This window comes from Bombina bombina, chromosome 12 (assembly GCF_027579735.1).
Source record: "Bombina bombina isolate aBomBom1 chromosome 12, aBomBom1.pri, whole genome shotgun sequence".
Classification (NCBI taxonomy): domain Eukaryota; kingdom Metazoa; phylum Chordata; class Amphibia; order Anura; family Bombinatoridae; genus Bombina; species Bombina bombina.
Genome location: NC_069510.1, coordinates 121,126,153 through 121,414,510, shown reverse-complemented (window position 1 = coordinate 121,414,510; position 288,358 = coordinate 121,126,153). Strand labels below are relative to the sequence as shown.

Sequence of the window (288,358 nt, the reverse complement as noted above, 5' to 3'; positions counted from 1 at the left end):
TGACGTTGCAGAACAGCCTTATCCTGATGAAAAATCAGATAAGGAGGATCACAAGAAAGAGCAGATAATTTAGAAACTCTTATACCAAAAGAAATAGCCAAAAGAAATAAAACTTTCCAATTAAGTAGTTTAATGTCCAATTTATGCATAGGTTCAAAAGAAGAAGCCTGTAATATCCTTAAAACCAGGTTAAGATTCCATGGAGGAGAAATAGGCTTGACCTGCAACCCCTCAGGTGGAGTCTAAGGGACGGATCCCCGAGGGCAATTATGGCTGAGAGATTTACACGTGAGGGTATGGAAATGCCATAACAGAGTTTTTTTTTACCTCTGCTTCACTCAGAATCTTGGAGAAATGATCCTGAAGTCTTCCCTGAGTGAAGGTGGAAGAGGAGTACTGGGTCTCAAGTCAGGTCTGAGCTCCTAGATAGAAAATAATAATAAAATCTTGCTTGCAGAGAACCTCTCTCCTCGGAAGCCAAGATCAAACTGAGTGGGGAGAGGAGGGATTAATAGCTCTTGTAAGGGTTCTTGGCCTCCTCCTGGTGGTAGGAAATGTATCCCACATGTTATGGACACCTATGGACTCTCATCATCTTACGAAAGAAAATACATGTAAAAGTACAGTCAAACTCAGAATAATACTATCTAATAAAACTATCTAATAACATCTTATCTCAGATTTTAGAGAAAAAAGAGGCAGCCAAAGGGCTTTAACATAGAGATACATACATATACATGTTTAAATATGTATATGTATGCGTATTTATATGTATGCACATATGTATTTATGTATTTAGACATATATACACATATAAACGCATATGTGCATTGGAACCCTTTCCAGTTAAGTAGATTAAAACATGAAAAAACACATTTATGCAATATTCACATTTAATAAAATGTTATACTGTGTATTTACTGTAAATATTTTACATTCTAATGTTCTGCACATAGGGAATATACTCCTATATATTTCTATACCTATATAATTTTATAGATATATATGAAAAATGATATTCATTTTAGCTGCTCTTCCCTTATTCTGCCACTGAAAATGGTGCATTTTCCTCTCCTACTAGAGAAGTCAGACTGCATTCTTTTGTACGCTGACCCTGCTACATAGTTATTGTTTAGTGCTCAGACCATTTACATCTGGCATGTGACTGGTCTCAACAAAGAACAGCTTGTCCGGTATTCCAGGGGAGCGTATCTTCACCTTTCTTTTGGATTTAAATAAATAAATAACATAAAACTTATGTTATGACAATAACAAACACATAAAAAGAACATGTTTTTATTTATATGTTTTTCAGTGCTTAAATGATTATATAAGAGTTATCAAATCGCACTATTAGACGGTCCATACAATTTCAGTCTCTTCACCAGCTTGAGCCCTTGTAGAACAAACCTGCAAGTTAAAGGGACATGAAACACATTTCTTACATTGGTGTATCCGGTCCACGGCTTCATCCTTACTTGTGGGATATTCTCAATCCCTACAGGAAGTGGCAAAGAGAGCACACAGCAGAGCTGTCCATATAGCTCCCCTCAGGCTCTGCCCCCCCAGTCATTCTCTTTGCCGCTCTAACAAGTAGCATCTCCACGGAGGATAAAGAGTTTGTGGTGTTAGATTTGTAGTTTTTATTTCTTCAATCAAAAGTTTGTTATTTTAAAATAGTGCCGGTTTGTACTATTTACTCTGAGGCAGAAAGTGATGAAGATTTCTGCTGAGAGGAATATGATTTTAGCACCCGTAACTAAAATCCATTGCTGTTCCCACGCAGGACTGTTGAGTACCGGAGAACTTCAGTTGGGGGGAACAGTTTGCAGGCTTAACTGCTTCAGGTATGATTAGTCATTTTTTCTAACAAGACCCAGTAATGCTAGAAGACTGACAGGAATCCCCATGAGGGAAGGTAAGCCATTTTCTGAGACTCAGTATAGAAGGATGGCTTAGGTTAAGGGCTTAAATACTGGTTGACACTGTTTTGGGCTAAATCGATTGCTTATTAGCATGATTTCATATTGAATCTAGTGTTTTTAGACTTATAAAACACTTTCTGGGTTTTTTTTATTTCGCCTGGCATTGTATTAGACACCTAATCTATCTCAGAAGGCCCCATCACTCCGGAATGAAGAGGGAGGGGGCCTCATTTTCGTGCCTCAGTTGCGCAGTTGTTTTACTAGGCAGTTCATGCAGCTTCAAGTGTAGAGTCCAGAGACTTCAGAGAGGCTTATTTTCATCTTCAAATAATCCCTAAGGAAGGTAAAAGCCACAGTAGAGACTGTGGCATCGTGCTGTAGTGTTTGCAACCGTTTGACTGCTTCTTTTAGCTCCGGTTCGGGCAATAAGGGGTTAATTGATTTGAAAATTTGTGTGCAATCATTTCAAAGCATTAGGATAATGTGGTGAAAATTACATTAAGATCGGATGTTTTTTTGATGTTTTGGTAAAAAAGTGTGTGCTTTTATTATTTAAAGACACAGTAACGTTTTTTCAAAAAGTATTTTTTCTTGCATTGTAATGCTGTCTAAGTCTGTCAAACATGTCTGAGCCTTCAGATAGACCTTGTTCTTTGTGTTTAAAAGCCATGGCGGTCGGTACCCCCATTGCATTTGTTTTTAAAGTGTGCTATAGCGTCTAAGCATTTTAAGGACCATGCAGTGACACTTAAAAATGTAGCCCTAGATGATTCTTTAGCAGAAGGTATTGAGGATAGTACTCTTTCCTCTCCTCTTGTGGCGACACCAGTTATGCCCGCGCAAGCGATGCCCAGTACCTTTAAGCGCATCGATCCCTATTACTTTGCAACAGTTAGCAGCAGTAATGGATAATTCTCTTGCAGCATTTTTATCCAAACTGCCAGCATTTCCTAGGAAGCGCGATAGCTCAGTTTTAAATACAGAAAATGAGCAAGCAGACGCAGAGGATAATTTATCTGTAGTGCCCTCACAACAATATGACTTGGCGGTGAGGGAGGGCCTGTCTGAGGGAGAAATTTCTGACACAGGAAAAGTTTCTCAGCAGGCAGAGCAAGATACCATAGCATTTAAATTTAAGCTAGAACACCTCCGCGCCCTGCTTAAGGAGGTCTTAGCTACGCTAGATGATTGTGACCCATTGGTGGTCCCAGAAAAATTGTGTAAAATGGACAAATTCTTAGAGGTCCCGGTACACACTGAGGCGTTTCCGATCCCTAAGAGGGTGGCGGATATTGTGACTAGGGAGTGGGAGAGACCAGGTGTACCCTTCGTTCCCCCTCCTATATTTAAGAAAATGTTCCCCATAGTTGACCCTAGACGGGACGCGTGGCAGACGGTCCCTAAGGTAGAGGGGGCAGTTTCTACACTAGCCAAGCGCACGACTATACCAATAGAAGACAGTTGCGCTTTCAAAGATCCTATGGATAAAAAATTAGAAGGATTACTTAAGAGAATATTTGTTCAACAAGGTTTCCTTCTTCAACCAATTACTTGCATTATTCCTGTAACCACTGCAGCGGCTTTTTGGTTTGAGGAACTAGAAAACTCGCTCCAGAAGGAGACTTCTTATGACGAAGTCATGGATAGAATTCACGCCCTGAAGCTGGCTAATTCTCTCATCACAGATGCCGCTTTTCAGTTAGCTAAATTAGCGGCGAAAAATTCTGGTTTTGCCATCGTGGCGCGCAGAGCGCTTTGGCTAAAATCATGGTCGGCGGATGTGTCGTCCAAAACAAAATTGCTTAATATTCCTTTCAAGGGTAAGACCCTATTCGGGCCAGAGTTGAAAGAGATTATTTCAGATATCACTGGGGGAAAGGGCCATGCACTTCCACAAGATAGACCCTTCAAAGCTAAAAACAAGGCCAATTTTCGTTCCTTTCGCAATTTCAGGAACGGACCTGCTTCAACCTCTACAGCCACTAAGCAAGAGGGTAACGCTTCCCAGCCCAAACCAACATGGAAACCTTTGCAGGGCTGGAACAAGGGTAAACAGGCCAAGAAGCCTGCTGCTGCTACCAAGACAGCATGAAAGGGTAGCCCCCGATCCGGGACCGGATCTAGTAGGGGGCAGACTTTCTCTCTTTGCTCAGGCTTGGGCAAGAGATGTTCCAGATCCCTGGGCATTAGAAATTGTTGCTCAGGGGTACCTTCTAGAATTCAAGGACTCTCCTCCAAGGGGAAGGTTCCACATTTCTCGCTTGTCTTTAGACCAGACAAAGAGACAGGCGTTCTTACGCTGCGTAGAAGACCTTCTAAAGATGGGAGTGATACACCCAGTTCCAACCGCAGAAAAAGGACTGGGGTTTTACTCAAACCTGTTTGTAGTTCCCAAAAAGGAAGGAACTTTCAGGCCAATCCTGGATTTAAAAATACTTAACAAATTCCTCAGAGTTCCATCATTCAAGATGGAAACCATTCGGACAATCTTACCGATGATCCAGGAAGGTCAATATAGGACTACCGTGGATTTAAAGGATGCGTACCTGCATATTCCTATCCACAAAGATCACCATCAGTTCCTAAGGTTTGCCTTTCTGGACAAGCATTACCAGTTCGTGGCTCTTCCCTTTGGGTTGGCCACTGCTCCCAGAATTTTCACAAAGGTGCTAGGGTCCCTTCTAGCGGTACTAAGACCGCGGGGCATTGCAGTAGCACCTTACCTAGACGACATCTTAATACAAGCATCGTCCTTTCACAGAGCAAAGGCTCATACGCACATTGTTCTGGCCTTTCTAAGGTCTCACGGGTGGAAGGTGAACGTAGAAAAAAGTTCTCTGTTCCCGTTCACAAGGGTTCCCTTCTTGGGAACAATAATAGACTCAGTAGAAATTAAAATCTTTCTGACGGAGGTCAGGAAGTCAAAACTTTTGAATACTTGTCGAGTTCTTCATGCCATTCCTCAGCCTTCTGTGGCTCAGTGCATGGGGGTAATAGGTCTAATGGTTGCGGCAATGGACATAGTCCCTTTTGCCCGAATTCATCTAAGACCACTGCAACTGTGCATGCTCAAACAGTGGAATGGGGATTATGCAGATTTGTCTCCCCAGATACAAATGGACCAGAAAACCAGAGACTCACTCCTCTGGTGGTTGTCTCAGGATCACCTGTCTCAGGGAATGAGTTTCCGCAGACAGGAGTGGATCATTGTTACGACCAACGCCAGTCTCTTAGGCTGGGGTGCGGTCTGGGACTCCCTGAAAGCTCAGGGTCTATGGTCTCAGGAAGAATCTCTTCTCCCGATAAACATTTTGGAATTGAGAGCGATATTCAATGCGCTCCAGGCCTGGCCTCAGCTAGCAGAGGCCAAATTCATCAGATTTCAGTCGGACAACATCACGACTGTAGCGTACATCAATCATCAGGGAGGAACAAAGAGTTCCCTGGCGATGAGGGAGGTATCCAAGATCATCAAATGGGCAGAGGATCACTCCTGCCATCTATCCGCAATTCACATCCCAGGAGTAGACAACTGGGAGGCGGATTATCTGAGTCGTCAGACTTTCCATGAGGGGGAGTGGGAACTCCACCCGGAGGTTTTTACCCAGCTAACCCAACTATGGGGCATTCCAGAACTGGATCTGATGGCGTCCCGCCAGAACTCCAAAGTTCCCCGTTACGTGTCCAGGTCCAGGGATCCCAAGGCGACATTGATAGATGCCTTAGTGGCGCCTTGGTCATTCAATCTAGCTTATGTCTTTCCACCGTTTCCTCTTCTCCCTCGGCTAGTAGCCAGAATCAAGCAGGAGAAGGCTTCGGTAATTCTGATAGCTCCTGCGTGGCCACGCAGGACTTGGTATGCAGACCTGGTGGATATGTCATCGGCTCCACCATGGAAGCTACCTTTGAGGCAGGACCTTCTAATCCAAGGTCCATTCACGCATCCAAACCTAGTTTCTCTGCAACTGACTGCTTGGAGATTGAACGCTTAATTCTAGCTAAGCGTGGGTTCTCTGAATCAGTTATAGATACTCTGATCCAGGCTAGAAAGCCTGTCACCAGGAAAATTTACCATAAGATATGGCGGAAATATCTTTGTTGGTGCGAATCCAAGGGTTACTCGTGGAGTAAGATTAGGATTCCAAGGTTATTATCTTTTCTCCAAGAAGGATTGGAGAAAGGGTTGTCAGCTAGTTCCTTAAAGGGACAGATATCTGCTCTGTCTATTCTGTTGCACAAGCGTCTGGCAGCTGTGCCAGATGTTCAGGCGTTTGTACAGGCCTTAGTTAGGATCAAGCCTGTCTACAGACCTGTGGCTCCTCCATAGAGTGTAAATTTAGTTCTTTCAGTTCTTCAAGGGGTTCCGTTTGAACCTCTACATTCCATAGATATTAAGTTACTATCTTGGAAAGTTTTGTTTTTGATAGCTATTTCTTCTGCTTGAAGAGTTTCTGAATTGTCTGCTTTGCAGTGTAACTCACCCTATCTGTTGTTCCATACAGATAAGGTTGTTTTGCGTATCAAGCCTGGTTTTCTGCCAAAGGTGGTTTCCAATAAGAATATTAACCAGGAAATAGTTGTTCCTTCTCTGTGTCCTAATCCAGTTTCTAAAAAGGAACGTCTGTTACACAATCTTGATGTGGTTCGTGCTTTAAAATTCTATCTAAAAGCAACTAAAGATTTCAGACAAACATCATCCTTGTTTGTTGTCTATTCTGGCAAGAGGAGAGGTCAAAAAGCGACTGCTACCTCTCTGTCTTTCTGGCTGAAAAGCATCATCCGGTTGGCTTATGAGACTGCTGGAAGGCAGCCTCCTGAACGAATTACAGCTCATTCCACTAGAGCTGTGGCTTCCACATGGGCTTTCAAGAATGAGGCTTCTGTTGAACAAATTTGTAAGGCAGCTACTTGGTCTTCACTGGATACATTTGCCAAATTTTACAAATTCGATACTTTTGCTTCTTCGGAGGCTATTTTTGGGAGAAGGGTTTTGCAAGCAGTGGTGCCTTCCGTTTAGGTTACCTGGCTTGTTCCCTCCCTTCATCCGTGTCCTAAAGCTTTGGTATTGGTTCCCACAAGTAAGGATGAAGCCGTGGACCGGATACACCAATGTAAGAGAAAACAGAATTTATGCTTACCTGATAAATTTCTCTTATGGTGTATCCGGTCCACGGCCCGCCCTGGCAATTAAGTCAGGTTAAATTTATTTTTGTAAAACTACAGTCACCACTGCACCCTATGGTTCTCCTTTTTCTCCTAACCATCGGTCGAATGACTGGGGGGGCGGAGCCTGAGGGGAGCTATATGGACAGCTCTGCTGTGTGCTCTCTTTGCCACTTCCTGTAGGGATTGAGAATATCCCACAAGTAAGGATGAAGCCGTGGACCGGATACACCGTAAGAGAAAGAAATTTATCAGGTAAGCATAAATTCTGTTTCTTTCATGGTTCTGATAGAACAAACATTTGTAAACAGCTTTCCAATTTACTTTTATTAACAGTTTTGCTTCATTCTTTTTGTATCCTTTCTTGAAGGAGCAGCAATGCACTACTGGAGCTAGCTGCCCACATTGATAAGCCAATGACAAGAGGAATATATGTGCAGCTACCAATCAGCAGCTTGCTCTCCCAGCTCCTCAGCATACCTACGTATACATTTCAACAAAGGATACCAAGAGAACGAAACAAATTAGATAAAATAAGCACATTCAACAGTTGTTTTAAATTGTGTGTGCTGACTCACAAAATAAAAATGTGTGGTTTGAGGTCCCTTTAACAAGCATGTGACAAATTGAAAGCATACCGGCCTCATTTGCATATGATGATTAACAAGCGCTGCTACGGCAGCAGGGGGCTTGTGCAATCACAAATGCCGGTATACCTGTGTATATTCTGCTTCCTGAAACACGATAGACAATTTTTGAGTAAAATGTCCCTGTGATATTTTTAGCTTTAGGTTCCAGGGAAGGTATAAGCTGTACTAACTCATTTACTTGCCTTGTCTTACAGATGAACACAAAACGCAAATTTTGGGGGAGTAAAAGAAACGCTAAGATATACCAGCATGTAAACCGGCCCCAGTTTTTTGATGACACTTATTCTGAGCTCGGCTGGAACCCATTGCAATATCGTCGGAGCAGTGACACTGCATCTGAGATGTCCTGTGCCTGGTGATACCGACTCCTCTCTCACATATGTCAGTCACAATAAAAGTCCTAGAGATGTTTCTTTTGCTTTTAATAAGCATTCCTTGGGATGTAAAGTTCCCCAAGCATCATTTGTGTGTGCTGCACACTTGCACAGGTCATAAAGCTGTTCCAGCTGCAGAAGGGAAAAAAAAAACCTGTCCAAATCCCAAACTGTCTGTTAGCTTTCCAGCCCCAGCTGCTGCAGCCCACCGGGAAATCTCCTGGTGTCCTGGTAGGCCAATCCGGCCCTGGTCTGGAATGTTCTGTTTGACACGTGCATTCAGATACATTTAATGCTGCCAGGGGTGGGCATCTTATACTTAAAAGGACATTCCGGTCAAATTTTAATTGCACATAGAAGAATTATATATTTATATAGAAACATATACGCATTATAAATGTATTGGTAAAAATGCTTCTAGTAAAAGTTATTACTGTTCTAGTGTTAACATTTTTTTTCTGCACGTGCATGTAAAGCATAGCTAGATACAGGGAGTGCAGAATTATTAGGCAAGTTGTATTTTTGAGGATTCATTTTATTATTGAACAACAACCATGTTCTCAATGAACCCAAAAAACTAATTAATATTAAAGCTGAATAGTTTTGGAAGTAGTTTTTAGTTTGTTTTTAGTTATAGCTATTTTAGGGGGATATCTGTGTGTGCAGGTGACTATTACTGTGCATAATTATTAGGCAACTTAACAAAAAACAAATATATACCCATTACAATTATTTATTTTTACCAGTGAAACCAATATAACATCTCAACATTCACAAATATACATTTCTGACATTCAAAAACAAAACAAAAACAAATCAGTGACCAATATAGCCACCTTTCTTTGCAAGGACACTCAAAAGCCTGCCATCCATGGATTCTGTCAGTGTTTTGATCTGTTCACCATCAACATTGCGTGCAGCAGCAACCACAGCCTCCCAGACACTGTTCAGAGAGGTGTACTGTTTTCCCTCCTTGTAAATCTCACATTTGATGATGGACCACAGGTTCTCAATGGGGTTCAGATCAGGTGAACAAGGAGGCCATGTCATTAGATTTTCTTCTTTTATACCCTTTCTTGCCAGTCACGCTGTGGAGTACTTGGACGCGTGTGATGGAGCATTGTCCTGCATGAAAATCATGTTTTTCTTGAAGGATGCAGACTTCTTCCTGTACCACTGCTTGAAGAAGGTGTCTTCCAAAAACTGGCAGTAGGACTGGGAGTTGAGCTTGACTCCATCCTCAACCCGAAAAGGCCCCACAAGCTCATCTTTGATGATACCAGCCCAAACCAGTACTCCACCTCAACCTTGCTGGCGTCTGAGTCGACTGGAGCTCTCTGCCCTTTACCAATCCAGCCACGGGCCCATCCATCTGGCCCATCAAGACTCACTCTCATTTCATCAGTCCATAAAACCTTAGAAAAATCAGTCTTGAGATATTTCTTGGCCCAGTCTTGACGTTTCAGCTTGTGTGTCTTGTTCAGTGGTGGTCGTCTTTCAGCCTTTCTTACCTTGGCCATGTATCTGAGTATTGCACACCTTGTGCTTTTGGGCACTTCAGTGATGTTGCAGCTCTGAAATATGGCCAAACTGGTGGCAAGTGGCATCTTGGCAGCTGCACGCTTGACTTTTCTCAGTTCATGGGCAGTTATTTTGCGCCTTGGTTTTTCCACACGCTTCTTGCGACCCTGTTGACTATTTTGAATGAAACGCTTGATTGTTCGATGATGACGCTTGATTGTTCGATGATATCTCACTATTTTTGACTTTTCTGAGCCTGTCAAGTCCTTCTTTTGACCCATTTTGCCAAAGGAAAGGAAGTTGCCTAATAATTATGCACACCTGATATAGGGTGTTGATGTCATTAGACCACACCCCTTCTCATTACAGAGATGAACATCACCTAATATGCTTAATTGGTAGTAGGCTTTCAAGCCTATACAGCTTGGAGTAAGACAACATGCATAAAGAGGATGATGTGGTCAAAATACTCATTTGCCTAATAATTCTGCACTCCCTGTATTTTCAGTGCACCAGCATTTAAATACTGCAGCTGCTTAGAGTGCCAGTGGGGGCTTGTATCATGTCAGCAGTTAACAAATTGAGTCATTAGCAGATGATACAAAAACCATAGGCTCTCTGGGCAAGTGCTGTGTTTAAAATGCTGGTGCACCGTGCATACTTAAATAAACTTTTGAAACAGCTATAGCTTTTATTAGAAGCATTTTTTATGTATTCAAAACTAAAATGTATCCATATGGATTCCATTTTTCCCTGGAATGTCTTAAAGGGACACTGAACCCGATTTTCTTCTATCGTGATTCAGATAGAGCATGCAATTTTAAGCAACTCTCTAATTTACTCCTATTATCAATCTCTTTTCATTCTCTTGGTATCTTTATTTGAAATGCAAGAATGTAAGTTTAGATGCCGGCCCATTTTTGGTGAACACACTGTGTTGTTCTTGCTTATTGTTGGGTAAATTCACCTACCAATAAACAAGTGCTTTCCATGGTTCTGAACCAAAAAATAGCTTAGATGCCTTCTTTTTCAAATAAAGATACCAAGAGAATGAAGAAAAAATGATAATAGGAGAACATTAGAAAGTTGCTTAAAATTGCATGCTCTATCTGAATTACAAAAGAAAAAATGTGGGTTCAGTATCCCTTTAAGTCTGCCCACTTTACATAGAGGCCAAAAGACCAGAATTGTCTATCTATTTCCAGCAACAAAACTTGCAGTGGCAAAGAAATGGAAAAGTCCTAGCTCTCCACCGTTTTCCAATGTCCTTGCAATAATTACATTAGGCACATATGGAACATTATATCTTTCTCTTGAACCAATTAGATTGCTATTGCGAGATTTGGTCTGTAATCAGGAAGCTCTAGTTCATAGACTGGTGCATGTTACTCTGGTAATACTCATGGTTTGTCCTGAGAGAGCTTCTACCCTACTCCAAACCACCCTTTTTTTTCTTAAATGCTTCTCCTCTCTCCACTTACTATGCACTGTTAGGTCTCCTGTGCCTATAGGTCCTCTGCTGCAGGGTTCTTCAAACCACGGGTCAGGACCAATTACTGGGTTGCAACACCATGTTTACTGGGTCGCGAAGTGTGTGTGTGTTGTAGGAGAGTGTGTGGTATATGTGTGTTGTATCAGACTGTGTGTGGTATATGTGTGTTGCATGAGAGTGGGTGGTGTGTGTTATATGAGAGTATTTGTGGTGTGTTTGTTATATGAGAGTGTGTGTGGTATGTGTGTGTTGTATGAGAGTGTTTGTGGTGTGTTATATGAGAGTGTGTGTGGTATGTGTGTGTTGTATGAGAGTGTTTGTGGCGTGTTATATGAGAGTGTGTGTGGTATGTGTGTGTTGTATGAGAGTGTTTGTGGCGTGTTTTATGAGAGTGTGTGTGGTATGTGTGTGTTGTATGAGAGTGTTTGTGGCGTGTTTTATGAGAGTGTGTGTGGTATGAGAGTGTTTGTGACGTGTTATATGAGAGTGTGTGTGGTATGTGTGTGTTGTATGAGTGTGTGTGTGTGGTATGTATGTGTTGTATGAGATTACGGGGCCTATTTATTAATGTGCGAGCGGACATGATACAATGTAGTGTATCAAGTCCGCTGCACATTGATAAATGCTGACAGCATACGCTGTTAGCATTTATCATTACACAAGCAGTTCATGTGAACTGCTTGTGCAATGCCGCCCCATGCAGATTCACAGCCAATCGGCGCTAGCATTGGGTGTCAATCAGCCGATCGTATAGGATCAGGCGGATTGAAGACAACAGCCTCAGAGCAGGCGGACACGTTATGGCGCAGCAGTCTATAGACCGTTCAGCGCTTGATAATTTGGCCCCTATGTGTGTGTTGTATGAGAGTGTTTGTTGTGTGTGTTGTATGAGATTGTGTGTGTTTTGTATGAGATTGTGTGTGTTATCTGTGTGTTGTATGAGAGTATGCGTGTATTATCACCTGCAGATTCGCAGCCAATCGTATTACAGATTTGGGAAATGGACTAGCGCCTACTTAGAAACCCTTATAGCCTGAGGGGAGGTGATGCCTAGTAACCACCAATAGGAATCAAGGTAAAAAATGGTAATAACCCCAGGTGCCTGACCAAACGGAGGCAAAGGAAATAGCAGTGAAAAAGCAAAAAAGAACAAAAAAATAAAATCACTTATTTAATAGTAAAAACAAATATAAACAATAATATATACAATACTCATGGATCCATGATGCTAATACAGGAACATAAAATTTAAACACAGATATACACAATGGTCAGAATAACAGTGAACCAGTGATAATGTAAAACAGTAGGATTATTAAAACCAATGGTAAAACGACATATAATGTGGCGAATGAATAAATTCTTGATGGAATAGGGCTTTAATCCATCCGATAGTAAAAGTGTGGTGAACTGAGATGTGACAGTCTTCAAATTGAATAGACGAAGATGAAAAATAAGTAAATTAGTGTCCAAATATGTGCGTGATTGTAAATCCAAAAAAGTCAGAAAATATCCAAAATATTCAAATGTAAAAACGCAAATAGATCAACAAAATAGTGCAAAGTGCTAGATACACTCAGTGAAAAATATAAAAAAGGAAAATATAAGAAAAAATGTGAAAAATTCAAAAGATATAAAAACACAACTTGCTGTAAAAAATGTTCAAAAAACAGTCACTTGGAATCCTAATGTATGATGTGTTGCTTGTAGTGAGTTCCAAAATAAACCAACTGTATCCGTGAGTGTCTAGTGTGGATGGATGCTGGCCCCACAGATAGGATAAGTGTACAACAGGGTGGCAAAATAAAAACGATATCCTCCTATAAAAATAAAAATATATAGTGCAGATAGTTTTCAAACAGTGGAAATAGTTGAAATCAGGCTTACCAATACTCGGTCTACGCGTTTCTGCCCTTACTAGGCCTTTATCAAGATCTAGGTCTTGGTAAAGGCCTAGGAAGGGCCAAAACGCGTAGACCGCGTTTGGTCAGGCGCCTGGGGTTATTACCATTTTTTACCTTGATTCGCAGCCAATTGGCCGCTAGCATTGGGTGTCAATCAGCCGATCGTATAGGATCAGGCGGATTGAAGACCGCAGCCTCAGAGCAGGCGGACAAGTTATGGCGCAGCAGTCTTTAGACCGTTCAGAGCTTGATAATTTGGCCCCTATGTGTGTGTTGTATGAGAGTGTTTGTTGTGTGTGTTGTATGAGATTGTGTGTGTTATGTGTGTGTTGTATGAGATTGTGTGTGTTATGTGTGTGTTGTATGAGAGTATGCGTGTGTTATCACCTTTTACAACACTTTTAAGTTTGACTACGATCAGGAACAAAGTACACTTTAGTCCCAAAAAAATTGCAGCTATCTTGTTGTATATTAGTTCAGAAATGTTTAACCAAAGCGTAAAAATAGCTATGTGGTATCATGGCACTGGGTCTTGGGGAAAAAAGTTTGAAGAACCCTGCTCTACTGGAATGGCACAATTTAGCTGTGGACCAATCTGATATAAACTATTTTGCTATTTTCCAGTACTTAAACTTCATTTCTATCTGTGCAGTGTGCACTATACATTTTCTTTGTATAAAAATGTGCAGTTAGAAGATATGTGGGAACATTTGCACAATGCTTTAAACAAATAAAGACAATACAACACTGTCTAAAGCAATTGTTTCTTTTTTTCCTTGTCTTTTAACATAAATCTTACAAATAACAAAATTGTTAATCAGTATACTAATATTTTATCTCTCAGCAACAGATAAAACTTAGTACATGCGCTGCAGTGTCTTTAATATAAATGTCTACAGGACGTTGTGAAACGCTCCACAAGACTCTCCCCTAGTTAGGGGCAAAATGCTTCTTTGCAAGACATTAGTGCATGAGTGGTTGCATACACCAACTAAATCCTTGGTCAGTTTTTCTATGTTATACAGAAAAACATGAATCACTAGAGCAGGCATTGTGTTTGGGGTTATATTTGCAAGATAATAGGAAGGCTGGCACCATCTCTATTCCCTTTGTTTTTCCCCTTGCGGGTGTTTGCAGTTATGTCTTTGCCAGTTGGTCAATGCTATAGTATAGACAGCTGTAGTTATGTCTCTGATAGTTGGTCACTAATGTAGTATAGACGGCTGTAGTTATGTCTCTGCCAGTTGGTCACTAATGTAGTATAGACGGCTGTAGTTATGTCTCTGCCAGTTGGTCACTAATGTAGTATAGACGGCTGTAGTTATGTCTCTGCCAGTTGGTCACTGCTGTAGTATAGACGGCTGTAGTTATGTCTCTGCCAGTTGGTCACTGTTGTACTATAGACGGCTGTAGTTATGTCTCTGCCAGTTGGTCACTGCTGTAGTATAGACGGCTGTAGTTATGTCTCTGCCAGTTGGTCAATGCTATAGTATAGACAGCTGTAGTTATGTCTCTGCCAGTTGGTCACTGCTGTAGTATAGACGGCTGTAGTTATGTCTCTGCCAGTTGGTCACTGCTGTAGTATAGACGGCTGTAGTTATGTCTCTGCCAGTTGGTCACTGCTGTAGTATAGACGGCTGTAGTTATGTCTCTGCCAGTTGGTCACTAATGTAGTATAGACAGCTGTAGTTATGTCTCTGCCAGTTGGTCAATTCTATAGTATAGACGGCTGTAGTTATGTGTCTGCCAGTTGGTCACTAGTGTAGTATAGACGGCTGTAGTTATGTCTCTGCCAGTTGGTCACTGCTCTAATATAGACAGGTGTAGTTATGTCTCTACCAGTTGGTCACTAATGTAGTATAGACAGCTGTAGTTATGTCTCTGCCAGTTGGTCACTAATGTAGTATAGACAGCTGTAGTTATGTCTCTGCCAGTTGGTCAATGCTATAGTATAGACGGCTGTAGTTACGTCTCTGCCAGTTGGTCACTGCTGTAGTATAGATGGCTGTAGTTATGTCTCTGCCAGTTGGTCACTAATGTAGTATAGACAGCTGTAGTTATGTCTCTGCCAGTTAGTCACTGCTGTAGTATAGACGGCTGTAGTTATGTCTCTGCCAGTTGGTCACTAGTGTAGTATAGACGGCTGTAGTTATGTCTCTGCCAGTTGGTCACTAATGTAGTATAGACGGCTGTAGTTATGTCTCTGCCAGTTGGTCACTGCTGTAGTATAGACGGCTGTAGTTATGTCTCTGCCAGTTGGTCACTAGTGTAGTAAAGACGGTTAATTATGTCTCTGCCAGTTGGTCACTGCTATAGTATAGACGGCTGTAGTTATGTCTCTGCCAGTTAGTCACTGCTGTAGTATAGACGGCTGTAGTTATGTCTCTGCCAGTTGGTCACTGCTGTAGTATAGATGGCTGTAGTTATGTCTCTGCCAGTTGGTCACTAGTGTAGTAAAGACGGTTAATTATGTCTCTGCCAGTTGGTCACTGCTATAGTATAGACGGCTGTAGTTATGTCTCTGCCAGTTAGTCACTGCTGTAGTATAGACGGCTGTAGTTATGTCTCTGCCAGTTGGTCACTGCTATAGTATAGACGGCTGTAGTTATGTCTTTGCCAGCTGGTCACTGCTGTAGTATAGACGGGGGTAGTTATGTCTCTGCCAGTTGGTCACTGTTGTACTATAGACAGCTGTAGTTATGTCTCTGCCAGTTGGTCACTGTTGTACTATAGACGGCTGTAGTTATGTCTCTGCCAGTTGGTCACTGCTGTAGTATAGACAGCTGTAGTTATGTCTCTGCCAGTTGGTCAGTAGTGTAGTATAGATGGATGTAGTTATGTCTCTGCCAGTTGGTCACTGCTGTACTATAGATGGCTGTAGTTATGTCTCTGCCAGTTGGTCACTGCTGTAGTATAGACAGCTGTAGTTATGTCTCTGCCAGTTGGTCAGTAGTGTAGTATAGATGTATGTAGTTATGTCTCTGCCAGTTGGTCACTAGTGTAGTATAGACGGCTGTAGTTATGTGTCTGCCAGTTGGTCACTGCTGTAGTATAGACGGCTGTAGTTATGACTCTGCTAGTTGGTCACTAATGTAGTATAGACAGCTGTAGTTATGTCTCTGCCAGTTGGTCACTGCTGTAGTATAGACGGCTCTAGTTATGTCTCTACTATTTGGTCACTGCTGTAGTATAGACAGCTGTAGTTATGTCTCTGCCAGTTGGTCACTAGTGTAGTAAAGACTGCTATAGTATAGACAGCTGTAGTTATGCCTCTGCCAGTTGGTCACTAGTGTAGCATAGACAGCTGTAGTTATGTCTCTGTCAGTTGGTCACTAGTGTAGTATAGAAGGCTGTAGTTATGTCTCTGCAAGTTGGTCACTGCTATAGTATAGACGGCTGTAGTTATGTCTCTGCCAGTTGGTCACTAGTGTAGTATGTAGCTATGTCTCTGCCAGTTGGTCACAGCTGTAGTATAGACGGCTTTAGTTATGTCACTGCCAGTTTGTCACTAATGTAGTATAGACAGCTGTAGTTATGTCTCTGCCAGTTGGTCACTGCTGAAGTATAGACAGCTGTAGTTATGTCTCTACCAGTTGGTCACTGCTGTAGTATAGACGGCTGTAGTTATGTCTCTGCCAGTTGGTCACTAGTGTAGTAAAGACGGTTAATTATGTCTCTGCCTGTTGGTCACTGTTGTACTATAGACGGCTGTAGTTATGTCTCTGCCAGTTGGTCAGTAGTGTAGTATAGATGGATGTAGTCATGTCTCTGCCAGTTGGTCACTGCTGTAGTATAGACGGCTGTAGTTATGTCTCTGCCAGTTGGCCACTGTTGTACTATAGACGGCTGTAGTTATGTCTCTGCCAGTTGGTCAGTAGTGTAGTATAGATGGATGTAGTTATGTCTCTGCCAGTTGGTCACTGCTGTAGTATAGACAGCTGTAGTTATGTCTCTGCCAGTTGGTCACTAGTGTAGTAAAGACGGTTAATTATGTCTCTGCCAGTTGGTCACTGTTGTACTATAGACGGCTGTAGTTATGTCTCTGCCAGTTGGTCACTAGTGTAGCATAGACAGCTGTAGTTATGTCTCTGCCAGTTGGTCACTGCTGTAGTATAGACGGCTCTAGTTATGTCTCTACTAGTTGGTCACTGCTGTAGTATAGACGGCTGTAGTTATGTCTCTGCCAGTTGGTCACTAGTGTAGTAAAGACTGCTATAGTATAGACAGCTGTAGTTATGCCTCTGCCAGTTGGTCACTAGTGTAGCATAGACAGCTGTAGTTATGTCTCTGTCAGTTGGTCACTAGTGTAGTATAGAAGGCTGTAGTTATGTCTCTGCAAGTTGGTCACTGCTATAGTATAGACGGCTGTAGTTATGTCTCTGCCAGTTGGTCACTAGTGTAGTATGTAGCTATGTCTCTGCCAGTTGGTAACTGCTGTAGTATAGACGGCTGTAGTTATGTCTGTGCCAGTTGGTAACTGCTTTAGTATAGACGGCTGTAGTTATGTCTCTGCCAGTTGGTCACTAGTGTAGTAAAGACTGTTAATTATGTCTCTGCCAGTTGGTCACTGCTATAGTATAGACGGCTGTAGTTATGTCTCTGCCAGTTGGTCACTAGTGTAGTATAGACGACTGTAGTTAGGTCACTGCTGTAGTATAGACGGCTGTAGTTATGTCTCTGCCAGTTGGTTAGTAGTGTAGTATAGACGGCTGTATTTATGTCTCTTCCAGTTGGTCACTAGTGTAGTAAAGAAGGTTGTAGTTATGTATATGGCAGTTGGTCGCTAGTGTAGTATAGATGGATGTAGTTATGTCTCTGCCAGTTGGTCACTGCTATAGTATAGACGGCTGTAGTTATGTCTCTGCCAGTTGGTCACTAGTGTAGTATAGACGACTGTAGTTATGTCTCTGCCAGATGGTCACTGCTGTAGTATAGACAGCTTTAGTTATGTCTCTGCCAGTTGGTTAGTAGTGTAGTATAGACGGCTATAGTTATGTCTCTTCCAGTTGGTCACTAGTGTAGTAAAGAAGGTTGTAGTTATGTATATGGCAGTTGGTCGCTAGTGTAGTATAGATGGATGTAGTTATGTCTCTGCCAGTTGGTCACTGCTGTAGTATAGACAGCAGAAGTTATGTCTCTCTCAGTTGGTCAGTAGTGTAGTATAGACGGTTGTAGTTATGTCTCTGCCAGTTGGTCACTGCTCTAATATAGACAGGTGTAGTTATGTCTCTACCAGTTGGTCACTAGTGTAGTAAAGATGGCTGTAGCTATGTCTCTGCCAGTTGGTCAGTAGTGTACTATAGACGGCTGTAGTTATGTCTCTGCCAGTTGGTCACTGCTGTAGTATAGACGGCTCTAGTTATGTCTCTGTCAGTTGGTCAGTAGTGTACTATAGATGGCTGTAGTTATGTCTCTGTCAGTTGGTCACTGCTGTAGTATAGACGGCTCTAGTTATGTCTCTGTCAGTTGGTCAGTAGTGTACTATAGACGGCTGTAGTTATGTCTCTTTAAACAAATATGCCACAAGAGAAGCGCTGCACTCCCTGAGTGTTGCTTAAGGTGGTGTCCACGCTATATATCAACGTATATCGATACAATAATATGTATATATTAGAAAAGTTTATATATAAAAAGAATAATAGGAAATAGCAATTATCAGTAAAAATATATTTAATTCCGACTTAAAAAATGTTAAAACCTGTTGTATACAACACAAAAACAATAGTGATTGATGTACAATTCAATTCACAATTTAAATATACGTCAATTCACAATTTTAAATATATGTCAATAAAATTTCAATAAAATATATAAAGAAATATGGTGTAGAGGTATAAATAGCTAACATACAATTTAGAACAAACTTAAATGTAAACAGAGAACAAAGTCTGTTGCCTGTGGTATTAATCTTAGTAGATGGGTAAATGTGAATCTGTGCATATAATGTCCCAAAGAGAAGACTTCGAAAAGTGTATCCAATATGTGATCCTAAAGAATGTAATATCCAAAATGTCTGTGACAGTCCTTGTCCTGCTCGGTGCTTGCAATGTGAGGAGGTGAAAAAAGTGATTTGAATTTGAAAAAATATAAAAAATATAAAAAAATAAAAACAGGTGTACACCTGAAAATGTGAGGATATAAAAAATATATAAAAATTTTGGTAAGAATTAAAAATGGTAGAAAAGATATCTTGTGAACAATAGTGATTCAAAAACGTGATTTAAAAAAAGTGGCTGAGTAACTTGATGAAAAAGTAATTTCATGAAAAAGTAATTTCTTGAGAGTTTCAAATAAAGTGGATTCCCATAGTAAATATTATGATAAGTGAGTATTTCCAAAAGCAAATGTTATAATGAATCAATAAATCCTGGGTAACCTAAGAAAAAAAGAAAAAATACATAGTGCAATAATGCTTCTAAACAGTGCTGAGGATAAGTATTTAGCTTACCTAGTGCTCCTGAGCCGTTTATACCAGTTTGTCTACGCGTTTCGGTCTTGTAAAAGACCTTTCTCAAGACTGGTATCGGCTCTTTTCCATTGCTGCCCTTTTTATTGTCCTCAATAACCAATGGTATCGTTCAAAAATTGCGCCAAAAGTTTCGCGCCAAAAACGAGTGGGGAAGTTTGTCCCATGTGTATGGCCTTTGACCTGGAACTATAATAATAATAATAAGTGGTTTCGGTTCCCTGCAAGGTCTATTTGCATACCGCTTTGTTTGTTTTCCCTTGGTGCGGCCAACCGGAAGTTGTCAGACCGGAAGTGGTCCCGGCTGACTTATACACTTCCGGTATGTCGCTTAGGCGGAAGAGAGGTAAAAACAAAAACGCGGTAAATAGAGTGTGGGTGATTGGAGAGTAGAACATGTGGTATTTCGGACTCAGGAGCTACTAGTTTACATCTAAACTTTGGGTTATCAGGTATTTCAAATACCGTTTTCAAGTATTCGCCAAACATGATATTATTATGTCAAAGTTACAAATTTCTAAAAAATGATACATAGCTAAAAACTAATAATTATAAACTAATAATTATATGAATATTTGAAAGGACATATATAAAAAAATGGCACAAAAGAAATTAATCTCCATTATAAGAATAAAATATAAAATATATGTGGAATATTTTAAAATACAATAAAAGAGGGAATTTAAGTTTGTTATGGACTGCCCATTTTAACAGACCTAAAGTCTGGTTACCTTGAAATTGTTGTTAAGCAATTTCCTTGTTTTATACCCAACATTATAGTGTAGATTGGGAGTAGTCAGTTTGTACAATGGTAAGTGAGTGCATTAGTAGCTTAGTTATGTCAAAGAGAGTTGCATATGTCCTTTATCACTGCTATAGTATAGACGGCTGTAGTTATGTCTCTGCCAGTTGGTCACTGCTGTAGTTATGTCTCTGCCAGTTGGTCACTAGTGTAGTATAGACGACTGTAGTTATGTCTCTGCCAGATGGTCACTGCTGTAGTATAGACGGCTGTAGTTATGTTTCTGCCAGTTGGTTACTGTTGTACTATAGACGGCTGTAGTTATGTCTCTGTCAGTTGGTCACTGCTGTAGTATAGACAGCTTTAGTTATGTCTCTGCCAGTTGATCAGTAGTGTAGTAAAGAAGGCTGTAGTTATGTATATGCCAGTTGGTCACTGCTGTAGTATAGACAGCTTTAGTTATGTCTCTGCCAGTTGATCAGTAGTGTAGTAAAGAAGGCTGTAGTTATGTATATGCCAGTTGGTCACTGCTGTAGTATAGACAGCAGAAGTTATGTCTCTGCCAGTTGCTCAGTAGTGTAGTATAGATGGATGTAGTTATGTCTCTGTCAGTTGGTCACTGCTGTAGTATAGACAGCAGAAGTTATGTCTCTGCCAGTTGGTCAGTAGTGTAGTATAGACGGTTGTAGTTATGTCTCTGCCAGTTGGTCACTGCTGTAGTATAGACAGCTTTAGTTATGTCTCTGCCAGTTGGTCAGTAGTGTAGTATAGACGGCTGTAGTTATGTCTCTTCCAGTTGGTCACTAGTGTAGTATAGACAGCTGTAGTTATGTCTCTGCCAGTTGGTCACTAATGTAGTATAGACAGCTGTAGTTATGTCTCTGCCAGTTGGTCACTAGTGTAGTATAGATGGATGTAGTTATGTCTCTGCCAGTTGGTCACTGCTGTAGTATAGACAGCAGAAGTTATGTCTCTGCCAGTTGGTCAGTAGTGTAGTATAGACGGCTGTAGCTATGTCTCTGCCAGTTGGTCAGTAGTGTACTATAGACGGCTGTAGTTATGTCTCTGCCAGTTGGTCACTGCTGTAGTATAGACGGCTGTAGTTATGTCTCTGCCAGTTGGTCACTGCTGTAGTATAGACGGCTGTAGTTATGTCTCTGCCAGTTGGTCACTGCTGTAGTATAGACAGGTGTAGTTATGTCTCTGCCAGTTGGTCACTAGTGTAGTAAAGACGGCTGTAGTTATGTCTCTGCCAGTTGGTCAGTAGTGTACTATAGACGGTTGTAGTTATGTCTCTGCCAGTTGGTCACTGCTGTAGTATAGACGGCTGTAGTTATGTCTCTGTCAGTTGGTCACTGCTGTAGTATTGACAGCTTTAGTTATATCTCTGCCAGTTGATCAGTAGTGTAGTATAGACGGCTGTAGCTATGTCTCTGCCAGTTGGTCAGTAGTGTACTATAGACGGCTGTAGTTATGTCTCTGCCAGTTGGTCACTGCTGTAGTATAGACGGCTGTAGTTATGTCTCTGCCAGTTGGTCACTGCTGTAGTATAGACGGCTGTAGTTATGTCTCTGCCAGTTGGTCACTGCTGTAGTATAGACAGGTGTAGTTATGTCTCTGCCAGTTGGTCACTAGTGTAGTAAAGACGGCTGTAGTTATGTCTCTGCCAGTTGGTCAGTAGTGTACTATAGACGGTTGTAGTTATGTTTCTGCCAGTTGGTCACTGCTGTAGTATAGACGGCTGTAGTTATGTCTCTGTCAGTTGGTCAGTAGTGTAGTATAGACGGTTGTAGTTATGTCTCTGCCAGTTGGTCACTGCTGTAGTATAGACAGGTGTAGCTATGTTTCTGCCAGTTGGTCACTAGTTTAGTATAGACGGGTGTAGCGATGTCTCTGCCAGTTGGTCACTGCTGTAGTATAGACAGCTGTAGGTATGTCTCTGCCAGTTGGTCTATCCTGTATATATATATATATATATATATATATATATATATCAGCTGTGTAATACACCTATCCTGCGTGTATATATCACCTGTGTAATACGCCTATCCTGTGTGCATATAATATAATATCATACAAGAAAGAAATGGGTATGCTAATTTACACAAGAAAGAGACTTCGTAGCATACAGCCTCCAGAGTAATACAGTGGGTTTTATGTTGTTTTGGAGTAGTGTCCAGAAACAAAAGTCCCCAGCCTACTAAGTCCTTTAAATAAGGTGTCCTTTTGAGGTCTAATGTCCAGTACGTAGGCTGTAACAGTGTAAAAAAACTCTGGATTTCTTAAGACTTAGTCCCAAAAGTATAACGGGTAAGTAGGTACTTATCTTTCCTCCTCAGAAGGGTGCAGAAAACCTGTGGTGACTGGCAGCTATGCTCCGACGTCCTCCTCATCTTATGCGGCAAGAACTGAAGAGTGTATCCAGTGGAACAACTTCTGCGGGCGAAGCCTGTTAGGCAAGGGAGCCCCCAAGTCTTGTCAGCAGGTAATGTCCCAAATAAGCTTGCTCTCGGCCGCCACAGTGGGCGCGATGTCTCTGCGGTATCTCCGTCGTCGACTCCTGGAGCACTGACGTCAGCGCGTATCTGTTCCAGTAATTGGCTAAAGGCGTTTGTTTGTATATTTCTCCTTTACCGATTGGAATAAAAAACTGTTTCTAGCATCAAGTTTGGGCTCAACATTGCTCTCTTTTGCTCTGGAATTACTATATAATATATTACCTGTGTGTGTGTATGTATGTATATAGATAGATATATAAATTGGCTGTGTAATACACCTATCCCGTGTGTATATAATATATTACCTGTGTAATACACCTATCCCGTGTGTAAATAATATATTATCTGTGTAATACACCTATCTTGTGTGTATATAATATATTACCTGTGTAATACACTTATCCCGTGTGTATATAATATATTATCTGTGTAATACACCTATCATGTGTGTATATACTATATTATCTGAGTAATTAGGGTTGCCAGGTGTCCGGTATTTGAGGTTACTGCCCGGTAATATCTATTAAAAAAAAACGGACATAGCGCTTAACAGGATTCATAGTGTGTTTCAACTTTTTTACGTCCGGACCCGGCTACATCCGGCTGTATCCAGCCCGTGTTCCACTTCCACCCACAACCGGCACCCCTTCTAGCCTGCTACTCAGCTGGAGCAGGACTCCGGACTACTAGAAGACAGCAGGCACAGCTTGATTCCTGATCTATGCGTGCTGTGAGACTGTCGGACGTCATGTGATCACGAGTTTGACTTAAGTCAGCGAGAAGACCCTTACTGTAAGGGGAGTATCAGTAAAACAGGGGTGAGTTAGCATTTATGGATGGTATATCTGTGTGTATTTATGTTTCTTATAGGGAAAATATTACCTCATAAACAAAATAAGCCGCATCAGAAAATATTATGAATATATGAGCATTATACAGTCACCCTTTGAATGACATTCTGTGTATTTGTCTGCAGCAATGTTATAAGCAAGACTGATCCTCACTTATACCTACTGCAGATGAAACCAAACAGAAATGAAATTAAGTTCACTAATTTTAAATATATCCGATGCATTTCTTATGTTTTTTATCTTTAATTTTTATTCTCTTGAAGAAGTTTTAGTTTGAACCATTTCAATTAATGTTCTCAGTTTTGTTGGGGTTTTTCTGGGCTAGATATTGAACTAGGGAGTGATTGTCCCCATGCTGGTTATATATTACTAGAAAATATAAATAATGGTTTGGGTTTATGTGATCTGCTCTCAATTTATTCCTATATACCATATACTATGTAAATAGTGGGATTTTATATGATTTCCAAGAGGTTATTAATTTATACCACTATTGTGAAGCCTGAAGTGGATTAGTCTAAAATAATTACCTCCAGGTCTCTCTTGTATGCCCATAAAAAAATTATTCTGAAGGCTGCATGGGCAGGTATGCCCACAGACATTTTTTTTTAAGCCTATAAAACATTCTAAAGAATGAAAATCTGATTTGAGGTGCTTTTCTCATGCGGTTCCTATGTACGGAAGGCTGAATATAATGCTAGGGTTGCCAGCTGTCCAGTAAGATCTTCACAGAAATAATGGACAGTTAAATGTCCAGTATTTTAAACTTATCTAAATGTAAAAGCCCTCCTATGTCTCAAGGCAGTACCAATAGAAATCAGAAAAAGTGGAGGCCATTAAGTTGGTCAAACAGCTTTCGCTGACATGTGTTACTGGCATCTAAAGAGGTAAAATTAATATTTTTTCTTTGTATGCTACTGGCCGCCGAGTGGTATAATGATTGCTCATTTGGGAAAAACATACACATGGGATCAGGAGTGGGGCTAAGGTAGAACTTTTTTTTTTTGGGGGGGGGGGCATTGTGTGACTTATTTTAGTATCATGCCCACTGCCCAGTCACTGACATATTGTCCGATATTTTTGTGGAGGACAGCTGGCGACACTTTGTGTAATACACCTATCCTGCGTGTATATAATATATTACCTGTGTAACACACCTATCATGTGTGTATATACTATATTACATGTGTAATGCACCTATAATGTGTATATATTACCTGTGTAATACACCTATCCTGTGTGTGTGTAATATATTACCTGTGCAATACACCTATCCTGTGTGTGTATATAATATATTACCTGTGCAATACACCTATCCTGTGTGTGTGTAATATATTACCTGTGCAATACACCTATCCTGTGTGTGTATATAATATATTACCTGTGCAATACACCTATCCTGTGTGTGTATATATTACCTGTGCAATACACCTATCCTGTGTGTGTATATAATATATTACCTGTGTATTACACCTATCCTGTGTGTGTATATAATATATTACCTGTGCAATACACCTATCCTGTGCGTGTATATAATATATTACCTGTGCAATACACCTATCCTGCGTGTGTATATAATATATTACCTGTGTATTACACCTATCCTGTGTGTGTATATAATATATTACCTGTGCAATACACCTATCCTGTGCGTGTATATAATATATTACCTGTGCAATACACCTATCCTGTGCGTGTATATAATATATTACCTGTGCAATACACCTATCCTGTGCGTGTATATAATATATTACCTGTGTATTACACCTATCCTGTGTGTGTATATAATATATTACCTGTGCAATACACCTATCCTGTGCGTGTATATAATATATTACCTGTGCAATACACCTATCCTGTGCGTGTATATAATATATTACCTGTGCAATACACCTATCCTGTGCGTGTATATAATATATTACCTGTGCAATACACCTATCCTGTGCGTGTATATAATATATTACCTGTGCAATACACCTATCTTGTGCGTGTATATAATATATTACCTGTGCAATACACCTATCCTGCGTGTGTATATATAATATATTACCTGTACAATACACCTATCCTGTGCGTGTATATAATATATTACCTGTGCAATACACCTATCCTGTGCGTGTATGTAATACATTACCTGTGCAATACACCTATCCTGCGTGTGTATATAATATATTACCTGTGCAATACACCTATCCTGCATGTATATAATATATTACCTGTGCAATACACCTATCCTGTGCGTGTATATAATATATTACCTGTGCAATACACCTATCCTGTGCGTGTATATAATATATTACCTGTGCAATACACCTATCCTGTGCGTGTATATAATATATTACCTGTGCAATACACCTATCCTGTGTGTGTATATAATATATTACCTGTGCAATACACCTATCCTGCGTGTGTATATAATATATTACCTGTGTATTACACCTATCCTGTGTGTGTATATAATATATTACCTGTGCAATACACCTATCCTGCGTGTGTATATAATATATTACCTGTGTATTACACCTATCCTGTGTGTGTATATAATATATTACCTGTGCAATACACCTATCCTGTGCGTGTATATAATATATTACCTGTGCAATACACCTATCCTGTGCGTGTATATAATATATTACCTGTGCAATACACCTATCCTGTGCGTGTATATAATATATTACCTGTGCAATACACCTATCTTGTGCGTGTATATAATATATTACCTGTGCAATACACCTATCCTGCGTGTGTATATATAATATATTACCTGTGTATTACACCTATCCTGTGTGTGTATATATTACCTGTGCAATACACCTATCCTGTGCGTGTATATAATATATTACCTGTGCAATACACCTATCCTGTGCGTGTATATAATACATTACCTTTGCAATACATCTATCCTGTGCGTGTATATAATATATTACCTGTGCAATACACCTATCCTGCACGTGTATATAATATATTACCTGTGCAATACACCTATCCTGTGTGTGTATATAATATATTACCTGTGCAATACACCTATCCTGCGTGTGTATATAATATATTACCTGTGCAATACACCTATCCTGCGTGTATATAATATATTACCTATGCAATACACCTATCCTGCATGTATATAATATATTACCTGTGCAATACACCTATCCTGCGTGTGTATATAATATATTACCTATGCAATACACCTATCCTGCATGTATATAATATATTACCTGTGCAATACACCTATCCTGTGCGTGTATATAATATATTACCTGTGCAATACACCTATCCTGCGTGTGTATATAATATATTACCTGTGCAATACACCTATCCTGCGTGTGTATATAATATATTACCTGTGCAATACACCTATCCTGTGTGTGTATATAATATATTACCTGTGCAATACACCTATCTTGTGCGTGTATATAATATATTACCTGTGCAATACACCTATCCTGTGCGTGTATATAATATATTACCTGTGCAATACACCTATCCTGTGCGTGTATATAATATATTACCTGTGCAATACACCTATCCTGCGTGTGTATATAATATATTACCTGTGCAATACACCTATCCTGCATGTATATAATATATTACCTGTGCAATACACCTATCCTGTGCGTGTATATATTACCTGTGCAATACACCTATCTTGTGCGTGTATATAATATATTACCTGTACAATACACCTATCCTGTGCGTGTATATAATATATTACCTGTGCAATACACCTATCCTGTGCGTGTATGTAATACATTACCTGTGCAATACACCTATCCTGCGTGTGTATATAATATATTACCTGTGCAATACACCTATCCTGCATGTATATAATATATTACCTGTGCAATACACCTATCCTGTGCGTGTATATAATATATTACCTGTGCAATACACCTATCCTGTGCGTGTATATAATATATTACCTGTGCAATACACCTATCCTGTGCGTGTATATAATATATTACCTGTGCAATACACCTATCCTGTGTGTGTATATAATATATTACCTGTGCAATACACCTATCCTGCGTGTGTATATAATATATTACCTGTGTATTACACCTATCCTGTGTGTGTATATAATATATTACCTGTGCAATACACCTATCCTGCGTGTGTATATAATATATTACCTGTGTATTACACCTATCCTGTGTGTGTATATAATATATTACCTGTGCAATACACCTATCCTGTGCGTGTATATAATATATTACCTGTGCAATACACCTATCCTGTGCGTGTATATAATATATTACCTGTGCAATACACCTATCCTGTGCGTGTATATAATATATTACCTGTGCAATACACCTATCTTGTGCGTGTATATAATATATTACCTGTGCAATACACCTATCCTGCGTGTGTATATATAATATATTACCTGTGTATTACACCTATCCTGTGTGTGTATATATTACCTGTGCAATACACCTATCCTGTGCGTGTATATAATATATTACCTGTGCAATACACCTATCCTGTGCGTGTATATAATACATTACCTGTGCAATACATCTATCCTGTGCGTGTATATAATATATTACCTGTGCAATACACCTATCCTGCACGTGTATATAATATATTACCTGTGCAATACACCTATCCTGTGTGTGTATATAATATATTACCTGTGCAATACACCTATCCTGCGTGTGTATATAATATATTACCTGTGCAATACACCTATCCTGCGTGTATATAATATATTACCTATGCAATACACCTATCCTGCATGTATATAATATATTACCTGTGCAATACACCTATCCTGCGTGTGTATATAATATATTACCTATGCAATACACCTATCCTGCATGTATATAATATATTACCTGTGCAATACACCTATCCTGTGCGTGTATATAATATATTACCTGTGCAATACACCTATCCTGCGTGTGTATATAATATATTACCTGTGCAATACACCTATCCTGCGTGTGTATATAATATATTACCTGTGCAATACACCTATCCTGTGTGTGTATATAATATATTACCTGTGCAATACACCTATCCTGTGCGTGTATATAATATATTACCTGTGCAATACACCTATCCTGTGCGTGTATATAATATATTACCTGTGCAATACACCTATCCTGTGCGTGTATATAATATATTACCTGTGCAATACACCTATCCTGCGTGTGTATATAATATATTACCTGTGCAATACACCTATCCTGCTTGTATATAATATATTACCTGTGCAATACACCTATCCTGTGCGTGTATATAATATATTACCTGTGCAATACACCTATCCTGTGCGTGTATATAATATATTACCTGTGCAATACACCTATCCTGTGTGTGTATATATATTACCTGTGCAATACACCTATCCTGCGTGTGTATATAATATATTACCTGTGCAATACACCTATCCTGTGTGTGTATATAATATATTACCTGTGCAATACACCTATCCTGTGTGTGTATATAAATATTACCTGTGCAATACACCTATCCTGTGTGTGTATATAATATATTACCTGTGCAATACACCTATCCTGTGCGTGTATATAAATACATTACCTGTGCAATACACCTATCCTGCGTGTGTATATAATATATTACCTGTGCAATACACTATCCTGGCGTGTGTATATTATATTACTGTGCAATAAATCTTGCATGTATATAATATATTACCTGTGCAATACACCTATCCTGTGTGTGTATATAATATATTACCTGTGCAATACACCTATCCTGTGTGTGTATATAATATATTACCTGTGCAATACACCTATCCTGTGTGTGTAATATATTACCTGTGCAATACACCTATCCTGTGCGTGTATATAATATATTACCTGTGCAATACACCTATCCTGTGTGTGTATATAATATATTACCTGTGCAATACACCTATCCTGTGCGTGTATATAATATATTACCTGTGCAATACACCTATCCTGTGTGTGTATATAATATATTACCTGTGCAATACACCTATCCTGTGTGTATATAATATATTACCTGTGCAATACACCTATCCTGTGCGTGTATATAATATATTACCTGTGCAATACACCTATCCTGCGTGTGTATATATATTACCTGTGCAATACACCTATCCTGTGCGTGTATATAATACATTACCTGTGCAATACACCTATCCTGCGTGTATATAATATATTACCTGTGCAATACACCTATCCTGCGTGTGTATATAATATATTACCTGTGCAATACACCTATCCTGTGCGTGTATATAATATATTACCTGTGCAATACACCTATCCTGTGCGTGTATATAATATATTACCTGTGCAATACACCTATCTTTGCGTGTATATAATATATTACCTGTGCAATACACCTATCCTGCTGTGTATATAATATATTACCTGTGCAATACACCTATCCTGTGCGTGTATATAATATATTACCTGTGCAATACACCTATCCTGTGCGTGTATATAATATATTACCTGTGCAATACACCTATCCTGTGCGTGTATATAATATATTACCTGTGCAATACACCTATCCTGTGTGTGTATATAATATATTACCTGTGCAATACACCTATCCTGCGTGTGTATATAATATATTACCTGTGCAATACACCTATCCTGCATGTATATAATATATTACCTGTGCAATACACCTATCCTGTGCGTGTATATAATATATTACCTGTGCAATACACCTATCCTGCGTGTGTATATAATATATTACCTGTGTATTACACCTATCCTGTGTGTGTATATAATATATTACCTGTGCAATACACCTATCCTGTGCGTGTATATAATATATTACCTGTGTAATACACCTATCCTGTGTGTGTATATAATATATTACCTGTGCAATACACCTATCCTGTGCGTGTATATAATACATTACCTGTGCAATACACCTATCCTGCGTGTGTATATATAATATATTACCTGTGTATTACACCTATCCTGTGTGTGTATATAATATATTACCTGTGCAATACACCTATCCTGTGCGTGTATATAATATATTACCTGTGCAATACACCTATCCTGTGTGTGTATATATATTACCTGTGCAATACACCTATCCTGTGCGTGTATATAATACATTACCTGTGCAATACATCTATCCTGTGCGTGTATATAATATATTACCTGTGCAATACACCTATCCTGCGTGTGTATATAATATATTACCTATGCAATACACCTATCCTGCATGTATATAATATATTACCTGTGCAATACACCTATCCTGTGCGTGTATATAATATATTACCTGTGCAATACACCTATCTTGTGCGTGTATATAATATATTACCTGTGCAATACACCTATCCTGCGTGTGTATATAATATATTACCTGTGCAATACACCTATCCTGCGTGTATATAATATATTACCTGTGTAATACACCTATCCTGCGTGTGTTTATAATATATTACCTGTGCAATACACCTATCCTGCGTGTATATAATACATTACCTGTGCAATACACCTATCCTGTGTGTGTATATAATATATTACCTGTGCAATACACCTATCCTGCGTGTATATAATACATTACCTGTGCAATACACCTATCCTGTGTGTGTATATAATATATTACCTGTGCAATACACCTATCCTGTGTGTGTATATAATATATTACCTGTGCAATACACCTATCCTGTGTGTGTATATAATATATTACCTGTGCAATACACCTATCCTGTGTGTGTATATAATATATTACCTGTGCAATACACCTATCCTGTGCGTGTATATAATATATTACCTGTGCAATACACCTATCGTGCGTGTATATAATATATTACCTGTGCAATACACCTATCCTGCATGTATATAATATATTACCTGTGCAATACACCTATCCTGTGTGTGTATATAATATATTACCTGTGCAATACACCTATCCCGTGTGTGTATATAATATATTACCTGTGCAATACACCTATCCCGTGTGTGTATATAATATATTACCTGTGCAATACACCTATCCTGTGTGTGTATATAATATATTACCTGTGCAATACACCTATCCTGTGTGTGTATATAATATATTACCTGTGCAATACACCGATCCTGTGTGTGTATATAATATATTACCTGTGCAATACACCTATCCTGCGTGTGTATATAATATATTACCTGTGCAATACACCTATCCTGTGCGTGTATATAATACATTACCTGTGCAATACACCTATCCTGTGTGTGTATATAATATATTACCTGTGCAATACACCTATCCTGTGTGTGTATATAATATATTACCTGTGCAATACACCTATCTCGTGTGTGTATATAATACATTACCTGTGCAATACACCTATCCTGTGTGTGTATATAATATATTACCTGTGCAATACACCTATCCCGTGTGTATATAATACATTACCTGTGCAATACACCTATCCTGTGTGTGTATATAATATATTACCTGTGCAATACACCGATCCTGTGTGTGTATATATATTACCTGTGCAATACACCTATCCTGTGCGTGTATATAATACATTACCTGTGCAATACACCTATCCTGTGTGTGTATATAATATATTACCTGTGCAATACACCTATCCTGTGTGTGTATATAATATATTACCTGTGCAATACACCTATCCTGTGTGTGTATATATTACCTGTGCAATACACCTATCCTGTGTGTGTATATAATACATTACCTGTGCAATACACCTATCCTGTGTGTGTATATAATACATTACCTGTGCAATACACCTATCCTGTGCGTGTATATAATATATTACCTGTGCAATACACCTATCCTGCGTGTGTATATATAATATATTACCTGTGTATTACACCTATCCTGTGTGTGTATATAATATATTACCTGTGCAATACACCTATCCTGTGCGTGTATATAATATATTACCTGTGCAATACACCTATCCTGTGTGTGTATATATATTACCTGTGCAATACACCTATCCTGTGCGTGTATATAATACATTACCTGTGCAATACATCTATCCTGTGCGTGTATATAATATATTACCTGTGCAATACACCTATCCTGCGTGTGTTTATAATATATTACCTATGCAATACACCTATCCTGCATGTATATAATATATTACCTGTGCAATACACCTATCCTGTGCGTGTATATAATATATTACCTGTGCAATACACCTATCCTGCGTGTGTTTATAATATATTACCTATGCAATACACCTATCCTGCATGTATATAATATATTACCTGTGCAATACACCTATCCTGTGCGTGTATATAATATATTACCTGTGCAATACACCTATCCTGCGTGTGTTTATAATATATTACCTATGCAATACACCTATCCTGCATGTATATAATATATTACCTGTGCAATACACCTATCCTGTGCGTGTATATAATATATTACCTGTGCAATACACCTATCTTGTGCGTGTATATAATATATTACCTGTGCAATACACCTATCCTGCGTGTGTATATAATATATTACCTGTGCAATACACCTATCCTGCGTGTTTATAATATATTACCTGTGCAATACACCTATCCTGCGTGTATATAATACATTACCTGTGCAATACACCTATCCTGTGTGTGTATATAATATATTACCTGTGCAATACACCTATCCTGCGTGTATATAATACATTACCTGTGCAATACACCTATCCTGTGTGTGTATATAATATATTACCTGTGCAATACACCTATCCTGTGTGTGTATATAATATATTACCTGTGCAATACACCTATCCCGTGTGTATATAATACATTACCTGTGCAATACACCTATCCTGTGTGTGTATATAATATATTACCTGTGCAATACACCGATCCTGTGTGTGTATATATATTACCTGTGCAATACACCTATCCTGTGCGTGTATATAATACATTACCTGTGCAATACACCTATCCTGTGTGTGTATATAATATATTACCTGTGCAATACACCTATCCTGTGTGTGTATATAATATATTACCTGTGCAATACACCTATCCTGTGTGTGTATATAATATATTACCTGTGCAATACACCTATCCTGTGTGTGTATATAATATATTACCTGTGCAATACACCTATCCTGTGTGTGTATATAATACATTACCTGTGCAATACACCTATCCTGTGCGTGTATATAATACATTACCTGTGCAATACACCTATCCTGCGTGTGTATATAATATATTACCTATGCAATACACCTATCCTGCATGTATATAATATATTACCTGTGCAATACACCTATCCTGTGTGTGTATATAATATATTACCTGTGCAATACACCTATCCTGTGTGTGTATATAATATATTACCTGTGCAATACACCTATCCTGTGTGTGTATATAATATATTACCTGTGCAATACACCTATCCTGTGCGTGTATATAATATATTACCTGTGCAATACACCTATCCTGCGTGTGTATATAATATATTACCTGTGCAATACACCTATCCTGTGCGTGTATATAATACATTACCTGTGCAATACACCTATCCTGTGTGTGTATATAATATATTACCTGTGCAATACACCGATCCTGTGTGTGTATATAATTTATTACCTGTGCAATACACCTATCCCGTGTGTGTATATAATATATTACCTGTGCAATACACCTATCCTGTGTGTGTATATAATATATTACCTGTGCAATACACCGATCCTGTGTGTGTATATAATATATTACCTGTGCAATACACCTATCCTGCGTGTGTATATAATATATTACCTGTGCAATACACCTATCCTGTGCGTGTATATAATATATTACCTGTGCAATACACCTATCCTGCGTGTGTATATAATATATTACCTATGCAATACACCTATCCTGCATGTATATAATATATTACCTGTGCAATACACCTATCCTGTGTGTGTATATAATATATTACCTGTGCAATACACCTATCCCGTGTGTATATAATACATTACCTGTGCAATACACCTATCCTGTGTGTGTATATAATATATTACCTGTGCAATACACCGATCCTGTGTGTGTATATATATTACCTGTGCAATACACCTATCCTGTGCGTGTATATAATACATTACCTGTGCAATACACCTATCCTGTGTGTGTATATAATATATTACCTGTGCAATAGACCTATCCTGTGCGTGTATATAATACATTACCTGTGCAATACACCTATCCTGTGTGTGTATATAATATATTACCTGTGCAATACACCTATCCTGTGTGTGTATATAATATATTACCTGTGCAATACACCTATCCTGTGTGTGTATATAATATATTACCTGTGCAATACACCTATCCTGTGTGTGTATATAATATATTACCTGTGCAATACACCTATCCTGTGTGTGTATATAATATATTACCTGTGCAATACACCTATCCTGTGTGTGTATATAATATATTACCTGTGCAATACACCTATCCTGTGTGTGTATATAATACATTACCTGTGCAATACACCTATCCTGTGCGTGTATACATAGTTGCCAACAGTCCCTGATTTCCAGGGACAGTCCCTGGATTTTGTTGTATGTCCCTGGATTTTTTTGTCCCTGGAAATGTCCCTGAAAATCTCTTTTGCACAATATTTGTTGTTTGCATATATATATATATATATATATATATATATATATATATATATATATATATATATATATATATATATATATATATATATATATATACATACATACATACACACAGATAGATGGATGATAAATAGATATAGTGTATTATTTAAATATAATTCATTCCTAATGGAATATTATTATTATTGAATGGGTTCACATATTATTTGTCTTTCTAATTTTGATGCTGTGTTGTAAAAATAACCATATGCCCAGAATGTGTTCCAGAGACTGGGTAGGTGTAAGAGCTTGGTGATGTAATCCGTATAATAAACTATGGATAAGTCTAAATTATACTATTACTTTCAAATGGGTGTCTTTTGATTGCAGAACTGAGTGGGCGGAGCAGTTAAACAGTAGGTCGTCAATACTCCAGTAACCCGCTTGCTTGCTCTGCTGCAAAGTGTCCCTGGAAATTTTTTTGAAATGTTGGCAACTATGCGTGTATATAATATATTACCTGTGCAATACACCTATCCTGTGTGTGTATATAATATATTACCTGTGCAATACACCTATCCTGCGTGTGTATATAATATATTACCTGTGCAATACACCTATCCTGTGCGTGTATATAATATATTACCTGTGCAATACACCTATCCTGTGCGTGTATATAATATATTACCTGTGCAATACACCTATCCTGTGCGTGTATATAATATATTACCTGTGCAATACACCTATCCTGTGCGTGTATATAATATATTACCTGTGCAATACACCTATCCTGTGCGTGTATATAATATATTACCTGTGCAATACACCTATCCTGTGTGTGTATATAATATATTACCTGTGCAATACACCTATCCTGTGTGTGTATATAATATATTACCTGTGCAATACACCTATCCTGCACGTGTATATAATATATTACCTGTGCAATACACCTATCCTGTGCGGGTATATAATATATTACCTGTGCAATACACCTATCCTGTATGTGTATATAATATATTACCTGTGTATTACACCTATCCTGTGTGTGTATATAATATATTACCTGTGTATTACACCTATCCTGTGTGTGTATATAATATATTACCTGTGCAATACACCTATCCTGTGTGTGTATATAATATATTACCTGTGTATTACACCTATCCTGCACGTGTATATAATATATTACCTGTGCAATACACCTATCCTGTGTGTGTATATAATATATTACCTGTGCAATACACCTATCCTGTGTGTGTATAATATATTACCTGTGCAATACACCTATCCTGTGTGTGTATATAATATATTACCTGTGTATTACACCTATCCTGCGTGTGTATATAATATATTACCTGTGCAATACACCTATCCTGTGCGTGTATATAATATATTTCCTGTGCAATACACCTATCCTGTGCGTGTATATAATATATTACCTGTGTATTACACCTATCCTGTGCGTGTATATAATACATTACCTGTGCAATACACCTATCCTGTGCGTGTATATAATATATTACCTGTGTATTACACCTATCCTGTGTGTGTATATAATATATTACCTGTGCAATACACCGATCCTGTGTGTGTATATAATATATTACCTGTGTATTACACCTATCCTGTATGTGTATATAATATATTACCTGTGTATTACACCTATCCTGTATGTGTATATATATTACCTGTGTATTACACCTATCCTGTATGTGTATATAATACATTATCTGTGTATTACACCTATCCTTTGTGTGTATATAATCCTGTGTGCAAATAATATATTACCTGTGTATTACATTTATCTATAGAAAATGTCACTTCAGACACTTACTCTGTAACTTGAACTCATTGTAGGAACCCCCCCCCCCCCCTAAAACAGAACAATTCAATCAGCGTGCGATGGTGTAGCGGTTGCCATGACATCACACTTCCGCGTTCCGAGGCCTAGCGTGCAGCTTGAAGCCTGTGTGTCTTGGTAGTACGGTACTATGTTCCGCAGTGTTTTTAGTGCTGGGGTGCTAGTGAGAACGGTGCATACAGGGCTGACCTGGGCGGTGACACTTGCGCTTTTTCTGCATGACACCGGTGAGCTAACGATTTATTAACCCCTTACCTGCTGGAGGTGTGGCACACAAGGGGTTAATGCGTGACATGTGACAAGCAGGTGTTACGTCATGGGGATACGCGGTATGCTGTGCAATGTCATTACAAACAGCTGCACAAAAACTACAGTACTGAGTCTGTGGTCAATATGAAATCTATAAAACTAGACACAGTAAGTAACTACATCCGCTGCACTAGATCTGTAGTACTGGTAGATAGTGGTACTGAGTATCTGGTCAGTATAACATTTTTAGAACTACACACAGTAAGTAACTACATTCTGCTACACTAGATCTATAGAACTTGTAGATAGTGGTACTGAGTATCTGGTCAGTATAAAATCTATAGCACTAGGCACAGTAACTAACTACATCCGCTGCACTAGATCTATAGAACTTGTAGATAGTGGTACTGAGTATCTGGTCAGTATTATAACCTCTATAAAACTAGACACAGTAAGTAACTACATCTGCTGCACTAGATCTATGGTAGTGGTAGATAGTGGTACTGAGTATCTGGTCAGTATAACATTTTTAGAACTAGGCACAGTAAGTAACTACATCAGCTGCACTAGATCTATAGAACTTGTAGATAGTGGTACTGAGTATCTGGTCAGTATAACATTTTTAGAACTAGGCACAGTAATAACTACATCTGCTGCACTAGATCTATAGAACTTGTAGATAGTGGTACCCTGGTGGAGGATTAGTAGTGCACGGACGGCTTTTTCCTGTAGACAGTGACAGGCGCATGTGTAGGATTGGTGTACAGACGGCTTTTTCCTGTAGACAGTGACAGGCGCATGTGTAGGATTGGTGTACAGGCGGCTTTTTCCTGTAGACAGTGACAGGCGCATGTGTAGGATTGGTGTACAGACGGCTTTTTCCTGTAGACAGTGACAGGCGCATGTGTAGGATTGGTGTACAGGCGGGTTTTTCCTGTAGACAGTGACAGGCGCATGTGTAGGATTGGTGTACAGGCGGCTTTTTACTGTAGGCAGTGACAGGCGCATGTGTAGGATTGGTGTACAGGCGACTTTTTACTGTAGGCAGTGACAGGCGCATGTGTAGGATTGGTGTACAGGCGGCTTTTTACTGTAGGCAGTGACAGGCGCATGTGTAGGATTGGTGTACAGGCGGCTTTTTACTGTAGGCAGTGACAGGCGCATGTGTAGGATTGGTGTACAGGCGGCTTTTTACTGTAGGCAGTGACAGGCGCATGTGTAGGATTGGTGTACAGGCGGCTTTTTACTGTAGGCAGTGACAGGCGCATGTGTAGGATTGGTGTACAGGCGGCTTTTTACTGTAGGCAGTGACAGGCGCATGTGTAGGATTGGTGTACAGGCGGCTTTTTACTGTAGGCAGTGACAGGCGCATGTGTAGGATTGGTGTACAGGCGGCTTTTTACTGTAGGCAGTGACAGGCGCATGTGTAGGATTAGTGTACAGATTGCTTTTTACTGTAGACAGTGACAGGCGCATGTGTAGGATTGGTGTACAGACGGCTTTTTCCTGTAGACAGTGACAGGCACATGTGTAGGATTGGTGTACAGATTGCTTTTTACTGTAGGCAGTGACAGGCGCATGTGTAGGATTGGTGTACAGATTGCTTTTTACTGTAGACAGTGACAGGCGCATGTGTAAGATTGGTGTACAGGCGGCTTTTTACTGTAGACAGTGACAGGCGCATGTGTAGGATTGGTGTACAGGCGGCTTTTTACTGTAGGCAGTGCCAGGCGCATGTGTAGGATTGGTGTACAGGCGACTTTTTACTGTAGGCAGTGACAGGCGCATGTGTAGGATTGGTGTACAGGCGGCTTTTTACTGTAGGCAGTGACAGGCGCATGTGTAGGATTGGAGTACAGACAGCTTTTTACTGTAGACATTGACAGGCGCATGTGTAGGATTGGTCTACAGACGGCTTTTTACTTTAGACAGTGACAGACGCATGTGTAGGTTTGGTGTACAGACGGCTTTTTACTTTAGACAGTGACAGATGCATGTGTAGGTTTGGTGTACAGATGGCTTTTTATTGTAGACAGTGACAGGCGTATGTGTAGGATTGGTGTACAGGTGGCTTTTTACTGTAGACAGTGACAGGCGCATGTGTAGGATTGGTGTACAGACGGCTTTTTACTGTAGACAGTGACAGGCGAATGTGTAGGATTGGTCTACAGACGGCTTTTTACTGTAGACAGTGACAGGCGAATGTGTAGGATTGGTCTACAGACAGCTTTTTACTGTAGACAGTGACAGGCGAATGTGTAGGATTGGTCTACAGACGGCTTTTTACTGTAGACAGTGACAGGCGAATGTGTAGGATTGGTCTACAGACAGCTTTTTACTGTAGACAGTGACAGGCGTATGTGTAGGATTGGTGTACAGGTGGCTTTTTACTGTAGACAGTGACAGGCGCATGTGTAGGATTGGTCTACAGACAGCTTTTTACTGTAGACAGTGACAGGCGCATGTGTAGGATTGGTGTACAGACGGCTTTTTCCTGTAGACAGTGACAGGCACATGTGTAGAATTGGTGTACAGATGGCTTTTTATTGTAGACAGTGACAGGCACATGTGTAGGATTGGTGTACAGATGGCTTTTTATTGTAGACAGTGACAGGCACATGTGTAGGATTGGTGTACAGATTGCTTTTTACTGTAGACAGTGACAGGCACATGTGTAGGATTGGTGTACAGGTGGCTTTTTACTATAGACAGTGACAGGCACATGTGTAGGATTGGTGTACAGATGGCTTTTTATTGTAGACAGTGACAGGCACATGTGTAGGATTGGTGTACAGGTGGCTTTTTACTATAGACAGTGACAGGAGCATGTGTAGGATTGGTGTACAGATTGCTTTTTACTGTAGACAGTGACAGGCACATGTGTAGGATTGGTGTACAGACGGCTTTTTCCTGTAGACAGTGACAGGCACATGTGTAGGATTGGTGTACAGATTGCTTTTTACTGTAGACAGTGACAGGCACATGTGTAGGATTGGTGTACAGATTGCTTTTTACTGTAGACAGTGACAGACACATGTGTAGGATTGGTGTACAGACGGCTTTTTCCTGTAGACAGTGACAGGCACATGTGTAGGATTGGTGTACAGAAGGCTTTTTCCTGTAGACAGTGACAGGCGCATGTGTAGGATTGGTGTACAGATTGCTTTTTACTGTAGACAGTGACAGACGCATGTGTAGGATTGGTGTACAGATTGCTTTTTACTGTAGACAGTGACAGGCGCATGTGTAGGATTGGTGTACAGGTGGCTTTTTACTGTAGACAGTGACAGGCGCATGTGTAGGATTGGTGTACAGACGGCTTTTTCCTGTAGACAGTGACAGGCGCATGTGTAGGATTGGTGTACAGAAGGCTTTTTACTGTAGACAGTGACAGGCACATGTGTAGGATTGGTGTACAGATGGCTTTTTATTGTAGACAGTGACAGGCACATGTGTAGGATTGGTGTACAGACAGCTTTTTACTGTAGACAGTGACAGGCGCATGTGTAGGATTGGTGCACAGACGGCTTTTTACTGTAGACAGTGATTTTGCTTTTTTATCTTGGCTTCATTTGTTGAAGGAGCAGCAATGCACTACTGGTTTCTAACCGAACACAAGGGGTGAGCTAATGACAATCTGTATATATATGCTGCCAACAATCAGCAGCTAGAACCTAGGTTCTTTGCTGCTCTTGAGCTTACCTAGATAAACCTTTCAGCAAAGGATAACAAGAGAATGAAGGAAATTAAATAATAGAGGCAAATTGGAATGTTGTTTAAAATTGTATGTTCTGTCTAAATCATGAATATCTAATTATGACTTTACTGTCCCTTTAAGAACAAAATATTGAGAGATAAAGTATTTGATGTCATTTAGTAGATTGTTCTTTCATGCTTCTGATAGTTCATTGCAAAGCTTTCTTCACAATGTGTTACTAATGGACTTTTTTTAATATTTGTTAGAGAGCAATGTCATTTTAACAATAGTCTATATGTTTTATCCCCCCAAATTGCTTAAGCACATAGTTAAAGGGACAATCAACACCAGAATTTTTATTGTTTAAAAAGATACATAATCCCTTTATTACCCATGCCCCAGTTTTGCCCAACCAACATTTTTATATTAATACACACATACACGTTTTACCACTGTGATTACCTTGTATCTAAGCCTCTGCAGACTGCCCCCTTATCTCAGTTCTTTTAACAGACTTGCATTTTAGGCAATCAGTGCTGGCTCCTAGGTAACTTTATGTGAGTGAGCTCAATGTTATCTATATGACCCACATGAACTAATGCCCTCTAGTGGTGAAAAACTGTCAACATGCATTCAGATTAGAGGCGGCTTTCAAGGTCTAAGAAATTAGCATATGAGCCTAGGGTTAGCTTTCAACTAAGAATACCAAGAGAACAAAGCAAAATTGCTGATAAAAGTAAATTTGAAAGTTGTTTAAAATTACATGCCCTATCTGAATAATGCAAGTTTATTTTGGACTTGACTGTCCCTTTAGAGTACTGTTATGGAGCCATAGAGAACTGCTAGTTACACAGCTGGGTTGTGACCCGCCGGGATTGGTACAGTGCCAGTTTCTGAGCTGTACTTTAACTATACGTTAAACACATAGCATTGCAGGACCACTAGTGATAAAATGACATTTTCCCTATAAAACAATTTAAACCCTTTTTTCGGTTTATTATAAATAAAATGGGCCCTGGGCTGGATCCTTTAGTGTTTTATGAGCAGCCAGTAACATAGCCATATTATTGTACATTTCTATAGCAGAATACAGAGAGAGCTGAGCATCTCATTGCCGATTCCCCTGTGTCCTCTTCAGATCTTCATCATCAGGACAAGCGTTGGCAGTTGCTGCATCCGCTGGCGTTTGTGCTGTTGGTTTTGGGCTCTGTGTTCCTGTACTTTGCTGTATCGCTGATGGATCCGGGTTTTGTGCTTTCTGATCTGAAGGTAACAAACTTGCTTTGTGTGAATTAGTTCCACACCCAGCTATTTTACCTATTTCTTTTATTAATAGGATCTTGAGTCAGCTGAGTTGATACAGGGAAGCCCTTTGCGTATGAGGCGTTGTGGGTATTGTCTGCTACAGGTAAGTGCCCATACACTCTATAATATCTATACTACATCCAGCCGGATCAAGGAAGCCCAACCGGTACCCAGCTCTGTTATACTGTGTAGCAAAATCACACGCTCAAGATTCAATTGGTTTTAAAGGGACATAAAGCACCTTGAAATTGTAATATGTTTAATTAGACTTATTATTTTGCCTTCTTTTCCTGTAATTTAACTCAGAAACATTAAAAGCTTTCCGGTGCTACGTATCTGTCCCTTAGTAGCTTCAGCAGGTCGGATTAGAGAAGGAACTGCAAAACAATGATCGTTTTATTATATATTACAGCGACTAATTCTGTCTACTTAAGTAAAATGTTCAGGATTGGCTCCAGGAGTCCGACCATTAAAAAACAATTGCAGCAAACAGTATTAATGCATTCAACAACTATTTACACTTACCTAGTATGTTAATTTATTGCAAGCAATCTTGTTATTACAAGGGTCTGTTGTCCATTTAACCCTTTCGTGCCTGGGTTAACTTGTCAACGGTTCCGATGTAAACAAATTGAATTATCACGATCGTACACGTGATCACGAGATTTCAATGATGGGATTGCGTCAAGGGGGTGTCCCTATGATGCTAGGCACGCCCTCCAGACCACAATCTCATCAGGGAAGCGCCAGTGGCTTCAGGAAAGCCAAGCGGTTAGGATGATGTATTCCGTCCTTGGCTCTAAAGACCAGCAAAATTCGGATGGAATACAACGTCCTAACGGCATTAAAAGGTTCAGCTCATTGTATGATTTGTAAACCAGAATTAGCCTGCAATGCATCACAGCTACTTGTTCTAGAGCTGAAATTATAGTCTGTAAAATTCTGAGAAAGAACCGAAAACACTGGTTATAATAATGTAAATAGGTTATAGTTAATAAGGTCTACTTTAATGGTTTAGATAGAACATATATTAAAAAACAACTTTCCAATGTAATTCTATTATCCAAATTTTCCCCACTTCTCAATCATTTTAAGCTTATAGGAGCACTCTGTTCAGCAGTGTTTGCAACAATGTATAGCATTGCTAGAATCATTGTTACAAATGCTACTGCCATGCACTGCTAAAGACACAAGCTCCTATAAACCTGCCTAGGTTTAGTCTTCATCTAAAGAAACAAGAAAACAAAGCACATTTTAGCAGTAAAGTATCTCTCTCTCTATATATATTTACTTTTGCGTGCTCTATATAAACATTAGTGTGCACAAGAACACTGCCACAATAGAGCTACATCGTCATTTACAGAATTCTGATAAACAGCTGCTTTAGTCTTTATTTTTGTGTGTGCTCGTATCGGTGCAAGGCGCATGTGCAGCTGATCTCAGTACACTTCCAGGATATACTATTAACTATCCCTTTACAGCGGCATTTGGCTTATTTTCGAAGTAAGATTTCTTTTTGTGAAATTGCAGCACACTAAGACTTGTGCAAATCCAGCTATTAGTACACTTTCACAAGAAGAAATCGGTCTCCGAAAAGAAGCCAAATGCCACTGTCGGATACCATCTTCTGCCTTCATTTCCTCCCATAAAGTTTGACTGCACGTCTAGTACTTGCCTTGCATTCTAATGTTGGTACTCTTTCATCACTGTCGTGCAGCAGCCAATGAGAGCTCGGCATTGCAAAACCTGCCAGCACTGTGTTCGGCGCTTTGATCATCACTGCCCCTGGATTGAAAACTGTGTGGGAGAGAGGAACCACCCTCTATTTATTCTGTATCTTGTGGTACAGTTTATGGCCCTCCTTTGGGCCTTTCAGTTGGCTTGGTAAGTAAATCTCTTTTTGTGAAGACACTAAGGGCACAATTGTCAAAAATTCTGCAGCTTGTAGAGAAATTCTAGTTTAGATAGGGGCTGAACTCACTAAATTCTGTAAGAAAAGGTGCGGAACCTGGAAGTCCCAGAGAGATGCGAGAGGCCTCCAATAAAAAATAATGAAGCTGTCTAAGAGAGAGAACTTTAGAGTAAGGTTAAGGGGAGCATCGGGCACTGATATGAATTCTCAGTTTGCAGTAAATACAAATTAAAACATAATTTATGTAAGAACTTACCTGATAAATTCATTTCTTTCATATTAGCAAGAGTCCATGAGCTAGTGACGTATGGGATATACATTCCTACCAGGAGGGGCAAAGTTTCCCAAACCTTAAAATGCCTATAAATACACCCCTCACCACACCCACAATTCAGTTTAACGAATAGCCAAGAAGTGGGGTGATAAAAAAGTGCGAAAGCATATAAAATAAGGAATTGGAATAATTGTGCTTTATACAAAAAAATCATAACCACCACAAAAAAGGGTGGGCCTCATGGACTCTTGCTAATATGAAAGAAATGAATTTATCAGGTAAGTTCTTACATAAATTATGTTTTCTTTCATGTAATTAGCAAGAGTCCATGAGCTAGTGACGTATGGGATAATGACTACCCAAGATGTGGATCTTTCCACACAAGAGTCACTAGAGAGGGAGGGATAAAATAAAGACAGCCAATTCCTGCTGAAAATAATCCACACCCAAAATAAAGTTTAATAAAAAACATAAGCAGAAGATTCAGACTGAAACTGCTGCCTGAAATACGTTTCTACCAAAAACTGCTTCAGAAGAAGAAAATACATCAAAATGGTAGAATTTAGTAAAAATATGCAAAGAGGACCAAGTTGCAACTTTGCAAATGTGATCAACCGAAGCTTCATTCCTAAACGCCCAGGAAGTAGAAACTGACCTGGTAGAATGAGCTGTAATCCTTTGAAGCGGAGTTTTACCCGACTCAACATAGGCAAGATGAATTAAAGATTTCAACCAAGATGCCAAAGAAATGGCAGAAGCTTTTCTGGCCTTTTCTAGAACCGGAAAAGAGAACAAAAAGACTTAGTAGCTTCAACATAATATTTCAAAGCTCTAACAACATTCAAAGAATGCAATGATTTCTCCTTAGAATTCTTAGGATTAGGACATAATGAAGGAACCACAATTTCTCTACTAATGTTGTTGGAATTCACAACTTTAGGTAAAAATTCAAAAGAAGTTCGCAACACCACCTCATCCTGATGAAAAATCAGAAAAGGAGACTCACAAGAAAGAGCAGATAAATCAGAAACTCTTCTGGCAGAAGAGATGGCCAAAAGGAACAAAAACTTTCCAAGAAAGTAATTTAATGACCAATGAATGCATAGGTTCAAAGGGAGGAGCTTGAAGAGCTCCCAGAACCAAATTCAAACTCCAAGGAGGAGAAATTGACTTAATGACAGGTTTTATACGAACCAAAGCTTGTATAAAACAATAAATATCAGGAAGAATAGCAATCTTTCTGTGAAAAAGAACAGAAAGAGCAGAGATTTGTCCTTTCAAGGAACTTGCAGACAAACCCTTATCTAAACCATCCTGAAGAAACTGAAAAATTCTCGGTATTCTAAAAGAATGCCAAGAAAAAAGTTGAGAAAGACACCAAAAAATATAAGTCTTCCAGACTCTATAATATATCTCTCTAGATACAGATTTACGAGCCTGTAACATAGTATTAATCACAGAGTCAGAGAAACCTCTTTGACCAAGAATCAAGCGTTCAATCTCCATACCTTAAAATTTAAGGATTTGAGATCCTGATGGAAAAAAGGACCTTGCGACAGAAGGTCTGGTCTTAACGGAAGAGTCCACGGCTGGCAAGAGGCCATCCGGACAAGATCTGCATACCAAACCTGTAAGGCCATGCCGGAGCTACCAGCAGAACAAAAGAGCATTCCTTCAGAATCTTGGAGATTACTCTTGGAAGAAGAACTAGAGGCGGAAAGATATAGACAGGATGATACTTCCAAGGAAGTGATAATGCATCCACTGCCTCCGCCTAAGGATCCCGGGATCTGGACAGATATCTGGGAAGTTTCTTGATTAGATGAGACGCCATCAGATCTATTTCTGGAAGTTCCCACATTTGAACAACCTGAAGAAATACCTCTGGGTGAAGAAACCATTCGCCCGGATGCAACGTTTGGCGACTTAGATAAACCGCTTCCCAATTGTCTACACCTGGGATATGAACCGCAGAGATTAGACAGGAGCTGGAATCTGCCCAAACCAAAAAAATTCGAGATACTTCTTTCATAGCCAGAGGACTGTGAGTCGCTCCTTGATGATGTATGCCACAGTTGTGACATTGTCTGTCTGAAAACAAATGAACGATTCTCTCTACAGAAGAGGCCAAAACTGAAGAGCTCTGAAAATTGCACGGAGTTCCAAAATATTTATCGGTAATCTCACCTCCTGAGATTCCCAAACTCCTTGTGCCGACAGAGATCCCCACACAGCTCCCCAACCTGTGAGACTTGTATCTGTTGAAATTACAGTCCAGGTCGGAAGCACAAAAGAAGCCCCCTGAATTAAACGATGGTGATCTGTCCACCACGTTAGAGAGTGTCAAACAATCGGTTTTAAAGATATAAATTGAAATATCTTTGTGTAATCCTTGCACCATTGATTCAGCATACAGAGCTGAAGAGGTCGCATGTGAAAAACAAGCAAAGGGGATTGCGTCCAATGCAGCAGTCATAAGACCTAGAATTTCCATGCATAAGGTTACCGAAGGGAATGATTGTGACTGAAGGTTTCGACAAGCTGAAAACAATTTAGACGTCTCTTGTCTGTTAAAGACAGAGTCATGGACACTGAATCTATCTGGAAACCCAGAAAGATTACCCTTGACTGAGGAATCAATGAACTTTTTGGTAAATTGATCCTCCAACCATGATCTTGAAGAAACAACACAAGTCGAATCGCATGAGAAGACTGAGCAAATACCAAGATAATCGTCCAAATAAGGAAATACAAAAACCCTGTTCTCTGAATACAGAAAGAAGGGCACCGAGAATCTTAGAAAAAAATTCTTGGAACTGAGGCTAGGCCAAACAGTAGAGCCACAAAACTGGTAATGCTTGTCTAAAAAGAGAATCTCAAACACTAAAAGTGATCTGAATGAATCGGAATATGCAGATACACATCCTGCAAAACTATTGTAGACATAAAATGCCCTTGCTAAACAAAAGGCAGAATAGTCCTACAGTAACCATCTTGAATGTTGGTATACATAACGATTCAATATTGATAGATCCGGAACTGGTCTGAAGAAATTGACCTTCTTTGGTACAATGAAGAGATAAAATAAAACCCTAGCCCCTGTTCCAGAACTGGAACTGGCATAATTACTCCAGCCAACTCTAGATCTGAAACACATTTCAGAAATGCTGAGCCTTGCTGTGTTAACTGGGACACGGGAAGAAAAAAATCTCTTAGCAGGAGGCCTTAACTGAAGCCAATTCTGTACCTTTCTGAAACAATGTTCTGAAACCAGAGTTTGAGAACGGAATTGATCCAAACTCCTTTGAATAAAACGTAATCTGCCCCATACCAGCTGAACTGGAAAAAAGGGCCGCACCTTCATGGGTACTTAGGAGCTGACTATAGGTTTCTATAAGGCTTGGATATATTCCAAACTGGAAATAGTTTCCAAACTGAAACCGCTCCTGAGGATGAAGGATCAGGCTTTTGCTCCTTATTATGAGAAAAAGAACGAAAAAATGATTATTACCCTGGAAAGAAAGGGAAAAACAAAGTTAACTTTAGAAGACATATCAGCATTCCAAGTTAAATCCATAAAGCTTTTCTAGCTAAAATAGCTAGAGACATATACCTGACATCAACTCAAATGATATCAAAAGATGGTATCACCAATAAAATTATTAGCATGTTATAGAATAAAAATAATGCTATAAAATTATGATCTGATACTTGTTGCGCTAAAACTTCTAACCAAAAAGATGAAGCTGCAGCAACATCCGGTAAAAATATAGCAGGTCTAAGAAGATTACCTAAATATAAGTAAGCTTTTCTTAGAAAGGATTCAATTTTCTTATCTAAAGGATCCTTAAATTTAGTACTATCTGCCGTAAGAATAGTAGTACATTTTAGCAGGAATAGAGACAGCCCCAAACATTAGGGATTTTGTCCCAAAAAACTCTAATCTGTCAGATGGCACAGAATATAATTGCTTAAACGTTTAGAAGGAGTAAAAGAATTACCCAAATTATTCCATTCCCTGGAAATTACTTCAGAAAAAGCATCAGGGAGATTAAACACTTCTGGAATAAATACAGGAGATTTAAAAAACCCTATTTAAACGTTTAGATTTAGTATCAAGAGGACCAGAATCCTCTATATCTAAAGCAATTAATACGTCTTTAAATAAAGAACGAATAAATTCCATCTTGAACAAATAAAAAGATTTAACAGCATCAACCTCTGAGACAGAAACTTCTGAACCAGAAGAACCATTATCAGTAACAGAACGATGATGTTCATTTAAAAATTCATCTGAAAAAAAGAGAAGTTTTAAAAGACTTTTATGTAAACTAGAAGGAGAAATAACAGACATAGCCTTCTAAATGGATTTAAAATAAAATCTCTTATGTTTAACAGGAACACTCTGAAAATTAAATGTTGACGGAACAGCAACAGGTAATATAACAGTACTAAAGGAAATTTTATCTGCATTAATAAGTTGTCATGACATGCAATACAAACAACAGCTGGAGAAACAGGTACCAAAAATTTATAGCAGATACACTTAGCTTGGTAGCTCCAGCCCCGGGCAGTGATTTTCCTCAAGTAACTTCTGACTCAGTTGCAACGTGGAACATCTTGCAATATGTAATAGAAAAAACAACATATAAAGCAAATTGATCAAAATCCTTAAATGACAGTTTCAGGAATGGGAAAAAAATGCCAGTGAACAAGCTTCTAGCAACCAGAAGCAATAAATAATGAGACTTAAATAATGTGGAGACAAAAGCGACGCCCATATTTTTTTTTAGCGCCAAACAAGACGCCCACATTATTTGGCGCCGAAATGCCTTTTGGCGCCAAAAAATGACGCCACATCCGGAACGCCGAAATTTTTGGCGCAAAATAACGTAAAAAAAATGACGCAACTTCCGGCGACACGTATGACGCCGGAAACGGAAAAGAATTTTTGCGCCAAAAAAATCCGCGCCAAGAATGACGCAATAAAATGAAGCATTTTCAGCCCCCGCGAGCCTAACAGCCCACAGGGAAAAAAAGAGTCAAATTTTTGAAGGTAAGAAAAAATGATTAATTCAAATGCATTATCCCAAATATGAAACTGTCTGAAAAATAAGGAAAGTTGAACATTCTGAGTCAAGGCAAATAAACTAAAACGAGAATCAGCAGAGGTAATGGTATATATAAGAGTATATCGTCGATCTGAAAAGGGAGGTAAGAGATGAATCTCTACGACCGATAACAGAGAACCTATGAAATAGACCCCGTAGAAGGAGATCACTGTATTCAAAATAGGCAATACTCTCCTCACATCCCTCTGACATTCACTGCACGCTGAGAGGAAAACCGGGCTCCAACTTGCTGCGGAGCGCATATCAACGTAGAATCTAGCACAAACTTACTTCACCACCTCCATCGGAGGCAAAGTTTGTAAAACTGAATTGTGGGTGTGGTGAGGGGTGTATTTATAGGCATTTTAAGGTTTGGGAAACTTTGCCCCTCCTGGTAGGAATGTATATCCCATACGTCACTAGCTCATGGACTCTTGCTAATTACATGAAAGAAACAGACATTTTCACTATACGTATGGTTTCTTGATGAGCTGAATGTGGAAGGCTTGCAGAGCAGGATTTATTCTTGTGAAAGTGAAACATGCTAAAATCTGTGCAAATCCATATTTTACCATGTTGCTGTTGCAAAAGATTGAATTTGACAGCGAAACTAGCCGAGTGTCATGAGGTTTCACCGCCTTCTGCATTCAGAGGTTCATGAAACACAGAATCCACATCTCTAATAACAATAATAGTAAGAGACCAAATCTATATCAGAGCATGACAAGGTACATTTGTTAGAGCACATTACTTTGGCACCAGTGTGTTTAACCCATAGTGATTAAACGCACAGCTAAAGTCTGCTCAGGGCTATGACACACTGCACCTGGTGATTGGTAGCTGCATGCGTCTGTTGCTCTTGATTGGTTCAACAGTTGTGTTCTGCTGCTAAGAGGGACTTTAGCTGTGTGTCTAAAACTTTTGCCAGTGTCTGAACCTCCTCCATTCCTTTAGAATAGGGGAGGTTTGGTCTCATGTGGCCCCTAGGTGCCCAGTTACACAGCTGTCACTGTTCAAGGATAAATTATTTTTAAATACACTTTTTGAAGCACAGTGTCCCCTGTAACGACTATAGAAATGTGCACGTATTGTAATTGTTACATATTTGTAATCAGCCGTACAGGAGGGACAAGTGGTTTTATAAATGAGTTTGTGTTTTGTGGGAACAGGTCCGGTTTTCGCTCCGAAGCTGCGTGGACAGACTGGCTGTACACAAATCTCCTGCTGCTGCTGGCATCTGTTCTGACAGGCACCCTTACAGTAGTGGTATCCCTGTTACTAGTGTGTCACCTCTATCTCATCTCCTGCAACGTCACCACATGGGAATTCATGTCTCAGCACCGGATCTCCTACCTCAAGCACCACGACTCGGACACGAGCCCTTTTGATGAGGGTGTTTTATGCAACCTATGGCGTTTCTTTTGCACATTCGGCAGCGTGGCCTGGGAGAGAGTGTATTTCAGGAATGCACATCATGTGGTGTGATACAGAAATTCCTTACTTTATTGCACTAAATTCAGCTGTTTACAAGTGAGACTAAGCCCAGCTTTGGGTGGGTTTATGGACAGTAAAAGGTTCCACCTACAATGGTGCTTAGTGGCAGTTTTTATATTAGGGTTGTGACATTGTGACACACTGCTCTTCTACCTCTAACCTATTACAATGACTCACTTTAGAAGCGAACAAAGATCTCATTGCATCTTGTACTTTACATCTCTATGTACCTGTGTTAAATGTATTATGAGACAATGACACACGTGTCATTAATATTTTGCCTCTGCACAAGGATTTATTGCACTGACATTTATGTGAATCTGATTTTTTTTTTTTACATATAGACTATTTTATTGTTGCTAATTTTTTATTGACTGGAATATTGTAAATAATCGAACGTCATAATAATGATAAATAAATACATTAAGCTTTTTATAATCTACTGAGAATCTGTGAGTAATTGTAGAGACATGAACCGGTCATCTTTTATTGAAACTAGATGATTATAATCCGCTATTTTTATTTTACAGCTTATTTCAAACTCGTGTACATTTATTTTTAACCTTTTAACGCCGTTATGCCGTTCTATTCCGTCATAATTACACTGGGCTTTAAAGCCGTTATGACGGAATAGAACGTCATAACAAACGGCTGTCCTGAAGCCTTCTGTGCTTCAAGGACTTGATTGTGGTCTGGAGGGCGTTCCTAGGGTTGTAGGGACGCCCCCCAGATGCGATCCAATAATTGAAATCTCGCGATCGTATGCACGATCGCGTAGTTTCAATTTGTCTACATCGGAACAGGTGTTCCGATGTAGGCACTTTAACCCTGTCACTAAAGGGTTAAATAGCTTAGCAAGTCGAGGGTTTATTTTAGACAACATGATATGAAAATATCTGCGAGAGCACAGAATTTATTTCTACAAATCACAGTTTACTAACGAGACAAGCAGATTTATTTAATTTTTGAGGTACATAACGTGAGCCATTTATGGAACATGACATAACATTAACACGAAAATATTCAACTTATTTTAAAGGAAACCTCTTCCAGCAGTGGGACATTAATAAATAGACTGTTTATTGTGCACAATTAGCAGAAAGAATCTTTGGTGCAACAGCCATACATAAATACATACATATATTACTCTTATACACATTAGTATTTTAAATTGACTAGAAAAGTTTAGAGCATTTCTTTTTTGGTAATAAGCTGTAATGAAACAACGGCAGATGGACGACCAAGGAGCAAATAACCATCTGACCCTCACTCTGTTACTAAAATAAACCAATAGAGAGATAGACGCTCTCAAGCGGCAGTTGTACAGACTTCCTCGTCATTACAGGGTTATTAATCCCGGATCAACATGAGAAGATTTTTATTTTACTCAATGACATCTGCACAATTTAAACCAGTTTCATCATCTTAAAGGGACATTCCGGTGAAAATTTAAATGCACATAGATGAATTAAATCTTTGAATAGAAACATATTTGCAATATACAGTATCGGCAAAAATTCTTCTAGTAAAAGTTATCACTGTTTTAGTGTTAGCATTTTTCTCTGCACGTGCATGTGAAGCATATCTAGATATTCTCAGTGTACCAGAATGTTAAATACTGCAGCTGCTCAGAGCACAAGTGGGGCTTGTATCATGTCAGCAATTAACAAACTGAGTCATTACCAGATGGTACAATCACCTTAGGTTCTATGAGCAAGTGTCGTGTTTAAAATGCTGGTGCACGGTGCATACTTAAATACACTTTTGAAACAGCCATAGCTTTTGTCAGAAGCATTTCTGCTAATAAATGTATATTATAAAAAAATGCTTCTGTTCAAAACTCAAATGCATCCCTGTGAATTTCTTTTTTGACTGGAATGTCCCTTTAACATTAAACAAAGGTTTGATCGCTACTCACCATACTATTATTTTTCCTCCTGCCGCTCTGTTCATTTAACCCTTTACAGGTGCCAGACGGTGAAGCTCCGCCTCTTTATACTGGGGCTTAGATAGTCTTGTGACGGGAGTGGTGCACATGCACAGATTAGTGATGCTGTTGGCTCTAGTGCACAATACAGCTGTGAAACGCTGCATACGGCCTCCTCCTGTCACAGGGTGCAAGGATACGCGAGCTCCAAGCCGCTTCACCAGCGGGCCCCACTGTAAAGGGTTAAAATGACAAACAATATCACAGTGAGTAGTAACTACTCTGTCCCATTAAACGAGTCTAATTTCTAAGTATGTTTAACCCCTTTGTCGGCTGCAGGTCTCAGACAGCGCGAGGCAGGCAGAAATACCGCAGTCTCGCCGCTGTGCTCCTACAGCCCTGGAAGCACTATGGGTAGCCGAGGTACAGGCTGCGAAAGGGTTAAAGCACCAATTTGTACTGAATCCTATACAAGTGATAGTAGATGCCTCACAACACTAAGGGATAAATAAACATTGTCCATGCCTGACTTATTTTTGGGATTGCAACTGAACTTTGAAGCTTTATACAGAAATCCAAACAATCCTAAGAAAAGGAACAAGAATCTAACAAACAATGTGATGTACAAGGAAGTAACTGGCAGTTGTATTCATTATTAACCCAAGAAGTGTACAGGAAAGGAACCTAATGCCACTTGTCATTGTGCATACTATTCTATACTATTTGTAAGATTCCTACACCACATATAGTTCTTATATATGGGGCAGATAGGGGGTATTACAGTCGTCATCCTGCTACCTACATTGCACAATATAGAGGTAGGTTGTTAAAGTGACAGAGCCTGAGATACTAAATCATGTCACTTTGCCACACACCTTCATTTTGATTTGTAAAAATCTCTGTTATAATGAAATCTGTAATCCAAACTAACTGGTCGCTTGTGGCCCCGTGAGTTTGTCTCACAGACTTCAGCCGGCGAGCAGATCAGACACAAAATCAAAGTCTTGGAAAAGAATTTGATCAATAGCAGTCACTGGTCTGGGATCATCGGACGGAGAGAGCACTGGCTTCTGCGCTGTGAATTCTTCATCAAAATTCTTCACGTCATAAGGATTGTTTAGTAACGGGACAAAGGGCGGCTTTACCTGACGGGCAAAAAGTGCGTCCCAGTCTAGATCCTGTGAGAAAATATGCAGTGTTAAAGGGATATCCTGATGCAAAATCTGCATGCTCTTACATCATATCATTATTGCATTTCTGATTTTAACTATAATACCCACAACAGAGTTAAACACATGGGTAAACTGCCACTGGGGAGATCTAGCATTGCAGCTCCCAAGTAAGACACAGCTGGTCAGCCAATCAGCGGCAGTTGGATGTAGCCGTCAGTCAAGGACATTTTCCTGCTGGGAAGCTGCAATGTTTGACTTTACCTGTGTGATTAAAGGGACATGATACCCAAATGTTGAAGCACTTGAAAGTGATGCAGCACAGCTGTAAAAAGCAGACTAGAAAAACATAATTTATGCTTTCCAGATAAATTCCTTTCCTTACTGGCAGGGAGAGTCCACAACTTCATTCCTTACTGTTGGGAAATACAACACCTGGCCACCAGGAGGAGGCAAAGACACCCCAGCCAAAGGTTTATATATCCCTCCCACATCCCCTATCCCCCAGTCATTCTTCAGAGGGAACAAGGAAAAGTAGGAGAAACATCAGGGTATAAAGGTGCCAGAAGAATATAAAAAGGGAGCAGCCCAACCAAAAATAAATTACGGGCGGGGTCGTGGACTCTCCCTGCCAGGAAGGAAAGGAATTTATCTGGTAAGCATAAATTATGTTTTCCTTTCAATAAGGCAGGGAGAGTCCACGACTTCATTCCTTACTGTAGGGAAAACTATACCCAAGCTCCAGGACACTGAATGAATAATTATTCTGAGGGCATCACAGCCTGCAAAACTTTTCTCCTAAAAGCTGCTTCAGCTGAAGCAAACCGATCAAACTTGTAAAATTTAGAAAAAGTGTAAGGAGGACCAGGTAACCGCCTTACAAATCTGATCCATAGAGGCTTTGTTCTAAAAAGCCCAGGAGGAAGCCACTGCTCTAGTGAAATGAGCCGTTATCCTCTCAGGAGGCTGACGCCCCGCTATCTCATAAACTAAGCGGATGACACTCCTCAACCAGAAAGATAGGGAAGTCGTAGTAGCCTTCTGCCCCTAACGCTTCACTGTATAGATGACAAACAAAGAGGAAGCCTGAAGATAGAATTTTAAGGCACAAACCACATCTAAATTGTCAGGCAAGCGTTCCTTCGCTGAAGGAGGATTAGGACACAAGGAAGAAACAGCAATTTCTTGATTAAAGTGCCATAAAATAGTTTGCATAAAAAAATTGTTTAAAAATTGCTGGCAAGTATTTTAAAATAATTTTCAAAAATAAGGAAAATTGGTTACAAAGCTGTGCTGTCTGGAGCAGATAACTCCCCCCCCCCCCTATCAATGTTTAGACAGAGGCATTGTATTTCAACTGAGTTCACAGCTTCTAGGCAAGCTCCAGCAGACAATCCCTATTCACTTCTGCATTTTACCAAAACAAAGGTGGCTATAGCTACAGCCATAAAAGGAATTGTATGGGGGGAGTTAGAGCTCTACAATTCAGAAACTAAAAAGAAAGGGTTAATGACGAGGCACTGCAGTATAAATTTGCAGGTAGAGTAATTAAAGTACATATTATATTATTTTGTCTCTATCCCAACTTGTTTTATGTCCCTTTAATGTTACGATCCGACACTACCTTAGGGAGGAACCCTAATTTAATATGTAAAACTGCCTTAGCATTGAAAACAAGATAAGAGGAGTCACATTGCAAAGCAGAAATCTCAGAAACTCTGCGCGCAGAAGCAATAGCCAGCAAAAAAAAGAACCTTCCAAGATAACAATTTAATGTCAACAGTATGCATAGGCTCAAACGGAGCCTGCTGCAAAACACTAAGAACAAGATTTAGGCTCCAAGGCAGAGCCCCAGATCTAAACACAGGTCTGATCCTAGTCAGAGCCTTAACAAAGGACTGCACATCCGGAAGCTCAGCCAATCTTTTGTGCAGTAACAGCGACAGGGCCAATATCTGTACCTTTAGGGAACTAGCAGATAGACTCTGCTCCAGTCCATCCTGGAGAAAAGATACAATTCTAGCAACCTTAACCTTATGCCAGGAAAAGCCACGCTCTTCACACGAGTACAAGTAAGTCCTCCACACCTTATAGTAGATACGACGAGTAACTGGCTTACGAGCTTGAACCAGAGTGTCGATAACACTCTCAGAGATCCCTCTCTTGGCTAAGACTAAGCGTTCAATCTCTACGCAGTCAGCCTCAGAGAATCTAGATTTTGATGAATGAAGGGACCCTGTATCCGCAGATCTCTGCGACAAGGTAACCTCCACTGAGGAGAGGACACCCCCACCAGATCCGCAAACCACGTCCTTCGCGGCCATGATGGAGCAATTAGAATCACTGATGCTTGCTCCTGCTTGATGCGAGCAACCACACGAGGGAGAAGCGGTAATGGAGGAAAAAGATATGAGTCTGAACCTCCATGGTGCAGATAGGGCATCTATCAATTCCGCCTGAGGATCCCTCGACCCGTACCTGGGTAGCTTGGTATTGATGGGGGATGCCATGAGATCTATCTCCGGCATCCCCCACTCGCTGCATATCTCTGCAAACACCTCGGGTGGAGAAACCATTCCCCTGGGTGAAAAGATTGCCAGCTGAGGAAGCCCGCTTCCCAGTTGTCCACACCCAGAATGTGGATTGCTGACAGCGTACATCTGTGAGTCTCTGCCCACTCTAGTATCCGAGATACTTCTTTCATCACCAAGGAACTTCTCGTTTCCCCCTGATGGTTGATGTAGGCAACCGAGGTTATATTGTCTGATTGGAATCTGATAAACTGTGACAAACCCAGAAGGGGCCAAGCCTTCAAGGCATTGAAGATTGCCCAGAATTCAAATATATTGATCAGAAGGGAGGACTTTTCTTGGGACAGATGATCTGGACAGAGCCACCAAGACAGATCTGAATGGTCACCGTACCATTGTCTCAGCATGCATAATTGTAAGGGTCTGAGATGGAATCTGGCAAAAGGAATGATGTCCATACAGGACACCATGAGTCCAATCACTTCCATAAACTGAGCCACTGAGGGTCTCAAGGAGGCCAAGACATGCAGTAGTTAGTTTGCAACATCTCTAATCTGTGAGGAATATTCTCATGGATATGGAGTCTATTTTTGGCCCCAGGAAATTCACCATTGTACTTGGAGTAAGAGAACTCTTTTCCAAGTTTATCTTCCATCCATGTGATCGAAGAAGAATGAGAAGGGACTCCGAATGTTCTTCCACTAGACAAAAAGATGGTGCCTGCACCAAGATATCGTCCAGGTAAGGCGCCACTGCAATACCTTGTGTTCTGGCAACGTCTAGAAGAGCCCCCAGAACCTTCGAAAATATCCTTGGAGCAGTAGCTAGGCCAAACGGAAAAACTATGAACTGGAAGTGCTGGTCCAGAAAGGCAAACCTCAGGAACTAAAAATGATCCCTGTGTATCGGAACGTGAAGGTATGCATCCTTCAGGTCTATGGTGGTCATAAACGGTCCTTCCTGAACCAGAGGAAGGATTGACCATATTGTCTCCATCTTGAAAGAGGGAATACTCAGAAACTTGTTTAGGCACTTTAAGTCCAGAATTGGATGAAAAGTTCCCTCCTTCTTTGGAACCACGAAAAAGTTTTGAATAAAACCCCAAACCTCTTTCTGCTGTAGGTACCGGGACAATTACTCCTAGAGAGGAGAGATCCTGTACGCAACCTAAGAAGGCAACCCTCTTTTCTGGTCTTGTAGACAGACTGGAGAGTAGGAATCTGCCCCTGGGCGGATGAGACTTGAATCCTATCCTGTATCCTTGAGATACAACCTCCAGGACCCAAGGATCCTGTACATCCTGGAACCAAGTGTCTGAAAAAAGAGACAGTCTGCCCCCTACTCAATCCGATCCCGGATCGGGGACCGCACCTTCATGCTGATTCGTTCTCGGTGGGCTTCTTAGTTTGTTTGGACTTATTCCAGGACTGAGCTGGCTTTCAAGTACTCTTAGGCTGCTCGGACTTGGATGAGTGTTGCTATCGTCGTGATTTGTCAGAACGAAAGGAACAATAATTAGGCAATTGCTGTTCCTTAGGCCTATTTTTCTTATCCTGCGGTAGGAAGGCACCTTTCCCTCCGGTAACCGTAGAAATAATGGAGTCCAGCCCTGGACCAAATAAAATCTTCCCCTTGAAAGGAAGAGAAACTAGTCTAGATTTAGAAGTCATATCCGCAGACCAAGACTTCAACCAGAGAGCCCGACTGGCTAGGACCTCAAAGCCAGAAGCCTTTGCATTTAGGCGAATAATCTGCATATTCGCGTCACAGGTGAAGGAGTTAGCAATTCTCAGAGCCTTAATTCTCTCCTGAATATCCTCGAGGGGAGTCTCCACCTAAATGAGCTCCAATAGAGTGTCTCACCAGTAGATAGCTGCTCCAGCGACCGCGGCTACAGTGGTTGAAATAAAAAACCTGTATGTTGAAACATCTTCCTCAGAAAGGTTTCCATTTTCTTATCCATATGCTCTCTAATAAGAAGAACTATCCTCCAGAAGGATAGTAGTACGCTTAGCCAGTGTAGAAAAAGCGCCATCCACCTTAGGAATGGACCCCCACAAATCTAATTAAGAGTCAGGGACTGGGAATCATGTTTTAAAAGTAGACAAGGGGGAAAAAGAAGTTCCTATTCTTTGCCATTCGTTACTAATAATGTTCGCCATCTTAACTGGCACAGGAAAAGTCAGAGGGACCTTCCTGTCTTCATAAACCCTGTCTAATTTAGGGATCTTAGGATCCTCAGGGAGTGTAGCCTCTGGAACCTCTAGCGTAGACAGAACCTCCTTTAATAAAAAACACAGATGCTCAATTTAAAATCTAAAGGAGGTTTCCACCGCTGAAGGAGGTTTAGAAACTGAAGTCTCCGACCCTCTGAAGCTACAGAGGTTAACTTATCCTTGGATAGCTGGGACATAGTAGCTAAATCCGATAAATATTTAGATGACTCTAGGTCAGGAAAAGTATGTTTAACCTTTCTCGTACGTTTGCTAGAGTGAGGTAAGAGCCACAGACACTGCTGATTGTAATTTTGCGGTCCACCGGAAAAAAGCCCCCTCCAGATGTAGGATTAGTTAAGCCGCGGGGAACTGCATGTGGAGTGGGTAGTGTAGAAAGGGTAGTAATCTCTCCGGACACAGATTCTTGAGAGGTAGATAACTCAGAGGGGCTAATAGCGCTATGAGGAGTATTAGCAGGCTTGTCTCCCTTCTTAGACTTTAGAACATTGCTTAGGCAAATGGAACAAAATTGAGCAGGCGGGCAAACCACAGCCTCTTCACAATATAAACAGGAATTAATAATCAGTACAGAAAGAGCGGAACCTTCTAATGTAATATCAGAGTCCTTCATAGCTAAGATATATTAACAGAAAGACAGACAAAAAGTAAACGCTTTTATTAAAAAAACTGGCACCTTTATAATCCCAATTGCTGGGGCACTCACCACCTTTTAGACCCAGACAGCTAACATTGAAAACGCTCTCCTTAGGAGTGATGTCCGCAGTAGGATCGTAGGAAAATGAAAAGACCGCACCTGGTCACGTGGTGCATAGGACAGGACTTCCCCTGCTATGAAAAAGGTGCCAAGCTATTATGAGCTGCGCAACACTCAAAAACTAAAGTTAAACCTGTTTGTTCCAAGCCAAAAACATACAGTTTATGAGCCCAAAAACGCTCACATTAAAGCAGTTATAAATAACCCCTAGCTGTTCAACTAATCTCCCTTAAGGAGATATTAACCCATGATCCTATCAAGGCATAAAGGAGACACACTGTGACCCTGTATAGCAAACGTGTATATATATATATATATATATATATATATATATACACAGTATATATAAAAAACGGTCTTACCCTCCAGGATCCATGCTGTGGAACAGGCAGAGTCTCTCAAGTGTGACAGTTTTGCGGTGACGCTTCTGACATGGACTTGAGTGTGTAACAGCAAGCAGTGAAACTTGTCAACACTAATTGCTCAGGAGCTGTTAGGCGACAGTCTGGATGGGTTCGCAGAAAAACTTTCCCTGCATCTCCAGACTTTCATCAATACTCTCACTGAGAGGTTGACATGATTACTTAAAACTCCAGTCCTTTCTTGAAGGGAACATACCCATTACAGGACTATCCAAATCTTCTGACACTTCTCTGCCAACTCCTATAGTGACGAAAGGCAAAGAATGACTGGGGGATAGGGTAAGTGGGAGGGATATTTAAGCCTATGGCTGGGGTGTCTTTGCCTCCTCCTGGTGGCCAGGTGTTGTATTTCCCAACAGTAAGGAATGAAGTTGTGGACTCTCCCTGCCTTACGGAAGGAAATATAACCTGAACATCTCTATGTAAAAATGGAAGGTATTTTACCTCACAATTTCATCAGTAGCACCATCCTATTGTAAGGGGATTTTAAGCAGCCAATCAGGAAGCTAGACCCAGGACTTGCAAGGGAGTGTGCATCTGGCATATGCAGGCACAGTCATGCTATTTCTCACCTCAGCTTAAAGGGACATTATACACTCATTTTTTATTTGCATAAATGTTTTGTAGATGATCTATTTATAAAGCCCATAAAGTTTTTTTGTTTTTTTATATGTATAGTTCTGCTTATTTTTAAATAACATTGCTCTGATTTTCTTTATAGTAGTATCTATTACATGAAATTATATGAAAACATAATTTATGCTTACCTGATAAATTTATTTCTCTTGTGGTGTATCCAGTCCACGGATCATCCATTACTTGTGGGATATTCTCCTTCCCAACAGGAAGTTGCAAGAGGATCACCCACAGCAGAGCTGCTATATAGCTCCTCCCCTAACTGCCATATCCAGTCATTCGACTGAAAACAAGCAGAGAAAGGAGAAACCATAGGATGCAGTGGTGACTGTAGTTTAAAATTAAAAAATAGCTGCCTTAAAATGACAGGGCGGGCCGTGGACTGGATACACCACAAGAGAAATAAATTTATCAGGAAAGCATAAATTATGTTTTCTCTTGTAAGGTGTATCCAGTCCACGGATCATCCATTACTTGTGGGATAAAAATACCAAAGCTAAAGTACACGGATAAAGGGAGGGACAAGGCAGGCGCTTAAACGGAAGGCACCACTGCCTGTAAAACCTTTCTCCCAAAAATAGCCTCCGAAGAAGCAAAAGTATCAAATTTGTAGAATTTTGAAAAAGTATGAAGCGAAGACCAAGTCGCCGCCTTGCAAATCTGTTCAACAGAAGCCTCATTTCACCACTTTCCTCTTACTACCTCCATGCTTGTTGAGAGTTGCAAAAGAATGACTGGATATGGCAGTTGGGGGAGGAGCTATATAGCAGCTCTGCTGTGGGTGATCCTCTTGCAACTTCCTGTTGGGAAGGAGAATATCCCACAAGTAATGGATGATCCGTGGACTGGATACACCTTACAAGAGAAAAGGAGTGTATACTGTCCCTTTAAGGAAGTTTACTGAGAAATCTCATATGATCACAGTAAAGCAAAGTGTGACACAGGACTGATGAAGTTGATTGGATGTTTTTTTGTCACAGTGTAGATAACAGTAAAATGACTTATGCTGGTTAGCTGAGGAAACTGAGGTAAAATATCTGTTTTTTACACAGAGATGTGATATCTTGTCAGCTTTTTACAGTACTTTTATGAGATTTACCTTTGTGGTATATGTCTCTTAAAGGGACATAGTGCAGAATTATATAACATTATCTTAGTAGTAACTTCATTAATTAAAAGCATTGTCAGTTTTCTTTAGTGTAAAGTTGGACTCCACTCCAGACTCTAATGAGCGGGTCTTGGATTTCCAAAGCGATTTGTGGGCTTGCTGGCTAGTCACAGCACGCCCAAACGCGCCATTGGACTGAATGTAGCTCGCTCGCTCCCTCTACTAGACCAGAGCGGATCTTGGGGGCGGGCTGGAGTATATTTGTTCATGAGTGAGGAAAGGTAGGGTGGGGCAGCATTGGTGAGGGCTTTGTAGGTCAGGGTAAGAATTTTGAATTTAATTCTGCTGTGAATGGGGAGACAGTGAAGGGACTCACAGAGAGGTGCAGCAGAAACAGAGCGTTGAGAGAGGTGGATTAGCCTTGCAGATGCATTTAGAATTATTGAAGAGGAGAGAGGCGGGAGAGAGGGAGGCCAGATAGTAAGTTATTACAGTAGTCAAGTCGGGAAATTACCAGGGAGTGGATTAGCTGTTTAGTAGTTTCAGCACTCAGAAACGGACGAATTGTGGAGATACTGCATAGGTGGTTGCGGCAGGATGAAGAGAGCAATTGGATGTGGGAAATGAAGGACAGATTTGAGTCAAGTGTGACTCAGAGGCAGCGGACTTGGGGTGATGGGGAGATAGTAGTGCCGCCAACAGTGATAGAAAAATTAGAAACTGTAGTAGAGTTAGAGGGGGGATTAGAAGTAGTTCAGTCTTGGAAATGTTTATTTTTAGGTGGTGAGAGGCCATCCAGGAGGAAATGCCAGATAAGCAGTTGCTGATGTGAGAATTGACAGAAGGAGAGAGTGCAGGGTTGGAAAGGCAGATCTGGGTATCGTCAGCATAGAGGTGGTAGTTGAAGCCATAGCTGTTGATGAGTTTACCCAGTGAAGAAGTGTAAATAGAGAAGAGTAGAGGACCCAGGACACAGTCTTGAGGTACTCCAACAGACAGAGGCTATGGAGAGGAGGAGTCACTAGCAAAAGAGACGGAGAAGGATCTGTTAGAGAGATGAGAGTGAATCCAGGAGAGCGGAGAGTCCGTAGGAGGAGATGGTCAACAGTGTCAAAGACAGCAGAGTGGTTAAGTAAGATGAGTATAGAGTAGTAGCCTCTGTTTTTAGCAGAAAGGAGGTCGTTAGTAACCATGGTGATGGCAGTCTCAGTTGAGTGTTGGGGACGGGAGCCAGATTGCAGGGGGTCGAGCAATGAGTTGGAGGACAGGAAGTGGGTTCGGTGATCAACAGCTAGTTTTTCAAGGATTCTTTAATCTAGCGTGAGCAATGATATGGGGCATTAGTTTGCAGGGGAGTTAAGAGTCAAGGGAGGGTTTTTTGAGGATGGGGTGACCTTTGCATGTTTGAAGGAGGCAGGGAATGAGCCGGTAGAAAGGGATAGGTTGAATATATGAGTAAGAGCCGGAGTGAGGGTGGGAGACAGAGAAGGTATTAGATGTAAAGGAATAGGGTCAAGTTTGCAGGTAGTGAGGTGTGAGGATGGCAATAGGGAAGCCACTTCACTCTCAGTGGTTGGGAGGAGGGTGCAGAGAGTGGCAGAGGGGGTGACTGGGGGTGACTGACCAGTGGGTACGTGCTTGATGGTTATACTAATGATGGTCAGCATAATAATAATATTAAGATAGATCCTAGTAGACAATACAGGGGAGTGAATATAATTGTTCATATGACTTGTGAATGTGTGAAAGAAGATACTGATAGCTAGCGCTGCGGAATCTGTTGGTGCTCTACAAATAACTGATAATAATAATAGCAACTGAAAAGAATTATTCATCTAAGTGACTTGTGAATGTGTATTGGGTGATATGTAGCTAGATAGTAGTAATATAATTCTCCTATCAGTGGAGTCCAACTTTACACTAAAGAAAACTGCCAATGCTTTTCATTTATGAAGTTACCGCTAAGATGATGTTATATTTCATTCTGTAAGTTTAGTGTCCCTTTAAATCACTGTGCAGGTATCTGGATGGTGCCTGCAAACAACTAGTTAATTCACTCAGTCACTGCCAACAGCTGCTACAAAACAAAAATATCCTTTAGTTAAGTTCTTATTATGCTCCCATTTTAATGGGCACACCACCTGGCTAAAATGTAAGTCCATACTACGCTAAAATTAGCAAATATTACATTTTTAAATTTTTGTTGCACACATTATCAGTAAATCAGTTTATGTTAAATTATGCAGTGCATTTGTGCTTTGGATAGCTTAAAGGGACATTAAGCACTGTTATTTTATAAGCATAAGAACTGCCATAATGAAATCTGTCTCACTACATTCATGTGCTGATGTGTTTGCACATGAACTCTCCATCAGATACCTGCAGTGTAGGTTCCATAATCGCAGCACCATGATTAGAGGGAGGTGAATGAAATATATTTTGTGTTTGGTGTCCATTGAAATAACAGAAAGGGGTAAATGTATTATCCGTTCAGGATCGCAAGTAGTTAACTTGTCCGTCTGCAATCGCCACTTGCGATGTTTCATCGTAGGGTGACATTTAACATAGCACAAGAGGACTTATTTGCAATGCCGCCCCCTGCACTAGAGCAGGGCATGTCAATCACCCAGAACAAACGAGTGTCGGGCGATTGAGCGTGCCACTTCTGAGGTGATGGAGAAGAAAAAAAGAAGCAGTTTTAGCTTTTGAGAGTCTGCTCCGCCGAAAAAGCTTAATACATTTACCTAAAACTGTTCTAATACTGCAAAGTATTACGCTGCCCCCAACACGGCCACTTCATAATGCCACCCAAATTAGTAACAATTCAAGTTCAAACCCTTGTAATAGAAGGAAGTTTCATGTACCTGGTAGAAAGGCTGTGTTTTTATCTCCTCTGCATCACCGGCCCCTGCCCCTAACCTGCGTTCAGGATTTTTCCGTAGAAGCTGAAAAACAGGTCATGTATAATTTTTAAATCCTGATAAAAAAAAGATTGTGAAACCGCTTGTATTCGCTAAGATTTCACCTGTTACTATGGTACAGACCTCAACTTAGATTTGTTTTTATGAGATAACGGTACCTTCCTTATGATGTTGATCGATTCATTAGATAAAAATCGTGGGTATCGCACTTCTTCATTGACGATACTGTCAAACACTTCTTCTTCATCATCCCCAGGAAACGGGCACTGAAAAGGTATCCGAAAACACACAAGAAGGTAACAGTCAGCACTGCAGTATTTAACGGGACATAAATAACTTGTAATAAAAGCATGTTTCTGCAGTCTAGAGTCATATACCAGCATAGTCTGAGCAGTATTAGAACAGATTAACACCTTGTTTGCTGCAATATACATAAACGTGCAAGTGGCTCCCCGACATTTCTCCAATGTTGATGTCAACACCAGAAAAATACTGTTACCCAGCAGCCCCCAAGAGGCAAGTAACCAATAACAGAGGCCCCTTGCACAGTAATCAGTGCAATACGCAGTGATCACATGTTAAACAAATTACGTGTATAAAGGTCTTTTCCTGGGTGAAAGTATAACTATTTGTAATATTGCCACCTATTGAGTATCTATATTATACCACTGCTTTTATATAGCCACCTACAGATGTGATTTCACCTACAGATACCTACAGTATACAACAGAGCTTTTTTGACCGTGATATTGCACCCTATAAATTATCTGCATTATATCAAATAACTTTTTAAAGGCTAATCTTTTTTCTAATATTGCCACCTATAGATTGTGTTTTTCACCTTTAAACTATCTATACCACAAAGAGGGTTTTTAAAAGCTATTCTATTTTATTTCTAATATTGCCACCTATAGATTGCTGATCTACTAATCATTTTCACACATTGATTAGCTAAATGGGCTAATTACAAGAGGTGCGCTACCGTTAGCGTGCACGACATAAGAGTATCGTGAGCGTGTAATTTGCACGCGTATTACAAGTTGAAGGTAAAAGCAGTCACTTGAGTGCTATAGAATTTAACGCATGTCGGGTTAGTGTGACTGCAGACCTCGCGTAAAGCGATAGGGATATAAAAAAAAAAGTTGCACCAAACACAACAAATACATTACAAAATAAACTGTTACACTCATATTAACACTATCTGTTCACATAAATGTTAATAATAATATTTTATAAGGGTTCAAAAGTTATATGGCCATGTAATTGACTGCAAAAGACTATAATATATATGGGTCTAAATCAGTGGTTCCCTGATTTCATGTCACTGGCCCCTTGGTTCTATAAATTCACCATCAGCACCCCCTAACATAACACGTAAAACTAATATTTAGACCAGGGGCCCCATTTATTAAAGCCGGATGGACAAGGTTCACCTCCTGTAACCTTGTTCCCCGGCACTGCTGCAAGCATCCGCTGTCTGCATTTAAATTTGCACAAACAATTACTTGTGCAGACATCACGCAAGAGCAGAACTTGTCAGTCATCTCGATTCGATCAAGACGATTTAAAGGGCCACTAAACACTCGAGAATAGTATAATCAATAAATGCACAATAACGAGACAATAGAAAAGCACTTAGTTTGTATTTCACATAACTAGTAGTTTTTTTCAGACAAATTTCAGTTTGTTTTATTTTCCTTCCCACTGCATCATGTGACAGCCATCAGCCAATCACAAAATGCATAATTTATATTCTGTGAATCTTGCACATGCTCAGTATGCGCTGGTGCATCAGAAAGCATGCTTATAAAAGACCACATTTAGATTAATTGAAGTGAACTAGAAAGTTGTTAAAAGTTCTGTGCTCTATCTATTTTATTAAAACTGTATTTTTTTATCTTCTGATACCAGCTTTTTTAAGTCGATAGTCTCTGTGCAAGTCTTATAAACCACATTTGGCAATTACTTCACTGTTCTAAAACTGTAAATCCGATGTATAGGCTTGATGAGGTGATAGGAGCTTCCCAATCTCTGGTTTCATGTCACTTAGCAAAAGTCACCACACTGCAAGATCTGGAGGCGATATCATTACGGTACTACTGCACCAATACATCAACATTAGTGTTAGTGTATTATTCTACGTACCCAAGTATTATGTAGTGCACCACCAGGTTATTTCTAATAACAGAAGACTTAAAAAACCTTGGATGGTTGACTCAGACAAGCACATCAGGCCTTTGTTATGTTTCCTGCTACTACACAATTATTTTAAACTGAGCAGTTAATGTTATAATATGTGCTAATGCTAGCACTGGATAAACAAAGAATGCAAGCCCACAGTACAAGTGGCAGCTATTCATCGTAATGAGAGAAAGTGTAAATTGGTGATAAACCTTAAGTATCAGAAGAAAAAGCCTTGAAGGCAAAAAGCAGTTCAACTTCAGATAGAAAGTTGTTTTGCTTTGCGTGTTTAGGATAAACCACAACAAATGATAATTATGTTTCAAGGGACCCACTGGCATCCACTTCTACTCGGTTCCTACTAGCGCCCCCTATGGTAATACCAATACCCCTCTTCCACCACTTAAGCCTGTAAGTGCTCCACTCAGTACTCCCACTGCCAGGGGGCAGTAACACCCACTGGTCTAAATAATAGTTCTATAATAATATTTCATGTGTTTTATTGTGTATTTACTGCAAATGATTCATATTCCAAAGTTCTTCACATACAGGAAAATGTCATTTTTATTTAATATATATATACACACACACACACATACATATATCTTTGTATACCTTTATATTTATTCCTATAGATATATAGGTATAGGTACATATTTTATATTATCACATATATATAGATTAATATATTTAATAATAAAAAGTAAAAACATTTTGATGTAAAGAACATAGGAATGTAAAATATACATAGCGTACTTCATGTGTTGAGCTTTAGGTCTAACATGATGTTGGGTTAGCGCACATAAAGAATTTGTTATCTTAAGACACGTTTTTAAATATAAAATATTAAAAATATTTTAAAATATTCTAAATAATCCATAGTGTGTGTTTGTGTGTATATATATATATATATATATATATATATATATATATATATATCTCACAGTATCTATAATAATTTTTAATAATAATTTTTTTATATTTTATATTTCAATAACGTGCCTTAAGATAACTAATTCTTCATGTCCGCTAACATGACACCATGTTAGACCTAAATCTCGAGACTAGAAGTGCGCTATACATATTTTACATTCCTATGTTCTTCACATCTATTTTTTTTTTATTAAATATATGCTTATATGTATATATATATATATATATATATATATATATATATATATATATATATATATATATATATATGTGTGTGTGTGATAATGTTCATGTAAAAACAGAATTTATGTTTACCTGATAAATTACTTTCTCCAACGGTGTGTCCGGTCCACGGCGTCATCCTTACTTGTGGGATATTCTCTTCCCCAACAGGAAATGGCAAAGAGCCCAGCAAAGCTGGTCACATGATCCCTCCTAGGCTCCGCCTACCCCAGTCATTCGACCGACGTTAAGGAGGAATATTTGCATAGGAGAAACCATATGGTACCGTGGTGACTGTAGTTAAAGAAAATAAAATATCAGACCTGATTAAAAAAACCAGGGCGGGCCGTGGACCGGACACACCGTTGGAGAAAGTAATTTATCAGGTAAACATAAATTCTGTTTTCTCCAACATAGGTGTGTCCGGTCCACGGCGTCATCCTTACTTGTGGGAACCAATACCAAAGCTTTAGGACACGGATGAAGGGAGGGAGCAAATCAGGTCACCTAAATGGAAGGCACCACGGCTTGCAAAACCTTTCTCCCAAAAATAGCCTCAGAAGAAGCAAAAGTATCAAACTTGTAAAATTTGGTAAAAGTGTGCAGTGAAGACCAAGTCGCTGCCCTACATATCTGATCAACAGAAGCCTCGTTCTTGAAGGCCCATGTGGAAGCCACAGCCCTAGTGGAATGAGCTGTGATTCTTTCGGGAGGCTGCCGTCCTGCAGTCTCGTAAGCCAATCTGATGATGCTTTTAATCCAAAAGGAGAGAGAGGTAGAAGTTGCTTTTTGACCTCTCCTTTTACCGGAGTAAACAACAAACAAGGAAGATGTTTGTCTAAAATCCTTTGTAGCATCTAAATAGAATTTTAGAGCGCGAACATCCAAATTGTGCAACAAACATTCCTTCTTTGAAACTGGTTTCGGACACAGAGAAGGTACGATAATCTCCTGGTTAATGTTTTTGTTAGAAACAACTTTTGGAAGAAAACCAGGTTTAGTACGTAAAACCACCTTATCTGCATGGAACACCAGATAAGGAGGAGAACACTGCAGAGCAGATAATTCTGAAACTCTTCTAGCAGAAGAAATTGCAACTAAAAACAAAACTTTCCAAGATAATAACTTAATATCAACGGAATGTAAGGGTTCAAACGGAACCCCCTGAAGAACTGAAAGAACTAAATTGAGACTCCAAGGAGGAGTCAAAGGTTTGTAAACAGGCTTAATTCTAACCAGAGCCTGAACAAAAGCTTGAACATCTGGCACAGCTGCCAGCTTTTTGTGAAGTAACACAGACAAGGCAGAAATCTGTCCCTTCAGGGAACTTGCAGATAATCCTTTTTCTAATCCGTCTTGAAGGAAGGATAAAATCTTAGGAATCTTAACCTTGTCCCAAGGGAATCCCTTAGATTCACACCAACAGATATATTTTTTCCAAATCTTGTGGTAAATCTTTCTAGTTACAGGCTTTCTGGCCTGAACAAGAGTATCAATAACAGAATCTGAGAATCCTCGCTTCGATAGAATCAAGCGTTCAATCTCCAAGCAGTCAGCTGGAGTGAAACCAGATTCGGATGTTCGAACGGACCCTGAACAAGAAGGTCTCGTCTCAAAGGTAGCTTCCAAGGTGGAGCCGATGACATATTCACCAGATCTGCATACCAAGTCCTGCGTGGCCACGCAGGAGCTATCAAGATCACCGACGCCCTCTCCTGATTGATCCTGGCTACCAGCCTGGGGATGAGAGGAAACGGCGGGAACACATAAGCTAGTTTGAAGGTCCAAGGTGCTACTAGTGCATCCACTAGAGCCGCCTTGGGATCCCTGGATCTGGACCCGTAGCAAGGAACTTTGCCGTTCTGACGAGAGGCCATTAGATCCATGTCTGGAATGCCCCACCGCTGGGTGACTTGGGCAAAGATTTCCGGATGGAGTTCCCACTCCCCCGGATGCAATGTCTGACGACTCAGAAAATCCGCTTCCCAATTTTCCACTCCTGGGATGTGGATAGCAGACAGGTGGCAGGAGTGAGACTCCGCCCATAGAATGATTTTGGTCACTTCTTCCATCGCTAGGGAACTCCTTGTTCCCCCCTGATGGTTGATGTACGCAACAGTCGTCATGTTGTCTGATTGAAACCGTATGAACTTGGTCCTCGCTAGCTGAGGCCAAGCCTTGAGAGCATTGAATATCGCTCTCAGCTCCAGAATATTTATCGGTAGAAGAGATTCTTCCCGAGACCAAAGACCCTGAGCTTTCAGGGATCCCCAGACCGCGCCCCAGCCCATCAGACTGGCGTCGGTCGTGACAATGACCCACTCTGGTCTGCGGAACGTCATCCCTTGTGACAGATTGTCCAGGGACAGCCACCAACGGAGTGAGTCTCTGGTCCTCTGATTTACTTGTATCTTCGGAGACAAGTCTGTATAGTCCCCATTCCACTGACTGAGCATGCACAGTTGTAATGGTCTTAGATGAATGCGCGCAAAAGGAACTATGTCCATTGCCGCTACCATCAACCCGATCACTTCCATGCACTGAGCTATGGAAGGAAGAGGAACGGAATGAAGTATCCGACAAGAGTCTAGAAGTTTTGTTTTTCTGGCCTCTGTTAGAAAGATCCTCATTTCTAAGGAGTCTATAATTGTTCCCAAGAAGGGAACCCTTGTTGACGGGGATAGAGAACTCTTTTCCACGTTCACTTTCCAGCCGTGAGATCTGAGAAAGGCCAGGACGATGTCCGTGTGAGCCTTTGCTTGAGGAAGGGACGACGCTTGAATCAGAATGTCGTCCAGGTAAGGTACTACTGCAATGCCCCTTGGTCTTAGCACCGCTAGAAGGGACCCTAGTACCTTTGTGAAAATCCTTGGAGCAGTGGCTAATCCGAAAGGAAGCGCCACGAACTGGTAATGTTTGTCCAGGAATGCGAACCTTAGGAACCGATGATGTTCCTTGTGGATAGGAATATGTAGATACGCATCCTTTAAATCCACCGTGGTCATGAATTGACCTTCCTGGATGGAAGGAAGAATAGTTCGAATGGTTTCCATCTTGAACGATGGAACCTTGAGAAACTTGTTTAAGATCTTGAGATCTAAGATTGGTCTGAACGTTCCCTCTTTTTTGGGAACTATGAACAGATTGGAGTAGAACCCCATCCCTTGTTCTCTTAGTGGAACAGGATGAATCACTCCCATTTTTAACAGGTCTTCTACACAATGTAAGAACGCCTGTCTTTTTATGTGGTCTGAAGACAACTGAGACCTGTGGAACCTCCCCCTTGGGGGAAGTCCCTTGAATTCCAGAAGATAACCCTGGGAGACTATTTCTAGCGCCCAAGGATCCAGAACATCTCTTGCCCAAGCCTGAGCGAAGAGAGAGAGTCTGCCCCCCACCAGATCCGGTCCCGGATCGGGGGCCAATATTTCATGCTGTCTTGGTAGCAGTGGCAGGTTTCTTGGCCTGCTTTCCCTTGTTCCAGCCTTGCATTGGTCTCCAAGCTGGCTTGGCTTGAGAAGTATTACCCTCTTGCTTAGAGGACGTAGCACTTTGGGCTGGTCCGTTTTTACGAAAGGGACGAAAATTAGGTCTATTTTTCGCCTTGAAAGGCCGATCCTGAGGAAGGGCGTGGCCCTTACCCCCAGTGATATCAGAGATAATCTCTTTCAAGTCAGGGCCAAACAGCGTTTTCCCCTTGAAAGGAATGTTTAGTAGCTTGTTCTTGGAAGACGCATCAGCCGACCAAGATTTCAACCAAAGCGCTCTGCGCGCCACAATAGCAAACCCAGAATTCTTAGCCGCTAACCTAGCCAATTGCAAAGTGGCGTCTAGGGTGAAAGAATTAGCCAATTTGAGAGCATTGATTCTGTCCATAATCTCCTCATAAGGAGGAGAATCACTATCGAGCGCCTTTATCAGCTCATCAAACCAGAAACATGCGGCTGTAGTGACAGGGACAATGCATGAAATTGGTTGTAGAAGGTAACCCTGCTGAACAAACATCTTTTTAAGCAAACCTTCTAATTTTTTATCCATAGGATCTTTGAAAGCACAACTATCCTCTATGGGTATAGTGGTGCGTTTGTTTAAAGTAGAAACCGCTCCCTCGACCTTGGGGACTGTCTGCCATAAGTCCTTTCTGGGGTCGACCATAGGAAACAATTTTTTAAATATGGGGGGAGGGACGAAAGGAATACCGGGCCTTTCCCATTCTTTATTAACAATGTCCGCCACCCGCTTGGGTATAGGAAAAGCTTCTGGGAGCCCCGGCACCTCTAGGAACTTGTCCATTTTACATAGTTTCTCTGGGATGACCAACTTTTCACAATCATCCAGAGTGGATAATACCTCCTTAAGCAGAATGCGGAGATGTTCCAACTTAAATTTAAATGCAATTACATCAGGTTCAGCCTGTTGAGAAATGTTCCCTGAATCAGTAATTTCTCCCTCAGACAAAACCTCCCTGGCCCCCTCAGATTGGGTTAGGGGCCCTTCAGAGATATTAATATCAGCGTCGTCATGCTCTTCAGTAACTAAAACAGAGCAGCCACGCTTACGCTGACAAGGGTTCATTTTGGCTAAAATGTTTTTGACAGAATTATCCATTACAGCCGTTAATTGTTGCATAGTAAGGAGTATTGGCGCGCTAGATGTACTAGGGGCCTCCTGAGTGGGCAAGACTCGTGTAGACGAAGGAGGGAATGATGCAGTACCATGCTTACTCCCCTCACTTGAGGAATCATCTTGGGCATCATTGTCATTATCACATAAATCACATTTATTTAAATGAACAGGAATTCTGGCTTCCCCACATTCAGAACACAGTCTATCTGGTACTTCAGACATGTTAAACAGGCATAAACTTGATAATAAAGTACAAAAAACGTTTTAAAATAAAACCGTTACTGTCACTTTAAATTTTAAACTGAACACACTTTATTACTGCAATTGCGAAAAAACATGAAGGAATTGTACAAAATTCACCAAATTTTCACCACAGTGTCTTAAAGCCTTAAAAGTATTGCACACCAAATTTGGAAGCTTTAACCCTTAAAATAACGGAACCGGAGCCGTTTTAACACTTTAACCCCTTTACAGTCCCTGGTATCTGCTTTGCTGAGACCCAACCAAACCCAAAGGGGAATACGATACCAAATGACGCCTTCAAAGTCTTTTCTAAGTATCAGAGCTCCTCTCACATGCGACTGCATGCCATGCCTCTCAAAAACAAGTGCGCCACACCGGCGCGAAAATGAGGCTCTGCTTATGCTTTGGGAAAGCCCCTAAGAAATAAGGTGTCTAATACAGTGCCTGCCGATATTATAATATCAATATACCCAGATAAAATGATTCCTCAAGGCTAAATATGTGTTAATAATGAATCGATTTAGCCCAGAAAAGTCTACAGTCTTAATAAGCCCTTGTGAAGCCCTTATTTACCATCGTAATAAACATGGCTTACCGGATCCCATAGGGAAAATGACAGCTTCCAGCATTACATCGTCTTGTTAGAATGTGTCATACCTCAAGCAGCAAGAGACTGCACACTGTTCCCCCAACTGAAGTTAATTGCTCTCAACAGTCCTGTGTGGAACAGCCATGGATTTTAGTTACGGTTGCTAAAATCATTTTCCTCATACAAACAGAAATCTTCATCTCTTTTCTGTTTCTGAGTAAATAGTACATACCAGCACTATTTCAAAATAACAAACTCTTGATTGAATAATAAAAACTACAGTTAAACACTAAAAAACTCTAAGCCATCTCCGTGGAGATGTTGCCTGTACAACGGCAAAGAGAATGACTGGGGTAGGCGGAGCCTAGGAGGGATCATGTGACCAGCTTTGCTGGGCTCTTTGCCATTTCCTGTTGGGGAAGAGAATATCCCACAAGTAAGGATGACGCCGTGGACCGGACACACCTATGTTGGAGAAATATATATCTATAGAAATAAATATACAGGTATAGGAATACACAGATATATATAGAAATATGTATTTACTATACAAATAACATTCTGTAAGTGAAGAACATTGGAATGTGAAATATCAACAACTCCTGCCGGGTTAGTGCGCAAGCAACAAGTGTTATTTTTTTTCTTCTTCTGCGCTCTCTGTTGAACTCTATAGGGCGAAGAAGTTAGTGTGGTTGCGATATCTGGAGTTCTTTAGTTAGCGAGCATCAGGTTTCACTGGTACACAAGTTTTACTTTCAACTTGCAATATGTGTGCTAACCTGTGTGTGCAAAAAAATACTTCTATCAAAGTTTACGCTCGAGCAGGAGCACTAAATAGCACCTCACTTGTAATCTAGCCAGATAGAAAGAGCTTTTTTTTTTTTAAGGCGAATATGTTGTTTTTTGTAAAAATGTGTGAAATAGTTAATGGCTTTTTTATATGATCACATTTGACATACATCTCATGGCCAACTGATCAATACCTTGTGCTTATATATAGTTTTGTTGGTCAGTTCTGCCTTACCAATTCCCCCGGCTCACGATAGGTCATGTGATACATAGCTGTAAATATACACCTTGTAATTACTAATAATTATATACACATTTGGTCTGACTCAGGGGAGGCCAAACAACACATTTTGAGATTTTTTTTTCTACAGTTGTTTAGCTACAGGTTTTAATGTAATAAAACATCTTGTTACAGATTTTTTTTCTAATGTTACAATAATTTCTTAATTCTGTAACGAAATCACTAGATGAAACTTATGCCCTAACGGTTATTTTTTATGGCAAATCAAAACAACAAAGGTTCAAACTCAGTGATAGCAAATATATATATATATATATATATATATATATATATATATATATAAAAAACTCCCTGTGCACAAAACACACTGGTCCTTAAGGAGTTAAAACGGATGTTGAAACAAACAATATGTGCTGATGTGCCCTCAGTTCTGCTGTTAGAAAACCAGTTACACGTGTTAAAGTCCCCTGTTTTAGGTGCAAGAGGGATGGAGAATGTGAATGGGCTTGTGTAGCCACTACTACAGCACACAAGGTCTATGTCCTGGTTCCACTTGCTCTCAGGTCTCAATACATAAAAAAATCAGCTGTGATCCCTTCTATAGTTAAACTGAAATCTGAACAGGTATAGTACCATAAAAAGTTACTACCCTTAACAAACCAAAGTACCATATACCTTGCCGGTTGTTAAGGGTTTCGTTGTTTCTAATAGCTGCTGGCGGCAAGACTGCAGTATTAGTAACATAAATCCCATAGAAAGACCAGCAACGTACAGGGGAAACCTCGCTTCCCGAGGAAACCAGACCCACTGTACTCTTAGAAACCTCCATACAATTGACAGGATCTTTAGAAGCAAAAGCTTGATTCCCAGTTTCAGGAGAGACTGGAACATAAACTGAACTTTTACATAGAAGAGACAAAACTTTTCTGCGAGAGTCTCTAGTCTGAATTCTATCTGATGTTCCGAAAGAAACTTGAGCAGTAGCCAAAGAATTAGGACAGACTAAAACTAAGCCTCATAAAAGAGATTTAACTTGCCCCCTACTAGAAACACTGGATCGGGGACCGTACCTTCATGCAAATAAAAGAATTAAGCATTTTTAATTAAAAAGATGGTCACAAACAGGATCCTGAAAACACTGTTCAGAACGACTGGATAACCAATAAGTAGAATCAGCAGCCTCATCAGCTATAGAAATGGCTGGCCTAAGTAAATAACCTGCTTGTAAAAAAAAACCTTCTGTGAAAAGATGAACTTCCTGTCTAGAGGATTTTTGAAGGAAGTACTATCTTCCACAGGAAAAGTAGTACTATCAACCATAGGAACTGTTTCCCATAACTCAATATTAGGAGCTAGTAAAGGATATCATTTCTTCAACCTTGCAGAAGGGTTAAATTAATTTCCAGGCTTAGACCAATTCCTTAGAAATCATGTCAGAGACAGCATAGGAAAAACTTCAGGAAGTTTAGCAACAGTCTTAAAAACTAAATTTAAATGATTACAAGGTGTGTTATCAGAAGCTTTAGGCTTTTTAACCCCTAAAGTAATCAAGACCTCATTTAAAAGTGAACAAGTACGTTTAACATTAAACAAACAAGAGGAAATATCAGGTTCAACATCAGATGAAGATTCCTCATCAGCAGAAGAAACTTTACCCTCTGAAGATATAACAGTATCCCTGGCCCCAAGGCAAATAGTACTGGTATAACGAGAAACCTGTACTGACTGTAAACGCTTGTTTGCAGGCGGGAGAGCAGCCATAGCTTCAGATACTGCTGCTGTAATTAACTTTCTTTCATGTAATTGGCAAGAGTCCATGAGCTAGTGACGTATGGGATATACATTCCTACCAGGAGGGGCAAAGTTTCCCAAACCTCAAAATGCCTATAAATACACCCCTCACCACACCCACAATTCAGTTTTACAAACTTTGCCTCCTATGGAGGTGGTGAAGTAAGTTTGTGCTAGATTTCTACGTTGATATGCGCTTCTCAGCAGGCTGAAGCCCGGTTCCTCTCAGAGTGCAGTGAATGACAGAGGGATGTGAAGGGAGTATTGCCTATTGAATACAATGGTCATCCTAACGGGGGATCTATTTCATAGGTTCTGTTATCGGTCGTAGAGATTCATCTCTTACCTCCCTTTTCAGATCGACGATATACTCTTATATACCATTACCTCTACTGATTCTCGTTTCAGTACTGGTTTGGCTATCTACTTTATGTAGACGAGTGTCTTTTGGTAAGTATGTTGTTTTCTTTTATTTAAGACACTCTCAGCTATGGTTTGGCACTTTATATATGTAAAGTTCTAAATATATGTTTGTACTTATATTTGCCATGATTCAGGTTAATCAGTATATTTCCTTCTTTCAGACTGTCAGTTTCATTTTAGGAAATGCATATAAAAAAAAATAAAAAAATGTCTTACCTCAAAATTTTCAAATTGACTCTCTTTTCTAAATTGCGGGCTGTTAGGCTCGTGGGAGCGCAAAATGCTATAATTTATTGCGTCATTCTTGGCGCGAGACTTTTTTGGCACGAGAATTACGCTTGTTGACGTAATTTCGTCATTTCTGGCATCTTAGATGGCGCCGAGAGTTTTCACGTAGTTGCGTCATCTATGACGCTCGTGTTTGTTGCAGACGTTCTTGGCGCCAAAAAATATTTTGTCAGTTGTGGGCGTCATTCTTGGTGCCAGATTTTTTGACATTATTTGAGTCCTTATTTCATTTTGCTTCTGGTTTCCAGAGGCTTATTTTGTTTGCATTTTTTCCCATTCCTGAAACTGTCATATAAGGAAATTGATAATTTTGCTTTATATGTTATTTTTTCTATTACATATTGCAAGATGTCTCAATCTGACCCTGTCTCAGAATCTACTACTGGAATCCTGCTGCCTGATGTCGGTTCTACCAAAGCTAAGTGCATTTGTTGTAAACTTGTGGTAACTGTTCCTCCGGCTGTAGTTTGTGTTAGTTGTCATGATAAACTTTCAAATGCAGACAATATTTCCCTTAGTAGTAATCCATTACCTGTTGTTGTTCCTTCAACATCTAATGTTCAGGATATTCCTGTTAATGTGAGAGAATTTGTTTCTAATTCCATTCAGAAGGCTTTGTCTGTCATACCACCTTCTAATAAACGTAAAAGGTCTTTTAAAACTTCTCATAAATTTGATGACTTTTTAAATGACAGACAGCATTCTGATTTATCTATCTCTGATGAGGATCTATCTGGTTCAGAAGATTCTGCCTCAGATATTGACACTGACAAATCTTCATATTTATTTAAAATGGAGTATATTCGTTCCTTATTAAAAGAGGTGTTGATTGCATTAGATATGGAGGAGACTAGTCCTCTTGATGTTAAAACCAGTAAACGTTTAAATTCGGTTTTTAAACCTCATGTAGTTATTCCAGAGGTTTTTCCAGTTCATGATGCTATTTCAGATGTAATTTCTAGGGAATGGAATAGACTGGGTACTTATTTTACTCCTTCTTCAAGGTTTAAGAAACTGTATCCTTTGCCGACTGATAGATTGGAGTTTTGGGAAAAGATCCCCAAAGTTGATGGGGCCATCTCTACTCTTGCTAAACATACTACTATTCCTACGGCAGATAGTACTTCTTTTAAAGATCCTTTAGATAGGAAACTTGAATCTTATCTAAGGAAGGCTTATTTATGTTCAGGTCATCTTCTTAGGCCTGCTATTTCTTTGGTTGATGTTGCTGCTGCTTCAACTTTTTGGTTGGAAACTTTAGCACAACAAGTACCAGATCATAATGTGTATAGCATTGTTAAGCTAATTCAACATGCTAATAATTTCATTTGTGATGCCATTTTGATATCATTAGAATTGATGTGAGATATATGTATTTAGCTATTTTAGCTAGAAGAGCTTTATGGCTTAAATCTTGGAATGCTGATATGACTTCTAAATCAACGTTGCTATCTCTCTCTTTCCAAGGTAATAAATTATTTGGTTCTCAGTTGGATTCTATTATTTCAACTGTCACTGGGGGGAAGGGAGCTTTTTTGCCTCAGGATAAAAAATCTAAGGGTAAATTTAGGGCTGCTAACCGTTTTCGTTCCTTTCGTCAAAATAAGGAACAGAAACCTGACCCTTCCCCTAAGGGAACGGTTTCCAATTGGAAGCCTTCTCCAGTCTGGAATAAATCCAAGCCATTTAAAAAAATCAAAATCAGCCCCCAAGTCCGCATGAAGGTGCGGCCCTCATTCCAGCGCAGCTGGTAGGGGGCAGACTAAGATTTTACAAGGATGTTTGGATCAATTCAATCCAAAATCATTGGATTCAGAAAAGGTTTCAAAGTAAGACCGCCTGTGAGAAGTTTTATTCTCTCACGCATTCCAGTGAACCCAGTAAGGGCTCAGGCTTTCCTAAAGTGTGTTTCAGACCTGGAGTTATCTGGGGTAATTGTGCCAGTTCCTTTTCAGGGATGGGGTCTGGGGTTTTATTCATATCTGTTCATTGTTCCAAAGAAGATGAATTCTTTCAGACCAGTTCTGGATCTAAAAAATTTTAATCGTTATGTAAGAATACCAACTTTCAAGATGGTGACTATAAGGACTATTCTGCCTTTTGTTCAGCAAGGGCATTATATGTCCACAATAGACTTACAGGATGCATATCTTCATATTCCGATTCATCCAGATCACTATCAGTTCCTGAGACTCTGTTTTCTAGACAAGCATTACCAATTTGTTGCTCTTCCTTTTGGCCTAGCAACAGCTCCAAGGATCTTTTCAAAGGTTCTCGGTGCCCTACTCTCTGTAATCAGAGAGCGGGGTATTGCAGTGTTTCCTTATTTGGACGATATCTTGGTACTTGCTCAGTCTTTACATTCTGCAGAATCTCACACGAATCAACTAGTGTTGTTTCTTCAAAGACATGGTTGGAGGATCAATTTACCAAAAAGTTCCTTGATTCCTCAGACAAGGGTAACCTTTTTAGGATTCCAAATAGATTCAGTATCCATGACTTTGTCTCTAACAGACAAAAGACGTCTGAAATTGGTTTCAGCTTGTTGGAACCTTCAGTTTCAATCATTCCCTTCAGTAGCTATGTGCATGGCGGTTTTAGGTCTCATGACTGCAGCATTGGACGCAATCCCCTTTGCTCGTTTTCACATGAGACCTCTTCAGCTTTGTATGTTGAGCTAATGGTGCAGGGATTATACAAAGATATCACAATTAATATCCTTAAATCCCAATATTCGACTATCTCTGACTTGGTGGTTAAGATCACCATCGTGTAGTTCAAGGGGCCTCTTTTGTTCGTCCAGCCTGGACTGTGATCACAACAGATGCAAGTCTTTCAGGTTGGGAAGCTGTCTGGGGATCTCTGACAGCGCAGGGGGTTTGGAAATCTCAAGCTATCTCTTCTGCTAGAAGAGTTTCTGAATTATCTGCTCTTTCTTGTGAGTCTCCTTTTCTGATTTTTCATCAGGATAAGGAGGTTTTGCGGACTTCATTTAAATTTTTACCTAAAGTTGTGAATTCCAACAATATTAGTAGAGAAATTGTTGTCCCTTCGTTGTGTCCTAATCCTAAGAATTCTCTGGAGAGATCTTTACATTCTTTAGATGTGATAATAGCTTTGAAATATTATGTTGAAGCTACTAAAGATTTCAGAAAGACTTCTACTCTATTTGTTATCTTTTCTGGTTCTAGGAAAGGTCAGAAGGCTTCTGCCATTTCTTTGGCGTCTTGGTTAAAGCTTTTGATTCATCATGCTTATTTGGAGTCGGGTAAATCCCAGCCTCAGAGGATTACGGCTCATTCTACTAGGTCAGTTTCTACTTCCTGGGCATTTAACAATGAAGCTTCTGTTGATCAGATTTGCAAAGCAGCAACTTGGTCTTCTTTGCATACTTTTACTAAATTCTACCATTTTGATGTTTTCTCTTCTTCAGAAGCAGTTTTTGGTAGAAAAGTTCTTCAGGCAGCTGTTTCAGTTTGATTCTTCTGCTTATAATTTCACTTTTTTTCATTATAAAGATTAAAACTTTTGATTTGGGTTGTGGATTAATTTTTCAGCGGAATTGGCTGTCTATTTTTATCCCTCCCTCTCTAGTGACTCTTGCGTGGAGTTCCACATCTTGGGTATTTGCTATCCCATACGTCACTAGCTCATGGACTCTTGCCAATTACATGAAAGAAAACATAATTTAAGTAAGAATTTACCTAATAAATTCATTTCTTTCATATTGGCAAGAGTCCATGAGACCCACCCTTTTTATGGTGGTTATGATTTTTTTGTATAAAGCACAATTATTCCAATTCCTTGTTGATGCTTTTGCTCCTTTCTTATCACCCCATGTCATGCATACCCCTTTAAGGAGGAACAATCATCTGTTTCATCTCCAGCCTATAAAGCCTCACCTGACCTCTAACAAATTGCTTGGTAATTTGAATCCTGTCTAGGAAATCCTAGCTGATCTTGTGCCCAGCCGGTTCTAACTTTGTTTATTTCAAGTTTATTCAACCTCTCAGGTTAATACTCTGAAGTTTCGTGTAAGTTATTGACAACCTGAATCTGAATCAAGACTTCTCTCTGTTTTAAAATTGAACAACTAAGCTGTGTTTGCAACATTCTAATTACTAGCAGTTTGTGGGAAATTCCTGTATTAGTTTCAGCATTGCTCATTTCTGACGTATACCTCTCTGCTAACAGCTTGCTTTCCAGCACTCACACAGCTAATTGCTGCAACAATCAGCTGTGCTGTCTCACAGCTTTCAGTCTGTGTCTTACCTCCTGGATCCGGACAAGTTTTTTTGCTAAATAAATCTTAATCAAAACGTAAGTACCGGTCTTACAGAATCAGTTTCCCTATCAAGTATTGAAATACTCCTAAGGATTTTAATTTGTGCTCTGTGTGTTATTCTAAGGAGATTAATATATATGCATATGTGGTTTCCTATAATATCACATGTATTCTGTTGCTTAGCCTGTTAGTTCTTAGAAACTACTTTTAGTACCATCTGTAACAATTGTTGCAATTAACTAGTGTGTGGCCTTAAGTGTTTAAGTTTCACAAATACTTCTAACTCTTACCAACACTGTTTATATATTAACTGCTTGATTCTAGAACTGAATTATTCTGTAATATTTCAGAGATTGATTTAAGCTACAAACTACTACTTATTTCATGAATAGATTTCTCTCAATAATGTTTCTTTGTATTTTTCTGCAAAAACAGATCCATCAGAATTAACTATCATTACACCCCACTTCTTGGCTATTCGTTAAACTGAATTGTTGGTGTGGTGGGAGGTGTATTTATAGGCATTTTGAGGTTTTGGAAACTTTGCCCCTCCAGGTAGGAATGTGTATCCCATACGTCACTAGCTCATGGACTCTTGCCAATATGAAAGAAATTAATTTATCAGGTAAATTCTTACATAAATTATGTTTTTTTCAATTTAGGTTAAAGTTCCTCAGCATTTTCCTGTAATTAATAAACAGAAGTAGCATTATTACCCACAAAATTGCAACAAATTTAAACACAAGTCACATAAATGAGCTAAGGAAGGTATTTCAGCATTATTACAGTAAGCAAACCTATTGGTAGAAATGTGATCAGAGGACTTAGTTTCTTGACTTCTATATGGAAGAAAAAGCGCGCCAAAAACCTGATGTCCACAAAACAGATGTGCTAACCCGTAGTGCCCATAACATAGCCATTTACAAGAAAAAAAATAATACTTACCAGTAGATACAGCCAAACCAGTACTGAATAATATCAGTAGAGGTTATGAAATATATGGAATAGAAGTACATTGTAGATCCATAAAGGGAGGCAACAGACAAGTACTGCAACCGAGTATGGATCATGTATGAAGAAATTCCCATAAGGTGAATAAAAAAAAGCATAAACCATACCCCAAATACAGCCCTCGGACAAGCACTGCACACTGAGTGGAAACTGGGCCTTAAAATACACTGGGAGGTCCTCTCTCTGAAGTAAATCAAGCACATCTTCATTGTTCAACCACCTCTAGCGGAGGCAAAGAAAAGACTGAGGTATGTTTGGGGTGGAAGGGGTTATATAGAGCTCTTGGGGTTTGGGAAGTTTTGCCTCCTCCAAGTGGTAGATAAGGTAATTCCCATGATTAATGGATCGTGAACTCTCACCACCTGTATGAAAGAAACAAAACACAGACTTTGGAGAAATTGATGCACCATAAAACTTTAAATTCTTTCAGGATGGTTGGCAGCAGTGCACATCTGAAAACGTAATACATTAAAACTGAAATTACATTATGGTTTTTTTCCTTTATTATTTGTGCCATTGTTTTAACCCTTTTTAGCCATAAAATGTCTCATCTGGTTTAAAAACAAAAACAAATAGTATATGAAAAACATAGGTAGAAGGAATTGCTCCTACCCGAGCACTGATGCCGTTACTGCACAGTGTGAGATATTAGTAGCATACCTGCTTGACTCGGTTCCTTGCACTAATATCACGGCTCCTCACGGGTGGTTTAGTGATATATACTAAACTTTCATGCTTCAGACAGAGCATGTGGTTTTAAACAACTTTCTAATGGGCTTCTATTATTTATTATCTAATTTGCATATTAATTATTAGGCTCAATGTGCTAGCTGCTGATTGGTGGCTTGCACATATATGTCTCTTGTCATTCGCTCACTAGATGTGCTCAGCTAGCTCCCAGTAGTGCATTGTTGATCATTCATCAAAGGATAACAAGATATTAGATAATAGAAGTCAAATGGAAAATTGTTTAAAATCTTCTATTCTGTCTGAAAGAAATATGTTTTTTTTTTTTATGTCCCTTTAAATGTACCATACTTACTTAGGTAACTGTATGACGCTAAAATGTATTCAGTACTCTTACCTCACCAACCAGCATCTCATAGATGAGCACACCAAGACCCCACCAGTCTACTGCGTTTGTGTACGAGGTGTCTGTAAGGACCTCGGGAGCCAGGAACTCAGGTGTGCCACAGAATGTGCTTGTCCGCTCACCAAATCCCATCCCTAGACAAGAACAGGTATTAGCAATTAGTGTGTGCTTGTGAACAGCTTTATAATTACGGTGCGCTTGTGAACGTCTTTATAATTAGGGTGCACTTGTGAACGTCTTTATAATTAGGGTGAGCTTGTGAACGTCTTTATAATCAGTGTGCTCTTGTGAACGTATTTAGAATTAGTGTGCTCTTGTGAACGACTTTTAAATAAGTGTCCACTTGTGAATGTCTTTATAATTAGCAATCAGTGTGCGCTTGTGAATGTCTTTATAATTAGCAATCAGTGTGTGCTTGTGAATGTCTTTATAATTAGTGTGCGCTTGTGAACTTCTTTATAATTAACAATTAGCGTGCACTTCAACATCTTTATTTGCTGTTCTCAAGTGCACACTAATTGCAAATGGCTACTGATGTGCTGTATTTATAAAGACATTACACAAGCGCACACTAATTGCTAATGGCTACTGAGGTGCTGTATTTATAAAGACATTCACAAGCGCACACTAATTGCTACTGATGTGCTGTAATTATAAAGACATTACACAAGCGCACACTAATTGCTAATGGCTACTGAGGTGCTGTATTTATAAAGACATTCACAAGCGCACACTAATTGCTACTGATGTGCTGTAATTATAAAGACATTACACAAGCGCACACTAATTGCTAATGGCTACTGATGTGCTGTATTTATAAAGACATTACACAAGTGCACACTAACTGCTAATGGCTACTGATGTGCTGTATTTATAAAGACATTACACAAGCGCACACTAACTGCTAATGGCTACTGATGTGCTGTAATTATAAATACATTACACAAGTGCACACTAACTGCTAATGGCTACTGATGTGCTGTATTTATAAAGACATTACACAAGCGCACACTAACTGCTAATGGCTACTGATGTGCTGTATTTATAAAGACGTTTACAAGCGCACACTAATTGCTAATGGCTACTGATGTGCTGTTTTTATAAAGACATTACACAAGCGCACACTAATTGCTAATGGCTACTGATGTGCTGTAATTATAAATACATTACACAAGTGCACACTAACTGCTAATGGCTACTGATGTGCTGTATTTATAAAGACATTACACAAGCGCACACTAAATGCTAATGGCTACTGATGTGCTGTATTTATAAAGACGTTTACAAGCGCACACTAATTGCTAATGGCTACTGATGTGCTGTATTTATAAAGACATTACACAAGCGCACACTAATTGCTAATGGCTACTGATGTGCTGTATTTATAAAGACATTACACAAGCGCACGCTAACTGCTAATGGCTTCTTATGTGCTGTATGTATAAAGACATTACACAAGCGCACGCTAACTGCTAATGGCTTCTTATGTGCTGTATTTATAAAGACGTTTACAAGCGCACACTAATTGATAATGGCTACTGATGTGCTGTATTTATAAAGACGTTTACAAGCGCACACTAATTGCTAATGGCTACTGATGTGCTGTATTTATAAAGACATTACACAAGCGCACACTAATTGCTAATGGCTACTGATGTGCTGTATTTATAAAGACATTACACAAGCGCACACTAACTGCTAATGGCTACTGATGTGCTGTATTTATAAAGACATTCACAAGCACACACTAATTGCTAATGGTTACTGATGTGCCATATTTATATAGACATTCACAAGCGCACACTAATTGCTAATGGCTACTGATGTGCTATAATTATAAAGACATTACACAAGTGCACACTAATTGCTAATGGCTACTGATGTGCCATATTCATAAAGACATTACACAAGTGCACACTAATTGCTAATGGCTACTGATGTGCTGTATTTATAAAGACATTACACAAGCGCACACTAACTGCTAATGGCTACTGATGTGCTGTATTTATAAAGACATTACACAAGCGCACACTAATTGCTAATCGCTACTGATGTGCTGTATTTATAAAGACATTATACAAGCTCACACTAATTGCTAATGGCTACTGATGTGCTGTAATTATAAAGACATTACACAAGCTCACACTAATTGCTAATGGCTACTGATGTGCTGTAATTATAAAGACATTACACAAGCGCACGCTAACTGCTAATGGCTACTGATGTGCTGTATTTATAAAGACATTACACAAGTGCACACTAATTGCTAATGGCTACTGATGTGCTGTAATTATAAATACATTACACAAGTGCATACTAACTGCTAATGGCTACTGATGTGCTGTATTTATAAAGACATTACACAAGCTCACACTAATTGCTAATGGCTACTGATGTGCTGCAATTATAAAGACATTACACAAGCGCAAACTAATTGCTAATGGCTGCTGATGTGCTGTAATTATAAAGACATTACACAATCGCACACTAATTGCTAATGGCTTCTGATGTGCTGTATTTATAAAGACATTACACAAGCGCACATTAATTGCTAATGGCTACTGATGTGCTGTATTTATAAAGACATTACACAAGCTCACACTAATTGCTAATGGCTACTGATGTGCTGCAATTATAAAGACATTACACAAGCGCAAACTAATTGCTAATGGCTGCTGATGTGCTGTAATTATAAAGACATTACACAATCGCACACTAATTGCTAATGGCTTCTGATGTGCTGTATTTATAAAGACATTACACAAGCGCACATTAATTGCTAATGGCTACTGATGTGCTGTATTTATAAAGACATTACACAAGCGCACACTAATTGCTAATGGCTACTGATGTGCTGTATTTATAATTACACAAGCGCACACTAATTGCTAATGGCTACTGATGTGCTGTAATTATAAAGACATTACACAAGCGCACGCTAACTGCTAATGGCTACTGATGTGCTGTATTTATAAAGACATTACACAAGCGCACGCTAACTGCTAATGGCTACTGATGTGCTGTAATTATAAAGACGTTCACAAGCGCACACTAATTGCTAATCGCTACTGATGTGCTGTATTTATAAAGACATTACACAAGCGCACATTAATTGCTAATGGCTACTGATGTGCTGTATTTATAAAGACGTTACACAAGCGCACGCTAACTGCTAATGGCTACTGATGTGCTGTATTTATAAAGACATTACACAAGTGCACACTAATTGCTAATGGCTACTGATGTGCTGTAATTATAAATACATTACACAAGTGCATACTAACTGCTAATGGCTACTGATGTGCTGTATTTATAAAGACATTACACAAGCTCACACTAATTGCTAATGGCTACTGATGTGCTGCAATTATAAAGACATTACACAAGCGCAAACTAATTGCTAATGGCTGCTGATGTGCTGTAATTATAAAGACATTACACAATCGCACACTAATTGCTAATGGCTTCTGATGTGCTGTATTTATAAAGACATTACACAAGCGCACATTAATTGCTAATGGCTACTGATGTGCTGTATTTATAAAGACATTACACAAGCGCACACTAATTGCTAATGGCTACTGATGTGCTGTATTTATAATTACACAAGCGCACACTAATTGCTAATGGCTACTGATGTGCTGTAATTATAAAGACATTACACAAGCGCACGCTAACTGCTAATGGCTACTGATGTGCTGTATTTATAAAGACATTACACAAGCGCACGCTAACTGCTAATGGCTACTGATGTGCTGTAATTATAAAGACGTTCACAAGCGCACACTAATTGCTAATCGCTACTGATGTGCTGTATTTATAAAGACATTACACAAGCGCACATTAATTGCTAATGGCTACTGATGTGCTGTATTTATAAAGACATTACACAAGCGCACACTAACTGCTAATAGCTACTGATGTGCTGCAATTATAAAGACGTTCACAAGTGCACACTAATTGCTAATGGCTACTGATGTGCTGTATTTATAAAGACATTACACAAGCGCACACTAACTGCTAATAGCTACTGATGTGCTGCAATTATAAAGACGTTCACAAGTGCACACTAATTGCTAATGGCTACTGATGTGCTGTATTTATAAAGACATTACACAAGCGCACACTAATTGCTAATCGCTACTGATGTGCTGTATTTATAAATACATTACACAAGCTCACACTAATTGCTAATGGCTGCTGATGTGCTGTATTTATATAGACATTCACAAGTGCACACTAATTGCTAATGGCTACTGATGTGCTGTATTTATAAATACATTACACAAGCTCACACTAATTGCTAATGGCTGCTGATGTGCTGTATTTATATAGACATTCACAATTGCACACTAACTGCTAATGGCTACTAATGTGCTGTATTTATAAAGACGTTCACAAGCGCACGCTAACTGCTAATGGCTTCTTATGTGCTGTATTTATAAAGACGTTCACAAGCGCACGCTAACTGCTAATGGCTACTGATCTGCTGTATTTATAGTGTATTATATTACCTTATATACACCCACAAATAATACAGAGCACACTAACAGCACCCTCATGTATCTAGCTCACACATAAATAAGGTGAAAATAAACACAACCACAAGCTGAGCTCAGTATAGATCACAAAATACGAACGCTACTAAGGTCCTCACCTTCCTTGCACAGCCCGAAGTCTGCAATCTTCACAAAGCCGCTGCCGTCCATAAGTAAATTATCCAGCTTTAGGTCTCTTTAACCAGGAGGAGAGAGGCGCACAGACACAATTAGACAATACATTGTTTAATTTTATTTAAAGATTCACCACAACACCTTTCAATAAAGTAAACAGTTCACAGATAATTTTCCTTTCCATACCAAGTGCTATTAAACAATAAGTGAATTATACAGGGGGCATTCAACACAGTAGGGGACAACAGCTCCTGGAGAGAAACATTATCTGGGCCCAAACAAGTTAGCTTAGTCTAGACCATGACAGGACGTCAGTGTGAAAACAATGGTATGTGTCTGCGCCTCCGTAACATCATGCTTCAATAATGTGTATTAAACAACAGAACAAGTGATTGCCAACATTCTGGTAGCTTGAGTATTGACTTGGGTTAGTAATGGGTCAGGTTAGTAATGGTTCGGGCTACTAATGGCTCGGTTTAACAATGGCTCGGTTTAACAATGGCTCGGTTTAACAATGGCTCGGTTTAACAATGGCTCGGTTTAACAATGGCTCGGTTTAACAATGGCTCGGTTTAACAATGGCTCGGTTTAACAATGGCTCGGTTTAACAATGGCTCGGTTTAACAATGGCTCGAGTTAGTAATGGCTAGAGTTAGTAATGGCTAGAGTTAGTAATGGCTAGAGTTAGTAATGGCTAGAGTTAGTAATGGCTAGAGTTAGTAATGGCTAGAGTTAGTAATGGCTAGAGTTAGTAATGGCTAGAGTTAGTAATGGCTAGAGTTAGTAATGGCTAGAGTTAGTAATGGCTAGAGTTAGTAATGGCTAGAGTTAGTAATGGCTAGAGTTAGTAATGGCTCAAATTAGTGATGGCTAGGGTTAGTAACGGTTCGGGATACTAATGGCTCGGGCTAGTGATGGCTAGGGTTAACAATGGCTCGGGATACTAAATTAGCTGATATGATATACACAGCTAACATGAAAATTAAACTTGTGGGCAAGAGAAAAGTTAAAACAACTTTTATTAAGTTCAAAATAAAATAGGAGATAAAATAAAAACACACTTAGGAACTTTGGGTAGTATACTAAGGGCTCCATTTATCAATCATTTGGGGAATTCTCCTTTCTGTTCTCCTATCAGTTCTCCACAGCTCGCCTATGGAGAGGCGCACATGTGCGCCCGTATTTATCATAAAAAAGTTGTTTTTTCTCCATAGGAGAGCTGAGGAGAAATAATGATAAATTTCTCCAGTCGGATTAGTATCGTCTCCTTATTTATCACTAAAAATAAGCAACTATTCTCCATGTCAATCATATATAAACCAATAGAAATCTTTATACAGCCTTCCTAGTAGCTTTGTTAACGCCCCTCTTCAGCAAACTTTCATATAAGAAAATAGATCTACATTTTCATTGTTTTTGTGCTTCAATTTTAGCGCTTTTTTATATCTTATTTTTATGCCCCAATAGATATCATTTTTGCGCTCCATTATATATATATTTTTTTTCACTCCATCATAAATTATTATTGCGCTCCGCCTCCAATAACCATTATTATTGTGCTTTGTTATAGATAATTTTTGCACCTTGTAGAGCCCTTTTTGTGTGCAACTGCTTCTACAACTGGTAGAGAATAGATTTCAAATGCTGTTCTCCACTGTAGCTATGTAGAACTTTAATGCAGGAACTTGCAGGAGAACTTTCAGTCCTCCACAGGAGAATATAAATTATAAATTTGTAACTAGGAGAATTATGAGGAGAACTATATGAAATACGACAAAAGATATAATTTAACCCTTTTTTTGGAGAACATGTTCTCCAAGGAGAGTTAGAACAGAGTAGGAGAATTTTACAGTCGAACTTGCCCAATTTTAGGAGCATTTTTGAATGATAAATTGGAGAATTATTTCTCATGAGAACTTTTAGGAGAAAATATAGGAGATTTGGAATGATAAATGGAGCCCTAAGTATACTGTACATGTGGAGTGAAATATATATGGTCCGCTGATCGGTTAGAAACGATCTTGAGTAAATTATCTTGAGTTTAATAGTTAGTTGTATTCCCTCTGGGTAACTGATAGCCAATACCAGGTTAAACTAGGTGTCTGACTGAAGCAACGTTTATAAGTAACAGTTCATGTATACCATGATATAACTATTTGCAACTAATAAGGATAGTAAGCAAGCGCAACAATTTTGCGTGTATATATTAAATCATATGATGTATTTTTACTATACCATAAATAGAGCAAAAGTCTCCTGGAATGTCTGTTACGTTTATACTGTCACTTGATACTTATTGGATTTAACAAAAATATATCCTAATTGAGTAGCGAAAACAACCCTGGTAGTTCCACAATGGCTAAATAAACAAGAGGTATGCGAGTATAAATATTAACCAACTATGAGATAAAGTTGGTAGACCACCCCTCTTTGAGATTTAATCACTAAACTCAATCGTGCTATAATAGGGTTAACGCATTAAGTCCCAATAATAGTTGCTTTAATTTGCTTGGTATGTTACAGAGTCTAAACCGGTAAGCCTAGAGTAAACAACCAGTGTGTATTAACTAAGTCGCTTCTCCATGAAAATATACTACAGTAATCAAGGATTGCCTAAGGCTAACTAAAAACACAGGAGCTCCTAGGACTCCTCACCATATCCCTAGCGTTCCTGACATGTTTCGACATGAACCAGCTTTATTTTTTTTAAAAACTACTAATGGCTCAGGTTTCTAATAGCTAGGGTTGTCTTGTGTTAGTAATTGCTAGGGTTACTAATAGCTAGGGCTAGTAATGGCTCGGGTTAGTAATCGCTTTGGTTAGTAATGTCTCTGATTTTTAATAGGTCGGGTTACTTATGGCTATTGGTTAGTATTGGCTCAGGTTAACAATTTCTGGGGTTAAAAATGGTTCGGGTTAACAATGGCTTGGGTTAGTAATGGGTCGGGATACTAATGGCTCAGGTTACTTAGGGCTAGTAATGGTTAGGGTTACTAATGGCTAGGGTTACTAATGGCCAGGGTTAGTAATGGCCAGGGCTAGTAATGGCCAGGGCTAGTAATGGCCAGGGCTAGTAATGGCCAGGGCTAGTAATAACCAGGGTAAGTAATGACCACCAGGGTAAGTAATGGTTAGGTCTAGTAATGGCTAGGGCTATGGCTAGTAAGGGTTACATGAGAAGGAAAAAACATAATTTATGCTTACCTGATAAATTTATTTCTCTTGTAGTGTATCCAGTCCACGGATCATCCATTACTTATGGGATATTAACTCCTCCCCAACAGGAAGTGCAAGAGGATTCACCCAGCAGAGCTGCTATATAGCTCCTCCCCTAACTGCCATTACCAGTCATTCGACCGAAAACATGCAGAGAAAGGAAAACCATAGGGTACAGTGGTGACTGTAGTTTAATGGAAAAATTACCTGCCTTAAAGTGACAGGGCGGGCCGTGGACTGGATACACTACAAGAGAAATAAATTTATCAGGTAAGCATAAATTATGTTTTCTCTTGTTAAGTGTATCCAGTCCACGGATCATCCATTACTTATGGGATACCAATACCAAAGCTAAAGTACACGGATGACGGGAGGGACAGGCAGGCTCTTTATACGGAAGGAACCACTGCCTGAAGAACCTTTCTCCCAAAAACAGCCTCCGAAGAAGCAAAAGTGTCAAATTTGTAAAATTTGGAAAAAGTATGAAGAGAAGACCAAGTTGCAGCCTTGCAAATCTGTTCAACAGAAGCCTCATTCTTAAAGGCCCAAGTGGAAGCCACAGCTCTAGTAGAATGTGCTGTAATTCTTTCAGGAGGCTGCTGTCCAGCAGTCTCATAGGCTAACCGTATTATGCTACGAAGCCAAAAGGAGAGAGTGGTAGCCGAAGCTTTTTGACCTCTCCTCTGACCAGAATAAACGACAAACAGGGAAGACGTTTGTCGAAAATCCTTAGTTGCCTGTAGATAAAATTTCAGGGCACGGACTACATCTAGATTGTGTAGCAGACGTTCCTTTTTCGAAGAAGGATTAGGACACAAAGATGGAACCACAATCTCTTGATTGATATTCCTGTTAGTGACCACCTTAGGTAGGAACCCAGGTTTAGTACGCAGAACTACCTTGTCTGAATGAAAAATCAGATAAGGAGAATCACAATGTAAGGCAGATAACTCAGAGACTCTTCGAGCCGAGGAAATCACCATTAAAAACAGAACTTTCCAAGATAACAACTTGATATCAATGGAATGAAGGGGTTCAAACGGAACCCCCTGTAAAACATTAAGAACAAAGTTCAAACTCCATGGTGGAGCAACAGTTTTAAACACAGGCTTGATCCTAGCTAAAGCCTGACAAAATCTTGAACGTCCGGAACTTCTGACAGATGTTTGTGTAAAAGAATGGACAGAGCTGAAATCTGTCCCTTTAAGGAACTAGTGGATAAACCCTTTTCTAAACCTTCTTGTAGAAAAGACAATATCCTCGGAATCCTAACCTTACTCCATGAGTAACTCTTGGATTCGCACCAATATAAGTATTTGCGCCATATCTTATGGTAAATCTTTCTGGTAACAGGCTTCCTAGCCTGTATTAAGGTATCAATAACTGACTCAGAAAAACCACGTTTTGATAAAATCAAGCGTTCAATTTCCAAGCAGTCAGCTTCAGAGAAATTAGATTTTGATGTTTGAAGGGACCCTGGATCAGAAGGTCCTGTTTCAGAGGTAGCGACCAAGGTGGACAGGATGACATGTCCACTAGATCTGCATACCAAGTCCTGCGTGGCCATGCAGGCGCTATTAGAATCACTGATGCTCTCTCCTGTTTGATTCTGGCAATCAATCGAGGAAGCATCGGGAAGGGTGGAAACACATAAGCCATCCCGAAGGTCCAAGGTGCTGTCAAAGCATCTATCAGAACCGCTCCCGGATCCCTGGATCTGGACCCGTAACGAGGAAGCTTGGCGTTCTGTCGAGACGCCATGAGATCTATCTCTGGTTTGCCCCAACGTCGAAGTATTTGGGCAAAGACCTCCGGATGAAGTTCCCACTCCCCCGGATGAAAAGTCTGACGACTTAAGAAATCCGCTTCCCAGTTCTCCACTCCCGGGATGTGGATTGCTGACAGGTGGCAAGAGTGAGACTCTGCCCAGCGAATTATCTTTGATACTTCCATCATTGCTAGGGAGCTTCTTGTCCCTCCCTGATGGTTGATGTAAGCTACAGTCGTGATGTTGTCCGACTGAAACCTGATGAACCCCCGAGTTGTTAACTGGGGCCAAGCCAGAAGGGCATTGAGAACTGCTCTCAATTCCAGAATGTTTATTGGTAGGAGACTCTCCTCCTGATTCCATTGTCCCTGAGCCTTCAGAGAATTCCAGACAGCGCCCCAACCTAGTAGGCTGGCGTCTGTTGTTACAATTGTCCAGTCCGGCCTGCTGAATGGCATCCCCCTGGAAAGATGTGGCCGAGAAAGCCACCATAGAAGAGAATTTCTGGTCTCTTGATCCAGATTCAGAGTAGGGGACAAGTCTGAGTAATCCCCATTCCACTGACTTAGCATGCACAATTGCAGCGGTCTGAGATGTAGACGTGCAAAGGGTACTATGTCCATTGCTGCTACCATTAAGCCGATCACCTCCATGCATTGAGCTACTGACGGGTGTTGAATGGAATGAAGGACACGGCATGCATTTTGAAGCTTTGTTAACCTGTCTTCTGTCAGGTAAATCTTCATTTCTACAGAATCTATAAGAGTCCCCAAGAAGGGAACTCTTGTGAGTGGAAAGAGAGAACTCTTCTTTTCGTTCACCTTCCATCCATGCGACCTTAGAAATGCCAGTACTAACTCTGTATGAGACTTGGCAGTTTGAAAGCTTGAAGCTTGTATCAGAATGTCGTCTAGGTACGGAGCTACCGCAATTCCTCGCGGTCTTAGTACCGCCAGAAGAGCACCCAGAACCTTTGTGAAGATTCTCGGAGCCGTAGCCAATCCGAATGGAAGAGCTACAAACTGGTAATGCCTGTCTAGAAAGGCAAACCTTAGATACCGGTAATGATCTTTGTGAATCGGAATGTGAAGGTAAGCATCCTTTAAATCCACTGTGGTCATGTACTGACCCTTTTGGATCATGGGTAAAATTGTCCGAATAGTTTCCATTTTGAACGATGGAACTCTTAGGAATTTGTTTAGGATCTTTAAATCCAAGATTGGCCTGAAAGTTCCCTCTTTTTTGGGAACCACAAACAGATTTGAGTAAAACCCTTGTCCTTGTTCCGACCGCGGAACCGGATGGATCACTCCCATTAATAAAAGATCTTGTACGCAGCGTGGAAACGCCTCTTTCTTTATTTGGTTTGTTGACAACCTTGACAGATGAAATCTCCCTCTTGGGGGAGAGAATTTGAAGTCTAGAAGGTATCCCTGAGATATGATCTCTAACGCCCAGGGATCCTGGACATCTCTTGCCCAAGCCTGGGCGAAGAGAGAAAGTCTGCCCCCCACTAGATCCGTTACCGGATCGGGGGCCCTCGATTCATGCTGTCTTAGGGGCAGCAGCAGGTTTCCTGGCCTGCTTGGCCTTGTTCCAGGACTGGTTAGGTCTCCAGCCTTGTCTGTAGCGAGCAACAGCTCCTTCCTGTTTTGGTGCAGAGGAAGTTGATGCTGCTCCTGCTTTGAAATTACGAAAGGAACGAAAATTAGACGGTCTAGCCTTAGGTTTGGCTCTGTCTTGAGGCAGGGCATGGCCTTTACCTCCTGTAATGTCAGCGATAATTTCTTTCAACCCGGGCCCGAATAAGGTCTGCCCTTTGAAAGGTATATTAAGCAATTTAGATTTAGAAGTAACGTCAGCTGACCAGGATTTTAGCCACAGTGCTCTGCGTGCCTGAATGGCGAATCCGGAATTCTTAGCCGTAAGTTTAGTTAAATGTACTACGGCATCTGAAATAAATGAGTTAGCTAACTTAAGGGCTTTAAGCTTGTGTGTAATCTCATCTAATGGAGCTGATTCAAGTGTCTCTTCCAGAGACTCAAACCAAAATGCTGCTGCAGCCGTGACAGGCGCAATGCATGCAAGAGGTTGCAATATAAAACCTTGTTGAACAAACATTTTCTTAAGGTAACCCTCTAACTTTTTATCCATTGGATCTGAAAAGGCACAGCTATCCTCCACCGGGATAGTGGTACGCTTAGCTAAAGTAGAAACTGCTCCCTCCACCTTAGGGACCGTTTGCCATAAGTCCCGTGTGGTGGCGTCTATTGGAAACATCTTTCTAAATATCGGAGGGGGTGAGAACGGCACACCGGGTCTATCCCACTCCTTAGTAACAATTTCAGTAAGTCTCTTAGGTATAGGAAAAACGTCAGTACTCGCCGGTACCGCAAAATATTTATCCAACCTACACATTTTCTCTGGTATTGCAACTGTGTTACAATCATTCAGAGCCGCTAACACCTCCCCTAGTAATACACGGAGGTTTTCCAGCTTAAATTTAAAATTTGAAATATCTGAATCCAGTTTGTTTGGATCAGAACCGTCACCCGCAGAATGAAGCTCTCCGTCCTCATGTTCTGCAAATTGTGACGCAGTGTCTGACATGGCCCTAATATTATCAGCGCACTCTGTTCTCACCCCAGAGTGATCACGCTTACCTCTTAGTTCTGGTAATTTAGCCAAAACTTCAGTCATAACAGTAGCCATATCCTGTAATGTGATTTGTAATGGCCGCCCAGATGTACTCGGCGCTACAATATCACGCACCTCCCGAGCGGGAGATGCAGGTACTGACACGTGAGGCGAGTTAGTCGGCATAACTCTCCCCTCGTTGTTTGGTGAAATATGTTCAATTTGTACAGATTGACTTTTATTTAAAGTAGCATCAATACAGTTAGTACATAAATTTCTATTGGGCTCCACTTTGGCTTTAGCACATATAGCACAGATATCTTCCTCTGAATCAGACATGTTTAACACACTAGCAAATAAACTAGCAACTTGGAAATACTTTTCAAGTAATTTACTATAATATGAAAACGTACTGTGCCTATAAGAAGCACAGAAAAAGTTATGACAGTTGAAAATTAATAAACTGAAAAGTTATAGCATCAAATCTTTGTAAAAAACACAATTTTAGCAAAGGATTGCTCCCATTAGCAAAGGATAACTAACCCTGATAGCAGAAAGAAAAAAAAAAAATACAGAAATAAACGTGTTTTTTTTTATCACAGTCAACTACAATCTCACAGCTCTGCTGTGAGTGATTACCTCCCTCAAAACAAGTTTTGAAGACCCCTGAGTTCTGTAGAGATGAACCGGATCATGCAGGGAAGACAATAAACTTCTGACTGAATTTTTTGATGCTAGGCAAAAGCACCAAAAAAGGCCCCTCCCCCTCACACATAACAGTGAGAGAGATCAGTAAACTGTCATAAATTAAATAAAACGACTGCCAAGTGGAAAAAAATAGTGCCCAAAACATTTTTTCACCCAGTACCTCAGAAAATTAAACGATTTTACATGCCAGCAAAAAACGTTTAACATTAATAAATTGAGTGTTATTAAAAAGCCTGTTGCTAGTCCCTGCAAATTAGGCTAAAGTTTTATGCATACAGTATAATTCCAGTGAAGTGCCATTCCCCAGAATACTGAAGTGTAAAATATACATACATGACAGCCTGATACCAGTTGCTGCTACTGCATTTAAGGCTGAGTTTACATTATATCGGTATGGCAGAATTTTCTCATCAATTCCATTGTCAGAAAATAATAAGCTGCTACATACCTCTTTGCAGATTAATCTGCCCACTGTCCCCTGATCTGAAGTTTACCTCTCCTCAGATGGCCGAGAAACAGCAATATGATCTTAACTACTCCGGCTAAAATCATAGAAAAACTCAGGTAGATTCTTCTTCAAATTCTACCAGAGAAGGAATAACACACTCCGGTGCTATTATAAAATAACAAACTTTTGATTGAAGGTATGAAACTAAGTATAATCACCACAGTCCTCTCACACATCCTATCTATTCGTTGGGTGCAAGAGAATGACTGGTAATGGCAGTTAGGGGAGGAGCTATATAGCAGCTCTGCTGGGTGAATCCTCTTGCACTTCCTGTTGGGGAGGAGTTAATATCCCATAAGTAATGGATGATCCGTGGACTGGATACACTTAACAAGAGAAATAATGTGGGTGACTTTAAAGTGAAGGAAAAGTATAAAACTGTCCTACAAACTAGATATGTTTACACTTTTCTTTCATTTTGGGCAGACCTGTTGGGTCTATGGTTCTTATCTACCATCTAAATCTATGTCTCCAGCACATTGCTAATCTTGTGACATCCAGTGACATGAATGGACATGCAACACTGCCTCACCGTGGCAATAACCTAGCTTCATTGTGACATCTGTGATCAGGGTGACAATACGTTAAACACAATGCAACAGCTGTACCTGTATATGATTTTCTTCTCATGTAGGAACTGCAGACCGAGAACCACACAGGCAGAATAAAACCTATCAGAGAAAGCATTAGTTACGCTTGTGTGTAATCTCTAGCGCACTTATAAAGATTCAACGTGTCATACCTTGCCGCTGGCTGAGAGAACACATTACTGTGTATATGCATCATTAGGTCCCCGCCAGGCATATATTCCATCACAAAACACACATGTGCTGCTGTCTGGAAACACGCAAACATGTTTACCAAGAAAGGGTGACCGGAAGAGTTCACCACCTCGAATATCCGCTTTTCACACTGCAGACTTTAGGAGAGAGAACGGTTAACAAAAAAAGCCACAGTGTATAATGCTTTAAGGTACTGAGAATGATTATTATGTCTATAAGTTAAAATGTAATATTAAAATGACATTATAGTGGAAAAATAACACGCTCTAGTTTTTTTTAGAGTGTGTAATTTTAGCACACCACGCTGCAAGTCTAGGTGTTTACTTCTAATGGGGTTAAACACATGGGTAAAGTCCTGTCTGGGAGCAAAGACAACGGCTGATGATCGTCAGGGTCATGTGACTGCCACTGCTGACTGCCTCGCCAGCATTGTCTGCTTAGAACTTTGCAGGAGTTAAAGGGACAGTAAAGGCAAAATTAAACTTTCATGACTCAGATAGGGCATGTCATTTTAAACAACGTTCCAATTTACTTTTATCATCAATTTTCCTTTGTTCTCTTGGTATTCTTAGTAGAAAGCTAAACCTAGGTAGGCTCATATGCTAATATCAAAGCCCTTGAAGGTCACCTCTTATCTCAGTGCATTTGACAGTTTTTCACAACTAGAGGGCGTTAGTTCATGTGCGCCAAATAGATATTATAGTGCTCACGTCCATGAAGTTAGCTAGGAGTCAGCACGGATTGGCTAAAATGAAAGTCTGTCAAAAGAATTAAAATAAGGAGGCAGACTTCAGAGGCTTAGATACAAGGTAATCACAGAGGTAAAAAGTGTATTAATATAATTGTGTTTTCTTTGTACTCTTGGTATCTTTGGTTGAAAATCAGGTAGGCAAGCTCAGGAGCGTGCATGTGTCTAGAGCAATATATGGCAGTAGTTCTGCAAGAACACTAGAGGGCAGCACTATTTCCTGTCATGTAGTGCACCAGATGCTACCTAGGTATCTCTTCAACACAGTCTATCATGAGAACAAAGCAAATTTGATGATAGAATTAAATTTGAAAATGTATTTTTAAATTGTATGCTCTGTCTGAATCTCACATTAGGTAACATTTTATAATCATCCATTCTAGATAGAACGCACCTTTCAAACTCATCCCTGCTCACAATATCGCGTTTCTTTAAAGCTTTTATTGCGTACAATTTCCCAGTGTCCTTCAATTCAACCAGAAGCACCTGGAGGGAGACAAAACGCTCATCTTATCAGATGCCGATTTACGCACAATATGCCCCCTGCAAATGACATTGTATAGACTAAAGTTTGTAACAAATAGATTTTTAGATAGAAAAACTTCTACATTTCTCCAAATTCTATTGTCTGTTTATTTTAAAGTTCTCTCACTCCTGGTCAAACGTCCCTAGTTGGCTAAATGTCTGTGATACTTTCATTAGCTAACGTAGTTACCCCAGCATGAACATTGCATATTTGTATTGTTCCCAAAGGAAAATTATATCATGATATGTGTTTAATTTCCCTGTAGTGAAATAAGAATCTCTCTTTATTCTCAGCGTATACCTTTTCCTATTTCTGTCCACCAACTCCCACCAACTTACCCCACACCAAACTCCATAGAAGCATTAAAGTGAATGTAAATTTTGATGCTAAAGTGCCCGGTTTTTAAAATTTCAATTAAAAACAGGGGCACTTTAATTCATCAAAATTTACATTTCACTCTTGTTATGAAAATACTTACCTTTTTAATCTTGACAGCCCCCGGTCGTCGCAAGCCTCTTCCTACGTCAGAAATGACGGATCGGTTATCCTCCAATCACGGCTTCCTCCCCGGGGGAATTAGTGTCTGATTCAAAGCAGTGATTGGAGGAAGCCGGATTCCTCATTTTAAACCCAGGAAGAGGCTTTGCGACAGGCGGAGGAAGCGATGCAGTGGCTTGTCAAGATTAAAAGGTATTTTCACAACACGAGTGAAATGTAAATTTTTATGAATTAAAGTGCCTCTTTATCATCAAAATTTACATTCACTTTAAAGGGCCAGTGTGCACACCAATTGTATTAATTCCATATAAATCACTGACTATGACTTTCTAAAAACATATCACAATTACATATAAGTAATTGCACCTTTGATTTCCTCTGTGCTTTCAACACCATGATGACCGCCTTTAGAGAAGGGCAGAGCGAACACACCATTACAGCACACCACCTCTCCAATCATTTGTAATATTCTAATTGCCACAACACGCCCCCACAATCTCACAATGCAAGCACAAGTGTGTACGTGACCATGCATCCCCCCACGCTTGCACTGTGAAATTCTAATGTGTTATGTGCAAAAATTATAGTCTAAATGTTCTATAAAGCGGTTTACAGCAGAAGCGCATTGCCGAACCCCTGCAAGAGACCTTAGATTTGACTTCTCGCTCTGTACTTCCCCTCCCCTGTTTCCTTCTTATAAGCACACTATAGTCTTGGCCGTTTACTACCAAAAATGTGCAACCAAATGCCACCTCAGTCTGATTGCTGTCTGCACCACTTAACCCCTTAACGACCAAGGATGTGTCAGGCATGTCCTCCAAAAAGTGTCAGTTAAGGACCAAGGACGTGCCTGACACGTCCTCTGGGGTTTGAAGGTCTGGAAGCGCTGGTGATCGCTTCCAGGGTATTGCAGTGACAGCTGCCAGTACCCAAGATGACGTGAAATAGGTAGAGGGGGGGAGGGTTAGAGAGCTGTAGGGGGGGGGGGGGGGGGGGAGATCCAACACTGCAGAATCAATATATAAAAAAAAAATATGCTTTTTATTTTAGTACTGGCAGACTTTCTGCCAGTACTTAAGATAGTGGTGACAATTGTGAGGTGGGGGAGGGAAGAGAGCTGTTTGAGGAGGGTCAGGGAGGGATCAGGGGGTGGTATGTGTCAGGCTGATCTCTAAACTTAAGCTAAAATTAACCCTACACGCTACATAATTAACCCCTTAACTGCTGGGCATAATACAAGTGTGGTGCGCAGCGGCTTCTAGCGGCCCTCTAATTACCAAAAAGCAACGCCAAAGCCATATATGTCTGCTATTTCTGAACAAAGGGGATCCCAGAGAAGCATTTACAACCATTTGTGTCATAATTGCCCAAGCTGTTTGTAAATAATTTCAGTGAGAAACCTAAAGTTAGTGAAAAAGTGAATGATTTTTTTTTATTTGATCGCATTGGTGGTGAAATGGTGGCATGAAATATACCAAAATGGGCCTAGATCAATACTTTGGGTTGTCTACTAAAAAAAATATATACATGTGAAGGTTTATTCAGGGATTCCTGACAGATATCAGTGTTACAATGTAACTATCGCTAATTTAAAAAAAAAAAAAAGGGTTTGAAATAGCTACTTGTATTTATTGCCCTATAACTTGCAAAAAAAAAAGCAAAGAACATGTAAACATTTAGTATTTCTAAACTCAGGACAAAATTTAGAAAATATTTAGCATGGGTGTTTTTTGGTGGTTGTAGATGTGATTTTGGGGGTCAAAGTTAGAAAAAGTGTTTTATTTTTCATTTTTTCATCATATTTTATAATTGTTTTATAGTAAATTATAAGATATGATGAAAAACATAATTTATGCTTACCTGATAAATTTATTTCTCTTGTAGTGTATCCAGTCCACGGATCATCCATTACTTATGGGATATTAACTCCTCCCCAACAGGAAGTGCAAGAGGATTCACCCAGCAGAGCTGCTATATAGCTCCTCCCCTAACTGCCATTACCAGTCATTCGACCGAAAACATGCAGAGAAAGGAAAACCATAGGGTACAGTGGTGACTGTAGTTTAATGGAAAAATTACCTGCCTTAAAGTGACAGGGCGGGCCGTGGACTGGATACACTACAAGAGAAATAAATTTATCAGGTAAGCATAAATTATGTTTTCTCTTGTTAAGTGTATCCAGTCCACGGATCATCCATTACTTATGGGATACCAATACCAAAGCTAAAGTACACGGATGACGGGAGGGACAGGCAGGCTCTTTATACGGAAGGAACCACTGCCTGAAGAACCTTTCTCCCAAAAACAGCCTCCGAAGAAGCAAAAGTGTCAAATTTGGAAAATTTGGAAAAAGTATGAAGAGAAGACCAAGTTGCAGCCTTGCAAATCTGTTCAACAGAAGCCTCATTCTTAAAGGCCCAAGTGGAAGCCACAGCTCTAGTAGAATGTGCTGTAATTCTTTCAGGAGGCTGCTGTCCAGCAGTCTCATAGGCTAACCGTATTATGCTACGAAGCCAAAAGGAGAGAGAGGTAGCCGAAGCTTTTTGACCTCTCCTCTGACCAGAATAAACGACAAACAGGGAAGACGTTTGTCGAAAATCCTTAGTTGCCTGTAGATAAAATTTCAGGGCACGGACTACATCTAGATTGTGTAGCAGACGTTCCTTTTTCGAAGAAGGATTAGGACACAAAGATGGAACCACAATCTCTTGATTGATATTCCTGTTAGTGACCACCTTAGGTAGGAACCCAGGTTTAGTACGCAGAACTACCTTGTCTGAATGAAAAATCAGATAAGGAGAATCACAATGTAAGGCAGATAACTCAGAGACTTTTCGAGCCGAGGAAATCGCCATTAAAAACAGAACTTTCCAAGATAACAACTTGATATCAATGGAATGAAGGGGTTCAAACGGAACCCCCTGTAAAACATTAAGAACTAAGTTCAAACTCCATGGTGGAGCAACAGTTTTAAACACAGGCTTGATCCTAGCTAAAGCCTGACAAAAATCTTGAACGTCCGGAACTTCTGACAGACGTTTGTGTAAAAGAATGGACAGAGCTGAAATCTGTCCCTTTAAGGAACTAGCGGATAAACCCTTTTCTAAACCTTCTTGTAGAAAAGACAATATCCTCGGAATCCTAACCTTACTCCATGAGTAACTCTTGGATTCGCACCAATATAAGTATTTGCGCCATATCTTATGGTAAATCTTTCTGGTAACAGGCTTCCTAGCCTGTATTAAGGTATCAATAACTGACTCAGAAAAACCACGTTTTGATAAAATCAAGCGTTCAATTTCCAAGCAGTCAGCTTCAGAGAAATTAGATTTTGATGTTTGAAGGGACCCTGGATCAGAAGGTCCTGTTTCAGAGGTAGCGACCAAGGTGGACAGGATGACATGTCCACTAGATCTGCATACCAAGTCCTGCGTGGCCATGCAGGCGCTATTAGAATCACTGATGCTCTCTCCTGTTTGATTCTGGCAATCAATCGAGGAAGCATCGGGAAGGGTGGAAACACATAAGCCATCCCGAAGGTCCAAGGTGCTGTCAAAGCATCTATCAGAACCGCTCCCGGATCCCTGGATCTGGACCCGTAACGAGGAAGCTTGGCGTTCTGTCGAGACGCCATGAGATCTATCTCTGGTTTGCCCCAACGTCGAAGTATTTGGGCAAAGACCTCCGGATGAAGTTCCCACTCCCCCGGATGAAAAGTCTGACGACTTAAGAAATCCGCCTCCCAGTTCTCCACTCCCGGGATGTGGATTGCTGACAGGTGGCAAGAGTGAGACTCTGCCCAGCGAATTATCTTTGATACTTCCATCATTGCTAGGGAGCTTCTTGTCCCTCCCTGATGGTTGATGTAAGCTACAGTCGTGATGTTGTCCGACTGAAACCTGATGAACCCCCGAGTTGTTAACTGGGGCCAAGCCAGAAGGGCATTGAGAACTGCTCTCAATTCCAGAATGTTTATTGGTAGGAGACTCTCCTCCTGATTCCATTGTCCCTGAGCCTTCAGAGAATTCCAGACAGCGCCCCAACCTAGTAGGCTGGCGTCTGTTGTTACAATTGTCCAGTCCGGCCTGCTGAATGGCATCCCCCTGGACAGATGTGGCCGAGAAAGCCACCATAGAAGAGAATTTCTGGTCTCTTGATCCAGATTCAGAGTAGGGGACAAGTCTGAGTAATCCCCATTCCACTGACTTAGCATGCACAATTGCAGCGGTCTGAGATGTAGACGTGCAAAGGGTACTATGTCCATTGCTGCTACCATTAAGCCGATCACCTCCATGCATTGAGCTACTGACGGGTGTTGAATGGAATGAAGGACACGGCATGCATTTTGAAGCTTTGTTAACCTGTCTTCTGTCAGGTAAATCTTCATTTCTACAGAATCTATAAGAGTCCCCAAGAAGGGAACTCTTGTGAGTGGAAAGAGAGAACTCTTCTTTTCGTTCACCTTCCATCCATGCGACCTTAGAAATGCCAGTACTAACTCTGTATGAGACTTGGCAGTTTGAAAGCTTGAAGCTTGTATCAGAATGTCGTCTAGGTACGGAGCTACCGCAATTCCTCGCGGTCTTAGTACCGCCAGAAGAGCACCCAGAACCTTTGTGAAGATTCTCGGAGCCGTAGCCAATCCGAATGGAAGAGCTACAAACTGGTAATGCCTGTCTAGAAAGGCAAACCTTAGATACCGGTAATGATCTTTGTGAATCGGTATGTGAAGGTAAGCATCCTTTAAATCCACTGTGGTCATGTACTGACCCTTTTGGATCATGGGTAAAATTGTCCGAATAGTTTCCATTTTGAACGATGGAACTCTTAGGAATTTGTTTAGGATCTTTAAATCCAAGATTGGCCTGAAAGTTCCCTCTTTTTTGGGAACCACAAACAGATTTGAGTAAAACCCTTGTCCTTGTTCCGACCGCGGAACCGGATGGATCACTCCCATTAATAAAAGATCTTGTACGCAGCGTAGAAACGCCTCTTTCTTTATTTGGTTTGTTGACAACCTTGACAGATGAAATCTCCCTCTTGGGGGAGAGAATTTGAAGTCTAGAAGGTATCCCTGAGATATGATCTCTAACGCCCAGGGATCCTGGACATCTCTTGCCCAAGCCTGGGCGAAGAGAGAAAGTCTGCCCCCCACTAGATCCGTTCCCGGATCGGGGGCCCTCGATTCATGCTGTCTTAGGGGCAGCAGCAGGTTTCCTGGCCTGCTTGCCCTTGTTCCAGGACTGGTTAGGTCTCCAGCCTTGTCTGTAGCGAGCAACAGCTCCTTCCTGTTTTGGTGCAGAGGAAGTTGATGCTGCTCCTGCTTTGAAATTACGAAAGGAACGAAAATTAGACTGTCTAGCCTTAGGTTTGGCTCTGTCTTGAGGCAGGGCATGGCCTTTACCTCCTGTAATGTCAGCGATAATTTCTTTCAACCCGGGCCCGAATAAGGTCTGCCCTTTGAAAGGTATATTAAGCGATTTAGATTTAGAAGTAACGTCAGCTGACCAGGATTTTAGCCACAGTGCTCTGCGTGCCTGAATGGCGAATCCGGAATTCTTAGCCGTAAGTTTAGTTAAATGTACTACGGCATCTGAAATAAATGAGTTAGCTAACTTAAGGGCTTTAAGCTTGTGTGTAATCTCATCTAATGGAGCTGATTCAAGTGTCTCTTCCAGAGACTCAAACCAAAATGCTGCTGCAGCCGTGACAGGCGCAATGCATGCAAGAGGTTGCAATATAAAACCTTGTTGAACAAACATTTTCTTAAGGTAACCCTCTAACTTTTTATCCATTGGATCTGAAAAGGCACAGCTATCCTCCACCGGGATAGTGCTACGCTTAGCTAAAGTAGAAACTGCTCCCTCCACCTTAGGGACCGTTTGCCATAAGTCCCGTGTGGTGGCGTCTATTGGAAACATCTTTCTAAATATCGGAGGGGGTGAGAACGGCACACCGGGTCTATCCCACTCCTTAGTAACAATTTCAGTAAGTCTCTTAGGTATAGGAAAAACGTCAGTACTCGCCGGTACCGGAAAATATTTATCCAACCTACGCATTTTCTCTGGTAATGCAACTGTGTTACAATCATTCAGAGCCGCTAACACCTCCCCTAGTAATACACGGAGGTTTTCCAGCTTAAATTTAAAATTTGAAATATCTGAATCCAGTTTGTTTGGATCAGAACCGTCACCCGCAGAATGAAGCTCTCCGTCCTCATGTTCTGCAAATTGTGACGCAGTGTCTGACATGGCCCTAATATTATCAGCGCACTCTGTTCTCACCCCAGAGTGATCACTCTTACCTCTTAGTTCTGGTAATTTAGCCAAAACTTCAGTCATAACAGTAGCCATATCCTGTAATGTGATTTGTAATGGCCGCCCAGATGTACTCGGCGCTACAATATCACGCACCTCCCGAGCGGGAGATGCAGGTACTGACACGTGAGGCGAGTTAGTCGGCATAACTCTCCCCTCGTTGTTTGGTGAAATATGTTCAATTTGTACAGATTGACTTTTATTTAAAGTAGCATCAATACAGTTAGTACATAAATTTCTATTGGGCTCCACTTTGGCTTTAGCACATATAGCACAGATATCTTCCTCTGAATCAGACATGTTTAACACACTAGCAAATAAACTAGCAACTTGGAAATACTTTTCAAGTAATTTACTATAATATGAAAACGTACTGTGCCTATAAGAAGCACAGAAAAAGTTATGACAGTTGAAAATTAATAAATTGAAAAGTTATAGCATCAAATCTTTGTAAAAAACACAATTTTAGCAAAGGATTGCTCCCATTAGCAAAGGATAACTAACCCTGATAGCAGAAAAAAAATAAAAATACAGAAATAAACGTTTTTTTTTATCACAGTCAACTACAATCTCACAGCTCTGCTGTGAGTGATTACCTCCCTCAAAACAAGTTTTGAAGACCCCTGAGTTCTGTAGAGATGAACCGGATCATGCAGGGAAGACAATAAACTTCTGACTGAATTTTTTGATGCGTAGCAAAAGCACCAAAAAAGGCCCCTCCCCCTCACACATAACAGTGAGAGAGATCAGTAAACTGTCATAAATTAAATAAAACGACTGCCAAGTGGAAAAAAAAATAGTGCCCAAAACATTTTTTCACCCAGTACCTCAGAAAATTAAACGATTTTACATGCCAGCAAAAAACGTTTAACATTAATAAATTGAGTGTTATTAAAAAGCCTGTTGCTAGTCCCTGCAAATTAGGCTAAAGTTTTATGCATACAGTATAATTCCAGTGAAGTGCCATTCCCCAGAATACTGAAGTGTAAAATATACATACATGACAGCCTGATACCAGTTGCTGCTACTGCATTTAAGGCTGAGTTTACATTATATCGGTATGGCAGAATTTTCTCATCAATTCCATTGTCAGAAAATAATAAGCTGCTACATACCTCTTTGCAGATTAATCTGCCCGCTGTCCCCTGATCTGAAGTTTACCTCTCCTCAGATGGCCGAGAAACAGCAATATGATCTTAACTACTCCGGCTAAAATCATAGAAAAACTCAGGTAGATTCTTCTTCAAATTCTACCAGAGAAGGAATAACACACTCCGGTGCTATTATAAAATAACAAACTTTTGATTGAAGGTATGAAACTAAGTATAATCACCACAGTCCTCTCACACATCCTATCTATTCGTTGGGTGCAAGAGAATGACTGGTAATGGCAGTTAGGGGAGGAGCTATATAGCAGCTCTGCTGGGTGAATCCTCTTGCACTTCCTGTTGGGGAGGAGTTAATATCCCATAAGTAATGGATGATCCGTGGACTGGATACACTTAACAAGAGAAATAATGGTATCTTTATAAAGTCTATTTAATAGCTAGAAAAACTGTATATAATATGTGTGGGTACAGTAAATGAGTAAGAGGAAAATTACAGCTAAACACAAACACTGCAGAAATGTAAAAATTGCCCTGGTCCTTAAGGGTGAGAAAATTGAAAACACATAATTTATGTAAGAACTTACCTGATAAATTAATTTCTTTCATATTAGCAAGAGTCCATGAGCTAGTGACATATGGGATATACAATCCTACCAGGAGGGGCAAAGTTTTCCAAACCTCAAAATGCCTATACACCACACCCACAAATCAGTTTAACGAATAGCCAAGTAGTGGGGTGAAAAAATAAGGAGTAAAAAAGCATACAAAAAGAGGGACTGGGATAGAAATACCCAAGATGTGGGAGACCACAGAAGAGTCACTAGAAAGGGAGGGATAAAATAAAATCAGCTATTTCCACTGAAAAAAATAAATCCACAATAAAATAAAGTCTCTCTCATAAATTTCACATAAATTTCAAGAAAAAAACCTTAAATCATAAGCAGAATCAAACTGAGACAGCTGCCTGAAGAACTTTTCTACCAAAGACTGCTTCAGAATAAGCAAATACATAAAAATGGTAAAATTTAGTAAATTTATGCAAAGAAGACCAAGTTGCTGCTTTGCAAATCTGATCAACGAAAGCTTCATTCTTGAAAGCCCAAGATGTGGCGACTGATCTAGTGAAATGAGCTGTAATTCTCTGAGACAGAGACTGTCCCGCCTATAGATAAGCCTTGTGAATCAAAAGCTTTAACCAAGATGCCAAAGAAATGGCAGATGCTTTCTGACCTTTCCTAGGACCAGAAAAAACAACAAATAGACTAGAAGTCTTCCTGAAATCCTTATTAGCCTCAACATAGTATTTCAAAGCTCTTACCAAATCCAAAGAGTGTAACGATTTCTCAAGAGAATTCTTAGGATTCGGACACAAGGAAGGAACAACAATTTCCCTACTAATGTTGTTAGAATTCACAACCTTAGGAAGAAATTTAAACGAAGTCAGCAAAACAGCTTTATCCTGATGGAAAATCAGAAAAGGAGACTCACAAAAGAGAGCTAGAAACTCTTCTAGCAGAAGAGATAGCCACAAGGAACAATACTTTCCAAGAAAGTATTTTAATATCCAAAGAATGCATAGGCTCAAAAGGAGGAGCCTGCAAAGCCTTAAAAACCAAATTAAGACTCCAAGGAGGAGAAATTGATTTAATGACAGGCTTGATATGAACCAAAGCCTGAACAAAACAGTGAATATCAGGAAGCTAAGCAATCTTTCTATGAAATAAAACAGAAAGAGCAGAGATTTGTCCCTTCAAGGTACTTGCAGACAAACCTTTATCCAAACCATCCTGAAGAAACTGTAAAATTCTAGGAATCCTAAAAGAATGCCAAGAGAATTTATGAGAAAAACACCATGAAATATAAGTTTTCCAAACCTGATAATAAATCTTCCTTGAAACAGACTTACAAGCCTGTAACATAGTATTAATCACTGAGTCAGAGAAACCACTATAACTAAGTACTAAGCGTTCAATTTCCATACTTTCAAATTTAGCGATTTGAGATCCTGATGGAAAAACAGCCCTTAGGACAAAAGTTGTGGCCTTAAAGGAAGTGGCCAAGGTTGGCAACTGGACATTCGGACAAGATCCGCATACCAAAACCTGTGAGGCCATTTTGGTGCTATCAGAAACATATGCGATTGTTCCAATATGATCTTGGAGATCACCCTTGGAAGAACTAGAGGCGGAAAAATGTAAGCAGGTTGGTAAAACCAAGGAACTGGTAACGCATCCACCATCTCCACAGGAGGATCCCTCGACCTGAAAAGGAACCTGGGAAGCTTCTTGTTTAGATGGGATGCTATCAGATCTATTTCGGGGAGACCCCACATCTGTACAATCTGACAAAATACATCTGGATGGAGAGACCACTCCCCTGGATGTAAAGACTGACGACTGAGATAATCTGCTTCCCAATTCTCTACACCTGGGATATGTATCGCAGAAATTAGACAGGAGTTGGATTCCGCCCAAGAAAGTACCCGAGATACTTCTTTCCTCGCTAAAGGGCTGCGAGTCTCCACTTGATGATTGACATATGCCACAGTTGTAATATTGTCTGTCTGAAAACGAATGAATGATTCTCTGTTTAATAGAGGCCCAGCCTGAAGAGCCCTAAAAATAGCACAGAGTTCTAAAATATTGATTGGTAACCTCGCCTCTTGAGAATTCCAAACTCCTTGTGCTGTCAGAGACCCCAAGACAGCCCCCCAACCTGTGAGACTTGCATCTGTTGAAATCACAGTCCAGGAAGGACGAACAAAAGAGGCTCCTTGAAGAATCCGATGATGGTCCAACCACCAGGATGGAAAGAGTTGAATGTTGGGATTTAAGTATATCAACTGTGATATCAGAGTATAATCCCTGCACCATTGATTCAGCATGCAAATCTGCAGAGGTCTTATATGAAAATGAGCAAAGGGGATCGCGTCCAATGCTGCAGTCATGAGACCTAAAACTTCCATGAACATAGCCACTGAAGGGAATGATCGAGACTGAAGGTTTCGACAGGCAGAAACCAATTTAATTTGTCTCTTGTCTGTTAAAGACAAAGTCATGGACACTGAATCTATCTGGAAACCTAAAAAGGCGACCCTTGTCTGAGGAATCAAGAAACTCTTTGGTAAATTGATCCTCCAACCATGTCTTTGAAGAAACAACAGAGTATAATGTTGATTGATTAGTACCAACAGGGGTATTTAATCAAACTAACATCTGTGGCGCTATAAACATCTAAACTATAAACTATATGGCCATGTAAATATGTCTGAATAGATAATATGTCTGAATAGATTATATGCTATTTGTAAATAAGCAGATTGTCCTAAATATTTGGCAAATGCTAAAAACTAGCAGGGGTTCAATAAAAAGATAAATTATTTACTTATATATAAACGCTTAAAAAATGTCAATTCATAAAAAGATGTACTATTTAATAAGCAAGATGAACAAATTCTAACCCTTAAAATATCAATTCATACAGTCAAATGTCGCAATGGCAGTACACAATAATTGCATCAATTCATACAATGTAATATTGCAATGGCAGTAAACAAGCAATCATACAAAACGATTCATAAAGAAATTAAAAACATTTAAATACTTCATATAACACACACAAATTTCTATATACAACACACGTCAGCCCAATAATAGACAGAAAAACTAAATAATAGATTGAAAAACTAAAGTTTGTCACCACCAGACGTGGAAGAAAAATATTCCACAAAAATTGCAGCAATGATATGGAGTACGATATACAAGCAGAGATCCTAAAAAACAAATTTGTAGATAGAGGATATAAAGAAAAAGATATCATAGCAATCAAAGATGAACTAAAAACAAGAGATAGGAAAGAGCTACTCACAACAAAAAAGAAGAAGAATGGAAGAACTTTTCATCCCCTTCATCACAAAATATAGTCAGAATAATTACCTAATAGAAAAAATTATAAGGAAACATTGGCCTATTTTAAAAAGTGATGAACTAATAGGAGAACGTCTACCTAAACATCCAAAAATAGTCTATAAGAGATCCCAAAATCTAAAAAAAAAGACCAGGATCTTATGGGTAAAGTAATAAATGGATATTTTCCTTGCTTGACTTGTAAGGCCTTCAAACATTAAGTAAAAACAAAAGAAGTAAGGTCCAATGTTACCGGAAAGAGTTATAAAATTAGACAACAAATAAGATGCTCAGATAACAATGTAGTTTACCTCCTTGAGTGTGTCTGTGGTTTACAATATATAGGAGAATCGGAAAGACCCCTTAGAGACCGTATTAGAGAACATATTCTATTGATTGAAAATCACGATCAGGAAAGGAATAAAGAACTCCCTATCCCAAAACATTTTTATAGTTGCAACAAAGCAAACACTAAATGTTTAAAATATACTGGAATAGCAAAAGTGAAAAAGAACTGGAGAGGTATTGATATACATAACAGTCTGTTAAAACTAGAGAGTAAATGGATCTTTGAAATGAAGACTCTGACCCCTAAAGGACTGAATCAGGAATTTGAGTTGGGATGCTATCTTGCAGACTAAACATCTGAAATTGCATATATGTATATTTATAGTAAAAGATCCCCTATATATCAAAACCCCACAAAGTAATAAATGTATCTATAATGTTGTTAAGTATATATATTTTTTAATATATACTTTTAAATATATATATTTTTTTAATATCTTCTGGATTGTATGTATTGTCGAACATGTTTTATACGAACTAGAGGACAATTATATAACATGATATGCGATATTGGAAAAACAGAATTTATGTTTACCTGATAAATTACTTTCTCCAACGGTGTGTCCGGTCCACGGCGTCATCCTTACTTGTGGGATATTCTCTTCCCCAACAGGAAATGGCAAAGAGCCCAGCAAAGCTGGTCACATGATCCCTCCTAGGCTCCGCCTTCCCCAGTCATTCGACCGACGTAAAGGAGGAATATTTGCATAGGAGAAATCATATGAAACCGTGGTGACTGTAGTTAAAGAAAATAAATTATCAGACCTGATTAAAAAACCAGGGCGGGCCGTGGACCGGACACACCGTTGGAGAAAGTAATTTATCAGGTAAACATAAATTCTGTTTTCTCCAACATAGGTGTGTCCGGTCCACTGCGTCATCCTTACTTGTGGGAACCAATACCAAAGCTTTAGGACACGGATGAAGGGAGGGAGCAAATCAGGTCACCTAGATGGAAGGCACCACGGCTTGCAAAACCTTTCTCCCAAAAATAGCCTCAGAAGAAGCAAAAGTATCAAATTTGTAAAATTTAGTAAAAGTGTGCAGTGAAGACCAAGTCGCTGCCTTACATATCTGATCAACAGAAGCCTCGTTCTTGAAGGCCCATGTGGAAGCCACAGCCCTAGTGGAATGAGCTGTGATTCTTTCAGGAGGCTGCCGTCCGGCAGTCTCGTAAGCCAATCTGATGATGCTTTTAATCCAAAAAGAGAGAGAGGTAGAAGTTGCTTTTTGACCTCTCCTTTTACCAGAATAAACAACAAACAAGGAAGATGTTTGTCTAAAATCCTTTGTAGCATCTAAATAGAATTTTAGAGCACGAACTACATCCAAATTGTGCAACAAACGTTCCTTCTTTGAAACTGGATTCGGACACAAAGAAGGCACGACTATCTCCTGGTTAATGTTTTTGTTAGAAACAACTTTCGGAAGAAAACCAGGTTTAGTACGCAAAACCACCTTATCTGCATGGAACACCAGATAAGGAGGAGAACACTGCAGAGCAGATAATTCTGAAACTCTTCTAGCAGAAGAAATTGCAACCAAAAACAAAACTTTCCAAGATAATAACTTAATATCAACGGAATGTAAGGGTTCAAACGGAACCCCCTGAAGAACTGAAAGAACTAAATTGAGACTCCAAGGAGGAGTCAAAGGTTTGTAAACAGGCTTGATTCTAACCAGAGCCTGAACAAAGGCTTGAACATCTGGCACAGCTGCCAGCTTTTTGTGAAGTAACACAGACAAGGCAGAAATCTGTCCCTTCAAAGAACTTGCAGATAATCCTTTCTCCAAACCTTCTTGAAGAAAGGATAGAATCTTAGGAATTTTTACCTTGTCCCAAGGGAATCCTTTAGATTCACACCAACAGATATATTTTTTCCATATTTTGTGGTAGATTTTTCTAGTTACAGGCTTTCTGGCCTGAACAAGAGTATCAATGACAGAATCTGAGAACCCTCGCTTTGATAAGATCAAGCGTTCAATCTCCAAGCAGTCAGTTGGAGTGAGACCAGATTCGGATGTTCGAACGGACCTTGAACAAGAAGGTCTCGTCTCAAAGGTAGCTTCCATGGTGGAGCCGATGACATATTCACCAGGTCTGCATACCAAGTCCTGCGTGGCCACGCAGGAGCTATCAAGATCACCGATGCCCTCTACTGATTGATCCTGGCTACCAGCCTGGGGATGAGAGGAAACGGCGGGAATACATAAGCTAGTTTGAAGGTCCAAGGTGCTACTAGTGCATCTACTAGAGTCGCCTTGGGATCCCTGGATCTGGACCCGTAGCAAGGAACCTTGAAGTTCTGACGAGAGGCCATCAGATCCATGTCTGGAATGCCCCACATTTGAGTAATTTGGGCAAAGATTTCCGGATGGAGTTCCCACTCCCCCGGATGAAATGTCTGACGACTCAGAAAATCCGCTTCCCAATTTTCCACTCCTGGGATGTGGATTGCAGACAAGTGGCAGGAGTGAGTCTCCGCCCATTGAATGATTTTGGTCACTTCTTCCATCGCCAGGGAACTCCTTGTTCCCCCCTGATGGTTGATGTACGCAACAGTCGTCATGTTGTCTGATTGAAACCGTATGAACTTGGCCTTTGCTAGCTGAGGCCAAGCCTTGAGAGCATTGAATATCGCTCTCAGTTCCAGAATATTTATCGGGAGAAGAGATTCTTCCCGAGACCAAAGACCCTGAGCTTTCAGGGGTCCCCAGACCGCGCCCCAGCCCACCAGACTGGCGTCGGTCGTGACAATGACCCACTCTGGACTGCGGAAGCTCATCCCCTGTGACAGGTTGTCCAAGGACAGCCACCAACGGAGTGAATCTCTGGTCCTCTGATCTACTTGTATCGTCGGAGACAAGTCTGTATAGTCCCCATTCCACTGACTGAGCATGCACAGTTGTAATGGTCTTAGATGAATTCGCGCAAAAGGAACTATGTCCATTGCCGCTACCATCAAACCTATTACTTCCATGCACTGCGCTATGGAAGGAAGAGGAACAGAATGAAGTATTTGACAAGAGTTTAGAAGTTTTGATTTTCTGGCCTCTGTCAGAAAAATCCTCATTTCTAAGGAGTCTATTATTGTTCCCAAGAAGGGAACCCTTGTTGACGGAGATAGGGAACTTTTTTCTACGTTCACTTTCCACCCGTGAGATCTGAGAAAGGCCAGGACAATGTCCGTGTGAGCCTTTGCTTGTGGAAGGGACGACGCTTGAATCAGTATGTCGTCCAAGTAAGGTACTACTGCAATGCCCCTTGGTCTTAGCACCGCTAGAAGGGACCCTAGTACCTTTGTGAAAATTCTTGGAGCAGTGGCTAATCCGAACGGAAGTGCCACAAACTGGTAATGCTTGTCCAGAAATGCGAACCTTAGGAACCGATGATGTTCCTTGTGGATAGGAATATGTAGATACGCATCCTTTAAATCCACCGTGGTCATGAATTGACCTTCCTGGATGGAAGGAAGAATTGTTCGAATGGTTTCCATTTTGAACGATGGAACCTTGAGAAACTTGTTTAGGATCTTGAGATCTAAGATTGGTCTGAATGTTCCCTCTTTTTTGGGAACTACGAACAGATTGGAGTAGAACCCCATCCCTTGTTCTCCTAATGGAACAGGATGAATCACTCCCATTTTTAACAGGTCTTCTACACAATGTAAGAATGCCTGTTTTTTTATGTGGTCTGAAGACAATTGAGACCTGTGGAACCTCCCCCTTGGGGGAAGCCCCTTGAATTCCAGAAGATAACCTTGGGAGACTATTTCTAGCGCCCAAGGATCCAGAACATCTCTTGCCCAAGCCTGAGCGAAGAGAGAGAGTCTGCCCCCCACCAGATCCGGTCCCGGATCGGGGGCCAACATCTCATGCTGTCTTGGTAGCAGTGGCAGGTTTCTTGGCCTGCTTACCTTTGTTCCAGCCTTGCATTGGCCTCCAGGCTGGCTTGGCTTGAGAAGTATTACCCTCTTGCTTAGAGGACGTAGCACTTGGGGCTGGTCCGTTTCTGCGAAAGGGACGAAAATTAGGTTTATTTTTGGCCTTGAAAGACCTATCCTGAGGAAGGGCGTGGCCCTTGCCCCCAGTGATATCAGAAATAATCTCTTTCAAGTCAGGGCCAAACAGCGTTTTCCCCTTGAAAGGAATGTTAAGCAATTTGTTCTTGGAAGACGCATCCGCTGACCAAGATTTTAGCCAAAGCGCTCTGCGCGCCACAATAGCAAACCCAGAATTTTTCGCCGCTAATCTAGCCAATTGCAAAGTGGCGTCTAGGGTGAAAGAGTTAGCCAATTTGAGAGCATGAATTCTGTCCAAAATCTCCTCATAAGAAGAATCTTTATTGAGCGCCTTTTCTAGTTCATCGAACCAGAAACACGCTGCTGTAGTGACAGGAACAATGCATGAAATTGGTTGTAGAAGGTAACCTTGCTGAACAAACATCTTTTTAAGCAAACCCTCTAATTTTTTATCCATAGGATCTTTGAAAGCACAACTATCTTCTATGGGTATAGTGGTGCGTTTGTTTAGAGTAGAAACCGCCCCCTCGACCTTGGGGACTGTCTGCCATAAGTCCTTTCTGGGGTCGACCATAGGAAACAATTTCTTAAATATAGGGGGAGGGACGAAAGGTATGCTGGGCCTTTCCCATTCTTTATTTACCATGTCCGCCACCCGCTTGGGTATAGGAAAAGCTTCGAGGGGCCCCGGGACCTCTAGGAACTTGTCCATTTTACATAATTTCTCTGGAATGACCAAATTCTCACAATCATCCAGAGTAGATAACACCTCCTTAAGCAGGGCGCGGAGATGTTCCAATTTAAATTTAAATGTAATCACATCAGGTTCAGCTTGTTGAGAAATTTTCCCTGAATCTGAAATTTCTCCCTCAGACAAAACCTCCCTGGCCCCCTCAGACTGGTGTAGGGGCACTTCAGAACCAATATCATCAGCGTCCTCATGCTCTTCAGTATTTTCTAAAACAGAGCAGTCGCGCTTTCGCTGATAAGTGGGCATTTTGGCTAAAATGTTTTTGATAGAATTATCCATTACAGCCGTTAATTGTTGCATAGTAAGGAGTATTGGCGCACTAGATGTACTAGGGGCCTCCTGTGTGGGCAAGACTGGTGTAGACGAAGGAGGGGATGATGCAGTACCATGCTTACTCCCCTCACTTGAGGAATCATCTTGGGCATCATTTTCTCTAAATTTTGTGTCACATAAATCACATCTATTTAAATGAGAAGGAACCTTGGCTTCCCCACATACAGAACACAGTCTATCTGGTAGTTCAGACATGTTAAACAGGCATAAACTTGATAACAAAGTACAAAAAACGTTTTAAAATAAAACCGTTACTGTCACTTTAAATTTTAAAATGAACACACTTCATTACTGCAAATGTGAAAAAGTATGAAGGAATTGTTCAAAATTCACCAAAATTTCACCACAGTGTCTTAAAGCCTTAAAAATATTGCACACCAAATTTGAAAGCTTTAACCCTTAAAATAACGGAACTGGAGCCGTTTTTATATTTAACCCCTTTACAGTCCCTGGTATCTGCTTTGCTGAGACCCAACCAAGCCCAAAGGGGAATACGATACCAAATGACGCCTTCAGAAAGTCTTTTCTATGTATCAGAGCTCCTCACACATGCATCTGCATGTCATGCTTCCCAAAAACAAGTGCGCAATAGAGGCGCGAAAATGAGGCTCTGCCTATGATTAGGGAAAGCCCCTAGAGAATAAGGTGTCCAATACAGTGCCTGCCGGTTATTTTACATAATTCCCAAGAATAAAATAATTCCTCAAAGCTATGAAGTATAAAATATGCTTATATATCAATCGTTTTAGCCCAGAAAATGTCTACAGTCTTAAAAGCCCTTGTGAAGCCCTTTTTTTCTTTATGTAATAAAAATGGCTTACCGGATCCCATAGGGAAAATGACAGCTTCCAGCATTACATCGTCTTGTTAGAAATGTGTCATACCTCAAGCAGCAAAAGTCTGCTCACTGTTTCCCCCAACTGAAGTTAATTCCTCTCAACAGTCCTGTGTGGAAACAGCCATCGATTTTAGTAACGGTTGCTAAAATCATTTTCCTCTTACAAACAGAAATCTTCATCTCCTTTCTGTTTCAGAGTAAATAGTACATACCAGCACTATTTTAAAATAACAAACTCTTGATTGAATAATAAAAACTACAGTTAAACACCAAAAAACTCTAAGCCATCTCCGTGGAGATGTTGCCTGTACAACGGCAAAGAGAATGACTGGGGAAGGCGGAGCCTAGGAGGGATCATGTGACCAGCTTTGCTGGGCTCCTTGCCATTTCCTGTTGGGGAAGAGAATATCCCACAAGTAAGGATGACGCCGTGGACCGGACACACCTATGTTGGAGAAATATAGGTATATTTTTTTTTTAAAAATTCATAAATTGAGCAATCCTAAGAATTAGTATACATGCCACCACTAAGGATTATAAAAGTAAATTTTTCCAGAAGGGTATGATTATATGCTGATATATTGTAAACTTTTTAACTCCGGATTTGACATTAACTTTTAGATTGTAAGCCCATCATAACTAGTGCCCTTTATGAGGATTAATTTATTAACCTTTTTTAACTTTAATAATTTTACTTTTTAACTAACCATATTACTATTAATGAATTGATTTAATAAGTATATACAAATCAATTAAATTTTAATTTTTGAGGCGAATAAGAGTATATCTGTTAAATGTTTTACAAATTTATGTTAAAAGGAGTTACTCCTAGCTTGTCAAATAATTAATGACAACCTGCATAAAAGGCACCAAGCTATGTGTGTAAGGAGAGCTTGACTAAGGCGTATTAGCTGAAACGCGTTGCTCTATTGTGCTCAGTTGTTTGATCCGCTTGAGGATCCGTACCTGCTATTTTCCCTACGCTGTTAGTATCTGAAACGCCACAGCGGTATTGCCGTAACAGTCGACACTCTTGTCTGTAATTGCACAGCTGTTTGTGCTATAGGAACAGAGGTCCCGCTGCAAGGAGCTAAGTGGAAAACACTTGGACCACGCTCTGTGAACCGTCTGACACCACCCGGTGTAAGTAAGACGTTAAACACCCATATTGAAACATTTTTCTTGCTTTTGACAAGTTTTCTCTTGTCTTGTTTATCCCTGCATAGGAATCATCGGTATATACCGGAGCAACATTAGCGTTTTAAAAAGACTTTGGGAAATTGTCTCTTATCTAAAAGATCGATTGATGAACTCAATTATAAACTGAACCTCTAGTCTACTACACTGAGTTTAGCAGTTTATAGCGCCACGGATGTTAGATTGATTAAATAACCCTGTTGGTACTAATCAATCAACATTATACTCTGTATGTTACTTTAAGGTGTCTTGGAGAAAATCACCTGTATCTTTTGGCTTTATTACTATAACTTTGTAAGCGTGGATCTTACTTTTGCATAGTTAAAACTTTGAAGAAACAACACAAGTTGATTTGTGTGAGATTCTGCTAAATGAAAAGATTGAGCCAGTACCAAGATATCGTCCAAATAAGGAAACACTGCAATACCCTGCTCTCTGATTACAGATAGAAGGGCACCGAGAAACTTCAAAAAGATTCTTGGAGCTGTTGCTAGGCCAAATGGAAGAGCAACAAATTGGTAATGCTTGTCTAGAAAAGAGAATCTCATAAACCAATACTGGATGAATCGGAATGTGAAGATACGCATCCTTTAAGTCTATTGAGGACATGTAATGACCTTGCTGAACAAAAGGCAGAATAGTCCTTATAGTCACTATCTTAAAAGTTGGGACCCTTACAAATTGATTCAAAAACTTCAGATCCAGAACTGGTCTGAAAGAATTTTTCTTCTTTTTGACAATGAATAGATTAGAATAAAAACCCAGACCCTGTTCCAGAATTGTAACTGGTACAATTACTCCTGAAAGCGCTAGATCTGAAACACACTTCAGAAAAGCCTGAGCTTTCACAGGATTTGCTGGAACGTGAGAGAGAACAAATCTTCTCACAGGAGATCTTATTCTGAAACCTATTTGATACCCCTGAGAGACAATATTCTGAATCCAATGATTCTGAATGGAACCTGCCCAAACGTCTTGAAATAATTTCAATCTGCCCCCCACCAGCAGAACTGGATCGAGGGCCGCACCTTCATGCAGTCTTGGGGGCTGGCTTTGGTTTCTTATAAGGCTTGGATTTATTCCAACTCGAGGATGGCTTCCAAGTGGAGCCAGCGTCTTTAGGGGAAGGAGTGGTTTTCTGTTCTCTATTCTGATGAAAGGAACAAAACTGATTAGAAGCTTTAGACTTGCCCTTATCTTGAGGCAAAAAAAAAAACTACCTTCCCCCCAGTAATAGTGAAAATAATAGAATCCAACTGGGAACCAAACAAATTATTACCCTGGAATGATAGAGATAGTAACCTAGATTTAGATACCATGTCAGCATTCCATGATTTGAGCCATAAAGCTCTTCTAGCTAAAATAGCCAGAGACAGATTTAACATTAATCTTGATGATATCAAAAATAGCATCACAGATAAAATGATTAGTATGTTGAAGAAATGATCAATGTTATGCAAATCAGAGTCTTTTTCCGTTGTGCTAAGCTATCCAACCAAAAAGTTGATGCAGTCACATAGAAATGGGAGGTCTGAGAATATAGCCAGAATGCAAATAAGCTTTCCTTAGATAAGATTCAATCTTCCTATCTAAAGGATCCTTAAAAGAAGTATTATCGAGGAGGCGGAGCTTGGAGGCTCATGGAGACGGCTGCTTAGCCTAGCAGCTCCGTGTAGGGGACAAAGCAAAGGCGATATTTTTGAACATGAACACCTGCCAGACTGATGCTGTGGGGCTGTAATATACCCTGAACACTGGGGGAAGCTCATCAGGGCAGTAGGTCCGACATAACACCCCTGACTGGCCACAATAAGGACCGAGAAACTGGCTACAGCTGGGGGACGGCCGCCATTTTGAGGAGCCATGAGGGGAAACAGGCTGCCACTGTAAGAACCTGGGAAGATACGAAGAGTACTAACGGTCGGCAGGTATGTCATGTCAACTTACAGAGTTATCAGCTGTCACAACAAGAACTCGAATTATCTGCAACAGTTTGTACTGCGTGAGTCGAGGAGCGACCTTCTCCTGAGAGGACAGCTGAAGCCTAGTACATAATCGACTATTGCCTAACCCTACTTGCCCTGTCCTGCAAGTAATTTGACTCTGCCGAAAGTTGCATAGGCATCCCAGATAGGGGAACATGGAGAAGCCCTCCACCAACAGCTGGTCAGGTGGCCAAAAAACATAATTTATGTAAGAACTTACCTGATAAATTCATTTCTTTCATATTAGCAAGAGTCCATGAGCTAGTGACGTATGGGATATACATTCCTACCAGGAGGGGCAAAGTTTCCCAAACCTCAAAATGCCTATAAATACACCCCTCACCACACCCACAAATCAGTTTAACGAATAGCCAAGAAGTGGGGTGATAAGAAAAAAGTGCGAAAGCATAAAAAATAAGGAATTGGAATAATTGTGCTTTATACAAAAAAATCATAACCACCATAAAAAGGGTGGGCCTCATGGACTCTTGCTAATATGAAAGAAATGAATTTATCAGGTAAGTTCTTACATAAATAATGTTTTCTTTCATGTAATTAGCAAGAGTCCATGAGGTAGTGACGTATGGGATAATGAATACCCAAGATGTGGAACTTCCACGCAAGAGTCACTAGAGAGGGAGGGATAAAAATAAAGACAGCCAATTCCGCTGATAAACCATCCACACCCCAAATAAAGTTTCAATCTTATAATGAAAAAAACTGAAATATAAGCAGAAGAATCAAACTGAAACAGCTGCCTGAAGTACTTTTCTACCAAAAACTGCTTCAGAAGAAGAAAACACATCAAAATGGTAGAATTTAGTAAAAGTATGCAACGAAGACCAAGTTGCTGCTTTGCAAATCTGATCAACTGAAGCTTCATTCCTAAACGCCCAGGAAGTAGAAACTGACCTAGTAGAATGAGCTGTAATCCTTTGAGGCGGAGTTTTACCCGACTCAACATAAGCATGATGAATCAAAGACTTTAACCAAGATGCCAAAGAAATGGCAGAAGCCTTCTGGCCTTTCCTGGAACCGGAAAAGATAACAGACTAGAAGTCTTTTGGAAATCTTTAGTAGCTTCAACATAATATTTCAAAGCTCTAACTACATCCAAAGAATGCAACGATCTTTCCTTAGAATTCTTAGGATTAGGACACAATGAAGGAACCACAATTTCTCTACTAATGTTGTTAGAATTCACAACCTTAGGTAAAAATTTAAATGAAGTTCGCAACACCGCCTTATCCTGATGAAAAATCAGAAAAAGAGACTCACAAGAAAGAGCAGATAATTCAGAAACTCTTCAAGCAGAAGAGATGGCCAATAGAAACAAAACTTTCCAAGAAAGTAATTTAATATCCAGCGAATGCATAGGTTCAAACGGAGGAGCTTGAAGAGCCCCCAAAACCAAATTCAAACTCCAAGGAGGAGAAATTAACTTAATGACAGGTTTTATACGAACCAAAGCCTGAACAAAACAATGAATATCAGGAAGATTAGCAATCTTTCTGTGAAACAACACAGAAAGAGCAGAAATTTGTCCTTTCAAGGAACTTGCAGACAAACCTTTATCCAGACCATCCTGGAGAAACTGTAAAATTCTAGGAATTCTAAAAGAATGCCAAGAAAAATGATGAGAAGAACACCAAGAAATGTAAGTCTTCCAGACTTGATAATATATCTTCCTAGACACAGATTTACGAGCCTGTAACATATTAATTACGGAGTTAGAGAAACCTCTATGACTGAGAATCAAGCGTTCAATCTCCATACCTTCAAATTTAATGATTTGAGATCCTGATGGAAAAAAGGACCTTGCGATAGAAGGTCTGGTCTTAACGGAAGAGTCCACGGTTGGCAAGTAGCCATCCGAACAAGATCCGCATACCAAAACCTGTGAGGCCATGCTGGAGCCACCAGCAGAACAAACGCTCCTTTAGAATCTTGGAAATCACTCTTGGAAGAAGAACTAGAGGCGGAAAGATATAGGCAGGATGATACTTCCAAGGAAGTGACAATGCATCCACTGCTTCCGCCTGAGGATCCCTGGATCTGGACAGATACCTGGGAAGCTTCTTGTTTAGATGAGAAGCCATCAGATCTATTTCTGGAAGTCCCCAGATTTGAACAATCTGAAGAAACACCTCTGAGTGAAGAGACCATTCGCCCGGATGTAAAGTCTGGCGACTGAGATAATCCGCTTCCCAATTGTCTATACCTGGGATGTGAACCGCAGAAATTAGACAGGAGCTGGACTCCGCCCATGCAAGTATTCGAGATACTTCTTTCATAGCCAGAGGACTGTGAGTCCCTCCTTGATGATTGACATATGCCACGGTTGTGACATTGTCCGTTTGAAAACAAATGAACGACTCTCTCTTTAGAAGCGGCCACGACTGAAGAGCTCTGAAAATGCACGGAGTTCCAAAATGTTGATTGGTAATCTCTCCTCCTGAGATTCCCAAACCCCCTGCACTGTCAGAGACCCCCATACAGCTTCCCAACCTGTCAGACTTGCATCTGTTGAGATCACAGTCCAGGTCGGAAGAACAAAAGAAGCCCCCTGAACTAAACGATGGTGGTCTGTCCACCACGTCAGAGAGTGTCGTACAATCGGTTTTAAAGATATTAATTGTGAAATCATTGTATAATCCCTGCACCACTGGTTCAGCATACAAAGCTGAAGAGGTCGCATGTGAAAACGAGCAAAGGGGATCGTGTCCGATGCAGCAGTCATAAGACCTAGAATTTCCATGCATAAGGCTACCGAAGGGAATGATTGAGACTGAAGGTTTCGACAAGCTGAAACCAATTTCAGACGTCTCTTGTCCGTCAAAGACAGAGTCATGGACACTGAATCTATCTGGAAACCTAAATAGGTTACCCTTGTCTGAGGAATCAATGAACTTTTTGGTAAATTGATCCTCCAACCATGTTCTTGAAGAAACGATACAAGTCGATTCGTATGAGATTCTGCTAAATGTGAAGACTGAGCAAGTACCAAGATATTGACCAAATAAGGAAATACCACAATACCCTGTTCTCTGATTACAGATAGCAGGGCACCGAGAACCTTTGTAAAAATCTTTGGAGCTGTTGCTAGGCCAAAAGGCAGAGCCACAAACTGGTAATGCTTGTCTAGAAAAGAGAATCTCAGAAACTGAAAATGATCTGGATGAATCGGAATGTGCAGATATGCATCCTGTAAATCTATTGTGGACATATAATGTCCTTGCTGAACAAAAGGCAGAATAGTCCTTATAGTTACCATTTTGAATGTTGGTATTCTTACATAACGATTCAATATTTTTAAATCCAGAACTGGTCTGAAGGAATTCTCCTTCTTTGGTACAATGAATAGATTTGAGTAAAACCCCAGACCCTGTTCCAGAACTGGAACCGGAACAATTACTCCAGCCAACTCTAGATCTGAAACACATTTCAGAAACGCTTGAGCCTTCACTGGATTTATTGGAACGCGAGAAAGAAAAAATCTTCTTGCAGGAGGCCTTATCTTGAAACCTATTCTGTACCCTTGTGAAACAATGTTCTGAATCCAAAGACTGTGAATTGAATTGATCCAAATTTCTTTGAAAAAACGTAATCTGCCCCTTACCAGCTGGGCTGGAATGAGGGCCGCACCTTCATGTGGACTTGGGAGCTGGCTTTGGCTTTCTAAAAGGCTTGGATTTATTCCAGACTGGAGATGGTTTCCAAACAGAAACCGTTCCTGTAGAGGAAGGATCAGGCTTTTGTTCATTATTCTGACGAAAGGAACGGAAACGATTAGCAGCCCTATATTTACCTTTAGATTTTTTATCCTGTGGTAAAAAAGTTCCTTTCCCAGTAACAGTTGAAATAATAGAATCCAAATGTGAACCAAACAATGTATTACCTTGGAAAGAAAGGGAAAGTAAAGTAGAATTAGAAGACATATCAGCATTCCAAGTTTTAAGCCATAAAGCTCTTCTAGCTAAAATAGCTAAAGACATATACCTGATATCAACCCTAATGATATCAAAGATGGCATCACAAATAAAGTTATTAGCATGTTGAAGAAGATTAACAATGCTATGAGAATTATGATCTGTTACTTGTTGCGCTAAAGCCTCCAACCAGAAAGTTGAAGCTGCAGCAACATCCGCCAAAGATATAGCAGGCCTAAGAAGATTACCTGAACATAAATAAGCTTTCCTTAGAAAGAATTCAATTTTCCTATCTAAAGGATCCTTAAAAGAAGTACTACCTGCCGTAGGAATAGTAGTACGTTTAGCAAGAGTAGAGATAGCCCCATCAACTTTAGGGATTTTGTCCCAAAACTCTAATCTGTCAGATGGCACAGGATACAATTTCTTAAACCTTTTAGAAGGAGTAAAAGAATTACCCATATTATTCCATTCCCTGGAAATTACTTCAGAAATAGCATCAGGGACGGGAAAAACTTCCGGAATAACTACAGGAGGTTTAAAAAACGTATTTAAACGTTTATATTTAGTATCAAGAGGACCAGATTCCTCTATTTCTAATGCAATTAAGACTTCTTCAAGTAAAGAACGAATAAATTCCATTTTAAATAAATATGAAGATTTATCAGTGTCAATTTCTGAAACAGAATCCTCTGAACCAGAGAAATCATCATCAGAAACAGAATCAGAATGATGATGTTCATTTAAAAATTAATCTGATAAATGAGAAGTTTTAAAAGACTTTTTACGTTTACTGGAAGGAGGAATAACAGACATAGCCTTCCGAATAGATTTAGAAACAAAATCTCTTATGTTAACAGGAACACCCTGAGTATTAGATGTTGATGGAACAGCAACAGGTAATGGAACATTACTAAAGGAAATATTAACTGCATTAGCAAGTTTATCATGACATTCATCACAAACAACAGCCGGAAGAACAGTTACCACAAGTTTACAACAAATGCACTTAACTTTGGTAGATCCAGCATCAGGCAGCGAATTTCCAGAAGTAGCTTCTGATCTAGGGTCAATCTGAGACATCTTGCAATATGTAATAGAAAAAAAACATATAAAGCAAAAATGATCAAATTCCTTAAATGACAGTTTCAGGAATGGGAAAATATGCCAATGAACAAGCTTCTAGCAACCAGAAGCAAATAAACAATGAGACTTAAATAATGTGGAGACAAAAATGACGCCCATATTTTTTAGCGCCAAAAAAGATGCCCACATTATTTGGCGCCTAAATGCTTTGGCTCCAAAAATGACGCCACAAAAATGAAGCATTTTCAGCCCCCGCGAGCCTAACAGCCCACAGGAAAAAAGTCAAATTTTAAGGTAAAAAAAAAAAATTATTATTCAAATGCATTATCCCAAATAATGAAACTGACTGTCTGAAATAAGGAATATTGAACATCCTGAATCAAGGCAAATAAATGTTTAAACACATATATTTAGAACTTTATATAAAAGTGCCCAACCATAGCTTAGAGTGTCGCAGAAAATAAGACTTACTTACCCCAGGACACTCATCTACATGTAGTAGAAAGCCAAACCAGTACTGAAACGAGAATCAGTAGAGGTAATGGTATATATAAGAGTATATCGTCGATCTGAAAAGGGAGGTAAGAGATGAATCTCTACGACCGATAACAGAGAACCTATGAAATAGACCCCGTAGAAGGAGACCATTGAATTCAAATAGGCAATACTCTCTTCACATCCCTCTGACATTCACTGCACTCTGAGAGGAAAACCGGGCTCCAGCCTGCTGCGAAGCGCATATCAACGTAGAATCTAGCACAAACTTACTTCACCACCTCCATGGGAGGCAAAGTTTGTAAAACTGATTTGTGGGTGTGGTGAGGGGTGTATTTATAGGCATTTTGAGGTTTGGGAAACTTTGCCCCTCCTGGTAGGAATGTATATCCCATACGTCACTAGCTCATGGACTCTTGCTAATTAAATGAAAGAAAAGCGTTTCTGCCTGCACTCGCTAAGGTGATACCTCAGTCCCGTGACTGGTTAGTAAGCCGTGTAGCAAATATGATTGATTGATGGCTCTCCAACGATCCTGGCCCCTGAGCCCAATGAGACTGAGCTACTTGGTACCTGTTCCTTCCTCATCACAGAGTGCAGATGGGACTCTCAATGGGAACAGATTGCTGCCCAGACCTCCTTTACTACTCGACTTGTGGTCACATTGGAAAAACACAAGTCTAAGCTCGGCTGCAGCCTGCACCTTCATGTCGGGTGACTCGGCATTAGATTAACATCGCAGGCTTATTATCACAAACGAACTACACCCAGCTGTAACCTGCTCTACTTTAACGCTAAGATCTGCTGCCATGCTTGCTCTTAAAATTGTTGTAGCGTTTGCCTTACCCTAATGATGGCTAATGTGCTAGTCACTTGGAGGACTCTTGAACTTAATTCAGATGATAGCTACCTCCTATATACTCAGATATACACAAGTATGCATTCTCTTCTTAAGTGAATCTCGCTAAATATAGCAGGCACATAGTTTTTATTATTTCTAACAATATGAACCACGTAGACTCTAGGGCTATAATTATAAGGAAGGTTCGGGAGTTATCCTCTTACACTCAAATAGAATCATAACATTATTATTTACCTGCTTTCTTTCAATATTATAGATTTTGAGACTAGTCAGGTACAGTACACGCTAAGTATGGTGTGTGCTAGGAATGGTGTATGCTGGGTGCAATAGGGGATATATGCTGTCTGGGCTAGGTACGGTCTATGCTAGGTACGGGTTATGCTAGTTACTGCTTGTGCTAAGTACAGGGTGCAATAGGTAATGTTTAGACTGAATTTAGTGAATGCTAGGTATGTTACGGGTTGGGTACTGTCCAAGCTAGGCTCAGAATGTGCCGGGTACTGTCTATACTGGGTCTAGCGTGTCAGGTGCTGTGCGTGTGCTGGGTCCAGTGTGTGCTAGGTACTGCTTAGGCTGAGTACCATTGGTGCTAGGCAACGGGTGTGTTAGGTACTGCCCGTGCCAGAGACTGTGGGTGCTACATGTAGTGTGTGCTAGGGACCGTCTGCGCTAGGTCCAGTGGGTGCTACGTGTAGTATGTACTAGGTGCTGTGTGTGCTAGGTGCTGTGTGTGTTAGGTCCAGTGTGTGTTAAGGTCAGTGTGTACTAGGTACTATTTGTGCTAGGTACTGTTGGTGCTAGGCATGAGGTGTGCTGGATACTGTTAGGGCTAGAAACGAGGTGTGCTAGGTACTGTTTGTGCTAGGTGGTGCTGGGTACAGTCCTAAGATCATCTACTGACCCTCTAATCAATGCTACCTCCTTCCTTATGTTGCTATACATTGTTGTTTTTAGAATTATGTTAATAGTATATCGATAGATTGGAATAGTAATATTATGTATAGCAGGAATATATTTTCCCCCTGTAGTACAAAAGTTGTTAGTTTGAGAGCCTCTACTTATCTATCTCACTTATACCCTATACTGGCTTTGGGTGTACGAAACTTAATTTATATGTACTAACTCCCCCCCCCACACATTCATATTCAGAGCCCACACCAGGGTTCAATTTAGGTGAACTATTTTCACCACAAACTCCCTCATTTTACCCATTCTTCCCCTCGATCCCCTTTCCCAAAATGATTGTACTATAGAAGTGTGAGTTCCCCAATGGTCATATCTATTCTGGTCTCTTTAAAAAAGAAGAATGTGAGTCAATCTGATGTCTCCTATTTTTATGACTGACTGAGTACTTTTATATACCGGTCTGACCTTGGGGACGCAAATACCCTAATTATTGTTTATGGAATGATTTGTCGAAAACTATAATTTCCTCTCCCCCCCTTCCCTCCCCCCACTTTACCCTTCTCTCTCTCCCCCTTCATCCCCTCCTCCTCCCCGCCTTCCCTAGACTTTTGAGACTTTGATGTAATGTATTGTACACACATATATATTTTCATGGATCAGAACAGTTTATTTTAAGTCTCCTTCCCTTACTGTGGAAGGACCTTTCTTTTACATATTAGTATCCTGTCAGTAATTGTAACCGGACAAGTATGTCCAAATTTTTCAGTTTGTGAATTTATGTGTAGGGCTCCATTTGTTATTCTAAAATTCTAATAAAAATGTATTTAAAAAAAAAAGAAGTACTATCTTTCATAGGAATAGTAGTATGTTTAGCAAGAGTAGAAATAGCCCCATCAACCTTATGAACTTTTTCCCAAAACTCTAATTTAGCCACTGGCAAAGGATACAACTTTTTAACCTTGAAGAAGGAACAAAAGAAGTACCAGGCTTAGACCATTCCTTAGCAATCACATCAGAAATAACATCAGGAACAGGAAAAACCTCAGGAGTAGTCAAAGGAGGTTTATAGACAGAATTTAAACGTTTACTGGATTTATTATCAAGAGGACCAGACTCCTCAATATCCAAAGTTATCAACACTTCATTTAACAAAGAATGAATATACTCAATCCTAAAAAGATAAGAGGATTTCTCAATGTCAATATCTGAAGTAGGATTTTCTGAGTCAGAGAGATCCTCATCAGAGGAGAATATATCAGTATGTTGCCGGTCATTACAAATTTCATCAGTATCATGAGAATTTTTAAAAAACCTTTTTACTTTTATTTGAATGCGGTATAACAGCCGTAGCCTTCTGTATCGCATCAGCAATATAATTTTTATATCAACAGGGATATCATGTACTTTAGATGTTGAAGGAGCAACAGATACTGTACTAGCACTAATAGAAACCTTTTCTGCAAGCAAAAGTTTATCATGACAACTGTTACACACTACAGCTGGAGATGTAATCTCCACTAGCTTACAACAGATACACTTAGCTTTGGTAGAACTGTGTTCAGGCAGCATAGTTCCTACAGCAGATTCTGAGACAGGATCAGATTGAGACATCTTCTAAAATGTAAAAAATAAAATTATAACAGAAATATCTTATTTCCACAAATAGCAGTTTCAGGAATGGGAAAAAATGCAAATGCTAAAATTGGCAAAAAAAGCAAATAGCATAGCCCCCTGAGCATAAAGAAGGCGAGGAGCATATAGGAAGTGAGGTAAAATAAAACTACATTTCTTGGCGCCATGTATGACGCGTGACGCAAAAAGAAAGTTGAAATTTTTTTTGGTGCCAACATACATCCGAAAATGACGCAACTCGCGTCATAGCAAACACAATTTCATGCCAAACAACCTAGTGTCAACTAAGACACAGGAAATGATAAACTTGCGTCATTACAGATGCACATTTGCGCCAAAAATTTCTCGCTGCAAGAATGACGCAATAAATAACAGCATTTTGCGCCATCGCGAGCCATGCTTTTCAAAGAAAAATCAAGTCAAATTGAAAAAAAGACTAGGTAAGACAAAACTTCCTAAAACATGATTCCCATACCAAAACTATTAGACTGCAAAGGGAAATACACATAGACCTGACTCATGGCAAATATAGGTAAAATGCATATATTTAAAACTTTATACATAAAGCGTCAAACCATAGCTGAGAGTGTCTTAAATAATGATACATACTTACCGAAAGACACCCATCCACATATAGCAGATAGCCAAACCAGTACTAAAAGCTATCAGCAGAGATAATGGTATATAAGAGTATATCGTCGATCTGAAAAGGGAGGTAGGAGATGAATCCCTATGACCAATAGCAGAGTACCCTTGAAAAATTTCCCGCGAGGGAAACCATTAAATCAAATGGGTGATACTCTCTTCACATCCCTCTGAGAGGAATTCGGCTTCAGAATGCTTAGAAGCGCTTATCACAGAAGAAATCATAAAAATCAAGCACAAACTTACTTCACCACCTCTATAGGAGGCAAAGTTTGTATAACTAAATTGTGGATGTGGTGAGGAGTGTATTTATAGGCATTTTGAGGTTTGGGAAACTTTGCCCCTCCTGGTAGGATTGTATATCCCATACGTCACTAGCTCATGGACTCTTGCCAATTACATGAAAGAAATGGTCTGGTCACTAAGGGGCTAAATGAATCCAACTTTATCTGTCAGCGCTGCTGGGAGCTTTTTATTGCGCTCGTCACAATAGCACTGATGTCACAGGGAATCCCACGCTTGCAAGGTCAGAAGGAAGGGCGCGAGCAGGGGGAATTACAGAACTGTAGGTGAACGTAAACATCTAGAGGGCTTGGTAAGCAGCAGGAAAAATATCATCACTGGAACTAAAGTTTTACATCCTAAAACATAATTTATGTAAGAACTTACCTGATAAATTCATTTCTTTCATATTAGCAAGAATCCAGGAGCTAGTGACGTATGGGATATACAATCCTACCAGGAGGGGCAAAGTTTCCCAAACCTCAAAATGCCTATAAATACACCCCTCACCACACCCACAATTCAGTTTAACGAATAGCCAAGTAGTGGGGTGATAAAGAGAGGAGTAAAAAGCATCAAAATAAAGAATTTGGAAATAATTGTGCTTTATACAAAAATAATAACCACCATAAAAAGGGTGGGTCTCATGGACTCTTGCCAATATGAAAGAAATTAATTTATCAGGTAAGTTCTTACATAAATGATGTTATCTTTCATGTAATTAGCAAGAGTTCATGAGCTAGTGATGTATGGGATAGCAATACCCAAGATGTGGAACTCCACGCAAGAGTCACTAGAGAGGGAGGGATAAAAAATAAAAACAGCCATTTTTCGCTGAAAAAAATGAATCCACAACCCAAAATATACGTTTATTCTCATGAATGAAAGGAAAAAATTAAAATATAAGCAGAAGAATCAAACTAAAACAGCTGCCTGAAGAACTTTTCTACCAAAAACTGCTTCCGAAGAAGCGAATACATCAAAACGGTAGAATTTAGCAAACGTATACAAAGAAGACCAAGTTGCTGCTTTGCAAATCTGATCAACTGAAGCTTCATTCTTAAAAGCCCACGAAGTGGAGACTGATCTAATAGAATGAGCTGTAATTCTCTGAGGCGGGGCTTGACCCGACTCCAAATAAGTTTTAACCAAGAAGCCAAGGTAATAGCAGAAGCCTTCTGACCTTTCCTAGAACCAGAAAAGATAACAAATAGACTAGAAGTCTTCCTGAAATCTTTAGTAGCTTCAACATAATATTTCAAAGCTCTTACCACATCCAAAGAATGTAAGGATATCTCCAAATAATTCTTAGGATTAGGACACAAGGAAGGGACAACAATTTCTCTATTAATGTTGTTAGAATTCACAACCTTAGGTAAGAATTTAAAGTAAGTCTGCAAAACCGCCTTATCCTGATGAAAAATCAGAAAAGGAGATTCACAAGAAAGAGCAGATAATTCAGAAACTCTTCTAGCAGAAGAGATGGCAAAAAGGAACAACACTTTCCAAGAAAGTAGTTTAATGTCCAAAGAATGCATAGGCTCAAATGGAGGAGCATGTAAAGCTTTCAAAACCAAATTAAGACTCCAAGGAGGAGAGATTGATTTAATGACAGGCTTGATACAAACCAAAGCCTGTACAAAACAGTGAATATCAGGAAGCTTAGCAATATTTCTGTGAAATAAGACAGAAAGAGCAGAGATTTGTCCCTTCAAGGAACTTGCAGACAAACCCTTATCTAAACCATCCTGAAGAAACTGTAAAATTCTAGAAATTCTGAAAGAATGCCAAGAGAATTAATGAGAAGAACATCATGAAATATAATCTTCCAAACTCGATAATAAATCTTTCTAGAAACAGATTTACTTTTGACTAAGCACTAGGCGTTCAATTTCCATACCGTCAAATTTAACGATTTGAGATCCTGATTGAAAAATGTACCTTGAGAAGAGGCCAAGGTTGGCAACTGGACATCCGAACAAGATACGCATACCAAAACCTGTGAGGCCGTGCTGGAGCTACCAGCAACACAAACGATTGTTCCATGATGATTTTGGAGATCACTCTTGGAAGAACTAGAGGCGGGAAAATATAAGCAGGTTGGTAACATCAAGGAAGTGTCAATGCATCCACTGCTTCCGCCTGAAGATCCCTGGACCTGGACAGGTACCTGGGAAGTTTCTTGTTTAGATGAGAAGCCATCAGATCTATTTCTGGAAGACCCCACATCTGAACAATCTGAGAAAACACATCTGGATGGAGGGACCACTCCCCCGGATGTAAAGTCTGACGGCTGAGATAATCCGCTTCCCAACTGTCTACACCTGGGATATGTACCGCAGAAATTAGACAAGAGCTGGATTCAGCTAAAGAAAGTATTCGAGATACTTCTTTCATAGCTAGAGGACTGTGAGTCCACCCTGATGATTGGCGTATGCCACAGCTGTGATATTGTCTGTCTGAAAGCAAATGAACGGTTCTCTCTTCAACAGAGGCCAAACCTGAAGAGCCCTGAAAATTGCATGGAGTTCCAAAATAATGATTGGTAATCTCACCTCTTGAGATTTCCAAACCCATTGTGCTGTCAGAGATCCCCAAACTGCTCCCCAACCTCAAAGACTCGCATCTGTTGTGATCACATTCCAGGTTGGACGAACCAAAGAGGCCCCTAGAACTATAAGATGGTGATCTAACCACCAAGTCAGAGATAGTCGAACATTGGGATTTAAGGATATTAATTGTGATATCCTTGTATAATCCCTGCACCATTTATTCAGCATACAAAGCTGGAGATGTCTCATATGAAAACGAGCAAAGGGGAATGCGTCCAATGCTGCAGTCATGAGACCTAAAACTTCCATACACATAGCTACAGAAGGGAATGATTGAGACTGAAGGTTCCGACAAGCTGAAACCAATTTCAATCGTCTCTTGTCTGTTAGACACTGAATCTATCTGGAAACCTAAAAAGGTGACCCTTGTCTGAGGAATCAAGGAACTTTTTGGTAAACTGATCCTTCAACCATGTCTTTGAAGAAACAACACTAGTTGATTTGTGTGAGATTCTGCAGAATGTAATGACTAAGCTAGTACCAAGATATCGTCCAAATAAGGAAACACTGCAATACCCCGTTCTCTGATTACAGAGAGTAGGGCACCGAGAACTTTTGAAAAGATTCTTGGAGCTGTCGCTAGGCCAAAAGGAAGAGCGACAAATTGGTAATGCTTGTCTAGAAAAGAGAATCTCAGAAACTGATAATGATCTGGATGAATCGGAATATGAAGATATGCATCCTGTAAGTCTATTGTGGACATATAATGCCCTTGCTGAACAAACGGCAGAATAATCATTATAGTTACCATTTTGAAAGTTGGTACTCTTACATAACGATTCAAAATTTTCAGATCCAGAACTGGTCTAAATGAATTTTCTTTCTTTGGAACAATGAATAGATTTGAATAAAATCCCAGACCCTATTCCTGAAACGGAACTGGCATGATTACCCCTGAAAGCTCCAGGTCTGAAACACACTTCAGGAAAGCCTGAGTCTTTACTGGATTTGCTGGGATGCGTGAGAGAAAATATCTTCTCACAGGAGGTCTTACTCTGAATCCTATTCGATACCCCATAGAGACAATACTCAGAACTCATTGATTTTGGACAGAATTTGTCCAAACATCCTTGAAAAATCTTAATCTGCCCCCTACCAGCTGAGCTGGAATGAGGGCCGCATCTTCATGCGGACTTGGGGGATGGCTTTGGTTTCTTAAACGGCTTGGATTTATTCCAATTGGAAACAGATTCCTTGGGGGAAGGATTAGATTTCGGTTCCTTAATTTGTTGAAAGGAACGAAAACGGTTAGAAGCTTTAGATTTACCCTTAGGTCTTTTATCCTGAGGCAAGGAAACTCCCTTCCCCCCAGTGACAGTTGAAATAATCGAATCCAACTGAGAACCAAGTAACTTATCACCTTGGAAAGAAAGAGATTTAAGCCACAAAGCTCTTCTAGCTAAAATAGCTAAATACATAGATTTAACATCAATTTTGATGATATCAAAAATGGCATCACAAATAAAATGATTAGCATGTTGAAGCAAGCGAACAATGGTAGACAAATCAGAATCCATTTCTTGTTGCGCTAAATTTTCCAACAAAAAAGTTGATGCAGCTGCAACATCAGCCAAAGAAATTGCAGGCCTAAGAAGATGACCAGAATATAAATAGGCTTTCCTTAGATAAGATTCAAGTTTCCTATCTAAAGGATCTTTAAAAACATAATTTATGTAAGAACTTACCTGATAAATTCATTTCTTTCATATTAGCAAGAGTCCATGAGCTAGTGACGTATGGGATATACATTCCTACCAGGAGGGGCAAAGTTTCCCAAACCTTAAAATGCCTATAAATACACCCCTCACCACACCCACAATTCAGTTTAACGAATAGCCAAGAAGTGGGGTGATAAGAAAAAAGTGCGAAAGCATATAAAATAAGGAATTGGAATAATTGTGCTTTATACAAAAAAATCATAACCACCACAAAAAAGGGCGGGCCTCATGGACTCTTGCTAATATGAAAGAAATGAATTTATCAGGTAAGTTCTTACATAAATTATGTTTTCTTTCATGTAATTAGCAAGAGTCCATGAGCTAGTGACGTATGGGATAATGACTACCCAAGATGTGGATCTTTCCACGCAAGAGTCACTAGAGAGGGAGGGATAAAATAAAGACAGCCAATTCCTGCTGAAAATAATCCACACCCAAAATAAAGTTTAATGAAAAACATAAGCAGAAGATTCAAACTGAAACCGCTGCCTGAAGTACTTTTCTACCAAAAACTGCTTCAGAAGAAGAAAATACATCAAAATGGTAGAATTTGGTAAAAGTATGCAAAGAGGACCAAGTTGCCGCTTTGCAAATCTGATCAACCGAAGCTTCATTCCTAAACGCCCAGGAAGTAGAAACTGACCTAGTAGAATGAGCTGTAATCCTCTGAGGCAGAGTTTTACCCGACTCAACATAGGCAAGATGAATTAAAGATTTCAACCAAGATGCCAAAGAAATGGCAGAAGTTTTCTGGCCTTTCTAGAACCGGAAAAGATAACAAATAAACTAGAAGTCTTTCGGAAAGACTTAGTAGCTTCAACATAATATTTCAAAGCTCTAACAATATCCAAAGAATGCAACGATTTCTCCTTAGAATTCTTAGGATTAGGACATAATGAAGGAACCACAATGTCTCTACTAATGTTGTTGGAATTCACAACTTAGGTAAAAATTCAAAAGAAGTTCGCAACACTGCCTTATCCTGATGAAAAATCAGAAAAGGAGACTCACAAGAAAGAGCAGATAATTCAGAAACTCTTCTGGCAGAAGAGATGGCCAAAAGGAACAAAACTTTCCAAGAAAGTAATTTTAATGTCCAATGAATGCATAGGTTCAAATGGAGGAGCTTGAAGAGCCCCCAGAACCAAATTCAAACTCCAAGGAGGAGAAATTGACTTAATGACAGGCTTTATACGAACCAAAGCTTGTACAAAACAATGAATATCAGGAAGAATAGCAATCTTTCTGTGAAAAAGAACAGAAAGAGCAGAGATTTGTCCTTTCAAGGAACTTGCGGACAAACCCTTATCTAAACCATCCTGAAGAAACTGTAATATTCTCGGTATTCTAAAAGAATGCCAAGAAAAATGATGAGAAAGACACCAAGAAATATAAGTCTTCCAGACTCTATAATATATCTCTCTGGATACAGATTTACGAGCCTGAAACATAGTATTAATCACAGAGTCAGAGAAACCTCTTTGACCAAGAATCAAGCGTTCAATCTCCATACCTTTAAATTTAAGGATTTCAGATCCTGATGGAAAAAAGGACCTTGAGACAGAAGGTCTGGTCTTAACGGAAGAGTCCACGGTTGGCAAGAGGCCATCCGGACAAGATCCGCATACCAAAACCTGTGAGGCCATGCCGGAGCTACCAGCAGAACAAACGAGCATTCCTTCAGAATCTTGGAGATTACTCTTGGAAGAAGAACTAGAGGCGGAAAGATATAGGCAGGATGATACTTCCAAGGAAGTGATAATGCATCCACTGCCTCCGCCTGAGGATCCCGGGATCTGGACAGATACCTGGGAAGTTTCTTGTTTAGATGAGAAGCCATCAGATCTATTTCTGGAAGTTCCCACATTTGAATAATCTGAAGAAATACCTCTGGGTGAAGAGACCATTCGCCCGGATGCAACGTTTGGCGACTGAGATAATCCGCTTTCCAATTGTCCATACCTGGGATATGAACCGCAGAGATTAGACAGGAGCTGGATTCCGCCCAAACCAAAATTCGAGATACTTCTTTCATAGCCAGAGGACTGTCTGTCCCTCCTTGATGATTGATGTATGCCACAGTTGTGACATTGTCTATCTGAAAACAAATGAACAACTCTCTCTTCAGAAGAGGCCAAGACTGAAGAGCTCTGAAAATTGCACGGAGTTCCAAAATATTGATCGGAAATCTCACCTCCTGAGATTCCCAAACCCCTTGTGCCGTCAGATACCCCCACACAGCTCCCCAACCTGTAAGACTTGCATCTGTTGAGATTATAGTCCAGGTCGGAAGAACAAGAAGCCACCTGAACTAAACGATGGTGATCTGTCCACCATGTCAGAGAGTGTCGTAAAATCGGTTTAAAGATATTGAGATATCTTTGAGTAATCCCTGCACCATTGGTTCAGCATACAGAGCTGAAGAGGTCGCATGTGAAAACGAGCAAAGGAGATCGCATCTGATGCGGCAGTCCTAAGACCCAACATTTCCATGCATAAGGCTACCAAAGGGAATGATTGTGACTGAAGGTTTTGACAAGCTGATATCAATGTTAAACTTCTCTTGTCTGACAAGGACAGAGTCATAGACACTGAATCTATCTAGAAACCTAAAAAGGTTACCCTTGTCTGAGGAATCAATGAATTGATTGGTAAATTGATCCTCCAACCATGAACTTGAAGAAACAACACAAGTCGATTCGTATGAGATTCTTCGAAAATGAGAAGACTGAGCAAGTACCAAGATATCGTCCAAATAAGGAAATACCAAAACCCTGTTCTCTGATTACAGAAAGAAGGGCACCGAGAACCTTTGAAAAAAATTCTTGGAACTGAGGCTAGGCCAAACGGTAGAGCCAAAAAACTGGTAATGCTTGTCTAAAAAGAGAATCTCAGACACTAAAAGTGATCTGGATGAATCGGAATATGCAGATACACATCCTGTAAATCTATTGTAGACATATAATGCCCTTGCTAAACAAAAGGCAGGATAGTCCTACAGTAACCATCTTGAATGTTGGTATCCTAACATAACGATTCAATAATGATAGATCCGGAACTGGTCTGAAGGAATTGACCTTCTTTGGTACAATGAAGAGATAAAATAAAACCCCAGCCCCTGTTCCAGAACTGGAACTGGCATAAATACTCCAGCCAACTCTAGATCTGAAACACATTTCAGAAATGCTGAGCCTTTGCTGTGTTAACTGGGACACGGGAAAGAAAAAAATCTCTTAGCAGGAGGCCTTAACTTGAAGCCAATTCTGTACCTTTCTGAAACAATGTTCTGAAACCAGAGATTGAGAACGGAATTAATCCAAATTTCTTTGAAGAAAACGTAATCTGCCCCATACCAGCTGAGCTGGAATAAGGGCCGCACCTTCAAAGGTACTTAGGAGCTGGCTATAGGTTTCTATAAGGCTTGGATATATTCCAAACTGGAAATAGTTTCCAAACTGATACCGCTCCTGAGGATGAAGGATCAGGCTTTTGTTCCTTCTTGTGAGGAAAGGAACGAAAATGATTATTTACCCTGGAAAGAAAGGGAAAGCAAAGTTGACTTAGAAGACATATCAGCATTCCAAGTTTAATCCATAAAGCTTTTCTAGCTAAAATAGCTAGAGACATATACCTGACATCAACTCTAATGATATCAAAAGATGTTATCACCAATAAAATTATTAGCATGTTATAGAATAATAATAATGCTATAAAATTATGATCTGTTACTTGTTGCGCTAAAGCTTCTAACCAAAAAGTTGAAGCTGCAGCAACATCCGCTAAAAATATAGCAGGTCTAAGAAGATTACCTGAACATAAGTAAGCTTTTCTTAGAAAGGATTCAATTTTCCTATCTAAAGGATCCTTAAATGAAGTACTATCTGCCGTAGGAATAGTAGTACATTAGCAGGAGTAGAGACAGCCCCATAACCTTAGGGATTTTTGTCCCAAAAAACTCTAATCTGTCAGATGGCACAGGATATAATTGCTTAAACGTCTAGAAGGAGTAAATAAATTACCCAAATTATTCCATTCCCTGGAAATTACTTCAGAAATAGCATCAGGGAGATAAAACACTTCTGGAATAACTACAGGAGATTTAAAAACCTTATTTAAACGTTTACATTTAGTATCAAGAGGACCAGAATCCTCTATTTCTAATGCAAATAATACTTCTTTAAGTAAAGAACGAATAAATTCCATCTTGAACAAATACAAAGATTTATCAGCATCAACCTCTGAGACAGAAACCTCTGAACCAGAAGAACCATTATCAGTATCAGAATGATGATGTTCATTTAAAAATTCATCTGAAAAAAGAGAAGTTTTAAAAGACTTTTATGTATACTAGAAGGAGAAATAACAGACATAGCCTTCTTAATGGATTTAAAAAATAAAATCTCTTATGTTATCAGGAACACTCTGAAAATTAGATGTTGACAGAACAGCAACAGGTAATGTAACAGTACTAAAGGAAATTTTATCTGCATTAATAAGTTTGACATGACATGCAATACAAACAACAGCTGGAGAAACAGATACCAAAAGTTTATAGCAGATACACTTAGCTTTGTAGCTCCAGCACTGGGCAGTGATTTTCCTGAAGTATCTTCTGACTCAGTTGCAACGTGGAACATCTTGCAATATGTAAAAGAAAAAAACAACATATAAAGCAAAATTGATCAAATTCCTTAAATGACAGTTTCAGGAATGGGAAAAAAATGCCAGTGAACAAGCTTCTAGCAACCAGAAGCAATAAATAATGTGACTTAAATAATGTGGAGACAAAAGTGACGCCCATATTTTTTAGCGCCAAAAAAGACGCCCACATTATTTGGCGCCTAAATGCTTTTGGCGCCAAAAATGACGCCACATTCGGAACGCCGACATTTTTGACGCAAAAAAACGTCAAAAAATGACGCAACTTCCGGCGACACGTATGACGCCGGAAACAGAAAAAAAAATTTGCGCCAAAAAAGTCTGCGCCAAGAATGACGCAATAAAATGAAGCATTTTCTGCCCCCGCGAGCCTAACAGCCCACAGGGAAAAAGTCAAATTTTTTAAGGTAAGAAAAAATGATTGAAACAAATGCATTTATCCCAAATATGAAACTGACTGTCTGAAAAATAAGGAATGTTGAACATTCTGAGTCAAGGCAAATAAATGTTTGAATACATATATTTAGAACTTTATAAACAAAGTGCCCAACCATAGCTTAGAGTGTCACAGAAAATAAGATTTACTTACCCCAGGACACTCATCTAGCCAAACCAGTACTGAAACGAGAATCAGCAGAGGTAATGGTATATAAAAGAGTATATCGTCGATCTGAAAAGGGAGGTAAGAGATGAATCTCTACGACCGATAACAGAGAACCTATGAAATAGACCCCGTAGAAGGAGATCACTGCATTCAAATAGGCAATACTCTCCTCACATCCCTCTGACATTCACTGCACGCTGAGAGGAAAACCGGGCTCCAACTTGCTGCGGAGCGCATATCAACGTAGAATCTAGCACAAACTTACTTCACCACCTCCATCGGAGGCAAAGTTTGTAAAACTGAATTGTGGGTGTGGTGAGGGGTGTATTTATAGGCATTTTAAGGTTTGGGAAACTTTGCCCCTCCTGGTAGGAATGTATATCCCATACGTCACTAGCTCATGGACTCTTGCTAATTACATGAAAGAAAGAAGTACTATCTTTCATAGGAATAGTAGTACATTTAGCAAGAGTAGAGATAGCCCCATCAACTTTTGGGATCTTTTCCCAAAACTCCAATGTAACTGCTGGCAAAGGATACAATTTTTTAAACCTTGAAGAAGGAATAAAAGAAGTACCAGGCCTATTCCATTCCATAGAAATCATATCAGAAAAAGCATCAGGAACTGGAAAAACCTCTGGAGTAACGACAGGAGGTTTATAAACAGAATTTAAACATTTACTAGTCTTAATAACAAGAGGACTAGTTTCCTCAATATCCAATGTAATCAACACTTCTTTTAACAAAGAACGAATGTACTCCATTTTAAATAAATAAGTAGATTTATCAGTGTCAATATCTGAGGAAGGATCTTCTGAATCAGATAGATCCTCATCAGAGGAGGATAATTCAGTATGTTGTCGGTCATTTAAAATGTCATCAACTTTATGAGAAGTTTTAAAGGAGCTTTTACGTTTATTAGAAGGCGGGATGGCAGACAAAGCCTTCTGAATAGAATCAGCAATAAAATCTTTTAAATTCACAGGTATATCTTGTACATTATATGTTGAAGGAACAGCAGCACTATTACTGATGGACATATTCTCTGCATATAAAAGCTTATCATGACAACTATTAAAAACCACAGCTGGAGAAATAATCTCCACAAGTTTACAACAAATGCACTTAGCTTTGGTAGAACTGTTATCAGGCAGCAGGGTTCCAACAGTGATTTCTGAGACAGGATCAGATTGAGACATGAAAATGTAAGAGAAAAAACAACATATAAAGCAAAATTATCAATTTCCTTATATGGCAATTTCAGGAATGGGAAAAAAAATGCAAACAGCATAGCCCTCTGATATTGAAAAAAGGCAAGAGGTGTATAGGAATGGGGTTTTAAATAATGAAAATATTTGGCGCCAAGTATTACGCACAACACAAGCAGAAAATCTTTTGGCGCTAACAACTTCCGGAAATGACACACTCGCGTCATCAAAGACGCAACCTTGTGAAAGGACTCAGCGTTGACTAAGACGCCGGAAAACATAATTTATGTAAGAACTTACCTGATAAATTCATTTCTTTCATATTAGCAAGAGTCCATGAGCTAGTGACGTATGGGATATACATTCCTACCAGGAGGGGCAAAGTTTCCCAAACCTTAAAATGCCTATAAATACACCCCTCACCACACCCACAATTCAGTTTAACGAATAGCCAAGAAGTGGGGTGATAAGAAAAGAGCGAAAGCATAAAAAAAATAAGGAATTGGAATAATTGTGCTTTATACAAAAAAAAATCATAACCACCACAAAAAAGGGTGGGCCTCATGGACTCTTGCTAATATGAAAGAAATGAATTTATCAGGTAAGTTCTTACATAAATTATGTTTTCTTTCATGTAATTAGCAAGAGTCCATGAGCTAGTGACGTATGGGATATAAATACCCAAGATGTGGAACTTCCACGCAAGAGTCACTAGAGAGAGAGGGATAAAATAAAGACAGCCAATTCCGCTTAAAAAATTAATCCACTACCCAAATCAAAAGTTTCAATTTTAATAATGAAAAAAACCCTGAAATTATAAGCAGAAGAATCAAACTGAAACAGCTGCCTGAAGTACTATTCTACCAAAAACTACTTCCAAAGAAGAGAAAACATCAAAATGGTAGAATTTAGTAAAAGTATGCAAAGAAGACCAAGTCATTGCTTTGCAAATTTGATCAACAGAAGCTTCATTCTTAAAAAGCCCCGGAAGTAGAAACTGACCTAGTAGAATGAGCCGTAATCCTTTGAGACGGGGAATAATCCGACTACAAATAAGCATGATGAATCAAAAGCTTAACCAAGATGCCAAAGAAATGGCAGAAGCCTTCTGACCTTCCTAAAAACCAGAAAAGATAACAAATAGACTAGAAGTCTGTCTGAAATCTGAGTAGCTTCAACATAATATTTCAAAACTCTTACCACATCCTAAAGAATGTAAGAATCTTACCAAAGAATTCTTAGGATTAGGACACAAGGAAAAGACAATAATTCCTCCACTAATGTTGTTAGAATTCACAATTTAGGTGAAAATTGAAATGAGGACAGCAAAAAAAAAAACACCTTATCCTGATGAAAAATCAAAACAAGGAGTTTCACAAGAAAGAACAGATAATTCAAAAACTGTTCTAGCTGAAGAGATGTCCAAAAAGAACAATACTTTCCATGAAAGTAATGAATGTCCAGAGCAAGCATATGCTCAAAATAGAAGAGCCTGAAAAAAAACTTCAGAACCCAATTAAGACTCCAAGGAGGAGAAATTGGCTTAATGACAGGTTTGATACGAATCAAAACCTGAAAAAAATGATTAATATCAGGAAGTAACACTGCCTTATCCTGATGAAAAATCAGAAAAGGATAATCACAAAAAAGAGCAGATAACTCAAAAACTCTTCTAGTAGAAGAAATAACCAAAAGGAACAATACTTTTCCAAGAAAGTAATTTAATGTTCAGAAAATGCATAGTTTCAAACGGAGGAGCCTGTAAAGCCCTCAGCACCAAATTGAGACTCCAAAGAGGAGAGATTGAATTAATGACAGGCTTGATATGGACCAAAGCCTGTACAACACAATGAATATCAGGATGATTAGCAATCTTTCTGTGAAAAAAGAACAGAAAGAGTAGAGATTTGTCCTAACAAAGAACTGAAGACAAAACCTTATCCAAACCAACCTGAAAAAATAATAAAATTCTATGAATTTTAAAAGAATGCCAAGAAAAGTAGGTCTTCCAGACTCAATATAAATCTTTATAGAGACAGATTTATGAGCCTGAAACATAGTATTAATCAATGAGTCAGAAAACCTCTATGACTAAAAACCAAGCGTTCAATCTCCATCCCTTCAAATTTAATGATTTGAGATCCTGATGGAAAAAATGGCCTTGAGAAAGAAAAGGTCTGGTTTAAACGGAGGTGTCCAACGTTGGCAACTGGCCATCCGAATGAGATTCGTATACCAAAACCTGAGAGGCCATGCTGGAACTACCAGCATAACAAACAAATACTCCATAAGAAATTTGGAAGAAGAACTAGAGGCGGAAAGAAATAGGCAAAAAGATAATTCCAAAGAAATGTCAATGCATACACTACTTCCGCCTGAAGATTCCCGGACCTTAATAGGCCCCTGGGAAGTTCTTTATTCAGATGAGATGAAAAACATATCTGGGTAAGAGAGACCATTCTCCCGGAAGAAAAGCTTGATTAACAGAGATAATCCGCTTCACAAATATCTATACCTGGGAAAAAACCCACAGAATTTAGATAGGAGCTGGATTTAGCCCAGGCTAATATCCAAGACACTTCTGTCACAGCCTAAGGACTGATAGTCCTACTCTGATGATTGACATACACCATAGTAGTGATATTGTCTGAAAAACATTAAACGTCTCTTCTTCAAAAAGAAACTAACTGAAAAAAACTCTGAGAAAGCACGGAGTTCTAAAATATCAAATGGTAATCTCGCCTCCTGAGATTTCCAAACCCCTTGTGCTGACAGAGATCCTCAGACAGCCTCCCAACCAAAAAGACTCACATCTGTAGAGATCATGGTCCAGGTTGAAAGAAACGAAGAGACCTGAAAAACTAAATGATGGTGATCTTAACCACCAAATCAAGAGAGAGATAAATATTAGGATTCGAAGATTTAAAATGCGAAATCCTAGAATCCCTGCACCATAATTCCGCATAAAAGACTGGAAAGGTTCTTTCTAATGAAAATGAGCAAAGGGAATTAAATCCAATGCTGTGGCCATAAGACCTAAAACTTCTATGCATATATAGCAACTGAAGGAAATAATAGAGACTAAAGGTACCGACAAACGGAACCCAATAAAATTGTCCCTTGTCTGATAGAGACAAAGACAGTGACACAAACTATCTGGAAACCTAAAAAAGGTGACCCTTGTGTGAGGAATCAAGAGCTTTTGAAAAAAAGATCCTCTAACTATGTCCTGAAGAGCAAAGTGAATCATATGAGATTCCGCATCCTCAGAAAATAATCTGAATGAAAACAGAAAAATTAAAATATGCATTTATTGTATCTAATGAAAACAAATAATGCTATCACTGACCAAAAAAAGGCAGAATAGTTTGAATAAAACTCCAAAACCCAGTTCCTAAAAATGGAACTGGAAGAAATACCCCAGAAGATTCCAGGTCTGAGCAGTGCTTGAAACCCATGGGTGCCCAGCCATGCTTCAACAGTACCCAAAATATATAGGACCGAAACACACTTAAAGAAAGTGTTAGCCTTACTGGAATAAAATCAAAGATATTTGGACTGAATAGAACCAAATAAATTTCAAAGAAGTCTTAACCTGCCCCTTACCAGCCAAGCTGGAATACGGCACGTACATCGCAATTTTAGGGAGCTGATTTCGAACTGAAAAATTACCAATTAAAAAACATGTTGCTTGGGAAAGAATTCAGGAATTTGTTCCTTAATAAGAACAACCAAACTAGTATAAGCTTAAAGTTTTAGTCTTAGAACTCAATCTTGAAGCCCAGAGTAACAGTTAAGAATTGAATCCAATTATAAAACAAATAATTGATTATCTTAGAACAAAAGAAATATGGATTTTTAAAAATCACAAAATTCTTCTAGCTAAAATAGCTAAAGACATAGATTAACCCTCATTTGCGAAAATATTCAATAAAATGAAGACACAAATGAAATTATTAGCATGATAGTCCAGTTAAAGGACCAGTCAATACAGTGGACTTGCATAATCAATAAATGCAAAACAACAAGACAAATGCAACAGCACCTAGTCTAGAAAATGTTGTCCCTTAACAATGCTAAAATAAATCATAATCTGATACTTGATCTTAAAGTAAACAGAACAAAATGAAGCAATTGCAACATCCAAATAAATCACAGGACCAAGAAAAGTACCTGAAACTAAATAATTTTCCATAAATAAGATACAACCATCTAAAGGAAAATAAATACTATTTTGCTATAGAAACAATAGCATAATTAGTAGGAGTAGAGATAGCCCCAATAAATTGGAGAACCCTCCAAATTGAATTTAACTGCTGGCAAAGAATATAGTTTAAAACCTTTGAAGAAGGAATAAAAGAAAATTCTCAGCCTATTCCATTCCCTAGTATGAGGAATTGGAAAGAAAACCTCTGAAAACACAGAATAATAAATAAGCAGAAATAGTGTTAGCTAGTCTTGAAAAAGAACTAGTTACCTTAATATCCAAAATAATCAACACCTTTTCAACAAAGAACAAATGTACTTTAATAAAATAAAAAAGTAGATTTGTTAGTGTCAATATCTGATGAAGAAAATTCTGAATGAGAAAAAACATCATCAGAGAAGGATAAATCAGTATGTTGTTGGTCATTTGAAACTTCAATAATTAAAAAAAGAAGTGAAAAAGACCTAAAAATGTTATTAGAAGGCACGATGTCAGACAAAGCCTTTAAAATAGAATCAGAAAAATATTTCTTATAAATCTTCTAAATATTTCTTTTACATAAGATGTAAAAAGAATGGCAATATATAAAGCATAAATACTAATGGATTCTGCATGTAAAAGTTGTATCATAATAACTTATTACAAACCATAGCTAAAGATAAACATTCATAACATTTAAAATAAATGAACTTAGCTTTGGTAGGACTGAACTCAGTCAAGCGTTTTTCCAGAAGTAGCTTTTGATCCAGGGTCAATCAGACATCTTGCAATATGTAATAGAAAAAACAACATATAAAGCAAAATCTATCAAATTCCTTAAATGACAGTTTCAGGAATGGCAAAAATGCCAATGAACAAGCTTCTAGCAACCAGAAGCAAATAAACAATGAGACTTAAATAATGTGGAGACAATAATGATGCCCATATTTTTTAGCGCCAAAAGAGACGCCCACACTATTTGGCGCCTAAATGCTTTGGCGCCAAAAATGACGCCACATCCGGTAACGCCGACATCTTTGGTGCAAAAAAAACGTCAAAAAAATGACGCACATACAAACAACTTCCGGTGACAAGTATGACGCCAGAAATGACTAAGAAATTTTTTGCGCCAAAAAAGTCCGCGCCAAGAATGACGCAATAAAATGAAGCATTTTCAGCCCCCGCGCCTAACAGCCCACAGGAAAAAAAGTCAAATTTTAAAGGTAAGAAAAATTTAATATTTCAAATGCATTATCCCAAATAATGAAACTGACTTTCTGAAATAAGGAATATTGAACATCCTGAATCAAGGCAAATAAATGTTTAAACACATATATTTAGAACTTTATATAAAAGTGCCCAACCATAGCTTAGAGTGTCACGGAAAATAAGACTTACTTACCCCAGGACACTCATCTACATATAGTAGAAAGCCAAACCAGTACTGAAACGAGAATCAGTAGAGGTAATGGTATATATAAGAGTATATAGTCGATCTGAAAAGGGAGGTAAGAGATGAATCTCTACGACCGATAACAGAGAACCTATGAAATAGACCCCGTAGAAGGAGATCATTGAATTCAAATAGGCAATACTCTCTTCACATCCCTCTGACATTCACTGCACGCTGAGAGGAAAACCGGGCTCCAGCCTGCTGCGGAGCGCATATCAACGAAGAATCTAGCACAAACTTACTTCACCACCTCCACGGGAGGCAAAGTTTGTAAAACTGAATTGTGGGTGTGGTGAGGGGTGTATTTATAGGCATTTTAAGGTTTGGGAAACTTTGCCCCTCCTGGTAGGAATGTATATCCCATACGTCACTAGCTCATGGACTCTTGCTAATTACATGAAAGAAATTACGAATTTGCGTCATCGAACGTAACTTCACGCCAAAAAAATCTTGCACCAAAAATGACACAATATACTTAGGCATTTTGCGCCCTCACAAGCCTAATTTTGCCTGCCAATTAAAAAGAAAAGTTAATCGAAAAAAGAATACCCCAGTTAAAAAAAAAAAAAATCCTAAAAAATGCATTTCCCAGATATGAAACTGACAGTCTGCAAGAGGAAATATACTTAAACCTGACTCATGGCAAATATAAGTACAATACATATATTTAGAACTTTATATAAATACATAAAGTGCCAAACCATAGCTGAGAGTGTCTTAAGTAATGAAAAACATACTTACCGAAAGACACCCATCCACATATAGCAGATAGCCAAACTAGTACTGAAACGGTTATCAGTAGAGGTAATGGAATATGAGAGTATATCGTCGATCTGAAAAGGGAGGTAGGAGACCGATAACAGAGAACCTATGAAATAGATCTCCCGTGAGGAAAATCATTGCATACAATAGGTAATACTCCCTTCACATCCCTCTGACATTCACTGTAGAGAAATCGGGTTTCAAAATGCTGAGAAGCGCATATCAATGTAGAAATCTTAGCACAAACTTACTTCACCCCCTCCATAGGAGGCAAAGTTTGTAAAACTGAATTGAATTGTGGGTGTGGTGAGGGGTGTATTTATAGGCATTTTGAGGTTTGGGAAACTTTGCCCCTCCTGGTAGGATTGTATATCCCATATGTCACTAGCTCATGGACTCTTGCCAATTACATGAAAGAAATTTATATATTGTGATACAAGGTTAACAATACTATCACATGCTAAAATAAATAATGAAACATCAGTGCATAATGTCCCTTTAAATCATTAGATCTGCAACATCTCTCAAACCTCTGCTCTCTTCCATCTTCTCCTTTTCCTGTCCTGACCAATATATCTGTCACTACAACTGCACTCATATGGCTCCACCTACCATAGCTCGGTAATCATGCACTCATCTTCAGTCCTGGCATTCTCCTCTGACGCACTACCTACTCAGATTTTCCTGCACTGCTAAGCGACAATGGAGAAGTTCTAAGTGTTTAGCTGACTTTACACATCTATTCTGCCCTAAACTTCTCTAAGCTGGATTACATCTCTACTCTATCTTCAAACACAAAATGTCTGTACTCCACTTTCACTACCCTCAACCTCTCTTACTCCAAACCCTCCAATAATTTGGCATTTGTGGCACTTCTACTACCTACCTTTAGTGTATCTTTTGGCCCATCATCCGCCCCTTTACCCCTTTCTGTTGGGGTACCGCAAAGCTTTGTCCTTAGTCCACATCTCTTCTCAACCTATACTTGAGCCTTAGGTTCCTTAATAAAGTCCCACAGGTTTCAGTATCATTTGTATGCTGATGACACCTTAATCTACCTCTCTGCACCAGACCTTTCTCCTTCTTTACTAATTCATGTCGGTAATATTTCACCCTGGATGTTTTCCCACTACCTTAAAGTGAATGTAAACTTTGACGAATGTGTGCACGGTTTTTAAAAATCCTATTAAAAACAGGGGCACTTTCATTCATCAAAGTTTACATTTCACTGGTTTTGTTAAAATACTTAACTTTTCTTCTTGAAAGCCGGACCAGAGACCAAAGATTCCCCCGCCTGCCGCTCCCTGGTCCGGCTTTCAAGAAGAAAAGTTTTTAACAAAACCAGTGAAATGTAAACTTTGATGAATGAAAGTGCCCCTGTTTTTAATAGGATTTTTAAAAAGTGGGCACACATTCGTCAAAGTTTAAATTCACTTTAAGCTAAATCTTTTCAAAACTGAGCTCCTTATTTTCCCCACTTCTAAAATATCACCCCCCCCCCAACTTTCTAAAACTGTTAATAATATCATCATTACCCCAACCCCTCATGCTTGATGTCTTGCGGTCAATCAGATGTTTCTTTCACGCCTCACATCCAGTCTTTGGCCAGTTCCTGCAGTTTCCACCTTAAAAACATCTCCAAAATTCACCAATCCATCATACAAGACACAACCAAGATTTTAATCTACTCTCGCCTCATTTCCCGCCTTGACTATTGCAACCGGTCTCCCTAGTTGTCCCCATCTCCTTTAAAATCCATAATAAAAGCCTCTGCCAAGCTGATCTTCCTTACACGTCGCTCCTCATCTGCTGCAACTCTCAGCCCTTCACTGGCTTCCTCAAGCCTCCAGAATAAAAAACACAAAACCCTGACATTCAAGGCTCTCAATTACGCTGCTTCCCCTATAGCTCAGACCTTGTCGCCTGATACTCCTCCTCCCGTCCCCGTCACTCTGCTCATGACCTCCTTCTCTCGTTACCTCCTTAAATTCCCATCCACAGGACTTCTCCAGACTGGCCCCTATCTTGTTGTACTCTCTGCCTCGCTCCACAAGACTCTCCTATAGTTTACAATGTGTAAGTCCTTAAAGACTCTACTGTTCAGGGATGCATATATTTTTTATCTTAGTTGCTCAACTTTTTATTGTCCCTGTGCATGTGAACCTACGAGCCCAGCTGTGCTGTAGACCTTCATGTATAGTTTACCCATTTGCTTGTTATAAATACTACCTTGGCATATTATACCAATGTTTCTTTCCTATGGCATGGAGAGTCCACAACATCATTCCAATTACTAGTAGGAATTCAACTCCTGGCCAGCAAGAGGAGGCAAAGAGCACCCCACCAAAGATGTTAAGTAACGTCCCTTACCCATAAACCCCAGTCATTCTCTTTGCCTTTGTCAATGGAGGATGTGCGATTCAGTGGGTCAGCAAACAGCCTACCAACCGGAAGGCCAGCAGTTTGAATCCACCTGCTTTTGAAGTCTTATCTAACGCTTCCAATTTGCAGCTCTGCCTTTCAGTCTGGAGTCGATGGCTAGATATCTGGAAATTGCGGTGGCTCCGTACCTGGACAATATCTTTGTTCAGGTGCCATATTTTCATTTAGCATGATCCCATGTGAATTTTCTGTTGTCGATATTCTGCTCTCTCCGGTGGAAGGTGAATCTGAAACCGAGTTCCTTGGTGTCAATTTCCAGGGTGTGTTTTTTAAGGACGATCATAGACTCGATCTCCATGAAGTTTTTCTTGACGGAGGTCAGAAAATCATAACTGCTTGTTGGCTATCTTTTTCTTCTGTCCTCTATCAGTCCATCAGTGGCAATGTGTATGGAGTATTTGGTCTCATGGTGGCTTCCATGGACATTATCCGGTCTGCTAGTTTCTATTTGAGACTTCTACAGTCATGCATATTAAGACAATGGAATGGAGAAAACTCTGATCTCTCCGAGTATGGTCCTGGACTCAATATCAAGAGAGACTCAATCTTGGTGGTTTTCTTAGGATCATCTGTCTCAGGGAACTTACTTCCTAAGACCATCTTGGGAGATGTGACCTCGGATGCCAGCCTCTTAGGCTGGGGAGCAGTTTGGGGCTCTCTTAAAGCGGAGGCCTGTGGTCTCAGGAGGAGTTTTCTCTTCCCATAAACATCTTGGAGCTGAGAGCAATCTTCAATGCCTTTGACAACTTTGACTCAATTACCTTTAGTCCGTTTTATCAGATTCCTATTGAAAAGCGTCTCCTCAGTGGCTATGAAGGAGGTGACTCGCATTCTGCAGTAGGCGGAAACTCACGATTGTCTCATATCTACTATCCACATTCCAGGGGTAGACAATTGGGAGGCGGATTTCTGAGCAGACGGACTTTTCATCCCGGGGAGTGGGCTCTCCATCCGGAAATGTTCTCAAGGATAACCCACAGGTGGGGAGTTCCAGAGTTGGATCTGATGGCATCTCTTCAAAACGCCAAACTTCAAAAGTACGGTTCAAGATCAAGAAGATCGTCAGGCCGCTCTGAAAGACACTCTAGCGGTTCTTTGGATCTTTTCTCTGGCATACCTGTTTTCCTTCATTTGCTCTCCTTCCACGAGTCATTGCTCGTATCACACAGGAGAGAGCATCCGTAATTCTAATAGCTCCTGCATGGCCTCACAAGATCTGGTTCACGGATCTGGTGAGGATGTCATCTCTTCCTCCTTGGAGGTTAACTCTGAGGAAGGACCTTCTGTTCAGGGTCCTTTCCTCCATCCACATCTGGATTCTCTGAAGATGACTGCTTGGAGATTGGACACCTAGTTTTGTCTAGACGCGGTCTTTCTGAGACGGTCATTGATACCATGCTTCAGGCTCGTAAAACTGTTACTCGGAGGATTTACCATAAGGTATGGCGTAAATACCTTTATTGGTGCAACTCTAAGTTTTCTCCTGGAGCCGGGTGAGGATTCATTAGGAACGTCCCGTATTTTTAGCCTGGAAAAAGGTTGGTCAGTCAGTACTCTGAAGGGTCAGATTTCTGCACTGTCTTTTCTTTTGCACAAATGTCTGGCAGATTTGTCAGATGTTCATGCTTTTGTTCAGGCCCTGGTCAGGATCAGGCCTGTGTTTAAACCTGTTGCTCCTCTTGGAGCCTTAACCTTGTTCTTAAAGTTTTGCAGCAGGCTCCGTTTAAACTGATGCATGTTGTTGTTAATAAACCATGTACCTTATTTTTCATGCAGATAAGGCGGTCCTTCATACTAAGTTGGGGTTTCTCCCTAAGGTTGTGTCGGATCGAAACATTCAGGAAATTGTTGTTCATTCTTTTTGTCCTAATCCTTCTTCCCATAAGGAATGTCTTTTGCATAACCTGGATGTTGTGTGTGCGCTAAAATTTTTCCTTCATACAACTTAAGATTTTCGGCAATCTTCTGTCCTGTTTGTGGTTTTCTCTGGAAAGAGTAAGGGTCAGAAGGTCACTCCTACTACCCTTTCCCTCTGGTTAAGAAGTTTTATTCGTTTAGCTTATGAGACAGCTGGACAGCAGCCTCCTGAGAGTATTACGGCTCATTCCACTAGGGCTGTCTCCTCATCTTGGGCTTTCAAAAATGAAGCTTCTGTAGAACAGATTTGCAAGGCGGCAACATGGTCCTCTTTGCATACTTTTTCAAAATTCTACAAATTTGATACTTTTGCCTCGGCTGAGGCCTCTTTTGGGAGAAAGGTAAATCAAGTGGTGCCTTCTGTTTAGGTCATCCTTCCTTGTTCTCCCTCCATTTTCATTCTGTGTCCTCTAGCTTGGGTATTGGTTCCCACTACTAATTAGAATGACGTTGTGGACTCTCCATGCCATAGGAAAGAAAACTAAATGTATGCGTTACCTGATAAATTTCTTTCTTTCCGGGCATGGAGAGTCCACGACCCCAACCTCTTTTTAAATTATATTTGGCAGTTTTTTTGAGTGAACCTCAGGCACCTCTATACCCTTGTGTTTATTCCTTTTTCATTTTCCTTCGGTTGAATGACTGGGGATTATGGGTAAGGAAGCTTTGCTGGTGTGCTCTTTGCCACCTCCTGAATGACATTGTGGATGCACAATCTATTTTGATGCTTTACAAACCAAAGACAATAATAATAATAAATATAGTTGAATAATAAATTATAGCCATAAAACTTCCACGCCTTCCTTCCCTGTCTGCACTCACCTTGCCAAAGTGCCCACGTCCCAGCACAGATATACAATTAAAATCTTCAAGATGCAGAGTCCTTTTTCTGCAAAATAAAAAACTCATTTAGAAGAAATACCAGCTGTTATTGGTCACATACAGGAAAGAATAAGCCCTTACATATGGTGTATTGCGTGAAAGTTATTTTTGTTATATTCACTTAGCACAAGTACAGAGGGTATAACACTATACATCCCCTGTGAGTATGACCTAGGGTACCAGTACTAGATGCCTTCATGACTTAAAGGGACAGTCTAGTCAAAATGAAACTTTCATGATTCAGATAGGGTATGTAACTTTCCAATTTACTTTTATTATCAAATTTGCTTTGTTCTCTTGGTATTCTTTGTTGAAAGCTAAACCTAGATATGCTCATATGCTAATTTCTAAACCCTTGAAGGCAGCGCTTGTTCATGTGTGCCATATAGATAACACTGTGCTCACTCTCGTGGAGTTAATTATGAGTCAGCACTCATTGGCTAAACTGCAAGTCTGACAAAAGCACTGTGATAAGGGGGCAGTCTGCAGAGGCTTAGATAGAAGGTAATCACAGAGGTAAAAAGTGCATTAATATAACCGTGTTGGTTAAGCAAAACTGGAGAATGGGTAATAAAGGGATTATCTTTTTAAACAATAAACAATTTGGAGTAGACTGTCTCTTTAACACTCATGACTCAGATACAGCAGTAATTTTATGCAACTTTTCTGTTTACTTCTGTCGTAAAAAAAAAAAAAAGTATGCTAACCTGATAAATTAATTTCTCTGATGATGCTCACAGTACACGAGCCATCACATGTGGGAAATCCCCCCCGTCTGACAACTAGGAGGAGGCAAAAGAAACCCCAACACAACAGAAGTGCTGCCGCACCTAACAAAAAGAAAGGGCGCGGCTTGTGGAAGAAATGTATCATCAGGTAAGGATAAATTGTGTTTTCTTTCATCACATAGTTTGAGTCCATGAGCCATCAAGTGTGGGAATCAATACCCAGGCAGTCAAGTCCACAAAACTACCATTAAACATTGAAGGCAGGTAGGTTACGGATTAGGCACTATGGTCAGCAGAACTTTCCTACTTAAAGCGCCTCAGCATACGCATGAAAAACATAATTTATGTAAGAACTTACCTGATAAATTCATTTCTTTCATATTAGCAAGAGTCCATGAGCTAGTGACGTATGGGATATACATTCCTACCAGGAGGGGCAAAGTTTACCAAACCTCAAAATGCCTATAAATACACCCCTCACCACACCCACAATTCATTTTACCGAATATCCAAGAAGTGGTTTGATAAGAAAGGAGCGAAAGCATCAAAAATAAGGAATTGGAATAATTGTGCTTTATACAAAAAAATCATAACCACCACAAAAAACATAATTTATGTAAGAACTTACCTGATAAATTCATTTCTTTCATATTAGCAAGAGTCCATGAGCTAGTGACGTATGGGATATACATTCCTACCAGGAGGGGCAAAGTTTCCCAAACCTTAAAATGCCTATAAATACACCCCTCACCACACCCACAATTCAGTTTAACGAATAGCCAAGAAGTGGGGTGATAAGAAAAAAGTGCGAAAGCATATAAAATAAGGAATTGGAATAATTGTGCTTTATACAAAATCATAACCACCACAAAAAAAGGGCGGGCCTCATGGACTCTTGCTAATATGAAAGAAATGAATTTATCAGGTAAGTTCTTACATAAATTATGTTTTCTTTCATGTAATTAGCAAGAGTCCATGAGCTAGTGACGTATGGGATAATGACTACCCAAGAAGTGGATCTTTCCACACAAGAGTCACTAGAGAGGGAGGGATAAAATAAAGACAGCCAATTCCTGCTGAAAATAATCCACACCCAAAATAAAGTTTAATGAAAAACATAAGCAGAAGATTCAAACTGAAACCGCTGCCTGAAGTACTTTTCTACCAAAAACTGCTTCAGAAGAAGAAAATACATCAAAATGGTAGAATTTAGTAAAAGTATGCAAAGAGGACCAAGTCGCTGCTTTGCAGATCTGGTCAACCGAAGCTTCATTCCTAAACGCCCAGGAAGTAGAAACTGACCTAGTAGAATGAGCTGTAATTCTCTGAGGCGGAGTTTTACCCGACTCAACATAGGCAAGATGAATTAAAGATTTCAACCAAGATGCCAAAGAAATGGCAGAAGCTTTCTGGCCTTTTCTAGAACCGGAAAAAATAACAAATAGACTAGAAGTCTTACGAAAAGATTTCGTAGCTTCAACATAATATTTCAAAGCTCTAACAACATCCAAAGAATGCAACGATTTCTCCTTAGAATTCTTAGGATTAGGACATAATGAAGGAACCACAATTTCTCTACTAATGTTGTTGGAATTCACAACTTTAGGTAAAAATTCAAAAGAAGTTCGCAACACCGCCTTATCCTGATGAAAAATCAGAAAAGGAGACTCACAAGAAAGAGCAGATAATTCAGAAACTCTTCTGGCAGAAGAGATGGCCAAAAGGAACAAAAAACTTTCCAAGAAAGTAATTTAATATCCAATGAATGCATAGGTTCAAATGGAGGAGCTTGAAGAGCCCCCAGAACCAAATTCAAACTCCAAGGAGGAGAAATTGACTTAATGACAGGCTTTATACGAACCAAAGCTTGTACAAAACAATGAATATCAGGAAGAATAGCAATCTTTCTGTGAAAAAGAACAGAAAGAGCAGAGATTTGACCTTTCAAGGAACTTGCGGACAAACCCTTATCTAAACCATCCTGAAGAATACTGTAATATTCTCGGTATTCTAAAAGAATGCCAAGAAAAATGATGAGAAAGACACCAAGAAATATAAGTCTTCCAGACTCTATAATATATCTCTCTGGATACAGATGTACGAGCCTGTAACATAGTATTAATCACAGAGTCAGAGAAACCTCTTTGACCAAGAATCAAGCGTTCAATCGCCATACCTTTAAATTTAAGGATTTCAGATCCTGATGGAAAAAAAAGGACCTTGAGACAAAAGGTCTGGTCTTAACGGAAGAGTCCACGGTTGGCAAGAGGCCATCCGGACAAGATCCGCATACCAAAACCTGTAAGGCCATGCCGGAGCTACCAGCAGAACAAACGAGCATTCCTTCAGAATCTTGGAGGTTACTCTTGGAAGAAGAACTAGAGGCGGAAAGATATAGGGAGGATGATACTTCCAAGGAAGTGATAATGCATCCACTGCCTCCGCCTGAGGATCCCGGGATCTGGACAGATACCTTTGAAGTTTCTTGTTTAGATGAGAAGCCATCAGATCTATTTCTGGAAGTTCCTACATTTGAACAATCTGAAGAAATACCTCTGGGTGAAGAGACCATTCGCCCGGATGCAACGTTTGACGACTGAGATAATCCGCTTTCCAATTGTCCATACCTGGGATATGAACCGCAGAGATTAGACAGGAGCTGGATTCCGCCCAAACCAAAATTCGAGATACTTCTTTCATAGCCAGAGGACTGTGAGTCCCTCCTTGATGATTGATGTATGCCACAGTTGTGACATTGTCTATCTGAAAACAAATGAACAACTCTCTCTTCAGAAGAGGCCAAGACTGAAGAGCTCTGAAAATTGCACGGAGTTCCAAAATATTGATCGGAAATCTCACCTCTTGAGATTCCCAAACCCCTTGTGCCGTCAGATACCCCCACACAGCTCCCCAACCTGTAAGACTTGCATCTGTTGAGATTATAGTCCAGGTCGGAAGAACAAAGAAGCCCCCTGAACTAAACGATGGTGATCTGTCCACCATGTCAGAGAGTGTTGTAAAATCGGTTTAAAGATATTAATTGAGATATCTTTGAGTAATCCCTGCACCATTGGTTCAGCATACAGAGCTGAAGAGGTCGCATGTGAAAACGAGCAAAGGAGATCGCATCTGATGCGGCAGTCCTAAGACCCAACATTTCCATGCATAAGGCTACCAAAGGGAATGATTGTGACTGAAGGTTTTGACAAGCTGATATCAATGTTAAACTTCTCTTGTCTGACAAGGACAGAGTCATAGACACTGAATTTATCTAGAAACCTAAAAAGGTTACCCTTGTCTGAGGAATCAATGAACTGATTGGTAAATTGATCCTCCAACCATGAACTTGAAGAAACAACACAAGTCGATTCGTATGAGATTCTTCGAAAATGAGAAGACTGAGCAAATACCAAGATATCGTCCAAATAAGGAAATACCAAAACCCTATTCTCTGATTACAGAAAGAAGGGCACCGAGAACCTTTGAAAAAAATTCTTGGAACTGAGGCTAAGCCAAACGGTAGAGCCACAAAACTGGTAATGCTTGTCTAAAAAGAGAATCTCAGACACTAAAAGTGATCTGGATGAATCGGAATATGCAGATACACATCCTGTAAATCTATTGTAGACATATAATGCCCTTGCTAAACAAAAGGCAGGATAGTCCTACAGTAACCATCTTGAATGTTGGTATCCTAACATAATGATTCAAAAATGATAGATCCGGAACTGGTCTGAAGGAATTGACCTTCTTTGGTACAATGAAGAGATAAAATAAGACCCCAGCCCCTGTTCCAGAACTGGAACTGGCATAAATACTCCAGCCAACTCTAGATCTGAAACACATTTCAGAAATGCTGAGCCTTTGCTGTGTTAACTGGGACACGGGAAAGAAAAGAATCTCTTAGCAGGAGGCCTTAACTTGAAGCCAATTCTGTACCTTTCTGAAACAATGTTTCTGAAACCAGAGATTAAGAACGGAATTGATCCAAATTTCTTTGAAGAAAACGTAATCTGCCCCATACCAGCTGAGCTGGAATAAGGGCCGCACCTTCATAGGTACTTAGGAGCTGGCTATAGGTTTCTATAAGGCTTGGATATATTCCAAACTGGAAATAGTTTCCAAACTGATACCGCTCCTGAGGATGAAGGATCAGGCTTTTGTTCCTTGTGAGGAAAGGAACGAAAATGATTATTTACCATGGAAAGAAAGGGAAAGCAAAGTTGACTTAGAAGACATGTCAGCATTCCAAGTTTAATCCATAAAGCTATTCTAGCTAAAATAGCTAGAGACATATACCTGACATCAACTCTAATGATATCAAAAGATGGTATCACCAATAAAATTATTAGCATGTTATAGAATAAAAATAATGCTATAAAATTATGATCTGTTACTTGTTGCGCTAAAGCTTCTAACCAAAAAGTTGAAGCTGCAGCAACATCCGCTAAAAATATAGCAGGTCTAAGAAGATTACCTGAACATAAGTAAGCTTTTCTTAGAAAGGAATCAATTTTCCTATCTAAAGGATCCTTAAATGAAGTACTATCTGCCGTAGGAATAGTAGTACATTAGCAGGAGTAGAGACAGCCCCATAACCTTAGGGATTTTTGTCCCAAAAAACTCTAATCTGTCAGATGGCACAGGATATAATTTGCTTAAACGTCTAGAAGGAGTAAATAAATTACCCAAATTATTCCATTCCCTGGAAATTACTTCAGAAATAGCATCAGGGAGATAAAACACTTCTGGAATAACTACAGGAGATTTAAAAACCTTATTTAAACGTTTACATTTAGTATCAAGAGGACCAGAATCCTCTATTTCTAATGCAAATAACACTTCTTTAAGTAAAGAACAAATAAATTCCATCTTGAACAAATACAAAGATTTATCAGCATCAACCTCTGAGACAGAAACCTCAGAACCAGAAGAACCATTATCAGTATCAGAATGATGATGTTCATTTAAAAATTCATCTGAAAAAAAGAGAAGTTTTAAAAGACTTTTATGTATACTAGAAGGAAAAATAACAGACATAGCCTTCTTAATGGATTTAAAAAATAAAATCTCTTATGTTATCAGGAACACTCTGAAAATTAGATGTTGACGGAACAGCAACAGGTAATGTAACAGTACTAAAGGAAATTTTATCTGCATTAATAAGTTTGACATGACATGCAATACAAATAACAGCTGGAGAAACAGATACCAAAAGTTTATAGCAGATACACTTAGCTTGGTAGCTCCAGCATTGTGCAGTGATTTTCCTGAAGTATCTTCTGACTCAGTTGCAACGTGGAACATCTTGCAATATGTAAAAGAAAAAAACAACATATAAAGCAAAATTGATCAAATTCCTTAAATGACAGTTTCAGGAATGGGAAAAAATGCCAAAGAACAAGCTTCTAGCAACCAGAAGCAATAAAAAATGAGACTTAAATAATGTGGAGACAAAAGTGACGCCCATATTTTTTCGCGCCAAATAAGACGCCCACATTATTTGGCGCCTAAATGCTTTTTGGCGCCAAAAATGACGCCACATCAGGAACGCCGTCATTTTTGACGCAAAATAACGTCAAAGAATGACGCAACTTCCGGCGACACGTATGACGCCGGAAACGGAAATAGAATTTTTGCGCCAAAAAAGTCCGCGCCAAGAATGACGCAATAAAATGAAGCATTTTCAGCCCCCGCGAGCCTAACAGCCCACAGGGAAAAAGTCAAATTTTAAGGTAAAAAATGTTACATTAAAATGCATTATCCCAAATATGAAACTGACTGTCTGAAAAATAAGGAAAGTTGAACATTCTGAGTCAAGGCAAATAAATGTTTGAATACATATATTTAGAACTTTATAAACAAAGTGCCCAACCATAGCTTAGAGTGTCACAGAAAATAAGACTTACTTACCCCAGGACACTCATCTACATATAGCAGATAGCCAAACCAGTACTGAAACGAGAATCAGCAGAGGTAATGGTATATATAAGAGTATATCGTCGATCTGAAAAGGGAGGTAAGAGATGAATCTCTACGACCGATAACAGAGAACCTATGAAATAGACCCCTTAGAAGGAGATCACTGCATTCAAATAGGCAATACTCTCCTCACATCCCTCTGACATTCACTGCACGCTGAGAGGAAAACCGGGCTCCAACTTGCTGCGGAGCGCATATCAACGTAGAATCTAGCACAAACTTACTTCACCACCTCCATCGGAGGCAAAGTTTGTAAAAACTGAATTGTGGGTGTGGTGAGGGGTGTATTTATAGGCATTTTAAGGTTTGGGAAACTTTGCCCCTCCTGGTAGGAATGTATATCCCATACGTCACTAGCTCATGGACTCTTGCTAATTACATGAAAGAAAAGGGTGGGCCTCATGGACTCTTGCTAATATGAAAGAAATGAATTTATCAGGTAAGTTCTTACATAAATTATGTTTTCTCTCATGTAATTAGCAAGAGTCCATGAGCTAGTGATGTATGGGATAGCAGATACCCAAGATGTGGAACTTCCACGCAAGAGTCACTAGAGAGGGATAAAATAAAGACAGCCAATTCCGCTGAAAAAATAATCCACAACCCAAATCAAAAAGTTTTAATCTTATAATGAAAAAAACTGAAATCATAAGCAGAAGAATCAAACAGAAACAGCTGCCTGAAGTACTTTTCTACCAAAAACTGCTTCAGAAGAAGAAAAAACATCAAAATGGTAGAATTTAGTAAAAGTATGCAAAGAAGACCAAGTTGCTGCTTTGCAAATCTGATCAACAGAAGCTTCATTCCTAAAAGCCCAGGAAGTAGAAACTGACCTAGTAGAATGAGCCGTAATCCTTTGAGGCAGGGACTTACCCGACTCCACATAAGCAAGATGAATCAAAGACTTTAACCAAGACGCCAAAGAAATGGCAGAAGCCTTCTGACCTTTCCTGGAACCAGAAAAGATAACAAATAGACTAGAAGTCTTTCTAAAATCTTTAGTAGCTTCAACATAATATTTCAAAGCTCTTACTACATCCAAAGAATGTAAAGATCTTTCCAGAGAATTCTTAGGATTAGGACACAATGAAGGGACAACAATTTCTCTACTAATGTTGTTAGAATTCACAACCTTAGGTAAAAATTGAAATGAAGTCTGCAACACCGCCTTGTCCTGATGAAAAATCAGAAAAGGAGATTCACAAGAAAGAGCAGATAACTCAGAAACTCTTCTAGCAGAAGAGATGGCCAAAAGGAACAAAACTTTCCAAGAAAGTAATTTAATATCCAGAGAATGCATAGGTTCAAACGGAGGAGCCTGTAAGGCCCTCAGAACCAAATTAAGACTCCAAGGAGGAGAGATTGACTTAATGACAGGTTTGATACGAACCAAAGCCTGTACAAAACAATGAATATCAGGAAGATTAGCGATCTTTCTGTGAAAAAGAACAGAAAGAGCAGAGATTTGTCCTTTCAAAGAACTTGCAGACAAACCCTTATCCAAACCATCCTGAAGAAATTGTAAAATTCTAGGAATTCTAAAAGAATGCCAAGAGAATTTATGAAAAGAACACCAAGAAATGTAAGTCTTCCAAACTCGATAATAAATCTTTCTAGAGACAGATTTGCGAGCCTGCAACATAGTATTAATCACTGAGTCAGAGAAACCTCTATGACTAAGAATCAAGCGTTCAATTTCCATGCCTTCAAATTTAATGATTTGAGATCCTGATGGAAAAATGGGCCTTGAGATAGAAGGTCTGGTCTTAACGGAAGTGTCCAAGGTTTGCAACTGGCCATCCGAATGAGATCCGCATACCAAAACCTGTGAGGCCATGCTGGAGCCACCAGCAGTACAAACGAACGCTCCATTAGAATCTTGGAAATCACTTTTGGAAGGAGAACTAGAGGCGGAAAGCTATAGGCAGGATGATAATTCCAATGAAGCGACAACGCATCCACTGCTTCCGCCTGAGGATCCCTGGATCTGGACAGATACCTGGGAAGTTTCTTGTTTAGATGAGAGACCATCAGATCTATTTCTGGAAGTCCCCAGATTTGAACAATCTGAAGAAATACCTCTGGGTGAAGAGACCATTCGCCCGGATGTAACGTCTGGCGACTGAGATAATTCGCTTCCCAATTGTCTACACCTGGGATGTGAACCGCAGAAAATAGACAGGAGCTGGATTCCGCCCATACAAGTATCCGAGATACTTCTTTCATAGCTTGAGGACTGTGAGTCCCACCTTGATGATTGACATACGCCACAGTTGTGACATTGTCTGTCTGAAAACAAATAAACGATTCTCTCTTCAGAAGAGGCCAGAACTGAAGAGCTCTGAAAATCGCACAGAGTTCCAAAATGTTGATTGGTAATCTCGCCTCCTGAGATTCCCAAACCCCCTGCGCTGTCAGAGATCCCCATACAGCTCTCCAACCTGAAAGACTCGCATCTGTTCAGATCACAGTCCAGGTTGGAAGAACAAAAGAAGCCCCTTGAATTAAACAATGGTGATTCAACCACCAAGTTAGAGAAGATCGAACATTGGGATTTAAGGATATTAATTGTGATATCTTTGTATAATCCCTGCACCACTGGTTCAGCATACAAAGCTGGAGAGGTCTCATGTGAAAATGAGCAAAAGGGATCGCGTCCGATGCAGCAGTCATGAGACCTAGAATTTCCATGCATAATGCTACCGAAGGGAACAATTGAGGCTGAAGGTTTCGACAAGCTGAAACCAATTTCAGACGTCTCTTTTCTGTTAGAGACAAAGTCATGGACGCTGAATCTATTTGGAAACCCAAAAAGGTTACCCTTGTCTGAGGAATAAAGGAACTCTTTGGTAAATTGATCCTCCAACCATGTCTTTGAAGAAACAACACAAGTTGATTTGTATGAGATTCTGCAGAATGTAAAGACTGAGCAAGTACCAAGATATCGTCCAAATAAGGAAATACCGCAATACCCTGTTCTCTGATTACAGAGAGAAGGGCACCGAGAACCTTCGAAAAGATCCTTGGAGTTGTTGCTAGGCCAAACGGAAGAGCAACAAACTGGTAATGCTTGTCTAGAAAAGAGAATCTCAGGAACTGATAGTGATCTGGATGAATCGGAATATGAAGATTTGCATCCTGTAAGTCTATTGTAGACATATAATGCCCTTGCTGAACAAAAGGCAGAATAGTCCTTATAGTCACCATTTTGAATGTTGGTATCCTTACATAACGATTCAATATTTTTAGATCCAGAACTGGTCTGAAGGAATTCTCCTTCTTTGGTACAATGAATAGATTTGAGTAAAACCCCAGACCCCGTTCCAGAACTGGAACTGGCATAATTACCCCAGCCAACTCTAGGTCTGAAACACATTTCAGAAACGCCTGAGCCTTCACTGGATTTACTGGAATGTGTGAGAGAATAAATCTTCTCACAGGCGGCCTTACCTTGAAACCTATTCTGTACCCTTGTGAAACAATGTTCTGAATCCAAAGATTGTGAATCGAATTGATCCAAATATCTTTGAAAAATCGTAACCTGCCCCCTACCAGCTGTGCTGGAATGAGGGCCGCACCTTCATGCGGATTTGGGAGCTGGTTTTGACTTTCTAAAAGGCTTGGATTTATTCCAGACTGGAGAAGGTTTCCAAACGGAAACCGTTCCTTTAGAGGAAGGGTCAGGCTCCTTATTCTGACGAAAGGAACGAAAACGATTAGCAGCCCTATTATTTACCTTTAAATTTTTTGTCCTGAGGCAAAAAGGCTCCCTTCCCCCCAGTAACAGTCGAAATTATTGAATCCAACTGAGAACCAAACAATGTATTACCTTGGAAAGAGAGAGAAAGCAAAGTTGACTTAGAAGTCATATCTGCATTCCAAGTTTTAAGCCATAAAGCTCTTTTAGCTAAAATAGCTAAAGACATATACCTGACATCAATTCTAATGATATCAAAAATGGCATCACAAACAAAGTTATTAGCATGTTGAAGAAGTTTAACAATGCTATAAGCATTATGGTCTGATACTTGTTGCGCTAAAGCCTCCAACCAGAAAGTTGAAGCTGCAGCAACATCAGCCAAAGAAATAGCAGGTCTAAGAAGATTACCTGAACATAAATAAGCTCTCCTTAGAAAGGATTCTAGCTTCCTATCTAAAGGATCCTTAAAGGAAGTACTATCTGCCGTAGGAATAGTAGTACTTTTAGCAAGAGTAGAGATAGCCCCATCAACTTTGGGGATTTTGTCCCAAAACTCTAATCTATCAGATGGCCACAGGGTACAATTTCTTAAACCTTGGAGAAGGAGTAAATAAAGTACCCAGACTATTCCATTCCCTAGAAATCACTTCTGAAATAGCATCAGGGACTGGAAAAACTTCTGGAATAACTACATGAGGTTTATAAACCGAATTTAAACGCTTAGCAGATTTAGTATCAAGAGGACTAGACTCCTCCATATCTAATGCAATCAACACTTCTTTAAGCAAAGAACGAATAAACTCCATTTTAAACAAATATGAAGATTTATCAGTATCAATATCTGAGGCAGAATCTTCTGAACCAGATAGATCCTCATCAGAAACAGATAAGTCAGAATGATGGCGGTCACTTAAAAATTCATCCGAAATATGAGAAGTTTTAAAAGACCTTTTACGTTTACTGGAAGGAGGAATAACAGACAGAGCCTTCCTAATAGAATTAGAAACAAATTCTTTTACATTAACAGGAACATCCTGAACATTAGATGTTGAAGGAACAACAACAGGTAAAGGATTATTACTAATGGAGACACAATCTGCATTGGAAAGTTTATCATGGCAACTAATACAAACTACAGCCGGAGGAACAGTTACCACAAGTTTACAACAAATGCACTTAACTTTGGTAGAACCAGCATCAGGCAGCGTCTTTCCAGTAGTAGATTCTGATCCAGGGTCAGGATGTGACATCTTGCAATATGTAATAGAAAAAACAACATATAAAGCAAAATTAACAAATTCCTTAAATGACAGTTTCAGGAATGGGAAAAAATGCAAAATAACAAGCCTCTAGCAACCAGAAGCAATGAAAAAGTGAAACTTAAATAATGTGAGAAAAAAGTGGAACAAAAAAGACGCACACATTTTTGGTGCCAAGTATGACGCCCACATTATTGGCGCCAAGTACAACGCCCATATTTTTTGGCGCCAAGTATGACGCCACATCCTCTGACGCCAAAACTGACGCCCACATTTTTTGGCGCAAAAAAACGTCTGAATACACATGCGTCAAAAAAATGACGTTAACTGAATACAATTTCCGGCGTCAACTACGGCGCCGGAAATGACAAAATTTTGCGCCAAAAAAGTTTGCGCCAAGAATGACGCAATAAAATGAAGCATTTTCTGCCCCCGCGAGCCTAACAGCCCGCAGAGAAAAATAATCAATTGAAATTTTTCAAGTTAAGAAAAAAATATTTATTTATATGCATTATCCCAAATAATGAAACTGACAGTCTGAATGAAGGAATACTGATTATCCTGAATCATGGCAAATATAAGTTTAAAGACATATATTTAGAACTTTACATATAAAGTACCCAACCATAGCTTAGAGTGTCACAAAAAATAAGACTTACTTACCCCAGGACACTCAGCTACATATAGTAGATAGCCAAACCAGTACTGAAACGAGAATCAGTAGAGGTAATGGTATATAAGAGTATATTATCGGTCTGAAAAGGGAGGTAGGAGAAGAAATCTCTACGACCGATAACAGAGAACCTATGAAATAGATCCCCTAGAGGAAGACCATTGTATTCAAATAGGCAATACTCTCTTCACATCCCTCTGACATTCACTGCACTCTGAGAGGAAAACCGGGCTTCAGCCTGCTGCAAAGCGCATATCAACGTAGAATCTAGCACAAACTTACTTCACCACCTCCATGGGAGGCAAAGTTTGTAAAACTGAATTGTGGGTGTGGTGAGGGGTGTATTTATAGGCATTTTGAGGTTTGGGAAACTTTGCCCCTCCTGGTAGGAATGTACATACGTCACTAGCTCATGGACTCTTGCTAATTACATGAAAGAAATGTAAATAAGATTGAGCAGCCAGGGTATCACTAGGGCATTTAGCAGAATTGACTGAGGGTCCAGAAACCTGGCACATTACTGAGACAGTTTGTGATTCAGGTGAGAGACCATGTGATCTCTTTCTGGCAGACCCCAATTTGTCACAATCTGCAAGAAAGCTTCCAGATTTAGACAATTCCCCTGGCGGAAGAGACTGGCGACTGAAAATGTCTGCCTCCCAATTGTTCCCACCCAGAATATTAATGGCAAAAATCATGCAATGACGACGTTCTGTTTAGCTGATGATGCGGGTTCCTCCCTGATGATTGATATAAGCCACTGTTATGACATTGCTGACTGCAACTGCAAGAAATAGTCCTCTCTTAGGTCGAACCAACTCTGTAGAGCTATGAAGTTTGCACAGCATTCCAGAATATTCATAGGTTACCTTGGCTCCTAAGGAGACTCATTGCGCTCTCTGAGTCCCCAAGACTGCACCGCAACCTAAGAGGCCGACATCTGATAAAAAGGAAATTTATGCTTACCTGATAAATTTATTTCTTTTTCGATACGATGAGTCCACGGATTTCATACTTACTTGTGGGATATCGCCTCCTGGTCAGCAGGAGGAGGCAAAAAGCACCACAGCAGAGCTGTATAAATAGCTCCTCGCTTCCCTCCCAACCCAGTCATTCGACCGAAGTTAGGAAGAGAAAGGAAAAGCCAAGGTGCAGAGGTGTCTGAAGTTTAACAAAAATTTAATAACCTGTCTCATAGAACAGGGCGGGCATTGGACTCATCGTATCGAAAAAGAAATAAATTTATCATCAGGTAAGCATAAATTTCAGCCAAAAAGAAAGAGAGGTAGACGTAGCTTTCTGACCCCTACGTTTCCCTGAAAAAACGACAAACAAGGAAGACGATTGACGAAAATCCTTAGTCGCCTGTAAGTAGAACTTCAAAGCACGGACCACGTCCAAATTATGTAACAGACGCTCCTTCGCAAAAGGAGGATTAGGACACAAGGAAGGAACAACAATTTCCTGATTAATATTTTTATTTGAAACAACCTTAGGAAGAAAACCAGGTTTGGTACGTAACACTACCTTATCCAAATGAAAAACAAGATAAGGAGATTCACATTGTAAATCTCAGATACTCTGCGAGCAGAAGAAATAGCAACCAAAAACAAAACTTTCCAAGATAATAACTTAATATATATGGAATGCATAGGTTCAAATGGAACCCCTTGAAGAACTCCAAGACTAAATTCAAACTCCAAGGAGGAGCAATTGGTCTAAATACAGGTCTAATTCTAGTCAGAGCCTGACAAAAAGATTGGACATCTGGAACATGTGCCAGATGCTTGTGTAACAAAATAGATAAAGCAGAAATCTGTCCCTTCAAGGAACTTGCTGACAACCCTTTCTCCAATCCTTCTTGGAGAAAAGACAAAATCCTGGGAATCCTAACCCTACTCCATGAGTAGCCCTTGGATTCACACCAATAAAGATATTTACACCATATCTTATGGTAATTTTTTCTAGTAACAGGCTTACGTGCCTGAATCAAGGTATCTATAACCGAATCAGAAAACCCACACTTAGACAAAATTAAGCGTACAATCTCCAAGCAGTCAGCTGCAGAGAAACTAGATTCGGATGATGGAAGGGACCCTGAATGAGAAGGTCTTTCCTCAATGGGAGCTTCCATGGTGGCTGAGATGACATGTGCACCAGATAGGCATACCAAATCCTGCGAGGCCACGCTGGGGCGATGAGGATCACCGACGCCCTCTCCTGTTTGACTCGAGCAATCACCCGGGGAAAAAAGAGCAAATGGAGGGAATACATAAGCTAGGCTGAAAGACCAAGGCACTGCCAAGGCATCTATCAGCTCGGCCTGAGGATCCCTGGACCTGGACCCGTATCTCGGAAGCTTGGCATTCTGACGAGATGCCATGAGATCCAACTCCGGCCTGCCCCATCCCAGAATATTAATGGCAAAAAGAGACTCTACCTGAGTCCACATACCCTGAGCTCTTAGAGAGTTCCAGACTGCTCCCCATGCCACCAGGCTGGCATCCGTTGTCACTATCACCCACGAAGGTCTGTGAAAGCAGGTCCCCTGGGATAGATGATCCAGCGACAATCACCATAGAAGAGAGTTTGTCTCCTGGTCTAGATCTAGTTGAGGAGACAAATCTGTATAATCTCCATTCCACTGCCTGAGCATGCTTAGTTGCATAGGCCTGAGATGAAAAACGAGCAAACTGAAGGATGTCCATTGCCGCCACCATCAATCCGATCACCTCCATGCACTGAGCCACTGATGGATGAGGATTGGAGTGAATTGACCGACAAGTAGTTAGAATTTTTAACTTTCCTACCTCCGTCAGAAAAATCCTCATTGAAACAGAGTTGATTACGGTTCCCAGAAAGGACACTCAAGTCTGAGGAACTGAGGTCCAGGTTTACCTTCCACCCGTGGGTACTTAGGAAGGAAAGTACGATGTCGGTATGGGACTTTGCAAGTTGAAATGATGACGCCTGAATCAGAAATTCGTCCAGATAAGGCGCCACTGCGATGCCTCGCGGCCATAGAACCGCCAATAAGGACCCCAGAACCTTCGTGAAAATTCTGGGCGCCGTGGCCAGAACGAAAGGAAGAGCCACAAACTGATAATGTTTGTCCAGAAAGGCAAACCTTAGAAACTTGTGATGATCTCTGTGGATAGGAACATGAAGGTATGCATCCTTTAAATCCACCTTTGACATAAATTGACCTTCTTGAATCAATGGAAGAATGGTACGGATAGTTTCCATCTTGAAAGATGGAACTCTGAGAAACTTGTTTAGACTCTTGAGATCTAAGATAGGTCTGAAGGTTCCCTCCTTTTTGGGAACTACAAACAGGTTTGAATAAAACCCCTGTCCTTGATCCTGAATAGGAACGGGACAGATGACTCCCATGGAGGAGAGGTCTCTTACACAGCGTAAAAACGCCTCTCTCTTTATCTGGTCTACAGACAATCAAGAAAGAAGAAACCTTCCTCTGGGGGGAGAATTTCTGAATTCCAGCTGGTAACCCTGAGACACTATCTCTAATGCCCAGGGGTCTTGAACATCTCTCATCCAAGCTTGGATGAAAAAAAGACAGTCTGTCCCCTACTAGATCCGGTCCCGGATCGGGGGCCAACCCTTCATGCTGATTTGGGAGCAGCAGAAGGCTTCTTGGATTGTTTACTCTTGTTCCAAGACTGAGTCGGTCTCCAAGTAGACTTGGTTTGTGAATAGTTAACTTCCTGCTTAGAGGAAGAGGAAGGGGGAATTCCCTTGAAGTTTTGAAAGGAACGAAAATTACTTTGACAACTTCTCTGTTTGGATTTCTTATCTTGAGGGAGGAGATGACCCTTGCCTCCCGTAATGTCAGAAATAATTTCTTTCAAGTCAGGTCCGAACAGGGTCTTCCCCTTGTACGGAATAGCCAAAAGCTTAGACTTAGATGACATCTGCAGACCAAGATTTTAACCATAAAGCTCTGCGTGCTAACATGGAAAATCCTGAACTCTTAGCCGCTAATTTGGTAATCTGAAAAGAAGCATCAGTAATAAAAGAATTAGCTAATTTAAGAGCTTTAATTCTATCTTAAATTTCTTCTAAAGGAGTCTCAGTTTTAAGGGTCTTTTCTAAAGCATCAAACCAATAAGCAGCTGCAGTCGTAACTGTAACAATGCAGGCCGCCGGTTGCAATAGCAACCCCTGATGAACATATATTTTTTTAAGGAAACCATCCAATTTCTTATCCATAGGGTCCTTAAAAGCACAACTATCCTCGATAGGGATAGTAGTTAGTTTTGCCAAGGTTGAAATAGCTCCCTCCACCTTAGGGACCGTCTGCCAAGAGTCCCTAATGGCGTCAGCTATAGGGTACATCTTCTTGAAAACAGGAGAAGGGGAAAAAGGAATACCCGGTCTCTCCCATTCCTTAGCAATAATTTCAGAAGTTCTCTTAGGAACTGGAAATACATCTGAATAAGAAGGGACCTCTAAGTATCTGTCCAACTTACTCAATTTCTCTGGAGGAACCACAATTGAATCACAGTCGTCCAGAGTCACCAAAACCTCCCTCAATAACAGGCGGAGGTGTTACAGTTTAAACCTGAAGGAAACCGAATCTGGATCCGTCAGAGGTAAGCCACTTCCTGAGTCAGAAAGTTCCCCCTTGGATAGAACCTCCATACCCTCCAATTCAGAGCCTTGGGAGGGTACATCTGAGATCGCCATCAAAGCATCAGAAGTTGCATTGATCATGTGGTTATCTTTCCTACTGCGTTTGCCTTGGAGTATCGGAAAGTCAGATAACGCCTCAAAAAGTGTAGATGACATAACCGCATCGATGTCCTGTTGAGTAATTGCAGCAGAAGCTGTAGAGGAACTCGGCGCTGCTTGAGCGGGCGTTAAGGGCTGTGACGCTTGGGGAGAAAGTTGCGGCATACTCTGAGTCTCATCAGTCTGAGAAACATCCGCCTTAGATATACTTTTATTAAAGAAAATCTGCTCTCTAAACTGTAATGCCCTCTCAGTGCATGAGGGACAAAAAGTAACAGGGGGTTCCACATTGGCATTTAAACACATAGAACATGTACTGTCTTGAATGTCATCCATGACAAAAAATAAGCAAATGGAATATTGGTTGTGGTATTTCATCCTTACTTGTCCTGAATCCAGAATAACAACTGCGTGGCTAAGCGTGCAAACGCTAACCACCCCCCCCCCCCCTCGTGGGCGGTAAACAAACCAACATGTTAGAAAAAACTAATGCCGGACAAGTGAAACAATCAATGTGTCCCCTCAAAGTGCACTGCCTATTATGGCAAATGTTAGAGCAGAGTACACCGGAGTATATAACTCCAAGCTACAGATCCCCAGCGTCAAGCCCACACTCCATTCAACCGGGCTAATAGTATAAAGAGCCCACGGTAATTACGGCTGTCACAGAGCAATGAGGGGAATACACCCATGCATATAAGTATTAGTGCAAGTTGATTACCCCTTACTTTATATAGGAAATAAAGGCCAGTCTGTTCTGAGCTACTTAGTATCCCAGAAAGTAAAAGACTGCACATACCTCAATGCTGAGCGACAGCATGACTTGTCCCACACGATGAAGAGGTCCTTTTCATCTCCTCCTGTAGATCTGTGGGAACTAACAGGGTCTTAGATAATATCTGCCAAGACCATCATCAGCAGGGCAGCACATAGTATGTGAGGCGTAGAGAGAATGAAAATCTCCCCAGTTCCCATTGCTTAAAAGCCACCTGTAGCTCTACTCTAGAGGCTGACAAGGAATACAGCTACACCCTGAATAAAATAGCACTCACTGGTACCATTTTAAAAACAAACTCTTGATTGAAGAATCTAAACTAACACCTCACTTTGCCTCTTCCTATCACTAAAACAGGCAAAGAGAATGACTGGGTTGGGAGGGAAGGGAGGAGCTATTTATACAGCTCTGCTGTGGTGCTCTTTGCCTCCTCCTGCTGACCAGGAGGCGATATCCCACAAGTAAGGATGAAATCCATGGACTCATCGTATCTTGAAAAATAAATTACTACCCACGCACTTTGGGTGCTGTAGGAAGGCCGAAAGGCAGGGCAACAAACTGATAATGCTAGTTTAAAAAAGGAAACACATGGTCCTTGTGAATAGGGACATGTAAATAAGCATTTTTTAGGACCATGTTATATATAAACTGACTCTCCTGCACTAAAGGAAGTAAAGTGTGAATAGTGTCCATTTTGAAAGAAAGAACGTTCAGGAATTAGTTCAATATCTTGTGATCCAAAACAGGACGAAAAGTACCAGGGAATCTTGAACAGATCTTTCCCAAGCTTTCCCTTAGATTTTTTATCCCTTACCCCCAAAGTGACAGTAGCAATTATTGCATCTAGTCCATACCCAAACAGAGATCTAACATAAAAGGGGAGAGAAACCAATGTGCGTTTCAGAAGACCAAGACAAACCACAAAGCTTGGCTAGCTAAAACAGAATTGTTCTCAGAAGATTAATTTCTGAAAAATGATCACACCAAACAGAAACAGCAGCAGCAACACAGACAACACTGACAGCAGGTGTAAACAAAAAGGCTGCCAGCTGAAAGGATCACCTATGGAAATCTTCAAGTGTTCTATCTAAAGGATCCTTAAAAGAGGAACTATCCACCAAAGGAATGGTGGTACACCTGGCAAAGGTGGAAAAAGGTGCATCCACTTAGAAACAGTTTCCCAAATCTCTGTATTGCCAGAAGGGAGAGGAAACATATTTAAACTTAGCAGATGGAATAAAGGGAATACCTGGCTTCTGACATTACTTAGTTAACACCTCATCAATAGTAGATGAATATACTCCTTAAGCTTTGGAGAATGTTCAGATGCTCTCCTGGGAGCAATTGTGATAGTGTAAAAACCCTTGTACACACATGACGTGCAGCAAAACCCTGATTAGGACTAGAAACATGAAATACAAAGCTGAGCAGGGACACACACTTGAGAATCCTTATAAAGCAAACACAAACAGGAAGGGGTTAAAATGTCAGAGGGTCTCCTTTCTAAATGATCAGCTGACAGACCAGAGGCCTGAGCTGCACCTGTTTGCTACATAGTACCAGTAAGGAAATAACTTAAGTACCAGGGATAGACTAAAGCAAATAAGCAGTACAAAGGGAAGAAAAAAGGCACAGGGTAAAACTGATTAACTCTTAACAATAGTAATAAGGTGCTGACCATTAAGTTCTGAAAAAAAATGTGCAAAACACTAAAAGCTTAACACAGCAATAACTGCACATAAAGGGTTAAATAAAATGTGTTCAATAGATTACGGCAGCACCAGTACAGGAAATGATATAGATTCCCAGAAAAGGCACACTAAAATGTTAACCCTTAGCGTACCTGTGTTACTAGTAAGCACTAAAGCCTAGAAACCAAAAGCAACAAAAAGAAATGTAGCACAGGTGAAAGGAAATACATTGTGTATAGCTCCAAAGTAACTTTTAAACACGCTAAGCCAACTATGCTTAATTTAAAGCAACAGTGACCTTAAAAATCATGTGTAAATGTTCATACTAATAGCTGGTAGGCTATGAAGGTGCAGGAACGTACCCATCAGCACCTTCGTCCACTGTGCTTACCTCAGCTTCTAATAGACAAGCCCATCCTAGGCAGTGCAAGCACGATGTATCATTATCTACAACACAGGGGACTGGTGGATAAATCCACATTTCCCTGGGAGGTCTGTGGATTCACAAGAAGCAGCTCACTGTAGACCAGAGGATTTGTGGACAAGTCCACATTTTTGCTGGGGAGGGCTGTGGATCCACAATAAGCAGCTCATTGCAGACTATGGGATTGGTGGACAAGACCACATTTAAATTGTGTAGGGCTGTAGATGCCACAAGTAGCAGCTCTACCTGCAACATTTCTCAGTAAGAAAAGACCTTTCACTGCCTGGCTTATAACTCCTCTGAACTAGATGTTACTGCGAGAAGGAAATGGACTCCAGATCGGTTAGAGGATCCCCCCTCTATGACAAGTAGATCTGCACTTCACCTTTACCGCACTCCTCATCAAGGAGGAAAAATAAAATAACTGAGGATCGTGGGAGGGTTTAAAGTTCTGGTGTGTTATGGTATCTTTTGCCTCCTCTTAGTGGTCAGGAGAGTAATTCCTACACGTGATGACTTGTGGACTCTCTGTGAAAATCTAGCTCCTTTCCACAAAAATAGACTGAGGTATTGTTAGGACACACAGTTACTTTTAATGCGCCCTGGTTCTTTTGTTAGCATAACTCAGCTCTGGCTCCACTCAGCGTCCTTATAAAACGTGCTAATTTCTGTTCACCAGTTGCACTATTCCAGAGCGACAGGTCAGGTTAGTGCGCCTATGCTTCCTTCTGCTCTAACCTAATTAAATAGCGCACTTCAGCTCATACTCTTTACCCATGTATTGGATCTATTTGTTCCTGGGTGCACCAATTCTTTATTTGGATTCTCTGTTGCCAACCGTGCTTGTATTTTGGATTCTCCCTTGTCTGCTGCCTGTCTCTGACCTATTGGACTTTGTTTGACAACTCTGCTGCTTAAAGATTTGGTACTTTACCTCTCTGCCTGGATTCTGACCTCTTCCTGCCCCGACTAGTCTTTACCTAGTGATTGCTGTACTTACCTGCTTGTGACACTGGTCCCTTTAAAGGGACATTAGACATTGAATAAATGTTGATAGAATTATGTATTCAAAGCAAAGAAAAGCCTATGAGTAATCCTATTATATAAAAGACCAAGTGTGTTTGTCTGAAGCCGTCATGCGCAGTAGAGACAGCACGAGGGCAAACACACCTGGCCTTTGAGTCCTACTCCCTAGCTGATCCATCATCTGCGGCAGAGGGGGGCGTGACCGGGCGTGAGAGGGGGGCGTGACCGGCGTGAAGGGCGCGTGGTCGGACGTGAATGGCCGTGAAAGGGGCGTGGACGGGCATGAAGGGGGCATAGCCGGGCGCAGTCGCGAGATAGAGAGGGGAGAGAGACAGAGAGGAGGGGAGAGAGAGGAGGTGAGAGAGAGGAGAGGGGGAGAGAGAGAAAGAGAGAGAGGGGGGGGGAGAGAGCGCAAAAGAGATGGGGGAGAGAGAGAGAGCAAAAGAGGGGGGGGAGCACGAAGAGAGGAGGGAGAGAGTGCAAAAGAAAGGGGGAGAGAGAGCGCAAAAGAGAGGGGGAGAGAGTGCAAAAGAGGGGGGAGAGAGTGCAAAAGAGGGGGGAGAGAGTACAAAAGAGAGGGGGGAGAGAGGAGGGGGGAGAGAGGAGGGGGGAGAGAGGAGGGGGGAGAGAGAGAAGGTGGGGAGAGAGAGAGAGAGAGAGAGAGAGGAGGGGGGGAGAGAGAGAGAGAGGAGGGGGCCGGAGAGAGAGAGAGAGAGAGAGAGAGGGGGGGGGAGAGAGCTCAAAAGAGAGGGGGAGAGCGCAAAAGAGATGGGGGAGAGCGCAAAAGAGATGGGGGAGAGCGCAAAAGAGATGGGGGAGAGCGCAAAAGAGATGGGGGAGAGCGCAAAAGAGATGGGGGAGAGCACAAAAGAGATGGGGGAGAGCGAGCTCAAAAGAGAGGGGGAGAGAGAGCGCAAAAGAGATGGGGGAGAGAGAGCGCAAAAGAGGGGGGAGAGAGAGCACAAAAGAGAGGGGGGAAAGAGAGCAAAAGAGGGGGGAAAGAGAGCAAAAGAGGGGGGAGAGAGAGCACAAAAGAGAGGGGGGAGAGAGAGAGAGCAAAAGAGAGGGGGGGAGATCGCAAAAGAGAGGGGGGGAGATCGCAAAAGAGAGGGGGGGAGATCGCAAAAGAGAGGGGGGGGAGATCGCAAAAGAGAGGGGGGAGAGATCGCAAAAAAGAGGGGGAGAGAGCGCAAAAGAGATGGGGGAGAGAGAGCGCAAAAGAGATGGGGGAGAGAGAGCGCAAAAGAGATGGGGGAGAGAGAGCGCAAAAGAGATGGGGGAGAGAGAGCGCAAAAGAGATGGGGGAGAGAGAGCGCAAAAGAGATGGGGGAGAGAGAGCGCAAAAGAGATGGGGGAGAGAGAGCGCAAAAGAGATGGGGGAGAGAGAGCGCAAAAGAGATGGGGGAGAGAGAGCGCAAAAGAGATGGGGGAGAGAGAGAGCAAAAGAGATGGGGGAGAGAGAGAGCAAAAGAGATGGGGGAGAGAGAGCGCAAAAGAGATGGGGGAGAGAGAGCGCAAAAGAGATGGGGGAGAGAGAGCGCAAAAGAGATGGGGGAGAGAGAGCGCAAAAGAGATGGGGAAGAGAGAGCGCAAAAGAGATGGGGGAGAGAGAGAGCAAAAGAGAGAGGGAGAGAGAGAGCGCAAAAGAGATGGGGGAGAGAGAGCAAAAGAGAGAGGGAGCGAGAGCGCAAAAGAGATGGGGGAGAGAGAGCGCAAAAGAGATGGGGGAGAGAGAGCGCAAAAGAGATGGGGGAGAGAGAGCGCAAAAGAGATGGGGGAGAGAGAGCGCAAAAGAGATGGGGGAGAGAGAGCGCAAAAGAGATGGGGGAGAGAGAGCGCAAAAGAGATGGGGGAGAGAGAGCGCAAAAGAGATGGGGGAGAGAGAGAGCAAAAGAGATGGGGGAGAGAGAGAGCAAAAGAGATGGGGGAGAGAGAGCGCAAAAGAGATGGGGGAGAGAGAGCGCAAAAGAGATGGGGGAGAGAGAGCGCAAAAGAGATGGGGGAGAGAGAGCGCAAAAGAGATGGGGAAGAGAGAGCGCAAAAGAGATGGGGGAGAGAGAGAGCAAAAGAGAGAGGGAGAGAGAGAGCAAAAGAGAGAGGGAGAGAGAGAGCAAAAGAGAGAGGGAGCGAGAGAGCAAAAGAGAGAGGGAGCGAGAGAGCAAAAGAGAGAGGGAGAGAGAGAGAGCTCAAAAGAGAGGGGGAAAGAGAGAGCAAAAGAGGGGGGAGAGAGAGAGAGCACAAAAGAGAGGGGGGGAGAGTGCAAAAGAGAGGGGGGGGGAGAGTGCAAAAGAGAGAGGGGGAGAGCGCAAAAGAGAGAGGGGAGAGAGAGCGCACAAAAGAGAGGGGGGAGAGAGAGAGTAAAAGAGGAGGAGGAGAGAGAGAGAGCACAAAAGAGAGGGGGGAGAGAGAGAGAGGGGAGAGAGAGAGGAGGGGAGAGAGAGGAGGGTAGAGAGAGGGGAGAGAGAGGAGGGGAGAGAGAGGAGGGTAGAGAGAGGGGAGAGAGAGGGGGGGAAGAGAGCTCAAAAGAGATGGGGTGGGAGAGAGAGCGCAAAAGAGATGGGGGGAGAGAGAGCGCAAAAGAGATGGGGGGAGAGAGAGCGCAAGAGATGGGGGGGAGAGAGAGCGCAAAAGAGATGGGGGGAGAGAGAGCGCAAAAGAGATGGGGGGAGAGAGAGCGCAAAAGAGATGGGGGAGAGAGAGCGCAAAAGAGATGGGGGAGAGAGAGAGCGTAAAAAAGAGAGGGAGAAGGCGCAAAAGAGAGGGGGGAGGGAGAGCACAAAAGAGAGGGGGGGAGGGAGAGCGCAAAAGAGAGGGGGGAGGGAGAGTGTAAAAGAGAGGGGGGAGGGAGAGTGTAAAAGAGAGGGGGGGAGGGAGAGCGCAAAAGAGAGGGGGGAGGGAGAGCGCAAAAGAGATGAGGGAGAGAGAGAGAGCAAAAGAGATGAGGGAGAGAGAGAGAGCAAAAGAGAGAGGGAGAGAGAGAGCAAAAGAGAGAGGGAGAGAGAGAGCAAAAGAGAGAGGGAGAGAGAGAGCAAAAGAGAGAGGGAGAGAGAGAGCAAAAGAGAGAGGGAGAGAGAGAGCAAAAGAGAGAGGGAGAGAGAGAGCAAAAGAGAGAGGGAGAGAGAGAGCAAAAGAGAGAGGGAGAGAGAGAGCAAAAGAGAGAGGGAGTGAGAGAGCAAAAGAGAGAGGGAGCGAGAGAGCAAAAGAGAGAGGGAGAGAGAGAGAGCTCAAAAGAGAGGGGGAAAGAGAGAGCAAAAGAGGGGGGAGAGAGAGAGAGCACAAAAGAGAGGGGGGGAGAGTGCAAAAGAGAGGGGGGGGGAGAGTGCAAAAGAGAGAGGGGGGAGAGCGCAAAAGAGAGAGGGGAGAGAGAGCGCACAAAAGAGAGGGGGGAGAGAGAGAGTAAAAGAGGAGGAGGAGAGAGAGAGAGCACAAAAGAGAGGGGGGAGAGAGAGAGAGGGGAGAGAGAGAGGAGGGGAGAGAGAGGAGGGTAGAGAGAGGGGAGAGAGAGGAGGGGAGAGAGAGGAGGGTAGAGAGAGGGGAGAGAGAGGGGGGGAAGAGAGCTCAAAAGAGATGGGGTGGGAGAGAGAGCGCAAAAGAGATGGGGGGAGAGAGAGCGCAAAAGAGATGGGGGGAGAGAGAGCGCAAGAGATGGGGGGGAGAGAGAGCGCAAAAGAGATGGGGGGAGAGAGAGCGCAAAAGAGATGGGGGGAGAGAGAGCGCAAAAGAGATGGGGGAGAGAGAGCGCAAAAGAGATGGGGGAGAGAGAGAGCGTAAAAAAGAGAGGGAGAAGGTGCAAAAGAGAGGGGGGAGGGAGAGCACAAAAGAGAGGGGGGGAGGGAGAGCACAAAAGAGAGGGCGGGAGGGAGAGCGCAAAAGAGAGGGGGGAGGGAGAGTGTAAAAGAGAGGGGGGAGGGAGAGTGTAAAAGAGAGGGGGGGAGGGAGAGCGCAAAAGAGAGGGGGGGAGGGAGAGTGTAAAAGAGAGGGGGGAGGGAGAGTGTAAAAGAGAGGGGGGAGGGAGAGTGTAAAAGAGAGGGGGGGAGGGAGAGCGCAAAAGAGAGGGGGGGAGGGAGAGCGCAAAAGAGATGAGGGAGAGAGAGAGAGCAAAAGAGATGAGGGAGAGAGAGAGAGCAAAAGAGAGAGGGAGAGAGCAAAAGAGAGAGGGAGAGAGAGAGCAAAAGAGAGAGGGAGAGAGAGAGCAAAAGAGAGAGGGAGAGAGAGAGCAAAAGAGAGAGGGAGAGAGAGAGCAAAAGAGAGAGGGAGAGAGAGAGCAAAAGAGAGAGGGAGAGAGAGAGCAAAAGAGAGAGGGAGAGAGAGAGCAAAAGAGAGAGGGAGCGAGAGAGCAAAAGAGAGAGGGAGCGAGAGAGCAAAAGAGAGAGGGAGCGAGAGAGCAAAAGAGAGAGGGAGAGAGAGAGAGCTCAAAAGAGAGGGGGAAAGAGAGAGCAAAAGAGGGGGGAGAGAGAGAGAGCACAAAAGAGAGGGGGGGAGAGTGCAAAAGAGAGGGGGGGGAGAGTGCAAAAGAGAGAGGGGGGAGAGCGCAAAAGAGAGAGGGGAGAGAGAGCGCACAAAAGAGAGGGGGGAGAGAGAGAGTAAAAGAGGAGGAGGAGAGAGAGAGAGCACAAAAGAGAGGGGGGAGAGAGAGAGAGGGGAGAGAGAGAGGAGGGGAGAGAGAGGAGGGTAGAGAGAGGGGAGAGAGAGGAGGGGAGAGAGAGGAGGGTAGAGAGAGGGGAGAGAGAGGGGGGGAAGAGAGCTCAAAAGAGATGGGGTGGGAGAGAGAGCGCAAAAGAGATGGGGGGAGAGAGAGCGCAAAAGAGATGGGGGGAGAGAGAGCGCAAGAGATGGGGGGGAGAGAGAGCGCAAAAGAGATGGGGGGAGAGAGAGCGCAAAAGAGATGGGGGGAGAGAGAGCGCAAAAGAGATGGGGGAGAGAGAGCGCAAAAGAGATGGGGGAGAGAGAGAGCGTAAAAAAGAGAGGGAGAAGGCGCAAAAGAGAGGGGGGAGGGAGAGCACAAAAGAGAGGGGGGGAGGGAGAGCACAAAAGAGAGGGCGGGAGGGAGAGCGCAAAAGAGAGGGGGGAGGGAGAGTGTAAAAGAGAGGGGGGAGGGAGAGTGTAAAAGAGAGGGGGGGAGGGAGAGCGCAAAAGAGAGGGGGGGAGGGAGAGCGCAAAAGAGAGGGGGGGAGGGAGAGCGCAAAAGAGAGGGGGGAGGGAGAGTGTAAAAGAGAGGGGGGAGGGAGAGTGTAAAAGAGAGGGGGGGAGAGAGAGCGCAAAAGAGATGGGGGGAGAGAGAGCGCAAAAGAGATGGGGGAGAGAGAGCGCAAAAGAGATGGGGGAGAGAGAGAGCGTAAAAAAGAGAGGGAGAAGGCGCAAAAGAGAGGGGGGAGGGAGAGCACAAAAGAGAGGGGGGGAGGGAGAGCACAAAAGAGAGGGGGGGAGGGAGAGCGCAAAAGAGAGGGGGGAGGGAGAGCGTAAAAGAGAGGGGGGAGGGAGAGTGTAAAAGAGAGGGGGGGAGGGAGAGCGCAAAAGAGAGGGGGGGAGGGAGAGCGCAAAAGAGAGGGGGGGAGGGAGAGCGCAAAAGAGAGGGGGGGAGGGAGAGCGCAAAAGAGAGGGGGGGAGGGAGAGAGAGAGCTCAAAAGAGAGAGGGAAAAAACTCAAAAAAGACAGGGGGAGAGAGAGAGCAAAAGAGAGGGGGAGAGAGAGAGAGCAAAAGAGAGGGGGGGAGAGTGCAAAAGAGAGGGGGGGAGAGTGCAAAAGAGAGGGGGGGAGAGTGCAAAAGAGAGAGGGGGGAGAGCGCAAAAGAGAGAGGGGAGAGAGCGCAAAAGAGAGAGGGGAGAGAGAGCGCACAAAAGAGAGGGGGGAGAGAGAGCGCACAAAAGAGAGGGGGGAGAGAGAGTAAAAGAGGAGGAGGAGAGAGAGAGAGCACAAAAGAGAGGGGGGAGAGAGAGAGAGAGGGGAGAGAGGAGGGGAGAGAGAGGAGGGGAGAGAGAGGAGGGGAGAGAGAGGAGGGGAGAGAGAGAGGAGAGGGGGGAGAGAGAGGGGGGGAAGAGAGCTCAAAAGAGATGGGGTGGGAGAGAGAGCGCAAAAGAGATGGGGGGAGAGAGAGCGCAAAAGAGATGGGGGGAGAGAGAGCGCAAAAGAGATGGGGGGAGAGAGAGCGCAAAAGAGATGGGGGGAGAGAGAGCGCAAAAGAGATGGGGGGAGAGAGAGCGCAAAAGAGATGGGGGAGAGAGAGCGCAAAAGAGATGGGGGAGAGAGAGAGCGTAAAAAAGAGAGGGAGAAAGCGCAAAAGAGAGGGGGGAGGGAGAGTGTAAAAGAGAGGGGGGAGGGAGAGCACAAAAGAGAGGGGGGGAGGGAGAGCGCAAAAGAGGGGGAGAGAGAGCGCAAAAGAGAAGGGGGGGAGAGAGAGAGAGCTCAAAAGAGAGGGGGGAGAGAGCTCAAAAGAGAGGGGGGAGAGAGCTCAAAAGACAGGGGGAGAGAGAGAGCAAAAGAGGGGGGAGAGAGAGCACAAAAGAGAGGGGGGAGAGAGAGAGAGCAAAAGAGAGGGGGGGAGATCGCAAAAGAGAGGGGGGGAGATCGCAAAAGAGAGGGGGGGGAGATCGCAAAAGAGAGGGGGGAGAGATCGCAAAAAAGAGGGGGAGAGAGCGCAAAAGAGATGGGGGAGAGAGCGCAAAAGAGATGGGGGAGAGAGAGCGCAAAAGAGATGGGGGAGAGAGAGCGCAAAAGAGATGGGGGAGAGAGAGCGCAAAAGAGATGGGGGAGAGAGAGCGCAAAAGAGATGGGGGAGAGAGAGCGCAAAAGAGATGGGGGAGAGAGAGCGCAAAAGAGATGGGGGAGAGAGAGAGCAAAAGAGATGGGGGAGAGAGAGAGCAAAAGAGATGGGGGAGAGAGAGCGCAAAAGAGATGGGGGAGAGAGAGCGCAAAAGAGATGGGGGAGAGAGAGCGCAAAAGAGATGGGGAAGAGAGAGCGCAAAAGAGATGGGGGAGAGAGAGCGCAAAAGAGATGGGGGAGAGAGAGCGCAAAAGAGATGGGGGAGAGAGAGCGCAAAAGAGATGGGGGAGAGAGAGCGCAAAAGAGATGGGGGAGAGAGAGCGCAAAAGAGATGGGGGAGAGAGAGTGCAAAAGAGATGGGGGAGAGAGAGCGCAAGAGAGATGGGGGAGAGAGAGCGCAAAAGAGATGAGGGAGAGAGAGAGAGCAAAAGAGAGAGGGAGAGAGAGCAAAAGAGAGAGGGAGAGAGAGAGCAAAAGAGAGAGGGAGAGAGAGAGCAAAAGAGAGAGGGAGAGAGAGAGCAAAAGAGAGAGGGAGCGAGAGAGCAAAAGAGAGAGGGAGCGAGAGAGCAAAAGAGAGAGGGAGCGAGAGAGCAAAAGAGAGAGGGAGCGAGAGAGCAAAAGAGAGAGGGAGAGAGAGAGAGAGCTCAAAAGAGAGGGGGAAAGAGAGAGCAAAAGAGGGGGGAGAGAGAGAGAGCACAAAAGAGAGGGGGGGAGAGTGCAAAAGAGAGGGGGGGGGAGAGCGCAAAAGAGAGAGGGGGGAGAGCGCAAAAGAGAGAGGGGAGAGAGAGCGCACAAAAGAGAGGGGGGAGAGAGAGAGTAAAAGAGGAGGAGGAGAGAGAGCACAAAAGAGAGGGGGGAGAGAGAGAGAGGGGAGAGAGAGAGGAGGGGAGAGAGAGGAGGGGAGAGAGAGGAGGGGAGAGAGAGGAGGGTAGAGAGAGGGGAGAGAGAGGAGGGGAGAGAGAGAGGAAAGGGGGGAGAGAGGGGGGGAAGAGAGCTCAAAAGAGATGGGGTGGGAGAGAGAGCGCAAAAGAGATGGGGGGAGAGAGAGCGCAAAAAAGAGGGGGAGAGAGCGCAAAAGAGATGGGGGAGAGAGAGCGCAAAAGAGATGGGGGAGAGAGAGCGCAAAAGAGATGGGGGAGAGAGAGCGCAAAAGAGATGGGGGAGAGAGAGCGCAAAAGAGATGGGGGAGAGAGAGCGCAAAAGAGATGGGGGAGAGAGAGCGCAAAAGAGATGGGGGAGAGAGAGCGCAAAAGAGATGGGGGAGAGAGAGTGCAAAAGAGATGGGGGAGAGAGAGCGCAAGAGAGATGGGGGAGAGAGAGCGCAAAAGAGATGAGGGAGAGAGAGAGAGCAAAAGAGAGAGGGAGAGAGAGAGCAAAAGAGAGAGGGAGAGAGAGAGCAAAAGAGATGGGGGAGAGAGAGTGCAAAAGAGATGGGGGAGAGAGAGCGCAAGAGAGATGGGGGAGAGAGAGTGCAAAAGAGATGGGGGAGAGAGAGCGCAAGAGAGATGGGGGAGAGAGATCGCAAAAAAGAGGGGGAGAGAGCGCAAAAGAGATGGGGGAGAGAGAGCGCAAAAGAGATGGGGGAGAGAGAGCGCAAAAGAGATGGGGGAGAGAGAGCGCAAAAGAGATGGGGGAGAGAGAGCGCAAAAGAGATGGGGGAGAGAGAGCGCAAAAGAGATGGGGGAGAGAGAGCGCAAAAGAGATGGGGGAGAGAGAGCGCAAAAGAGATGGGGGAGAGAGAGTGCAAAAGAGATGGGGGAGAGAGAGCGCAAGAGAGATGGGGGAGAGAGAGCGCAAAAGAGATGAGGGAGAGAGAGAGAGCAAAAGAGAGAGGGAGAGAGAGAGCAAAAGAGAGAGGGAGAGAGAGAGCAAAAGAGAGAGGGAGAGAGAGAGCAAAAGAGAGAGGGAGAGAGAGAGCAAAAGAGAGAGGGAGCGAGAGAGCAAAAGAGAGAGGGAGCGAGAGAGCAAAAGAGAGAGGGAGCGAGAGAGCAAAAGAGAGAGGGAGCGAGAGAGCAAAAGAGAGAGGGAGAGAGAGAGAGAGCTCAAAAGAGAGGGGGAAAGAGAGAGCAAAAGAGGGGGGAGAGAGAGAGAGCACAAAAGAGAGGGGGGGAGAGTGCAAAAGAGAGGGGGGGGAGAGCGCAAAAGAGAGAGGGGGGAGAGCGCAAAAGAGAGAGGGGAGAGAGAGCGCACAAAAGAGAGGGGGGAGAGAGAGAGTAAAAGAGGAGGAGGAGAGAGAGCACAAAAGAGAGGGGGGAGAGAGAGAGAGGGGAGAGAGAGAGGAGGGGAGAGAGAGGAGGGGAGAGAGAGGAGGGTAGAGAGAGGGGAGAGAGAGGAGGGGAGAGAGAGAGGAAAGGGGGGAGAGAGGGGGGGAAGAGAGCTCAAAAGAGATGGGGTGGGAGAGAGAGCGCAAAAGAGATGGGGGGAGAGAGAGCGCAAGAGATGGGGGGGAGAGAGAGCGCAAAAGAGATGGGGGGAGAGAGAGCGCAAAAGAGATGGGGGGAGAGAGAGCGCAAAAGAGATGGGGGAGAGAGAGCGCAAAAGAGATGGGGGAGAGAGAGAGCGTAAAAAAGAGAGGGAGAAAGCGCAAAAGAGAGGGGGGAGGGAGAGTGTAAAAGAGAGGGGGGGAGGGAGAGCACAAAAGAGAGGGGGGGAGGGAGAGCGCAAAAGAGAGGGGGGAGGGAGAGTGTAAAAGAGAGGGGGGGAGGGAGAGCACAAAAGAGAGGGGGGGAGGGAGAGCGCAAAAGAGAGGGGGGGAGGGAGAGCGCAAAAGAGAAGGGGGGAGAGAGAGAGCTCAAAAGAGAGAGGGAAAAAACTCAAAAGACAGGGGGAGAGAGAGAGCAAAAGAGAGGGGGAGAGAGAGAGAGCAAAAGAGAGGGGGGAGAGAGCAAAAGAGAGGGGGGGAGAGTGCAAAAGAGAGGGGGGGAGAGTGCAAAAGAGAGAGGGGGGAGAGTGCAAAAGAGAGAGGGGGGAGAGCGCAAAAGAGAGAGGGGAGAGAGAGCGCACAAAAGAGAGGGGGGAGAGAGAGCGCACAAAAGAGAGGGGGGAGAGAGAGAGTAAAAGAGGAGGAGGAGAGAGAGAGAGCACAAAAGAGGGGGGGGAGAGAGAGAGGGGAGAGAGGAGGGGAGAGAGAGGAGGGGAGAGAGAGGAGGGGAGAGAGAGGAGAGGAGAGAGAGGAGGGGAGAGAGAGAGGAGAGGGGGGAGAGAGAGGGGGGGGGAGAGAGCTCAAAAGAGATGGGGTGGGAGAGAGAGCGCAAAAGAGATGGGGGAGAGAGAGCGCAAAAGAGATGGGGGGAGAGAGAGCGCAAAAGAGATGGGGGAGAGAGAGCGCAAAAGAGATGGGGGGAGAGAGAGCGCAAAAGAGATGGGGGAGAGAGAGCGCAAAAGAGATGGGGGAGAGAGAGAGCGTAAAAAAGAGAGGGAGAAAGCGCAAAAGAGAGGGGGGAGGGAGAGTGTAAAAGAGAGGGGGGGAGGGAGAGCACAAAAGAGAGGGGGGAGGGAGAGCGCAAAAGAGGGGGAGAGAGAGCGCAAAAGAGAAGGGGGGGAGAGAGAGAGCTCAAAAGAGAGGGGGGAGAGAGCTCAAAAGACAGGGGGAGAGAGAGAGCAAAAGAGAGGGGGAGAGAGAGAGAGCAAAAGAGAGGGGGGGAGAGAGCAAAAGAGAGGGGGGAGAGAGCAAAAGAGAGGGGGGAGAGAGCGAGCAAAAGAGAGGGGGGGAGAGAGCAAAAGAGAGGGGGGAGAGAGCGAGCAAAAGAGAGGGGGGAGAGAGCGAGCAAAAGAGAGGGGGGAGAGAGCGAGCAAAAGAGAGGGGGGAGAGAGCGAGCAAAAGAGAGGGGGGAGAGAGTGCAAGGGGTGGGACCGCTGTACTGCAAAAAAAGGCCCGTGTGAACGGGCTTTAGGACTAGTCTAATATATTTTGTAAGGTTATATTAGTTGAAATACTGAAACATAAAGTGTTTTAGTGATGGGCACAGCCATATTGTAACCTGCTTAGGCCAATCAGGGACAATTATTAAATAAGTAAGTGTTTTACTACAATTAATATTACAATATCTCTGCTGGCGAGATAGCCTGTATCATGCACACGTAAATCAAGCTCACCTGTGGGGTATATGGGTCCCCATAGCGTCCTCTGCGTGGCTCCTTTTCACACTCTGAGGGACGGGATTGGGAAACGGTTAACAGAACTCACAAGTGACCCATAAAACCCATCACCAGTAAAATCAGCCGCACGCACCTTCCCTGGCAGCCCGACCGGAGGGTCTAGAGGAGCCGCGATCTCTGTGCATTCAGCCGGCAGGTGCAAACGAGGAGGTTTAGGAGGTGGTTTCGGAGACGATTCTTCCTCAAATACCAATTTCTTTGCAGGGAAGTCACTAAAGTATAAATACATATACATTACTTTATAGCAGGAGCACACAGAGCGTCACATGACAGACTACCAGAGAGCACTGCTCATTTTATTTACTGTCAGGAGGGTATACGCTGTACGGCTCATTTTATTTACTTAGGCAGAGTATACGCTGTACTGCACATTTTATCTACTGTCAGGATGGTATACGCTGTGCTGCACATTTTATTTACTGTAAGGCGGGTATACACTGTGCTGCGCATTTTATTTACTTAAGGCGGGTATACGCTGTGCTGCACATTTTATTTACTGTAAGGAGGGTTTACGCTGTGCTGCACATTTTATTTACTGTAAGGAGGGTTTACGCTGTGCTGCACATTTTATTTACTGTAAGGAGGGTATACGCTGTGCTGCACATTTTATTTACTGTAAGGAGGGTTTACGCTGTACTGCTCATTTTATTTACTGTAAGGAGGGTATACGCTGTGCTGCACATTTTATTTACTGTAAGGCGGGTATACGCTGTGCTGCACATTTTATTTACTGTAAGGAGGGTATACGCTGTGCTGCACATTTTATTTACTGTAAGGAGGGTATACGCTGTGCTGCACATTTTATTTACTGTAAGGAGGGTATACGTTGTGCTGCACATTTTATTTACTGTAAGGAGGGTCCACAAAACCATTCAAATTCAATTCCTGGTCACCAGGGGCGGCAAAGAAAACTCCAGGAAAGCTATAAGTATCCCTCCTACTTCCCATAATCCCCAGTCATTCAGCTGAGGGAATAGGGGAAGAGAAGAGAAACACCCGGGGTATAGAGGTGCCTGAAGTTTCAGAAAATAATAAGCCGTCTTGAATTTGAACAAGGGCAGGTCGTGGACTCTTAATGCCAGGAAAGAAAATAATTTATCAGGTAAGCATACATTTTGTTTTCTTTCCAATGGCTTGGAGAGTCCATGAATCTATTCTAATTACTAGTGGGAACCAATACCCAAGCTAGAGGACACAGAATGGAAAGGGAGGGAGAAACAAGATAGGCGGACCTAAACTGAGGGCACCACCGCTTAAAGAAATTTTCTCCCAAAGGAAGCCTCAGCTGAGGCAAAAACATTGAATTTGTAAAATTCAGAAAATGTATGTAACGAGGACCAAGTAGCCGCCTTGCAAATTTGCTTCACAGAAGCCTCATTTTTAAAGGCCCAGGAAGAAGAAACAGCCCTAGTTGAATGAGCCGTAATCCTCTCAGGAGGCTGTTGTCCAGCTGTCTCATAAGCCAACCGAATGACACTTAGCAACCAAAAAGAAAGAGTAGAAGAAGTGGCCTTCTGGCCCTTACGTTTGCCAGCAAATACTACAAAAAGGGCAGAAGATTGACGAAAAACAAAATTTATGCTTATCTGATAAATTTATTTCTCTTGTGGTGTATCCAGTCCACGGATTCATCCATTACTTGTGGGATATTCTCCTTCCCAACAGGAAGCTGCAAGAGGATCACCCACAGCAGAGCTGTCTATATAGCTCCTCCCCTAACTGCCACCTCCCAGTCATTCGACCGAAGACAAGCAAGAGAAAGGAGAAACTATAGGGTGCAGTGGTGACTGTAGTTTAAAAATTAAAAAACACCTGCCTTAAATGACAGGGCGGGCCGTGGACTGGATACACCACAAGAGAAATAAATTTATCAGGTAAGCATAACTTTTGTTTTCTCTTGTAAGGTGTATCCAGTCCACGGATTCTTCCATTACTTGTGGGATACCAATACCAAAGCTATAGGACACGGATGAAGGGAGGGACAAGGCAGGCGCTTAAACGGAAGGCACCACTGCCTGTAAAACCTTTCTCCCAAAAATAGCCTCCGAAGAAGCAAAAGTATCAAATTTGTAGAATTTAGAAAAAGTACGAAGCGAAGACCAAGTCGCCGCCTTACAAATCTGTTCCACAGAAGCCTCATTTTTAAAAGCCCATGTGGAAGCCACCGCTCTAGTGGAATGAGCTGTAATTCTTTGAGGAGGCTGCTGGCCAGCAGTCTCATAAGCTAAGCGGATTATACTTCTTAACCAAAAAGAAAGAGAAGTTGCTGAAGCCTTTTGGCCTCTCCTCTGTCCAGAGTAGACAACAAACAATGCAGATGTTTGACGAAAATCTTTAGTAGCTTGTAAATAAAACTTTAAAGCACAAACCACGTCAAGATTGTGTAATAGACGTTCCTTCTTTGAAGGATTAGGACACAGTGACGGAACAACAATCTCCTGATTGATATTCTTATTAGATACCACCTTAGAAAGAAACCCAGGTTTGGTACGCAAAACTACCTTATCTGCATGGAAGATCAGATAAGGGGAATCACACTGCAAGGCAGATAACTCTGAAACTCTTCGAGCCGAAGAGATAGCTACCAAAAACAGAACTTTCCAAGATAAAAGCTTGATATCTATGGAATGCAGAGGTTCAAACAGAACACCTTGAAGAACTTTAAGAACTAAATTTAAACTCCATGGCGGAGCAACAGGTTTAAACACAGGCTTGATTCTAACTAAAGCCTGACAAAACGCCTGAACGTCTGGAACATCCGCCAGATGCTTGTGCAAAAGAATAGACAGAGCAGAAATCTGTCCCTTTAAGGAACTAGCTGACAATCCCTTCTCCAATCCTTCTTGGAGAAAAGACAAAATCCTGGGAATCCTGACTTTACTCCATGAGTAACCCTTGGATTCACACCAATGAAGATATTTACACCATATATTATGATAGATTTTCCTGGTGACAGGCTTTCAAGCCTGAATTAAGGTATCAATGACCGACTCGGAAAAACCACGCTTTGATAAAATCAAGCGTTCAATCTCCAAGCAGTCAGACGCAGAGAAATTAGATTTGGATGTTTGAAGGGACCTTGAAGTAGAAGGTCCTGCCTCAGCGGCAGAGTCCATGGTGGAAAGGATGACACGTCCACCAGATCTGCATACCAAGTCCTGCGTGGCCACGCAGGAGCTATCAAAATCACCGAAGCTCTCTCCTGCTTGATCTTAGCAATCAGCTGAGGGAGCAGAGGAAACGGTGGAAACACATAAGCCAGGCTGAAGGACCAGGGTGCTGCTAGAGCATCTATCAGCGCTGCCTGGGGATCCCTTGACCTGGACCCGTAACAAGGAAGTTTGGCGTTCTGACGAGACGCCATGAGATCCAGTTCTGGTTTGTCCCATAGTTGAATCAGCTGGGCAAATACCTCCGGATGGAGCTCCCACTCCTCCGGATGAAAAGTCTGCCGACTTAGAAAATCCGCCTCCCAGTTCTCTACTCCTGGGATATGGATAGCTGAGAGATGGCAAGAGTGAATCTCTGCCCATAGAATTATCTTTGAAAACTCCAACATTGCCAGGGGGCTCCTTGTTCCCCCCTGATGGTTGATATAGGCTACAGTCGTGATGTTGTCCGACTGAAATCTGATGAACCTGACCGCAGCTAGCTGAGGCCAAGCCTGAAGAGCATTGAATATCGCTCTTAGTTCCAGAATGTTTATTGGAAGGAGTGTCTCCTCCTGAGTCCACGAGCCCTGAGCCTTCAGGGAGTTCCAGACTGCACCCCAGCCCAGAAGGCTGGCATCTGTCGTTACAATAGTCCAATCTGGCCTGCGGAAGCTCATCCCCTTGGACAGATGGACCTGAGATAGCCACCAGAGAAGAGAATCCCTGGTTTCTTGATCCAGATTTAGTAGAGGGGACAAATCTGTGTAATCCCCATTCCACTGACTGAGCATGCAAAGTTTCAGCGATCTGAGATGTAGGCGGGCAAATGGTACTATGTCCATTGCCGCTACCATTAAACCGATTACTTCACTACACTGAGCCACTGAAGGACGAGAAGTGGAATAAAGAACACGGAAAGAGTCTAGAAGTTTTGACAATCTGGCCTTCGCTAAGTAAATCTTCATTTCTACCGAATCTATCAGAGTCCCTAGGATTGAAACTTTTGTTAGAGGTGATAGAGAGCTCTTTTCTTCGTTCACCTTCCACCCATGGGACCTCAGAAATGCCAGAACAATGTCCGTGTGGGACCTGGCAACTTGAAAAGTCGAAGCCTGTATCAGAATGTCGTCTAAGTAAGGGGCTACTGCTATACCCCGCGGCCTTAGGACCGCTAGAAGGGACCCTATAACCTTTGTAAAGATTCTTGGTGCCGTGGCCAACCCGAAGGGAAGAGCCACAAACTGGTAGTGCCTGTCTAGAAAGGCAAACCTGAGAAAACAATGATGATCTTTGTGTATCGGGATGTGAAGATAAGCATCCTTTAGGTCTACGGTAGTCATATATTGACCCTCCTGGATCATAGGAAGGATGGTTCGAATAGTCTCCATCTTGAAGGATGGAACTCTGAGAAATTTGTTTAAGATCTTGAGATCTAAGATTGGTCTGAATGTTCCCTCTTTCTTGGGAACTACAAACAGATTTGAATAGAAGCCCTGACCCTGTTCCTCCTGCGGAACTGGGTGGATCACTCCCAAAATTAGGAAGTCTTAAACACAATGTAAGAATGCCTCTCTCTTTATCTGGTTTGCAGATAAAAGTGAGAGATGAAACTCCCTTTTGGGGGAGAGGTTTTTAATTCCAGAAGATAACCCTTGGACACAATTTCCAATGCCCAGAGACCCTGGACATCTCTTGCCCAAGCCTGGGCGAAGAGAGAGAGTCTGCCCCCTACTAGATCCGTTTCCGGATCGGGGGCTGCTCCTTCATGCTGTCTTAGAGGCAAGCAGCAGGCTTTTTGGCCTGTTTCCCCTTGTTCCAAGCCTGGTTAGGTCTCCAGACCGGCTTAGACTGGGCAAAAGTTCCCTCTTGTTTTGTGTTAGAGGAAGTTGAAGCTGCGCCACTCTTGAAGTTTCGAAAGGGCCGAAATCTAGACTGTTGGTCCTTAATTTGTTGGACCTGTCTTGAGGAAGGGCGTGACCTTTTCCTCCAGTGATGTCAGAAATGATCTCCTTCAGTCCAGGCCCGAATAGGGTTTGTCCTTTGAAGGGAATGTTGAGAAGTTTAGACTTTGAAGTCACGTCAGCTGACCAGGATTTAAGCCATAGCGCCCTACACGCCTGAATAGCAAAACCTGAATTTTTAGCCGTTAGCTTGGTTAAATGAACAACGGCATCAGAAACAAATGAATTGGCTAGCTTAAGGGCCCTAAGCTTGTCAATAATATCTTCTAACTGGGTTTCAACCTGTAGAGCCTCCTCTAGGGACTCAAACCAGAAAGCTGCGGCAGCAGTGACTAGGGCAATGCATGCAAGAGGCTGGAGAATAAAACCTTGTTGAATAAAAATTTTCTTAAGGTAACCCTCTAATTTTTTTATCCATTGGATCTAGAAAAGCACAACTGTCCTTGACAGGGATAGTGGTACGCTTAGCTAGAGTAGAAACTGCTCCCTCCACCTTAGGGACCGTCTGCCATAAGTCCCGTGTAGCGGCGTCAATAGGAAACATCTTTTTAAAAACAGGAGGGGGAGAGAATGGTACACCTGGTCTATCCCATTCCTTAGTAATAATTTCAGAAAACCTTTTAGGGATTGGAAAAACATCAATGTAAGTAGGTACTGCATAGTATTTATCCAATCTACATAATTTCTCTGGGACTACAATAGTGTCACAGTCGTCCAGAGTTGCTAAAACCTCCCTGAGCAATACGCGGAGGTGTTCAAGCTTAAATTTAAATGTAGACATATCAGAATCAGATTGAAGTATCTTCCCTGAAACAGAAAAATCACGCACAAATTGAAGCTCCCCTGCTTCAGCTTCAGTATAATGTGAGGGTGTATCAGACATAGCTACTAAAGCGTCAGAGAGCTCTGTATTTATTCTAGTCCCAGAGCTGTCTCGCTTTCCTTGCAATCCTGGCAGTTTAGATAATACCTCTGTAAGGGTATGATTCATAACTGCCGCCATGTCTTGCAAGGTATACGCAATGGGCGCGCTAGATGTACTAAGCGTCCCCTGAGCGGGATTTATAGGATCTGACACGTGGGGAGAGTTAGACGACATAACTTCCTCCTTGTCAATTTCTTCTGGTGATAAATTTTTTTAAAGCTAGAATATGGTTTTTGTAATCTATAGTAAAATCAGTGCATTTGGTACAAATTCTAAGAGGGGGTTCCACAATGGCTTCTAAACATAATGAACAATGAGTTTCCTCTATGTTAGACATGTTAAAACAGACTAGTAATGAGACCAGAAAGCTTGGAAAACACTTTAATAACTGTGAACAAGCAAAAAATAAAAACGGTACTGTGCCTTTAAGAGAAAAAAACAATCACAGAGACTGCAAAACAGTGAAAAAAGCAGTAAATCTTACGAACTTTTTACAGTGTGTATAATAGGCTGAAAGAGCATTGCACCCACTTGCAAATGGATGATTAACCCCTTAGTTTCAAAACCGGATCAAAAAAACGATATAAACGTTTTTAAACAGTCACAACAAACTGCCACAGCTCTACTGTGGCCCTACCTGCCCATACAACGACTTTGGAAGGCACAAAAACCCTTTAGAGAGGTCCTAGATGTTCAGGGGACTCCTTCAGGGAAGCTGGATGTCTCAAGCTGCAAAAACTAGGCCCCTCCCAACCTGTACTCACAGTGAGAGGGCCTTAAAAAACTATCCCTAGGCAAAATCTAGCCAGCCATGTGGAAAAAACTGGGCCCCAGAATAAAGTTTTATCACCAATATGTAATAAACGTTTAAACACCTTTAAGCAAACGTTATATCTATTCAGTAATGTGAGTAAATAATAAAAATATTACCCTTTACAGCAAGCATGATACCAGTCGTTATTAAATCACTGTAATCAGGCTTACCTTAAATAAATTCGGTATTGTCAGCATTTTCTAGCTTATCATCTCTCTAGAAAAATTTAAAACTGCACATACCTCAGAGCAGGAGACCCTGCACGCCATTCCCCCAGCTGAAGTTACCCATCTCTTCAGTTATGTGTGAGAACAGCAGTGGATCTTAGTTACAACCTGCTAAGATCATCAAAAAACCACAGGCAGACTCTTCTTCAACTTTCTGCCTGAGGCTAAAATAGTACAACTCAGGTACCATTTGAAAATAACAAACTTTTGATTGAAGATAAACTACATTAATGCACCACATCTCTCTAGCTACTTCCCTTGTCGAGAGCTGCAAGAGAATGACTGGGAGGTGGCAGTTAGAGGAGGAGCTATATAGACAGCTCTGCTGTGGGTGATCCTCTTGCAGCTTCCTGTTGGGAAGGAGAATATCCCACAAGTAATGGATGAATCCGTGGACTGGATACACCTTACAAGAGAAATCCTTAGTAGCCTGGAGATTTTTAGAACACAAACTACATCCAAACGTTTATGTAGTAGAACAGAAAGGGCATAAATCTGACCCTTCAGAGAACTGACTGACAAACCCTTCTCCAGACCCTCCTGCAGAAAAGACAAAATATGGGGAACTCTCACATTACGCCAAGGAAAACCCAGAGATTCGCACCAGTAAAGGTATGTGTGCCAAACCTTTCGTTAAACCTTGCGAGTAGACGGCTTACAAGCCTGGATCAAGGTGTCAATAACCCTATCATAAAAACCTTGCCTAGACAAAACTAGGCATTCAATCTCCATGCAGTCAGCTTAAAAAAATCGAGATTTGGATGAAGAAAAGGACCCGGAAGTAGAAGATCCTTCCTCAGCGATAATTTCCATGGGGGAAGAGGACGACATCTTCACCAGGTCCGCAAACCAAATTCTGCAAGGCCAAGCTGGAGCAATTAGAATCACTGAAGCCTGCTCCTGTTTGATATGGGCTATCACCTGAGGAAGGAGGGCAAATGGAGATAACAGGTAAATCAGACCGAAATCCCATGGAACCGCTAGCGCAACCACCAGAACTGCTTGCGGATCTCTTGATCTGGATCCGTATCTGGGAAGCTTGGTGTTTAGACAAGACGCCATCAGGTCCAACTGATGGTTATCATTTAGAATACATCCGGATGAAGAGCCCACTACCCTGGCTGAAACGTCTGTCTGCTCAGGTAATCCACCTACCAGTTCTCCACACCTGGGATGTGAATTGCAGAAATGTGGCAGTTGTGAGACTCCGCCCACCGAAGGATGCGAGTCACCTCCATCGCTAAGGAACTCCTTGTTCCTCCCTGATGGTTGATATGATATAAGCCACCAAAATGATGTTGTCCAATTGAAATCTGATAAACCGGAACAAATTCAGTTGGGGCCAGGCTATCAGGGCATTGAATATTGCTCTCAACTCTAATATATTTATCGGAAGGAGTCTAGATTCCCTGAGCTCTTAATGGACCCCAAACTGCTTCATGGCCGGAAAAGCTGGCATCTGTAGTAATTATCTCGTAGGATGGTCTCAAGAAGCATGTGCCTTGGGACAGATGGTCCTGAGAGAGCCACCAGGACAGAGAGTCTCTCGTCGGGTTGTCTAGGTAGGACAATCCTCAGAGAGGTCCGAGTGGTCCCCATTCCATTGACTGAGCATGAATAACTGTAGAGGTCTCAGATGGAATCGAGCAAAAGGAATAATCTCCATGGAGGCCACCATGAGACCAATTACTTCCATACACTGTGCCACCGAGGGTTGGAGCGATGACTGAAGAGAAAGACAGGCAGAAAGAAGTTTGGATTTTCTGACATCCGTTAAGAAACTCTTCGAGATCGAGTTTATGATGGTCCCCAAAAAACAGACCCTGGTATTTGGCACCAAGGAACTCTTGTCCAGATTCACCTTCCACCCCTTAGACCGGAGAATCAACAACAGAGAATCTGTATGAGATTTTACTAAATGAAAAGATAATGCCTGAACCAAGAGATCATCCAGGTATGGTGCCACTGCAATTCCTTGAGATCTGGCTACTGCCAAAAGAGCCCCTAGAAATTTTCGTAAATATTAGGGGGGCTCTGTAGCTAGGCCGAAAGGCAGGGCTACAAATTGGAAGTGTTTGTCCAGTAAGGCAAACCAAAGGAAATGAAAATGCTCCTTGTGAATAGGAACATAAAAGGTAAGAGTCCTTCAGGTCGATGGTGGTCATGAACTAGGACGAAAGGTTTCCTCCTTCCTGGGAACCATGAATAGATTGGAATAGAATCCTCGACCGTGTTCTGCCAGAGGGACAGGAGTGATTACTCCTAGAGAAGAGATCCCTGACACAGTTTAAGAATGCCTCTCTCTTTTCCTGGTTTGCTGATAATCTTGACAGGAGAAATCTGCCTCTCGGAGGACTAGATTTGAAACCTCTTGTATGAGATGCCATCTCCACCACCCAAGGATCGGGAACATTGTGAATCCAAGCCTCTTGAAAGAACAAAAGTCCCCTACTTGATCCACACTTGGATCAGCGGCAAAACCTTCATGCAGATTTGTTCTCAGAGGAAGGCTTCTTGGACTGCTTACCCTTATTCCAAGATTGGTTAGGTCTTCAGGAAGGTTTGGTCTGTTCGGACTTGGAAGAGGATTTTTGTCACTGGAAGTTGGGTCTAATCTTCTTATACTGGGGAAGAAAGGCTCCCTTTCCACCCGTACCATGGAAATTATGTCAGCCAGACCAGGACCAAACAAGGTCTTTCCTTTAAAAGGTAAACACAAAAGTCTAGACTTTGAAACCATGTCTTCCGACCAAGACTTTAGCCACAAGGCTCTGCGAGATAGAATGGCAAGACTGGAAGTCTTTGCACTCAGGCGTACTACTTGCATACTGGCGTCACAAATGAAGGTATTAGCCAGTTTTAAAACCTTGATCCTGTCTTGGATCTCTTCCACAGTAGTCTTCTCCAAAATTAGTTTAGATAAAATCGCACCAATATGAGGCCACGCTCGCTACCGCTGCCATGCTTGTAACTGGCTGCCATAGCAGTCCTTGGTGAAGAAATGTTTTTCTTAAGTACTCTTCCAGCTTTCTGTCCATATGATCTTTGAAAGAGGCACTGTCCTCTAGGGGAATTGTAGTTCTTTTAGCTAATGTGGATATAGCCCCATCCACCATAGGAATCGTACGCCAAACTTCCTGCACAGAGTCTGCAAAAGGAAACATCTTCTTAAAAATAGGAGATGAGGTAAAGGGAACATCCGGTTTATCCCATTCCTGAAAAAAGTAAATGTATGCTTACCTGATAAATTAATTTCTTTTACGATATGACAAGTCCACGGATTTCATCCTTACTTGTGGGATATTAACATCCTGCTAACAGGAAGTGGCAAAGAGCACCACAGCAGAGATGTATATATAGCTCATCCCCTTCCCCTCCACTGCCAGTCATTCGACCAAAGGTTTAGGAAGAGAAAGGAAAGGCTAAAAAGATGCAGAGGTGACTGAAGTTTACAAAAAAAAAAATAGTGTCTTAAAATAACAGGGTGGGCCGTGGACTCGTCATATCGTAAAAGAAATTAAATTTATCAGGTAAGCATAAATTTACTTTTCTTTTACAAAGATATGACGAGTCCGCGGAGTTCATCCTTACTTGTGGGATACCAATACCAAAGCAATAGGACACGGTTGAAAAGGAGGGACAAAACAGGAACCTAAACGGAAGGCACCACTGCTTGAAGAACCTTTCTCCCGAAAACAGCCTCAGAAGAAGCAAAAGTATCAAATTTGGAAAATTTGGAAAAAGTATGAAGGGACGACCAAGTCGCTGCCTTACAAATCTGTTCAACAGAAGCATCATTTTTAAAGGCCCATGTGGAAGCCACAGCCCTAGTAGAATGGGCCGTAATTCTTACAGGAGGCTGCTGTCCAGCAGTCTCATATGCCAGACGGATGAAACTCCTCAGCCAAAAAGAAAGAGAGGTAGCCATAGCTTTCTGACCCCTACACTTCCCAGAATAAACAATAAATAATGAAGATGATTGACGGAAATCCTTAGTCGCCTGCAAGTAAAACTTTAAGGCACGAACCACGTCCAAGTTATGTAACAGACGCTCCTTCTTAGAAGAAGGATTAGGACACAAGGAAGGAACAACAATTTCCTGATTAATATTTTTATTTGAAACAACCTTAGGAAGAAATCCAGGTTTTGTACGTAAAACCACCTTATCAGAATGAAATTTAAGATAAGGCGAATCACACTGTAACGCTGAAAGCTCAGAAACTCTTCGAGCAGAAGAAATAGCAACTAAAAACAGAACTTTCCAAGATAACAATTTAATATCTATGGAATGCATGGGTTGAAACGGAACCCCTTGAAGAACTCTAAGAACTAAATTCATTCATTAATTGGTCTAAATACAGGCTTAATTCTAGTTAGAGCCTGACAAAAAGACTGAACATCCGGCACATTTGCCAAACGTTTGTGAAGCAAAATTGACAAAGCAGAAATCTGTCCCTTTAAGGAACTTGCTGATAACCCTTTCTACAAGCCTTCTTGGAGAAAAGACAGAACCCTGGAAATCCTAATTTTACTCCATAAGTAACCCTTGGATTCACACCAATAAAGATATTTACGCCATATATTATGATAGATTTTTCTAGTCACAGGCTTTCGAGCCTGTATCAAAGACCGAATCAGAGAATCCTCACTTAGATAGAATCAAGCGTTCAATCTCCAAGCAGTCAGCTGCAGAGAAAACAGAATTTATGTTTACCTGATAAATTACTTTCTCCAACGGTGTGTCCGGTCCACGGCGTCATCCTTACTTGTGGGATATTCTCTTCCCCAACAGGAAATGGCAAAGAGCCCAGCAAAGCTGGTCACATGATCCCTCCTAGGCTCCGCCTACCCCAGTCATTCGACCGACGTTAAGGAGGAATATTTGCATAGGAGAAACCATATGATACCGTGGTGACTGTAGTTAAAGAAAATAAATTATCAGACCTGATTAAAAAACCAGGGCGGGCCGTGGACCGGACACACCGTTGGAGAAAGTAATTTATCAGGTAAACATAAATTCTGTTTTCTCCAACATAGGTGTGTCCGGTCCACGGCGTCATCCTTACTTGTGGGAACCAATACCAAAGCTTTAGGACAAGGATGAAGGGAGGGAGCAAATCAGGTCACCTAAATGGAAGGCACCACGGCTTGCAAAACCTTTCTCCCAAAAATAGCCTCAGAAGAAGCAAAAGTATCAAACTTGTAAAATTTGGTAAAAGTGTGCAGTGAAGACCAAGTCGCTGCCCTACATATCTGATCAACAGAAGCCTCGTTCTTGAAGGCCCATGTGGAAGCCACAGCCCTAGTGGAATGAGCTGTGATTCTTTCAGGAGGCTGCCGTCCGGCAGTCTGATGATGCTTTTAATCCAAAAAGAGAGAGAGGTAGAAGTTGCTTTTTGACCTCTCCTTTTACCAGAATAAACAACAAACAAGGAAGATGTTTGTCTAAAATCCTTTGTAGCATCTAAATAGAATTTTAGAGCGCGAACAACATCCAAATTGTGCAACAAACGTTCCTTCTTCGAAACTGGTTTCGGCTGTAGTGACAGGGACAATGCATGAAATTGGTTGTAGAAGGTAACCTTGCTGAACAAACATCTTTTTAAGCAAACCTTCTAATTTTTTATCCATAGGATCTTTGAAAGCACAACTATCTTCTATGGGTATAGTGGTGCGTTTGTTTAAAGTAGAAACCGCTCCCTCGACCTTGGGGACAGTCTGCCATAAGTCCTTTCTAGGGTCGACCATAGGAAACAATTTTTTAAATATGGGGGGAGGGACGAAAGGTATACCGGGCCTTTCCCATTCTTTATTTACAATGTCCGCCACCCGCTTGGGTATAGGAAAAGCTTCTGGGAGCCCCGGGACCTCTAGGAACTTGTCCATTTTACATAGTTTCTCTGGGATGATCAAATTCTCACAATCATCCAGAGTGGATAATACCTCCTTAAGCAGAGCGCGGAGATGTTCCAACTTAAATTTAAATGTAATCACATCGGGTTCAGCTTGTTGAGAAATTTTCCCTGAATCTGAAATTTCTCCCTCAGACAAAACCTCCCTGGCCCCCTCAGACTGGTGTAGGGGCATTTCAGAACCATTATCATCAGCGTCCTCATGCTCTTCAGTATCTAAAACAGAGCAGTCGCGCTTACGCTGATAAGTGGGCATTTTGGCTAAAATGTTTTTGATAGAATTATCCATTACAGCCGTTAATTGTTGCATAGTAAGGAGTATTGGCGCGCTAGATGTACTAGGGGCCTCCTGAGTGGGCAAGACTGGTGTAGACGAAGGAGGGAATGATGCAGTACCATGCTTACTCCCCTCACTTGAGGAATCATCTTGGGCATCATTTTCAGTGTCACATAAATCACATTTATTTAAATGAGAAGGAACCTTGGCTTCCCCACATTCAGAACACAGTCTATCTGGTAGTTCAGACATGTTAAACAGGCATAAACTTGATAACAAAGTACAAAAAACGTTTTAAAATAAAACCGTTACTGTCACTTTAAATTTTAAACTGAACACACTTTATTACTGCAAATGCGAAAAAGTATGAAGGAATTGTTCAAAATTCACCAAAATTTCACCACAGTGTCTTAAAGCCTTAAAAGTATTGCACACCAAATTTGGAAGCTTTAACCCTTAAAATAACGGAACCGGAGCCGTTTTTAACTTTAACCCCTTTACAGTCCCTGGTATCTGCTTTGCTGAGACCCAACCAAGCCCAAAGGGGAATACGATACCAAATGACGCCTTCAGAAAGTCTTTTCTATGTATCAGAGCTCCTCACACATGCGACTGCATGTCATGCTGCTCAAAAACAAGTGCGCAATACCGGCGCGAAAATGAGGCTCTGCCTATGATTAGGGAAAGCCCCTAGAGCATAAGGTGTCTAAAACAGTGCCTGCCGATATTATTTAACAAAAATACCCAGATTAAATGATTCCTCAAGGCTAAATATGTGTAATATATGAATCGATTTAGCCCAGAAAATGTCTACAGTCTTAATAAGCCCATGTGAAGCCCTTATTTACTGTTCTGAATAAAAATGGCTTACCGGATCCCATAGGGAAAATGACAGCTTCCAGCATTACATCGTCTTGTTAGAATGTGTCATACCTCAAGCAGCAAAAGACTGCTCACTGTTCCCCCAACTGAAGTTAATTCCTCTCAACAGTCCTGTGTGGAACAGCCATGGATTTTAGTAACGGTTGCTAAAATCATTTTCCTCATACAAACAGAAATCTTCATCTCTTTTCTGTTTCAGAGTAAATAGTACATACCAGCACTATTTTAAAATAACAAACTCTTGATTGAATAATAAAAACTACAGTTAAACACTAAAAAACTCTAAGCCATCTCCGTGGAGATGTTGCCTGTACAACGGCAAAGAGAATGACTGGGGTAGGCGGAGCCTAGGAGGGATCATGTGACCAGCTTTGCTGGGCTCTTTGCCATTTCCTGTTGGGGAAGAGAATATCCCACAAGTAAGGATGACGCCGTGGACCGGACACACCTATGTTGGAGAAATTAGATTTGGATGTTGGAAAGGTCCTTGAATGAGAAGGTCCTGTCTCAAAGGAAGTTTCCACGGTGGCAGAGAGGACATGTCCACTAGATCCGCATACCATGTCCTGCGTGGCCATGCAGGCGCTATCAGGATTACAGAAGCTCTCTCCTGTTTGATTCGAACAATCACGCGTGGAAGGAGAGGAAACGGTGGAAACACATAAGCTAGGCTGAACGACCAAGGCACTGCCAGGGCATCTATCAGTTCGGCCTGTGAATCCCTTGACCTGGATCCGTAACGTGGAAGCTTGGCATTCTGACGAGATGCCATCAGATCTAATTCCGGTCTGCCCCATTGGAGAATCAATGAGGCAAACACCTCCAGATGGAGCTCCCACTCCCCCGGATGAAAAGTCTGACGACTTAGAAAATCCGCTTCCCAGTTCTCTACTCCTGGGATGTAGATTGCCGACAGAAAGCAAGAGTGGGCCTCCGCCCATTGGATTATCTTGGATATTTCTATCATCGCTAAAGAACTCCTTGTTCCCCCTGATGAATGATATACGCCACAGTCGTGATATTGTCCAACTGGAAACTGATGAATTTGGCCGAAGCTGAGGCCACGCCTGAAGCGCATTGAATATTGCTCTCAGTTCCAGAATATTGATTGGAAGTAGAGATTCCACCTGAGTCGAAACACCCTGAGCCTTCAGGGAATTCAAGACTGCACCCCAGCCCAGAAGACTGGCGTCCGTTGTCACTATCACCCACGAGGGTCTGCGGAAACATGTCCCCTGTGACAGATGATCCGGCGACAACAACCAAAGAAGAGAGTCTCTGGTCTCTTGATCCAGATTTATCTGAGGAGATAAATTTGCATAGTCCCCATTCCACTGTCCGAGCATGCACAGCTGCAGTTGCCTGAGATGAAAGCGAGCAAACGGAATGATGTCCATTGCCGCTACTATTAATCCGATTACCTCCATACACTGAGCCACTGATGGCCAATGAATGGACTGAAGTGCTCGGCAAGTATTCAGAATCTTTGTCTTTTGACCTCTGTCAGAAATATTTTCATGTCTACCGAGTCTATAAGAGTCCCCAAGAAGGGAACCCTTGTCCGTGGAACTAATAAACTTTTTTCTATGTTCACTTTCTCAGGAAAGACAATACTATGTCCGTGTGAGATTTTGTCAATTGATAAGTCGACGCCTGAATCAATATATCGTCCAGATAAGGCGCCACTGCTATGCCCCGCGGTCTGAGAACTGCTAAAAGAGACCCTAGAACCTTTGTGAAAATTCTGCGTCCCGTGGCCAACCCGAAGGGAAGAGCCACAAACTGATAATGCTTGTCCAGGAAGGCAAACCTTAGGAACTGATGATGATCCTTGTGGATAGGGATATGAAGATATGCATCCTTCAAGTCCACGGTAGTCATATATTGACCCTCCTGAATCATTGGTAAGATTGTTCGTATAGTCTCCATTTTGAACGATGGAACTCTGAGAAATTTGTTTAGACACTTGAGATCTAAAATGGGTCTGAAAGTTCCCTCTTTTTTGGGAACCACAAAAAGATTTGAGTAAAACCCCTGTCCCTGTTCCGGCTTTGGAACAGGAAAAATTACCCCCATGGTATAGAGGTCTTTTACACAGCGTAAGAACGCCTCTCTTTTTATCTGGTCTACAGAAAATCGTGAAAGATGAAATCTCCCTCTTGGGAGAAAATCCTTGAATTCCAGTTGATACCCGTGGGTCACTATTTCCAGTGCCCAGGAGTCCTGAACATCTCTTGCCCAAGCATGAGCAAAGAAAGAAATCCTGCCCCCTACTAGATCCGGTCCCGGATCGGGGGCCACCCCTTCATGCTGTCTTGGAAGCAGCAGCGGGCTTCTTGGATTGTTTACCTTTATTCCAAGTCTGGTTGGGTCTCCAGACTGACTTTGATTGAGCAAAATTCCCTTTTTTGCTTTGTGGAGGAAGAAGAAGAAGAAGCAGAGGGTCCTCCTTTATAGTTTCGAAAGGAACGAAAATTATTCTGTTTACCCCTCATTTTAACAGACTTATCCTGAGGTAGAGAATGGCCTTTACCTCCAGTAATGTCAGAAATGATTTCCTTCAAGTCAGGCCCGAATAGGTTCTTACCTTTAAAAGGAATAGCTAAAAGCTTAGATTTTGATGACACAACAGCAGACCAAGATTTGAGCCATAACGCTCTACGCGCTAGAATGGCAAATCCTGCATTTTTCGCTGCTAATTTAGCAATTTGAAAAGCGGCATCAGTAATAAAAGAATTAGCTAGCTTGAGAGCCTTAATTCTATCCAGTATGTCATCTAATGAAGTATCAACCTTCAGAGACTCTTCTAGGGCCTCAAACCAAAAAGCTGCTGCAGTAGTTACTGGAACAATGCAAGCTGTAGGTTGTAAAAGAAACCCTTGATTAATAAATAATTTCTTTAGAAGACCCTCTAATTTTTTATCCATAGGGTCTTTGAAAGCACAACTGTCCTCTCAATAGGTATAGTTGTACGCTTAGCCAGGGTAGATATGGCTCCCTCCACCTTAGGGACCGTTTGCCACAAGTCCCGAATGGTGTCTGATATGGGAAACATTTTCTTAAAAGTAGGAGGAGAGAACGGTATACCTGGTCTATTCCATTCCTTTTTTACAATTTCCGAAATTCTTTTAGGAACCGGAAAAACATCAGTTTAAGTAGGCACCTCTAAATATTTGTTCATCTTACACAATTTCTCTGGTGGTATCACGATAGGGTCACAATCATCCAGAGTCGCTAAAACCTCCCTAAGCAACAGACGGAGGTGTTCAAGCTTAAATTTAAAAGACATAACGTCCGGGTCTGTCTGAGGTAACATATTTCCTGAGTCTGAAAGTTCTCCCTCAGACAGTAATTCCCTAACCCCCAACTCAGAGCACTGTGAGGGTACATCGGAAATAGCTAATAAAGCATCAGAGGATTCAGTATTCACATTAATACCTGAATTACTGCGTTTACCCTGTAACACTGGTAATTTAGATAATACCTCTGTAATGGTATTTGACATAACTGCAGCCATCTCCTGCAGAGTAAAAGTATTAGACGCACTAGAAGTACTTGGCGTTGCTTGTGTGGGCATTAAAGGTTGTGACTCTTGGGGAGAATTGGATGGCATATCCTGATTCTCTTCATACTGAGAATCATCCTTAGGCACACTTTCTTTACTTAAAATATGCTTTTTACATTGTAAGGCCCTTTCAGTACAAGAGGTACACAAAGTAAGGGGGGGTTCCACAATGGCTTCTAAACACATAGAGCAATTAGTATCCTCAATGTCAGACATGTTGAACTGTGGCGACTACCTGCCCTCAGGGTACTGAAAAACGACTCTACCACGATCCGGACACCAGAACATAAGTTTAGGCCCAACCGGAGCTCATGCCTGCTGCCTTCTCAGTCAGAATATACTGCGCGTTGGAGAGTGCAAAAAATAGGCCCTGCCCATCAAGGACGATCAACTAATCTGTAACACCGCATAGGAAGCGATTAGGAAACTAAGCCAAGTGGTCCCCCTAAAAACCGCATAGTAATGCTGCAGCCCTACTCATATTTGTGTATCGTAAAACAAAATAAAGATGATGAGCTGCCTCTCCCAGTGTCCCTTTTCAGAACACCCAAATTATGTCAATGAAAAAACGTTAAGCACAGGATTTAAAGTAACACCCTTTCTTTGAACAGGTCTACTTCTTACCCCCTCCTTTAGCAAGGAATAAAATGTCAGCCATTCTGATATAACAGGTCTCCTCAGAAATAAAAGACTGAACATACCTCAATGTTTGTAGCATGCAGCTGTTCTCCACACTGAAGATCTTTCTTACACTACCTTCAGCACTCTGTGGGAACCAACATGGATCTTAGTTACGTCTGCTAAGATCATCAACCTCAGGGCAGAAATCTTCTTCCATGTCTCCCTGAGGAAAATAGTACACACCGGTAACATTTAAAAATAAAAAACTTCTTGATTGAAGAAACTAAAACTAACACCTCACTTTACCTCTTCCTAGGATAACACAGGCAAAGAGAATGACTGGGGGTGGAGGGGAAGGGGAGGGGCTATATATACAGCTCTGCTGTGGTGCTCTTTGCCACTTCCTGTTAGCAGGAGGTTAGTATCCCACAAGTAAGGATGAAATCCGTGGACTCGTCATATCTTTGTAAAAGAAATAATGTCGGACATACGGTCAGGAACAGGAAATACTTCCACAGATCTGGACTGGACATCAAAAACTCTATTTAGTTTATTGACCTTAGGAGTCACTGCGACTGTAGGCTCAGAATCCTCTAGAGTAGCCAGTAAAAGGAGGTGCTCAAGCTTAAATCTAAAACTAACTTCCTCTTATACCACTGAATTGACCACCGTGTTATCAGAATCAGGAGATTTCTCCTTCAGAAGCTGCTGAGGAATTGTCACCCTCAGATAATTGGGATAAACTGACTAAGGCAGCCTCGGCGTTAGAAGAGATTCCTGACTTAGAGGAAATATTCTTAGATTTTCTTTTACCTGAGATAGGTAAAGCACTCAGGGTTGCAGATACTGCCGAACTAAGCTTCGCCACAAAGTCACCTGGTAAAAACACACCCCCAGGTACTGAACCGCAGGGCACTTCATGTGTAACTGCTAGGGACGGGGACACTTGAGGAGAAAACATAATTTATGCTTACCTGATAAATTTATTTCTCTTGTAGTGTATCCAGTCCACGGATCATCCATTACTTATGGGATATTCTCCTTCCCAACAGGAAGTTGCAAGAGGATCACCCACAGCAGAGCTGCTATATAGCTCCTCCCCTAACTGCCATATCCAGTCATTCGACCGAAACAAACAGAGAAAGGAGAAACCATAGGGTGCAGTGGTGACTGTAGTTAAGTTAAATTTTAGACCTGCCTTAAAAGGACAGGGCGGGCCGTGGACTGGATACACTACAAGAGAAATAAATTTATCAGGTAAGCATAAATTATGTTTTCTCTTGTTAAGTGTATCCAGTCCACGGATCATCCATTACTTATGGGATACCGATACCAAAGCTAAAGTACACGGATGATGGGAGGGACAAGGCAGGGATTAAGCGGAAGGAACCACTGCCTGAAGAACCTTTCTCCCAAAAACAGCCTCCGAAGAAGCAAAAGTATCAAATTTGTAAAATTTTGAAAAAGTGTGAAGCGAAGACCAAGTCGCGGCCTTGCAAATCTGTTCAACAGAGGCCTCATTTTTAAAGGCCCAGGTGGAAACCACAGCTCTAGTAGAATGAGCTGTAATTCTTTCAGGGGGCTGCTGTCCATCAGTCTCATAGGCTAGGCGTATAATACTTTGAAGCCAAAAGGAAAGAGAGGTTGCCGAAGCTTTTTGACCTCTCCTCTGTCCAGAATAAACGACAAACAGGGAAGATGTTTGACGAAAATCTTTAGTAGCTTGTAAGTAAAACTTCAAGGCACGGACTACGTCCAGATTATGTAAAAGACGTTCCTTCTTTGAAGAAGGATTAGGACACAATGATGGAACAACAATCTCTTGATTGATATTCTTGTTAGAAACCACCTTAGGTAAAAAAACCCAGGTTTGGTACGCAGAACTACCTTATCTGCAAGAAAAATCAGATAAGGAGAATCACATTGTAAGGCAGATAGCTCAGAGACTCTCCGAGCCGAGGAAATAGACATCAAAAACAGAACTTTCCAAGATAAAAGCTTAATATCAATGGAATAAAGGGGTTCAAACGTTACTCCTTGAAGAACTTTAAGAACCAAGTTAAAGCTCCATGGGGGAGCAACAGGTTTAAACACAGGCTTAATTCTAACCAAAGCCTGACAAAATGCCTGGACGTCTGGAACTTCTGCCAGACGCTTGTGCAAAAGAATAGACAGAGCAGAAATCTGTCCCTTTAAGGAACTAGCTGATAATCCTTTGTCCAAACCCTCTTGGAGAAAGGACAATATCTTAGGAATCCTAACCTTACTCCATGAGTAATTCTTGGATTCACACCAGTAAAGATATGTACGCCATATCTTGTGATAGATCTTCCTGGTAACAGGCTTTCGTGCCTGTATTAAGGTATCAATGACTAACTCGGAGAAGCCACGCTTTGATAGAATCAAGCGTTCAGTCTCCATGCAGTCAGTCTCAGAGAAATTAGATTTGGATGATTGAAAGGACCTTGTATTAGAAGGTCCCGTCTTAGAGGCAGAGTCCATGGTGGAAAGGATGACATGTCCACTAGGTCTGCATACCAGGTCCTGCGTGGCCACGCAGGCGCTATTAGAATCACCGATGCTCTCTCCTGTTTGATTTTGGCAATCAGTCGAGGGAGCAGAGGAAACGGTGGAAACACATAAGCCAGGTTGAAGAACCAAGGCGCTGCTAGAGCATCTATCAGCGTCGCTTCTTGGTCCCTGGACCTGGATCCGTAACAAGGAAGCTTGGTGTTCTGGCTAGACGCCATGAGATCCAACTCTGGTTTGCCCCAACGATGAATCAATTGAGCAAACACCTCCGGATGGAGTTCCCACTCCCCCGGGTGAAAAGTCTGACGACTTAGAAAATCCGCCTCCCAGTTCTCCACGCCTGGGATATGGATTGCTGACAGGTGGCAAGAGTGAGTCTCTGCCCAGCGAATTATTTTTGAGACTTCTAACATCGCTAGGGAACTCCTGGTTCCCCCTTGATGGTTGATGTAAGCCACAGTCGTGATATTGTCCGACTGAAATCTGATGAACCTCAGTGTTGCTAACTGAGGCCAAGCCAGAAGAGCATTGAATATTGCTCTTAACTCCAGAATATTTATCGGAAGGAGTTTCTCCTCCTGAGTCCACGATCCCTGTGCCTTCAGGGAGTTCCAGACTGCACCCCAACCTAGAAGGCTGGCATCTGTTGTTACAATTGTCCAATCTGGCCTGCGAAAGGTCATACCCTCGGACAGGTGGACCCGAGACAACCACCAGAGAAGAGAATCTCTGGTCTCTTGATCCAGATTTAGCAGAGAGGACAAATCTGTGTAATCCCCATTCCACTGACTTAGCATGCATAATTGCAGCGGTCTGAGATGTAGGCGCGCAAATGGCACTATGTCCATTGCCGCTACCATTAAGCCGATCACCTCCATACACTGAGCCACCGAAGGGCGCGGAATGGAATGAAGAATACGGCAAGCATTTAGAAGCTTTGATAACCTGGACTCCGTCAGGTAAATTTTCATCTCTACAGAATCTATAAGAGTCCCTAAGAAGGAGACTCTTGTGAGTGGGGATAGAGAACTCTTTTCCTCGTTCACTTTCCACCCGTGCGATCTCAGAAATGCCAGAACTATCTCTGTATGAGACTTGGCAATTTGAAAGCTTGACGCCTGTATCAGGATGTCGTCTAGATACAGAGCCACCGCTATGCCTCGCGGTCTTAGAACCGCCAGAAGTGAGCCCAGAACCTTCGTAAAGATTCTCGGGGCTGTAGCCAACCCGAAGGGAAGAGCTACAAATTGGTAATGCCTGTCTAGAAAGGCAAACCTTAGGAACCGATGATGATCTTTGTGAATCGGTATGTGAAGGTAGGCATCCTTTAAGTCCACTGTGGTCATGTACTGACCCTCTTGGATCATGGGTAGGATGGTCCGAATAGTTTCCATTTTGAAAGATGGAACTCTGAGGAATTTGTTTAAGATCTTTAGATCCAAAATTGGTCTGAAGGTTCCCTCTTTTTTGGGAACCACAAACAGATTTGAATAAAAACCCTGTCCTTGTTCCGTCCGCGGAACTGGATGGATCACTCCCATTACTAGGAGGTCTTGCACACAGCGTAGGAATGCCTCTTTCTTTATCTGATTTGCAGATAACCTTGAAAGATGAAATCTCCCTTGTGGAGGGGAAGCTTTGAAGTCCAGAAGATATCCCTGAGATATGATCTCCAACGCCCAGGGATCCTGAACATCTCTTGCGCACGCCTGGGCGAAGAGAAAAAGTCTGCCCCCTACTAGATCCGTCGCCGGATAGGGGGCCGTTCCTTCATGCTGTCTTAGAGGCAGCAGCAGGCTTTCTGGCCTGCTTGCCTTTGTTCCAGGACTGGTTAGGTTTCCAGGCCTGCTTAGATTGAGCAAAAGTTCCCTCTTGTCTTGAAGCGGAGGAAGTTGATGCTGCACCTGCCTTGGAATTTCGAAAGGCACGAAAATTAGACTGTTTGGCCTTTGATTTGGCCCTGTCCTGAGGAAGGGTATGACCCTTACCTCCAGTAATGTCAGCAATAATTTCTTTCAAACCAGGCTGAATAAGGTCTGCCCCTTGAAAGGAATGTTGAGTAATTTAGACTTTGAAGTCACATCAGCTGACCAGGATTTGAGCCATAGCGCCCTACGCGCCTGGATGGCGAATCCGGAATTCTTAGCCGTTAGTTTAGTCAAATGAACAATGGCATCAGAAACAAATGAGTTAGCTAGCTTAAGAGTTTTAAGCTTGTCAACAATTTCAGTCAATGGAGCTGTATGGATGGCCTCTTCCAGGGCCTCAAACCAGAATGCCGCCGCAGCAGTGACAGGCGCAATGCATGCAAGGGGCTGTAAAATAAAACCTTGTTGAATAAACATTTTCTTAAGGTAACCCTCTAATTTTTTATCCATTGGATCTGAAAAAGCACAACTGTCCTCAACCGGGATAGTGGTACGCTTTGCTAAAGTAGAAACTGCTCCCTCCACCTTAGGGACAGTCTGCCTTAAGTCCCGTGTAGTGGCATCTATTGGAAACATTTTTCTAAATATAGGAGGTGGGGAAAAGGGCACACCGGGCATATCCCACTCCTTACTAATAATTTCTGTAAGCCTTTTAGGTATTGGAAAAACATCAGTACTCACCGGCACTGCATAGTATTTATCCAGCCTACACAATTTCTCTGGCACTGCAATTGTGTCACAGTCATTCAAGAGCAGCTAATACCTCCCCAAGCAATACACGGAGGTTCTCAAGCTTAAATTTAAAATTAGAAATCTCTGAATCAGGTCTCCCCGAATCAGAGACGTCACGAACAGACTGAAGCTCTCCGTCCTCAGGTTCTGCATATTGTGACGCAGTATCAGACATGACTCTTACAGCATCTACGCGCTCTGTATCTCGTCTAACCCCAGAGCTATCGCGCTTGCCTCTCAATTCAGGCAATCTGGATAATACCTCTGACAGGGTATTATTCATGATTGCAGCCATGTCCTGCAAAGTAATCGCTATGGGCGTCCCTGATGTACTTGGCGCCATATTAGCGTGCGTCCCTTGAGCGGGAGGCAAAGGGTCCGACACGTGGGGAGAGTTAGTCGGCATAACTTCCCCCTCGACAGACCCCTCTGGTGACAATTCTTTTATAGATAAAGACTGATCTTTACTGTTTAAGGTGAAATCAATACATTTAGTACACATTCTCCTATGGGGCTCCACCATGGCTTTTAAACATAATGAACAAGTATCCTCTGTTTCAGACATGTTTGTACAGACTAGCAATGAGACTAGCAAGCTTGGAAAACACTTTAAAGCAAGTTAACAAGCAATATAAAAAACGTTACTGTGCCTTTAAGAGAAATACATTTTGACAAAATTTGAAACAGTGAAAAAAGGCAGTTACACTAACAAATTTTTTACAGTGTATGAAACAAGTCAGCAGAGCATTGCACCCACTTGCAAATGGATGATTAACCCCTTAATAACAAAAACAGAATAATAAATGACAAAAACGTTTTTTAAACACAGTCACAACAACTGCCACAGTCTACTGTGATTGTTACCCTCCTCAAACACGACTTTGAAGCCTTTTGAGCCCTTCAGAGATGTCCTGTATCATGCAGAGGGAAGCTGAATGTCTCTGTCAGTATTTTTAGCTGCACAGAAAAGCACTAAAATAGGCCCTTCCCACTCATATTGCAACAGTGGAAAGCTTCAGGAAACTGTCTCTAGGCAGAAATCAAACCAGCCATGTGGAAAAAAACTAGGCCCCAATAAGTTTTGTCACCAAACATATATAAAAACGATTAACATGCCAGCAAACGTTTTATATTACATTTTTATAAGAGTATGCATCTCTATTAATAAGCCTGATAGCAGTAGCTATCACTGCATTTAAGGCTTTACTTACATTAATCCGGTATAAGCAGCATTTTCTAGCAAATTCCATCCCTAGAAATATGTTAACTGCACATACCTTATTGCAGGAAAACCAGCACGCCATTCCCTCTCTGAAGTTACCTCACTCCTCAGAATATGTGAGAACAGCCATGGATCTTAGTTACTTCTGCTAAGATCATAGAAAATGCAGGCAGATTCTTCTTCTAAATACTGCCTGAGATAAACAGCACACTCCGGTACCATATAAAAATAACAAACTTTTGATTGAAGAATAAACTAAGTATAAAACACCACACTCCTCTTACGACCTCCATCTTTGTTGAGGGTTGCAAGAGAATGACTGGATATGGCAGTTAGGGGAGGAGCTATATAGCAGCTCTGCTGTGGATGATCCTCTTGCAACTTCCTGTTGGGAAGGAGAATATCCCATAAGTAATGGATGATCCGTGGACTGGATACACTTAACAAGAGAAAGATGAGGCATATCAGGAACAACATACTCCTGAGAGGAAGAAGGCTGAGGGGTTTAAAATTTTGGAACCCATAGGGTCTTTTTTATTCTTTAGCTGTAACATAGTTGTTACACATGATAAGCAGAATTGCACAGGGGGTAACACTTGAGCCTCTAAGCAAAATAAACATTTATCAAATGAAACGGTTAAACTTTGTTCAGACTCCATTATGTCCAAATGAAGTATAGTTCCCAGAAAAAAATATATATCAAAATAATTTGGCTTAGTAAATAAAGATACTCAAAGAAGTGAACCCTTGATAATAAAATAATCCCCTATTCCATAGAATAATTGCTGCACCGCTATACCCCCAGCTAAACTGGGGTAAATCACCACCTCCGGATCGCCACACAAACTGCCTAAGGCGATTTGACTCAACCTGAGATCCAAAAGCTAAGGTAAATAAGGAGTTGCATAGGTAAATAGGGAGCGCGGTAGGTAAATAGGGAGAGTGGTAAGTAAATAGGGAGCTGCGTAGGTAAATAGGGAGCTGCGTAGGTAAATAGGGAGCTGCGTAGGTAAATAGGCAGAGCGGGTAGGTAAATAGGGAGCTGCGTAGGTAAATAGGGAGCTGCATAGGTAAATAGGGAGAGGGGTAGGTAAATAGGGAGCTGCGTATGTAAATAGGGAGCTGCGTAGGTAAATAGGGAGCTGCGTAGGTAAATAGGGAGCTGCGTAGGTAAATAGGGAGCTGCGTAGGTAAATAGGGAGAGGGGTAGGTAAATAGGGAGCTGCGTAGGTAAATAGGGAGTTGCGTAGGTAAATAGGGAGCTGCGTAGGTAAATAGGGAGTTGCGTAGGTAAATAGGGAGCTGCGTGGGTAAATAGGGAGCTGCGTGGGTAAATAGGGAGCTGCGTAGGTAAATAGGGAGCTGCGTAGGTAAATAGGCAGAGCGGGTAGGTAAATAGGGAGCTGCGTGGGTAAATAGGGAGCTGCGTGGGTAAATAGGGAGCTGCGTGGGTAAATAGGGAGCTGCGTGGGTAAATAGGGAGCTGCGTGGGTAAATAGGGAGCTGCGTAGGTAAATAGGGAGCTGCGTAGGTAAATAGGGAGCTGCGTAGGTAAATAGGGAGCTGCGTAGGTAAATAGGGAGCTGCGTAGGTAAATAGGGAGAGGGGTAGGTAAATAGGGAGCTGCGTAGGTAAATAGGGAGAGTGGTAGGTAAATAGGGAGAGTGGTAGGTAAATAGGGAGCTGCGTAGGTAAATAGGGAGCTGCGTAGGTAAATAGGGAGCTGCGTAGGTAAATAGGGAGAGGGGTAGGTAAATAGGGAGCTGCGTAGGTAAATAGGGAGAGTGGTAGGTAAATAGGGAGAGTGGTAGGTAAATAGGGAGCTGCGTAGGTAAATAGGGAGCTGCGTAGGTAAATAGGGAGCTGCGTAGGTAAATAGGGAGCTGCGTAGGTAAATAGGGAGAGGGGTAGGTAAATAGGGAGAGGGGTAGGTAAATAGGGAGCTGCGTAGGTAAATAGGGAGAGTGGTAGGTAAATAGGGAGAGTGGTAGGTAAATAGGGAGATGCGTAGGTAAATAGGGAGCTGCGTAGGTAAATAGGGAGTTGCGTAGGTAAATAGGGAGCTGCGTAGGTAAATAGGGAGCTGCGTAGGTAAATAGGGAGCTGCGTAGGTAAATAGGGAGCTGCGTGGGTAAATAGGGAGCTGCGTGGGTAAATAGGGAGCTGCGTGGGTAAATAGGGAGCTGCGTGGGTAAATAGGGAGCTGCGTGGGTAAATAGGGAGCTGCGTAGGTAAATAGGGAGCTGCGTGGGTAAATAGGGAGCTGCGTAGGTAAATAGGGAGCTGCGTAGGTAAATAGGGAGCTGCGTAGGTAAATAGGGAGCTGCGTAGGTAAATAGGGAGCTGCGTAGGTAAATAGGGAGCTGCGTAGGTAAATAGGGAGCTGCGTAGGTAAATAGGGAGCTGCGTAGGTAAATAGGGAGCTGCGTAGGTAAATAGGGAGCTGCGTAGGTAAATAGGGAGTTGCGTAGGTAAATAGGGAGCTGCGTAGGTAAATAGGGAGAGGGGTAGGTAAATAGGGAGCTGCGTAGGTAAATAGGGAGCTGCGTAGGTAAATAGGGAGAGTGGTAGGTAAATATGGAGAGGCGTAGGTAAATAGGGAGCTGCGTAGGTAAATAGGGAGCTGCGTAGGTAAATAGGGAGCTGCGTAGGTAAATAGGGAGTTGCATAGGTAAATAGGGAGAGGGGTAGGTAAATAGGGAGAGGGGTAGGTAAATAGGGAGCTGCGTAGGTAAATAGGGAGCTGCGTAGGTAAATAGGGAGCTGCGTAGGTAAATAGGGAGCTGCGTAGGTAAATAGGGAGCTGCGTAGGTAAATAGGGAGCTGCGTAGGTAAATAGGGAGCTGCGTAGGTAAATAGGGAGCTGCGTAGGTAAATAGGGAGCTGCGTAGGTAAATAGGGAGCTGCGTAGGTAAATAGGGAGCTGCGTAGGTAAATAGGGAGCTGCGTAGGTAAATAGGCAGAGCGGGTAAATATTGAGCTGTGTAGGAGCTATTCAGTAGTATCACACTGCTAATTACATGAAATGACAACACAAATTCACTCAATTTAATCAACGTTAGCAGTAACATTTCTGATACATATATATTGCAAAAATAATATTTAATTAATTCTTCTTTTCCTTTTTTTTTTTTTAATACTCTACTTTGTTTTCTGGCTACAGTATCCCTTGAATGACTTTGTTACTGGATTTTTATGACACCTTTATTTATTTAATACTTTTAGCTAGCAAAAGACCCCTACGTATATTTAAAGGGATAGTAGTCCAAATTAAATTTTCATGATTCAGATAGGGCATGTAATTTTAAACAACTTTCTAATTTACTTTTATCGTCAAATTTACTTTGTTCTCTTGGTATTCTTAGTTGAAAGCTAAACCTAGGTAGGCTCATATGCTAATTTCTAAGCCCTTGAAGGCAACCTCTTATCTGAATGCATTTGACAGTTTTTCACAGCTAGATGGCGTTAGTTCATGTGTTTCATATCAATAAGATTGTGCTCACGCACGTGGAGTTATTTAACAGTTAGCACTAATTGCATGAAATGCAAATCTGTCAAAAGATCTGAGATAAGGAGGAAGTCTGCAGAGGCTTAGATACAAGGTAATTACAGAGGTAAAAAGTATATTAATATAATCGTGTAGGTAATGCAAAACTGGGGAATGGGTAATAAAGGGATTATCTATCTTTTTAAATAAAAATTTAATAATTTTATCTAACAAAAGACACCTATGTATATTTAAGAAGTTCTGTTTTCCTCTACAGTCAGTCACATGAGCTGCAAACTTTCTCTCCCCCAGATCAATATTCCGATCTATATTCTTGTATCCAGTAATGTAAATGATAATGCTTATGGCAGTATGACTAACCCGGTAATGGCGGGGCATAGCGAAGGGTTAACGGAGGTTTGCACAGGAAGAGGCGGGCTTAATGTGGTCATAGAGCTGCACGGAGGTAGAATACTCATCATCAGACGTCCCCACGTGGCAAAATTAATGTTCATTTGTGTCGCCCGGAGAAAATCCTTCCCTGGGAAGAGAACAGAATGGAAATCAGTGTATCCAGTGTCACACTGCTCCGGCATAGTGTAAACTTCTCTATAGAAAACTGCAATAAATCTGCTCATTTCACACAAGCCATAAGAAAAGAAAGGGACAGTAATGTGAAAATGAAACTTCAGATTGAGATACAGCAGCACTTTTAAACAACTTTCTATTATTGTTCTCTTGGTTTAAGCCGTTGAAAAGCATAGGTAGGTAGATAGATTAAAGAGCCGCAATGCTGTGAGCTAGCTGCACATATATACCTCTTGTCATTAGCTCACCAAGTGTGCTCAGCTAGCTCCCAGTAATGCATTGCTGCTCCTTCATTAAAGGATACCAAGAGAATATTCAGGGTTCGTATAAAAGTAAATCAAAACAGAAGAAAAATTAGAACACTTTAAATAAAGCTTGTATTATATTATGAAATATAATTTTATTAGAGCATATTAACCCCTTATCGCCAGCGAGCGGAAGGACCATGCTATTCGACCCTCCCTCTGGAAAGCTGCACTATTGGAAAAAAAAAAAAAACAGCGAATAAACCAATTGAATTTTTCTGACGATGGCAGTGTCCTTAGCTGTTGTAACCTGTGCAAACTGGTGGTAACAAGTAATTGAATAGCCTATAGAGATTTTTAATAACTAGACCTATGTGTTTAATCTCAGAGAACATTAAATACATTTCCTGCTCTAGGTGCAAAGAGAGGGATTCCCACAGCAAGGCTCCTCTGCACAACAACAAATAATTGAACAGTACTTGTTGAGGGCACGTGCAAGGTACGGATACCTATTATCAGACACTACAGACTTCTTCTATGGCTATAGTTTGTTTATGGTAACGGTCTCTGCGCTATGTCTGCTTCCTTAACCTCTGGGGAGCTGTTGGGAATTAAAACATGAGAGACAGTTGACAGTTGTCTGAAGCAGAAGAAAGCTGATAACAGCACAGGTTCCCTGTCAGTTATACCAGAAGGACCAGCATTTGCTACATAGCTTCTGTTGTGGCAGCAGAGGACACTTCTAGACAAAGAAGGCCTCTGGGGATGTATAGAGAGCCGACGGCCAAGCCAATACGTAGTACAAGGTCTTGTATCTAATGTCACACTGCTGTCATATAAAGGTCAATAAGGACATCTTTTTATTTTATATCATTAAGTCCCCAAACTTTTCTTAACTAAATGCATATGCTAATAAATATGTAGGTTTATTTAGTGCTAGATGGGTTATATTTGCTGGTCTCACGATGCCAATACTAGTAAAGGCCTAAAAAAGTCTGGTGAGAGTTACACACATATATTTACTAGGCATAGTAGTGTCATGCATACTGCATACTCCTGTACAGTTACAGCCAATCAGGAGAAGACAAAAGAAAAGTTATGCTTACCTGATAAATTTGTTTCTTTTTAGACACGATGAGTCCACGGATCATCTTCATAACTTATGAGATATTCACCTCCTGGTCAGCAGGAGGAGGCAAAAAACACCACAGCAGAGCTGTTAAATAGCTCCTCTCTTCCCTCCCACTCCAGTCATTCGACCGAAGTTAGGAAGAGAAAGGAAAAGCCAAGGTGCAGAGGTGTCTGAAGTTTATAATAATTAACCTGTCTAAAAGAACAGGGCGGGCCGTGGACTCATCGTGTCTAAAAAGAAACAAATATATCAGGTAAGCATAAATTTTATTTTATTTTTAAATACACAATGAGTCCACAGATCATCTTCATTACTTTTGGGATACAATACCCAAGCTAGAGGACACAGATGATACAGGAGGGACAAGACAGGGAACCTAAACGGAAGGCACCACTGCTTGAAGAACCTTTCTCCCAAAAACGGCCTCAGCAGAGGTAAAAGTGTCAAATTTATAGAATTTTTAAAAAGTGTGAAGAGAGGACCAAGTCGCAACCTTGCAAATCTGTTCCATAGATGCTTCGGTTTTGCCCATGAGGAAGCAACAGCCCTAGTGGAATGAGCCGTAACCCTCTCAGGAGCCTGCTGTCCAGCAGTCTCATATGCAAAACGGATGATACTCCTCAGCCAAAAAGTAAGAGGTAGCCGTAGCTTTCTGACCTCTATGTTTTCCAGAGAAAATGACAAACAAAGAAGAGGACTGACGAAAGTCCTTAGTTGCTTGTAAGGAAAATTTTAAAGCACGGACGACATCCAAATTGTGCAGAAGACGTTCTTTCTGAGAAGAAAGATTAGGACACAAGGACGGAACAACAATCTCCTGATTAATGTTCCTGTCTGAAACAACCTTAGGAAGAAAACCTAGTTTAGTACATAAAACTACCTTATCTGAATGAAAAATAAGGTAAGGCGAAGTGTAGTGATGCACCGAAATGGAAATTCTGGACCGAAACCGAATCCGAAAATCCGGGATGCACTTGGCCGAAAACCGAAACTGATACCGAAAATGTATTTTTTCAAATTATTTTTTTTTGCATAATTAGAGCCAATAAAAAAGCCCACACTTTTATTGAAAGTAACACACTAAAATTGGACAAAAATATCTTAAAACAATAATATGCTACACAATAATTTTACCAAGAAAAAAAAAAACAGGCAAAAAATGCCATTTTCGGCCAAAATGTTTCTGCGACCAAAATTTTGGTGCATCCCTACTTAAAACAATTATAAATATTAATATACTGTATTATTCTTCATTGAGTTCTATGTAACAGAATCATATTTAACATTTTTTTTTTTTTTAACAATTATCCAAATAAAGTATAGTCCTATGAAACTCATTATATGCAGAACAGTAAGTCAAGTAATAAACTTAAACAGCAGCTCTAGGCTAGCATCACATTTGAAACATGCTACACAATAATTTTACCGAAAATAACAGGCTAAAAAACCGAAAACCGAAATAGACAAAAAACAGAATTTATGTTTACCTGATAAATTACTTTCTCCAACGGTGTGTCCGGTCCACGGCGTCATCCTTACTTGTGGGATATTCTCTTCCCCAACAGGAAATGGCAAAGAGCCCAGCAAAGCTGGTCACATGATCCCTCCTAGGCTCCGCCTACCCCAGTCATTCGACCGACGTTAAGGAGGAATATTTGCATAGGAGAAACCATATGATACCGTGGTGACTGTAGTTAAAGAAAATAAATTATCAGACCTGATTAAAAAACCAGGGCGGGCCGTGGACCGGACACACCGTTGGAGAAAGTAATTTATCAGGTAAACATAAATTCTGTTTTCTCCAACATAGGTGTGTCCGGTCCACGGCGTCATCCTTACTTGTGGGAACCAATACCAAAGCTTTAGGACACGGATGAAGGGAGGGAGCAAATCAGGTCACCTAAATGGAAGGCACCACGGCTTGCAAAACCTTTCTCCCAAAAATAGCCTCAGAAGAAGCAAAAGTATCAAACTTGTAAAATTTGGTAAAAGTATGCAGTGAAGACCAAGTCGCTGCCCTACATATCTGATCAACAGAAGCCTCGTTCTTGAAGGCCCATGTGGAAGCCACAGCCCTAGTGGAATGAGCTGTGATTCTTTCAGGAGGCTGCCGTCCGGCAGTCTCGTAAGCCAATCTGATGATGCTTTTAATCCAAAAAGAGAGAGAGGTAGAAGTTGCTTTTTGACCTCTCCTTTTACCAGAATAAACAAAAAACAAGGAAGATGTTTGTCTAAAATCCTTTGTAGCATCTAAATAGAATTTTAGAGCGCGAACAACATCCAAATTGTGCAACAAACGTTCCTTCTTCGAAACTGGCTTCGGACACAAAGAAGGCACGACTATCTCCTGGTTAATGTTTTTGTTAGAAACAACTTTTGGAAGAAAACCAGGTTTAGTACGTAAAACCACCTTATCTGCATGGAACACCAGATAAGGAGGAGAACACTGCAGAGCAGATAATTCTGAAACTCTTCTAGCAGAAGAAATTGCAACCAAAAACAAAACTCTCCAAGATAATAACTTAATATCAACGGAATGTAAGGGTTCAAACGGAACCCCCTGAAGAACTGAAAGAACTAAGTTGAGACTCCAAGGAGGAGTCAAAGGTTTGTAAACAGGCTTGATTCTAACCAGAGCCTGAACAAAGGCTTGAACATCTGGCACAGCTGCCAGCTTTTTGTGAAGTAACACAGACAAGGCAGAAATCTGTCCCTTCAAGGAACTTGCAGATAATCCTTTCTCCAATCCTTCTTGAAGAAAGGATAGAATCTTAGGAATCTTAACCTTGTCCCAAGGGAATCCTTTAGATTCACACCAACAGATATATTTTTTCCATATTTTGTGGTAAATTTTTCTAGTTACAGGCTTTCTGGCCTGAACAAGAGTATCAATAACAGAATCTGAGAACCCTCGTTTTGATAAGATCAAGCGTTCAATCTCCAAGCAGTCAGCTGGAGTGAAACCAGATTCGGATGTTCGAACGGACCTTGAACAAGAAGGTCTCGTCTCAAAGGTAGCTTCCATGGTGGAGCCGATGACATATTCACCAGATCTGCATACCAAGTCCTGCGTGGCCACGCAGGAGCTATCAAGATCACAGACGCCCTCTCCTGATTGATCCTGGCTACCAGCCTGGGGATGAGAGGAAACGGCGGGAATACATAAGCTAGTTTGAAGGTCCAAGGTGCTACTAGTGCATCTACTAGAGTCGCCTTGGGATCCCTGGATCTGGACCCGTAGCAAGGAACCTTGAAGTTCTGACGAGAGGCCATGAGATCCATGTCTGGAATGCCCCACAGTTGAGTAATTTGGGCAAAGACTTCCGGATGGAGTTCCCACTCCCCCGGATGCAATGTCTGACGACTCAGAAAATCCGCTTCCCAATTTTCCACTCCTGGGATGTGGATTGCAGACAGGTGGCAGGAGTGAGTCTCCGCCCATTGAATGATTTTGGTCACTTCTTCCATCGCCAGGGAACTCCTTGTTCCCCCCTGATGGTTGATGTACGCAACAGTCATGTTGTCTGATTGAAACCGTATGAACTTGGCCTTTGCTAGCTGAGGCCAAGCCTTGAGAGCATGGAATATCGCTCTCAGTTCCAGAATATTTATCGGTAGAAGAGATTCTTCCCGAAACCAAAGACCCTGAGCTTTCAGGGATCCCCAGACCGCGCCCCAGCCCATCAGACTGGCGTCGGTCGTGACAATGACCCACTCTGGTCTGCGGAAGGTCATCCCTTGTGACAGGTTGTCCAGGGACAGCCACCAACGGAGTGAGTCTCTGGTCCTCTGATTTACTTGTATCTTCGGAGACAAGTCTGTATAGTCCCCATTCCACTGACTGAGCATGCACAGTTGTAATGGTCTTAGATGAATGCGCGCAAAAGGAACTATGTCCATTGCCGCTACCATCAAACCTATTACTTCCATGCACTGCGCTATGGAAGGAAGAGGAACGGAATGAAGTGTTTGACAAGAGTTTAGAAGTTTTGTTTTTCTGGCCTCTGTCAGAAAAATCCTCATTTCTAAGGAGTCTATTATTGTTCCCAAGAAGGGAACCCTTGTCGACGGAGATAGAGAACTCTTTTCCACGTTCACTTTCCATCCGTGAGATCTGAGAAAGGCCAGGACTATGTCCGTGTGAGCCTTTGCTTGAGGAAGGGACGACGCTTGAATCAGAATGTCGTCCAAGTAAGGTACTACTGCAATGCCCCTTGGTCTTAGCACCGCTAGAAGGGACCCTAGTACCTTTGTGAAAATCCTTGGAGCAGTGGCTAATCCGAAAGGAAGCGCCACGAACTGGTAATGCTTGTCCAGGAATGCGAACCTTAGGAACCGATGATGTTCCTTGTGGATAGGAATATGTAGATACGCATCCTTTAAATCCACCGTGGTCATGAATTGACCTTCCTGTATGGAAGGAAGAATTGTTCGAATGGTTTCCATTTTGAACGATGGAACCTTGAGAAACTTGTTTAAGATCTTGAGATCTAAGATTGGTCTGAACGTTCCCTCTTTTTTGGGAACTATGAACAGATTGGAGTAGAACCCCATCCCTTGTTCTCCTAATGGAACCGGATGAATCACTCCCATTTTTAACAGGTCTTCTACACAATGTAAGAATGCCTGTCTCTTTATGTGGTCTGAAGACAATTGAGACCTGTGGAACCTCCCCCTTGGGGGGAGCCCCTTGAATTCCAGAAGATAACCTTGGGAGACTATTTCTAGTGCCCAAGGATCCAGAACATCTCTTGCCCAAGCCTGAGCGAAGAGAGAAAGTCTGCCCCCCACCAGATCCGGTCCCGGATCGGGGGCCAACATTTCATGCTGTCTTGGTAGCAGTGGCAGGTTTCTTGGCCTGCTTTCCCTTGTTCCAGCCTTGCATTGGTCTCCAGGCTGGCTTGGCTTGAGAAGTATTACCCTCTTGCTTAGAGGACGTAGCACTTGGGGCTGGTCCGTTTCTACGAAAGGGACGAAAATTAGGTTTATTTTTGGCCTTGAAAGACCTATCCTGAGGAAGGGCGTGGCCCTTACCCCCAGTGATATCAGAGATAATCTCTTTCAAGTCAGGGCCAAACAGCGTTTTCCCCTTGAAAGGAATGTTAAGGAGTTTGTTCTTGGAAGACGCATCCGCTGACCAAGATTTCAACCAAAGCGCTCTGCGCGCCACAATAGCAAACCCAGAATTCTTCGCCGCTAACCTAGCCAATTGCAAAGTGGCGTCTAGGGTGAAAGAATTAGCCAATTTGAGAGCACGGATTCTGTCCATAATCTCCTCATAAGGAGGAGAATCACTATCGATCGCCTTTACTAGCTCATCGAACCAGAAACACGCGGCTGTAGTGACAGGGACAATGCATGAAATTGGTTGTAGAAGGTAACCTTGCTGAACAAACATCTTTTTAAGCAAACCTTCTAATTTTTTATCCATAGGATCTTTGAAAGCACAACTATCTTCTATGGGTATAGTGGTGCGTTTGTTTAAAGTAGAAACCGCTCCCTCGACCTTGGGGACTGTCTGCCATAAGTCCTTTCTGGGGTCGACCATAGGAAACAATTTTTTAAATATGGGGGGAGGGACGAAAGGTATACCGGGCCTTTCCCATTCTTTATTTACAATGTCCGCCACCCGCTTGGGTATAGGAAAAGCTTCTGGGAGCCCCGGGACCTCTAGGAACTTGTCCATTTTACATAGTTTCTCTGGGATGATCAAATTCTCACAATCATCCAGAGTGGATAATACCTCCTTAAGCAGAGCGCGGAGATGTTCCAACTTAAATTTAAATGTAATCACATCGGGTTCAGCTTGTTGAGAAATTTTCCCTGAATCTGAAATTTCTCCCTCAGACAAAACCTCCCTGGCCCCCTCAGACTGGTGTAGGGGCATTTCAGAACCATTATCATCAGCGTCCTCATGCTCTTCAGTATCTAAAACAGAGCAGTCGCGCTTACGCTGATAAGTGGGCATTTTGGCTAAAATGTTTTTGATAGAATTATCCATTACAGCCGTTAATTGTTGCATAGTAAGGAGTATTGGCGCGCTAGATGTACTAGGGGCCTCCTGAGTGGGCAAGACTCGTGTAGACGAAGGAGGGAATGATGCAGTACCATGCTTACTCCCCTCACTTGAGGAATCATCTTGGGCATCATTTTCATTGTCACATAAATCACATTTATTTAAATGAGAAGGAACCTTGGCTTCCCCACATTCAGAACACAGTCTATCTGGTAGTTCAGACATGTTAAACAGGCATAAACTTGATAACAAAGTACAAAAAACGTTTTAAAATAAAACCGTTACTGTCACTTTAAATTTTAAACTGAACACACTTTATTACTGCAATTGCGAAAAAGTATGAAGGAATTGTTCAAAATTCACCACAGTGTCTTAAAGCCTTAAAAGTATTGCACACCAAATTTGGAAGCTTTAACCCTTAAAATAACGGAACCGGAGCCGTTTTTAACTTTAACCCCTTTACAGTCCCTGGTATCTGCTTTGCTGAGACCCAACCAAGCCCAAAGGGGAATACGATACCAAATGACGCCTTCAGAAAGTCTTTTCTATGTATCAGAGCTCCTCACACATGCGACTGCATGTCATGCTTCTCAAAAACAAGTGCGCAATACCGGCGCGAAAATGAGGCTCTGCCTATGATTAGGGAAAGCCCCTAGAGAATAAGGTGTCTAAAACAGTGCCTGCCGATATTATTTTACAAAAAAACCCAGATTAAATGATTCCTCAAGGCTAAATATGTGTTATATATGAATCGATTTAGCCCAGAAAATGTCTACAGTCTTAATAAGCCCTTGTGAAGCCCTTATTTACTGTCTGAATAAAAATGGCTTACCGGATCCCATAGGGAAAATGACAGCTTCCAGCATTACATCGTCTTGTTAGAATGTGTCATACCTCAAGCAGCAAAAGACTGCTCACTGTTCCCCCAACTGAAGTTAATTCCTCTCAACAGTCCTGTGTGGAACAGCCATGGATTTTAGTAACGGTTGCTAAAATCATTTTCCTCTTACAAACAGAAATCTTCATCTCTTTTCTGTTTCAGAGTAAATAGTACATACCAGCACTATTTTAAAATAACAAACTCTTGATTGAATAATAAAAACTACAGTTAAACACTAAAAAACTCTAAGCCATCTCCGTGGAGATGTTGCCTGTACAACGGCAAAGAGAATGACTGGGGTAGGCGGAGCCTAGGAGGGATCATGTGACCAGCTTTGCTGGGCTCTTTGCCATTTCCTGTTGGGGAAGAGAATATCCCACAAGTAAGGATGACGCCGTGGACCGGACACACCTATGTTGGAGAAATGCCATTTTCGGCCGAAACTTTCTGCGGCCGAAATTTCGGTGCATCCCTAGCGAAGTGTATTGCAACGCCGAGAGCTCAGACACTCTACAAGCTGAAGAAATAGCAACAAGAAATACAACTTTACAAGATAACTTAATATCTAAGGAATGCATAGGCTCAAACGGAGCCCCTTGAAGAACTTTGAGAAATAAATTCACACTCCATGGAGGAGTAACTGGTTTGAACACAGGCCTGATCCTACCCAGGGCCTGACAAAATGATTGTACATCTGGGACCTCTGCCAGTCGTTTGTGTAACAAAACAGATAAGGCAGAGATTTGACCCTTTAGGGAACTTGTCGATAAACCCTTCTCCAAACCTTCTTGGAGAAAAGACAAAATTCTGGGAATCCATGAGTAGCCCTTGGATTCACACCAATAGAGATATTTACTCCATATCTTATGGTAAATCTTTCTAGTTACACGCTTACGAGCCTGAATCATGGTCTCTATGACCGAATCAGAAAAACCCCGCTTGGATAAGATTAAGCGTTCAATCTCCAAGCAGTCAGCTTCAGAGAAACTAGATTTGGGTGAAGGAATGGTCCTTGAATGAGAAGGTCTTTCCTCAACGGAAGTCTCCAAGGTGGTAGGGATGACATGTCCACCAGATCTGCATACCAAATCCTGTGAGGCCAAGCAGGAGCAATGAGGATCACCGATGCCCTCTCCTGCTTGATTCGAGCAATGACCCGAGGAAGCGCAAACGGGGGAAATAGGTATGCAAGGCTGAAGGACCAAGGAACCGCCAGAGCATCTATCAGTTCCGCCTGGGGATCCCTGGACCTCAACCTGTATCTTGGCATTCGGACGAGATGCCATGAGATCTACCTCCGGCTGACCCCATTTGAGAATCATTTTGGAGAACACTTCCGGATGGAGTTCCCACTCTCCCGGATAAAAAGTCTGTCTGCTCAGAAAATCCGTCTCCCAGTTGTCCACCCCTGGGATATGGATCGCTGACAGATGGCAAGAATGGGCCTCCGCCCACCGGATTATCTTGGCTACCTCGGTCATCACTAAGGAACTCCTCTTTCCTCCCTGATGATTGATGTAAGCCACTGACGTTATGATGTCCGACTGGAATCTGATAAACTGGGCCGAAGCCAACTGGGGCCAGGCCAGAAGAGCATTGAAGATCGCTCTTAGTTCCATTGATGTTTATAGGAAGAACAGACTCTGCCTGAGTCCATACTCCGAGCCTTTAGGGAACCCCAGACAGCTCCCCACCCTAGAAGGCTGGTGTCCGTTGTCACAATCACCCAGGAAGGTCTGCAAAAGCAGGTTCCCTGGGATAGATGATCCAGAGACAACCACCATTGAAGAGAGTCCCTCGTCTCCTGTTCCAGGGTTATTCGAGGAGACTGCATAATCTCCATTCCACTGCCTGAGCATGTTTAACTGCAGAGGCCTGAGATGGAACCAAGCAAACGGAATGATGTCCATTGCCATCACCATCAGTCCGATTACTTCCATACACTCAGCCACTGATGGCCGAGGAATGGACTGAAGGGCTCGACAGGTATCTAGAATCTTTGATTTCCTGACCTCTGTCAGAAAAATCCTCAGATATAGAATCGATTAGAGTTCCCAAGAAAGTCACCCTTGTCTTCAGGACTAAGGAACTCTTTTCCAGATTTACCTTCCACCCGTGAGTTCTCAGGAAGGATAGTACAACGTCGGTATGAGATCTTGCTAGTTGAAAAGAGGGCTCCTGGATTAGAATATCGTCCAGATAAGGTGCAACTGCAATGCCCCGTGGCCTCAGAAACGCCAGCAGAGACCCCAGAACCTTTGTGAAAATTCTGGGTGCCGTGGCCAGATCGAAAGTAAGAGCCACAAACTGGAAGTGTTTGTCCAGAAAGGCAAACCTCAGGAACCTGTGATGGTCTCTGTGGATAGGAACATGAAGATATGCATCCTTTAAATCCACTGTCGTCCTAAATTGACCCTCCCGGATCAATGGAAGAATGGTACGAATAGTTTCCATCTTGAATGATGGAATTCTGAGAAACTTGTTTAGACTCTTGAGGTCTAGGATAGGTCTGAAGGTTCCCTCCTTTTTGGGAACTACAAACAGATTTGAATAAAAAACCCTGTCTGTGTTCCTGTACAGGAACGGGAATAATTACCCCCAGGGAGGAGAGGTCTCTTACACAATGTAAGAACGCCTCTCTTTTTATCTGGTTTGCAGATAATCTTGAAAGAAGAAATCTTCCTCGGGGAGGAAAATTTTTGAACTCCAATTTGTATCCCTGAAACACTATTTCTATAGCCCAGGGATCCTGAACGTCTCGAAACCAAGCCTGAACGAAGAAGTAAAGTCTGCCCCCTACCAGATCCGGTCCCGGATCGGGGGCATGCCCTTCATGCTGTTTTGGATTCAACAGCAGGCTTTATGGATTGTTTACCCTTGTTCTAAGACTGGTTGGGTCTCCAAGTAGGCTTAGATTGTTCTAGTTTAGAGGAGGAAGAGAAAGAATTTCCCTTGAAATTTGGAAAGGAACGAAAATCACTCTGTCGTCCTTTCTGTTTGTTTCTCTTGTCCTGAGGAAGGAGATGACCCTTACCTCCCGTGATATCAGAGATAATTTCTGTCAGGCCAGGTCCAAACAAGGTCTTCCCCTTGTAAGGAATCGCTAGAAGCTTAGACTTAGATGACACGTCCGTAGACCAAGGTTTTAACCATAAGGCTCTGTGGGCTAGGATGGAGAATCCCAAACTCTTGGCTGCCAGTTTAGTAATTTGCAGAGAAGCGTCCGTAATAAAAGCATTAGCTAACTTCAGAGCTTTAATCCTATCTTGGATCTCCTCTAAGGAAGTCTCAGTCTTGAGAGACTCAGACAGAGCATCAAACCAATAAGCTGCCGCACTAGTGACAGTAGCAATGCACGCAGCCGGCTGCAATAGCAGACCTTGGTGAACATAAATCTTTTTAAGTATACCCTCCAACTTCTTGTCCATGGGATCTTTAAAAGCACAACTATCCTCAATAGGAATAGTAGATCGCTTGGCTAAGGTGGAAATAGCCCCTTCCACCTTAGGAACCGCTTGCCAAGTTTCCCTGGCAGCGTCAGCTATAGGAAACATCTTTTTGAAAATAGGAGAAGGAGAGAAAGGAACACCTGGTCTCTCCCATTCCTTAGAAACAATCTCCGAAGCTCGCTTCGGCAGAGGGAAAACATCTGAGTAAGAAGGAACTTCGAAATATCTGTCCAATTTACTCGTCTTTACAGGAGCGACCACTACTGTGGAATCACAGTCGTCTAAAGTAACCAAAACCTCCCTGAGTAACAGGCGGAGGTGTTCTAGTTTAAACCTGAAAGAGACAACCTCTGAATCAGTCAAAGGCAATGAATTTTGCCTTCTGATAGAACCTCTATACCCTCCATCTCAGTTCCCCGGGAGGGTACATCCGAGATTGCCACCATGGCATCAGAAACCTCACTGACCACATGGTTGTCTTTCCTCTTACGTTTGCCTTGTAGCATAGGAAAAGCAGACAACGCATCAGAAATTGTGGAACACATAACTGCAGCTATGTCTTTTAAGGTAACTCCAGCAGGTGCTAGAGCAGAAGTACAGGTCACTGCTTGTGCGGGCGTTAAAGATTGGGACGTTTGGGGAGAAAGCTGCGGCATACTCTGAATCTCATCATTAGACTCCTGAGAAGCATCCGCTTATGAAAAATTTTGTTCATGAAAAATATTCTCTCATGAGGGACAAAAAGTAATTGGTGGTTCCACATTGGCATCCAAACACATGGTGCAAGTAACATTTTGCACAGCTTCTATATCCATATTAAAGAACAGAAAAATAATGTAATAACTAAAAAAAATATTTTTTTTATTACAATAAACTGTTACTGGCCCTTTAAAATTTAAAACTAAACGTTTTTACTGCAGGGAAAAAAAGTGATGTAAAATGAGAAGCAAAATTTAAACAGAATGACTCAAAAAAATGTAAATGTCTAACAAGATACTGTGCCTTTAAATTTTAAATGGAAAACTATTTTCCTGCTTTAAAGAAAAAACGTATCTCTAGATAAATAAACGTTTTTATTGCTCACAACAGTCAGACACCTCTACGCCTCAGCAGCTCTGCTGAGGCGCCTACCTGCCGACCGGTCTCCCTGCAATGTCCCAGCGGTGCAGAAGAAACGGTCTCTAGAGTGCTAACAACCGCTTGCCTGTTCTGCTGAAAAAACATGCGGTTCTAGAGCAATACTTATTCTCCAACTGTCCTTGCTTGTTTGAGAGTAAAGTCGCCCCACAGCTAAACCAGAACAGCTCCGTGTACCAGACAAGTAGAAAACTGCGCAGCGTAATAGCAAGCGTGCAAAACTATAGCCCCGCCCATCGTGGGCGTTAACAATACACACAACCCGACCAGCTTCATTTTTATAAAAATTAAACCGATAGTGACATAAGCTTAACTCCCAGCCCCAGTGCCCGTATGAAAGCTGCCATGAAAAACACCCTCCATACACAGAGAGCCTGATGTCCCATATAAAAAGCCCCATTTCTGAGCCTTATATGTGATAAAGGTATAATCAAAGTGTCCACTTTCCTTTGCGTCTGTATTTATCCCCCAGAATAAAAGAATCAGCACTTACCTTAATGTTGTCTGACAGCAGGACAGCCCAACAGCCCTCCTCTAGCCCTGTGGAAAATCATAAGTCTGAGTTAAGTATGCTTAGGCCATCAGGATAAGGGCAGCATAAATGTATGGGAGGCGCAGTGAGAATTATGTCCCACCAGTTCCCATTGCTTTAAAGCCACAAAAAGCTCTACTGAAGAGACTGATATGGACTACGGCTACACCCTAGAACAAAGCAGCACTCTCTGGCACTACTTTAAAAATAATAAACTCTTGATTGAAGAATCTATACTAACACCTCACTTTACCTCTTCCTAGCACTTACGTAGGCAAAGAGAATGACTGGGGAGGGAGAGAAGGGAGGAGCTATATAACAGCTCTGCTGTGGTGCTCTTTGCCTCCTCCTGCAGACCAGGAGGTGAATATCCCATAAGTAATGAAGATGATCCGTGGACTCATCGTGTCTTTAAAAATAAATTTAAACCTGCTTCCACACCTAGGGCACCGTGGGGGTGTGCTGTGTATCTTTCTAACAAAAAAGAGAACACTTTATTTTTATATTGAGATGTCCCTTTAACACGTAACTACAACCCAGTAAAAAGCAAACAGCAGAATATTATTTTATTTGCTTTCTTTGGTGTGCGGTATCACTGCATCTCTAAAGGTTCTGCATCAACAAAATACTGAAATGCTCCTTAATAAGAATCTTTGTGTGCGCAATGCTCCTTTTATTGTAAATGAAACTGTTCCGTTCAATATTGTGATCAATACATGTACTGGGAAAAGTTCTCCCTTTATTGTGTGTGTTTTTTTGTTTTTAGTTTTTTTCTTTTTTCAAAGAGCTTTTTTATTTACTCTAAAAGTCAGAGCAGCAGAGCTAATATACATACACATGCATATATATATATATATATATATATATATATATATATATATATATATATATATATATATATGTTGGGTTTGGGGGGTGTGTGTATATATATGTATATATATATATATATATATATATATATATAATAAACAGGTCCCACACTCTCCGCTGTGAAAACACAAACTTCTTTAACCCCTTAATGACCACAGCACTTTTCCATTTTCTGTCCGTTTGGGACCAAGGCTATTTTTACATTTCTGCAGTGTTTGTGTTTAGCTGTAATTTTCCTCTTACTCATTTACTGTACCCACACATATTATATACTGTTTTTCTCGTCATTAAATGGAATTTCTAAAGATACCATTATTTTCATCATATCTTATAATTTACTATAAAAAAAATTATAAAATATGAGGAAAAAATTGAAAAAAAAAAACACTTTTTCTAACTTTGACCCCCAAAATCTGTTACACATCTACAACCACCAAAAAACACTGTGCTAAATAGTTTCTAAATTTTGTCCTGAGTTTAGAAATACCCAATGTTTACATGTTCTTTGCTTTTTTTGTAAGTTATAGGGCCATAAATACAAATAGCACTTTGCTATTTCCAAACCATTATTTTTCAAAATTAGCGCTAGTTACATTAGAACACTAATATCTTTCAGGAATCTCTGAATATCCATTGACATGTATATATTTTTTTTTAGTAGACATCCCAAAGTATTGATCTAGGCCCATTTTGGTATATTTCATGCCACCATTTCACCGCCAAATGCGATTAAATACAAAAAATCGTTCACTTTTTTACTAATTTTTTCACAAACATTTGGTTTCTCACTGAAATTATTTACAAACAGCTTGTGCAATTATGGCTTAAATGGTTGTAAATGCTTCTCTGGGATCCCCTTTGTTCAGAAATAGCAGACATATATGGCTTTGGCGTTGCTTTTTAGTAATTAGAAGGCTGCTAAATGCCACTGCGCACTACACGTGTATTATGCCCAGCAGTGAAGGGGTTAATTATGGAACATGTAGGGAGCTTTTAGGGATACTTTTAGCTTTAGTGTAGTGTAGTAGACAACCCCAAGTATTGATCTAGGCCAATTTTGGTATATTTCATGCCACCATTTCACCGCCAAATGCGATCAAATTAAAAAAAACGTTAAATTTTTCACAATTTTAGGTTTCTCACTGAAATCATTTACAAACAGCTTGTGCAATTATGGCACAAATGGTTGTAAATGCTTCTCTGGGATCCCCTTTGTTCAGAAATAGCAGACATATATGGCTTTGGGGTTGATTTTTGGTAATAAGAAGGCCGCCAAATGCCGCTGCATTTCACACGTGTATTATGGCTAGCAGTGAAGGGGTTAATTATGTAGCTTGCAGGGTTAATTTTAGCTTTAGTGTAGAGCTCAGCCTCCCACCTGAAACATGAGACCCCCTGATCCCTCCCAAACAGCTCTCTTCCCTCCCCCACCCCACAATTGTCCCCGCCATCTTAAGTACTGGCAGAAACTCTGCCAGTACTAAAATAAAAGCTATATTTGGGCTTTTTTGGGGGGGTTTTTGGCATATTTACATATGCTGCTGTGTAGGATCCCCCCTTAGTCCCCAACCTCACTGATCCCCCACCAAACAGCTCTCTAACCCTCCCCCTCTGCCTTAATGGGCGCCATCTTGGGTACTGGCAGCTGTCTGCCAGTACCCAGTTTAGCAACAAATGTGCCTTTTTTTTTTTAAAAAATGCCCTTTTCTGTAGTGTAGCTTTCCCCCCCCCCCCAAGACCAACCCCCCACCCCTTCTTGATCCCTTAGATGTTTATTTCTATATTTGAAAACATTTTATTTTTAACTTTTAACAATTTTATTTTTCTGTAGTGTAGCGGTTCCCTCCCGCTCCCGCCCCATGCTCCCGTGCGCGCTCCCGTCCCCCCCCCGCCCCCCTTCCCTCCACTCGGCACATCGATGGCCGCCCACCCGCCTCCCAGACTTGCTCCCACCCGCCACCGATGTCCGGTGCAGAGAGGGCCACAGAGTGGCTCTCTCTGCATCGGATGGCCAAGGGGGGTTATTGCAGGATGCCTCCATATCGAGGCATCACTGCAATAACCGGAAAGCAGCTGGAAGCGAGCAGGATCGCTTCCAGCTGCTTTCCAGACCAAGGACGTACGCCACACGTCCTTGGTCATTAACTGTCTTTTTTTTGAGGACGCGTGGCGTACGTCCTTGGTCATTAAGGGGTTAATTGAACTGTGACGTTTCGGGGTAGTTAGCCCCTTCCTCAGACAGATAACATTGACAAAAAGGCTTGTTTCACGAGTACGGTCACTGGCAAGGAATTTTCTATTACATCCTGTGTAAATTGTAGGAGCAAAAATGTGATCTATCTAATTTGGTGTTGCTGTAATAACAAGCAATATGTGGGTTGTACTACCCGTGAGGTAAGAGAGAGGATCAGACAACATCTTTCCGACATAAAAAGATCCAAACATAGCTCAGATGTGGCTAAACATTTTGACATGGTTAACCACAATGACAATGCAACTTTTAAATGGTCATTGAAAGTCTTAAGATCCCTAAAAGGGGGGGGGGTGATACTCTAAAGTAATTACACAAGTGAGAGGCATTTTCATCCTGGGCCAAGGGTTCCCAAAGGCTTTAATAGTGCGTATGATGAAATCACCTACAGGGAATAAAAGACGTTGGGGGCAAGAGTTCCCTAAAGTTGTAATAGTACAGATGATGCAATTAACTACTGGAAAATAAGTCCCTTTGGGGAAAGAGCAGCTTAAAAAACCTGAGCTTATAAATCCTGGTCTTCTCGTTCCTTCCTCACCCTCCTTTTCTTTGTTCTGTTAGGTGATGTACAATGAGTTTGCTTATTTACCAAATGATAGCCACTTTCCCACTACTGCAAGTCGCCAACTCCTTTTTGGCTTATTGTACACAGTATTAGATTTACTAATAGATACGTCTATGATTAAGGCTACCAAGCCAAAACATGTCAGACATTATCTGGCTGTTTGTTCTATTTCAATATGTGACCAATAAAGACTTCTTTTATCTACTGAAGATGGTGCCGGCTGTTTACTTCTTTGTACCATGAACTTTTCTCCCTGAGCCTGGCACCTCGAATCTACAGCTTGTACCAGATTGTCCACTATTCATTCCGATTGGCGCAAAGAGGTCACGTGAGGGTTTCACCCTATAGGAGCCAAGTATCTACGGGCAGAAAGCAGGAAGTACTAGAGATTCACGTCAGACTGATTTTACATCAGCAGCTACAGAAGGAGGGTTTACCAGTTGTGTGCCATAACGGATCCCAGAGGAGGCATGAGGACCAGGAATTCAAGCTGGGCTACACTCGAGTGAGCGGCGTGGAGCCGTTTCACGGGTTGGTAAGCCTCAGGAAGCTTTTTCCAGTGTGTCCCTTGTTGCCGGCCGTTTTGGAGGTCAATGGCTATGTGGATCCCTCCATGTGGTTCATCATTTACAGGCTGCTATAATGTTTTTTCTTATGTTCTTCAGTATATATATATATATACACACACACATATATATATATACATACACATACTTATACACACACACAGACATATACATTGTTCTATTACCTTTCTGTTTAGGGAATATTCGCTTCTGTCTCTGTACTTTGCCTCTCCTCTCAATCACAGGGTTACAGAACATGATCTGGAACATTAGAGAAGAGTATTAAAGGGACATAAAAACCCAAAATTATTCTTCCATGATTCACACAGAACATAACATTTTAAAACAACTTTCTAATTTACTTTTATTATCAATATTGTCTTGGTAACCTTTATTAAAGGACCAGAAATGCACTACTGGATGCTCGCTGAGCACATTGGTAAGCTAATAAGAGGTATATATGTACAGCTAGCTCCCAACTCCAGCCTATCTCAGTATGCTTTTCAACAAAGGATGCTAAAAGAACAAAGCAAACTTGATAATAGAAGTAAATTGGAAAGTTGTTTAAAATTGTATGTTCTATCAAACCCAAAATTGGTGGGTTACAGGTCTAATTTTTCATGTCCAAACACTTTCCACTATTTGGTTCCATCCCCTGTGCCCTAGTGCCCCATCTTACCTCCGCAAATAGCATTCCCTGAGGTTCCAGCTGCAAACACATCCCATGCCGCTCGTTGTCCAGGAAATCCTCCAGACGCAGAAAACGTACAGCACAAAGCTCTCGCCAATCCCGCCAGTGCACTGCAATTTCCAACTCCCGTGACTGCAGGGGTCACAACAAGGTTAGCGTGCTCACATACACACGATTAGGCACACACACATCAACACTCACCCTCTCAAGCTCAATAGTGAAGCTTTGGTTCCAGCACTGGTTGTGTACAAGTCCCCAGCTTGTCTGTGCAACACGTTTATTGTCTACTTTCAGAACACACATGACTTCTCCTGCAAAGAAAAGTGCAAACATGAGCAAAGAGCTGCAAAAAGGAACATATGTTGCTTTTGTTGTTAATAAACAAACTTACCACATAGCTCATCAGACCGCAAGTAGCGAGACGATCCTCCACGGCCATAGACGCTGCCTCCTGCTCGATATCGGATAAAGTTTTTGGATTCATTAGGGCTTCCTTGAATAGGAGTTGCCCGAGAACGTCCAGGGACAGATTCAAGAAGTCCTTGACTCCCCAAGAGATGGATCTCCAGCTTTCCTATTTAAAAATCAAGATAAGACAGCCATGCTATAATAACATTAACCTCATCTCTTTGATGACTCAGAAATTCTCCGTCAGGTACCTGTTAGCGCCGTGGGTTTGAGTAACGATGTTCGGTGATGCCTCAGCTCTTCCTCTTTTCCCCGGACTCCTCCACCTGTAGATGGGCAGTTCTGCAGGACCTCTTTGATGAGCTGCTGTTTTGGGTGCCCTGCAGGAAATTCACAAAGGCAACGCTCTAAAGACAGCCGCAAGAGATCGATTTTCTGGCATGACTCATGCAACCGAGATTGGGCCTGGAATAGATAATGATCATCAAAACTACTCTGCATGCAGCTTAGTGCTACAAATAGATAAGGGCCCCTTCTAACCTCAGCCAGGGCTTTACGCTCCTGCACTCTGTGACTACCAAGAAGCTTGACTACATTTTTGGCACCTTCTGCCACCGCTACTTCGACATGCAAGTGGTGCTTTAGCTCCTCCACTCGAACTTCTTGAGGGGAAAGTGTCTCAGCTTGGTCCTGTGTTTCAGACGCTGATCCTGGAATTTGCGTCAGTTTCACAATCTGCATGCGAAGTAGTTCAGTTTTTATCCGGCTGTCCTGGAGCATCTGCTGGGCTGTAGATAGGAGCTTACGGTCCTGAGACAGAATACAAGAAAAATCATCAATAACTCTCTGGGACACAAAATATATATCAAATATTAGACGCACAGAATATAAATAATACAATACTGGTATATTAGTCACACACACACAGAATGTAAATAACAATACAGTACCGGTATATTAGTCACACACACACAGAATGTAAATAACAATACAGTACCTGTATATTAGTCACACACACACAGAATGTAAATAACAATACAGTACCAGTATATTAGTCACACACACACACAGAATGTAAATAACAATACAGTACCGGTATATTAGTTACACACACAGAACGTAAATAACAATACAGTACCGGTATATTAGTTACACACACACAGAATGTAAATAACAATACAGTACCGTTATATTAGTTACACACACACAGAATGTAAATAACAATACAGTACCGTTATATTAGTCACACACACACAGAATGTAAATAACAATACAGTACCAGTATATTAGTCACACACACAGAATGTAAATAACAATACAGTACCGGTATATTAGTTACACACACACAGAATGTAAATAACAATACAGTACCGGTATATTAGTCACACACACACAGAATGTAAATAACAATACAGTACCGGTATATTAGTCACACACACACAGAATGTAAATAACAATACAGTACAGCTATATTAGTCACACACACACAGAATGTAAATAACAATACAGTACCGGTATATTAGTCACACACACACAGAATGTAAATAACAATACAGTACCGGTGTATTAGTTACACACACACAGAATGTAAATAACAATACAGTACCGGTATATTAGTTACACACACACACAGAATGTAAATAACAATACAGTACCGGTATATTAGTTACACACACACAGTATGTAAATAACAATACAGTACCGGTATATTAGTTACACACACACAGAATGTAAATAACAATACAGTACCGGTATATTAGTTACACACACACAGAATGTAAATAACAATACAGTACCAGTATATTAGTCACACACACAGAATGTAAATAACAATACAGTACCGGTATATTAGTCACACACACAGAATGTAAATAACAACACAGTACCTGTATATTAGTCACACACACAATGTAAATAACAATACAGTACCGGTATATTAGTTACACACACAGAATGTAAATAACAATACAGTACCGGTATATTAATTACACACACACACAGAATGTAAATAACAATACAGTACCTGTATATTATAGTCACACACACAGAACGTAAATAACAATACAGTACCGGTATATTAGTCACACACACACAGAATGTAAATAACAATACAGTACCGGTATATTAGTCACACACACACAGAATGTAAATAACAATACAGTACCGGTATATTAGTTACACACACACAGAATGTAAATAACAATACAGTACCGGTGTATTAGTTACACACACACAGAATGTAAATAACAATACAGTACCGGTATATTAGTTATACACACACACAGAATGTAAATAACAATACAGTACAGCTATATTAGTCACATACACAGAATGTAAATAACAATACAGTACCGGTATATTAGTCACATACACAGAATGTAAATAACAACACAGTACCGGTATATTAGTCACATACACACACAGAATGTATATAACAATACAGTACCGGTATATTAGTCACACACACACAGAATGTAAATAACAATACAGTACCGGTATATTAGTTACACACACACACAGAATGTAAATAACAATATAGTACCGGTATATTAGTTACACACACACAGAATGTAAATAACAATACAGTACCTGTATATTAGTTACACACACACAGAATGTAAATAACAATACAGTACCAGTATATTAGTTACACACACAGAATGTAAATAACAATACAGTACCTGTATATTAGTTACACACACAGAATGTAAATAACAATACAGTACCTGTATATTAGTTACACACACACAGAATGTAAATAACAATACAGTACAGCTATACTAGTTACACACACACAGAATGTAAATAACAATACAGTACCAGTATATTAGTCACACACACACAGAATGTAAATAACAATACAGTACCGGTATATTAGTTACACACACAGAATGTAAATAACAATACAGTACCGGTATATTAGTCACATACACACAGAATGTAAATAACAATACAGTACCGGTATATTAGTCACACACACAGAATGTAAATAACAATACAGTACCGGTATATTAGTCACACACACACACAGAATGTAAATAACAATACAGTACCGGTATATTAGTCACACACACACACAGAATGTAAATAACAATACAGTACCAGTATATTAGTCACACACACACAGAATGTAAATAACAATACAGTACCGGTATATTAGTTACACACACACAGAATGTAAATAACAATACAGTACCAGTATATTAGTTACACACACACAGAATGTAAATAACAATACAGTACCGGTATATTAGTCACATACACACAGAATGTAAATAACAATACAGTACCGGTATATTAGTCACACACACACAGAATGTAAATAACAATACAGTACCAGTATATTAGTTACACACACAGAATGTAAATAACAATATAGTACCGGTATATTAGTTACACACACAGAATGTAAATAACAATACAGTACCTGTATATTAGTTACACACACACAGAATGTAAATAACAATACAGTACCAGTATATTAGTTACACACACAGAATGTAAATAACAATACAGTACAGCTATATTAGTCACACACAGAATGTAAATAACAATACAGTACCGGTATATTAGTCACATACACACAGAATGTAAATAACAATACAGTACCGGTATATTAGTTACACACACACAATGTAAATAACAATACAGTACCGGTATATTAGTTACACACACACAGAATGTAAATAACAATACAGTACCGGTATATTAGTCACATACACACAGAATGTAAATAACAATACAGTACCGGTATATTAGTCACACACACACAGAATGTAAATAACAATACAGTACCAGTATATTAGTTACACACACAGAATGTAAATAACAATATAGTACCGGTATATTAGTTACACACACAGAATGTAAATAACAATACAGTACCTGTATATTAGTTACACACACACAGAATGTAAATAACAATACAGTACCAGTATATTAGTTACACACACAGAATGTAAATAACAATACAGTACAGCTATATTAGTCACACACACAGAATATAAATAACAATACAGTACCGGTATATTAGTCACACACACACAGAATGTAAATAACAATACAGTACCGGTATATTAGTTACACACACACAGAATGTAAATAACAATACAGTACCTGTATATTAGTCACACACACACAGAATGTAAATAACAATACAGTACCTGTATATTAGTCACACACACACAGAATGTAAATAACAATACAGTACCTGTATATTGGTTACACACACAGAATGTAAATAACAATACAGTACCGGTATATTAGTCACACACACACAGAATGTAAATAACAATACAGTACCTGTATATTAGTCACACACACACAGAATGTAAATAACAATACAGTACCGGTATATTAGTCACACACACACAGAATGTATATAACAATACAGTACCGGTATATTAGTTACACACACACAGAATGTAAATAACAATACAGTACCTGTATATTGGTTACACACACAGAATGTAAATAACAATACAGTACCGGTATATTAGTCACATACACAGAGAATGTAAATAACAATACAGTACCGGTATATTAGTTACACACACAGAATGTAAATAACAATACAGTACCTGTATATTAGTTACACACACACACACAGAATGTAAATAACAATACAGTACCGGTATATTAGTTACACACACACACAGAATGTAAATAACAATACAGTACCGGTATATTAGTTACACACACACACAGAATGTAAATAACAATACAGTACCAGTATATTAGTTACACACACAGAATGTAAATAACAATACAGTACCGGTATATTAGTCACACACACAGAATGTAAATAACAATACAGTACCGGTATATTAGTTACACACACACAGAATGTAAATAACAATACAGTATCGCTATATTAGTCACACACACACAGAATGTAAATAACAATACAGTATCGCTATATTAGTCACACACACACAGAATATAAATAACAATACAGTATCGCTATATTAGTTACACACACAGAATGTAAATAACAATATAGTACCGGTATATTAGTCACACACACACAGAATGTAAATAACAATACAGTACCTGTATATTAGTTACACACACACAGAATGTAAATAACAATACAGTACCAGTATATTAGTCACACACACAGAATGTAAATAACAATACAGTACCTGTATATTGGTTACACACACAGAATGTAAATAACAATACAGTACCTGTATATTGGTTACACACACAGAATGTAAATAACAATACAGTACCTGTATATTGGTTACACACACAGAATGTAAATAACAATACAGTACCTGTATATTGGTTACACACACAGAACGTAAATAACAATACAGTACCTGTATATTAGTCACACACACACAGAATGTAAATAACAATACAGTACCTGTATATTGGTTACACACACAGAATGTAAATCACAATACAGTACCAGTATATTAGTCACACACACACAGAATGTAAATAACAATACAGTACCGGTATATTAGTCACACACACACAGAATGTAAATAACAATACAGTACCTGTATATTAGTCACACACACACAGAATGTAAATAACAATACAGTACCTGTATATTGGTTACACACACAGAATGTAAATAACAATACAGTACCGGTATATTAGTCACACACACAGAATGTAAATAACAACACAGTACCGGTATATTAGTCACACACACACACAGAATGTAAATAATAATATAGTACCGGTATATTAGTTACACACACACAGAATGTAAATAACAATACAGTACCGGTATATTAGTTACACACACACACAGAATGTAAATAACAATACAGTACCGGTATATTAGTTACACACACACAGAATGTAAATAACAATACAGTACCGGTATATTAGTTACACACACACAGAATGTAAATAACAATACAGTACCGGTATATTAGTCACATACACACAGAATGTAAATAACAATACAGTACCGGTATATTAGTCGCATACACACAGAATGTAAATAACAATACAGTACCGGTATATTAGTCACACACACACAGAATGTAAATAACAATACAGTACCGGTATATTAGTCACATACACAGAATGTAAATAACAATACAGTACCTGTATATTAGTTACACACACACACAGAATGTAAATAACAATACAGTACAGCTATATTAGTCACACACACACACAGAATGTAAATAACAATACAGTACCGGTATATTAGTCACACACACACAGAATGTAAATAACAATACAGTACCGGTATATTAGTCACACACACACACAGAATGTAAATAACAATACAGTACCGGTATATTAGTCACATACACACAGAATGTAAATAACAATACAGTACCGGTATATTAGTCACACACACACAGAATGTAAATAACAATACAGTACCTGTATATTAGTCACACACACAGAATGTAAATAACAATACAGTACAGCTATATTAGTCACACACACACAGAATGTAAATAACAATACAGTACCTGTATATTAGTCACACACACACAGAATGTAAATAACAATACAGTACCTGTATATTGGTTACACACACAGAATGTAAATAACAATACAGTACCGGTATATTAGTCACACACACAGAATGTAAATAACAACACAGTACCGGTATATTAGTCACACACACACACACAGAATGTAAATAATAATATAGTACCGGTATATTAGTTACACACACACAGAATGTAAATAACAATACAGTACCGGTATATTAGTTACACACACACACAGAATGTAAATAACAATACAGTACCGGTATATTAGTTACACACACACAGAATGTAAATAACAATACAGTACCGGTATATTAGTTACACACACACAGAATGTAAATAACAATACAGTACCGGTATATTAGTCACATACACACAGAATGTAAATAACAATACAGTACCGGTATATTAGTCGCATACACACAGAATGTAAATAACAATACAGTACCGGTATATTAGTCACATACACACAGAATGTAAATAACAATACAGTACAGCTATATTAGTCACACACACACACAGAATGTAAATAACAATACAGTACCTGTATATTAGTCACACACACACAGAATGTAAATAACAATACAGTACCGGTATATTAGTCACACACACACACAGAATGTAAATAACAATACAGTACCGGTATATTAGTCACATACACACAGAATGTAAATAACAATACAGTACCGGTATATTAGTCACGCACACACAGAATGTAAATAACAATACAGTACCTGTATATTAGTCACACACACACAGAATGTAAATAACAATACAGTACAGCTATATTAGTCACACACACACAGAATGTAAATAACAATACAGTACCGGTATATTAGTTACACACACACACAGAATGTAAATAACAATACAGTACCGGTATATTAGTTACACACACACAGAATGTAAATAACAATACAGTACAGCTATATTAGTCACACACACACAGAATGTAAATAACAATAAAGTACCTGTATATTAGTCACACACACAGAATGTAAATAACAATACAGTACCTGTATATTAGTCACACACACACAGAATGTAAATAACAATACAGTACAGCTATATTAGTCACACACACACAGAATGTAAATAACAATACAGTACCGGTATATTAGTCACACACACACAGAATGTAAATAACAATACAGTACCAGTATATTAGTTACACACACAGAATGTAAATAACAATACAGTACCTGTATATTAGTCACACACACAGAATGTAAATAACAATACAGTACCTGTATATTAGTCACACACACACAGAATGTAAATAACAATACAGTACAGCTATATTAGTCACACACACACAGAATGTAAATAACAATACAGTACCGGTATATTAGTCACACACACACAGAATGTAAATAACAATACAGTACAGCTATATTAGTCACACACACACAGAATGTAAATAACAATACAGTACAGCTATATTAGTCACACACACACAGAATGTAAATAACAATACAGTACCGGTATATTAGTCACACACACACAGAATGTAAATAACAATATAGTACCGGTATATTAGTTACACAAACAGAATGTAAATAACAATACAGTACCTGTATATTAGTTACACACACACAGAATGTAAATAACAATACAGTACCAGTATATTAGTTACACACACAGAATGTAAATAACAATACAGTACAGCTATATTAGTCACACACACACAGAATGTAAATAACAATACAGTACCGGTATATTAGTCACATACACACAGAATGTAAATAACAATACAGTACCGGTATATTAGTTACACACACACAATGTAAATAACAATACAGTACCGGTATATTAGTTACACACACACAGAATGTAAATAACAATACAGTACCGGTATATTAGTCACACACACACAGAATGTAAATAACAATACAGTACCGGTATATTAGTTACACACACACAGAGAATGTAAATAACAATACAGTACCGGTATATTAGTTACACACACACAGAATGTAAATAACAATACAGTACCAGTATATTAGTTACACACACACAGAATGTAAATAACAATACAGTACCGGTATATTACTTACACACACAGAATGTAAATAACAATACAGTATCGCTATATTAGTCACACACACAGAATATAAATAACAATACAGTACCGGTATATTAGTCACACACACACAGAATGTAAATAACAATACAGTACCGGTATATTAGTTACACACACACAGAATGTAAATAACAATACAGTACCTGTATATTAGTTACACACACACACAGAATGTAAATAACAATACAGTACCAGTATATTAGTTACACACACAGAATGTAAATAACAATACAGTACCGGTATATTAGTCACACACACAGAATGTAAATAACAATACAGTACCGGTATATTAGTTACACACACACAGAATGTAAATAACAATACAGTATCGCTATATTAGTCACACACACACAGAATATAAATAACAATACAGTATCGCTATATTAGTTACACACACAGAATGTAAATAACAATATAGTACCGGTATATTAGTCACACACACACAGAATGTAAATAACAATACAGTACCTGTATATTAGTTACACACACACAGAATGTAAATAACAATACAGTACCTGTATATTGGTTACACACACAGAACGTAAATAACAATACAGTACCTGTATATTAGTCACACACACACAGAATGTAAATAACAATACAGTACCTGTATATTGGTTACACACACAGAATGTAAATCACAATACAGTACCAGTATATTAGTCACACACACACAGAATGTAAATAACAATACAGTACCGGTATATTAGTCACACACACACAGAATGTAAATAACAATACAGTACCTGTATATTAGTCACACACACACAGAATGTAAATAACAATACAGTACCTGTATATTGGTTACACACACAGAATGTAAATAACAATACAGTACCGGTATATTAGTCACACACACAGAATGTAAATAACAATACAGTACCGGTATATTAGTCACACACACAGAATGTAAATAACAACACAGTACCGGTATATTAGTCACACACACACACAGAATGTAAATAATAATATAGTACCGGTATATTAGTTACACACACACAGAATGTAAATAACAATACAGTACCGGTATATTAGTTACACACACACACAGAATGTAAATAACAATACAGTACCGGTATATTAGTTACACACACACAGAATGTAAATAACAATACAGTACCGGTATATTAGTTACACACACACAGAATGTAAATAACAATACAGTACCGGTATATTAGTCACATACACACAGAATGTAAATAACAATACAGTACCGGTATATTAGTCACATACACACAGAATGTAAATAACAATACAGTACCGGTATATTAGTCACACACACACAGAATGTAAATAACAATACAGTACCGGTATATTAGTTACACACACACACAGAATGTAAATAACAATACAGTACAGCTATATTAGTCACACACACACACAGAATGTAAATAACAATACAGTACCTGTATATTAGTCACACACACACAGAATGTAAATAACAATACAGTACCGGTATATTAGTCACACACACACACAGAATGTAAATAACAATACAGTACCGGTATATTAGTCACATACACACAGAATGTAAATAACAATACAGTACCGGTATATTAGTCACACACACACAGAATGTAAATAACAATACAGTACCTGTATATTAGTCACACACACACAGAATGTAAATAACAATACAGTACCGGTATATTAGTCACACACACACACAGAATGTAAATAACAATACAGTACCGGTATATTAGTCACACACACACAGAATGTAAATAACAATACAGTACCTGTATATTAGTCACACACACACAGAATGTAAATAACAATACAGTACAGCTATATTAGTCACACACACACAGAATGTAAATAACAATACAGTACCGGTATATTAGTTACACACACACACAGAATGTAAATAACAATACAGTACCGGTATATTAGTTACACACACACAGAATGTAAATAACAATACAGTACAGCTATATTAGTCACACACACACAGAATGTAAATAACAATAAAGTACCTGTATATTAGTCACACACACAGAATGTAAATAACAATACAGTATCTGTATATTAGTCACACACACACAGAATGTAAATAACAATACAGTACAGCTATATTAGTCACACACACACACAGAATGTAAATAACAATACAGTACCGGTATATTAGTCACACACACACAGAATGTAAATAACAATACAGTACCTGTATATTAGTCACACACACACAGAATGTAAATAACAATACAGTACAGCTATATTAGTCACACACACACAGAATGTAAATAACAATACAGTACCGGTATATTAGTTACACACACACACACAGAATGTAAATAACAATACAGTACCGGTATATTAGTTACACACACACAGAATGTAAATAACAATACAGTACAGCTATATTAGTCACACACACACAGAATGTAAATAACAATAAAGTACCTGTATATTAGTCACACACACAGAATGTAAATAACAATACAGTATCTGTATATTAGTCACACACACACAGAATGTAAATAACAATACAGTACAGCTATATTAGTCACACACACAGAATGTAAATAACAATACAGTACCGGTATATTAGTCACACACACACAGAATGTAAATAACAATACAGTACCAGTATATTAGTTACACACACACAGAATGTAAATAACAATACAGTACCGGTATATTACTTACACACACAGAATGTAAATAACAATACAGTATCGCTATATTAGTCACACACACAGAATATAAATAACAATACAGTACCGGTATATTAGTTACACACACACAGAATGTAAATAACAATACAGTACCGGTATATTAGTTACACACACACAGAATGTAAATAACAATACAGTACCGGTATATTAGTTACACACACACAGAATGTAAATAACAATACAGTACCGGTATATTAGTTACACACACACAGAATGTAAATAACAATACAGTACCGGTATATTAGTTACACACACACAGAATGTAAATAACAATACAGTACCGGTATATTAGTCACACACACACAGAATGTAAATAACAATACAGTACCTGTATATTAGTCACACACACAGAATTTAAATAACAATACAGTACCGGTATATTAGTCACATACACAGAATGTAAATAACAATACAAAACTGGTATATTAGTCACACACACACAGAATGTAAATAACAATACAGTACCTTTATATTAGTTACACACACACAGAATGTAAATAACAATACAGTACCGGTATATTGGTTACACACACAGAATGTAAATAACAATACAGTACCAGTATATTAGTCACACACACACAGAATGTAAATAACAATACAGTACCAGTATATTAGTTACACACACACAGAATGTAAATAACAATACAGTATCGCTATATTAGTCACACACACAGAATGTAAATAACAATACAGTACCGGTATATTAGTTACACACACACAGAATGTAAATAACAATACAGTACCGGTATATTAGTTACACACACACAGAATGTAAATAACAATACAGTACCAGTATATTAGTTACACACACACAGAATGTAAATAACAATACAGTATCGCTATATTAGTCACACACACAGAATGTAAATAACAATACAGTACCAGTATATTAGTTACACACACACAGAATGTAAATAACAATACAGTACCGGTATATTACTTACACACACAGAATGTAAATAACAATACAGTATCGCTATATTAGTCACACACACACAGAATGTAAATAACAATACAGTACCGGTATATTAGTCACATACACACAGAATGTAAATAACAATACAGTACCGGTATATTAGTCACATACACACAGAATGTAAATAACAATACAGTACCGGTATATTAGTCATACACACACACACAGAATGTAAATCACAATACAGTACCAGTATATTAGTTACACACACACAGAATGTAAATAACAATACAGTACCGGTATATTAGTCACATACACACAGAATGTAAATAACAATACAGTACCAGTATATTAGTTACACACACACAGAATGTAAATAACAATACAGTACCAGTATATTAGTTACACACACACAGAATGTAAATAACAATACAGTACCAGTATATTAGTTACACACACACAGAATGTAAATAACAATACAGTACCAGTATATTAGTTACACACACACAGAATGTAAATAACAATACAGTACCAGTATATTAGTTACACACACACAGAATGTAAATAACAATACAGTACCAGTATATTAGTTACACACACACAGAATGTAAATAACAATACAATACTGGTATATTAGTCACACACACACAGAATGTAAATAACAATACAGTACCGGTATATTAGTCACACACACAGAATGTAAATAACAATACAGTACCGGTATATTAGTCACACACACACACAGAATGTAAATAACAATACAGTACCGGTATATTAGTCACACACACACACAGAATGTAAATAACAATACAGTACCGGTATATTAGTCATACACACACACACAGAATGTAAATCACAATACAGTACCAGTATATTAGTTACACACACACAGAATGTAAAGAACAATACAGTACCAGTATATTAGTTACACACACACAGAATGTAAATAACAATACAGTACCGGTATATTAGTCACACACACAGAATGTAAATAACAATACAGTACCAGTATATTAATTACATACACACAGAATGTAAATAACAATATAGTACCGGTATATTAGTTACACACACAGAATGCAAATAAGAATACAGTACCAGTATATTAGTTACACACACACAGAATGTAAATAACAATACAGTACCAGTATATTAGTTACACACACAGAATATAAATAACAATACAGTACCTGTATATTAATTACACACACACACAGAATATAAATAACAATATAGTACCGGTATATTAGTTACACACACACAATGTAAATAACAATACAGTACCAGTATATTAGTTACACACACACAGAATGTAAATAACAATACAGTACCAGTATATTAGTTACACACACAGAATATAAATAACAATACAGTACCTGTATATTAATTACACACACACAGAATGTAAATAACAATACAGTACCGGTATATTAGTCACATACACAGAATGTAAATAACAATACAGTACCTGTATATTAGTTACACACACACAGAATGTAAATAACAATACAGTACCGGTATATTAGTCACACACACACACAGAATGTAAATAACAATACAGTACCGGTATATTAGTCACACACACACACAGAATGTAAATCACAATACAGTACCAGTATATTAGTCATACACACACACAGAATGTAAATAACAATACAGTACCGGTATATTAGTTACACACACAGAATGTAAATAACAATACAGTACCAGTATATTAGTTACACACACACAGAATGTAAATAACAATACAGTACCAGTATATTAGTTACACACACACAGAATGTAAATAACAATACAGTACAGGTATATTACTTACACACACAGAATGTAAATAACAATACAGTACCGGTATATTAGTCACACACACACAGAATGTAAATAACAATACAGTACCGGTATATTAGTTACACACACAGAATGTAAATAACAATACAGTACCTGTATATTAGTCACACACACACAGAATGTAAATAACAATACAGTACCTGTATATTGGTTACACACACAGAATGTAAATAACAATACAGTACCTGTATATTAGTTACACACACACAGAACGTAAATAACAATACAGTACCTGTATATTAGTCACACACACACAGAATGTAAATAACAATACAGTACCGGTATATTAGTCACACACACAGAATGTAAATAACAATACAGTACCAGTATATTAATTACATACACACCGAATGTAAATAACAATATAGTACCGGTATATTAGTTACACACACAGAATGCAAATAAGAATACATTACCGGTATATTAGTCACACACACAGAATGTAAATAACAATACAGTACCGGTATATTACTTACACACACAGAATGTAAATAACAATACAGTACCGGTATATTAGTTACACACACAGAATGCAAATAAGAATACATTACCGGTATATTAGTCACACACACAGAATGTAAATAACAATACAGTACCGGTATATTACTTACACACACAGAATGTAAATAACAATACAGTACGGGTATATTACTTACACACACAGAATGTAAATAACAATAAAGTACCTGTATATTAGTCACACACACACAGAATGTAAATAACAATACAGTACCGGTATATTAGTTAGACACACACAGAATGTAAATAACAATACAGTATAGGTATATTAGTCACAAACACCGAATGTAAATAACAATACAGTACCGGTATATTAATCACACACACCGAATGTAAATAACAATACAGTACCGGTATACAGTATTAGTCACACACACAGAACGTAAATAACAATACAGTACCGGTATATTACTTACACACACAGAATGTAAATAACAATACAGTACCGGTATATTAGTCACACACACAGAATATAAATAACAATACAGTACCGGTATACAGTACAGTATTAGTCACACACACAGAATGTAAACAACAATACAGCACCAGTATATTACTTACACACACAGAATGTAAATAACAATACAGTATCGCTATATTAGTCACACACACAGAATATAAATAACAATACAGTACCGGTATATTAGTTACACACACAGAATGTAAATAACAATACAGTACCGGTATATTAGTCACACACACACAGAATGTAACTAACAATACAGTACCGGTATATTAGTTACACACACACAGAATGTAACTAACAATACAGTACCGGTATATTAGTCACACACACACAGAATGTAACTAACAATACAGTACCGGTATATTAGTTACACACACAGAATGTAACTAACAATACAGTACCGGTATATTAGTTACACACACAGAATGCAAATAACAATACATTACCAGTATATTAGTTACACACACACAGAATGTAAAAAACAAAACAGTACCGGTATATTAGTCACATACACACAGAATGTAAATAACAATACAGTACCGGTATATTAGTCACATACACACAGAATGTAAATAACAATACAGTACCGGTATATTAGTCACATACACACAGAATGTAAATAACAATACAGTACCGGTATATTAGTCACATACACAGAGAATGTAAATAACAATACAGTACCGGTATATTAGTTACACACACAGAATGTAAATAACAACACAGTACCAGTATATTAGTCACACACACAGAATGTAAATAACAATACAGTACCGGTATATTAGTTACACACACATAGAATGTAAATAACAATACAGTACCGGTATATTAGTCACACACACACAGAATGTAAATAACAATACAGTACCGGTATATTAGTCACACACACACAGAATGTAAATAACAATACAGTACCGGTATATTAGTTACACACACATAGAATGTAAATAACAATACAGTACCGGTATATTAGTCACATACACACAGAATGTAAATAACAATACAGTACCGGTATATTAGTCACATACACACAGAATGTAACTAACAATACAGTACCGGTATATTAGTCACATACACACACAGAATGTAACTAACAATACAGTACCGGTATATTAGTTACACACACAGAATGTAAATAACAACACAGTACCAGTATATTAGTCACACACACAGAATGTAAATAAAAATACAGTACCGGTATATTAGTTACACACACACAGAATGTAAATAACAATACAGTACCGGTATATTAGTTACACACACACAGAATGTAAATAACAATACAGTACCGGTATATTAGTTACACAGTCACACAAAGAATGTAAATAACAATATAGTACTGGTATATTAGTTACAGTCACACAAAGAATGTAAATAACAATACAGTACCGGTATATTAGTTACACACACAGAATGTAAATAACAATACAGTACCTGTATATTGGTTACACACACAGAATGTAAATAACAATACAGTACCTGTATATTAGTTACACACACAGAATATAAATAACAATACAGTACCTGTATATTAGTTACACACACACAGAATGTAAATAACAATACAGTACCAGTATATTAGTTACACACACACAGAATGTAAATAACAACACAGTACCGGTATATTAGTCACACACACACACAGAATGTAAATAACAATACAATACTGGTATATTAGTTACACACACAGAATGCAAATAACAATACAGTACCGGTATATTAGTCACATACACACAGAATGTAAATAACAATACAGTACCGGTATATTAGTCACACACACACAGAATGTAAATAACAATACAGTACCGGTATATTAGTCACATACACACAGAATGTAAATAACAATACAGTACCGGTATATTAGTCACACACACAGAATGTAAATAACAATACAGTACCGGTATATTAGTCACACACACAGAATGTAAATAACAATACAGTACCGGTATATTAGTTACACACACAGAATGCAAATAACAATACATTACCAGTATATTAGTTACACACACAGAATGTAAAAAACAATACAGTACCGGTATATTAGTCACATACACACAGAATGTAAATAACAATACAGTACCGGTATATTAGTCACATACACACAGAATGTAAATAACAATACAGTACCGGTATATTAGTCACACACACACAGAATGTAAATAACAATACAGTACCGGTATATTAGTCACACACACACAGAATGTAAATAACAATACAATACTGGTATATTAGTCACACACACACAGAATGTAAATAACAATACAGTACCGGTATATTAGTCACATACACACAGAATGTAAATAACAATACAGTACCGGTATATTAGTTACACACACACAGTATGTAAATAACAATACAGTACCGGTATATTAGTCACACACACACAGAATGTAAATAACAATACAATACTGGTATATTAGTCACACACACACAGAATGTAAATAACAATACAGTACCGGTATATTAGTCACATACACACAGAATATAAATAACAATACAGTACCGGTATATTAGTCACATACACACAGAATGTAAATAACAATACAGTACCGGTATATTAGTTACACACACAGAATGTAAATAACAATATAGTACCGGTATATTAGTTACACACACACAGAATGTAAATAACAATACAGTACCGGTATATTAGTTACACACACACAGAATGTAAATAACAATACAGTACCGGTATATTAGTTACACAGTCACACAAAGAATGTAAATAACAATACAGTACTGGTATATTAGTTACACTCACACAGAATGAAAATAACAATACAGTACCGGTATATTAGTTACACACACAGAATGTAAATAACAATACAGTACCGGCATATTGGTTACACACACAGAATTTAAATATCAATACAGTACGGGTATATTAGTTACACACACAGAATGTAAATAACAATACAGTACCTGTATATTGGTTACACACACAGAATGTAAATAACAATACAGTACCTGTATATTAGTTACACACACACACACACAGAATGTAAATAACAATACAGTACCTGTATATTAGTTACACACACACACACAGAATGTAAATAACAACACAGTACCGGTATATTAGTTACACACACTGAATGTAAATAATACAGTACCGGTATATTAGTTACACACACAGAATGTAAATAACAATACAGTACCGGTATATTAGTCACACACACAGAATGTAAATAACAATACAGTACCGGTATATTAGTTACACACACAGAATGTAAATAACAACACAGTACCGGTATATTAGTCACACACACAGAATGTAAATAACAATACAGTACCGGTATATTAGTCACACACACACAGAATGTAAATAACAGTACAGTACCGGTATATTGGTTACACACACAGAATGTAAATAATACAGTACCGGTATATTAGTTACACACACAGAATGTAAATAACAATACAGTACCGGTATATTAGTTACACACAGAATGTAAATAACAATACAGTACCTGTATATTATAGTTACACACACAGAATGAAAATAACAATAAAGTACCGGTATATTGGTTACACACACAGAATGTAAATAACAATACAGTACCTGTATATTAGTTACACACACACAGAATGTAAATAACAATACAGTACCGGTATATTAGTCACACACACACAGAATGTAAATAACAATACAGTACCGGTATATTAGTCACACACACACAGAATGTAAATAACAATACAGTACCAGTATATTAGTCACACACACAGAATGTAAATAACAATACAGTACCGGTATATTAGTTACACACACACAGAATGTAAATAACAATACAGTACCGGTATATTAGTCACACACACACAGAATGTAAATAACAATACAGTACCAGTATATTAGTTACACACACACAGAATGTAAATAACAATACAGTACCAGTATATTAGTTACACACACACAGAATGTAAATAACAATACAGTACCAGTATATTAGTTACACACACACAGAATGTAAATAACAATACAGTACCGGTATATTAGTTACACACACAGAATGTAAATAACAATACAGTACCGGTATATTAGTCACACACACACACAGAATGTAAATAACAATACAGTACCGGCATATTAGTCACACACACACAGAATGTAAATAACAATACAGTACCGGTATATTAGTCACACACACACACAGAATGTAAATAACAATACAGTACCGGTATATTAGTCATACACACACACACAGAATGTAAATCACAATACAGTACCAGTATATTAGTTACACACACACAGAATGTAAATAACAATATAGTACCGGTATATTAGTTACACACACAGAATGCAAATAACAATACATTACCAGTATAATAGTTACACACACAGAATGTAAAAAACAATACAGTACCGGTATATTAGTCACATACACACAGAATGTAAATAACAATACAGTACCGGTATATTAGTTACACACACAGAATGTAAATAACAATACAGTACCGGTATATTAGTCACATACACACAGAATGTAAATAACAATACAGTACCGGTATATTAGTTACACACACAGAATGTAAATAACAATACAGTACCGGTATATTAGTTACACACACACAGAATGTAAATAACAATACAGTACGGGTATATTAGTTACACACACACAGAATGTAAATAACAATACAGTATAGGTATATTAGTCACACACACCGAATGTAAATAACAATACAGTACCGGTATATTAGTCACACACACAGAATATAAATAACAATACAGTACCGGTATACAGTACAGTATTAGTCACACACACAGAATGTAAACAACAATACAGCACCAGTATATTATTTACACACACAGAATGTAAATAACAATACAGTATCGCTATATTAGTCACACACACAGAATGTAACTAACAATACAGTACCGGTATATTAGTCACACACACACAGAATGTAACTAACAATACAGTACCGGTATATTAGTCACACACACACAGAATGTAAATAACAATACAGTACCGGTATATTAGTTACACACACACAGAATGTAACTAACAATACAGTACCGGTATATTAGTCACACACACACAGAATGTAACTAACAATACAGTACCGGTATATTAGTCACACACACACAGAATGTAACTAACAATACAGTACCGGTATATTAGTCACACACACAGAATGTAAATAACAATATAGTACCGGTATATTAGTTACACACACACAGAATGTAAATAACAATATAGTACCGGTATATTAGTTACACACACACAGAATGTAAATAACAATATAGTACCGGTATATTAGTTACACACACAGAATGCAAATAACAATACATTACCAGTATATTAGTTACACACACAGAATGTAAATAACAACACAGTACCAGTATATTAGTCACACACACAGAATGTAAATAACAATATAGTACCGGTATATTAGTTACACACACAGAATGCAAATAACAATACAGTACCGGTATATTAGTCACATACACACAGAATGTAAATAACAATACAGTACCGGTATATTAGTCACACACACAGAATGTAAATAACAATACAGTACCGGTATATTAGTCACACACACACAGAATGTAACTAACAATACAGTACCGGTATATTAGTTACACACACATAGAATGTAAATAACAATACAGTACCGGTATATTACTTACACACACAGAATATAAATAACAATACAGTATCGCTATATTAGTCACACACACAGAATATAAATAACAATACAGTACCGGTATATTAGTTACACACACACAGAATGTAAATAACAATACAGTACCGGTATATTAGTTACACACACAGAATGTAAATAACAATACAGTACCGGTATATTAGTTACACACACACAGAATGTAAATAACAATACAGTACCGGTATATTAGTTACACACACACAGTATGTAAATAACAATACAGTACCGGTATATTAGTCACACACACACAGAATGTAAATAACAATACAATACTGGTATATTAGTCACACACACACAGAATGTAAATAACAATACAGTACCGGTATATTAGTCACATACACACAGAATATAAATAACAATACAGTACCGGTATATTAGTCACATACACACAGAATGTAAATAACAATACAGTACCGGTATATTAGTTACACACACAGAATGTAAATAACAATATAGTACCGGTATATTAGTTACACACACACAGAATGTAAATAACAATACAGTACCGGTATATTAGTTACACACACACAGAATGTAAATAACAATACAGTACCGGTATATTAGTTACACAGTCACACAAAGAATGTAAATAACAATACAGTACTGGTATATTAGTTACACTCACACAGAATGAAAATAACAATACAGTACCGGTATATTAGTTACACACACAGAATGTAAATAACAATACAGTACCGGCATATTGGTTACACACACAGAATTTAAATATCAATACAGTACGGGTATATTAGTTACACACACAGAATGTAAATAACAATACAGTACCTGTATATTGGTTACACACACAGAATGTAAATAACAATACAGTACCTGTATATTAGTTACACACACACACACACAGAATGTAAATAACAATACAGTACCTGTATATTAGTTACACACACACACACAGAATGTAAATAACAACACAGTACCGGTATATTAGTTACACACACTGAATGTAAATAATACAGTACCGGTATATTAGTTACACACACAGAATGTAAATAACAATACAGTACCGGTATATTAGTCACACACACAGAATGTAAATAACAATACAGTACCGGTATATTAGTTACACACACAGAATGTAAATAACAACACAGTACCGGTATATTAGTCACACACACAGAATGTAAATAACAATACAGTACCGGTATATTAGTCACACACACACAGAATGTAAATAACAGTACAGTACCGGTATATTGGTTACACACACAGAATGTAAATAATACAGTACCGGTATATTAGTTACACACACAGAATGTAAATAACAATACAGTACCGGTATATTAGTTACACACAGAATGTAAATAACAATACAGTACCTGTATATTATAGTTACACACACAGAATGAAAATAACAATAAAGTACCGGTATATTGGTTACACACACAGAATGTAAATAACAATACAGTACCTGTATATTAGTTACACACACACAGAATGTAAATAACAATACAGTACCGGTATATTAGTCACACACACACAGAATGTAAATAACAATACAGTACCGGTATATTAGTCACACACACACAGAATGTAAATAACAATACAGTACCAGTATATTAGTCACACACACAGAATGTAAATAACAATACAGTACCGGTATATTAGTTACACACACACAGAATGTAAATAACAATACAGTACCGGTATATTAGTCACACACACACAGAATGTAAATAACAATACAGTACCAGTATATTAGTTACACACACACAGAATGTAAATAACAATACAGTACCAGTATATTAGTTACACACACACAGAATGTAAATAACAATACAGTACCAGTATATTAGTTACACACACACAGAATGTAAATAACAATACAGTACCGGTATATTAGTTACACACACAGAATGTAAATAACAATACAGTACCGGTATATTAGTCACACACACACACAGAATGTAAATAACAATACAGTACCGGCATATTAGTCACACACACACAGAATGTAAATAACAATACAGTACCGGTATATTAGTCACACACACACACAGAATGTAAATAACAATACAGTACCGGTATATTAGTCATACACACACACACAGAATGTAAATGACAATACAGTACCAGTATATTAGTTACACACACACAGAATGTAAATAACAATATAGTACCGGTATATTAGTTACACACACAGAATGCAAATAACAATACATTACCAGTATAATAGTTACACACACAGAATGTAAAAAACAATACAGTACCGGTATATTAGTCACATACACACAGAATGTAAATAACAATACAGTACCGGTATATTAGTTACACACACAGAATGTAAATAACAATACAGTACCGGTATATTAGTCACATACACACAGAATGTAAATAACAATACAGTACCGGTATATTAGTTACACACACAGAATGTAAATAACAATACAGTACCGGTATATTAGTTACACACACACAGAATGTAAATAACAATACAGTACGGGTATATTAGTTACACACACACAGAATGTAAATAACAATACAGTATAGGTATATTAGTCACACACACCGAATGTAAATAACAATACAGTACCGGTATATTAGTCACACACACAGAATATAAATAACAATACAGTACCGGTATACAGTACAGTATTAGTCACACACACAGAATGTAAACAACAATACAGCACCAGTATATTATTTACACACACAGAATGTAAATAACAATACAGTATCGCTATATTAGTCACACACACAGAATATAAATAACAATACAGCACCGGTATATTAGTTACACACACAGAATGTAACTAACAATACAGTACCGGTATATTAGTCACACACACACAGAATGTAACTAACAATACAGTACCGGTATATTAGTCACACACACACAGAATGTAAATAACAATACAGTACCGGTATATTAGTTACACACACACAGAATGTAACTAACAATACAGTACCGGTATATTAGTCACACACACACAGAATGTAACTAACAATACAGTACCGGTATATTAGTCACACACACACAGAATGTAACTAACAATACAGTACCGGTATATTAGTCACACACACAGAATGTAAATAACAATATAGTACCGGTATATTAGTTACACACACACAGAATGTAAATAACAATATAGTACCGGTATATTAGTTACACACACACAGAATGTAAATAACAATATAGTACCGGTATATTAGTTACACACACAGAATGCAAATAACAATACATTACCAGTATATTAGTTACACACACAGAATGTAAATAACAACACAGTACCAGTATATTAGTCACACACACAGAATGTAAATAACAATATAGTACCGGTATATTAGTTACACACACAGAATGCAAATAACAATACAGTACCGGTATATTAGTCACATACACACAGAATGTAAATAACAATACAGTACCGGTATATTAGTCACACACACAGAATGTAAATAACAATACAGTACCGGTATATTAGTCACACACACACAGAATGTAACTAACAATACAGTACCGGTATATTAGTTACACACACATAGAATGTAAATAACAATACAGTACCGGTATATTAGTCACACACACACAGAATGTAACTAACAATACAGTACCGGTATATTACTTACACACACAGAATGTAAATAACAATACAGTACCTGTATATTGGTTACACACACACAATGTAAATAACAATACAGTACCAGTATATTAGTTACACACACACAGAATGTAACTAACAATACAGTACCGGTATATTAGTTACACACACACAGAATGTAACTAACAATACAGTACCTGTATATTAATTACACACACAGAATGTAAATAACAATACAGTACCGGTATATTAGTTACACACACACAGAATGTAAATAACAATACAGTACCGGTATATTAGTTACACACACACAGAATGTAAATAACAATACTGTACCGGTATATTAGTTACACACACAGAATGTAAATAACAATGCAGTACCGGTATATTAGTCACATACACACAGAATGTAAATAACAATACAGTACCGGTATATTAGTCACACACACACAGAATGTAAATAACAACACAGTACCAGTATATTAGTCACACACACAGAATGTAAATAACAATACAGTACCGGTATATTAGTCACATACACACAGAATGTAAATAACAATACAGTACCGGTATATTAGTTACACACACACAGAATGTATATAACAATACAGTACCGGTATATTAGTTACACACACACAGAATGTAAATAACAATACAGTACCGGTATATTAGTTACACACACAGAATGTAAATAACAACACAGTACCAGTATATTAGTCACACACACAGAATGTAAATAACAATACAGTACCGGTATATTAGTCACATACACACAGAATGTAAATAACAATACAGTACCGGTATATTAGTCACATACACACAGAATGTAAATAACAATACAGTACCAGTATATTAGTCACATACACAGAATGTAAATAACAATACAGTACCGGTATATTAGTTACACACACACAGAATGTAAATAACAATACAGTACCGGTATATTAGTCACACACACACAGAATGTAAATAACAATACAGTACCGGTATATTAGTCACACACACACAGAATGTAAATAACAATACAGTACCGGTATATTAGTCACACACACACAGAATGTAAATAACAATACAGTACCGGTATATTAGTCACATACACACAGAATGTAAATAACAATACAGTACCAGTATATTAGTCACACACACACAGAATGTAAATAACAATACAGTACCGGTATATTAGTCACATACACACAGAATGTAAATAACAATACAGTACCGGTATATTAGTCACACACACAGAATGTAAATAACAATACAGTACCGGTATATTAGTTACACACACAGAATGTAAATAACAATACAGTACCGGTATATTAGTTACACACACAGAACGTAAATAACAATACAGTACCGGTATATTAGTTACACACACAGAATGTAAATAACAATACAGTACCGGTATATTAGTTACACACACAGAATGTAAATAACAATACAGTACCGGTATATTAGTTACACACACAGAATGTAAATAACAATACAGTACCGGTATACTATTTACACACACAGAATGTAAATAACAATACAGTACCGGTATATTAGTCACACACACACAGAATGTAAATAACAATACAGTACCGGTATATTAGTCACATACACACAGAATGTAAATAACAATACAGTACCGGTATATTAGTTACACACACACAGAATGTAACTAACAACACAGTACCGGTATATTAGTTACACACACAGAATATAAATAACAATACAGTACCGGTATATTAGTTACACACACACAGAATGTAAATAACAATACAGTACCGGTATATTAGTCACACACACAGAATATAAATAACAATACAGTACCGGTATATTAGTCACACACACAGAATATAAATAACAATACAGTACCAGTATATTAGTTACACACACACAGAATGTAAATAACAATACAGTACCGGTATATTAGTTACACACACAGAATGTAAATAACAATACAGTACCGGTATATTAGTCACACACACACAGAATGTAAATAACAATACAGTACCGGTATATTAGTTACACACACAGAATGTAAATAACAATACAGTACCGGTATATTAGTTACACACACAGAATATAAATAACAATACAGTACCGGTATATTAGTCACACACACAGAATATAAATAACAATACAGTACCAGTATATTAGTTACACACACACAGAATGTAAATAACAATACAGTACCGGTATATTAGTTACACACACAGAATGTAAATAACAATACAGTACCGGTATATTAGTCACACACACACAGAATGTAAATAACAATACAGTACCGGTATATTAGTTACACACACAGAATGTAAATAACAATACAGTACCTGTATATTGGTTACACACACCGAATGTAAATAACAATACAGTACCTATGGTAGAGGTGACAATAAAGGGACCGTAACCCCCTTGTAATTACAATATCTGCCTGCAGTCACAAACCAGCAGCATCTGAACATTATTAGACAGAGATTATCACCCCACGTGCTGCAACGGTTTGTCATTTGCCACTGAATCTCTAGTGTTTGGCTTCAGCAGAAATGATAACAGACAGAAAATTATATACAAATATGTTGCAGGGTCAGGCTTGTGATGCTGCGGTGCTCTCTTTCTGCTTCCACAGACGGAAAATCCACAATTTAAACAACAGAAAAGGGTAAAGTAAATAATGAAAGTATATTGCAAAGTTGTTTTACTGTGTAAAATTAAGTATTTTATATTACAGTATTGTGGCAAACCTAGCCACTTCTGGACTATAACATAAGAAAGGTTGTCTATAGGCTGTATATTGTGCTATGTAGATGTGACAGACCCTTCTGTCAGCACTGAAAGAGTTAACTGTGTTCAGCTATTGTGCACTGTCATTAATGTTATTGATACACAGTCCATTGTTTAATCAACCTCAGAGAGCAGACCCTAGATGATAAGGAAAGACAAGTGTGTGTCTGTGTTTAAATTGTTATCAGCTTGAGCAAAATATTCTATTGTATCATGAAAAAGGGCGTGTTCCCCCCATTCATTCTGTTTAAAACCTGAAAACTGGCTGGGTTGTGAATTGCTGATTCCCTATGCAGGACATTGTTCCCTGGTGTTAACCCTTGGTATCCGGTTGGTACCGTTACAAGTATCAAATTATTTACTGTCCCTTTAAAGGCACAATATAGTTCAAACTTTTTCTAATTCTATTTTACGTACGGTGCTGTTTTTAACACATGTAATGTGATGTCGCTGATTATTGTAACCTGCAATAAGTCACATTAAGCTGCGCTCCTGCAGAAGCACCATGAGAAGCCATAAGAACGACAGTGTGGTCTCCTTACCTTGTATGTACCATTGGAAAACATCTGAATGATGTTTTCTGCCCCTTGCTTGACCTTGCCCTCAATGTGCAACTGCTTTCTGAGGGCCTCCACTCTCCGTTTCCGAGGGTCCAAGCTTTGATCCCACATGCAGGGGTCGGGAGAAATAGTGCTATCTACAAAACAAGCTCTTGAGATAAGTTCTTGCAGAACCAACCAGAACTGTAGATCTCACTTCCTAACCAGTTTTTCTCTTACCTTTTTCATTGTCCTTCTCAAGCTTAACAATCCTCCCATTGAGTTCCTGCAACTGCAAGTGCAACTCCTGGAGCCGGCGATTAGACGTCCTTAGCTGGCTTTCCACATGGCTCTGGTGCTTCTTATCTGTGGACACCTTACGTAAGTTTTCCGCCCCTTCCTTGATCTTCAGTTCTCTTTGGATCTCCCGTTTGAGATGTTCCCGTGAATCTTCAAGCTGTTGCTGGAATCCAGGGTCCAAAAGCTGCAGCCCACCATTCCTGAATTCCATTCGGTGGGAGCCCTTAGAGAAGAATGATTTGACATTATTGGCTGGCTAGCTGAAGCAACTGAACACTTACCAAGTGAAATATACGTCACATTGGGACAAAAACTCACATTAAAATAATGTACATTCTACGGTTAACCATAATTTTAATATTAGATGTGTTTTTTTTAAAAAGAGCTGTTTACAAAACAAACATTTTAGGAGTGCACTTACATGTTTCATATTGATACGCAATTGCTCATTTACCCATAATAGTCTCAGAAAATCCTGCAGACCTTCTTTACACTTTTATCTGCTCTTAAACAGTTCAGCAACAGTCAAATATTCCCAATCAGACCAAAATGTCATTACCCTGGGGACCTCCTATTGCTATGGGTTGGAAACACAGAATAAACTCTATGCTGTTGGTTGCAGATCGTTCAAAATAAACCTTTAAGAAACTGTGAGTAGACAGACGGTCATTTCCTGAAAACGTTTCCTGTACCAGCTGTCTGGGATGCAATCCAGAAATATTTTATACAAAACCTCTGTGTTTTAAGGTGATGTAAAATTTACCAGTGGAACCTTTTTGCTGAATCTGTATGGGGGTGTCTGTGACAAATTTATTTAAAAGCCAATGAGCCGCCCAGAATACAGAGGAGCCAGCAAATGGATTATTACGTACCATGGAATGAATCAATATAGGGATATAGATACAGATAGATCGATAGACAGCTCTAGAAAAAGAATTTAAGAAAGTCAAAATGAAAAACTTGCACGATTCTTGATAGAGCTTGTCATTTTTAGGCACATTTAAATTCACATGTGCTTCATTCTCTTGGTATCCCTTGTTGAAAAAGAATATGCACACATCCTACACTGGTGGGAGCTAGCTGCTGATTGGTGCCTGCACACATTTGTCTCTTGTGATTGGTTAACTAGATGTGTTCAGCAAGCTGCTGATTGGTGCCTGCACACATTTGTCTCTTGTGATTGGTTAACTAGATGTGTTCAGCTAGATGCCAGTAGTGCAGTGCAAATACTTCAGCAAAGGATAAAAAGGGAATAATGAATAATAATGATAATACAAGTAAAATTGGAAAGTTGTTTAAAAACTGCATGTTTTAGCCGAATTATTAAAGAAAATAGCTTAAATTATGCTTACCAGATCATTTTGTTTTCGTCTGTACGGGGAGAGTCCACAGCTGCATTCATTCCTTTGGGAAATTCAGAACCTGGCCACCAGGAGGAGGCAAAGACACCCCAGCCAAAGGCTTAAATACCTCCCCCACTTCCCTCATTCCCCAGTCATTCTGCCAAGGGAATAAGGAACAGTAGGAGAAATATCAGGGTGAAAAAAAGGTGCCATAAGAACAAATAAAAAAGAATTTAAGGCCGTACACAGAAAAAAAACGGGCAGGGAGCTCTGGACTCTCCCCGTACAGAAAAAAAGAAAATTATCAGGTAAGCATAAATTTAAGATTTTCTTCTTAAAACGGGGAGAGTCCACAGCTGCATTCATTACTTTTGGGAAATCAATACCCAAGCTTATAGGAGGACACTGAATGCAAAAGAGTGGGAACAAAGAGGCGGCCCATTCTGATGGCACCACAGCCTGACACAACCCGGATACCCGATAAAAAAACTACTTCAACAGAAGCAGGAAGAACAAAATATGGAAGAGGACAAGGTAACTACCCATCAATTAGAACCATAAAGTTTGCAGTTAGAGATCTCACTAAAATCTGGACTCCACTGAGCACAAAAGCCTCTGAGGAGACAAAAATCCCACTCTCTAGAAGCACACAAAGAAAAACCTCTCCATGAACAATGGCAAGGGAAACAACAAATAAACTCCCACACCACATCTTCCTAACTGAAGGGAAAAATCAGATAAGGTCCAAAAAAAAAATCAGAAACAATCCCCGAAGAATCAAGGACAAAAAAGAGAGAGAAGCCCCTAGCATAACTTGAAAAGAGCGGCTACCAGGCTGCAAGAGGACAAAATCCTGAGAGCAAGGAAAGGGAAAAATCCTGAGAGCAAGGAAAGGGAAAATTCCAGATCACCTCCTACATGGATCCAAAAAGAACCAATGGAAAGCCTTAACCAGAACCGAAGTCCCAGAAGGACAAAGGGACAAAAGATAGAACAAGACTACCTTACCATAGACAGCTAACTAGCACAGAGGAACTGAACACCTGTAGGTCAGAAAAAAAACCCGGGAGCAGAACAGGAACGGAATAGTAACATCCGTTTACAGCACAAACGAAAGCCGCAGGCTTCCGTCGGATAGGCAGTCAGACTAAACGTCCAACCATAGTAACTAGCCAACCAAGTAGCTAGCAAACTTGCACAAGGACATTCCTGGAAAAGAACAAGAGAAAAAAACTCAGAAAGCAGGGTGGACCAACTCCCTCCCTACTAAAAAATGAGGTAAGGGAGGACAACACCCTGACCAATAAAGAAAAAACAACTACCCACTAAGGGAAGGTTACCGATCAACTGCAAGGCCTCCCAACTTAAGTAAGGTACCTTCGGGAGACAAGATACGTGGTCGATGCCCAAACAGAACAGTCAGAATTCCTGACCCCTACTCCGATCAAACAGTCGTATCACAGAAGCTACTGTCAATGTCCCCAAGGACAAGAGAGATTAAACAATCCCAGCATCGACAAGGCCCGGAGATCAGATAACGAATCTCCAGACATGAGTTCCTAAGAAAAAGAAGCAGGAAAGAGGAACCGACACCCAGAGAGACTAACTCGGGATCCAGGATACCTATCCTGATTAACCCTCAGAATCCAGAAGAAAGGGTACACTGCAGACAAGAGAAACCCTCGACCCACTGAACTCCTAGAAACAGATGAGGAAAACTACCTCAGGAGAAGCCAACTGGATAGGCGCAGTAGACCAGAGCCTTCCAAATAGAAGGAAAACGAAGAAACCCAGGAATATTCCAGTAAAGAAATTCCCAGGAAAAACTTCCTCCATCTCTCCAGAAGAGAGAAAGAAACCGCCCCAGTAGGAACAAGGAGATTTCCCCAGGACCGGGAAAAAGAGCTTACTACTGAATGGCGGAAAGATCCAAGACTATTAAAATCTGAAAAACAGATTAACCAAACTGCCAAATCAAAGACAAGGACTAGGTTAAACATCCAGATCCCCAAAAACCTTGCGGAACAACCACAAAGTTACCTGGAAATTAAATTTGCACAAAAGTTGATGCATGCCATACCCCCATGGAGTCTTGAACTCTGATCTCTCATGAAATATCCCAGTGGCTGTCCACTCAGCCCCAAAAGGCATCTAAGATAACACCCACAAAGTCCGAAGACAAAGGAAGGACCCAAAAGAGATCAGAACTCCATGATTGAGAGAAAATGACAATCTATAAAAATCCAGTCTGGATCAACCCTCAGACAACCTACAGCTCAAGGAATTAACAAATGAACGAGTAACCTAAAACTCCTATTGGTTGACGGCAAGAGAGACAGCATAACAACGCCCCAGATCCCCCAAGTATATAGGATCAAAAAGAGGATACTGCAAGGACAAAAACAGTCCCTAAGAACTGAGTCTCTGCAACCAGATGACCGAAAGCCCTACCCCAAAAGGCAAGGGGAAGCGAAAAGCACAGCAATCCTCAAAAAAAGAGGAGAGAAACACTGGCAAAAGAGATCTGAAAATCGGACAATCTCATCCAAAAGGAGTACCAATAGGGGGGAATATTCTCCCCCTACACCAGGTACTGGAGATCTTCGTGCAGACATTTGATCCTCCCCCTTCGGAAGGGAGGAATCTAGCTCCTGTCCAAAGGACCTCAGGAACTACAAATATACTGCCATAGCAGACTTCGTAATCCCAGCAAACCATGTAAGTTATGCAGGGACAAAACACTTAGTATTGAGTAAGACAAAACATCAGACGCCCAACCAAGATGATCAGCCTGATATCTAGTATAGAAGGGCCTCCTAAAACTTGTAGAAACAAGAAAAACAACCTTTTAACAAGAGGTAAGTAAACTTAGTACCCAAACAGGACTAGCCTGTTGTCAAGGATACCAAATATCTGATATAACCTCAAAAGAACAGAGAGTGAACTAGTACCCAACCAGTACCAGCCTGCTGACCAGGGTACAACCGAAGTGTTCAAGGGCTAACAAAGTTCTAAACCCTAGCAGGGCTAGACTCAACAAACAGACAAACGACAGACTTGAGATGCTCTGAGCTTAAACATTGTTGCAAAATATCTTCCCAGAGAAAAAGAAAATCTGCAATAGCCACAAGCTCCAAAATAAAGAAATCCTAACCGTATCAAAAGAAAGTAGGCCGCACCCGCAGGTGAACGCCAAAGAGGAATGGACGTTCCTTCAATGAAGAAGGATTAGGACACAAGGTAGGAACCACAATCTCCTGATTGATATTGCGATCTGACACAAGCTTAGGAAGAAAACCAAATTTAGTAAGTAAAACTGCCTTATCTGCATGAAAAATCAGATAAGGGGCTCACATTGCAAAGCAGAGATCTCAGAAACTCTGTGCGCAGAGGCAATAGCCAATAAAAAGAGAACCTTCCAAGATAACAATTTAATGTCAATGGAATGCAGAGGCTCAAACGGAACCTGTTGCAAAACCCGAAGAACAAGATTTAGGCTCCAAGGAGGAGCCCCAGATCTAAACACAGGTCTGATACTCATCAGAACCTTAAAGTAAAGGTAAACGTTCCCCCCCAGGTGAGTCATTGCCTGAGGCCATGCCGTGATTGGAGGAAGCTGGATAAGTCGGTGACGACGTGTGAAGAGAGGATCTCTGGGTGAGGGAAGCTGCTCTGGCTGTGAAAAGAAGAAAGGTAAGTTTATAAACAAAATGGCAGCTTTCGAAATTTTGATGAATGAAAGTGACCCTGTTTTTAATAGTATTTTTAAAATACAGGATTTTATTCATCTAAGTTTGCCTTAACTTTAACAAAGGTCTCAATGTCTGGAAGCACAGCCAATAAAAACAACAGGGCCGAAATCTGTCCCCTCAGGGAACTATTAGAAAGGTCTTTCTCCAGCCCATTCTGGAGAAAAGTTAAGATAACTCTGTGCCAGGAAAAATCATGCTCTTCACACCAGAATAAGTAGGTCCTCCACACCTTGTCATAGATACGCAGAGTAACTGGTTTACAAACTTGAGTAAGAGTATCAATGACACTCTCAGAGAAACCTCTCTTGGCTAAGACTAAAGGGACAGTCAAGTATAAATTAAACTTTCATTATTCAGATAGGACTTTTAATTTTAATCGACTTTCCAATTTACTTTCATCATCAAATTTGCTTTTTTCTCTTGGTATTCTTAGTTTAAACTAAACATAGGTAGGCTCATATGCTAATTTCTAAGCCTTTGAGGGCTGCCTCTTATCACTTGCTTTTTAAATCTCTTTTCAACACAAAGAGACAGAAAGTACACGTGGGCTATATAGATAACACTGTGTTCAGGCACAGAAAGTTATTTAAGATCTAGCACAATACAATGCTAAATTTAAGACAATAGATAATAAACAGTCACAGTCATGTGATCAGGGGGCTGGAAGAAGGTTCCTAGATACAAGGTAATCACAAAGGTAAAAAGTACATTAATATAACTGTGTTGGTTATGCAAAACTGGGGAATGAGTAATAAAGGCATTATCTATCTTTTAAAACAATAACAATTCTATGGTTGACTGTCCCTTAAGCATTCAATCTCCACGCAGTCAGCCTCAGAGAATGTAGATTTTGATGAACAAATGGACCGTGTATCAGCAGATCTCTGTGACAAGGTTACTTCCACAGAGGAGATGAGGACATCACCACTAGATCCGAGAACCACGTCCTTCGCGGCCACGATGGAGCAATCAGGATTACTGATACCCGCTCCTGCTTGATGCGAGTCACCACTCGAGGAAGAAGCCTCCCCACAATCTACGCAAATAGCAATCTGGATCAGAGAAATCCATCTCCGAACTATCAGAATCCTCCATAGCTTGAATTATTAAATTATGGACAAAAGCAACAAAAAAAGAGTGGCACTTTACACCCCCAATGGCTGGGGCACTCACCACCTCCTATGACCCAGACATGTAGAGAAACAGATCCTCTCCAACAACACTCGGTCACGATACAGAAATGGAGAATGAAAACGTAACCACACCCGGTCACAAGGTGCGACATGTAGGCCAAAGAAAAACGCGCCAGTCCATAAGGACTGCGTAGCTCTAAAAAATTGTATGTTCCATAATCACTATGAGCCCCAAAATTTCTACACATAAGCAGACAGAATCACATAACAAACATGATTAAAGTCCCCCACTGCTCAATAACCCCCTCAAGAGATATTAACCCTTGATTCCAGAAAGATAAATGAGTCCCACTGAGACCCTGTCCTCTATCTTATTTACATTACATTCCCACAATGAAAGGAAAATGAAACTATCTTACCGGAATCTATGCCGTGGAACAGTAACACGGTCCTTCAAGTTTGACAGATAGTAGCGTTGCTTCTCACACGGACTTGAGTGAAGAAAGCAGGCGGCGAAACTCATCAACGCTGATTGCTTGTGGAGCTATTAATATGAGTCGGGATGGTTTTGCAGAAAGACTCGCCCTGCATCTCCGGACTCTAACTTTCATCCATGTTCTCGCTGAGAGGCTGACAGGACTACTAAAAACTGTGTTTATATCTAATGTGATCTGGCTCTGTTGTGTGCATATAAGTACACCGGTGTGATATCTAATGTAATGTGGCTCTTTTGTGTGATTATAAGTAGACCAGTGTGATATCTATTGTGATCCGGCTCTGTTGTGTGCATATAAGTACACCGTGTGATATCTAATGTGATCTGGTTCTGTTGTGTGCATATAAGTACACCGGTGTGATATCTAATGTGATCTGACTCTGTTGTATCCATATAAAGTACACACCAGTGTGTTTATATCTAATGTGATCTGGCTCAGTTGTGTGCATATAAGTACACCAGGGTGATATCTAATGTAATGTGGATCTTGCATGCATATAAGTACACCGGTGTCTTTGTATCTAATGTGATCTGACTCTGTTGTATCCATATAAAGTACACCAGCAGCTTTATATCCAATGTGATCTGGCTCTGTTGTGTGCATATAAGTACACCAGGGTGATATCTAATGTAATGTGGATCTTGCATGCATATAAGTACACCGGTGTGTTTATATCTAATGTGATCTGGCTCTGTTGTGCGCATACCAGTACACAGATGTGTTTATATCTAATGTGATCTGGCTCTGTTGTGTGCATACAAGAACACCAGTGTGTTTATATCTAGTGTGATCTGGTTCTGTTGTGTGCATATAAGTAAACCAGTGTGATATCTAATGTAATGTGGCTCTTGCATGCATATAAGTACACCGGTGTCTTTCTATCTAATGTGATCTGGCTCTTTTGTGTGCATATAAGTACACCGGTGTCTTTCTATCTAATGTGATCTGGCTCTTTTGTGTGCATATAAGTACACCGGTGTGTTTATATCTAATGTAATCTGGCCCTGTTGTGTGCATAAGTACACCGGTGTGATATCTTATGTGACCTGGCTCTGTTGTGTGATAATAAGTAGACCAGTGTGATATCTAATGTGATCTGTCTCTGTTGTGTGCATATAAGTACACTGGTGTGATATCTAATGTGACCTGGCTCTGTTGTGTGCATATAAGTACACCAGTGCGTTTATATCTAATGTGATCTGCCTCTGTTGTGTGCATATCAGTACACTGGTGTGATATCTAATGTTACCTGGCTCTGTTGTGCGCATATAAGTAAACCAGTGTGTTTCTATCTAATGTGACTTGGCTCTGTTGTGTGATATAAGTACACCAGTGTGTTTATATCTAATGTGATCTGGCTCTGCTCTGTGCATATAAGTACACCAGTGTGTTTCTATCTAATGTGACTTGGCTCTGTTGTGTGATATAAGTACGCCAGTGCGTTTATATCTAATGTGACCTGGCTCTGTTGTGTGCATATAAGTACGCCAGTGCGTTTATATCTAATGTGACCTGGCTCTGTTGTGTGCATATAAGTACACCAGTGTGATATCTAATGTAATGTGGCTCTGTTGTGTGCATATAAGTACACCGGTGTGTTTATATCTAATGTGATCTGGCTCTGTTGTGTGCATATAAGTACACCAGTGTGTTTCTATCTAATGTGACCTGGCTCTGTTGTGTGCATATAAGTACACCCGTGTGATATCTAATGTGATCTGGCTCTGTTGTGTGCATATAAGTACACCGGTGTATTTATATATAATGTGATCTGGCTCTGTTGTGTGCATATAAGTACACCAGTGTGATATCTAATGTGATCTGGCTCTGTTGTGTGCATATAAGTACACCGGTGTGTTTGTATCTAATGTAATCTGGCTCTGTTGTGTGGATAAAGGACACCAGTGTGTTTCTATCTAATGTGACCTGGCTCTGTTGTGTGCATATAAGTACACCGGTGTGTTTATATTGAATGTGATCTGGCTCTGTTGTGTGCATATAAGTACACCAGTGTGATATCTAATGTGATATGGCTCTGTTGTGTGCATATAAGTACACCGGTGTGTTTGTATCTAATGTAATCTGGCTCTGTTGTGTGGATAAAGGACACCAGTGTGTTTCTATCTAATGTGACCTGGCTCTGTTGTGTGCATATAAGTACACCAGTGTGATATCTTATGTAACCTGGCTCTGTTGTGTGCATAAAAGTACACTGGTGTGTTTATATCTAATGTGATATGGCTCTGTTGTGTGCATATAAGTACACCAGTGTTTTTGTATCTAATGTGATCTGGCTCTGTTGTGTGCATAAAGTACACCAGTGTGTTTATATCTAATGTGATCTGGCTCTGTTGTGTGCATATAAGTACACCGGTGTGTTTATATCTTATGTGACCTGGCTCTGTGTGTGCATATAAGTACACCGGTGTGTTTATATCTAATGTGATATGGCTCTGTTGTGTGCATATAAGTACACCGGTGTGTCTGTATCTAATGTGATATGGCTCTGTTGTGTGCATATAAGTACACCGGTTTGATATCTTATGTGACCTGGCTCTGTTGTGTGCTTATAAGTAGACCAGTGTGATATCTAATGTGACCTGGCTTTGTTGTGTGCATATAAGTATACCAGTGTGTTTATATCTAATGTGATCTGGCTCTGTTGTGTGCATATAAGTACACCGGTGTGTTTATATCTAATGTGATCTGGCTCTGTTGTGTGCATATAAGGACACCGGTGTGATATCTAATGTGATCTGGCTATGTTCTATGCATGCAAGTACACCAGTGTGATATCTAATGTAATGTGGCTCTGTTGTGTGCATACAAGTACACCAGTGTGTTTATATCTAATGTGATCTGTCTCTGTTGTGTGCATTTAAGTACACCAGTGTTTATATCTAATGTGATCTGGCTCTGTTGTGTGCATATAACTACACCAGTAAGTTTATATCTAATGTAATGTGGCTCTGTTGTGTGCATATAAGTACACCAGTGTTTATATCTAATGTGATCTGGCTCTGTTGTGTGCATATAAGAACACCGGTGTGTTTATATCTAATGTGATCTGGCTCTGTTGTGTGCATATAAGTACACCGGTGTGATATCTAATGTAATGTGGCTCTTTTGTGTGCATATAAGTACACCAGTGTGTTTATATCTAATCTGATCTGGCTCTGTTGTGTGCATACAAGTACACCAGTGTGTTTATATCTAATGTGATCTGACTCTGTTGTGTGCATATAAGTACACCAGTGTTTATATCTAATGTGATCTGGCTCTGTTGTGTGCATATAAGTACACCGGTGTGTTTATATCTAATGTGATCTGGCTCTGTTGTGTGCATATAAGTACACCGGTGTGTTTATATCTAATGTGATCTGGCTCTGTTGTGTGCATATAAGTACACCGGTGTGTTTATATCTAATGTGATCTGGCTCTGTTGTGTGCATATAAGTACACCGGTGTGATATCTAATGTAACGTGGCTCTGCTGGTTGCATATAAGCACACCAGTATGTTTATATTTAATGTGATCTGGCTCTGTTGTGTGCATATAAGTACACCAGTGTGTTTATATCAAATGTGATCTGGTTCTGTTGTGTGCATATACTGTTGGCTCTGTATAAACAAGCTGATATCTGCATTTTATCTTGGTATAAACTTGCAGTCATGCTTTTATTGCACTATAATTTAATAATAAACACGTTTTTATCTCCAGTTACTTTACATCTTTAACTTGTAAATGAAAAGCCCTAAATAAAGATGATTTGGTTGAGTGATACACCTGGCGATAATGCTATAGAATTGAAGACAGCATTGAAATGGTGCTTACCCCACTAACAAACATATTGTAAAATCAGGACAGGCTGTGCCTGCAGGTGACACACAGATGACAATGTGGCAGTCACTTATTCATATGGGCTGTGAAATTTAACAGGCTGAGCAGAGTCAGACTCACAGAGATCAGGTTAGTCTATTAAACCGCCCATGCAGAGTAGTCACAGCTGTTTATATGATGTGACAAAGGGTGGGTACTAAATATGAGATTTTATAGGGAACATTACTGTGTGTGTATTTACTGACATGTTTGTGTTTATTACACTATCTCTCTATATATAGATATATATATATATATATATATATAGATATATACAGTATATGAGAGAGAGATCATTTTATACAAACAGTACAACACAGCATATATATATATATATATATATATATATATATATATACACACACATACACATATATATATATATATATATATGTATATACATACACATACACACAATGTATGTGTGTGTGTGTGTGTGTGTGTGTGTGTGTGTGTGTGTGTGTGTGTGTGTATATATATATATATATATATATATATATATATATATATATATATATATATATATATATATATATATATATATATATATATATATATATATATATATATTTCAATGAACAGAGGCACTCGCCGTAAGTAAAATTAGTGCATTTATTTCCTCATAAGAGTGAACGTTTTCGGGCTGTGATGCCCGTCCTCAGACTCCTGAAACAAAAATAACAGTGCCAGTGTTTCAGGAGTCTGAGGACGGGCATCACAGCCCGAAAACGTTCACTCTTATGAGGAAATAAATGCACTAATTTTACTTACGGCAAGTGCCTCTGTTCATTCAACCACCAATCTATTTGATATTTTGGGTGTACCCCGACGTTGGGATTTACATAGTGAGTGCTGGTAACTTTGGACTGTTTTATATATATAAATATATATATATATACATATATACACATACATACATACATACATACATACATACATATATATATATATATATATATATATATATATATATATATATATATACATACACACACACACACACACGGTATATATTAACTTATAACCAATGGGGGGGAAAATAGGTTTACGACAATATAAACATACGTGGTTAAAAACACAATGCTTCAGCTTCTAAATACAATGTTTATAAATCACTCTTACTTTTATTTTCAACAATTATACCCACCAACCATTAGCGAGGTAGTGACCTTATTATTCCGTTGCAGACGGGGGCTAAACAGCCCATTTATTACCCCATATTAATTAAAGGGACATGAAACCCCAAACATTTTCTTTCATGATTTAGGTAGAATTTTAAACAACTTTCCATTTTACTTAAATTTGATAATATGCTTTATTCTCTTGATATCATTTGTTGAAGGAGCAGCAAAGCACTACTGGTTTCTAACTGAACACATGGGGTGAGCCAATGACAATCTGTATATATATATATATATATATATATATATATATATATGCAGCCACCAATCGGCAGCTAGAACCTAGTTTCTTTGTTGCTCCTGAGCTTACCCAGTTAAACCTTTCAGCAAAGGATATCAAGAGACGGAAGCAAATTAAATAATAGAAGCAAATTGGAAAGTTGTTTAAAATCACATGCTCTTTCTGAATCATGGAAGAAAAAAACGTGAGTTTATTGCCCCTTTAAACCACTCTTTAATATTTCATACACAAACCTAGCTATGACTGAGCTTCTACAATCCGGGAGCTGAATTATTTTAATGCTGAGATAAATCAACAATCATACATTAGTGCAGCTCCAACATATGTATTTTGTGTGCTATAGATACTGCACCATGCAGGTTAAAAATAAGGCGACAAGACTCAAGTGCTGGCACCCGACGCGCGTTTTACATAACTATTCTTGGGGGGGGGGGGGGTGTTATAGGTCCAGTATGTGTAAAGTGTTTAAATATAAAAATCAATAGACAATGATAAAGATTCAATTTATATAAATGTAATGATAATAACATAAAGTGAATTCCAAACAGTGGAGTGAAAGTGGAAAAATTAAAAAAAAGTGGAAAGAGGTAGGGGAAAAGGGTAACAAAGTCAGAGAAAGTGCTGTGATTATATGTAATTTTGGAGCTATTCAAATATATTATACAATGTGATAGTGCTAAAGATTCATGAATGGAATTCATACACATGGTATACACACATAGCACAGTATATATACAAAGGACATAAGCACTAGGTACATACATAGCACAGTATATATATATATATATATATATATATATATATACACACAGATACATACACACAGCACAGCACAGTATATATACACAGGACATAAGCATTAGATACACACATGGTATATACGCACACAGCACAGTGTATATACACGACATAAGCATTATATACACACACATGGTATATATATATATATATATATATATATACACACACACACACACACAGTACATTATATATACACATGACAAGCACTATATACACATGGTATATACACACACAGCACAGTATATATGCACATGACATAAGCACTATACACACATGGTATATACACCACAACAGAGTATATATACACGACATAAGCACTATATACACACATGGTATACACACACACACAATACAGTATATATACACATGACATAAGCACTAATAATTGCAGGATTGGCACCATTTGTTTTTAATTGAATCTTAGGATTTGTGTATATAAGGTGATCATTTGGGTAGTACAACAGAGGTCTATGAGTATGGCTCCACTGAGCTGAAACGCGTCAGACCTGTCTGTATTGCCCCTGTCTTTTATACCCGTATATGTAAGATGATTTTTTTGCTGTTTTTAAGCATTATTAAAAGTTAATTTTTATATTAAGAAGCATCGTCTGGATGACCTTTTGTTACATGCTATAAACACTATATACACACATGGTATATACACACAGTACAGTATTTTCAATTATTATTATTATCGTTATTTATAGAGCGCCAACAGATTCTGCAGTGCTATAAACATAGGCGGTATACAAGGTAGTAATTATTGGGATCAAATGGGTAGAGGGCCCTGCCTAGAGTCGCACTGTTGTAGTCAGCTCTTGTGAAGGTGATCTGCAAGCAGTTGTGCTCAGGCTTACATACTAAGGGGGTTCAGGGGATAGCAATGGAGGAGAGGAACTGGTAAAAAGAAAGATTAGTGTAGGTTGTATGCATCCCTGAACAGTAGAGTCTTTAGGGAGCACTTGAAGCTTTTAAAACTAGGGGAGAGTCTTGTGGAGCAAGGCAGAGAGTTCCACAAGATGGGAGCCAGTCTGGAGAAGTCCTGTAGACGGGAATGTGAGGAGGTAACAAGAAAGGAGGAGAGTAGGAGGTAATGAGCAGAGCGAAGGCGACGGGAGGGAGAGTATCTGGAGGCAAGGTCTGAGATGTAGGGGGGGAGCAGTGCAATTGAGGGCTTTATATGTCAGAGTGAACATTTTGTGTTTAATCCTGGAGGCAAGAGGAAGCCAGTGAAGGGATTGGCAGAGAGGTGCAGCAGATGAAGAGCGACGTGTAAGGAAGATGAGCCTGGCAGAGGCATTCATTATAGATTGTAAAGGAGCTAGGTGGCAGCTAGGAAGACCAGAGAGGATGGAGTTGCAGTAGTCACAGCAGGAAAGGATGAGAGAGTGGATTAAAATCTTAGTTGTGTCTTGTGGAAGGAAATGTCTAATTTTATGTTTTTAAGGTGGAAGCGGCAGGATTTAGCCAAGGCCTGAATGTGAGGAGTGTGACCCCAAGACATCAGGCATGCGGGGTAGTGGTAAATATGGAGTTGTCGACAGTTATAGAGAGATGAGGGGGAGATTTTAGTAGAAGAGGGGAAAAAACATAATTTATGCTTACCTGATAAATTTATTTCTCTTGTGATGTATCGAGTCCACGGATTCATCCTTACTTGTGGGATATTCTCCTCCCCTGCAGGAAGTGGCAAAGAGAGCACCCACAGCAGAGCTGTCTATATAGCTCCTCCCTTAGCTCCACCCCCCAGTCATTCGACCGAAGGCTAGGAAGAAAAAGGAAAAACTATAGGGTGCAGTGGTGACTGAAAGTTTCAAAAACAGAATTTATGTTTACCTGATAAATTACTTTCTCCAACGGTGTGTCCGGTCCACGGCGTCATCCTTACTTGTGGGATATTCTCTTCCCCAACAGGAAATGGCAAAGAGCCCAGCAAAGCTGGTCACATGATCCCTCCTAGGCTCCGCCTACCCCAGTCATTCGACCGACGTTAAGGAGGAATATTTGCATAGGAGAAACCATATGATACCGTGGTGACTGTAGTTAAAGAAAATAAAATATCAGACCTGATTAAAAAACCAGGGCGGGCCGTGGACCGGACACACCGTTGGAGAAAGTAATTTATCAGGTAAACATAAATTCTGTTTTCTCCAACATAGGTGTGTCCGGTCCACGGCGTCATCCTTACTTGTGGGAACCAATACCAAAGCTTTAGGACACGGATGAAGGGAGGGAGCAAATCAGGTCACCTAAATGGAAGGCACCACGGCTTGCAAAACCTTTCTCCCAAAAATAGCCTCAGAAGAAGCAAAAATATCAAACTTGTAAAATTTGGTAAAAGAGTGCAGTGAAGACCAAGTCGCTGCCCTACATATCTGATCAACAGAAGCCTCGTTCTTGAAGGCCCATGTGGAAGCCACAGCCCTAGTGGAATGAGCTGTGATTCTTTCAGGAGGCTGCCGTCCGGCAGTCTCGTAAGCCAATCTGATGATGCTTTGAATCCAAAAAGAGAGAGAGGTAGAAGTTGCTTTTTGACCTCTCCTTTTACCAGAATACACAACAAACAAGGAAGATGTTTGTCTAAAATCCTTTGTAGCATCTAAATAGAATTTTAGAGCGCGAACAACATCCAAATTGTGCAACAAACGTTACTTCTTCGAAACTGGTTTCGGACACAGAGAAGGCATGACTATCTCCTGGTTAATGTTTTTGTTAGAAACAACTTTTGGAAGAAAACCAGGTTTAGTACGTAAAACCACCTTATCTGCATGGAACACCAGATAAGGAGGAGAACACTGCAGAGCAGATAATTCTGAAACTCTTCTAGCAGAAGAAATTGCAACGGAATGTAAGGGTTCAAACGGAACCCCCTGAAGAACTGAAAGAACTAAGTTGAGACTCCAAGGAGGAGTCAAATGTTTGTAGACAGGCTTGATTCTAACCAGAGCCTGAACAAAGGCTTGAACATCTGGCACAGCTGCCAGCTTTTTGTGAAGTAACACAGACAAGGCAGAAATCTGTCCCATCAAGGAACTTGCAGATAATCCTTTTTTCAATCCTTCTCGAAGGAAGGATAGAATCTTAGGAATCTTAACCTTGTCCCAAGGGAATCCTTTAGATTCACACCAACAGATATATTTTTTCCAAATTTAGTGGTAAATGTTTCTAGTTACAGGCTTTCTGGCCTGAACAAGAGTATCAATAACAGAATCTGAGAACCCTCGCTTTGATAAGATCAAGCGTTCAATCTCCAAGCAGTCAGCTGGAGTGGGACCAGATTCGGATGTTCGAACGGACCTTGAACAAGAAGGTCTCGTCTCAAAGGTAGCTTCCATGGTGGAGATCTGAGAAAGGCCAGGACTATGTCCGTGTGAGCCTTTGCTTGAGGAAGGGACGACGCTTGAATCAGAATGTCGTCCAAGTAAGGTACTACAGCAATGCCCCTTGGTCTTAGCACCGCCAGAAGGGACCCTAGTACCTTTGTGAAAATCCTTGGAGCAGTGGCTAATCCGAAAGGAAGCGCCACGAACTGGTAATGCTTGTCCAGGAATGCGAACCTTAGGAACCGATGATGTTCCTTGTGGATAGGAATATGTAGATACGCATCCTTTAAATCCACCGTGGTCAAGAATTGACCTTCCTGGATGGAAGGATTGTTCGAATGGTTTCCATTTTGGACGATGGAACCTTGAGAAACTTGTTTAGGATCTTGAGATCTAAGATTGGTCTGAACAGATTGGGGTAGAACCCCATCCCTTGTTCTTTTAGTGGAACAGGATGAATCACCTCCAGAAGATAACCTTGGGAGACTATTTCTAGCGCCCAAGGATCCAGAACATCTCTTGCCCAAGCCTGAGTGAAGAGAGAGAGTCTGCCCCCCACCAAATCCGGTCCCGGATCGGGAGCCCGCATCTCATGCTGTCTTGGGAGCAGTGGCAGGTTTCTTGGCCTGCTTTCCTTTGTTCCAGCCTTGCATTCTCCAGGCTGGATTGGCTTGAGAAGTATTACCCTCCTGCTTAGAGGACGTAGCACTTGGGGCTGGTCCGTTTCTGCGAAAGGGACGAAAATTAGGTTTATTTTTGGCCTTGAAAGACCTATCCTGAGGAAGGGCGTGGCCCTTGCCCCCAGTGATATCAGAGATAATCTCTTTCAAGTCAGGGCCAAACAGTGTTTTCCCCTTGAAAGGAATGTCAAGCAATTTGTTCTTGGAAGACGCATCCGCTGACCAAGATTTTAACCAAAGCGCTCTGTGCGCCACAATAGCAAACCCAGAATTTTTCGCCGCTAACCTAGCCAATTGCAAGGTGGCGTCTAGGGTGAAAGAATTAGCCAATTTAAGAGCACGAATTCTGTCCATAATCTCCTCATAAGAAGAAGAATTACTAATAATCGCCTTTTCTAGCTCATCGAGCCAGAAACACGCGGCTGTAGTGACAGGGACAATGCATGCAATTGGTTGTAGAAGGTAACCTTGCTGAACAAACATCTTTTTTAGCAAACCTTCTAATTTTTTATCCATAGGATCTTGGAAAGTACAACTATCTTCTATGGGTATAGTGGTGCGCTTGTTTAGAGTAGAAACCGCCCCCTCGACCTTGGGGACTGTCTGCCATAAGTCCTTTCTGGGGTCGACTATAGGAAACAATTTTCTTTAAATATGGGGGGAGGTACGAAAGGTATACCGGGCCTGTCCCATTCTTTATTAACAATGTACGCCACCCGCTTGGGTATAGGAAAAGCTTCGGGGGGCCCCGGGGCCTCTAGGAACTAGTCCATTTTGCATAGTGTTTCTGGAATGACCAGATAATCACAATCATCCAAATTGGATAACACCTCCTTAAGCAGAGCGCGGAGATGTTCCAACTTAATTTTAAAAGTAATCACATCAGGTTCAGCTTGTTGAGAAATTTTTCCTGAATCTGAAATTTCTCCCTCAGACAAAACCTCCCTGGCTCCCTCAGACTGGTGTAGGGGCCCTTCAGAAACAAAATCATCAGCGTTCTCATGCTCTTCAGTATTTTCTAAAACAGAGCAGTCGCGCTTTCGCTGATAAGTGGGCATATTGGCTAAAATGTTTTTGATAGAATTATCCATTACAGCCGTTAATTGTTGCATAGTAAGGAGTATTGGCGCGCTAGATGTACTAGGGGCCTCCTGTATGGGCAAGACTGGTGTAGACGAAGGAGGGGATGATGCAGTACCATGCTTACTCCCCTCACTTGAGGAATCATCTTGGGCATCATTTTTTCTAAATTTTTTATGACATAAATCACATCTATTTAAATGAGAAGGAACCTTGGCTTCCCCACAGTCAGAACATAATCTATCTGGTAGTTCAGACATGTTAAACAGGCATAAACTTGATAACAAAGCACAAAAAACGTTTTAAAATAAAACCGTTACTGTCACTTTAAATTTTAAACTGAACACACTTTATTACTGCAATTGCGAAAAAGTATGAAGGAATTGTCCAAAATTCACCAAAATTTCACCACAGTGTCTTAAAGCCTTAAAAGTATTGCACACCAAATTTGGAAGCTTTAACCCTTAAAATAACGGAACCGGAGCCGTTTTTATATTTAACCCCTTTACAGTCCCTGGAATCTGCTTTGCTGAGACCCAACCAAGCCCAAAAGGGAATACGATACCAAATAATGCCTTCAGAAAGACTTTTTGTATCAGAGCTCCACACACATGCAGCTGCATGTCATGCTGTTCTCAAAAACAAGTGCGCCATACCGGCGCGAAAATGAGGCTCTGACTATGATTAGGGAAAGCCCCTATAGAATAAGGTGTCTAAAACAGTGCCTGCCGATATTATTTTACAAAAAATACCCAGATTAAATGATTCCTCAAGGCTAAATATGTGTAAATATGATCGATTTAGCCCAGAAAATGTCTACAGTCTTAATAAGCCCTTGTGAAGCCCTTATTTACTATCTGAATAAAAATGGCTTACCGGATCCCATAGGGAAAATGACAGCTTCCAGCATTACATCGTCTTGTTAGAATGTGTCATACCTCAAGCAGCAAAAGACTGCTCACTGTTCCCCCAACTGAAGTTAATTCCTCTCAACAGTCCTGTGTGGAACAGCCATGGATTTTAGTAACGGTTGCTAAAATCATTTTCCTCATACAAACAGAAATCTTCATCTCTTTTCTGTTTCAGAGTAAATAGTACATACCAGCACTATTTTAAAATAACAAACTCTTGATTGAATAATAAAAACTACAGTTAAACACTAAAAAACTCTAAGCCATCTCCTTGGAGATGTTGCCTGTACAACGGCAAAGAGAATGACTGGGGTAGGCGGAGCCTAGGAGGGATCATGTGACCAGCTTTGCTGGGCTCTTTGCCATTTCCTGTTGGGGAAGAGAATATCCCACAAGTAAGGATGACGCCGTGGACCGGACACACCTATGTTGGAGAAATAAAAATATATATGCCTGTCTTAAAAAACAGGGCGGGCCGTGGACTCGATACATCACAAGAGAAATAAATTTATCAGGTAAGCATACATTCTGTTTTCTCTTGTAAGATGTATCGAGTCCACGGATTCATCCATACTTATGGGATACCAATACCAAAGCTTTAGGACACGGATGAAGGGAGGGACAAGACAGGGACCTTAAACGGAAGGCACCACTGCTTGTAGAACCTTTCTCCCAAAAATAGCCTCCGAAGAAGCAAAAGTATCAAATTTGTAAAATTTGGAAAAAGTATGAAGCGAAGACCAAGTCGCCACCTTACATATCTGTTCAACAGAAGCCTCATTTTTAAAAGCCCATGTGGAAGCCACAGCTCTAGTAGAATGAGCAGTAATTCTTTCAGGAGGCTGCTGTCCAGCAGTCTCATAGGCCAAACGGATGATGCTTTTCAGCCAAAAGGAAAGAGAGGTAGCCGTAGCCCTTTGACCTCTCCGTTTACCAGAATAAACAACAAACAATGAAGATGTTTGACGGAAATCTTTAGTTGCTTGTAAGTAGAACTTTAAAGCACAAACCAAATCAAGATTGTGTAACAGACGTTCCTTCTATGATGAAGGATTAGGACATAGAGAAGGAACAACAATCTCTTGATTAATATTCTTATTAGAAACAACCTTAGGAAGAAACCCAGGTTTAGTACGCAAAACCACCTTATCTGCATAGAAAACAAGATAAGGGGAATCCCATTGCAAAGCAGATAGCTCAGAAGCTTAATATCTATGGAACTTTAAGGACTAAGTTTAGGCTCCAAGGTCGAGCAACAGGCTTAATTCTGACCAAAGCCTGACTAAATGCTTGAACATCTGGGACATCTGCCAGACGTTTGTGTAGTAGAATAGACAAAGCAGATATTTGCCCTTTTAGGGAACTATCTGATTATCCCTTCTCCAAACCTTCTTGGAGAAAAGACAATATTCTAGGAATCCTAATCTTACTCCACGAGTAACCCTTGGATTCACACCAATAAAGATATTTGCGCCAAATCTTATGATAGATCTTCCTGGTGACAGGCTTTCTAGCCTGAATCAGGGTATCAATGACCGACTCAGAGAAACCACGCTTTGATAGAATCAGGCGTTCAATCTCCAAGCAGTCAGACGCAGAGAAATTAGATTTGGATGCGTAAACGGACCTTGGATTAGAAGGTCCCGCCTCATTGGCAGAGTCCACGGTGGAACCGAGGACATGTCCACTAGGTCTGCATACCAAGTCCTGCGTGGCCACGCAGGTGCTATCAGAATCACCGAACCTCTCTCCTGCTTGATTCTGGCAACCAGACGTGGGAGGAGAGGAAACGGTGGAAATACATAGGCCAGATTGAAGGACCAAGGCACTGCTAGAGCATCTATCAGTACCGCCTTGGGATCCCGGGACCTGGACCCGTAACGAGGAAGTTTGGCATTCTGACAGGACGCCATCAGATCCAATTCTGGTGTGCCCCATATCTGAATCAGCTGGGCAAATACCTCCGGATGGAGTTCCCACTCTCCCGGATGAAAAGTCTGACGACTTAGGAAATCCGCCTCCCAGTTCTCTACTCCTGGAATGTGGATTGCTGAGAGATGGCAAGAGTGATCCTCTGCCCATCGGATTATTTTGGTTAACTCCATCATCGCTAGAGAACTCCTTGTTCCTCCTTGATAATTGATATAAGCTACAGTTGTGATGTTGTCCGACTGAAACCTGATGAATTTGGCCGCAGCAAGCTGAGGCCACGCCTGAAGCGCATTGAATATCGCTCTCAGTTCTAGAATGTTTATCGGTAGAAGAGATTCCTCCCGAGACCATAAGCCCTGTGCTTTCAGGGAGTTCCAGACTGCACCCCAGCCTAGAAGGCTGGCATCTGTCGTTACAATGAGCCACTCTGGCCTGCGGAAGTACATTCCCTGAGACAGGTGGTCCTGAGACAACCACCAGAGAAGAGAATCTCTGGTCTCCTGGTCCAGATGCAGTTGAGGAGATAAGTCTGCATAATCCCCATTCCACTGTTTGAGCATGCATAGTTGCAGTGGTCTGAGGTGTAGGCGGGCAAAAGGAACTATGTCCATTGACGCTACCATGAGTCCGATTACCTCCATATACTGAGCCACTGATGGCCGAGGAAAGGAATGAAGAGCTAGGCAAGTGGTTAAGAGTTTTGATTTTCTGACCTCCATCAGAAATATTTTCATTTCTACCGAATCTATCAGAGTCCCTAGAAAGGAAACTTGTGTAAGAGGGAAGAGAGAACTCTTTTTTATGTTCACCTTCCACCCGTGAGATCTCAGAAAAGCCAACATGATGTCCGTGTGAGACTTGGCTAGCTGGAAGGTTGACGTCTGAATTAAGATGTCGTCTAAATAAGGCGCCACTGCTATGCCCCGTGGCCTTAGAACCGCCAGAAGGGACCCTAGCACCTTTGTGAAAATTCTGGGAGCCGTGGCCAACCCGAAGGGAAGGGCCACAAACTGGTAATGCCTGTTTAGAAAGGCGAATCTGAGAAATTGATGATGATTTCTGTGAATAGGGATGTGTAGATACGCATCCTTTAAGTCCACGGTAGTCATATATTGACCCTCCTGGATCGGAGGTAGAATAGTCCGAATAGTCTCCATCTTGAATGATGGAACTTTGAGGAACTTGTTTAGAATTTTGAGATCCAAAATTGGTCTGAAAGTTCCCTCATTTTTGGGAACCACAAAAAGGTTGGAGTAAAACCCTAGCCCCTGTTCCTCTTTTGGGACTGGGCAGATCACCCCCATGGTATGTAGGTCTTCTAGACAGCGTAAGAACGCCTCTCTCTTTGTCTGGTTTACAGACAATCGAGAAATGTGAAATCCCCCCCTTGGAAGGGAGTCTTTGAATTCCAGAAGATATCCCTGGGACACAATCTCTAAAGCCCAGGGATCGTGAACATCTCTTGCCCAAGCCTGAGCGAAGAGAGAGAGTCGGCCCCCTACTAGATCCGGTCCCGGATCGGGGGCTACCCCTCATGCTGTCTTAGAGGCAGCTGCAGGCTTCTTGGCCTGTTTACCCTTGTTCCAAGCCTGGTTAGGTCCCCAGACTGACTTGGATTGGGCAAAATTCCCCTCTTGCTTTGCAGCAGAGGAAGCTGAAGCAGGACCACTCTTAAAGTTCCGAAAGGAACGAAAATTATTTTGTTTGATCTATCCTGAGGGAGGGCATGACTTTTCCCTCCAGTGATGTCTGAAACAATCTCTTTCAGTTCAGGCCCGAATAGGGTCTTTCCTTTGAAAGAGATGTTCAAAAGTCTAGATTTAGATGACACATCAGCAGACATATCAGTACAATTGGGACACATTCTAAGAGGGGGTTCCACAATGGCTTCCAAACATATTGAACAAGGATTTTCCTTGGTGTCAGACATGTTAAACAGGCTAGTAATGTAACAAGCAAGCTTGGAAAACACTGTAATCAAAGTAAATAACACTTAGAATTAAAACGGTACTGTGCCTTTAAGAGAAAAAAAAAATTGCACAAATTCTGCAAAACATTGTAAAAAAGCAGTAAACTTAACGAAATTTTTACAGTAACATCATAAAGCCTTAGTAACTTTGCACAGCTATGCAAATAAACAATTAACCCCTTAATGGCAAAACCGGATTGAAAAAACGTAAAAAACGGTAAAAAAGGACTTTCAGCACCTTGCCACAGCTCTGCTGTGGCTCCTACCTGCCCTTCAGAACGATTTGTGGGGAAAAAAAAACTTCTTTTACAGCCCTCAAACACAGCAGGGACCTCTGGATAAGCAGTTAGATGTCTCTAAGGAAAAGAAACTGCGCAACTGAGGCGCGAAAATAGGCCCCTCCCACCTCACTCGATGTTTTGAGGCCTATCAGAAAAACACCAGAGTGTCTCTTAATTAACCATGTGGGTTAAAATCCCAAAAACAAGCCACAATGACCCCTTTAGTCCCTTAAAAAAAAAACGTTATAATTGCATAATTTACTGAATAAACAAAAACGTTTTTTCCTAACAGTGTCACCAATAACTAATGAGCCCTTCATGCAAGATCAAATTCCTATCCAAGTGTCTGAATACAGCTTACCCTTCCCTCATGGGAATATTGCCAGCCTTTTCTAGAATTGTTAGTCTGTCTAGAAAAATATAGACTGAACATACCTCATATGCAGCGTAGCATACAAACCGTTCCCCCAACTGAAGTTTTCCTGTACTCTTCAGCCCTTGTGTGAACAGCAGTGGATCTTAGTTACAAAGTGCTAAGATCATCATCCTCCTTGCAGAAATCTTCATCCCTTATCTGCCAGAGAGTAAATAGTACACCGGTACCATTTAAAATAACAAACTTTTGCTTGAGAAATAAAAAACTAACATTTTTGTCACCACACTCGCTCTGCCCTTCCTAGTACTTAGAGTAGGCAAAGAGAATGACTGGGGGGTGGAGCTAAGGGAGGAGCTATATAGACAGCTCTGCTGTGGGTGCTCTCTTTGCCACTTCCTGTAGGGGAGGAGAATATACCACAAGTAAGGATGAATCCGTGGACTCGATACATCTTACAAGAGAAACAAAATTTATGCTTACCTGATAAATGTATTTATTTAATGACACGATGAGTCCACGGATCATAATTAATTACTGTTGGGAATATCACTCCTGCCCAGCAGGAGGCAGCAAAGAGCACCACAGCAAAGCTGTTAAATATCTCCTCCCTTCCCTCCCACCCCAGTCATTCGACCGAAGTAAAGGAGAGAAAGGAAGAAACAAGGTGCAGAGGTGTCTGAAGTTTATAACAAACTAACAATCTGTCTAAATAACAGGGCGGGCCGTGGACTCATTGTGTCAAGAAAGAAAGAAATTTATCAAGTAAGCATTAATTTTGTTTTCTTTCTAATGACACGATTAGTCCATGGATCATCATTAATTACTGTTGGGAATCAATACCCAAGCTAGAGTACACAGATGATAAGGGAGGGCAAGACAGGAAACCTAAACGGAAGGCACTACTGCTTGAAAAACCTTTCTCCCAAAAGAAACCTCAGCTGAGGCAAAAGATTCAATTTTATAGAAGTTTGAAAAAGTGTGAATAGAGGACCAGGTTGCAGGCTTGCAAATCTGTTCCATAAAGGCTGCATTTTGAATGCCCAGGAAGAGAAGACAACCCTCGCAGAAAGAGCCGTTACTCGCTCGGGAGGCTGCTGTCCAGCAGTTTCATAGGCAAAGTAAATGATACTCTTCAGCCACAAAGTAAAAGAAGTAGCCATATCTTACTGTCCCTTACGTTAAACAGACGACTGCCGAAAAAACCTTAGTCGCCTGTAAAAAGAATCTTAGTGCACGTACCACGTCCAGATTGTGTAGAAGCCGTTCCTCCTGAAAAGGATTAGGACACAAGGAAGGAACAACAATCTCCTGATTAATGATCCAGCCTGAAACTAGTTTAGGGAAAAACCCTAATTTAGTACGTAAACCCACCTTACCCGATAAAAAATAAGGTAAGGAGACTCATACTGTAATGCCAGATAACAACTTAATATCTAAGGAATGCAGCGGCTCAAACTGAGCCCCTTGAAGAACCTTAAGAACTAAATTAAGACTCCAAGGAGAAGTAACTGATTTGAACACAGGCCTGATCCTGACCAAGGCCTGACCAAACGATTGAACGTTTGGAAAATCCACCACACATTTATGTAACACAATAGACAAGGCAGCTATTTGACCCTTTATGGTAACTTGCCAATAATCCCTTCTCCAAACCTACTTGGAGAAAGGACATAATTCTAGGAATCCGAACTCTACTCGAAAAGTAGCCCTTGGATTCACACCAGAATAAATATTTACGCCATATCTTATGGTAAATTTTCCTAGTCACAGGATTACGAGCCCGAATCATGGTCTCAATGAGTCCAAAAATCAACGCTTGGATAAAATAAAGCGTTCATTTTCAAGCAGTCAGCTTCAGAGAAACTAGACTTGGATGAAAGAAGGGTCCTTGAAATAGAAGGGACCTTCCTCAACGGAAGTCTCCAAGGTGGAAGAGGTGACATGTCTACCAGGACAGTTTACTAAATCCTGCGAGGCCACGATGGTGTAAAGATCACAGACGCCCTCCCCTGCTTAATTCGAGCCATAACTCGAGGAAGAGAAGCAAACAGAGGAAATAGGTATGCGAGACAGAAATTCCAAGGTACCACCAGAGCGTCTATCAGTACAGCCTGAGGGTTCCTTGACCTCGACCCATACCACGGAAGCTTGGCATTCTGTCGAGAAGCCATGAGATTCAATTCCAACTGACCCCATTTGAGAATTAGGCTGAAAAAACACTTCCGGATGGAGTTTCCACTCCCCCGGGTGAAGTTCTGCCTGTTTAAGGAGTCCGCCTCCCAGATGTCCCCTTCTGGAATGTGGATTGCCGACAGACAATAATTGTGGGTCTCAGCCCACATAATGATCTCGGCTACCTCTGTCATGGCCAAGGAACTCTGAGTTCCTCCCTGATGTTGATGAAAGCCTTTGAGGTTATATTGCCCGACTACAACCTGATGAACCAGGCCGAGCTAACTGAGGCCAGGCCAGAAGGGGATTGAAGATTGCTCTCAATTCCAGATTGTTTATGGTTAGAACAGACTCCAACCGAGCCCATTGTTCCACCGGCTGGGACAAATCTGCATACTCTCCGTTCCACTACCTGAGTATGCTTAACTGCTGAGGTGGAAACGGGCGAACAGGATGATGTCCAATGCCGCTATCATCAGCCCAATTACCTCCATGCACAGGGCCACTAATGGCCGAAGAAAGGACTGAAGTGCTAACTATACCAAATTTTCCTTCCATCCACGAGACCACAGGAAAGATAACCCCCTTTCCGTGTGAGATCTTGCTTATTAAAAGGAAGGAGCCTGAACCAGAAAGTCGTCCAGATAAGGTGCCACTGCAATGCCCCGCACTCGGAGCACCACCAGCAGGGATCGTAGAACCATTGAGAAAATTCTGGGAGCTGTGGCAAGGTCGAATGGAAGAGCCACGAACTGGAAGTGTTTGTCTAGAAAAGCAAACCTTAGAACTTGAGATGGTCCTCGTGGATGGGAACATGCAAGTAAGTGCCCTTTAAATCCACTGTGGTCCTAAACTGACCCTCTTGGACCAAAGGAAGAATGGGACGAATAGATTCCATCTTGAAGGGCGGCACTCTGAGAAACTTGTTTAGACTCTTGAGATCTAAAATTGGTCTGAAGGTTCCCTCCTTCTTTGGAACCACGAACAGATTGGAATAAAATCCCAGACTTCGTTCCTGCATTGGAACAGGAACTATCACTTCCTGGTCGGAGAGGTTCTGTACACAGTGTAAGAAGGCCTCTCTTTTTCTGCAAATAATTTTGAAAGCAGAAATCTGCCCCTGGGAGAAAAAGTCTTGAACTCTAGTTTGTATCCCTGGGACACAATGTCCACCGCCCAGGGATTTTGAACATCTTGAACCCAATCCTGAGCGACGAAGGAAAGCCTACCCTCCACAAGATCCGGTCCCGGATCGGTGGCAGGTCCTTCATGCTGTCTTTGATTCAACAGCAGGCTTCTTGTATTGTTTTTCCCCTATTCCAAGACTGATTGGGTCTCCAGGAAGGCTTAGACTGCTCCTGCTTGGAAGAGGGAGTGGAAAGTTTTCCCTTGAAATTTCGAAAGGAACGAAAATTACTTTGACGTCTTTTTTGTTTATTTCTCTTATCCTGAGGGAAGAATGTCCCTCACCTCCCGTAATATCAGAAATTATCTTCGTCAAACCAGGTCCAAACAAGATCTTTCCCTTGTAAGGAATCGCCAAAAGTTTAGACTTAGATGAAACATCCGCAGACCAATATTTTAACCATAACGCTCTGCGGGCCAATATGTCAAAGCCTGAATCTTAGCTCCCCGCTACATCATCTGAAGGGCAGCATCTGTAATAAAGGACATGGCTAACTTAAGGGCCTTGATGCTATCCCTTAAAGAGGGGTGTCTGTTCAATAGAAACCAGTACGCCGCTGCACTGGAGCCAGAAGTCATACAAACCACAAGTTGCCATTGTAAATCTCTATAGGGTCCTTAAAGGGACAACAATCCTCTATATGAGTAGTCCCAAGACTCTGTGATGGAGCTTGCTATGGGAAACATCTTTTTTTAACTATAGTTTGGAGTCCTGGAGGGCAGGGGTGAACCAACTAGCCTTGTTTCTTTAGAGGGGCGAGGGTGTTGGCGCAGTCTGTGAGCCAGTGGTGGAGGTTGCGGGCGGAGGAGTTGGCATATGTGGAAGTAGTTGGGGGGCACTTGATCAGGGTGGAGTGCAGTTGGTCTTCGGTGATGTTGTTCCAGTTTCTGCGGGGTGGGTGGTGCTGCCGGAGGTGTGGTGGGTTTGTTGAAGGAAAAGTGTATGCAATGGTGGTCGGTCCAATGGAGTTCGGTGATGTGGTTGCCTGCAGTGAAAATAGGGTTGAGTGGATAAAGATTAAGCCTGAGTAATCTTACTTAGGCTATCAGGGTAAGGGCAGCATCAGTATAAGGGAGGCGCAGTGAGAATTATGTCCCACAAGTTCCCATTGCTCTAAAGCCACCACTGCTCTACTGAAGAGACTGATATGGACTACGGCTACACCCTAGGACAAAGCAGCACAAACTTGCACTACTTAAAAAAATAATAAACTCATGATTGAAGAATATTTTCTAACACCTAACATTACCACCTCCTTGCTCTTAACATAGGCAAAAGAATGACTGGGGTGTGAGGGAAGGGAGGAGATATTTAACAGCTTTGCTGTGGTGCTCTTTGCCGCCTCCTGCTGGGCAGGAGTGATATTCCCAACAGTAATTAATGATGATCCGTGGACTCATCGTGTCATTAGAAAGAAATAAGGAGCTCAGTTTTGGAGAGATTTAGCTTAAGGCGGTGAGAGGACATCCAGGAAGAGATGTGAAAAACATAATTTATGCTTACCTGATAAATTTATTTCTCTTGTAGTGTATTCAGTCCACGGGTCATCCATTACTTATGGGATATATTCCCTTCCCAACAGGAAGTTGCAAGAGGATCACCCAAGCAGAGCTGCTATATAGCTCCTCCCCTCACATGTCATATCCAGTCATTCGACCGAAACAAGACAAGAAAGGAGAAACCATAGGGTGCAGTGGTGACTGTAGTTTCAATTAAAATTTAGATCTGCCTCAAAGACAGGGCGGGC

General features: G+C 40.6%; 2 protein-coding genes across 3 annotated transcripts; one reads left to right on the top strand and one right to left on the bottom strand.

The window, feature by feature from the left end:
* The first annotated feature begins 37,046 nt into the window (after nt 1-37,046).
* On the top strand, nt 37,047-51,446 carry ZDHHC12 (zinc finger DHHC-type palmitoyltransferase 12). Of its 2 annotated transcripts, none has more exons than XM_053696247.1 (5): nt 37,047-37,189; nt 42,047-42,177; nt 42,245-42,316; nt 43,931-44,097; nt 50,680-51,446. In XM_053696247.1, exons 1-5 carry the CDS (start codon nt 37,093-37,095, stop codon nt 50,993-50,995), a joined length of 783 nt encoding a protein of 260 aa, XP_053552222.1. In that variant the 5' UTR covers nt 37,047-37,092; the 3' UTR covers nt 50,996-51,446. The 2 variants fall into 2 exon arrangements, with proteins under 2 accessions (XP_053552222.1, XP_053552223.1); XM_053696248.1 differs by having other exon boundaries at nt 37,066-37,379; nt 41,992-42,177.
* Nucleotides 51,447-51,936: 490 nt separating this feature from the next.
* PKN3 (protein kinase N3) lies at nt 51,937-260,381 on the bottom strand. Its single transcript, XM_053696004.1, has 21 exons — nt 260,296-260,381; nt 259,815-260,097; nt 259,578-259,732; nt 232,609-232,878; nt 232,320-232,533; nt 232,052-232,234; nt 231,862-231,971; nt 231,649-231,792; nt 231,155-231,230; nt 213,120-213,279; nt 184,575-184,713; nt 184,439-184,491; nt 152,514-152,580; nt 98,859-98,950; nt 97,677-97,853; nt 97,543-97,605; nt 88,082-88,158; nt 83,416-83,558; nt 64,868-64,975; nt 64,653-64,733; nt 51,937-54,109 (listed from the first exon to the last, which is right to left on the bottom strand). Exons 1-21 carry the CDS (start codon nt 260,302-260,304, stop codon nt 53,900-53,902), a joined length of 2,814 nt encoding a protein of 937 aa, XP_053551979.1. The 5' UTR covers nt 260,305-260,381; the 3' UTR covers nt 51,937-53,899.
* Nucleotides 260,382-288,358: the final 27,977 nt, after the last annotated feature.

What these genes read in the sequence shown, in the direction of transcription:
- ZDHHC12 (XM_053696247.1), top strand. Translation starts at nt 37,093, where the DNA reads ATGTTCCGCAGTGTTTTTAGTGCTGGGGTGCTAGTGAGAACGGTGCAT. An exon ending in GCTTTTTCTGCATGACACCG is followed by an intron (nt 37,190 to 42,046) that starts GTGAGCTAACGA and finishes TGTCCTCTTCAG; the next exon opens with ATCTTCATCATCAGGACAAG. An exon ending in TGGGCCTTTCAGTTGGCTTG is followed by an intron (nt 44,098 to 50,679) that starts GTAAGTAAATCT and finishes TTGTGGGAACAG; the next exon opens with GTCCGGTTTTCGCTCCGAAG.
- PKN3 (XM_053696004.1), bottom strand. An exon ending in AATATTCCCTAAACAGAAAG is followed by an intron (nt 213,280 to 231,154) that starts GTAATAGAACAA and finishes TTCTCTTCCCAG; the next exon opens with GGAAGGATTTTCTCCGGGCG. An exon ending in AGCAGGGATGAGTTTGAAAG is followed by an intron (nt 97,854 to 98,858) that starts GTGCGTTCTATC and finishes TCTCTCCTAAAG; the next exon opens with TCTGCAGTGTGAAAAGCGGA.